Source organism: Oryctolagus cuniculus, chromosome 7, assembly GCF_964237555.1.
Source record: "Oryctolagus cuniculus chromosome 7, mOryCun1.1, whole genome shotgun sequence".
In the NCBI taxonomy this organism is placed as follows: Eukaryota; Metazoa; Chordata; class Mammalia; order Lagomorpha; family Leporidae; genus Oryctolagus; species Oryctolagus cuniculus.
This window is the reverse complement of record NC_091438.1, coordinates 27,789,702-28,032,860: the sequence shown is the minus strand read 5'-3', so window position 1 is coordinate 28,032,860 and position 243,159 is coordinate 27,789,702. Positions and strand designations below refer to the sequence as shown.

General features: G+C 37.9%; 2 protein-coding genes across 7 annotated transcripts; both read left to right on the top strand.

Annotated features, from left to right (window-relative positions):
• Positions 1–35,346: 35,346 nt before the first annotated feature.
• LOC100346118 (ubiquitin-conjugating enzyme E2 N-like) lies at positions 35,347–35,988 on the top strand. The gene has a single exon (XM_070076870.1). The coding sequence runs from the start codon at positions 35,379–35,381 to the stop codon at positions 35,835–35,837; it is 459 nt and encodes a 152-aa protein (XP_069932971.1). The 5' UTR covers positions 35,347–35,378; the 3' UTR covers positions 35,838–35,988.
• Positions 35,989–45,957: 9,969 nt separating this feature from the next.
• KIFAP3 (kinesin associated protein 3) lies at positions 45,958–239,843 on the top strand. Of its 6 annotated transcripts, none has more exons than XM_008264095.4 (21): positions 45,958–46,098; positions 46,970–47,089; positions 87,133–87,264; positions 91,914–92,068; positions 94,657–94,712; positions 95,229–95,370; positions 98,242–98,341; positions 100,313–100,437; positions 101,816–101,914; positions 110,416–110,594; positions 118,873–119,035; positions 152,383–152,483; positions 159,044–159,152; positions 162,367–162,479; positions 162,884–163,049; positions 163,692–163,817; positions 171,355–171,453; positions 172,565–172,650; positions 196,846–197,035; positions 203,689–203,788; positions 239,401–239,843. In XM_008264095.4, exons 2-21 carry the CDS (start codon positions 47,010–47,012, stop codon positions 239,507–239,509), a joined length of 2,430 nt encoding a protein of 809 aa, XP_008262317.1. In that variant the 5' UTR covers positions 45,958–46,098; positions 46,970–47,009; the 3' UTR covers positions 239,510–239,843. The 6 variants fall into 6 exon arrangements, 5 of the variants coding, with proteins under 5 accessions (XP_008262317.1, XP_008262316.3, XP_002715254.3 ...); XR_011390314.1 differs by lacking the exons at positions 45,958–46,098; positions 46,970–47,089 and adding exons at positions 67,485–67,780; positions 228,692–228,773 and having other exon boundaries at positions 239,401–239,596; XM_008264094.4 differs by lacking the exons at positions 45,958–46,098; positions 46,970–47,089 and adding exons at positions 67,485–67,780; positions 235,370–235,438.
• The last annotated feature ends 3,316 nt before the right edge of the window (positions 239,844–243,159 follow it).

Sequence of the window (243,159 nt, the reverse complement as noted above, 5' to 3'; positions counted from 1 at the left end):
GCTTATCATTAAATTCATTTTACATGGACTTTTTGAAGTATCTATGTAAAAATCTACCCAAGGTAGATTAAAGTTTTAATGTGAAAAGTGAAATTTTAAAACTCTGAAATATTTTAGGAAAAGATCTTTATGATAGCAGGGTTAAAAAGAATATTTAAATGCAAAAAGCAAAATTATAAATATAAAGTTATGTGACAAAATAGTATTAGAATAATGAATTTCTGTTCATCAAAAGAAATCATAGGGGCTAGCACTGTGGTGCAGTGGGTTAAGCTGCTGTCTGCAGCACCAGCATCCCATATAGGTGTCATTTCAAGTCCCAGCTGCTCCATTTCCAATCCGGCTCTTGGCTAATGTGCCTGGGAAAGCAGTGGAGGATGGCCCAGGTGCTTGGGCCTCTGTGCCCATATGGGAGACCTAAAAGAGGCACCTGGCTCTGGCTTTGGCCTGCCCTAGCCCTGGCCATTGCAGCCATTATTGGAGTCAATCAGCCAATGGAAGATTCTCTGTCTTTCCTTCTCTTTCTGTAATTCTGATTTATAAATAATCTTTTTTTTTTTTTTGACAGGCAGAGTGGACAGTGAGAGAGAGAGACAGAGAGAAAGGTCTTCCTTTGCCGTTGGTTCACCCTCCAATGGCCGCCGCGGCCGGCGCGCTGCGGCCGGCGCACCGCACTGATCCGATGGCAGGAGCCAGGAGCCAGGTGCTTTTCCTGGTCTCCTAAAAGAAATAAAAAAGTAAAAAAGCCAATGAAGAAATACATAGGAGATATGTTTAGCATCAGTAATCAACCAAAAACTAGTATTCTAATCATATGAATAGTTCCTGTAAATAAATAAGAATAATACAAACAATGCTATAGAAACATAGAGAATATGCCCAAACACTTAGTTCACAAAACAGTAAATATAAACACTGATTTAGCTTTTGAAAAGACATCAACTCATTAAGTATCTGGGATATACAGTTTTAATCACAGCAAGATGCACCATGAGACTGTCAAAAATGTAGACCCAAAACATCAGGGGTTGGCAAGGAAATGGAACAACAGAAATCATCATAAACTGTGTGTTTTAGTGAAAACTGACACAATTTGGCATTTTCTTCTAGAGTTCATGATGTCCTAGACCAAACAATTCCTTTCCTAGACATATATCCTAAAATAGCTTTAACTGCACCAGAAGATATGTACAGGAGCAGTTGCAAAAGCTTTGTTTACAATACCAAACAAACCAGCAAGATTTCCATAGCAACCCAGATGTCTAACAACACTAAAATTGGCAAATGACATGTTTTCAGACTTAAAAAAAAAAAAATACAATAAGGAAAATTAATTCACTGCTGTTCAGGAATGACCTACCAGTACCCACTGCCACCCTTGCAGGCATCCACATAGGTCACATGAGATTGAACCCAAAACAATGAATGGCTTTTGAGCCTGTCTCTCATGCTCTAGGAGATCATGGGACATTTCTTGTCACATCCCAGTTAATGACATGGCTTGAGACTCTCTGCTGGATTCAGCTACAGCCGTAAAAGCATTATGCGGCTGGCACCGTGGCTCACTAGGCTAATCCTTCGCCTTGCAGCACCGGCACACCGGGTTCTAGTCCCAGCTGGGGCACCGGATTCTGTTCCGGTTGCACCTCTTCCAGGCCAGCTCTGCTATGGGCTGGGAGTGCAGTGGAGGATGGCCCAAGTCCTTGGGCCCTGCACCCCATGGGAGACCAGGAAAAGCACCTGGCTCCTGCCTTCGGATCAGCACGATGCGCCGGCCGCAGCGCGCTGGCCACGGTGGCCATTGGAGGGTGAACCGATGGCAAAGGAAGACCTTTTGCTCTCTCTCTCTCACTGTCCACTCTGCCTGTCAAAAAAAAAAAAAAAGCATTATGCCAGTCTAGAATTGCTCCTTAGGGTATCTTACAACCCACATTGTGCTCATCCAGCCTCTTTTGTCATGATATCATTATTGTGGACATGCAGGGCAGGGTCCTAAGTCACCTGGCCTCTCTGGATTCTCTTTGTTTCATGCTCTACATAATAAACTACAAATGTCTCATTGCGTCCTAACTGACTGTATTGAGCCTCAGCCTGCCCTTGGCTTGCCTTGAGTATTCAACAACTATTGTTACCTCATAAACATGAATGAAGAGAGGAGAGGTGAGGAGGGGAGGAGAGGGGAGGGGAGGGGAGATCTTCCGTCTGCTGGTTCATTCCTCAAGTGCCTGCAACAGCAGGAGCTGACCGGTCTGCAGTCATGAGCCCAGAACTCAATCCAAATCTACCAAGTGGGTTGCAGGGACCCAGGTAATTGAGTCATCACCTGCTGCTTCCTAGAATATACATTAGCGGGAAATTGGAATCAGGAGTGAAGCCTGGATGCAAACCCAGAAAATATGGGATATGGATGTCCCAAGTTGGTCCAATATGCAATGTGGGCTTCCCAAGTGGCATCTTAACTTCCCCTCCCTGCCCTCCCCTCCCCCTCTACTCTCTCTCAATCCCAAATAAATGAAAAAATAAAACTTCTGTGTATTTTTATCTTTAACAAGTTTTTTTCAAAGATTTATTTGAAAGAGTTGAGAGAGAGAGAGAGAGAGAGAAAGGGAGAGATCTTCCATCTGCTGGTCCACTACCCAAATGGCCACAACAGCTGAGGCTGAGCCAGACCGAAGCCAGGAGCCAGGAGCTTCTTATGGGTCTCCCAAGTGGGTGCAGGGGCCCAAGGACTCGAGCCATTTCCCATTCCATTCCCAGGCACGTTAGCAGGGAGCTGGATTGGAAGTGAAGCAGCCAGGACTCAAACCGGCACCCATACGGCATCCTAGCATTTCAGGCATCAGCTTAACCTGTTATACCACAACACTGGTCCCATAAATAAAACTTATAAATAAATAAATAAAATAGGTCAATTTCTTTTCTGAGAGATCAGCATTCAGGAGTTGTCTTGTGCAAACTAACTATTAAATCTGGAAATAATACATGATAATATAAATGTTAGTGTTCTGCAAGCTGCAAATAACAGTTTTGTAACACCAGTGATCAGAATGTTTTTACTCCCCTGTGTAAAACTTTTCAACAGCTCCCATTGCACATCCAAACACGTGACATGAAAGTTTTCTCTTCCTCTCCTTCCTGCCCATCCTCACAATCTGTAGTGCAGGTTAATCAGCCTCACATAGAAAGTTGTTGAGGGGGCCAGCGCTGTGGCACCGTAGGTTAATCCTCCACCTGTGGCGCCAGCATCCTATATGGGCAAGAGTTCTAGTCCTGGCTGCTCCACTTCCCTTCCAGCTCTCTGCTGTGGCCTGAGAAAGCAGTAAAAGATGGCCCAAATGCTAGGGCTCTTGCACTGTTTTAGGAGACCCAGAAGAAACTCCTGGCTCCTGGCTCCTGGCTTCGAACCAGTGGATGGAAGACCTTCCTCTGTTTCTCTCTCTGTCTGTAACTCTACCTCTCAGATAAATAAATTTAAAAAAATCTTTAAAAAAGAAAAAGTTGTTGAGGTCAGGTGCTTCTACTTCGCTAATTCATTTGTTAAGAATTAGGCTCAGAGAAAATCATGGCAAGGGTCATTTGACATTGGGGAATGAGGCAAAGAAGATGTTTGGGCAAGCCTCTATTTATCTACAACTTACATTATTATCCAAGCAGTTTTTTCCTCCCTAGAGAACATTTAAAAGAAAAAGAAAAAGGGAATTGTGTGCCTGATTCTCCACCCAGCAAATGACTGAATTGCTTTCATACATGGTATTGTGCTAGACTCAATGAAAAACTCAAATATGATCATCAAGTATATCATTTCCGAACCAATGATATTAACTTGCTGATACTGTGATTATACTAATAGCTAAGTGCTTTAAATGATAATGCCTGTTTAGTCCTTCTAAGAGTCCTAACAGTTCAGTGGTATTCCCACTTAACAGATGCAGAAAAGGAAGCTAAGAATGGTTATGTGATTAGCCAGATGTCGCACAGCCAAGTCATTAAAGAGCCAGAAGTTTCATGTAGCCCTGTTTGACCCCTAGAGCCCAAACTCCTAAATCCTTTGCTACAGTGGAATGAGTATGAATCTTGGAGTCATAAAGGATGAAGTCAAGTGCCCATTCTGTCATTTACTTCAAGGTAAAGAAAACTGAGGTGATTGCCTCTGTTTTTATAGCTTTTTATTTATCTGTTTGTTTTATTTGAAAGAGAAAGAGAGCTCTTCCATCCACTGGTTCACAAAAGGCAGAAATGGGCCAGGCTGAAACCAGGAGCCAGGAACTCAATCCAGGTTCCCCACTTGGAGGACAGGGAGCCAAGTAATTGAGCCTCACCTGCAGCCTCCCAGGGTACAAATTAGCAGGAAGCTGGAATCCGAAGTGGGGCTGGGTCTGGAACCCAGGCATCCAATAGAAGATGTAGGCATCCCAAGTTGCATCCTAACTGATAGACCAAATGCCCTCCCTATGTGATTGCTTCTTACATGCTGATGTTAGCATTTAAAAAAAAACATCCACAAGTAAGATTATAAATAGGTTTTATCCTTGAGTTTACAGAAAATGTGTTATTTCAACCCATAAAATACAATTTTCAATTCAACTTAACTTGAGCAAGTAAGAATGTGTTTATCATGTGTCTGAAACAGTTCTCAGCAGTGTAAAGTTTATATAGGCTATTCTCAAGAAATGTATGATGTCCCTGGGTACTCAGAAATATTTCTTTGTCATTTTCATTACATGCAAGACAGCCCCCCGTCTCTTACGCAGATTTTGAAAATTCTCAGAGGCACTTTTATAAATAAAAATTATACTACTATAAAAATGATTGGGGGAATGAATGATCTTTTGGGGCTTAGAGAAATGTTCTAATACTTGATTGTGATGACAGTTGCACAACCCTATACATTTACTAAAAATCATTGAACTGCATGCTTTAAACAGATTAATTTTATGGCATGTACAAAAATATGGTCATTAAAACTGTAGTTGCCCCAATATCATCTAATTATGCAATAAGAATTAGCCAAAATCAGTATCTCTTGTAATATAGGAATAGTAGCATTTATCAAACATATTTAGGTATAATACTGAGAGCTGGTGTGATTTTGTGCAATGAACTTTTGGCTTGATCTTTGAATAGCAAGAAAAAACTGTTACAGTAGTGATAAGACACCCTCCTTGATCAAACCTTACAAGGCTCCTCTTGGAACCTAAATTGATTTTCCCTCTCTATGCCTGTGGATTCCAATTTTTTTGTTTTGTTTTGTTTTTGTTGGCAGGCAGAGTTAGACAGTGAGAGAGAGAGACAGAGAGAAAGGTCTTCCTTCCATTAGTTCACCCCCCAAATGGCCACTATGGCCGGCGGACTGCAGCCAGTGCGCTGTGCCGATCCAAAGCCAGGAGCCAGGTGCTTCTCCTGGTCTCCCATGGGGTGCAGGGCCCAAGCACTTGAGCCATCCTCCACTGCACTCCCTGGCCACAGCAGAGAGCTGGACTGGAAGAGGAACAACCAGGACAGAATCCGGCGCCCCAACCGGGACTAGAACCTGAGGTGCTGGCGCTGCAGGCGGAGAATTAGCCTAGAGAGCCACGGCGCTGGCCCGTGGATTCCAGTTTTATCAAGAATCCTGACACCAGCTTATGGCCTAGCACATTATGCCACCTGCAACACCAGAATCCAATTTGAGAGTGCTGGTTCTAGTCCCAGATGCTCTGTTTCTTTCTAACTCTCTGCTAATGAGCCTGGGAAAGCACAGGAAAAAAGAATCCTGCTAAATCATTTAGAGAGAATTCCCACCCTCAAAAGCTGATCACCCTCAATAACTGACCAAATTCCCCATCCTCTACACTGTGTCTGTGTTTGCCCTGGCCTGTTTCCAGTAAGAACCTTGTCAAATCAGTTTAGCCAGAACTCCTTCTCCTCCCTGATGCTTCATTTTCCAACCACTGTCCCCCAACCTGCTGCTACTCTCCCGTGCTGCATTCGGAACCGAGCCCAGTTCTATGCTGAAGTCTCTTTCCCTCTAGTCTAGTAGTCCTGAATGACCTCTGCTTTTGCCCTTTTCACTACTGAAAGCTCTGGTTTACTTCAGGATCATCAAGGATGAATTTCCATTTGGCGGCAACCTGCTCAACATTTTTATTCATGACTGTAAGAAGACATGGATCAAATATTTCTAGAGCTGGTGACTAAAAGCTAAAATAAAAGGAATATTTGATAGCTGAATCAGGGTTACCCAACCCCCTATCTGGATGTGTAGATTTAGAAGGCTAAATTAACAGGTAAAAATCAGCAAAATCAAAGATAAAACTATCAAGGTATATTCCTGTATATATATATTAGTAGAAATTAATGGTAAGAATACATTAATATGTACTCTTAATAAACTTAATATGTATTTGTGCAAAAATGGGCATTTTGACAGACTTCAAAGCTTAGCGTGAAAGAACAGAGTGAAAATGACACTGTCTTGAACAGGAGAGTCGTACAGACCACCAGGCCTCACACCACCATCCCCTGCCCACCCCACCGGGGAGTGTTAGCACATTTCCTTATCCAGGTTTGCTTGAGAGACAGGGACCCGGTCATGATTATGGCTGGTGATGACTTGAAAGCAATTAAGAAAACTCACTACACTATCTGAGATTGGAAAGTATGCGAAAAAAGGAAGTTTAGATGACTATTGTCATCCACTATAGTGCTTCACAGGGTACAGAAAGACTATCCATCAGGTATGTATCGTCATTAAAAAAAATGGAGTTTGAGGCAAATGACCCTTTGCAGCTGAAGAAATATTTAAACCCACAATTTTCAGCTCCACTTATTCAGTGTAACAGAAAGTTCAAACAGACTTGTGGCTCCTTCCTGTCCTTCTGAAAGTAGAAAAATTCAATGGGACTACTTCACGCCCCTTAGTGACTTTAATTCCCCAATCATTCCAAATTTAAAAAATACATTCACGAGTCTTGCAGGAAAAGCCATTGCCTGTGGTGTTGGCATCCCACATGGGTGCCCATTTGAGTCCCGGCTGCTGCACTTCCTATCCAGCTCCCTGCTAATGTGTCTGGGAAAGAAGTGGAGGATGGCCCAAGTGCTTGGGCCCCTGCACCCATGTAGGAAAACTGGAAGAAGCTCCGGTCTCCTGGCTCTGGCATGGTCTAGTCACAGCCATTGCAGCCATTTGGGGAGTGACTCAGTGAATGGAAGCTCTCTCTATCTCTCCTTCTCTTTCTCTCTGCAACTCTACCTTCCAAATAAAATAAATAAATCTTAAACAAAATAAATTCACTTATCTGATTAGAAAAATATACACCTGCCTAAAACATGTTAGGGCTGTACATATGGACTGTACTCATTTCTTTCATTGGTGTTAATTGAAGAAATTATTGAATGTTCAAATTCATACAAAAAATTCATTTAAAATATAGTGATGCTTGATTTCACAGAATTTGATGTTTCATGTGATTTTGGAAAGGTAAAAGCTACATAGGACACTGCCTATACAAATCAATCTCCCCATTTTCCCTAACTAAAAGACAATGTTAGATAATTATTGATAAAATAAATGAAAATATACTTCTTTTTCATAGCCTAAAGAATAAAGAAATATGAGGAAGTCTCTTATTGATATTCTCAAATATCAGTTTTCTCCTCAATGTATCAAGTCTTAAGTCCTAATAAGGCACATAGGAGCAAGAGTGAGTGCAAATGGGGATTGGGATGTAATGCAAATCTACTTTCTCAGAGCTCACAGGTCTCTGTAGATTGAGGGTACTGTACAATGACGTGGACAGGTAGATGTACTCTGGCCTTCTAGCCCTTGAGTCAGCCAGAGGGACAGACTACTTTTTATAAATGAGAACGGTACACAGAATTTCACCTGACAACAACATTCTGTGCCCCCTCCCCTCACTGCATTCAGCTTACCCCTGGCTTTGTTCTCAGCCCTCTGTTATCTTGTGTGAGCCCTCTCCATCTCCCTTCCCCTCTCCTCCCCTCCTTCCCTTCCTCTCCCTCCCCTTCTCTCTCAATTTTTTCTTTTGAATAAGTAAATCTTTAAAAAAAAATTAGGCCCAGGTTGCTCAACGACAAACATCCAATTCACCAGAGATGAGAGTTAATACAAGGGAACAGCTTCATTCAAGATGCCACCAATCGTCTTCTTGGGGCCCAAAAGAGCTCTTCTCATTTGCAAGTTAGCAGAAGGACTTTTTTTTTTATTTGATGGGTAGAGTTATAGACAGTGAGAGAGAGAGAGAGAGAGAGAGAGAGAGATCTTCCTTCAGTTGGTTCACTCCCCAAATGGCCTCTATGGCCGGCGCTGTGCTGATCCAAAGCCAGGAGCCAGGTTCTTCTTCCTGGTCTCCTATGCGGGCGCAGGAGCCCAAACACTTGGGCCATCCTCCACTGCCCTCCCGGGCCACAGCAGAGAGCTGGATTGGAAGAGGAGCAACTGGGACTAGAACCTGGCGCCCATATGGGATGCCGGTGCCGCAGGCGGAGGATTAACCAAGTGAGCCATGGCACCAGCCCAGCAGAAGGACTTTTAAAGGAAAAGGGGGGAGAGATTGTAAGACAGGTTTCTAGGGTCTGGACTGACTCTCAAAGGAGGAGGCTTCCTGGATATGAACCTTGGGGGAAGTCTCTTTGATAGGATACTTGGCTGGTTTTGGCTAGTGGTCTTGAATTCCTTCCTTATCTGCATTCTGCTGTTCCAGCCAGCCCCTTGCCATCAGCTCCTGAAATTCTTAGGTCCCTATCTATTGAACAAGCTTTCTGCTCAGCCACAAGATGAGCGGTTAGTTTTTGTTAATTAGAATGTTGAAAAGGAAAAGGAAGATGTTTCCAGGTTATACTGGGGGAACCTAGATGGCGTTCCTGGTTCCTGACTGTGGCAGGTTCCAGCCCTGGCTGATGTGGGCATCTAGGGAGTGAACCAGCAAATGGAAGATCTCACTGTCTCCCTGTTGCTCTGCCTTTCAAATAAATAAAATTAAATAAACAAACAAACAAATATTTTTAAAAGCACTTAAAGTGAAATTGAAATATTATTTGAAATTCACCTCCCCAATGTTTTCTTTTTTTTCTTCCTTCCTTCTTTTTTCCTTTCATCATCTATCTATCTATATCTGTCATCTATCTCCTCCATTTCTCTCAGCTACAGCTTGAAACATTGACTCAAGATATAGTCTAGATAAATCAGCAATGAGGACAGTTGCTCCTCAAAATATTAACCTCATGTGACCAGCATCAAACATTCTGCAATGCTATTTGTTTCAAGCAAATGTTGGGAAAATGTAGCTTTATTCACTTCTACACTCATTTTTTTTAACTTACAGGTTATTTCAAAATTTTGAAATATTTTAGACATTTACTGATTTATAAAACAAACATCCATGCCAACAACCAATGTTACCAAGTGTCAACATTACACTTTGGATCTTTTTTCCTTCTTTTTTAAGAAGTAAATAGTTACACAAATGTCATGGAGAACTTTCCTCCCTGTCCCCATTGCTCCACTGCTTTTCTCTGAAAATGCACAGCAATTTGAAGTACGCCTCCTTCCTATCTCATTTTTTTATTTTAATATATATGCACTTTTCCATAAATACAATTGGAATTTCTAGCTAATGTTTTTTTAAGATTTATTTATTTATTTGAAAGTCAGAATTACACAGAAACAGAAGGAGAGGCAGAGAGAGACAGAGAGAGTTATTCTATCTGCTGGTTCATTTCCCAACTGGCTGCAATGGCTGGAGCTGCGGTGATCCAAAGCCAGGAGCCAGGAGCTTCTTTGGGTTTCCCACGTGGGTGCAGGGGCCCAAGGACCTGGGCCATCTCCCACTGTTCTCCCAGGCCATAGCAGAGTAACTAATGTTTTTGAACATTTAAATTAGTATTCTGAAGTCACTTTACTCAGTCAATAGTATTCTCTTGACATTTTATCCATGTTGTTACATGATAGGGAGAGAGTAAGAACACACATACACGTGCGCACACACACACACACACACACACACACCCATACACACAGACTTCATTCATTTTAACAATGTAGCATTCCATTGTATAGTGGATAACTTTTTATCTTTCCCTTTGGATAGAGATTTAGGTTGTTTCTAAGCTTTATTGTTGCTAACATCCTTTTTAAAAAAAGATTTTAATTATTTATCTGAGAGGTAGAACTACAGAGAGAGGGAGAGACAGAAAGGTCTTCCATCCACTTTTTTACTCTCTAGATGGCCCCAATGGCTGGAACAGGGCCGATCCGAAGCCAGGAGCCAGGAGCTTCTTCTGGGTCTCTCAGGCAAATGCAGGGGCCCAAGTACTTGGGCCATATTCCTGTGCTTTCCCAGGCCATAGCAGAGAGCTGGATCAGGAAGAGGAGCAGTAGGGACAGGAACCAGCGCCCATCCTTCTAAAAGTCTCCTACTCACATGTGTGGGAGTTGCTCTAGAATATACATCCAGAAACGGAAATGATGGGCTGTACATTGTTCATTTCTTTAACTTTTCTACACACTACCAATCTGCTTTCTTACATAGATGCATAACTAACCAACCAGTAGTGTGAGAGGTTCAATTCCTCTATTTTCTTACTAAAACTGTGAACTTTATAAAAGAACTTTATGGGTATTTCATTGTTAATAATAAGTAAACATTTATATAGTATCTAAATTGTTCCAGTTACTATTCTATGCACTTTGTATATAACAATTCCACTCATAACACATTTTTGAGGGGTTACCTTGTTTAATCCTCATTTTATTGATAAGGAAGCAAGAGTGGATATAAAACATGCCACCCAACTAATAGTTTGCATAGCTGAGTGTTGGAACTAAAGCAACTTCAAAGTCCATTCTCTTATCTCTGCACTGTATCACTCAGTCAACAGGACATTAAAGCCCATCCTACAGTCTTTATGGTTTAGATATTTATCTGCTATGGTATCAGCTCCACCATTAACTAAGTTCCCTTTTTGTTTCCAGTGACCTAATTTTCACAGCTTTTTTTGTTTCTAAGAAAAAGAATGTATTGGAGGAGCAGCACTGTGACATGGCAGGAATCCATATGGACACCGGTTTGAGTCCTGGCTGCTCCACTTCCTATCCAGCTCTTTTCTTATGGCCTGGGAAGATGTGCTTGGGCCCCTACACCTGCTTGGGAGACCTGGAAGAAGCTCCTGGCTCCTGGCTTCAGATGGGCCCATCTCCAGCCATTGAGGCCATTTGGGGGAATGAACCAGCAGATGGAAGATCTCTCTCTCTCTCTCTCTCTCTCTCTCTCTAACACTGTCTTTCAAACAAATAAATGTATCTTTTTAAAAAGAGGAAAAAAGAATGTATTTAAAAACTTTAAGCATATTTTTCTAGCAATTTACTTAGTTTATAATGCAAGTGGTGGTAGAAGAGGTGAATTATGCTCCTGGTTCAACTCAGCCCCCAATTTTGAAAGAAAAAGAAACTCACACTTCATATTTAATTTCTTCTGTTGCTCTTACCTTTTATTTTATGCAAGACCCTACATGGTCATCATTATGAGACACAGTTTGGCATCAACATCTGGGGAAAGAATTACCACACCCGAAATGCATCTCACCTAAGAAAGCTTTTCAGGAAAGCAGATTGAACAAGAAAAGACAGGTGGTCCAGGATGTAGACAGCTGTTGGATGGGCACTCAGACTGTTAGACCATGAAATGTGCCAGGTGGAAATATTTGGGTGGATTTTGTGAAGGATCAGAGATATATCCGGTTCTTTAAAGAGCAGTCAGCTTTTGGGGAAATCTTTCAAAATGTAAGGACAGTATCCTTTGTTTCCAAGCTCATTGTGCCTATTTAAGTAACTTAAATTTAAACCAGTTCAAAATAAAATTTAAAATTCAATTCCACAGTCACTTTATCCACATTTCAAGCACTCAATAGTCTCATTTGGCTAGTGGCTACCACATTGTAGAGCACAGATACAGAATATTTGCTTCACCACAATAAGTTCTCTTGGACAGCACGGATCTAGGGATACAGCTCCTGAATCACATTTTGAGGAAGAATCTGAGGCTTGGCAACTAATTCCAGGCTCACAGAAAAACTAATGTGCCTAAGAGTCCATCAAGAAAATCCAGTTCTTGTTCTTGCTTTTTAGAGATTATGGGATCAGGAAGGACGTTGTACCAACAAATGCCCAAGTTGCTGTACCTTATTATTTTCTCAAAGGCATTTAATTCAATTCCACATCACCTACAGAGCCTAACATGGTGTTGCTCATGTACTAGATACAATCATGTTCTATTCACATCTATGACCACTCAGGTGCTTAGCAACAACTCCATGCTAGACCTCTTAGAAATTTCTTGGAAGCCATTTGTCCATTCTCAATGAAATTATATTTTAACTCTGCTATGGTGAGTCCAAATTGGTAGACCCACCCTTGATTTTCAATGCTTACTATTCTGTCATTATTTAATTTGTTCAAGAGAGCTAACTGTAAAATGAGGGAAATGACCTAAAAATAATCTGTAATTTTATCAGCAAGATAGCAAGAAAATCTTATTTTAGACAAAGGAAAAATTGCATTTTTTTTTTCAAATTATTTCTGTGCCGCTCTTCCATGAGAAACGAGAAGCAAAATACCTTTAATTGTGAAGCTTTCCCAGGCCCTGGGAAACCAGACATAAAATGGTTGAGATGGTCAAAGATTGTCACTGGGGAATAGGGATTAGAACCTGGTCAAAGAAGCAAATAAAAAAAATTTAAAAAGCTCTTAAAAGAACCTGACAAGGGAAGCTTAAATCTTATTTTAAAGGATTGGGTTGTAGTAAGCCTTGAAAAATGCAATCCCCTGGAGGACTATATCTCACTAAGAAAGCTCCACGTAAGTTTATCATGTATCCAACACCTAGACATTGGGCCTTGGAGACCACTAGGATAATATTTCCTCTGGATTAGCACTGAAGCTTGGAAGTGACATTTGTACGAGGCACACTTGAAACTCTAGGGCTTTTCCGATTATAAAATGATAATTCTGAGGGGAAAGTGCTTGCCGCAGAGGGAAGTTGTCCTGATTTATGTGTCTTGGACAATCTTCCTTTTTCACACAGAATAACTTATTAGGCCAAGTATGTTTTGTATTTCCTTTTGTTTTTAACTATAGTTGTCTTTCTATTGATATGCAGGGTAGGGCATTTTGTTTTGGTGTGTTTTAATTTTTTTACATTCCACAATGTCCAAATAAATTATTATGTAAGTTTTTGTTACTGGTGACACCAGCAATTAAATTGTCCATATAGTATGAAAACCTTGCTGGAAATGCCAGGCATGGGCCAGGATAACCTCTAAAGCTTTACTGACCAGCCATTCTCTGCAGACTCTGATGAAAGCTAGACAATAATGAGGTGAGGCTACAAAACTGTCCCTCTTCCACTCTTGGTATATCTTTCAAGATTTCTGGGATCACTGTGAAATCTCCTATCATTCCAGTTACAAAGGGTACTCCAGATGAATTAAATATGTAGTGACAGCCAAAGTCATAAAAACTACGTGGCTCCCTTGGGCCACTTTTGCAAGCTGATTTTAATAATATTTTGGCAAGCATGTGTATTTTGCACAGTTATGAACATTGGCTGGTTTGTGAAACATAAATATAGTGCATCTCTGTATTTGCATGCATATATTCAGGATATCTGGAGAATAAGCATTTGAAGCCATCTGAAGCCTACTAACTTTGTTGACTTCATAACTGCGGGCTGGATTCCTAATTGACTCGTCTCTTTTACAAATATGTGAAACCTGCCAGTAGCAGGACTGGATAACAGATTGTAGCACAATCGCTGCAAATCAATCAGCTCTAGTAGACAAACAACTCCTAGATTTACTGACTAGGGCAGTAAAATGAGCATTATACAGAGAATTCATCTCTCTCAAAACCAAAATGAATCTTGAAACCAAATGTCATAAGGCAAGAATCACTTCTACGTATTCTGTAGATTAGAAACCAGATGTGAAAAAATCCCTGACTCCGTTTTGCTCATCCTGTCTGTCTTCCCCTTGCTGTTTCTTTTTACCATCACCCATTACCTGTCCCATAACCCTCTCTTACACTTCGTTTACCTGTGTCCTGATAGCTTTTATTGAAATCTGAAAGTGATAGTTGCTTCTTGATTTATATGAAAATTGAACACACACTCAGACCACTTTTACTAAATTTTACAAAAGTTTCAAACATCCATATTTTAAGAAACAGTAAAAGTTGGCAATTCTTAGAATTAAGCAGCCCTGAAGCCACATTTAAAGCCGGCATTCACCAAAGTGACACCAGAATAGTATTCTAATATGGTGATTGGAATAAAAATTCCAGATATGAGGAGCCACATGAGACAGTTTTAAATAATAGAAGGGAGAAGAACAGATGAGTAGGTATGTAGATCAGTTATGACTTAATGGGATTTAGTGCATATCGTGTAGTAAAGAGGTTGTGGGAACAAACCCTAAAGTTTGGAAGACTAACGGGGGGGGGGGGGGAGATCATGCACTGTGGGTTCTTGGAGTAGACCTGTTGTATAATGAACATTGTTGCCTACACAGACTATTTTACACTTATGCATTCATTCATTGAAAATGTGTTTCTCCATCACTTCCTATGGTCCAGATACTATACCAGGCAGTAGGAGTTCAAATTGAGAACAAAACTTGTCTCAAGCCCTTATCCTCAAGAAGCTCACAGTCTAGTGAGGGTCATAGACATTAGCCTGATTAGTCATACATGTGTAAATATGTGTCTATGATGAGTGCTAAGAAACAGAGCCACACAATGCTAGGAAAGCTATCCAAGTGCATGGGAGCTAGTCAGAGAAAACTGCCCTGAGAACCTGACCCTTCAGGCTGAGATCTGAGGAATAAGCAGAAACTAGCCAGAAGGGGAGGGGAAGAAGCCTTTTCCTAATTAAAGTAAATTTGACAGGGTTTCTATTTTTTTAAAAGGTAATTAATTGACTATTAAGTCTATTAAGTCTAGGATGAAAAGATATTAGAAGAAGCAGTTTAAATGAACAGTGCCTTTTATTATTATTATTTCTTGTGCCTGTTCTCCAACAAATCAAAGGGCTTGACTGAAGTCCCTGTCCTGGCTCTTTTTCCAGCATGCCCCCACCAACCTATTAGAATATAGCTTTGCTCCTGGACTTAATTAAGCTAAAAAAAAAAAAAAAAAGGCGAGAGGAGAGTTCAAACAAGAGAGAGCCACTTGTGCAAAAACCTAATGGCTTAGACAAGAAGCAATCCACACAGAACTTTATGAAACATTTCAAAGCATTCTGTCTTAATTCTAAAAACATAGAAAGCCTTTTGGGGCATCTTAAGCAAAAAGGAAGAAGGGTAGAGATGGGACTGACATCACCATGTTTACATTTTGAAATGATTATTCTATCTACAATGTGCAAAACAGATGGAGGCAGTAGAACGATGAAAAATTTGTGTAAGCAACCTTTGCATCACAAATATGACTAAAATTTCAAGTCTCTGTCACATTATATCTAAGATGATATAATAACTGCTTCTCAATTTATTCATTCAAGCATTCATTCAAACTTTGTGCATTAATTTTGTTCTGCTATATCAGAGACCAAATAAACAAAGACCTCTGCCCTCCTAATGTTTTTATAATAAACAAAATAGAAACATAAACAACATGGTTTGTTAGATGCAAGTGTCATAGAAAAAGAAAAAATACTGGGGCCGACGCTGTGGCATAGTGGGTAAAGCCGCCACCTGCAGTGCCAGAATCCCATATGGGCGCCGGTTCTAGTCCCGGCTTCTCCACTTCTGATCCAGCTCTCTGTTATGGCCTGGGAAAGCATTAGAAGATGGCCCAAGTCCTTGGGCCCCTGAACCCGCGTGGGAAACTTGGAGGAGGCTCCTGGCTCCTGGCTCCTGGCTTCGGATTGGCACAGCTCTGGCTGTTGCAGTCAATTGGGGAGTGAACTAGTAGATAGAAGACCTCTCTTCTCTTTCTCTCTCTGCCTCTCCTTCTATCTTTGTGTAACTCCAACTTTCAAATAAATAAATAAATCTTTAAAAAAGAAAAGAAAAAGTACTGCAGGATAACAGAGAATTGGAGTGCTAAGAGAAGAAGAGGACATGTGATTTTTAACAGGGAAATCAGAACCTCTCCCTTTAAGAATGTTTCAGGCAAACTCTTCAAAGCAGTTGGGTGTCCAGGTTGCAGATGTCTGGATGAAGAGCCTTCTGGCCAAAAGAGCCAGGCAAAGTCTCTAGGGTGGTAGCACACCTGGCATGACCTGGGACAGCTGGGAGGCCAGTGTGTCTGCGGCAGAGTAAACACGAGGGAGGAAGATGGAGATAAGACCAGGGAAATAACAGGGCTCACAGCGTGCCCGGCCTTGAGGGCTGATGGACATGATAGGCCTACCAGTGAGGCCAGGAGTCCCAGTAAGGCTTTGAGTACAGGAGTAATGGAGTCTGACTTCTTTTTTTATAGAATCTCCCTGCTGCTGTGCTGAGAACAGACTATAGCAAGGCAAACATGAAAGCAGGCAGATCAGTCAAGGTTTCCACGGCTGTGCACACGAGAAATGAGGGTGCTAACACTCACCATCACTGACCTTCCAGATGGCAAAAGAGGCAACCATAGGCAGCAGAGGAGAGCTTCAAGGTTCTGAGAAAGTATTATTTCAATACGAAAATGCTGTGAAACGACCAAACTATCTAGAAGGCACCAAGATGACCTCCCAGGCACCATTGCCCAGGGAAATGGTGAAGAACAGGCTACACCAAAAGAAGAGTGAAACCAAAAGGAAGCAGAGAGTGAGAATTCTAAAGGAGACAAAATCCTGAATTTTGTTTGAATAAAGACACAAGAATCACGGATTTGTTTTCACTCATAATTCTATCTTAGCTCAACAGTTAAACTTCAGACGTACTTATACATTTTTGTAAAAATATATTCCATTCAAGCATTGTTGCCAGAGAAACAAATGATTAACCTGACAGCAAACCAGATTTGTAGATTTTATAAGTAGTCTATCTATTGCTTTTCACAGAACATATTAACAAATTCTAATGTCTGCTAGATGAAAGATTCCTTTGTACAAATAAATGATCTTTTCAAAAAGAGTTTTAAATAAGTAACATAATGGCAAATATATTTTTACATATATCTTAAACTAGCTAGGAGAGTAAAATTGATCCTTCTACAAACTTTTTCAAAGTATTATTTTATCATGGTAAGTTTTATGATGCAGAAGACGATCTACTTTATGCAACTGTAAAAAAATGAGGGAGTATTTTCCTCTTTTGATTTTTCTAGGATTTATTTCACCAGCTGTTAAGAAAATGTGAAGGGCTGGCGCTGTGGCTCATTTGGCTAATCCTCCGCCTGCGGCACCAGCACCCCAGGTTCTAGTCCCGGTTGGGGTGCCAGGTTCTAGTTCCGGTACTCTTTTTCCACTCCAGCTCTCTGCTGTGGCCCAGAAGGGCAGTGGAGGATGGCCCAAGTGCTTGGATCCCTGCACCCGCATGGAAGACCGAGAGGAAGCACCCGGTTCCTGGCTTCGGGTCAGCGCAGCACCGGCCATAGCAGCCATTAGGGGAGTGAACCAATGGAAGGAAGACCTTTCTCTCTGTCTCTCTCTCACTGTCTGTAATGCTCTCTCTGGCTCTCTCTCTCACTGTCTAACTCTGCCTGGCAAAAAAGAAAAAAGAAAAAGAAAAAGAAAACGTGAAGTGTTTAAGGCTAAGGTTTGGAATTCCATTAGTCAGCATGGAGGGAAAAAAATTAGCAGAACCTTGAAGCTTGAAACTTGCTATGAAAATTAAAGGGTAGAATATGATGATTTATAAACAGACTTTGGGACATATGGTATTTTGAATCTAGGGGATCCAGGAAAATACGGACTTCATCATCAAAGGAGAAAAAAATTCCCAGCATGCAGTGAAAAGAAATCTCGACAGTGGCAGGCACACAGCTTTTCTAGGAATTACCAGTGCAGTCTGGAGGACAAGTATAGAGATCTCCAGGAGGAACCACATGGGTTACCTGATACACTGAACACAGTGGAAAGATATTAACAGAGTGCAGGGATAGATGAATAGAAAGTAAAGAAACAAGAAAGGAGGTATTTCTTCATTCTAGGGAAAACCAAAAGTTATAAAAGAATCAAATATATAACAGCTATAATAACTTCAAGTCATAATTATGAATGTCATCCATATACTCATAATATTACAAATATTTAATAGGAACTTAACCAAATATATGATGTTAGTAATTGACATGGCATCTCAAAAACTGAGAGAAATGAAGAGAGAAAACAAGACAGGAGTACAAGGAGCCTAAATCTTCATTTACTGGTGCAAGGAAGTCAATGCCTAAAAGTGAAAAATGTCCAGAAATTGTGTCAGATTATTATTCAGAAAAAAAGCTGATAAATTGCTTACTGCAGTTTATCATTGGAACACATCTGCTCTCTGGTCGAAGATGATGGAAGCAATGTAAGGCCCATAGGGAGCAAGGATGTAGTTCACCAGTGTAACAACTATACATAGGATGCGGCGCGTGAGACGGCAGGTCGTGGATGACCTTCTATTGCTTTTCCGTGAAGCTTCACGGAAATAGGCAGATTGGAAACAAAGCAGGACAAGGGAAGATATTCTACCCCCAAGGGAAGCCAAGTATTTCATGGTTCCGAGATACCCTTGGTCTAACTGGTGACCTACTTCTACTCTGCACAGTCCTTGACTGGAAACCTGAATCAGCAGTTTCCATCCTCCTGATACTCACAATGGTGTTTCTAATCTCAGCTTACACTCCAGCTCAACTACCTGTGTTCTGATTCTTTGTGGTCTTCTCCCTGCCTGACTGACACTCATCTTTAATGTTCCTAACTTTGGCCTGGAAATCGGATCAGATCCTCTGAATTGCTGACTCTCTGTGACTTCCCTGATGTTAACCTGTTTCTCAGGCCAGCTTGTAACCTAACTTGACCTGTGGTTGCCGCATTTGTTTGGGGGATTTGTTTGAGAATCCAGGACGCTATTTCTGATGAATGATGTTATATGGTATAAACCTCTCTCCTACAGTGGTGTTCCTCTACCAATATTGATAAGCTACTACTTTAAAAGTGGTGGTAGTCAAATCATGTTTATCAACTATAGGACTGAATGAATTATGTGAGTTGCTGACCATAAACAAACTAAACTTTGCACCTAGGATAAGAAAACCACGGTTGGTGACTCTTAAATACAGAGACCCTCTTCAGCTCTCAACACCTCCATTCCAAAGTCAGTGGAGAGATTTCACAGAAGGAGTCTAAAGAAAAGTTTGGAAAACACAGGAACTGCAGGTCTCAGAGGAATTTCCTGAGTTTACCTTAAGGGTAGAAAGCATAGCTGTTTTGGGGGGCCAGAATTGTGGTGCAAGGGGTTATGCTGCTGCCTTCAGTGCCAGCATCTCATTTGGGCACAGGTTTGAATCCCAGCTGCTCCACTTCCGATCCAGCTCTCTGCTAATGTGCCTGGGAAATCAGCAGAAGATGGCCCAAGTACATGGATCCCTGCATGCACGTGGGAGATCCAGATGAAACTGCAGGCTCCTGGCTTCTGCTCAGCCCAGCCCAGTCCAGCCCTGGCTGTTGCAGCCATCTGGGGAGTAAACCAGCAAATGAAAGATGGAGCTCGCTCTCTCTCTCTCTCTCTCTCTCTCTCCCTGCTTATCAGATAAATAAGTATTTAAAAAAAAAAAAGAACAGAAAAAAAGAGCATAACTCTCAGAACTCCCAAGGTGTTTATAAATCTAACTTCAAGTTGGAATTTTGAAAACAAAGAATATTAGGTCTCTACATAGTTCACAGTCCCTTTAAATATCAGCACCATTGCAAACTGGATGAAGTAATTCTTGCCTGATTAAATTCCCATTGATTAACATTGAAACGTTCATACAGTATTTGACTTCAGGGATTCCATGTTGGATATCTGCCCCATTTTGTTTAATAACTATTGAGCAAATTAAGAAAACAAAAGAAGAGAAGCAATTCAATAGTATACTGGCTTAAAGGGGAGAAGACTTGCATAATTCTCTCTTCCCTCTTAAAGAGCTCTTCTCACCCCTTCTTGGGAAAACAACAGCAAAGGAGCCAAAAAGACACTATGTGTGATAATGTTTGAGATATATAGCAGTGAGTTAAGGACTCTCTGCCTTCAGGAAAACCGCAAACATTGTCAAAGTACAAGTGTGATTGGTGTTATTAACATACGAGAAAGGCACAAACCATGGAGGGAAAAGAAGATATTTTACAATCTAGAAACTCAGGGAAACTGTCACTTAGCAAATGAAGGTTGAGCTAAAATTTAAATGTTAAGTAAGGGTTAGCTAAATAGAAACTTGATCTTGGGCCGGCGCTGTGGCTCACTAGACTAATCCTCCACCTGCGGCACCGGCACACTGGGTTCTAGTCCCAGTCGGGGCGCCGGATTCTGTCCCGGTTGCTTCTCTTCCAGTCCAGCTCTCTGCTGTGGCCCGGGAGTACAGTGGAGAATTGCCCAGGTCCTTGGGCCCTGCACCCACATGGGAGACCAGGAGGAAGCACCTGGCTCCTGGCTTCGGATCGCTGCAGCGCACCAGCCACAAAGCGCCGGCTATAGCAGCCAGTTGGGGGGTGAACCAATGGGAAAAGGAAGACGTTTCTCTCTGTCTTTCACTCTCTCTCACTGTCTAACTCTGCCTGTAAAAAAAAAAAAAGAAAAAGAAAAAAAAAAGAAAAAGAAACTTGATCTGATGCAATAAGGCAACCTAATGAACTAAAATCTGAAGAGGGACAAAGCTCCCTGCATGAGAGACAACACACAACTGTTTTGCATCTGACAGAGCAGCTGGAGTTTAAGGCAGTTACCCACAACCATGAGTAAGAAGAAAATAATGTCAAGGGCTACATGTGAGATAGCATGGCCATGCAGAATCCCAACAGCCTCAGACACAGCACAGTGCAAAGAATTCATCAGCTCTTTTTATGTTGTTCTGAACTAAGAGCTCATGAAAAAGACTGAGGGTAGAGCAGGAGAATTGGGTGAGACTTCTGCTAAGGTGCAGGTGTATGGGGGCGTGGCTAAGCACGAGGGCAGAGCAGGAGAACTGAGAGAAAATTTACAAGCTATAGACTCAACTCAGCACTGAGATAACAGTTGTCTGACACTGGGAGGCTGCTTAAGTGTGAAGGCAGAGATAAAAACAAATGGAATCTCTTACCTTTCTGGCACTCCACATACATTTAAAGCCCTGCACCAAACACTGGGCAACAGCAGTCAGCTGTCAGTGGGTGAGAATGGAGGGGGCGAGGGAGCACTAAGCCAGGACTGTCGTACTAGAGCAGAGTACTCAGGGGTATGTCTGGCACTCCAGGAACTCACAATAAATACAATACAAGGACCTCAATAGACATTTTTCAAAAGAGGAAATCCAAATGGTCAACAGGCACATGAAAAAATGTTCAAGATCACTAGCAATCAGGGAAATGCAAATCAAAACCACAATGAGGTTTCACCTCACCCCGGTCAGAATGGCTCACATTCAGAAATCTACCAACAATACATGCTGCAGAGGATGTGGGGAAAAAGGGACACTAACCCACTGTTGGTGGGAATGCAAACTGGTTAAGCCACTATGGAAGTCAGTCTGGAGATTCCTCAGAAACCTGAATATAACCCTACCATACAACCCAGCCATCCCACTCCTTGGAATTTACCCAAACAAAATTAAATTGGCAAATAAAAAAAGCTGTCTTTACCTTAATGTTTATTGCAGCTCAATGCACAATAGCTAAGACCTGGAACCAACCCAAATGCCCATCAACAGTAGACTGGATAAAGAAATTATGGGGCATGTACTCTATGGAATACTATACAGCAGTCAAAAACAATGAAATCCGGTCATTTGCAACAAGATGGAGGAATCTGGAAAACATTATGCTGAGTGAACTAAGCCAGTCCCAAAGGACAAATATCATATGTTCTCCCTGACTGGCGACAACTAACTGAGCACCAAAGGGGAAACCTGTTAAAGTGAAATGGACACTATGAGAAACAGTGACTTGGTCAGCCCTTGTCCTGACTGTTGATGTACAACTTAATACTTTATCCCTTTTAGTATTTTTTTTGTTCTAGTACTATTGGTTGAACTCTGTAATTAACACACAATTATTCTGAGGTGTTTAAATTTTAACTGAAAAGTGATCCCTGTTAAATATGAGTGGGAATAAGAGAGGGAGAAGATGTACAATTTGGGACATGCTCAATCGGACTTGCCCCAAATGGTGGAGTTAGAAACATGCCAGGGGATCAAGGTGGCATGTACCAATGCCATCTCTCTAGTCCAAGTGATCAATTTCAGTTCACAATTGATCACACTGATAGGTCTAAGAGTCAAAGGGATCACACAAACAAGACTAGTGTCTGCTAATACTAACTGATAGAATAAAAAAGGGAGAGAACGATCCATCATGGGAAGCGGGATACACAGCAGACTCAGAATTGCAGATGTCCTAAACAGCACTCTGGCCTCAGAATCAGCCCTTAAGGCGTTCGAATATGGCTGAAGAGCCCATGAGAGTATTTTAGGCACTCTGGGAAAAAAAAAAAAAGACAACCTAAATGAAAGATCTCTGTGAGTGAGATCCCAGTGGAAAGAACGGGGCCATCAAAGAAGGAGGTACCTTTCTCTGAAGGGAGGAGAGAACTTCCACTTTGACTATGACCCTGTCGGAATAAGATTGAAGTCGGTGAACTCAAAAGGCTTCCATAGCCTTGGCAACTCATGACTAGAGCCTAGGGAGATTACTGACACCATAAACAAGAGTGTCAAATTGTTAAGTCAACAACAGGAGTCACTGTGTTCTTACTCCTCATGTGGGATCTGTCCTTAGTGTGTTGTCCAATGTGAAGTAATGCTATAACTAGTACTGAAACAGTATTTTACACTTTGTGTTTCTGTGTGAGTACAAACTGATGAAATCTTTACTTAATATATACTAAATCAATCTTCTGTATATAAAGATAATTGAAAATGAATCTTGATGTGAATGGAATGGGAGAGGGAATGGGAGATGGGAGGGGTGCGAGTGGGAGGGAAATTATAGGGGGGGTAAAGCCACTACAATCCATAAACTGTACTTTGGAAATTTGTATTTACTAAATAAAAGTTTTAAAAAATACAATACAGCAACCTTCATTCCTAGAAAAAGCTGAAGCCAGCCTATGGTGCCCTAAACATAAAAGGAGACTTCAAAAAGTTCATAAAAAATAATGCTGTGAAGAAAACTATACATGATTTTTTTGTTGCACCAAGATAAATGTATCTTCTCACTCCATTTTCCATGAGTTTGTAAAATATCATCATCATAACAATTAAAACAATCACAAACCCTGACACAGCTCAATTACAGACTGGTTTAATCTGGTTTTGTAACCAGTGACCTCACAGAAGAAGGATGCCCTTTTCAGAGTAGACATTGCTTACCTCATTATCTTCTGCACTGTTGTTCAGTTTCCTGCGCTGAGTCAACGATTGTTAAGATTTGGAAAAAAAAAAAAAAAAGAAAAATATGACCGATTGTGAAATGATAAAAATGAAATAAACTCAGAGACAGCCCAGCTGTTGGAATTATCAGATACTGACAAAAATAATTATGATGAAGATGTTTTTAGCATATAGCAAAAAGAGCAACCTCTATAAACAAATGAGAAAGTTGAGCAGAGATGAATATTACAGTCAACTGAATAATCAAAAAATGAAAAGAAAATGTGATGCTGAAGATAAAGAATACTTTCAATATCAGCAAACTAAACACCACAAAGAATCATTGAATAAACCACAAGAATGGACTGGTGAATTCTGGCAAATATTTAGGGCGATATAATACAAATATTTCAAAAATAGAGGAGTAGGGGGCATTTGACAATTAAATTTGTGAGGTTATTATTATCCTGTTACTAAAACCAGACAAAGAAAAGAAAATGGAATACTGTAGGCCAATATACCTTATGAACATGGATGCAAAAGTCCTTAACAAAAAATTGAGTACAGCAATGCATCAAAAGCATAATACATCAGAACTAAATGTATTTGGCTCCAGAATGCAAAGCTTATTTAACATTTGGAAATTACTCAGAACAATCACCACATTACCCAATTAAAGAGGAAAAATCATAATATCATTTCAACAGCTACAGAAAAAGTATTTCATGTATTTGTGATAAAACCTTTCAGTAACCAAATACTAGAAAGAAACTTCTGCAAGCTTGTGAAAAGCACCCAAAGGACTTGCGTTGTGGTGCAACAGGTTAAGTCTCTGCCTGCAAAGCTGTTATCCCATATCTGAGCACCAGCACGAGTTCCACATTTTCTTCTTGGGATCCAGATTTCTGCTTATGTGCCTGGAAGGCGGTAGAAGGTGACCGACATCCCTGGGTTCCTGCCACCCACATGGCAGGGCAAGATGGTTTCCGGTTCCTGGCTTCATCTGGACCAGACCTGGCTGTTTTGGCCATTTGAGGAATAAACCAACATATGGAAGTTTATTTGCTCACTCACTCTTCCTCTCCCTCTCTCTTCTCCTGTATGTGTGCTCTCTCTCTCTCTCTCTCTCTTCCCTTCAGATAAATAAATAAATTTTAAAGAAAGAGGACCCCCAATTTTCCTGTTAATATTATACTTAATTGTAAATTATTTCTCCTTAAGATAGAATAGAATAAAGATTTCCACTCAAATGTCTTCCATTGAAATTTATGCTGGAGAACCTAGCTTGTAAAATAAGACAAAGGAATAAAATCAGAGAAATTGTGAAGAAGTAGTTTTTATTTGCAGATGATATGATTATCTATATCAAAAATTTTGAAATTTTTTTAAAAATTACTAGACTTACAACAACAGGAGTCACTGTGCACTTACTCCTCATGTAGGATCTCTGTCCTTAATGTGCTGTGCATTGAGATTTAATGCTATAACGAGTACTCAAACAATATATTTCACTTTGTGTTTCTATGGGGGTGCAAACTGTTGAAATCTTTACTTAATGCATACTAAACTGATTCTCTGTAAAAAAAAAAAAAAAAAAAGAAAGAAATTATCAACTCCCAACTTGACTCTCACTGGGATTAAACATGACAATAGGTCTGATCTGATTTCATCATCATTTAAAAAAAATCATCTATTATTTTTCACTTTATGTTTCTGTGTGGGAGCAAACTGTTGAAATCCTTACTTAATGTATACTAAGCTGATCTTCTGTATATTAAGATAATCGAAAATGAATCTTGATGTGAATGGAAGGGGAGAGGGAGTGGGAAAGGGGAGGGTTGTGGGTGGGAGGGACGGTATGGGGGGGAAGCCATTGTAATCCATAAATCGTACTTTGGAAATTTATATTCATTAAATAAAAGTTAAAAAAAATTACTAGACTTAGTGATTTTAACAATATTCTATAATACAGTCAATAAAAATCAGTTGCACTTCTATATAATAGCAATTAGAAAAAATATATTAAACTGTATCATTTACAATAACATCAAGAAACATAAAATTCTTCAATATAATTTTAGAGAAAGGTAAGTAAAATCTCTCCATTCAAAAGTATAAAGTATTGTAAGATATTAAAGCAGATCTAAATGGATCAAACAATATTAACTATGCATTCAACAAAGTTGTCAATCCATTCCCTTCACCCCAACATTCTGGTCTAGACTCAAGACAGCCTCAATCAAGATTCCAACAGGTTTTTTATATATTGACAAGGTGTTCTTCATGTGTATATGAAAATCTAAGGACCTAAAAGAGTCAAATCAATCTTGAGAACAAAGAACAATAGTGGAGAACTTTTATTATCCAATTTCAAAACATATTTTAAGGTACGGTAATCAACACAGCATATTACTGGTAAAAGAATAGAATATGAGACAGAATAGAATCTTCTAAAATAAACCCAATCATTAATAAAATAAAATTATTGATTATTAATAAAATAAAGCAATTATTTTCACAAGTATCACAAATGCACCAAAATAACTCAATTAAGAATAAAAAAAATATATCAGGGCCAGCACTGTGGCATAGCAGGTTAAGCCACTGTCTGCAGCATTGGCATCCCATATGGTGTTAGTTTGAGTTCCAGTTGCTCCACTTCCAATCCAGCTTCCTGATACTGCACCGGGGAAACAGCAGAGCACAGTCCAAGTCCTTGGGCCCCTGACCTATGTGGGATATCCAAAAGCAGCTCCTGACTTCAAATTGGCCTTGTAGCCATCTGGGGAGTGAATCAGCAGTTGGAAGACCTCTCTGTCTCTTCTCTCTCTTGTGCTCTCTCTGTAACTCTGCCTTTCAAACAAACAAATAAATCTTTAATAAAAAAGAATAAAAAGTATCTTCAATGGTGTTGGAATAACTAGATATAAACAAAAAAATATGAACTTTGGTCTTCTATCTCATACCATACACAAAAGCTGATAAAAGATAGATCACAGAACTATGTAAAAGCTAAAACCGTAACATTTCCAGAAGAAAATACCAGGAAAATATATTTATGATCTTTGTAGGCAAACATTGCTTGAAGCAGAGAAAGAAAGTATGGGCCAGCACCGTGGCTCACTAGGCTAATCCTCCACCTGCGGCGCCGGGACTCTGGGTTCTAGTCCCGATTGGGGTGCCAGATTCTGTCCCAGTTGCCCTTCTCCCAGTCCAGCTCTGTGTCATGGCCCGGGAGGGCAGTGGAGGATGGCCCAAGTGTTTGGACCCCTGCACCCAGGAGGAATCTATTATGAACACAGCAATACTGTCACTGATTCTTTAACCCAGAAAAATGAAAACATTAACTCCACAAAAACTCTGTTCTAGCACTAATACCCATAAAACAGATTTAGTATATTCAACAGAATACTACTCAGTAAGGGGGAAGTTCTGCTCCATCAATAACACAGATAAAGAAAAAGGAAGAAACAGAAAGTATACATGTTTTTTTGTTATTTTTTCTTTTTTTTTTTTTTATAGATTATTTTTTGACAAGCAGAGTGGACAGTGAGAGAGAGAGACAGAGAGAAAGGTCTTCCTTTGCCGTTGGTTCACCCAACAATGGCTGCTGTGGCGGGCACACCACGCTGATCTGAAGACAGAACCTGGCACCCCAGCTGGGACTAGAACCTGGTGTGCCGGTGCCACAGGCAGAGGATTAGCCTACTGAGCCACAGCGCCAGCCAAAACTATATATGTTTTGATTCTACTTACATGAAATTGTCAAAATAAAGTTATAGTGGTAGAAATTTGATAAGTGCTTGATTCTAGAGAGGGAATTGAGTGGGAAGGAGCACAAAGGAACTTTCTTACATGATTAGAATATTCTATGTTGATGCAAACGTGGTTGATACAACTATAAGCGTTTGTAAACATCAATTGAATGCTATGCTTAAACGCTGTGCATGCCTTTGTACTATACCCCCAAAACTGAAAAATCATTTCCAAACTCAATAAATTTGGAAATGAAATAATTTATTTCACCAACATTATGAATGAAGAAATAAGCCATTTTGAAAATCAGTATATGTTTAGGATTAAATAACAACAAACTCACTTGAGAGACAAAGCTAAAGCAATATGCTGCACAATCCCTCCTTTGTAATTCTGAATTATCAAAAAACTCTAAAGACAAATTTTTAAAATTTGACACAAACCTTACCTGACCTGATATGGAACTAATTATATTTATTATCTTAGTGTATTAGAACACACAGGCTCCACTGGGTATTTTTATAATATACAGTAAATATTTCATATTGCCACTGTAAGAGTGACACTCAATTCTGAAGTACATTTGACAGCAAGGGTATTGGATGATGGGTCATAGAGCATGTGATTAATAACTTCAATTAAATATACTATGAAAAAATTAAAAAATAATGAGCAGGGCCGGAGCTGTGGCATAGCAGGTAAAGCTGCCGCCTACAGTGCCAGCATCCCATAGGCCACTGGTTCAAGACCCAGCTGTTCTACTTCCGACCCAGCTCTCTGCTATGACCTGGGAAAGCAGTAGAAGATGGCTCAAGTCCTTAGGCCCCTGCACCCACTTGGGAGACCCGAAAGAAGCTCCTGGTTCCTGGCTTCAGATTGGCACAGCTCTGGCCGTTGTGGCCATTTGGGGAGTGAACCAGTGGATGGAAGAAAGACCTCTCTCTCTCTCTCTCTCTCTCTCTCTTTCTCTCTCTCTCTCCTTCTCTCTGTGTGTAACTCTTTCAAATAAATAAATAATTTTTAAAAATGAGCTAAATGTGCCACACATAATAGAGGAAAATTACAGATTAAAAAGAGAAATTAATATAATCAAAGCCAAAGAAACAACAGAAATAACCTATAGAACAATAGCTGAAATTTAAAAGATTAATTAAAGAGTCAAACTTCTGCAAATACGGACAAAGGAAAAAAAGATAAATTTCACAGTGTGCCAGGAGTTAAAAATGGACAAAACTGTAGGGGCAATGAAGCACCTAAAATTCATATTTTGTGTCAATAATTTTGAGAACTTAGATAAACAGACATACTGGAAAAATAAAAACAAAATTAAAGATGCCTGCATCCCACAGGGGATCACCAATTTGAGTCCAAGCAACTCGGCTTCCTATCCAGCTCCTTGTTAATGGGCCTGGCAAGCAGTGGATAAATATTCAATTATTTGAATCCCTGACATCCACATGGAAAAACTGGATGGAATTCCTTACTCCCAGCTTTATCCTGGTCTAGTGTGGCTGTTGTAGCCATTTGGGGAGTAAACAAGCAGGTAGAAGGTGTGTGTGTATGTGTATGTGTGTGTGTGTGTGTGTGTGAGAGAGAGAGAGAGAGAGAGAGAGAGAGAGTTTAACAATTTGACTTATGTGATTATGGAGCCTGGCAAGTTAAAGACCAGTAGGATGGAAACCAAGGAATATCAAGGTTACAGGTCAAATCTGAATACTGTTTTCTGGCACAATTGTTTCTTGGTTGCTGGGGTGAGACCAGTCTTTTGTTCAATTCATTCTTAATGATTAGGTGAAGCTCACCCACATTATGGAAGCTAAAGCTTTTTACTCAAAGTCCATCAATTTAAATATTAGTCATATACCAAACACTCTGATAGAAATCTCTGAAATAATGTTTGAGCAACTATCTGGGCAATCTGGCCCAACAAAAATCATGCATAAAATTAGGCATCAGAGTTTTCTCTGCAGGATTATGAGAGGAGAAACAGATGATTCCAGCTAATGATTTAAAATAGATAAGATGAAAAGGATAAACTGAAGTACAGCTGTGACAAAACCAGTGCATTCATCCAGTTATGACATGATGGGATAGGGTTGAGTTGGCAGCGCTGTGGCTTAGCTAGTAAAAGCCCTATCCTGCAGCACTGGCTTACATATGGGCACCAGTTCGAGTTCCAGCTGCTCCACTTCCAATCCAGCTCCCTGCTAATGTGCCTGGAAAAGCACAGGAGGATGGCATAAGTCCTTGGGCCTCTGCACCCACATAGAAGACCTGGAGGAAGTTCCTAGCTCCTGGCTTTGGCTTGGCCCGTCCCCAATCATTGTGGCCATTTGGGGAGTGAACCAGTGGATGGAAGACCTCTCCCTCTCTCCCTCTCTCCCTCTCTCCCTCTCTCCCTCTCTCCCTCTCTCCCTCTCTCCCTCTCTCCCTCTCTCCCTCTCTCCCTCTCTCCCTCTCTTCCTCTCTCCCTCCCTCTCTCTCTCTGTAACTCTGCCTTTCAAATAAATAAAATAAATTTTAGAAAATAGACATGATGGGGTCTTGAGCCATGTTATTAATAGTGCAGTAGTGAGAAGTCATCAGATTCCTGATACAGGTTGAAGGTGAAGTTCATAGTATGCTTATAACAGAGTAGATGCAAGAAGTAAAAGAAAAGAATCAAGAATAAGTTCAAGGTTTGGGAACCAAAGTACTTGGGAGGATTGAGTTTCTTTTAGCAACAGAAAGGCATATCAGAAGCACAGATTGTGGCCAGCGCCGCGGCTCACTAGGCTAATCCTCTGCCTGTGGTGCCGGCACACCGGGTTCTAGTCCCGGTCGGGGTGCCAGATTCTGTCCCTCCCGGTTGCCCCTCTTCCAGGCCAGCTCTCTGCTATGGCCAGGGAGTGCAGTAGAGGATGGCCCAAGTGCTTGGGCCCTGCACCCCATGGGAGACCAGGAGAAGCACCTGGCTCCTGGCTCCAGATCAGCACGGTGCACCCGCCGCGGCGGCCATTGGAGGGTGAACCAACGGCAAAAGGAAGACCTTTCTCTCTGTCTCTCTCTCTCACTGTCCACTCGCCTGTCCAAATATATATATATATATATATATATGAAGCACAGATTGTGAGAAAACCTCAGGAGTTTGACATAGTGTTGCACAAGTAGAGATACACAAGCAGAGCACAATATTGAGATATTGTTTATAATTTTGGGATTCAGTGTTCGATGTAAAGTTCACAGTCATTAGCACACTAATGGAATTGAAAGCCTCCACACTAGAGCAATCTAAGCAGAACTGACTTTGATAGAAAAAAATTCCCACCATGCTTTTTTTTAGATTTGATAAGTGACTTTCAATAAAATTTTATTGGAAATTCCTTTCAATAATATATATAGGGCTTTATATTTGTAGTTGTTAGAGTATTTGTGGATTATTGCTATGAGACAAGTTTAGCATAAATTCTACTATACTTTGTTTTAATGACTATAAGCACAATTCTCATAGTGTATGAATGACAGTTTTATAATAGTATCCTCATATATTTACTTCTATATATTTGTCAACAATTATGGAAAAATTATGACAAAATCCTGTCAAAGGATAAATGTCTGTATGAAAAACTTGATTTTCACCAGTGAACTGCCTTTCATGAATGATTATTGGTGCTTTTTTCTTGCACATTAATCTACTCTGTGTTGAGAAATAATAGTTAGGATTGATCATAAGAGTTGTGAGCTTTCATAGTATTTTATATAGGCATACATCAAAATAAAATCTAAGAAATAAATTATATTTGTGATATATTGGCACTGATTGACTTTTGTGATTTTGTGATAAGACCATGCATCTAAGAGCCCATTACATGTAGTCTAACTCTTCAGCACCATGGTCAGCATCTATTTTGTCTATAATTTTCTGCAAAGGCTAGTCATTAATAACACAAGTATCACTGATTTTAGAAGCTATGGTCTTTAGGTCAACCAATCATTCAGAAGTTGAGGAGAGGAGCCAGTAATGTGGTTCAGTAGATTAAGCTGGCACTTGCAAAGTAGGTATCCCATATCAGAATGCCAGTTCCAGCCCAGCTCCCTGCTAATGCATCTGACAGTGCACTGGAAGATGGCCAAAGTACTCGGGCCCTTGACACCCATGTAGGAGATCCAGATGGAGTTCCAGGCTCCTAGCTTTGGGCCTGGTCAAGATGAGAGACCACAAATAGCTAAAGCAATCTTAAAGAAAAACAAATCCAGAGGCATCGCAATAATAGATTTCAAGCTATAGCACAAGGCAGTTATAGTCAAAACAGCCTGGCACCAATGGAACAGAATTTAAATCCCAGAAATTAATCCACACAGCATCAACTAATTAATAAATGACAAATGAACTAAAATCAATCCCTGGAGAAAGGACAGTCTCTTCAAGAAGCAGTTCTGGGAAAATGAGATCTACACAAGCAAAAACATGAAACAAGACCCCTACCTTACACCTTATACTAAAATCAACTCACAACAGATCAACAGATGGCTAGATACCATCAAATTACTAGAGGAAAACATTGGAGAAACTCTACATGACACTGGCATAGGCAAAGACTTCTTTTTTAAAAATAATTATTTATTTGTTAGAGAGGCAGAGGCAGGAGAGAGAGATAGGGACAGAAACAGAGACAAACAGACAGAAAGAGAAAGCTCTTCCATCTGCTGGTTCACTCCCCAATTGGCTGTAACGGCCAGAACTGAGCTGATCCGAAGCCAGGAGCCAGGAGCGGACTCAAACCTGCTCCACATGGGATGCCAGCATTGCAGGTGGTGGCTTTACCACTACACCACAGTGCCGGACCCTGGGAAAAGACTTGGAAAATACCCCAGAAGCACAAGCAACCAAAGCCAAAATAGACAAATGGAATTACATAAAGCTAAGAAGCTTCTGTGCTGCAAAGGAAATACTCATCAGTATGAAGCAGCAACTGACAGATGGGAGAAAATGTTTTCAAACTATGCAACTGATAAAAGGTTAACATTCAGGCTCTATAAGGAGTTCAAGAAGCTCAACAACAACAAAACAAACAATCTAGCTAAAAAATGGGCAAAAGAAAAGAACAGGCATTTTTCAAAAATGCTCAGGATCACTAACTATGAGGGAAATGCCAATATAAAGCACAATGAGGTTTCACCTCACTCCAGGTAGAAATGGCTATAATTCAAAAATCAAAAAATATTAATGCTGGTGAGGATGTGTGGGAAAAGGCATTCTAATACACTGTTGGTGGGAATGTAAACTAGTGGAAAACAATATGAAGATTCCTCAAAAATCTGAAAATAGATTTACTGTATGACCTAGCCATCCCACTACTGGGAATTTACTCAAATGAAATAAAATTGGCATGTGAAAGTGTTATCTGTAAATCGATGTTTATTGAAGCTCAATCCACAATACCAAAGACATGGGATCAACCCAGATGTACATCAACTGATGACTGGATAAACAAAATGTGGTATATAGATACTATGGAATACTGGTCAGCCATAAAAAAGGATGAAATCCTATCTTTTTCAACTAAGTGGATACATCTGGAAACCATTATGCTTAGTGAAATAAGCCAGTCTCAAAAGGAAAAATATCATGTTTTCTCTGACATGTAGTAGATAATATAGAATATGAAAAAACATATAGGAATGAAACAGACATCTTGAGATTTGATTGTCATTTTTAGCCCTTGTTTATACTACTGTAGAACTGTGGACTTTCTATTTTTTTCCCTTGTTGAATATTATGGTTAGTGGTACATTGCGTTTGTGATTGTGGAGTGGACTGAAATTTTGTTTTCACAATAATTTTTTACAAAGAAATGAAGGGAGGGAAATATAGTTGTCTTCTTGGAATTGTCTATGAAATGCATGAGGTCTGATCTCTTTATATCAATTAAAATTTTTAAAATATGAGAAAAGAAATCATAAGGTGAGGAGACCCAGAAGGTAATGTGTCAAGCTGGAAAAGTCTTTGGATGGTGACTGCTAACTATAGAAAGCCAAGCACTATTCTCATAACTGAGTTTGCAGAGCTGGGGCAGAAATCTGTATAATTAACATCATAAAGAGTAAGCATTGAATGGATAAAGAAATCAATGTGTTGTGGCTGATGTTGTGGCATAACAGGTTAAGCTACTGCTTGCAAAGCCAGCACCACATATCAGAATGCTGATTTGAGTCTCAGCCACTCCACTTCCAGTCCAGCTCCTGGGAAGGCAGTAGAAGCTGATGAGCATTTGGGCTACTGCCACCCTTGTGGGAGACCCTGACAGAGATAGCTTTGCTCATGTCGGAAGTTTTTGAAATCTCAAAGTGAATAAGTCTGTTAACTTTCAAAATTTCTTAATGGTAGCAGCAAAGCATAGTAGCAGATAACGGCATATTTAGCACGACTTAACCAGAACCAGAAGGCCCTGTGACCATCAAAATAAATCTTCCACACTCAGATGTCTTGGTGTCTAAAATTACACAATTAATTCCTTTTGAATGTCCTTCATAACATCTTCAAGTTAATGACTATTCCAGACATATTTTAACCATGAGAGAAGAATTTTAACCATTGGAAAGTCTGAGCAAAATGAAACATGTACTAAGCACTAAGAAACGGTATTGTAGTAAAAGAATACAATAGACAGCCTTCACTTTGTTCCTGTTGCTAGCCTTGAAAATACACTTGTCATGTGAAATGTATTAAGCATCAACATTCAGTAAAGTTAATGAAAATTTACTGAGTACAATGTGTCAGGAATAAAAAATCAGCAAATGTGAATCCTTTCCACAGCTACTCAATGGGGTAAGATAGATGACAAAAGAACAATTTCAACATAATGTGACATGTGCTTTGATAAAGATAAAAACTGATCTCTAGGTATCCCTATCAGGAGTCTGGGGCATGTTTCATGGGGGAGGCAATGATAAAGCAGGTTCTTAAAGTAGAGAAAAGTGGGAAGGATACTCTAGACAGAGAAAACAGCACAAATGCACAGTGGAAATGCAACATCCTTCATATGGAGAAAAAAATGCACCAAATAGCATGCAAAGGATGCTAAAATACGAAGAAATTCAGATTACTGCTTACTTGCCAATAATAGTTGCTTTGTTAGATGATCCTGACATTTGTGCCAGCAAAGTTTTTAGTAAACAATTCTGAACCAAATTGAGCACTACAGAGTTAGTTTAATAAATAAACTATTAAGCTAGTTAATGGGGAAAAATTTTGGAGAGGTCAATGACAAAATTATTATTATTTTTAAATTTTTTGTTTTGATTTATTTGAAAATTATATATATATATATATATGAGAGAGAGAGAGAGAGAGAGAGAGATCTGCTATGTACTGCTTCATTTCTCAAATTCCCACAAAAGGCAAGACAGGGCCACACTGAAGCCAGGAGTCAGGAACTCAATTGATGTCTCCAGTGCATGGGTGGCAGGGACCTGAGTACTTGAGTCATCACCTGTTGCCCCTCAGGGTACACATTAGCAGAAAGCTGGAATCAGAAATAGAACTAGGTACTTTCCTATGGGATGTGCCTGTCCCATGTGCTATCTTAATCACTAAGCCAAATATCTGCCAAAAAAATTTTAAATTTCAAGAGTCAATTTTAGGATGTCAGTATCTGCAAAAAGAAATGTGTATGCTTATAAGTCAAGTTTTCATTAAAAATTGGTCACTTTCCTATTAACTGCATATTTGAGAATGATTTTGTAAGTTATGAGTCACTCTAAGTGTACTCCACAAATAGTTGCATGTTTATTAAACAACTTTATTGGTTAAATGCAAGCCTGAGTTTAATGAATAAAGGGGTTCCAAAAATAGGAAAGAGAAAAAACAAAAAGGGATCAAGTGCTTTGATCTCAGTGAAAAGAGAAAAAAATGTTTGTGAAAAAGTGAATTCAACTTAATTTTGTACATATTTACTGAGTACCTACAATATTTAAGACACTGTTTTCAGAGCTAGAAAAACATTTAGAATAAAATATTGGTGGGCTTCAGAAATATAGAATCAGGTGAGGGAGGCAGTCATATAAATAACATGAGCTAAAACAAGTTATAAAATCAAAGACAGGGAGACGAGACTAGAGGCCAAACTCGGGATCTGACAAGATGGCCAGGCTGCCCCGCAGGATCATCAAGGAAACCCAGCGTTTGCTGGCAGAACCAGTTCCTGGCATTAAAGCAGAACCAGATGAGAGCAACGCCCGCTATTTTCATGTGGTCATTGCTGGCCCCCAGGATTCCCCCTTTGAGGGATGGACTTTTAAACTTGAACTATTCCTTCCAGAAGAATACCCAATGGCAGCCCCTAAAGTACGTTTCATGACCAAAATTTATCATCCTAATGTAGACAAGTTGGGAAGAATATGTTTAGATATTTTGAAAGATAAGTGGTCCCCAGCACTGCAGATCCGCACAGTTCTGCTATCGATCCAGGCTTTGTTAAGTGCTCCCAATCCAGATGATCCATTAGCAAATGATGTAGCGGAGCAGTGGAAGACCAATGAAGCCCAAGCCATAGAAACAGCTAGAGCATGGACTAGGCTATATGCCATGAATAATATTTAAATCGATCTGATCATCAAGTATGCATCACTTCTCCTGTTCTGCCAAGACTTCTTCCTTTTTGTTTGCATTTAATGGACACAGTCTTAGAAATATTACAGAATAAAAGCCCAGACATCTTCAGTCCTTTGGTGATTAAATGCACATTAGCAAATCTATGTCTTGTCCTGATTCGCTGTTGTAAAGCATGAACAGAGGCTAGAAGTATCATCTGGATTGTTGTGGAAACGTTTAAAAGCAGTGGCCCCTCTGCTTTTATTCATTTCCCCTATCATGGTTTAAGTATAAAGCACTGTGAATGAAGGTAGTTGTCAGGGTTAGCTGCAGGGGTGTGGGTGTTTTTCTTTATTTTATTTTATTTTATTTTATTTTTTAGGGGGGAGGTATGTTTTATTTCAATTTTATGGGCTCCCCCCCTTTTATGGTGATCTAATTGCATTGGTTAAAAGCAGCTAACCAATTCTTTAGAATATGCTCTCTAGCCAAGTCTAACAATTTAGACTCTGTAGATGCACAAGCTTGATTGTTTGAACCAAAATGGGAACGTTAAACAAACATCACAGCCCTCACTAATAACATTGTGACTTTGCTGTCAAGTGTAGATTCCCCCCTTCAAAACAGCTTGTGACCATTTTGTATGGCTTGTCTGGAAACTTCTGTAAATCTTATGTTTTAGTAAAATATTTTTTGTTATTCTAAAAAAAAAATCAAAGACAAAGAGCAATTACTTTCATTTGAGAAGTTGGAAGATCAAGAAAGTTTTCGGAACACTAACATTAAAGCTGAGTCTAAAATGAGTTCATTGAGGCCAGCGCTGTGGCGTAGCGGGTAAAGCCACCACCGCCTGCAGTGCCGGCATCCCATGTGGGCATCGGTTCATGTCCTGGCTGCTCCACTTCTGATCCAGCTCTCTGCTGTGGCCCAGGAAAGCAGTAGAAGATGGTCCAAATCCTTGGGCCCCTACACCCTCATAGGAGACCCGGAAGAAGCTCCTGGCCTCTGGCTCTTTATCGGTGCAACTCCAGCCATTGTGGCCAAATGGAGAGTGAACCAACAGATAGAAGACCTCTCTCTCTCTCTCTCTCTCTCTCTCTCTCTCTCTGCTTCTCCTTATCTCTCTGGATAACTTTGACTTTCAAATAAATAAGAAAATATTTTAAAAAAATAAAATGAGTTCATCAAATAGGCAATATAGGGAGAAGAATTTTCAAGGAGGCTTAAAATGTATTTTTACTTGGGGAAGTAAAAGTAAGTAACGTAGAGTGACTAGAGATATACCACACAAGGTATACCAGGTCAGGCAGTCTGACCTGCTGAGTTTGGTCTTTGTTCTATAGGTAGTGAGAGTCTATCAAGAGTTCTTAAACAAGTGTAATAATCATCCTGCGTTATGGGAAGAAATGTCCATCAACAACACAGGATTCATTAGAAGGGAGAGAGATTGGGGACCATGGAGGACACAGAGTCATTGTTGAGGTTTGTTCCAGTTCACTGATAGAAATCATTTCTTTGCACCTGCCATTCCCTCAGAAGTTTCTTTGCCACGCCATCCCCTCACTACCAGGAGCTCAGGATTCCCAGCATTTTCCCATTCAGAGAAAATTTATTTCACTAAACTATAAAGCCAATGAGGTCAGTCTTGTTCACCATCAAATTCCGGGTGCCTATCATATAAAAAGCTCTCAATAAATTTTTGTTGAATGAATTAATAAAATCAGAAGCAAATACGGAGAATAAATCATCGTGATTGGATGATGTTACATGTGAGGGATGTGAAAAAAGAAGGAATCAACAGTCATTTCAAGTGTTCTAACTTGGTTAACAACATAAAACACAATGCTATTAACCATGAATAGCAATCCACGTAGAAGAGAATGTTTAGAGAAGAACATAATGTGTTTGTCCTGGGTCATGATGAGAAATTAACCAGGAACAGAGGAGAAGGAAAACAAAAAGAAATTTGGGAGTAAAGAAAGAGGTGGTGATAGCTGGTGACAGCGTTCAGGAAATACTGTTTTGTTTTGTTTTGTTTTTACAGGCAGAGTGGACAGTGAGAGAGAGAGACAGAGAGAAAGGTCTTCCTTTGCCGTTGGTTCACCCTCCAGTGGCCGCCGCGGCCAGCGCACCGCACCTATCCGAAGGCAGGAGACAGGAGCCAGGTGCTTATCCTGGTCTCCCATGGGGTGCAGGGCCCAAGCACCCGGGCCATCCTCCACTGCACTCCCAGGCCACAGCAGAGAGCTGGTCTGGAAGAGGGGCAACTGGGACAGAATCCGGCGCCCCAACTGGGACTAGAAACCGGTGTGCAGGCGCCACTAGGTGGAGGATTAACCTATTGAGCCGCGGCGTGGGCGAGGAAATACTGTTTTAAAAGATCAATGGAAGCAGCTCTCTGCTATGGCCTGGGAAAGCAGAAAATGGCCCCGCTGTTAGGGCCTGGACACCCACGTAGGACGACATAGGTGCTCCTGGCTTCTGATGGGCCAAGCTCCAGCCATTACAGCCATTTGGGTAGAAACTAGAGAATGGAAGACCTCTCTCTCTCTCTCTCCCTCTCTCTCTCTTTCACTCCCTCTCTCTCTCTTTCACTCTCTTTCTCTCTCTTTCTCTCTCTGCATGTCTCTAACTCTGCATTACAAATAATAAATAAATAAATCTTAAAAAAAATCCATGGAAACTGGAAGGACTGTATCACTAGCTTGAAATTCTAAGGAGTAACTTTGGGAGGCTATTTGAACTGCCGACCCAATATTCATTGGTAAGGAGCTTGTTTCTTCTGGAAGATTTAAGAGCCGTAGACTAACAGACACAGAATGGACAAGATAGAATTTATTTAAAAGGAATTGCTTAAACACGCAGTGAAATAAAAGTGAGCTCTAATCATGATGAATATTTGTAATGTGTCTTTCTGTATAACATTGGGATTTACACACCATGTGAAGCTATAGGTTGATAGTGTGATGAGTTAAGTTTTTCTTTGTAAAGGTTTAAAAGATTTCTTTCTTGAGAGAAAGGGAATTTGATCTTGTAGCTTTGCTGCTTCATCTTTATTGCAGTGGAAATGGAAAGAACTAGCTTCAAAAAGCATTAAGCCTTTCTAGCGGCCACTCTTCAACTGCTGATGCCCAAAAACTTATCTCCAGAGTCTCAGGTGATATAAATTTAACTTATTGTCCCATGATATAAATTTCATAAGTACACACAATAAAGTTACTTATTTAAAATTCAGTGTAAGACTTACTCTTGAGTGTTTAATATGGTTCAGCTCTTTGTTAGAGATTGAGAAAAAAAGTCTGGGCAGCATTATCCTCATTTTCAAATATCAAAATATTTTTAATTTTTTTCAGATGTCAAACTATTGTAATAGTTATTTAGAATGTTTGTATTCCCCCCCCACCACCATTCCATATGTTGAAGTCTTAAACACACTGTGGGTATATTTAAGGATAGGACCTCTAGGGTTAGCATGGTTATAAGGATGGGGCCCTATTCTGTTGGGTTAGTGTCCTTGTAAGAAACACCAGAGAGCGCTCATTTGTTCTCTCTCGCTCTCGCTCTCTCTCTCTCCCCACACACACACCTAGAAAAGACATAAGAGAACACAGTGATAAATCAGTCTTCTACAAGCCGGGCAGAGAGCTCTTACCACCAACCACCCTGCTAGGCCTTGAACTGGGGTTTTTAGCCTCAAAAACAATGACAAAATAAATTTCTGCTGTTAAAACCACTCAAATGGTCGTATTTTATCATGGCAGCCTGAGCAGCCTACTGCAGTTTGTAAGTAACACATATACTAAATTCTGTGACTCTAAATTCCAAGCTTCTCTTACAGTGCCAGGTATTTTAAAATCTAGTACTCCAACTAGATAAGACAAATATATGTGAAATGGAGAGGAAAAGACAACAAGTGACTAAATGTTTGATTAAATATAATCAAATACAGCAAGTGGGTTTTATTGCAGAAGACTTTGTAAAGGATTGAAGGATTGGTAAGATGTGGATGGATGGGAAGGAGACGGTTGGGTCAACAAGGTGGAGAGAAAATATCAGAAAGGACAGGAATGATTTGACACAATGTATTTTATTTCATGGAGGAATTGAGATCTGAAGCATGATTAGTGAGTAAGAATGACTGTAGGTTTGAGCTAATAACACAGCCAGCAGGAGCAGTACCTTCTCTGTTAGACTCATCTCCCCCTGAGGGAACAGGATGGAACATCTTTACAAAAAAGACCAGAGGTAAGATGAGGCCTAAACACTCCTAATCCAAAAAGACTCTTTTGAAGTTAGAGTTTTACAAGAGGATACCTCATCATAAAGCAACCTCTAGGGACATCAACAGCAGCCCAGTGCCAGAACGGTGGTAAAGAATAGGAAACAAAAGGGGCTAAGGAAAGAAGCCAAATGTCCAGGATAGCAAAGGGTGTGACAGTGTGCTGAGCCATACCGGGGGGTTGTTTTTGTCAGGCATGGTAAGGCCAACAGATCAGGAAATGATTCCATTGAATATACTGCATCACTGACAATTCCCAAGAGGAGGGGGGATGCCACCCCACACAGGGCTGCATGGGATGGTACCCAGGTCAGGTTAAAAGCAGAAGGAGTGGGGCCAGCACTGTGGTGCAGTGGGTTAAAGCCCCAGCCTGCAGTGCCGGCATCCCATATGGGCCACGAGTTCATGTCCCAGCCGCTCCACTTGCAATCCAGCTCTCCCGCTATGGCCTGGGAAAGCAGTAGATGGCCCAGGTTCTTGGGCCCCTGCACCCGCATGGGCGACCCAAAAGAAGCTCCTGGCTCCTGGCTTTGGATCAGCTCAGCTCTGGCCATTGTGGTCATTTGGGGAGTGAACCAGCGTATGGAAGACCTCTCTCCCCCTCACCTCCGACTCTACCTCTCTCTCTCTCTTTCAAATAAATGAAATAAATCTTTAACAAAATTCAAAAGGAGAAAACGGAAAGTTATGGATGAGATTCTTTTTTTTTTTTTTTTTGATAGGCAGAATTAGACAGTGAGAGAGAGAGACAGAGAAAAAAGTCTTCCTTCCGTTGGTTCACCCCCCAAATGGCTGCTGCGGCTGGCGCGCTGCACTGATCCAAAGCCAAGAACCAGGTGCTTCCTCCTGGTCTCCCATGTGGGTGCAGGGCTCAAGCACTTGGGCCATCCTCCACTGCACTCCTGGGCCACAGCAGAGAGCTGGATTGGAAGAGGAGCAACCAGGACAGAACCTGGCGCCCCAACTGGGACTAGAACCCGGGGTGCCGGCGCTGCAGACAGAGGATTAGCCAAGTGAGCTGCAGTGCCGGCCGGAGGAGATTCTGTATTGGAGTCCTCATGAGAAGGAATGGATGATGCAGGCTGTGCACACCAAGATTAGTATTTGATTCTATCAGTGGGCTCTGGCCTACAGGAGTGGTTCCTACCTTGTCTGACATCAGGCCCTCAAGTGATTTAAGACAGGGGGAGTACTGTCTTGGCGTATGAAAGTTTGGTAAAGGAGATCATTGAGATATAGGCTCATATTGATTGGCTTGTGTTTCAAAGGTATGTACCCTTGCAAATTGCTTTCTATGTCAAAGAATTAGTTAACCCTGGGTGGGTCTCCACGGCTTCCCATGTCACAGTATTCTGAAACATAGGGGGAAAAAACTTCATGAATTGACAAAACACTATCGAAACTGTGTGGGAGCAAAGCTGAAAGAATAGGCAAGCAGTCATCAGGCAATGTCAATCTGAAACCTGGGTCTTGAGACATTTGACTTGGCTGCATGGATTCAGATATACAGACAGATGTGAAAGCTAGATTTCTCCTTTTGTCTTAAAGGGCAACAGCATTACCAGGCTGAGTTTGGGGACAGTTCTGAGACTATTGGTAATGCACTCTCAGAAAGGTTAAAAAATCTCTTAGATCTAGGTATAGTACAGTGAGTATGATAGTTTACCAAATCATACCCTCATGGATTGAAACAATTAGTGTAGCTACAAAGCTACAGTGATTATAGTCAGGTATCGGCTTACTTAACTTTCAGTTTCTAACCCAGTAACTTTTAATTCTGAACATATATTTAAAACAGACATGGTTTTAAATCACATTTCATTAATGGGTTCTGCTTTAAATGAGTTTCTTTGTATAAGTAATGCTACTTTGTGCTTCATTTGTTCAAAAGCTACTCAAAATTCCTTGAACCTCAAATCTATGGCTATGTCTTAATGCCCCTCTCATTTAAGGCAATGCAAGTAAAGTGGCAGAAATATTTCATCTTTTCTGTTTGCTCCTCCAAAGGGCCCTAATTGTGCTTCTTTAATGCAAAGTGACAATTTTTGATATAGGTTTGTTTAATTTTAAAAAAAATTACTTAGAAGAATCAAACATGTGGGTTAATGAGAAACATATGTGCGGCTCCAAATATCCTGGAAATAAATGCAAAGTAACGTCCCAATCAACATGGGGTCAGGTTTCCTGGCCCTGTTGTGCACATGCAAAATCAGAGAGCGTGAGAGGCTGAGCATAGGGGTGTGAGCGTTCATGACTGTGTGTGCATGTCTGTGAGTGCTGGGAAAGGCCTGCTTCTGCGGCAACTCCCAGCAGCCTAGAGAAGCAGTCTTTTACATGGAGCAAGACACACTCCAGGATATTAACACTCTAACATTTCCAACAGCCTCTGTTCACACCAGCTCCAGAGTAAACACCATGAAAGAAGGAGCCCCAAGCTGCTAAAAAGCACACAAAGCAACAAGGAGAAACAGTTCCAGATCTCATAAAAAGGGAAATGTTTCAGGAACAACTGCACATTTGTTCAGAAAGTGCCCACAGAGCAGGAGGGTAAATAAAACTCAGTACCTGTTAGATTTATAGGCAAATAACCATTATCTAATATGTGTAGATGAGTGAAGGATAATTTTATGCAAACCACAATCAGTAAATTCAAATAGTATGAACTAGGCCTGCACAGTAAGAACAGGAAGTTCAAGGGGAGAAAAAAAATAAGGAAATGGCATTTTCTGTGTGGTGTATCACCACCTGGGAAATCCATTACAGAGCTAAAAACTGGAGTACCATTATATACAGGAACTGGCCTGGAGTAGAACCCCAGAGGTCTTGTGTGATGACTTTATACCTTCAGCAAAACCCTGCTCCCCAAGAGCCAATTACTAATTGGTCTTCTGTAGAGATTATGGAAAATTAGTAAATGAGAGTTTTTACATCACAGAGTTGCAAATATAAATTCCTTGGAGTCTTCATGGTATACTCAATTTCTGAATAAGTCAGTTTCATTCAAGTATTATCAGGAACCATGCACTCTATATAGGGGGCCTCGGGACTTTATGGAGTTGGGTATCAGAGCTGAATAGTTAACTTCTGCTTTTATAAGATTTTTTTTATAGCAGAGCATTTGGCAAATTTCAAAATCTTTCAAGTCTGCAGATTTCAAGTTTAAAAGTGAAATCAAGGTTTTCCAGGTACATATTTTATTTTCTTTTTATCAAATGTGGTTTCCTGGATGGTGGTGGAAGATGAAAAAGAAAGCATTTAAAGGATTATATAAAATGTCAAAAATAGATTTATTAAACAAAAGGTGTCAATTTACTTTTAATACGCCCTATTTTGTTGAGGCAGGTATTAAAGAATATAACAACTGTAGATTTCATCTGAAAAGCATATGAGCTCAAAAACAGCAGAAAATGTTATTTGTGCAAGTTTTAGTGATACTCCATTTGTTTGCCTAATTCTTTTCATTAAAAGCTCCAGTGACTCCACATTATGGGTTAAAAGCAAATTCATATTAAATGAATTTGCAGAGGTTTTGAAAAGTCAGAATAGAGTTTAACTGTGGCCTCTGGATAGAGAGGGAGAGTTGAAGGCAGGAAAGGGAAGAGGTTAGGGCCAGTGTTGTGGCACAGTGGGTTAAACTGCTGCTTACAACACAAGCATCCTATGTAGCAGTGCAGATTTGAGTCCTGGCTCTTCTACTTCCAGTCCAGCTTCCTGCTATTGTGTCTGGAAAAGCAGCAGACGATGGCTCAAGTACTGTGGCCCCTGGTCACCCTTGGAGACCTTGATGGAGCTGCAGGCTCCAGGCTTTGGCCTAGCCTACCCTGACTGTAGTAGATATTTGGGAAGGAGGGAGGTAGATGGATGATATCTCTCTATATAGATAGATAGGTAGATAGATAGATAGACAGATAGATATAGATATAGATGTAGATACATAGGTAGATAGATCTGCCTTTCAAATAGATAAAGCTTTTTTTAAAAAGAAGGGGAAAGAAGGGGAAAAAGGATGACAAGCAGGAAAGAAAGAGTAAGCATCCATTAATTTATCTGTAACAAACACAAATCAAGGTGCTTTCAAAGTTATCATCTCCTGCTGGCTGTGTGATCCTAAGAAAACAACTTTTAACTCCCAGATCTCGAGCTTCTTATCGACAAAAAGATTAACTGTTGTGGCATTCTGGGAAGACGGCAGTGATGACATAGTTTTTCATTTTCTGCCAGATCACCACATTTAATAAAAAAAAAGTAACTAAATAGAAAAATCAAAAACCCAAGAAAACTGGACAGCAATCTAGATCACAAATCTTAAATCACAAGCACATCGCGACTAATCTCCAACATCCCCAAGACTTGCGTGTCACTGGCATCTGTGTGTGGAAAGCAGGGGAAATGAGAAGGAGTTGGATGTTCCTTATAATAAGAGAACTAAGCCCCCGGTGGATAATCCTTGAGAAGTGCAAGGGGCCTGGGTAAGACAAGTGGCTGGAAGTGAGCAGGGTCTGCTTCACTCCTGCCGCATGCAAGTGCAAAGCACCCACGTGACGTTCTATAACATTGTCCAGGAACCCCAAATCCTGACCCAACAATGTTTCCTTTCTGCAGAGGCTCCACACTGAGGAGTTCTAGGAGTATAATGTAGCAAGAAAGAGAGAGCAGAAAAAGGCGAGAAGATAGAGAGCCAAGAACTCTCAGAAAGCAAGATGCTATTTTTTAAGAAAAGTTTTATTTATTTATTCATTTATTGAAAGGTGGAGTGACAGAGACAGAGGGAGACAGATCTTCCATTCTCTAGTTCACTCTCCAAATTCCTGCAACAGCCCTGGCTAGGACAGATTGCAACCAGGAGCCAGGGGCTCCATGAGATCTCTTAGGTGAGTGATAGGAGCCCATGAACTTGGGCTGTCAGCTACTGCCTCCCAGAGCACATTAGCAGGAAGCTGGAACAGAAGTGGGATTCAGGTAGCCCAAGCAACAGCTTAACCTGCTCACCCGCTCTCTCTCTCTCTCCCTCTCTAACTCTTTAAAATAAATAAATGTTTTTTAAAAAAGAATTATACTTTTAAAATGACTTTAAAATGCAACCTACACTAGAACGTGTGTGAATAAATACAAAAATAAACATTGAAAATAGAAAGCCAAAAGAAAAATTAAGTTATTAAGAAATGAAGAAGGAGATAAAAAGAATCCAAGAGCAAATAACAAACATCAAAGAGAGGTAAAGTTACAAAATTGGAAGCAACTCTTTTCAATATTCAGTCATTTCTACAACATTTGTACATGGAAAGCAAAGAGAGAAGCGGAGAGGAAGTGAGCAAGGAAGGAAGGAAAGAAAGGAGAAAGTTGTAGGCGAGCAAGGGGAAAGAAGGAAAGCAAAGCAAAGCAAAATAAAAGTTAAAAGTCTTGAAGTCAAATTTTAAAATGACAGGTATTCATTTCAGATCCATACTTAAACACTGGAATTGTGTCACCAGTTGGAATGTAACATATTCAATCCTGAAAGCATGGACTTTTACTACTGCCAAGTGGCAGTTGCTAGGAACTAATCCGGAATGAACTAGAAGCCCTGATTCTGTTCTTAGTGACCCAGAGGTTATGTCACAAAAGCTGACGTTATGGCGATGCCTTTCTTTAAAGAGCAGAGGAGAGAGCACACCTTGGTGATCCATTCGCTTTGGACTCATCCAGGGGCGGTGTGAAGCAGTTGTTGCCATGTGCTTCCCAGCTCTCAACAGCTAATTCTGCTAACACCTGGATGCTAATATAGCCAGTGCCTGAGTTTATCTCACCCTGTCGGATGGTCTTGAGGCTTCTGCTTACTTCTGAATTGTGCCTGGAGCACATAATATAAAGTGAACCAATGTGTATTGAATGAAAGACCATATTTATATCTCTAACTCAAGTGAAATTCCTGTCATTGTGAGAGATTATGGAATTAAAACAATAAATCAAAGACATAATATGACCTCTTCTTTACAAGAATAAAATTAATAGGTAAGAACACTTTAAAAAAAAACAGGATTAAGGGATTTAAAAAACAAAAGAGATTTGGGATGTAGATGTGTGGGAAACACGGCTAAGACACAACTTGTTCCCTCTGCCTATTCATAGAATTTTAACTCCTTTAGGATAAGGTCTCTATATTGTTCTTCCAGTCTCAGTTCTTGAGAGAATGTTTTGTACTGAATAGATATTAAGTGCTTTGTACTAAATAGATTTATTAATAATTATTAAGATTTATTGATGATTATTGAGATGTATTATAGCTTTACAACAGAGTGTATTACATTTAATTTCATTCACTTGTTCACTTTGTATCTCTAGTAGATTTATATATAATTCTTCACGTCAGGAACTATGTCTAATCACTTTTACATATCCAAGTCTTGAGCAAGGCCTATTCATAACAGTTGACTAAATTAATTAATACATCTGGACTGGCTAGACACACTCAGGTCTTCATTCTCTCTTAGCAAGCCATGCACATTTCTCCAAAGGAACACACACAGAAAAGTAGTTATGCTGTCTTGCCTCCACTTAAACATATATGAATAAATCCACATATACGAATCTACTCACACACATCTATTTATATAGGATAATACATTCTTTTGACTGTACGTATTTAAGAATCATTGCATTGATACATCAGAATACTACTTTCTCAAAGTGTTATTCAATATGTAAGAGAATCTAAGGAAGGAGAAAAGCACAAGAATTCATTATCCAATATCCTAGTAGGCCACTTCCCACCCTATCATAAATCTTGGATGATGTCACAGTTGTTTCTTATGTCATAGCAGTTGAAAACAGAAGAGGATGTATTTTAAAGAGTCCTTTTAACTGAAATCTCCTTTGCATTAAGATGTGCGACACTGAGCTCAAATTAATTTGAAAGTGGGAAAATGACTGCATTAATAACTAGTGGATGTGGACTATTTGGACCACAGTGGCCATTTGATGACATACCAAAGGCAGTCACAAGGTAAGAATTTCCTGTGGTCTGTTAATGCAAATAAGGGTTGAAATTTAGAAAAGCCACATTTGAAGAATTACTAATAATGCTATTATTTTTGAAAGGCTTTTGACTTTTGTAAATTATTCAAAACTTCACTTTTTTAAAATTTAGCTTTCTGACTCTGTGGTTGTGCCTTCAATAAACACTTTCACAACAATTTTCTACTCTTTGATGAGAAAGCACACTTGATGCTGTCATGGACACATTTAGCACACATGTAAACTTTTGCTTTCTATTGCTATGTGGATAAAGGACAAATTAATACCACTAAAAGCAGTTAATCTCGGGCCGGTGCTGTGGCTCACTAGGCTAATCCTCCACCTTGCGGCGCCGGCACACCAGGTTCTAGTCCCGGTCGGGGCGCCGGATTCTGTCCCAGTTGCCCCTCTTCCAGGCCAGCTCTCTGCTGTGGCCAGGGAGTGCAGTGGAGGATGGTCCAAGTCCTTGGGCCCTGCACCCCATGGGAGACCAGGATAAGCACCTGGCTCCTGCCATCGGATCAGCGTGGTGCGCCGGCTGCGGTGGCCATTGGAGGGTGAACCAACGGTAAAGGAAGACCTTTCTCTCTGTCTCTCACTGTCCACTCTGCCTGTCAAAAAAAAAAAAAAAAAAAAGCAATTAATCTCAACATATGACATTCTTATTAAACTCTTTCATGGCTCTCTATACCTGCAAGAAACATCCAAACATCCTGCTCTCTTATATCAAGCTCTCCATGATCTTGGCCTTGCTGGTTTTTATAAATGTCTTTTTCACAAATCTACTCAAAACTAATTCTTTATCTGAAAGTACTTTCAGTTACAGACATGCTCCATGTGCTGCATGTTTTATGCTTTTGTGACTTTGAATAGACCCTTGCCTCTCCCTAGAATATCCCTACTGTGCTCTCTGCCAAACAAATTGTCTCCATTCATTGTGAGTCTCACTCTTAGCCTCCATCCTTTATGTGAGTGGACTACTTTCCTTGGTGACAACAGTATGACATATATCAATACATTCAGCAATTGCTTGTTTATGTACCTGGCAACTAGTTTATGTGCTCCTTAAAGGTGGTAACCATATTTGGCATGACAGCTGTTGCTATTTATTGAGTGATTACTATGAGCCAAATTCTATGATTTTAAATGTAATTGGAAATCTCTAATATTATACCTTTTCAATCACTCTTACTAGAGTAGACATGTAAATACATATAAAGTGCAGTATATGCAGTGGAAGAATATAGAAGGCACTTTTCTATGCCTAGAGCTTAGAAAAAATCTTCTAGAAGGAAGTGAGTTTTGCTTGGAGGATCAAAGTGTGGTATTTAACATAAAGTTTCCCAGTGCAATTCAGCCCAGCTCCAAAGTCCTCCAGAAACCATCCTTAGCACATTGGTGTATCTCTGGGATTATTTGTATGTAAATTGTTCTGTCATAAGTGGTTGTAGCATCTTATACTTTTTCTCCCCCTTTCCAATGTAAGACTGTGAGGCAACAACCACTTTTCTCAATACTCATTTATTTAGTTAGTTGGGAAGAGAGAAAAAGAGAAGTACTTCCCTCCATTGGTTCACTCCCCCAGATGCTCTCAACAGCTAGAGCTGGATCAAGGTTTCCCACATGGGTGTCAGTCATCCAGTTACTTGAGCCACCATTGCTGCTTCCCCAAGTCTGCCTTAGCAATGTAGCTGGAGTTAGGAGTTGAAGCTAGATATCAAAACCAGGAACTCCATTATGGAATGTGGCTGCAGTGCCAGCATCCCATATGGACACTGGTTTGAGTCCTGGCTATTCCACTTCTGATCCAGCTCCCTACTATTGCACCTAGGAAAGCAGCAGAGGATGGCCCAAGTCCTTTGGACCCCTGCACCCATGTGGAAGACCCAGATGAAGTTCCTGGCTCCTGGCATTGGCCTGGCCCAGCGCAGCCATTGCACCATCTGGGGAGTGAACCAGCAGATGGAATATGGAAGATCTCTCCCTCTCTCTCTCTCACGCTCTCTCTCTCAACTCTTCCTTTCAAATAAATAAAAATAAATCTAAAAACAAGATTGATTTTATTTATTTGAAAGACAAAGTGACAAGTGGAGAGGAAAACAGAGAAAATGATCTTCCACCTTCTGGTTTATTCCACATATGGCTTGCAAGTGCCAGGGCTGTGCCGGGCCAGGCAAGCCAGGAACTTGGCATTCCATTCAGATCTTCCACACTAATGTCAAGGGCTCAAGTACTTGCCATCTTCTGTGGCCTTCCCAGACACATTATCAGGGAGCTGGATCAGAAGTGGAGTAGCCAGAATTGAACCTAGTTTTCGATATGGGATACCCACTGTAACACAACATCAGCCCCCAGATGCTAGTGTCTTAACCATTGTCTCAATGCTAGCCTAAAGGCCTGCTCCCTCAATACACTTTTTTAAAGATTTTATTTACTTATTTGAAAGAGAGAGAAGATCTTCCATCTGCTGGTTCACTTCCCCAAATGGCCAAACAGCCAGAACTGGGATGATCTGAAGCCAGGAGCCAGAAGCTTTTTCCCAGTCTCCCACACAGGTGCTATCCCTGCTATCCCAGCCCATAGTGGAGAGCTGGATTGGAAGAGGAGTAGCGGGGACTAGAACCGGCACCCATACAGGATGCCAGCATCATAGGCGGAGGCTTAGCCTACTACACCACAGCGCCGGCACCCTCAATGCCTTTTGAAGAACAACACTGTGGCTGGTTCAATATTCAAGAATGACAAATAAAAAGATGAGATTGAAATAATAATAACCTAGGGCTCTTTGGTCCTGTAATCCACTTCTGATTCCAGAATTTGTGTTCTTAAACCACAGCATCACCCAAGACTGTTTCAAGTGCAGAATGGGATTGAATTCTCATTTTAAAAATTCGTAATCTATTCGGGAGACGGGAACAAAAGCAAAATAATAAGTGGGCAAAATTAACACATATAGAATTATCCAAGCATGATGATGACTTATTTTATTGATATAAACAGAATGGATTTCATGCATTTCATAGGTACAGTTCTAAGGAGACAACCACATTTCCATCCCTTCCCCCCATCCCTCTCGTCTCTTCCTTTCATCAGGTTTTACCAAGACGTAATTTTTATCCACTCTAAATTCACAGACTTAATTCACCAGTAACCATAATATTCAACAAGTAAAAGTTAAGAAGACCACAGTTCCACAGGAGTATAAACAAGGGCCCAAACTGACAATCATATAAGAAAATGTCCATTTAATTCCTATGCAATTTTTTTATATTCTATATTAGCTGTCATGCATCAGTGAAAACATATGCTAGTTGTCTTTTTGAGATTGGCTTATTTCACTAAGCATAATGTTTTCCAGTTAAATCCATTTTGTTGTAAAAGACAGGACTTCATTATTTTTATGGCTGAGTAGTATTCCATGGTCTATATATACCATATTTTCTTTATCAAGTCATCAGATGATCGACATCTGGATTGATTCCATATCTTAGCTATTGTGAATTGAGCTGCAATAAACATGAGGGTACAGATAATGCTTTCTTTCATATGCAGATTTCATGTCATTTGGGTAAATTCCCAGGAGTGGGATGGTTGGGTCATATGGTAGATCTATTTTCAGATCTCTGAGGAATCTCATACTGTCTTCCATAATGGTTGTACTAGTTTACATTCTCACCAACAGTGGAATCAGGTACTGAAGTGCTGTTTTGTTCCTTTTAGAGAGTCATATTGTCTTCCTTGTTCTCATTTCTTATATTTATGTGCTCATTTTTAGGCACACAATGCTTGTTGTTTTTCCCCTCTGATGGCTTTTATCTTTGAACTAGGCCTCTGTGGCTTAGTGGCATGTCTGCTTCTTCAGTGGACATAAAGAAGCATGTGTGGGGTGGGGTCAGGAAGCTCTGGTTGGGGCTCCAGGGTGGAGCAAGAGTGCAGGATGACACCCAGTCTGGAAGTGGTAGATCCTGTTGTCAGCAGCCGGGAGCGTATGATCATATCAGCTGGCATATCACTCCCTCACCTACTCTCTGGCAAGGTGATCAATGCCTAGGATTAGCCTACAGTAGCTACAAACCTCATCCACACAGGTGCATGAACTACACAAAAGATCTGAGTGGTCCTCCACGTGATCATGGAACCCTCTGCAATGACCCACCCCAAGCACTAAGGGAACTCTTGAACCTCTGAAGCCAGGCACAGTGGTGCCCAGAGACCCAGCTCCACCTTACACCTTATTGTGCAGTCACAGAATCTCGCAGGTTTCCCCCAATAACAGGGTGCAAGGGATCTCAGCCATGTGAGCCTACCCCCCACACAGAGAGAGCTTTCCCAGAGCCAGCCGCTTGTTGGTGCTCTGCCTTGGCAGCTTGAGTGTGGGCCCCTATGTTAGAGTGGGAGGAGAATGCCTCACAGTCCTAAGTGGGTGCCCAGCCCCCTGCCAACTTTCCAGGCCAGACTAAGTCAGTGGGAATCACTGATTTATCCCTCTGATAAAAGCTCCTAGTCACACACGCACATATGAGCTACCACAGCCTGTACTTGCATTGTTAGGTGTCGCTCCCCCTCTTCGTGGAGGAACGACACAGGACCCTGCGCTGTTCTTTCGTCTGCTCGGCCCTCCCCGGGTTTGCTGCTGGTTCTTCCCAGGTTGGCTACTGTCCCTTCCACCTCCGTGGAAGGGCGGTTCCCCCTGGCCACTTTCCCCACTTCCGCGGGGGAGCGGCACACCGCTGGCCGGCTCTCTCGGGGGCTGCACAGGTGTTCCCTCCAATGTTCCTCTTAGATGTTCCTGGTGCATGTTGTCTCTCTCCTCCTTTATAGTCCTCTTCCGCCAATCCCAACTCGGCTGCCCACACGCCGAGTACGCTGCTCTCCTCCAATCAGGAGCAGGATCAGCTCCTGGAGGTCATCACTCAAGTTGGCAAGAGGCAGCTGCGTAGAAGCTGTTTTCTCCTCTCCCAGCGCCATATTGTGGGAGAGCAGATGCATAGAATAAGTCTTAATTCCAGTAACTTAGTCTAGTCCGAGTTGCTCCCCACAGTTAGGATGGCACTTTCTCCATCCTAGTTGGGGGTGCCTTTGTAGGGGCATGGGGAGAGAGAAATGTGTTCTCTCTTCATGGGGTTAGGTGGGTATCCTGTTCCCTGCTAACACTCCAGGCCAGATTCAAAGCTGGTATGGTCCACAAGGCTCTCCCTCGGGCAATATCACTAGTGACATGGGCTGCTGCAGTTTTTTCTCATCGAGCTCTCAGAAGGTGGCATTTCCTAGATGATGGCTTCTGAAATCTCTGAATCTTCAGCATCTGTTCATTTCAATATATTATTACCCTTAAGAATAAATTTATTTTAATTATCCTGCTTAGAATTTACATCCTTGATTAACTCATTAAAGCCCCTAAATATTGACTTTTTCCTATTCTCTTTATTTCTTCTTCTAAAAGCCTTATCAAAGGTTCTTGGTTCATTATGCTATCCTTCCTATCTCTTAAGCTTGTTTTTTTTTTTTTAAATGTTCTCTTTTCATCACTTTCTACTGCACATGCAATTTTCCTTTATTATTCGCAAATTTGCTTTTTGTTTGTTTTTTAAAGATTTATTTTTTATCTATTTGATAGGCAGAGTCACAGAGAGGAGGAGCAAGACGAGGCAGAGAGAGAGAGAGAGAGAGAGAGAGAGAAAGAGAGATGTCTTCCTTCGGCTGATTTACTCCCAAAATGCCTGCAGTGGTTGGGACTGGGCCATGCTAAAACCAAGAGCCTGCAGCGTCTTCTAGGTCTCCCAACTGGGTGCAGGCACAAGGACATGGGCCACTCTCCACTGGTTTCCTAGGCACATTAGCAGGGGGCTGGATCAGAAGTGGCACAGCCGAGTCTTGGACCTGCACCCATATAGGATGCAGACATCGTGGGTCGAGGCTTAATCTGCTACACCACAACGCCAGCCCCTTGCTATGTTTATCTATGTGGTTTACTGGTTTCTGTCTTGTTACTTTTAAAACAATCACATTGCAGAATAATTTATACACAATAAGATGAATGCAATAAATGTATCCACCAGAGTAGCCATTACCCGAGTTTCCTCCAGAGAGCTGCAGTCTATCCACCCCCTTCCCTGGCACAAGCTAACTACTTGTTTGCTTTATGTCATAATAGATCAACATGTTTGTTTCTATTCAAGAGTTTCTTATAAATGAAGTCAAACCATATGCTTCTTTCATCATAAATTTCAGTAGAGTCACTCATTTTGTTGCATATGTCTGGTTTTTTTTTATAATGTTGAGTACTAGACATTGTGTGAATATCCACCATTTGTATCAACTGACATGTTAATAGACATTTGGTTTGTTTAAAGTTTTCTGTCATTATAAATAAAACTGCCACAAATATCTTGAACAAATGTTTTCCTTATTTTGGGTTAATATATAGGATAAGAATTACAACTTGTGTGGTAAATGCATATTTAATTGTTGAAAAACTGTCCAAGCATTTTCTAAAATGGTTGTACTATTGTGCATTCCCACAAGCACTATTAAGAACACCAGTTGCTCCATATTCTCTTCAATACTTAGTATTGTGTGCAAATTTAATATTAATCATCGTGTTGGGTATTGTGGAAGGCATAATAATCTCCCCTCCAAAATAAAGATGTTCACATTCTATCCCTGGAATCTGTAAGTATATTGCCTTACATGGCAAAAAGTACTTACAGATGCAACTGAAGATAAGTATCTACCTTAACAAGGGAAAATTGTCATGAATTATTCATGTGGGTCTTTATAAGTCCCTAAAAATGGAAAACCTAGGAGTGGGTATTTATCAGTAAGGGCACATGCATCCCACATCAGAGTGCTGGGTTCAATTCCTGGCTCCATCTCCTAACTCCAGCTTCCCACAGTGAAGATCCTGGAAGACCGAAGTGATGGTTCAAGTGATTGGTTTTCTGCCACCCACATAGGAGACATGGATTGAATTCCCAGCTCGTAGTTTCCTTCCTTGCTTCTAGGCATACAGTGATGTGATGAGAGAGGGAAGACCAGCAAGATGGCAGTAGCACAAGGACTCAGTAGTACTTCAGTCAAGATCCTAACTTTAAAGATGGAGGAAAGAGGTCACATGGATGACCCCTACAAGTTGAAGAGGGCAAGGAAATGGATTCTCTTCTAGAGCCTCTAGAAAGGACTCTCGTCCAAGTAAGACCCATTGTAGACTTCTGATCCACAGTATCATAATAAAATTGTATTTTAAGCAACAAAATTTGGAATTTGTTTATAGCAGCAGTAGAAAACCAATACCTATGTACAGTGTATCTCATTGTCATATTATAAGCTTCCATTTCCTTGAAAACTAATAAAATTGAGTCATCATAAACTCATTACCTATCCATGTATCTCCTTGTTTTATAAAAAGAAAAAATTAACTTACTTGAAAGGCAGACAGACAGAAACAGGGAGAGAGAGATTAAGATATTCCATATGTCAATTCACTCCTTAAATGGCTGAAACTGCCAGGGCTGGGCCAGGCGGAAGCCAGGAGCCAGGAACTTCATCTGGGTTTCCTATGTGGGTGCAGGGAGTCAAATACTTGGGCCATTATCTACTGCCATCTCAGGTGCTTTAGCAAGGAGATGGACCATAAATGGAGCTTCCAGGATTCAAACTGGCGCCCATCTTGGATGCGTTGCTGGTGTCACAGACAGCAGCTTAACCTGCTGCACCACAACACTGGCCCCCACATAACTCCCTTCATGGTGTGTCTGTACAAATCTTTTGCTAAATTTTGAATAGGCTGTTTTATTGTCACTAACTTGTAACATGTCTTTTAAATTGTAAATACAATTCCTTTGTCAGGTATATTTATAGCAAATTCTTTCTCACAGTCCAGTATTTACCCTTTCATTTTCTTAGTGTGCCTTTCAACAGGAAGTTTTAAGATTTGGTGACATCAATTCATTTTTTTAATTTTATGGTTGCTTCCTTGTGTATTATATCTAAAAAAATTGTTAACACTTAGTTCTCACTTTTTCTTATGCTTTCTTCTAGAAGTATTACAATTTTAGTATTTAGAATTATACTTATATCAATGACTTCATTAGTTAATTTCTGTATATAGTATAAAGCAAGGATTGAGGCTCATTCTTTTTTGCATGCATCTCCAGCTGTCCTAGCACCTTTTGTTAAAAGACTGTATTTTTCCTATTGAGTTAATTTGGTGCCTTTATAAAAAATTGAGGACTGACTTTGTGGCACAGCAGCTTAATCCTCTGTTTGCAATGCCAACTCCCTGATAATGCACCCAAGAAGGCAGCACAGAAATAGCCCAAGTAGTTGAGCCATCTACCTTCCACATGGGAGACCAGTTTCTGGCTCCTGGCTTTTGCCTGGGCCATCCCGGCTGTTGCAGCCACTTAGGGAGTGAACTGGAAGATCTCTCACTTCTCTCTCAATCTCTCCCTCATTGTCTTTCAAATAAATAAATATTTTAAAAATTTTAATTGAAACAACTTTCAGTTCAATACTATGATGGAAGAGAGAGATTTCTCTTTGTTACTCCCAGCAATATTTGATAAATTCCTGAACATTATTTAAAAAAATTAAAAAAATTTAATTTAAAATTAAAAAAAAAAACTCCAAAAGGTGAATAGAAAAAGGCAGACCAGTCAGGGGTTTCAAGACTCAAGGAAAAATATAATATTATGTTCCCTGTGTATTTTTCCCATCATATATCCCATGCTGGGTGCTAGAGAAGCCAATAAATGAGAAAAGTCAACAGGAACAGACAAAAGTGCCCCAAGAAAGCCTCTGTTTTCAATCAAAGGAATAGGAAAGGCGCAAGCAGACAAAAGGGAACAACATACTGAAACAATATCTTCCCCTCTCCACTCAAACACAGTGGAGGAAAAAAACCAACAGCAAAAGCCATGTAGAGCGCCTAAATTTCCACCATCTCCCAGCTAGGTCCTTTTCCCCAACAGATCTTTTACAACCATCAGGTGCAATAAGGCCTTCTACAACCATAGTGTCAGTGGAGGCCACATGGGGAGTAATAATGAGGCACACCTGCCCCTGGAGGATGTCAAAGAAGGCTGAGTGGGGAATTCAGAACATTACCCCCACATGGTAGTAGCAAGGTGGTACCCTCCATTCCCAGAGTGTGATGTGTGTCAGAGAAAGCATGATAAAGCAGATTTAAATAAGATGCAGCATCTCATAACATAATATACAAAACTCAAAAATCATGTATCATAACAAGAACCAGGAAACTCTCAACAGATGCTAAAACTAAAATGACACAGATGTTGGAATTATCTTACACTGTTTAAAAGCAGACATTATAAAAATCCTTCACTAAGAAATTATGAACAGGCGGGAACAAATGAAAACATGGAATCTCAGCAAAGGAACAGCAGATGTAAAAAAGAATCAAATGGATATTTTAGACCTGAAGAATACAATGTGAAAAAACAAAAGTTTCAGTGAATGGGCTCAACAACAGATAGCACAAAGTGAAAGAATCAGTGAAGTCAAGGATTTTTTATTTAATTTTAAGTTTATTTTTTAAGGAATACAAATTTCATAAGTACAACTTTAGCAATATAGTTATTCTTTCCATCATATCAGCCCGCCCACCCACACTCTCACTCTCCTTTTCCCTATCCCATTCTCCATTAAGATTCATTTTCAATTAACTTTGTATACAGAAGATCAACTCTATACTAGGTAGAGATTTCAAAAATTTTCACACACACACACACACACCCCTTTGAGAACTGGTTTTACAGTTAACTCTCAATACAGCTCATTGAGGACAGAGATCCTGCATGGGAAGTTAGTGCACCATGACTCTTGCTGTTAATTTAACAACTAACACTCTTACGTATGACATCAGTGACCACCCAAAGCTCTTGACATGAGCTACCTAGGCTATGGAAGCCTTTTGAGTCCACAAACTATATCAGTATTTGCATGAGGCCACAAGCAAAGTGGAAGTTCTCTGCTCCCTTCAGAGAAAAGTACATCCTTTTTGATGGCCACTCCTTTCCACTGGGGTCTCATACACAGAGATGCTTCCTGTAGAACATTTTTTGCCATAGTGTCTTGACTTTCCATGCCTGAAATACTCTCACAAGCTTTTCAGCCAGACCAGGAAGGCTTAAGGGCTGATTCTGTGGTCAGGGTTACTTAAAGTGATTGTCATTTTTTTTAAACTTTTATTTAATATTTATAAATTTCCAAAGTACAACTTATGGATTACAATGGCTTTTCCCCCCATAACTTCCCTCCCACCCACAACCCTCCTATCTCCCGCTCCCTCTCCCATTCCATTCACTTCAAGATTTATCTTCAATTATCTTTATATACAGAAGATCAATTTAGTATATTAATATACTAAAAATTTCAACAGTTTGCACCCACACAGAAACATAAAGTGTAAAATACTGTTTCAGTACTAGTTATAGCATTAATTCACATTGGACAACACACTAAGGACAGAGATCCTACATGAGGAGTAAGTGCACAGTGACTCCTGTTGTTGACTTAACAATTTGACACTCTTGTTTATGGCATCAGTAATAAGTCTAGGCTCTTGTCATGAGTTGCCAAGGCTATGGAAGCCTTTTGAGTTCACCGACTTCAACCTTATTCAGACAAGCTCATAGTGAAAGTGGAAGTTCTCTCCTCCCTTCAGAGAAAGGTACCTCCTTCTTTGATGGCCCATTCTTTCTACTGGGATCTCACTCACAGAGATCTTTTATTTAGGTTTTTTTTTTTTTTTTTTTTTTGCCAGAGTGTCTTGGCTTTCCATGAAAGCAATTGTCATTCTATGAGTCTGCTATGTGGACTGCTTCCCATGTTGGAATATTCTCTCCTTTTTATTCTATATGTTATTGTTACTAGGCACGTGATGCTGTTTTTATGATCTCTTCAACACTGAACCCTATCCATATGTTCACTTTAACATTAATATGATCTCTTTAACAATTAAGATGGCATTTTTACCTCCAGTTTTAAAGAGATTTGGACTCCTATGACAAGTTTTTTAACTGTACCTTTAGAAGTAAGTCGATAGGAATGTGTGCAGAACAATTAGAGCTTTACAGTTACAAATTCCATTGTGGCCTGAGAAGTCAAAGATTTAAGCACAGAGTGATTCAATATGAACACAGAGAGGGCCGGCACTGTGGCTCACTAGGCTAATCCTCTGCCTGCGGCGCCAGTACCCCGGGGTTCTAGTCCCGGTTGGGGTGCCGGATTCTGTCCCGGCTGCTCCTCAAAAAAAAAAAAAAAAAAAAAAAAAAAAAAAAAAAATATGAACACAGAGAGAAAATGTACTATTAGAAAGAGCAGACCTAAAGGATCTATGGGATTCTTTTATTTTATTTTTTTTTAACAGGCAGTGAGAGAGAGAGAGAGAGAGAGAGAAAGGCCTTCCTTTTTCCATTGGTTCATCCCCCAAATGGCCGCTGCGGCCGGTGCATCACGCTGATCCGAAGGCAGGAGCCAGGTGCTTCTCCTGGTCTCCCATGCGGGTGCAGGGCCCAAGCACTTGGCCCATCCTCCACTGCACTCCCTGGCCACAGCAGAGAGCTGAACTGGAAGAGGAGCAATGGGGACAGAACCAGCACCCCAATCAGGACTAGAACCCAGTGTGCTGGTGCCGCAGGTGGAGGATTAGCCAAGTGAGCCGCAGCGCCAGCTGATCTATGGGATTCTATGAAGATTCTAAAATTCCTGTCACCAGGAAAGGAGAAAGAGAATGTAAATAAAAAATATTAAAGGATATAATGACAAAATACATAAACATACAGATTGAAGAAGCTGAGTAAGAGTCCTGCATTGTGGCATGGTGAGTTACGCTACTGCCTGTGACATCAGCATCGCACATCAGAGCACTGGTTTGAGTCTGGCTGCTTCTGCTTCTGCTGCTAATGCGTCTGGGAAAGCAGTGAAAGATGATCCACGTGCTTGGGTTGTTGCTACCCATGTGGGAGAACAGGATGGCATCCCAAGCTCCTAGCTTCAGCCTGGTCCAGCCCCAGCCATTGCATTCATTTGGGTAGAACCAACAGATGAAAATTCATTCTCATTTCTCTCCCGCTCCCTCCCTCCCTCTCCCTCCCGCTCCTGCTCCCGCTCCCGCTCCTTCCCTCTCCTTCCCTCTCCCTCCCTCTCCCTCCTTCTCCCTCCCTCTCCCTCCCTCTCCCTCCTTCTCCCTCTCTCTCTTCCTCCTCTTCTGTTACTCTGCCTTCAAATAAATACTCTTTTTTTTTGACAGGCAGAGTGGACAGTGAGAGAGAGACAGAGAGAAAGGCCTTCCTTAGCCCTTGGTTCACCCTCCAATGGCTGCTGCGGCCAGCGCACCACGCTGATCCAATGGCAGGAGCCAGGTACTTATCCTGGTCTCCCATGGGGTGCAGGGCCCAAGCACTTGGGCCATCCTCCACTGCACTCCCTGGCCACAGCAGAGAGCTGGCCTGGAAGAGGGGCAACTGGGACAGAATCCGGCGCCCCGACTGGGACTAGAACCCTGTGTGCCGGTGCCGCAAGGTGGAGGATTAGCCTAGTGAGCCGCAGCGCAGCGCATATAAATACTTTTTTTAAAAAAAGAACTTGAACAAACTCCAGTGCAAGCTCAAAGAAATTCATCCAACAGGTATCATAGTCAAAATTCAAATAAATAAATAAATGTTTCCCAGGCTTTTGGCTAAGAGCAATGCAAAAAAGTAAATCAAAGAAAAAATGCTTAAAAATGCTGAGATCAGAGCAAAAACAAAACAGAAAATAGAAAATAATCAATAAAACAGAGGGCCGGCGCCGCATCTCACTAGGCTAATCCTCCGCCTGAGGCGCCAGCATCCCGGGTTCTAGTCCTGGTTGGTACTCCGGTTCTGTCCCAGTTGCTCCTCTTCCAGCGCAGCTCTCTGCTGTGGCCTAGGAGTGCAGTGGAGGATGGCCCAAGTGTTTGGGCCCTGCACCCCATGGGAGACCAGGAGAAGCACCTGGCTCCTTGCTTTGGATCGGTGCAGGGTGCCGGCCGTAGCGGCCATTTGGGGGGTGAACCAACAGAAAAAGGAAGACCTTTCTCTCTCTCTCACTGTCTGTGCCTGTCAAAACAAACAAACAAACAAAAAAAAAAAAAACCAGTTTTTGGAAGAGTACTCAAATAAATAAAACACTGAAAGAGGGACAGGTGTTTGGCTTGGTGGAAGATGCTAATTAAGGTAGTTAAGACACCTGATATCGGAAATGACCCCCTAAAATATATACAAAAATGTGGCCTCTTAAAGTTCCCCAGAAGTCCCATCTGGGGCACCACATATGTTATTGAAATTTGGGGTGTCATATGATATCACCATATGCTTATTAATAAATCCCCAATATTAATAAGCCCGAGAGGGTTCTTGCCTAATATTTATAGAAGAATTCTAAATACTGGCATAAATAAGGCAGCATGGTACATTTTAGGCTTTTATTTAGTGCTAAAGATGCATAGGAGAGTGAGAGCTTTATTTAAGAGAGAGGGGTAAATCTGGGTTCATACCGAGCACCAGGAACCAGCCACGTGGAGGATCATCTAAGCCAGGAAGCCTAGGGCAGGTGGTCCAAAGCCACTTGCCCTGGAGGCACAGGGCTACAGCAAGCCCCCTTCTGGCAAGAGGCCAGGGTAGGAAGAGAAGGCAGGACACAGCGTGTCCCAGGCTTTTAACCCATTTCCAAAGAGGAGTGGTTAATTAATCTGATTGGCCAGTGAGCACTCAGGTGTGGCCAGGTAGTGGTGTGAGGGCACACAGGGGCGTGGTGAAGGTACCAGGTAGGGTGTGAGGGCATACAGGGGTGTGGCGAAGGCATGGTCTTCCAGCTCACAAACCTAATCAGTTTTAGCCTGTATGCCTGCCTACTTCATTCCCCACACCCCATTTTGGAGTGCTTGGATTTGAGTCCCAGCTCTACTTTCAGTGCCAGTTTCCTGCTAGTGTGGACCATGGGAGGCAGCAGGTGATGGCCCAGGTGGTTGGGTTCTAGATGCCCATGTGGGATATCTAGATTGAATTTCTGGCTCCCATCTTTGGCCTGACTCAGCTATTATGAGAATTCTCTCTCTCTCTCACACACACACATACACATACACACACACACACACTTTGCCACTTAAATGAATTTTAAAAATGAAAGCGAACACATTACAACCGATGCCACAGAAATCAAAAGTATAATGAGACTACTATGAAAAATTGTTCCAAGAAATAAGATAACCTAGAATAAATTATTAAATTCCCAGAAACCTACATCTTATCAAGACTGAATAATGAAAAACAGAAAGTCAAATCTATAGTAAGAAGATTGAATCTTGAAATAGTAATAAAAAATCCCAATAGATAAAAGCTGGGATCAGATGACTTCTCTGGCAAATTCCATTCAACATTTTTAAAAGATTTAATGACAATCCCCTTGATTTCTTTCAAAAAATTGTTGAGGAGGAACTATGACCAACCTTATTTAATGAGGCCAACTTTGCCCTGAAACCAAAAGCATATAAAGAGACTACAACAACAAAAAAGGAAAATTATAAATCAATAACCCAATTATAAATGCAAAAATCCTCCACAATACACACAAATTGAATTCAATAGCACATCAAAAGGTTTAAATACCATGACCAAGTGGTATTTATCACTGAAAAGCATGAATGATTCAACATACAGAGAGCAATTAATGTGATCTACCACATCAGCAGAATAAAGACAAAAATCATATGATCCTCACAATAGATGTAGAAAGAAGGCTTGGCTAAGTACAACACCCTTTTGGAAAAGAAACTCTCCACAAAGAACAGAGGAAATTTTCTGAACATAAAGTCCACAGCAAGCAGTACAGAATGGTGAAAACTGAAAGCTTTTCCTGTGTGACAGAAGCCAAGGATGCACACTTCTACCACTTCTGTCGATGTGGTACTAGAGTACTGATAAGAGAAAGAAATAAAAGTCATCCAAATCAGGAAGAAAGAAGTTGCATTTTCTCTGTAGAAGACAGGATCTTATATATAGAAAACTGAGACAGAAAAAGAAGTGAGAACAAATTCAGTAAAGTTGAAAGATACAAAGTAAGTAAACAAAAACCAGTAGTGTTTCCATAATGTGAACATCACACTACCTGCAAAGGAACACAAGGGGATTCTGGAGGAAGCTGGAGTGTTGTTTGGGTTTTGAAGATAATTACATGATTTTTGTGTTTGTTAAAACTGACAGAAACATACATCAAGAAGATTACACATTATTGTGTGTAAATTACATTGCAATTTTTTAAAAAGCATCATGCTGTGCATAATCATTCATAGTGTGCTTTTTTCACTCAATAAAATGCTTCTAATATTCATACTTTATGTGTAGTTCTAAATCATTTACTTTCTCTGATGCATAATTTTATATTGTGTGAATATTTAAATGTGTTTATCTGTTCTACTGTACTCTGGAATTGTTTTTCAGTTTTTCTTTTTCTATCACGAGAAATGATATTCCAATAACTCTTCAACAAGCCTCATTGTGCATATGTGTTGAACTTTTCTGAAGTATAGAACCAGGAATAGAAATGCTGAGACTTAGGGTATATGCCCATTCACTTTGACAAAATCACCCATGCTTCACTCATTAATAATTATCCCAAGGTACATATATATCAAATGTTTTCAAAATAATTTCCAGAGCTTCATATTTTACTTTTGTTTTTTGAGTATTCCAATTTTACTAATATTTGTATGGAAACGAAAACCCAGAGGAGTTTGAGAGTGCCAAAGTTTACACAGCTGAATTGAGTCCTGGAACTGAAATTTGGTTCTGCTATGGGATTGAGGGTCAATTTCCAGCCCTAGAAAATAAGGTGATTGAATGATCTCCAAGGTAGTACTTCTCAAACTTCAGGTTGGTGACAGGTCTCCTGGAGATCTTGTTAGACTGCACTCCTGAAGTGGTTGGTCAGCTATTCTACATTTCTTTTTTTATTTTAAGAATACAAAATTCATGCATTTAATACATACAGATTTGGGAACATGGTGATTCTTCCCCCCCTTCCTCCTACCCACACTCCCACCCTTCTTCCTCCTCCCTCTCCCTTTTCTATTCTTTTTCACATAAATCTACTTTCAGTTAATATTATACTTATAAGATTAACTCTACACTAAGTAGAGTTCATTGAATAGTATGAGGAAGAAAGAAAAAAAGAACAACAACAACAAAAAAGAAAACCTTCCTCATCAGTCAAGACAAGGGCTATTCAAATTCATTGCATCTTAAGGTGTCAACTTTGCTCCTACAGATTATATTTTAGGTACTCTATTACCACAGGTCAGAGAGACCATATGGTATTTGTCTTTTTGTGAATGGCTTATTTCACTAAGTACAATGGTTTCCATTTGCATCCATTTTGTTATAAACGAGGGGATTTCATTTTTTACCACTGTGTAGAATTCCATATTGTGTGTATATATATATGTATATATATATCATAATTTCTTTATTCAGTCTGATGGACATCTGGGTTGATTCCATATCTTAGCTATTCTAAATTGAGCTGAGATGAACATGGGAGTACAGATCGTTCTTTCATATGCAGATTTCATTCTTTGGATAAATTCCCAGGAGTGGGATGGCTGGGTCATAGGGCAAGTCTATATTCAGATTTCTGAGATTTCTCTATACTATCTTCCATAGTCAGTTTACATTCCCACCAACAGTGGGTTAGGGTGCCCTTTACACCACATCCTAGCCAGCTTTTTTGTCTGTTAATTTCTGTATGAGAGCCATTCTAGCAGGGGTGAGGTGAGGTTCATATTTTCACCAGCACCTGGTATTGTCAGATTTATTTTTCTATTCTGATACGTGTAAACTAGTAGCTTTTTATGGTCTTAATTTTCATATAACTAGTTATTACTGAGGGTTGAGCCTATTTTCATGTTTTGTTTTTCTCTTGCATTCCTAGTGTTTTTATTTTTGCTCATTTTCCCATTGGGTTGTATGGGTTTTTTCTTTTTCCTTTTTCTTATAAAAGCTCTTATGATCCTTATATTAACACTTTGTTCACTTTTGTGTTATGTAAAAAGATTAAATCATTTCTGACTTGTCTTTTCATTTTGTTTATTTTCTTTAATTGGTAAGAAACGCTACTGTTTTAATTAGGGAATTTATTAATATTTTAGTTTTTGCATTTTCTGTATTGTCTTTTAAAAATTCATCCTTGATTTAAGAGCATAATAATAATAATCTGTATTTGTATCTAAATATCATAAAATGTTTTCACAATTAAATGTCAATTTAGAATTAAGTCACTGTGCACTTACTCCCCATGTAGGAATCTTTACTTAGTATACACTAAATTGATCTGTATATAAAGATAATTGAAAATGAATCTTGATGTGAATGGGATGGGAGAGGGAGAGGGAGATGGGATGGTTGTGGGTTGGAGGGAGGTTATGGAGGGAAAAAGCCATTGTAATCCATAAACTGTACTTTGGAAATTTATATTTACTAAATAAAATTTTAAAAAAAGAATTAAGCTTTGTAAATAGCATGAGGTAGGAATCCAATTTAATTTTTTATATGTGCATAACCAGTTGTCCCATAAGCATTTATTGAAAATTCATTTTCTACTATGAACTGAAAAATCACTTCTTTCATATTTCAAGCTTACATATGTACATGAGTCTGGTTCTCTTTTTTTGTCTCAGTTGGTGTTCTATTCTTATTCCAATACTATACCTTGCAATTATCTTTGTTATGATACATCTTGATTTCTAATTGAATATTTCCCACTCTTCATGATCTTCATCTTTACTTGATAACGGATGTTAGATCTAACAGTTTGATTATATCCAGGTTAATCTTTGACACAAAAATTGCATAAGTAATCTTTCATGCTCCCTATTACATATACAATCAGATAGCACGACTGCTAGTTATGCAAAGTTTGCTTGTTTGGTTAAATGCTGACAGCCAGATCTCGCTGTAACATAACATTTTTTTTCCTTTTACAATTATCAAGTCATCTGTTGTGTAAAACTTTGCCATATTTTAAATTACTTTAAATAATCAAGGCTTAGTTGAATCCATTATTTATTTTACATTTGCAAAATAGATTCTTTTTCTCCATTACTAGCAAGCATTTTCTGTTTTTTTTTAAGTTTTTCCTTGTGAAAGAAATGAATTTTAGCTTATTTTCAAGGGAATTGGGATAAATACTTATTTCTTTCCTTTCCCAATTTACAGGATTTGGTGAAAGTTTTAATGTAGCAGTTGCCACTAATGAAAGTGGATTACTTTTCTTCTGTTTTATATGATTGAGATCAATATGGACTCCATTTTTTAATCAATCACAGTAATTCTTCCTTTTATGATCAAAAAATCTCAAAGATTTTTTTTTTATACAATCTCCTTGGTCTTGGAGTATTTCCTTACTTTCAAGCATAAGAGGTTCCAGGCTCATGTTATAATTTTCCTACTACAGATTGTTTCTCTAGTCAGTTATCAATTCAATTTAATCTTTTTATTGTCTAGTTTTCAGCTCTCTCCTCCTTTCTGCCAAAGGTTTCCTTTGGTTTTGTTGTTGTTGGCTGTTATTTTGTCAAGATCAGGTACCCTTTTTTTCAACAGCAAATATGTATCCAATTCTATCTGCAGGCTAGATGCTGCTCTGAGGGTACAGAAGTGAAAAAAAATTCTCTGATCTCAAGGAACTTACATTGCAAGAATGCATTTTATAATAACAATATATTTTAATGTATATCTTACCGTCAAATAAGGATTCTCATATACTATTGTTAAAGATGTCATAAATGATAGGTTATATCAATCTGCAAATTGATTATGTGGGAAAACACAGAATATATAAAGTCCACTTACCAACGAATTGTTATACTATATATAGGTAGGATGTGATTAGCAGAGTAATAGATAAAGTTTTAATGATCTCTGATTATTTACAAATTTACTGTATATAAGTGAAATGGACATCTTTCTATTTGATTATTGTTTATAGCCCTTGCCTATATTCCTGTTGAATTATGGTCTTTTTACTTGTTGAACTCTTTATTTAGTGGAACATTAAGCCTTTGACTATAATATAAATTAAAAATATGTTGTTTCAAAAGTCAGAGAAGAAGAAAGAAGGTAAGAAGGAAAGAAAGGAAGGAAGGAAGAAGGGAGAGAAGGAGAGTGAAAAGAAGGAAATGTCATTTTATTTTAGAATTTTACCTGTGAACTACATTGAATGTGTTCTCTTTGTATTAACAGTGCATTAACATTATGAGAACTGTGTTGTAGTAATTATCATGCATTGGCTGTAATGTTGAAGATCCCAATGTATTAATAAATTCCTTAAAAATAAATTAAAAGTAAAAATCCTAAGAAATCCACAGAAATCAGAATAAATTCAAGAACAACAACAAAAGAAGAGTAGTAGAAAGAAGTGAGAAGGGAGAAGAGCTGAATTTCAGGTAAATCTTGAAGGAAGATAAGATATAATTTCGTAACAGTATTGAGAGGATGATAGAGAGGAAGGAATCCAAATTAGCTCAAAAATTTCTCCCCTTGTAGAATAACTGAGTACCATTCTAGAAAGAGTCTAGCCGGTGTGGATGGGTGGGAAAGCAGGGGTCTTTTGTAGGATAGGAGCTGTACCTGCCAATGTGATATTCTACACAAGGTGTTACATGGTATTTTACACACAAAGGATAGGGACTAACTGGGCAGAACCAGCGTGTACACGTCTCAAGGGCACTGCAAACACAGAGCTAGTGACGGGATTACAGGGGAGGGCAGGCAACGGAGACGCTTTCTGCACAGTCATCCATCCATGGGAACTGCTCAAGCAGAGCTCACTGGCTTGTCGCTGTCTTTCCTTCGCTCTGCCTTGGCCAACCACGACGGCCTGCCTCGCCAGAAACAATTCTAAAGGGTAATTTAGTGGAGGCGTCCCAACTTCAGGAGCTGCTTTTGTGCAGGGGGAGATGGAGTGCGTTCCAGTGGCAGGGACAGGTCTGCCACTTTTCAAGTTGAGGGTAACCATATTGTCTCCACAGCTGCCAGCTCAGCAAGGTCAATGCCACAATGCCCCAAGACAGAACTCTCACTTTACAGATATTCACCAACGCTTGCCCTGCTCTACCGCCTTTGCTGGTGCAGAGGTTAACGGATTCTCCTCTCCTTTCCACGAAATTCCACTTCGGCCGACTGGCACGGTCCTTTCCCTTCCTATCCTCCAGGGGGCGGTGATCCGGGAGCCATCCCTTAATCACAGACGCTCAGTCAACACCAAAACCTTCCCTGTGTTCCCGAGTGCGTCAGATTAGTCGCGGGGGCCAGCTCCTCGGACTGAGCCTGCGCAAGCTTGTGCGGCGGAGCGGGCGCATGCGCCTTGAGCAGGGCCTGGCAGAGGCGGCTCTGGGCGGGTCTGGGCAGCCGCTGGGTTTTGGGAACCCGGGAGCTGTGGGAGGAGCCGGCGGCCTCACCGTGGTAACCACAGCGCCGCGGCTGCCCCGCCTTGCAGGCCTCAGGACTGTCAGCGCTTTGGGGTGTGAGGGTACTTTGGCCACCGTCCCCGGAAATAGCCCCGTCGGCCTCTCAGATTCCCCTACCCCTCCCCACGCCGCCGTCGCCGCCGCCATGCAAGGGGAGGACGCCAGATACCTCAAAAGGTGACGACTCCCCAAGGCTCCGTCCCTGAGGATGGTGCTTCTTGTCGGTTTGGCTGGGAGATGTCCCTGGGCACAGGCGTACAGACGAGGAAGCGGGAGGCCGGGAGAGGCAGGGGGACGGTGCATGGGGTGCAGGAGAGAGCCTTGCAGGGTGCTAGCCTCGAACCTCTACTTGCCCGGCGGGGCCTGGACACGTTGAGAGAGGGTCGGGGGCTTACGGAGGGGTGGGCAAGGTGAGGTGCATCCTCCTCCCCCACCCCCACGCGCTGTTCCCCCTAGTAGATTACAGCCCAGGGGAGCCCCAGGGGGAAGTCTCGGGGTGCCTCCGCTCCCTGCCCCCCGGGGGAAGTCTCGGGGGGCCTCTGCGCCCTGCCCCCCCCGGGGGAAGTCTCGGGGGGCCTCCGCGCCCTGCCCATCCCGGGAAGTCTCGGGGGGCCTCCGCGCCCTGCTCTCGGTTTGGGGTTCACCGCTGCGGGGTTTGCAGTGATGACGGGAAAGCAGTGGTGGCTTTTACTTCCCTGAGGGCCGCCTTAGATGTTGCTCTCCGGCCTGCTGGTGTCTTCCTTGTCCATCATACCCAATGGACTGTCATTGATGCAATAGAATCTTTGAGGGAGGTTCATGATAGCTAGAGTTTTAAGGAGCTTGATGAGTTGCAGGCCTTCTTTTTTTCTAGTTTATTTGTAGTATAAATTACTCTAAAGAAAATGGTAGTCTGTTGGGATAATTGACTCCTGCCAAAGATGAGACCATCCCTGCTAAAGCAAAGATAACTCTCACTGGACTAAGAATTAGCAGGATCCAATAGGAAGAATCTTAATTTGGACTCACCATTTTTAGTAATGCCCTTGTAACAGATTCAGTAAATACCCTGGAAAAGTCACGTGTATTCTTTTCAACACAGTTTTCTCATCTGAAAATGGGACAGTTCACTTTCTGAGAGATACAAGGAAAAAATATGAAAATAGTTTTAAAAAATAAAACGTGCCTGTAAGTTGGTGGTATTATTTAAACTCAAAGTATACTTTTAGTGACTGTATTCCTCCTAGCTCTGTAGGGCTCTGCTCATCACAGAAAGCAATGTAAGCATTAGTAAGGTCTTAAAAAGGATTCGGAGAATTGTAGAATAAATCAACTGTGTTGTCTGCAACATTGAGGCATCTATTGCCTATGTTTCTTATGTTATATAAATATATTTGAAACTGGCAGATAAATAGCCAATAACAGTTTTTAAATGAATATGTAATTTTCATCAGTAGCAATTTTTTATCAGTAACAATTTTAGGTGAATATGTAATCATGACAAATAATCAGTATTCATTTTTTCTGATGAAGGAAAATAAATTGCATTTCAACTTTAAATTCCAGATTGTTCTATAGCAAAGAGCAGCTTATATATCTTTAGCTATTTTCATGTGATACGGTTATGTTAAGAGATACTTTTTTGTAGGATTATTGTACTAGTATGGACACATAGGTGTATTGTGTCTTATAATTCTCAACATGTTAGTTTTAAAGCCATTTATCTAGAGTTTAAAAAATTAAACTAGTCCACTGTAATATTTGAAGTAAAATCAGATCAGTATCTGGAAAGTTGAAAAGTTACATTTCTCAGTTTCATCAAATTTTGGTTACATAAAAAACACTTGGGCCATCTTGTACTTCCTTCCCAATTAATAAGATTAATAAGATTTATTTATTTGAGAATTAGTTACAGAGAGGGAGAGACAGAAAGGCCTTCCATCTGCTGCTTCACTCCCCAAGTGGTTTATGTTGGTCTGCTTTCAGATTAGAAATGTACAGCTGACACATAGTCAAGGCCTGATGCAAAGAGTTTATGATGTCTAGCAGGATTTGTTATTATTTCTTTAGCTGTATTTTATTTTTGATAAGATAACAATATGGTTTCAATCTAATTGATTCATTTCAGTTTAATTTTGTTGGCTTAGCTGCTCGTTAGGAATTTCTAACCTCTTCGTGCATATATAGGTAATATTTGTACTCATATGCTTACATGTGTAGCATAAATATTATGAATCAGAAATCTTGGTTTTTTTGTTCTGATACCAGTTAGGTTTTTTATTTGATAACACTGAATAAATACTTACTAAATATCTAGTATATGCCTGGCATTGTTCTGGTGACTGGCTAAATAGACAGTTTCTATCCTCACTAAGATATATAAGCAATTAAATATGCAGTTACAAATAGTGGCTTTTTTGTTGTTGTTTTTGGGGTATTTTTCTTGGCTTCCTCTTAAAACTCTAATGGCTTTCCACTACTCTTACAGTAAGAGCACCAACATTTTCACTTTCATCTCTCTCATCTTCCCCTACCCGCTTTTCCTCCCCACCAGTAATTCCATATTTGAACCTCACAGAAATAACATCTTTGGAATCCCTGTATACTTCAGTGTTTGCCTAGAAATTGCCCATTAGCCAGCTAACTTTTTGTCTGTTCTGTTTTTGTTTGAATGTCACTTATTCCAGAAAACATCCCTGATCCTCCCTTTCCCACCCAACAATCCATGTCAGATGTGCTATGGTTTGAACATTACTTTTGTTGTTCCCAAAAGGCCCATGTGTTAAGGCTTGGTCCTCAAAGTCTTATGTTAATGGATTAAGGGTAGAAACCTAATCCAATTATGGTGTCCGAAGGTCAGCCCTTTGGGAAGTGATTGGATTAGGGTGCTTGGTGGGGGACCCCATGAGAGCACATCATGCTGACTTTACAAGGAGAGACCACAAATACATGGACAAACAAACATGCTTCCTGTCTGTTTGCTGGTTTGCCCTGCACATACTCTTCCATTGCCATCGTCTGAACACTTGATGGCCAAACCAATGGGGCTCACTTCATTGTGAACTGTGAACCTCCAAAACTGTAAACTAAAATAAAACTTCCGGCCAGCGCCATGGCTCACTAGGCTAATCCTCCGCCTGTGGTGCCAGCACCCCGAGTTCTAGTCCTGGTTGGGTCGCTGGGTACTAGTCCCGGTTGCCCCTCTTCCAGGCCAGCTCTCTGCTGTGGCCCGGGAGTGCAGTGGAGGATGGCCCAAGTACTTGGGTCCCTGCACACCCGCATGGGAGACCAGGAGGAAGTACCCGGCTCCTGGCTGCTGATCGGCACAGCACCGGCTGTGGCAGCCATTAGGAGAGTCTACCAATTGAAGGAAGACCTTTCTTCTGTCTCTCTCTCACTATCTATAACTCTCTCTCTGTCTCTCTCTCTCTCACTGTCTAACTCTGCCTGGCAAAAAAAAATAAAATAAAACTTCCTTCATAAGTAGTTTGTCTTAGTTATTTGTTAAAGTGATGAAAAGCTGGCTAATGGAGATAACACCTGTTTAGGTTCTAATAATACCTAATAGTTTCCCCTCAGTCTAACAGCTTCATTGTTTGTATTTCCTTCTTGTCTCTAAATAGACTTCGGAGGGGTAAGGTACTATGTAACTCTTCTTCTCATTGTATCCCCATAATGGCCTGAAATGTAGGTTATTAAATGAAATAAGAATGAGACTAGAAAGAAATATGGCCCAACGGCAAAGGAAGACCTTTCTCTCTCTCTCTCTCACTGTCCACTCTGCCTGCCAAAAAAAAAAAAAAAAAAAAAAAAAGAAATATGGCCCAAAACACATTGGACTTATGAGTTTTAATAAAGAATTGTGACTGTATTACAGGTGCACTGTGGAGGGGCTGGCTCTGTGGCACAGCTGGTTATTGTCCTGGCCTGAAGCACCTGCATCTCATATGAATGCCGGTTCCAGACCTGGCTACTCCACTTCTAATCCAGCTCTCTGCTATGGCCTGGGAAGGAAGTACAAGATGGCCCAAGTGCATGGGCCCCTGCACCCAAGCTGGAGACTCGGAAGAAGCTCCTGGTTCCTGGCTTTGGATCAGCGCAGCTCTGGCTGTTGTGGCCAGTTGGGTAGTGAACCATCAGATGGAAGACCTCTCTCTCTGCATTTCCTCTCTCTGTGTAACTCTGACTTTCAAATAAAAAAAATAAATCTTAAAAAAAATTCACTGGGGATACTATGAAGGATTTTTTTTTAAGATTTTATTTATTTATTTGAGAATTAGTTACAGACAGAGAGGGAGAAACAGAAAGGTCTTCCATCTGCTGCTTTACTCCTCAAGTGGCTGCAATGGCCAGAGCTGGGCCAATCCAAAGCTAGAATCTAGGAGCTTTCTTTGGGTCTCCCACAAGGATGCAGGGACCCAAGCACTTGGGCCATCTTCTGTTGCCTTCCCAGGCAAATGCAGAGAGCTGAATCAGAAGAGCAGCAGCTGGGACACTAACCAGTGCCTATATGGGATACCAGTGCCACAGGAGGAAGCCTAGACTACTATGCTACAGCACCAGCCCCACACTGAAGGATTTTTACAGTGAATGACATTCGTTCATTTGGTAGTTATTTGCTATCCTACCATCTAAAAGTCATTCAGCCAAATTATAAACATATTTGGTGAATGAGGTATAATCTTCGTGCCTTTGTAACATTTATACTGTAGTGGGTAATAAAGACTTGAAATTACATATCAGAAATAATATACTGATACTCTATTTATAACTGCTCTATGAAGTAAGTATGTGGCTTTTGTGCCAAGCTTTTCAAACAGTGTAATTATGGTTTCTCTGTTTGGTAGCATGTATCAATACTTCATTCTTTTTTATAGCTGAATAATAATTTGTTGTATGGTTATAGCACTTTTGTTATCCATTGTTCATCTGTTGATATACTTTAGGTTTTTTCCACTTATTTATTGGGAAAAGCTGCCTCGTGTATTACTCTACAAGTTTTTGCTTAAATACCTATTTTCAATCTTTTGTTATATCTAACAGTAGAATTGTTGGTTCCTATGGTGATTCTACATTTAACTTATTGAGGAACCATGGAAATGTTTTCTACTGTGACAGCACCATACATTTCCACTGTCATTGTATGAGGGTTCTAGTTTCTCCACATCCACACCAACTTGATATGTTTGGGGTTGGTTGGTTTGTAATATGATCATGGCCATGCTAGTGAGTGCAAAGTAATATCTTATTTTAGTTTGATTTTCATTTCCCTCCTTACAAACAACTTTGAGCTGCTTTATATTTGCTTCTTCGTTATTTACCTTTCTTCATTAGGGAAAAGAGTTCTTCATATATTCTGGATACTAGACCCTTATCAGATAGTCATTTACAGATACTTTGTCCCATTTTGTGGGGGTGTTTATCACTTTCTTGATAGTTTCTTTTCATATGCAGAAGTTTTTAGTTTGGTATAGTTAATTTATTATTTTCATTGTTCTTGCTTTTGGCATCATTATTTAAGAAAATGTTGCCAAATCCAAGGTCATTAAGATTTTCCCATATTGTTTTCTTCTTAGAATTGTATAGTTTAAGCTCTTAAATTTTTGTCTTTGATCCATTTTATGTTAATTATTGTATTTGCTAGTGGCCCAAAGTCCTTCTTTTATATGTGGATATCCACTAGCCCTAGCACTATTCTTTCCCTCCATGAACAGCTTGGGCATCCTTGGTTGAAACTTGGTTGAAACTTAATTGACTGGATGTAGGGGTACTCTCAATTCTGTTTCATTGATTTGTCAATTCTTTTGATAGTACCTGTGCTGATTACTGAAATTTTGTAGTAAAGTTTGAGATCGGGGAGTGAGTCTTCCAACTTTGTTGTTCTTTTACAATATTATTTTAATTGCCTAGGGTTTCCTGTATTTCCATATGAAGATAGGTTGGCTTTTCCATTTGCTAGGAAAATAAGCCATTAGGATTTTGACAGGGATTGTATTGAGTCTATAGATGATTTGGGGGATATTGCCATCTTTGCTGCATACCTTAAGCATGGATGTCTTTCCATGTATTTAACTCTTATTAATTTTTTCCAGCAATATTTTGCAGTGTTTGTTATCAAGTGTTGCACCTCCTTGGTTAAATTTATTCCTAATTATCTTGTGTTGCTATTGTAAATGGAATTAATTTTTTATTTTCACATTTTCTTTGCTTGTATATAGAAATACAGTTGAATAGTTTGTGTGCTGAGCTTTTCTTCTGCAACATTTTTAAATTTATTTTGTGTGTTTTTGAAAAAGATTTATCCATTTATTTGAAAAGCAGGATGGCAGAGAATCTTCCATCTGCTGCTTCACTCCCCAAATGACCACAACAGCTAGGACTGGGCCAGGCTGAAGCTAGGAGCCAGGAACTCCAACTGGCTCTCTGACGTGGGTACTAGGGACCCAACTAATTGGGCCATCACCTGTTGCCTCCCCAGGAACATGCACATTAGTAGGGAGCTGAACCAGAAGCAGACCAGCAGAGACTTGAATAGGCTCTCTGATATGAATGTTGGCATCACAAGTGGCAACTTAAACCACTGTGCCACTCTTATTTTGTATATTTTCTAGGATCTTCTACAAATAAAATCATGTCATCTGTATATGGAGATGAACTTACTTCTTTTTAATCTGGACATCTTTTGTTTTTTTTTTTCTCACATCATTGCTTTGGCTTGAACTTCCAGTGCTATGTTAAATAGAAGTGGTAAAAATGGACGTCCATGCCTTATTCCTAATTTGGGCATGGAAACTTTTATTCTTTCACCTTTGAGTAAAATATTAGCTGTATATTTGTTTTAAATTTGCTCTTTATCATGTTGAGGAAGTTTTCTTCTATTTCTAATATATTGAGTATTTTTATCATGAAATGGTGTTGGGTTATATGAAATGCCTTTTCTGCATCTCAATAATAGCTGGGTCAAACAAAAGACATGCCATAATTTTCTTGGGTATTGTAATTAACATCTGAAGTTTATAATAGCCTTCTTTGGTTTAATACTAACATAGCTTCCATAGTGTACAAAAACTCTGCCCCTCTGTATCCTCATCCCTCCCTCTTCATATAGTTAGCATCGCAGATAGGAGAAAAAGAAGAGTTACAAACGTAAAATGAAGTAATACTGGCTTTCATATTTGCCTATGTAGTTCCCCTTACCAGTGATTTTTATTTTTTCATTTAGCTTTATGTCACTGCTTAGTCTCACATCAAGATAAAGCACTGCCTTCAATATTTCTTATAAGGCATTTTTTTTTAACAATTGACCCAACTATTTTTGTTTGCTCAAGGGGAAGCAGCTTGTGTGGTTGACTCTCACTTATTTTGGTGATTGCATAGGTGCACTCTCTTGTTAGTGTTCCCAATTAGGCTAAACAATGGGAAGCCCCTTGAAGTAGACTCTAAAAGAAACCCCAGTTGAGTTCAAAATACACAAATAAACTTCCCTGAAACAAACTCCACTTAGCTTCCACTGGAATCAGTTACCTACAGTGGGAATATGGGCTGTTATCTTTAAGACTGCCAGTGCACTGGAGAATGGAGTGGTACCTAGAGTAACTGCAAACACCACAGTGATCTCCTGTCCTGTTTCTCTAACCTTTCTCCTGATGAAACATTCACCTGGTTAGCAAACCTTTGATTATCTTTCAGAGTTCCAAGGAGGTTGATTAGACAATTTTGGCCAAACTTTTTAAGTGTTTCTCGTAAGTGACAGCCTCTAGAGGTCCCTACTCTCCTACTTTCACTGATATTACTTAGCTATCTTTTTTTTTTTAAATAAAAGATTTATTTATTTGAAAGGAAGAATTATAGAGGCAGAGGCAGAGAAAGAGAGGTCTTTCCATCCACTGGTTCACTCCCCCATTGGCCAAAATGGCCAGAACTCTGCCGATCCAATGCCTGGAGCCAAGAGTTTCTTCTAGGTCTCCTGCTCGGTTGCAGGGGCCCAAGGACTTGGGCCATCTTCTACTGCTTTCCCAGGCCATAGCAAAGAACTGGATCGGAAATGGAGCAGCCAAGACTCAAACTGGTACCTATATGGGATGCCAGCCCTGCAGGAGGAGGATTTACCCACTATGCCACAGTGCCAGCGCGGGTTATCTCTTGATATTTTGCTGCTGTCCCCAGTCTTACTCATCTCTCCTTCTAGGATTTCATATATTACAATAACTCATTGTGCATTTCTCAATTATATTCTCTCTTGTATTTTCCAACCTTTTGTCTCTGTTTTATTCTGACTTATTTTTCTTACAAATTCTCTCTTTAACTGTGTCTAATCTGTTAAATCCTTCATTAGGTTCTTAATTTTGGTTATTGTGTTTTAACTCAATTATTTCTGAAAGTTTTTTAAAATTAAGCATAATGACTTTACTTTTGAGTATCATATATAAATATGAATGTGTATGTAATCATTGGAGGTCTAGGATGATGTTTTATTTATTCAGAGAGGATTTGTTTGTTTATAACAAGAGTAGGGGTTACTGAAAATCTACAGTCATCTTAATTAATTTGCAGGTAATTAGATATATTAAACTGGGTTTTTGGTCTTATCAGAGACCAGCCTACATCTCTTTGAAATTACTCATAGGATGTAGTTCTCTTGTTTCCAACTTAAAAGTTGGAGCTTTACCAGAGCCACTGCTTTTTAGAGCATCCGGGACTCCAAATTTTTTATCTGTAGCCACATGTAACTATTGAAAGACTCTCAGCCACTCAGCCAGCTTCTCAGTTGGTAACACTTATCGGGAAAAGCAACCTCAAATTCAGGCCTTTCCTCTCTTCATTTTCCTTTCAGTCTGGATCTTGTCACTTTTAACTTTTTCTGCCTTGTTCTTCTATGCCTTGAAATAGATACGTGCATACATGTCATTTCTAATCCTAAGATTTATTTTAGTTATAGAAATACAAACAATTTATTTTGGTATAACCAATATGAAATGTTTCAGGAATTATAAGTATTGGGTTAATATAAAAGGTTATTTTCCTTAATTAAAATGTATAGCCTTCCAGGGTAGGCTTTGCAGCAAAGATGTCCACATCACATATCAGAGATTGAGTTGGGATTGAGTTCTCTCCACTTCTGAAACAGCTTCCAGCTAATGTGCCTAGAGGAAGCAGGTGATGACTCAAGTGCTTGGGTTTCTGCCACTCACATGAGAGTTCCAGATGTAGTTTCAGATTCCAGGCTTTGGCCTGGCCCAGCCCTGGCTGCTGTGGACATTTGAGGAATGATTCGGTGAATGAAAACTCTTTCTCCGTTTTGCCTCTCAAATAAATATATCTTTAAAAAGTAAGACACATATACCTTTCTTTAAAAGATTCATTTATTTATTATTTCAAAGGCAGAGTTACAGAGAGGTAGAGGAAGGGAGGGTAGGAGTGGGAGAAAAAGAGAGAGAGAGGTCTTCCATCCACTGGTTCACTCTCCACATGGCAGCAACTGCTGAAACTGGGCGAATTTGAAGCCAGGAGCCAGGAGCTTTTCCGAGTCTCCTTTATGGGTGCAGGGGCACAAGGACCTGGGCCATCTTGTACTGCTTTTCCAGGCCATAACAGAGAGCTGGATCAGAAGTGGAGCAGCTGGGACTCAAACTGGCTCCCATATGGGATGCCAGCATTGCAGGAGGTGGCTTTATTTGCTGTACCACAATACCGGCCTCAATACATATACCTTTAAAGCAGATATTGTAATTTTTGTGTAGACTTCTAACAGATGTTGATATAATGCATATGAGAATTCTAACAAAGAATTTGCATATGGTGTAATTTAATGAATTTGATCCAGTACATTAATGGAATAAAGAACAACATATGGTGGTTCCATGGATATAGAAAAGCATTTTTGTAATTAATTGATTTTTGTGTGTGAGAGAGAGCAAGTAAGCACTGCCGTTTGCTGGCTGAAACCCCAAATGCTTACAGTGACTCCAGGCCAGGGCCAAAGATAGGAGCCAATAACTGATTCCAAATCTCCCCCCATGGGTGGGCAGGGACACAACCACTTGAAGTGTCACCTGCTGCCTCCCAGGGCGCACATTAGCAAGGAGCTGAAATGAAGAACAGAGCCTAGACTTCAACCTGGGCACTCTGATATGGGATGCAGGTGTCCCAGTTGGCATCTTAACCTCTAGGCCAACCACCCACCCCAAGAGAACATTTATGACATTCAATGCACATTCAGGATCAAAGAAAAAAACTCAATCCAGAATTAAAATGGAATTACAGTATTAATGTACTTAATGATGAAATTTTATGAGCATTTCCTTTAACATTAAGAATGAGCTAAGGATGCCTAATATAACTGTTTCTACATTTTATTGGGGATCCTAACAAAATAATAAGAAAAAGATGGGGGCTGCCATAGTGGTGTAGAGGGTTAAGCCAATGCCTGCAATGTTGGTATCCCATTTGGGCACTGTTTTGTGTTCTGGCTGCTCCACTGGTTATCTGGCTCCCTGCTAATGTGCCTGGGAAAGCAGCAGAAGGTGGCTCGAGTGCTTAGGCCCCTACTCACATGTGGTAGACATGGAAGAAGCTCCTGACACTGTCTGTGGATCAGCTCAGCTCTGGCCATAGCAGCCATCTGAACCAGCAGATGGAAGATCTTGCTCTCTCTTTCTCTTTCTTCCTCCCTCCCTCCTTCCTATCCATCCTTCCCCCCAGTTGTGACTTTCAAATAAGTAAGTAAATCTTAAAACAATAAAAAAGAATGGTAGAAGACAGGATGGAGAATTGTAAATGGGGTCTTTTGATGCCTTTTTTTGTCCCTTCCTGGTAACTGAATGCCAATCTAATTGTCAAGTGTTTTTTTTCCTTTGAAATTGTACTTAAAGCTGACTGCCACCAGTCTCCTTTGGGTTTTCCTCTCTTGGAAGCCCCCCTCCACACTGCTCTGGCTGGAGGTCCTTGATTCTAATTAATACTTTTAAATCTTAAAAAAAAAGAATGGTAGAAATATAGCAATAGAAGAAATAAAACTTACCTGTTGACAAGTTATAGAAATATATATATACAACTCTATAATAATAATCAAAATGTTGGCATTAATATCAACGTTATTAAGGTACAGTGGCTGGACACAATATCTCAATGTAAAATTGAATTTTGATATGGTGATTTAAAAATTTAGTTAGAAAGGGGCTGGCGTCGTGGTTTAGTAGGTTAATCCTCCTCCTGCGGCACTGGCATTTCAGATGGTCGCCAGTTCTAGTCCTGGTTGCTCCTCTTCCAGTCCAGCTCTCTGCTGTGGCCTGGAAAAGCAGTAGAAGATGGCCCCTGTACCCTCATGGGAGACCAGGAAGAAGCACCTGGCTCCTGGCTTCGGATTGTTGTAGCTTTGGCCGTTACAGCCATTTGGGGAGTGAACCAACAGAAGGAAGACTTTTCTCTTTGTCTCTCACTGTCTGTAACTCTCCTGTCAAATAAATAAATAAAATCTTTAAAAAAAATTAGGAAAAAGATGTTTACAAAAGCAATTAGCAATATTAGGTACTTAAAAATAAATCTAACAAATGGATATGCCTTTCTAGAAAAAAAAAATCATATAATTTCACTTGAAAGAAAATTAGCTGGCGCCGTGGCTCAGTAGGCTAATTCTCTGCCTGCGGCACCGGCACACCAGGTTCTAGTCCCAGTTGGGGCGCTGGATTCTGTCCCGGTTGCCACTCTTCCAGGCCAGCTCTCTGCCATGGCCCAGTCCTTGGGCCCTGCACCCTCATGGGAGACCAGGAGAAACACCTGGCTCCTGGCTTCGGATCAGCGTGGTGCGACGGCCATTGGAGGGTGAACACCCAATGGCAAAGGAAGACCTTTCTCTCTCTCTCTCTCACTCACTGTCCACTCTGCCTGTCAAAAAATAAATAAATAAATAAAATTAAAACTTAAGTTTACCATTCTCATGGATAGGTGCCTTAAATAGTCTATTGTGATATACCATTAATAGCTCAAATGAGATTTTACTGAATTTCAGTGACAATTTTAAAAGGTCCTACAATACATGGGAGAATTGAACACCTATGCAAGGGATGTTTTCCTTATGTATTGATATGAGAATAGATCAATAGACAATTGAATAAAATAAAGCCTAGAAGTAGAGACATATGTAGATATGTTTTTAGTATATGAAAGAGGAATCATTGCAAATGAATGTTAAAGAAGACTATTTAATGAATTAGTTGTTGTATGCAAGCTGTAGGTCATAGTGTGTCAGTGGGTTGTGAACATAATACATTTCACATGGTAAGAATGGGTATTTTGTGAAGTGTTTCATTTGTGTGATCTGTATGTGTGTGAAGTATATGTACTGGTTCCTAAAGCACAATGTACTTAATTATGACTTGTGCCAAAATAAACAAATAATTTTAAAAGGCACTGTAGAGGGTACCAATAGGATTGGTTATTTCTGTGGAGAAAAGTTAAAATTGTATTTCTGCCTCACAAAACACAGAAATAATTTACAAGTAAATTAAAAACCAAAAGTGGAAATCAAACCTAAACATTTAGCAACATGGAGAAAATTGACAACCTTGATCTGAGAACTCATTTAGTAAAATAGAAGTGGAGGGGCGGTGCTGTGGCGTAGAGGGTTGAGCCTCTGCCTGCAGTGCCAGCATCCCATACGGGCTCCAGTTGGTATCCCGGCTGCGCCACTTCTGATCCAGCTCTCTGCTGTGGCCTGGAAAAGCAGTGGAGGGTGGCGCAAGCCCCTGACTCCTGGCTTCGGATTGGCACAGCTCCAGCCATTGCGGCCAGTTGGGGAGTGAATCAGCAGATGGAGGACTTCTTTCTCTGTAACTCTCATCTTTAAAAAAAAATAGAATAGAGGTGAAGTAGAAATTGAAACCTAATTGGATTATTTTCACCTGTGAATGGAATAATCAGAGCAACTATTAAAAAATAGGAATTTTAAAGACAATAAGCAAAAGCAGTTTTATGGGAGGATCTTTCAAGTGAAGGTATGTATGTGTGTGTGTGAGACAGTTGCACGTGTTTGCAATGAATAAATACAGCGAACATCTTTGAGTAGACAACGGAGGATCAGTTTTGGTTAGGGTCATCATTTTTGCTGCTCTGTCCTTAACAGTCCTGGTTTTCAGATGTTGCCTCCTGATTTAGCATTTGACCCATTTAAAAAAAAAAAAAAACTAGGTCTCAATAGTAATTCCATTAAAGTAAAGTTGGATAAATTTGGTAGATTTTCAGTTTTCTCTTCTAGCTTCTACCATGGTCAGGTCTAGTAGTAGGTCAGACATAACATTGAATATACTTGCTCTTTAAAGTCTATTGTACCATATTGAGGCCGGCGCCGTGGCTCACTAGGCTAATCCTCCGCCTAGCGGCGCCGGCACACCGGGTTCTAGTCCCGGTCGGGGCGCCGGATTCTGTCCCGGTTGTCCCTCTTCCAAGCCAGCCCTCTGCTGTGGCCCGGGAGTGCAGTGGAGGATGGCCCAGGTGCTTGGGCCCTGCACCCCATGGGAGACCAGGAAAAGCACCTGGCTCCTGGCTCCTGCCATCGGATCAGCGCGGTGCGCCGGCCGCAGCGCGCTGGCCGCGGCGGCCATTGGAGGGTGAACCAACGGCAAAGGAAGACCTTTCTCTCTCTGTCTCTCTCTCTCACTGTCCACTCTGCCTGTCAAAAATAAAAAAAAAAAAAAATAAAGTCTATTGTACCATATTGATAAGCCACAAATTGCAAGATGCATGTGTATACTAGGCTGCCAGTTACAATTATAAACAGTTACATATTGAATATTTGTGAAATTATGCAGGAAATTGATGCTGAGCTATCCTGCCACGGAGTATATACAAGGGGTCTTTAGAAAGTTCATGGAAAATTCCTATGGGAAACTGCATAGGTTTCACTTTTAACATTTTAATTTCATTTTCCCATAGACTTTTTGAAGTACCCTCATAGAGATAGTCTCAATATTTGTTATAGTATTTTTGTCACTTGTTGAATGCTATAAGCTATAACTTAATTTACTTTGCAACAAATCCTTTTGATGGCGATAATTTTTCATGTGTAGTGAAAAGGACTTCATTTTTGTTCCTTTATAAAATAGATGATGAGTGTGTGACACCATCTTTGTCAGCTTTTATTTTCCATGATAGAGATCATAGTAATATTAATAACCACATGAGGTCTAGAACCATAAGGATATTCTCCAGCAGTGAGCAATTAAGAACACTTTGCCTAAAAGTGACAATTTAGCAATGCAAATATAGGTGTGTTTTACATTACTTTACCAAGTATGGCTTCTTTTTTGTGTTGTTTTTTTTTTTTAAGATGTATTTATTTATTTGAAAGTTAGAGTTAACACAGAGAGAGGCGAGGCAGAGAGAGAGAGAGAGAGAGAGTGAGTGAGTTTTCCATCGCTGGCTCATTCCCCAATTGGCCTCAAGGGCTGGAGCTGTGCCTATCCAAAGCCAGGAGCCCGGAGCTTCTTCCTGGTCTCCCATGTGGATGCAGGGGCCCAAGGACTTGGGCCATCTTCTACTGCTTTCCCAGGCCACAGCAGAGAGCTAGATCGGAAGCGGAACAGCCGGGTCTCGAACCAGCACCCAAATGGGATGCCGGCGCTTCAGGCCAGGGCTTTAACCCGCTGCGCCACAACACCAGCCCCGAAGTATGACTTCTTATTGACATAAAAAATCTGCTTATAAGTCAGATTTTGGTTCCAGTTTTCTTGTGCATGTAAGAAAATAGAGGCCAGGAGTTTGGCCCAGCAGTTAAAATGCCAACTAATTTGCTCACAACCCATTTCAGAGTGCCTTGGTTTGATTTCTGGCTCCAGGTGCCAACTGCAGCTTCCTACCAGGGTGACCTTGGGAGACAATAGGTGAAGGTTCAAGTAGCTAGGTCCCTGCCACCCTTGTGGGAGACCTTGTTTGACTTCCTGACTGCTGGTTTCTACCCTGGGGTCCATTGTGGACATTTGGGAATGAACCAGGGTGGTCAATTTCTTGTCTCTGTCTCTATCTCTGTCCTTTTCTGGTTCTCTCTGCCTCTCAAATAAATAATAATTTGTTAGCAAAGAATCAAGGAATTCAACAAATAGAATTCCTGGAATGTGAATTTATGAAATTCTAAAAGCAAAATATTCTCTTAAAGTCAACAGATACTAAGTTTTCAAAGTATATTGCTGACTAGCATGTATAATATAGTTTGTTGTATGTGTATCAGTGGTGGTGTGAAAGGGCACTAGAGAGAGAGTTACCCCTTTTACAATCTCTGTCAATCCCCAGTCCACATTGTTGTATGAAATTTTTTTTATCAATCCTATGTACAGGACTATTTAAATTTAGTTTCATTCCTACCAAGTTGCTACCCTTAAACATTTTCTATAGAGAAATTCTAAAGCTGTCATTCTTTTAAAATATTATTTTATATAGAGATAGAACTAATTGGATTGCTTAAATAGTATTAAATGATTTCTTGTAAATTTTTGAGTCTCATTTCCAATTTCTGTGTTTTATTTTTCCTATAATAACCCTAAGTTGTTTTGTGATGAATAAATTTTAATTAACTTCTGTAAAACACAAATACATGAAAAAGTAAACAAAAATTAAAAAGAAATGATGAGGGTCTTTTTTTTTTTTACTTTTATTTAATATATATAAATTTCCAAAGTACAACTTATGGATTACAATGGCTCCCCCCCCCATAACTTCCCTCCCACCTGCAACCCTCCCCTCTCCCTCCCCCCTTCCATTCACATCAAGATTCATTTTCAATTCTCTTTATATACAGAAGATCAGTTTAGCATATATTAAGTAAAGATTTCAACAGTTTGCACCCCCATAGAAACACAAAATGAAAAATACTGTTTGAGTATTAATTATAGCATTAAATCACAATGTACAGCACATTAAGGACAAAGATCCTACATGAGGAGTAAGTGCACAGTGGCTCCTGTTGTTGACTTAACAAATTGACACTCTTGTTTATGGCATCAGTAATCACCCTAGGCTCTTGTCATGAGTTGCCAAGGCTATGGAAGACTTTTGAGTTCACCAGCTCTGATCATATTTAGACAAGGTCGTAGTCAAAGTGGAAGTTCTCTCTTCACTTCAGAGAAAGGTACCTCCTTCTTTGAAGACCTGTTCTTTTCACTGGGATCTCACTCACGGAGATCTTTTCTTTTCTTTTCCTCCCCTCCGCTCCCCTCCCCTCCCCTCCGCTCCCCTCCCCTCCGTTCCCCTCCCCTCCCCTCCCCTCCCCTCCCCTCCCCTCCCCTTCCCTTCCCTTCCCTTCCCTTCCCTTCCCTTCCCTTCCCTTCCCTTCCCTAATAGTCTCATGGGCTTTTCAGCCGGATCCACATGCCTTAAGGGCTGTTTAGGACATCTGCCATTCTATGGGTCTGCTGTGTATCTCACTTCCCATGTTGGATCATTCTCTCCCTTTTTTATTCTATCAGCTAGTATTTGCAGACACTAGTCTTGTTTGTGTGCTCCCTTTGGCTCTTAGTCCTATCATTATGATCAATTGTGAACAGAAATTGATCACTGAGACTAGTGAGATGGCATTGGTACATGCCACCTTGATGGGATTGAATTGGAATCCCCTGGTATGTTTCTAATTCTACTGTTTGAGGTAAGCCAGCTTGAGCATGTCCCGAATTGCACATCTCTTCCCTCTCTTATTCCCACTCTTATATTTAACAGCGATCACTTTTCAGTTAAGTTTCAACACTTGAGAATAACTGTGTATTGATTACAGTATTCAACCAAAAGTATTAAGTAGAACAAACAAACAAACAAGAAAACTAAGAAGGATAACGTATTAAGTTGTTCATCAACAGTCAGGGCAAGGGCTAATCAAGTCACCATTTTTGGAATTATTTAATATGGGAGAAAGAGAAGATGTTCTGACGCAAAGGGCAGGAATTGGGCTTTTCTCCAAGTTGGTAATATGTGGTGTTTTCCAGCTACTCTGGTCTGCAATTCTGTTTTATCCTTACACCTCTTTCCTGAATACAGTTACCTCCCAGATAGGAATTTCAGCTTATCAATTCCTGTTTTTCAGGAAGCAAATAACCAGTTTGCTTTATAATTAAGATAGTTCTATCATGCTACGTTATATCTGTTTTTTCAGTTCTCCTTAGTTCTTTTGATTTCTGTGATTTCTTTAGTTTTTGACAGCTTGAAATTAGATCCTTTTTCCTTGCCTTTTGGAATCTGGACCATCTTGTTCAGTGTTTGTCTATCTGATTTCTGAATTGTTTGGTTGTTGTTGACCTTCCTGGTTTCTGACTGCTTTCGTCCTTTATAAGTTTTGTCTTTTGTGCATATTACTGTTTACTTGCTGTCCTGCTCCAACTTTATGCTTTGTTATATTTAATTTCCTACTCTACCTCCAAATTTAACTATTTTTTGAGGGAACAGGATTTAATACATTGTTTTGGGTAATATTTTTATTTATTTAGTTTATTTACAATTTTAAAATGTGTATAATGTGAACAAAATTCATGTATTTTGTATATAAAGATTTAGGAGCATAGTGATACTTCCCAACTACCCACCCTCCTATCAGTGCTCCCACCCTCCCTCCTCCTTCCTTTCTTCAAGTTTTACAATGATGTTCTTTCAGTTTGTTTTATAATCATAAGATTAGCCCTCCACTAAATAAAGAATTCAATAAATAGTAAAAAAAAAAAAAAAAAACAGAAAAACAAAACACTGTTTCTCAACAGTAGAAACAAGGGCTGTAAAAATAAGCAACAATCAATTCTCAAAATGTCAATTTACCTCATTTACATTTTTTGTATTCTATTAGTTACCACAGATCAGGGAAAACATATGGTGTTTGTCTTTTTGTAACTAGCTTATTTTACTAGTATAATGTTGACTCCAAATCCATCCTCTTATCATAGAGAATTCTGGTAAATAGATCATTTAAAAATTATATTGGAAATATGCATCATATCAAAGTATTATTCCTACTGAGGAAAAATCTTGGTGTTTCTTATTATAGAATTAAAATAAATTTAAAGTGTTGTCATACTTCTATTCCTTCTTACCAGGCTAGGAGACCCCTCCCCCTCAGCTAGATTGCTAACTATGAATAAGAATGGGAAATGTTGCTAGTTTTGTTGTTTACTCTCCTGTAGTACAACTCACCTTATCACCTTCTAAAATAGCCAAATGACAGGTAATGATTAATGCATCATTTTGTGAAAGAGTCTTAGGCAAAGAATATATACTAGAGTACTTCAGGAAATTCATGGAAAATGGAATTAAGAGACAAATTTATTATGGTATAAAAATTCTGAAGTCCAGGCCGGCACCGTGGCTCACTTGGCTAATCTTCCACCTGCGGCACAGGCACACCAGGTTCTAGTCCCAGTTGAGGTGCTGGATTCTGTCCCAGTTGCTCCTCTTCCAGTCCAGCTCTCTGCTGTGGCCCAGGAGTGCAGTGGAGGATGGCCCAGGTGCTTGGGCCCTGCACCCGCATAGGAGACCAGGAGGAAGCACCTGGCTCCTGGCTTCAGATCAGCACAGCGCCCCGGCTGCAGTGCGCTGGCCATAGCGGCCATTTGGGGGGTGAACCAATGGAAAAGGAAGACCTTTCTCTCTGTCTCTCTCTCTAACTCTTCCTGTCAAAAAAGTAAAAAAAATTCTGAAGTCCATACACATGTATAATATGCATATTCTTGCATATTATGAAAAAACTATAGATTTCAAAATTTTTTGCACTAAAACATGAATTGCTTGAACAACTTTTTATGGAAACTATTATTGAAATTAATTTGAGATACATAACTATAAAAGTATATAACATTTAAGTACATTTAGTTTTATAATTTGAGTGTCATCAAGGAATGATTTTAACTTACTAATGCTACAGTTCATATAATTACATTATATGATAGCTAATATATTTTGTATTTTAATTTATGTAAGTCACATCATTCTTATTTATGTTTTAATTTCTTATGTATGAGTTTTTGGGTAAATTTTTTTTCCCAGGAAAAGCTGTGAAAGTTCTTTCTGCAGAACTAACAATTATTTGTACTGAACAAAGCTGGGAAAAAGGGTTACTATCCCAAGTCAAGATTAAATTGGGGGGCAGCACTGTGGCTCAGCTAGTTAAGCTACCACCTTGCAACACTGGCATCCTCTGTGGGTGCTGGTTTGAAACCTGGTTGCTCTACTTCAGATCCAGCTCCCTGCTAATGCGCCTGGGAAAGCAGCAGAAGATGGTCTAAGTACTTGTGCCCTGCACCCATGTGGGAGACCAGCATGAAGCTCCTGCTCCTGGCTTTGGTCTGGCCCAGCCCAGGCCATAGTGACCATTTGGGGAGTGAACAGCAGACAGGGATCTATCTGTCTCTCCTTCCCTCTCTGTCTAGCTCTGCCTTTCAAATAAATATTTTTTTAAAAAAATAGTAAATCTGATTCAAACGCATATGCTGATTGAGCTTATGTGTTTTAGAACTAGAAAATAGATTAAAAATTATGGACATTTTGTGACTCATTGCTTGTGCTCGTTTTTATTTTGTTTTGTATTACAGGAAAGTTAAAGGAGGTAATATTGATGTACATCCATCAGAAAAAGCACTCATTGTTCAGTATGAAGTGGAAGCTACCATTCTTGGAGAAATGGGGGATCCCATGTTGGGAGAGCGAAAGGAATGCCAAAAAATGTAAGTCTAAGTAGTTACCTTAAACATTTTTTACAAAGCTGATATTATTTTAATTTGCATAGGTGATAACTGATTGTGACATTGCTTTAGATATAGTTCATCTTTGTGAAGGAGAGAATATATTAAATTATAAATATGGTGATGATATTCTAGAAGATATAAAGCATTGTGAGAACCTACTGAAAAATATCTATTCTTATTTATCCCACTTAGCAAATGCATGAAATAGAACATACATTAACTTGTGAAATCAACTAAAAATTCTATTTATGCTAAATTATAGATATTTGCATCAATTATGTTACAGGAGAATGTAAATTATCTTGTGAAATCAGTTGTAAAAGGTATGTTTATGTGGAACTTTTTCAATTTATTTGGGAAATTTATATTTCTGGGGAGCTGTGTTCTTTCTTACCAGAAAGTGCAGGAAGTGGTATGATTTTCAGAAATTCCCAAATGTGCACAAAACTTGAATTCATCCAAGAGTCTTAGATATCCAGTAGTTTACACACCTTACTTCCTGCTTTTAAAGTAGTTTTAGGAGTCCCTTGGGAACTAGTCTTTCTGATAAGCTGCAGTTCAAGTTATTATCTGGCCTTTCTTCCATAGTTTGCAGAAGTAGAGAGTCTGAGATCACCTAATGTTCTCCCTCAACTCCCTTTCCTTCATAAAAAAATTTTTGATTTAAGGATTAGTTAGAAGGAATATCTATTCTGTGTGTTCACGGTATTAAAAATATTCAGGCTGCTAGGAGTACATATAGTTCTGTACAGCATACTAGAAAACACTGCTTTTTAAGTACATAGGGATGATTCTCAGCTGGGACAGATTTTTCCTACAGTGAACATTTGGTAATGTCTAAACACAGTTCTGATCAGCAAAACTAGAGAGGTGTCATTGGCAGCCAATGTATAGAAGGCAGGTGTTGCTAATTATCTACAATACACAAAAAACAGCCACCTGCACCAACATTATTAGGCCTAAATTTAAATAGAGTTGTAATAGAGAAATCATACATCGTAGCCTTCAAAAAGGAACTGCCTGAATATCTTACAGAGATTTCTTAATTTGTTTTCTTTGGGGGTTAGAAGGAGACTAAATTATGAATAAAGCTAACTGAATCCTTGATGATACACTACATTATAGAAATGCACATGCATATAACACATACTTAATGTGGATTCTAACTTACATGCTCACACTTTTTTATATTCTCACATAATGTCTATCTTTGATTTGTGCTTGTGATTGCTGCTTGAGTTTTGTACATTTTGAGAAGTTCCATATAACATCCAATGAAAAGCTGGCAGATGATGGTGTTTGCCTTTAGAACTATACTCATTTATATTTTGGAGAGGAATTTCATTTTTAGTTCTTAAGGATGCATTCAGTAGCCTTATTCAACTAGAATTCAATGAGAATATTGTTATTATTTGAAGATCTGTACACTGTCTAGACAAGGGATGCATTCATAGGAGTTAACCACCTGGAAAGAGTTACTACCGACTGTGGCTAGAATAAGTGGATTTAAGGCTTAGTAAGGGAAAAAAATCTGAGTAACCCAACCTTGTGATACTCTACCCTGGCTGCACAAGATTTGTAGAGGAATCATATTGTGGACCAAAAGGAAAATATGATTTGCTGACACAGAGGTTTTATCAGTGGGAAGGTGGAAGAAAATCTCACGTATGTTGAGTTAGGTATGAAGTGAAACTCTCATAAAGTGGAGTAGTCAGTGTAGTATGACCTAGATCTGAGAGATTTATATTTCATTCTCCAGTTTTCAGGCAAAGTAGCATTCAAGCCCATTCTCAACAGACTTCCTGTTTCCTCATGATTTCAGTATGAGAAACTGTTGGTTGTAGTCAAAAATAGTATGAGTGCTTTTTAAAATGAGTTTCTGGTATTCTTAATAGTCACAGGGTGTTTAAGGAAGATTATATATATATGGATTATAAGAATAATCAAACATACAGCTAAAATTTTCTGAAGAATTCTTCTACATATTTTTCCTGGCCTTTTATAATAAGTCAGATATTTTGGTGAGAGATTGCACACTAAAAGAAGAAAATCTACTACCTTGAATAGAAAGATTTATCAGATTGCCAATTTAAGTGTTGGTAGAAAACAGATCCTTAAAGAGATTGAAAATCCCATTATGTTAAAGCAACAAGATACCACTGTACTATTAGAATGGCTAAAATCTGACAATACCAAATGCTGCCAAGTGTATGGAGCAACAGGAACTCTAATAGCTGGTATGAATGCAAAATGGTATACATTTTAGAAGACAGTTTGGCAGTTTCTTTTTTTTTTCCCAAGATTTATTCATTTACTTGAGAGAGAGGGAGAGATACAGATAAGTCTTTCTTCCATCTGCTAATTCACTCCCCGAATGGCTACTGTGGCCAGAGCTGGGCCAATCTGAAGCCAGGAACCAGGAGCTTCCTCTGGGTCTCCCACGCAGGTGCAGGGGCCCAAGAACTTGGGCCTTCCTCTATTGCTTTCCTAGGCCATCAGCAGAGAGCTGGATTGCACATGGAGCAGCAGGACTCGAAACAGCACCCATATGGGATGCTAGCGCAGCAGGCAGATGCTCAGCCTACTACTATGCCACAGCACTGAGCCCGGCAGTTTCTTAATAAAGCTAAAGATGGGCTTATCACACAATCTCAGCGGTTGTGCTTTCAGTTATCTACCCAAAGCAAGTTGAAAACTTACACAAAACATGCTGTTGAATATTATCACAGCTTTATTCATAATTGCCAATAATAGGAAGCAAACAACAGTAGGTGAATGTATAAACTGGTGTATGCATACAATCATTATTCAGTGATTAAAAAAAATGAGCTGTCAAGAAACAACTGTCAAGCAATGAGAAGGCATGGAGGAACCTACATGCATATTTTTAAGTGAAAGAATCCAGTCTGGAAAAGCTATATACTACATGTTTCCAACCATATGGTAATTCTGGAAGAGGCAAAACTATAAATATAGTAAAGAGATTAAAGATGACCAAGGATTTAGAGGAAGGAGGAGGTCTGTTACAGGGCATAAAGGACAGTGAGATTCCATGTAATACTATAGTGGTAGATATATGACTATGCTTAATCAAGAGTACTATAGAATGCACAGAGTGCAGCAGAGTGTAAATTGTGAGCTTTAGTTAGAACTAATTATCAATATTTATCCATCAGTTATAACAAAGTCCCTACACCAATGTAGAATGGTAATAATAAAAAATAGAAACCGTGTATGTGTTGGAGGGGAGGGTTCTAAATGAGAACTCTGTATTTTTTATACAAACCTAAAACTGCCCTAACGTAGCTTAATAAAACATTTCAAAATATGTTTAGAAATTCTCTAATTCGCCTGTTCTTAATCATGAAAGTCAAAATTTATAGAAACTCAAAATTTACCATTTCCTTGTTATAGCTAAACATGGGGAAGTCTTTTTCAGAGTTTTCTCTGAATGAATCCTTTCTATCTCTGCTTGTGATTTGTAGCTAAAACTATACAAAAATATAGAAGATTAAATAAAAATATAGGGCAGGATATCGCTAATGTTCTTACTACAAACATTAGAATCCAATCTAGCAAATCTAAGGAAAAAATAATTTATTAAAGGCTGCTAGGTTGCTTATAGAATGCCAGGAGAACAAGATTTGGGGTTGACTAAATAGTTGGGAATAATATCTATATTACTGGACTGGTTTTAGGAGAGACCATCTACATCTGAATAATGGTTTCACAGATGCTGAGTACAGGACAAATTCTCTGCGATTTCCATCCCTACTCCCTCGAAGCTTTGATGTCATCTCCACAAAAATTGGCCATCCTCACCAAGAAACAATTATATGCAGTGGTAGTTTTCTTGTGTTTCTCCTTTTGGATATAGGGCTTGCATGGAAACATCTGTAATTTTTTTGTCACCAGTTTGACTCTTCACTCTGAACCTAATTTTATTTCTTCATGACTCTCCCTGGTGCTATGGTTCCATGTAAATGGACAATTGTTTTCAGGCTTCGAAGACTCTTTTCTTGTGGAGTTCCCAGTAATTCCCCTTGCTTAAATTTAAAAAGAAGGAGGGGATTGTTTATTATTATTTTTAATGCTCTAGCTTAAGTATAAAATACATTCATTTGTGCCTCAGCATTCCTCATATAGGCTTTAAAATAAATTTCACTTTTTTTTTCTGTTCTACTTTCTGTATAATTACCACCAGAGCAACTGAATCTGAAAGTGTCAATATTTTGTCTTGTCTTTACTGAAGAAAAGAATTGTAGATATAGTCAAGAAAATTCGTGGCACTATGAATTTTCATATCCAAAAATGACAGAAGACTATATATTTTATCAGAAATATTTCCTTAAAACAAGACCTTTATATATGCTGTACTACCTGGAGAGTCAGAAAAAAATTTTATGTTCCTTGTCTTATTTTTTTTTTGTCCAGCTCTAAGAAAATCATTGCTTTTTATTTTCTAAGCCTAACTATATCTAATAGTTTATTATATTTTAGTAAGTCTATGGCCAGCTACAGGTAGACTCTATAATAATTTATAATCTCTAAATAATTTTAAAGTAGTATTATTGAAGCTATCACCTACTTTTATAATACTGAGTTGGAAAACTCTGATATACTTGCAGCATACGTCTAAAGAGTCTCAATGCCAACACAGATATAACTTCCCTGGCACGGAAAGTAGTTGAAGAATGTAAGCTCATTCATCCTTCAAAACTCAATGAGGTAGAACAGCTGTTGTACTATCTACAGAACCGCCGAGACTCATTGTCAGGAAAAGGTAAGAAGAAGAATTCTTACTTTAATGCAAAACCAGAGTAGTTGACTAGAGTTTGTACTTTTGACACTTTTGAAAGTTAGGTAGGATATTTCTTTTACCAATGTTGTGAGTAAGTGAGCAAATGAAATAATAAGCAAAAATATTTGTTTCCAATATGCCAGCCTTTACATTAGATGCTTCCACATAAAATGCTCTAATTTTGTTTTACTTTATATCTGTACATTTAACTGAAATATTAATAAAAAACAAATGTCTGTTTTACTGATTCTAGAATAATTGAAGTAGACAGTGAAGAAAGTGAGAAAAGTGAAGAAGTGAGAAAATTTGGAATCGACAAACCTGTTTCCTTGATCCATCTAAACTTTTGTGTTCAAAATTTTTAAATTACATTTGATTTATAGTTCCAATGGATTAAGTATTTAAAAGTTAAAAATATAAAGATAGAATTTATATGAATATTTCTTAGGAAAATAGCACATTTTCATTCTTCAGTATGTCTATTGCCATTCACCTATCCTGAATTCCTTTAAAGATCCAATCTATTAAGATGATAGAGCTGAGATAATTATTTAGAGAAGACATTGTCAAATAATCTAAATGAAAAAACAAAACCACTTTAATGAAAAGTTGTTCCACATTATCAAATGCCCAGTTATTCCATTTTATAATATTTGCTAAACGTACATATCTTTCAACATTGATGAATTCTGAAATACCGTGCTCTTCAAATATCACGCCATTGCTCAGATTTTGATTGTGGTAAGTAGAGGGGAAATGAAAGGAGATTTTGTTTGGATTTTCTTTTAAAGATTTATTTATTTGAAAGTCAGAGTTACAGAGAGAGACAGACAGATCTTTCATTCACTGGTTCACTCTTCAAATGGCTGCAACATCCACAGCTGGGCCAACCTGCAACCAGGAGCCATCAGTCTTATCTGGGTCTCACACATGGGTAACAAGGGACCAAATGCTCGAGTCATCTTCCCCTGCTCTTTCCAGGCCATCAGCAGGAAGATGAATGGAAAATGGAACAGCCAGGACATAAACTGGCGTCCATATGGGATACAGGTGTCACAGGTGGCATCCTTATCTGCTATGGCACAAGGCCAGCAACTTGGACTTTTGTCAAATTAATCAAGCCCTCTCTTCTTTTACAGAAAATAAATAATTTGTGCATGATATGTATGTAAATTTAGTCCCTAATATAATACTTAATACTTATTGTATGTATTAGTCTCCAATATAATACTTAATACATATCATCATTTTATTAGTCCCCAATATAATGCTTAATACATATCATATTATCATTGTATATGTGTTGAATAAGTTGAATGGCTGTAAATTTATTTAAAAGCAAAATTAGTCATTTTGAACTTGATTCCTTCTACTCACTTAGCTTACACTTCATTTATACTTGTTAATTGTTGATAGTAAGTGCTACCTAGGTCAGGAAATGTAAAGGAATATTTTTTATAAGCAAATATTTTGTGATATTTTGAAATGAAAATGAATGATGAATGATAGTGTCTTCAAATAAATTTAAAGTGAGTAAAGTAAACACAATAGTCCTTAAACTTTGTATATACTTATGTCGCATAATGTACTCAATTGTGACATTTCCTAGTGCCATTTTAATGTAATTATGAAGGCATTTATAGAGAAATATGAATTTCTTTAAACTAGTGAAAACCCTTTCATTCAATTTTCAGAGCAAACAAAAGTTATGTTAGAAAATGAAATTATGCTATTAACCAATTAATTCAATATAATTTAATGACAGCATGTTCGATGCCTTTGGATGTGACTATATTTATTTAGAAATAAATGAGGATTAAATTAGCACATATAGATTTTTGGGTCAGCATTATAGCATAGTAAGTAAAACCTCCGTATGCAATGCCAACACCATTATGGGCACCAATTTATGTCCTGGCTGCTCCACTTCTGATCCAGCTCCCTGCCAATGGTCTGGGAAAGCGGTGGAAGATGGCCTAAGCATTTGAACCTCTCATCCATGTAGGAGGCCCAGATGAAACTCCTGGCTCCTGGCTTTGGCCTGGCACAGCTCTGGCCATTGCAGCTATCTGGGAAGTGACCAAGCAAATGGAAATCTCTGTCTTAATGTAATTCTGACTTTCAAAATAAATAAAATAAACCTTTAAAAATTAGGTTATAAATTTATCAATCAATTATTTTTCAATTTTCACTTTAGTTTTTATTTTACTCAGGTCATATCATTTTCTTTTCTTTATTAATTTTCCTTTCCCAACTTGAACTTGAATTAAGAAGAAAAAAAAGGGATACTTAAAATTGACTCTTTTGCCTTCTGTTGGCAAGTCTTATTGTGTACTCCAAAAGTTAACCAAGGAGGAAGTTAAAATTTCTAACATAAATTGAATATTAGTTATTGATTTTATTCTCATTAGAAAAGATGGGTTATAGATGAGCATTTTTCATACATGAAAACAGATTTCATAAAATATTTTTAATATTCCAAGCTTAGCTAGAGTAAAACTGAGGTGGGTAATAATTACCCCAAAACCTTGAAAACCTAATTCTCTTGATTAAAAAATATCTTCTTACAGAAAAAAAAGAAAAATCAAGCAAGCCTAAAGATCCACCTCCTTTTGAAGGAATGGAGGTAAGACTGTATGTATTCTGATCTAATAGAGTACTGATTATGAAATTGCCTTTTACAAAAAATAATGCATTCAATCACATTAGTCAGAAGTGGAATTTTAACTTGTTGAAGTTAGAAGACCTGAAAAAGGTAGAAGTCAGTATTTTACTGATAAGCACAAAAGTTAGTGGTTGTACTTTGAAGCATAATTGAATGTTACAATATATTTTGAAATATTGTTAAATATATTGTAATAGATTCAAGTTACTTTGAATTATATGTGAGATACTTTATATTGATAAACAAATTTTAGAGTTTACATATGCTCTATCGTATTATATGGTTTATACTTTTGAATTAGAGTCTTTATACCCTAAAAGCTAATATTCTCCTTTATAAAAAGATAACTGCTGTAGGTTCTTTGCAAATTTGTCTGTTTTTATAAAGCGCAGTATGCTGATCACAAACTATCATTTCTCTGATCTTGGATCTGTGGAGCATTATTGTTGAGTATGTCCTGCCTCTTCTTTGTTTCAGATTGATGAAGTTGCTAACATTAATGACATGGATGAGTATATTGAATTACTATATGAAGATATTCCTGACAAGGTTCGAGGTTCTGCTTTGATCCTACAACTTGCTCGAAATCCAGATAACTTGGAAGAGCTACTACTGAATGGTGATTTATAACTTTAAGTGTTAAATGTAGAAAAAATATAAAACATTTTAAAATTTATTATAACAGAGGAACAATTTAAAGTTTATATCAAACTTTAGATTGCATGAGTTTTCTAGCTCCTTATTACATTTAAATATTTAAATATTCTCTGGAGAATTCACAAATCTTTCCATTAAATGAGGAAAATCTAGCATTAATGATTCTCTGTCTCTTCATTCTTTTACTCTGAAAAACATTTCTATTCTTTGTATTACAATACAGTACCAGACTTTTGACTTTTTAAAAAAGATTTATTTATTTGATAGGCAGAGTTACAGAGATAGAGAGAGAAACAGAGGGAGGGAGGGAAGAAAACGAGAGACAAACACACATGTGCTCACACACACACACACAAAAACACAAACACGTTAGCTCACTCCCCAAATGGCCAAGACAGACAGGCTGGGCCAAGCTTAAACCAGTAGCCTAGAGCTCCATCTGGGTTTCCTACATGAGTGGCAGGATCCCAAATCATCAGGCCATCTTCTACTTGCTTCCCAGGCACATTAGCTGGGAGCTGGATCAGAAATGGAGCAGCCAGAACCGGAACCTGGCAGTCATGATCACAGGCAGTCATCACAGGCAGCAGCTTAACCTAATGTACTACAATGCCAGCCCATGACATTTTTGTAGCATGTTTATAATATATATACACACGTATATATAAATATTTTTATTAAGTCAGAATTTCCATTTCTTAGCACAGCAAAGCTGTCAAATGTTGTATTTCATTTAGTTTGAATTTGACATCAGGTGTCAAATTAGCAAGTAGTGTTTGGTAGTAAAGAAAAAGGAGGCGGACATTCTTGCAACCTTTTTCTCAGTAATGCCACTAATGGAATTATTTTAAATGCAATGTTTGCTGACCTACTTTCACTAAAAGTAAGTTATGAAAGAAGTAATTTTTATCTAGTATGCATCTTTCTGTCTGTTGTTTGTCAGATTTCTCTTTTTAAAAAGTACTGTTTTGAGAGAGAGAGAGAAAGACGACGTAGAGATCTCCCATCTTGCTGGTTCACTCCCCAAATTCCCACAATTACTGGACTAGGCCAAAACTGGGAGCCTGGAACTCACCCATGTTTCCCACATGAATGGCTGAAACCCATCCCTGTTGTATCTCAGGTTCTGCATTAGCGGGAAACTGGAACCAGGAGCTGAACTTGGAGACTCAATAAACTCCAACTAAGACAAAAACCAAAGATAACAGATTTTTGTCAAACTAGCAAAAGCAAAAGGTAAAGAGAACGTGGAAGCAGAAACAATTAACAACTTAACCTGTACCCTGGAGCCTCAGTAAGATCAATAGTAGGCTGAACATCAAAAACCACGAGGTCATGAAGGTAGTGGGACAACATATTCAAAGTGCTAAATACAGCTGCAAAAAATTCTTGTCAATGAAGAATTCTGTATCCAGCAAAACTATTCTATGACAATTAATGGAATTTTGATTCCTTTGACATTCAACATGTATATTAATTTGGATTGTTTCAAATTATTTTTATATAACTTTATGTTTTCTTTTGACTTTGTATTGATAACTTACGTGTGATTTTTGCAGCTATATTTTTATGGAAACATTTCTCTGCTATAAAAAAAATGAGTAAAACTTGGTAGTTAGGTCACTGAAACTAAACCTGTGCCTAAGAACATGACACTATAGAACATTATTTCTATATAAAACAGTATTTTGAAAAATAATATTTCTTTTGGTTGTAGTAGTCAAGTATTTGGGGAATTATTGGATTGAGCAGAGCTTAACAGAGATACTTCATTAAATAGCACTTCCTGGGGCTTTTCCATGTTAATATGCATTGCCTACCTATTTATTCCAGAATAATTTTTGTTCAAATCATGAACTATTCCAGTGTGCGCCATTGTGAGTGTAAGCACATTGTGAAATGATGTTCTAAGATATTTTCAGCTTGCTAAAAAATTATTTACTAAGTGAATTAATAACTAATAAGTTTATTCTTGTTCTAAAATCTAAAAGACAAGAAAGTTCAAATAAATGGACCATTTTCATTACCATAATAAATACTGATAGTTCATTACAGCAAGTATAGTAAATCCACAGTAATTATTAAAGCAGTTGAATTATTTCTATACTTCATATTTTATTATATATTATATGTTATATGTTTCACTTTTAAGGACTAGCAAGCCATTTAACACTACTAATTTGAAACCAGTCTCATTACTTCATATTTATTTACAATAGGGTAACTTTCATTAAGTAACTCATTTAATTTACTTTCCTCTACATAAAAATCCAGCAGAGATGCCTGTTAATATACTCAGGAGCTAATTTTGTGAAAGATTTTTGTTTTATTTATGTATGTTGTCCTGTGATGCTGAAATACTAGTCTTATTTTTCTGATGCAGATTTCCTTGGTTGCTTTGCTTTAATGGACCAGTGTTAGTCTACTAAGCTGCTCATTATTTTTGCTAGACTCACCCTGGTTTATTTCCTTATTATTAAATGTGTTAAATAAGATGTTTAAAAAAAAGCACCACAGTACTAAGCTTACAGCTAGAAATGCAAACCAGTGATAACTGCATTTATTATTTTTTGCCACCCATGATATACATATTGTGTTACTTTGTCTAAATTATTTTTTACAGTATAGACTTGAAGCCACATTATAAGTTTTTAAGTAAAATTATATTTTAGTTTTTTTAAAAAAAGCTTTCCGTATTGGAAAGAAGCATCCTACTTTTTTGTCCCAGTTCCACCTTAGCATTGTTATTTATTAATAAGTAATTTAAAACCAGACACCCTTAACACCAGCGACAATGCTAATGATCATTTTTGTATGTCTTCTTTTTCTTCAGAAACTGCCCTTGGTGCATTAGCAAGAGTCCTGAGAGAAGACTGGAAGCAAAGTGTTGAATTAGCCACAAACATAATTTACATATTTTTTTGCTTTTCTAGGTAAGTGTAAAAATATTAAATAATAAGACTAATCTGTCTTGCTGTCTGTGTGCTATTGATTCAGTTTGTAGATCACTGGTTCTGTCACTCCGCATGTTTGTGTTCTGCCTCTGAATTCTTATTTTCCATCCTCTGTTTTGTTCTGTTATGCTCTTGTTCATTCTGCATTTACCCAGGCATGTACATACCCACAAACACACATAGTTTTAGAGTGTGGGCTGTGGAAGCAGGCTGTCTGAATTTGAGTCTAAGCTCTGCTGTGTCATCTTGGTTACTTTTCTGTCCTTCACTTTCTTTGTGGCTAAAATTTTACCCCTTTGGAAAGTTTTTAAGTTTAAATGAATTAAGAATTAAGGTAACATTGATTAGGGCCAGGTGTTTGGCACAATAATTAAGGTATTGCATAGGACGCCTGCATCCCATGTCTGAGTGCCTGGGTTTGAGTCTCACTCCACTTCCTATCCAGCTTCCTGCTCAGGGAGGCAGCAGGTGATGGAAGTCCCTGCAACCCCCATGGAAGACCAAGTTTGAGTTCATGTCTCCTGGCTTCCACCTTATCTAGCCCTGTCTTTTTCATCTGAGAAGTGAATCATCAGATGGAAGATCTCTTTGTAGCTGTCTCTGTCTCTGTCTTTCTACCTTTCAAAAAAATAAAAATAAACTAAAAATAATATACTTGAAGCTTGACTCAGAGTTAAGTGCTCAGTAAATGTCCTTGTTTCTTATATACATATAGTGCAAACACATCATTTGTATATTTATTTTTTATACAATATGATTAAGAAAGAAGATGTTAAGACATTGTGAAAAGGTTCTAGCCAATTTGTAGAAAGTTGCTTGCCTCTATTCTAAAATATACTGGCATTAGCAACTAAATATTTATTAAAGAAATACTTTGATAAGTAATCATCTAGGAGATATATAAATCCTGATGGCTAATACTTTATAGTATATTCTTTTTAATTTATTTTCTGGTGTCTATTTTATACAATATATGCCTAGTACTGTTACAGTATTTTGTTAGTAGTCTGAAAATTTATTTTGAGAATATCTGAGTAGTTAATATTGGTAATTAATTTTTAAAAAAGTATTTAATTCCTGAAAAATAATTCAGAAATGGTAATCTTAAATTTCACATCTTCCGGCCGGCGCCGTGGCTCACTAGGATAATCCTCCACCTTGCGGCACCGGCACACCAGGTTCTAGTCCCAGTCGGGGCTCCGGATTCTGTCCCGATTGCCCCTCTTCCAGGTCAGCTTTCTGCTATAGCCCGGGAATGCAGTGGAGGATGGTCCAAGTACTTGGGTCCTGCACCCCATGGGAGACCAGGAAAGTAACTGGCTCCTGCCATTGGATCAGCGCGATGCGCTGGCCATAGCGCGCCAGCCACGGCAGCCATTGGAGGGTGAACCAACAGCAAAAGGAAGACCTTTCTCTCTGTCTCTCTCACTGTCCACTCTGCCTGACAAAAAATAATTTTTTTTCACATCTTCCTAGTATGCTATCAATATATTCATTTATTGGCCGGCGCCGCGGCTCACTAGGCTAATCCTCCACCTAGCGGCGCCGGCACACCGGGTTCTAGTCTGGTTGGGGTGCCGGATTCTTTCCCTGTTGCCCCTCTTCCAGGCCAGCTCTCTGCTGTGGCCCGGGAAGGCAGTGGAGGATGGCCCAAGTGCTTGGGCCCTGCACCCCATGGGAGACCAGGAGAAGCACCTGGCTCCTGCCTTTGGATCAGCGCGGTGTGCCAGCTGCAGCGCACCAGCCGTGGCGGCCATTGGAAGGTGAACCAACGGCAAAGGAAGACCTTTCTCTCTGTCTCTCTCTCTCTCACAATCCATTCTGCCTGTCAAAAAAAAATTCATTTATTGAAATATGTATATCAAATTTATTTTCTTCATGGCTTATCCCAGTGTTTATTGAAAACAAATTTCCCACAAGATGTATTCTTTTAAAATCTCTTCTTTAAAGTTTTTCTCAGTTTCATGGGCTTATCACTCACTATAAAATCGGAGCTCTATGTATGAATATTATTGATCATGAATTAAAAAGACACGAACTTTGGCAAGAAGAACTTTCTAAGAAGAAGAAAGCTGATATCCTTTTAGAGTGGCATTTTGTTCTTTACATTCTTTTCTTTAAAAATTGCTGATCACATTACTTGGAAACAATGCAAAAGTGTGTTGACGGTTAAGATAACATTAAAACCATCAGAGTGAATATAGTTTGACATTATACTTTTACCTTTTGTCTCTTCACCGTAGTGACTAATGATGTAGAAAAGGTTATAGTGGTACTGGATAACTGAATCAGTGAACCTCTTAGTGCCTACACCGTAATGTGCACTAAGATCCTTTGTTAACCGAAGCATGGCTCACCATTGTTGCTTGTATACTTCCATTTAAGTACTAAAGTAACTTTAATTAGAATAGGTACAAATTTGATGATGAACTTAAAGTTCTATTTTCCTAGGTAAGTCTAAAAATAGTTTTTTTAATAAATTCAAATTTGAGAGGTCTATAGAATGATAGAACTCATAAAAAGTTTTAAAAATTATCAGTTTTAATCTATCTCACAATTTGGCAATCTTTTCTGTACCTTCTCTAAAGAATGTTTATATACCCATTGAGGTTAAATCATTTGGCATTCTATTTGTTATAACCTTATTTTGCTTATTTCCCAAAGCTTCTATCCCTTGGTTCTACTTTTGCACACTGAAGCAATGTAGAATAAAGATACTGAAGCAATGTTGAGTAAGGATATTTCTGCACCATCACAAGTCCTCCCTATATGAAGATATTTATCATATTACTTCTGCAACTTAATTCTTCTAGATCACAGGCCCTGGTTTATTTATATCTGTATTAACATGATACGTTGTACAGATCAGCACACCGTGCTGTTATCTTTCCTTTGAACCCAAATTTTATTAATGTCTTTTAAAATGTGAAAACATTATCCTATTCTGCAGAGTTTTATAAATTTATTAACTCCCATTTGTGGAAAAAGTGGATCTTATTCCTTGAGCTGTTTCTTTCTTAGCATCTCTAGTCAGAAGAGAGTGCTAAAAATTAGATTTAATCTGTGTCTTTTAAATATTCTGGGCATCTGTCCGTGGTGGAATCAGAGAATCACTCTCTTATAGCAAATAATCACTTTGGTTCATTGGACCCACTTGGTAATCTGTTGAAAATTAAATGCTTGGCAACCTACATAAAATATTTGTGTGTACAGTTTCTGGAAATTCAGGTATATGGTGGCATTCAAACATTTGCTCATGCAAGTATTCCAAGCTAATCCTAAGATTCCTAAAAAATCCTATTGTAACACAATAGAGATGAACATTCTAAACTATTCATTAGAGGATATAATTATATAAAATTGCATATAAAATATATTATATTAGTGCTATTATTTCAGTATATTTTCTTTGCTTCAGTTAGTATGTTTGATCCTTAACTTCAAGCTGTTTACTTGATGAAGACCCTGAAAACCAAACCTTGAGAAAGGAGTATGAAAAAACCTTTAAAAAATACCAAGGGCTTGTGGTAAAACAAGAACAGCTATTACGAGGTATGGTTTCCTAACTAGTGAGAAAAGCAACAAAGTGCTTACTCACAATACGTTAGTTTTATTCCATTTTTTTTGTCATAAAGCTAATACCAGAATAACTGAAAATTCTCTAAATCTTAATATGCTGCAAATTCTTCTGTCTTGAATATACATAACATTTATTTTATTCCACAGCATTTTCCAACAACTCATAATGTAATTTCAATCCAGTATGTGACTCTTTTAATAATAATTTTTGTGTCTCACATCCTAACTTGTTTTATAAATTTCCAAAACAAAAATTTTGGGGTAGTTATACAAAGAGGTCCAAGATACTCTTCACCTCATTTTCTCATAAACTCTCATATTACTATCTTTTACACAATTAATGAATTGCACCCGGCTTCCCTTAATTTTTTTTTAACTTTTATTTAATGAATATAAATTTCCAAAGTACAGAATATGGATTACAATGGCTTCCCCCCCATAACGTCCCTCCAGCCCACAACCCTCCCCTTATCCACTCCCTCTCCCCTTCCATTCATCTCCTGTGCTCCTCTTAGCCTCTAGTAATCAGCATTCTGTGATCAGATGGAGTTTTTTGTGTTGCTATTTTTTTTAGCTCCCACATACAAGGGAGAATGTGCACTATTGTTTCTTTCTGTGTCTGGCTTATTTCCCTCAACATGATTTGTGCTTGACTATTGAGATTTACTTTTCGTCATTGATCATTTGATTAACTTAATATCTGAAAATATTTGCTAACTTCCAAATGTTTTCATTTCTTAAGAGTTAGTAGTATTTTTAACAACCCTAAATTTTTTTAATATTTGAAGTTGATAATTCAGCCTAGCCTGTTGTAAAAAATCCAGATTTTCAAAAGTTAGTTTTAAAATAGTCTAGGAAATAATAGATATTATCCATATCAACTTATGAATTATATGTTATCTAAAATGCATCAGATCTCCAGAAATTAGTTCTTTTCATGTCAGAATTTCAAAGCTCTAAGTTTATTTTTTTAAAGATTTATGTATTCGTTTATTTTAAAGGCAGAGTTACAGAGAGGTAGAGGCAGAGAGGGAGAGACAGAGAGAGAGAGAGGTCTTCAATTCGCTGGTTCACTCCCCCAAATGGTTGCAAAGGCTGGAGCTGGGCTAATCCAAAGCCAGGAGCCTGGAACTTCTTCCAGGTCTCCCATGTAGGTGCAGAGGTCCAAGGACTTGGGCCATCCTCTACAGCTTTCCCAGGCCATAGCAGAGAGCTGGATTGAAAGTGGAGCAGCTGGGACTCGAACCAGCGCCCATGTGGGATGCCTGTGCAGTAGGCAGCAGCTTTACCCACTATTCTACAGCATCAGCTCCTAAGTTGATTTTTAATGTGTAAAATTTTAAGCTTAGCCTCTTATAAATCTTTTATTATCCAAATATTGAATGTCTTTTTTGATGGGTAATAAACTATAAAAGTTCATATTTACAGTTCCATAAATTTCAACATATTAATAGCCATGAGTCAATGACCAAATTGAACTGAAGGATATATCTGTCGTTCACAGTTTCCATGGGCATTTTTGTAACCTTTTTCATTTCCTTCCCCCTCTCCTTCATGCTAAGTTATCAGTGATCTGTTCTCTATTGCATTCGATTGGTTTTTCTTTTTTAGAGTATTATATAGATGGGATGATATAGCATGCATTCTTTTTTTTGTATGTCTTCTTTCAACACAACAGATTTATATTTGCTGTTTCAGTTAACAGTAGGTCAGTCTTTTTTATTGCATGGTTTTTTTTATTCTCTTATGGATGGTCATTTTGAATATTTTGAGGTTTTTTTGGTGATTAAAATGCTGCTGTGAACATTTGTCTACAAGTCTTAATTGGACATTGTCTACAAGGCTTAATTGGCTTTCTTTCCATTTGGTTAATTACCTGGTCATGGAATTACTGGATCACAAAAAAGATATATGGTTATTTTTGTAGGAAGCTGCCCAGTGGTTTTCTACATTGGTTTACATTCCTACTCAGAGAATGAGAGTTTTAGCTGTTTAACATCTTTGCCAGTGTTTGATAGGGTTAATCTTGTTCATTTTAGCTAATCTAAAATGTATGCATTGGTGTTTTATTGTGGTTTGGATTTGAATTTCCCTAGTGATCAAGTATGGTGGACATCTCTTCATGTGCTTGTCTTCCATCTCTTTGTATTGGTTGAAGTGTTTCTTTTGTGTCTTCTACCTATTTTTAATTAGCATATTGTATATTTATGTATATATATAAAATATATATACATTATATATTTTTTGATACAAGATTTTATCAGATGTGATATTTGATAAAAGTTTTCCCAGTCTGTGATTTGTCTTTTCATCGCCTAACAATATCTTTTGAAGAGTATTTAATTATTGTGAAATACATCTAATTTAGTGTTTTATGGATCATGACTTTCCTATTACATGTAAAAAGTCTTTTCCTAACAGAAGGTTATGATTTTTCTTTTATGTTTTCTTCTAGAAGTTTCATAGCCTGACTGTTTGCAGTTAGGTCTATTATACATTTTGGGTTAATTTTGCATATGTTGTGAGGGATCAAATTTTTTTTTGCAAGTCTGTCCCAATTATTCAAATACTATTTGCTGAAAAGACTGTTCTTTACCTATTGAATTAGTTTCTATCTTTGTCAAAAACCTTTATCCATATATGTTTATGCCGATTTTTGGACTTTCTAATCCTTTTAATTTCTCATACCAATATTGCATTGTTTTCAGACTACAAATATTTCATATCTTTTGTCAGATTTATCCCTAACCATTTCTTATCTTGTTGGAATTCTAGTGCTCTTTTAAAACAGTTTTGAATTTCTGATTGCAGTTTAACAATCTGTATGCTGCTGCTAATTCAATCTGCTATTGTCTCATTGATGCTCTGTATATTTGTAGTTTTATTTCATTGATGTCTACTCTGATCTTTATTATTTCTTTTGTTCAGTTGGAGTTCAATTTGCTCTTATTTTTTTTTTTTAAGTGGAAGCTGAGATCATTCAAGACCTTTGTTTTCTCATAAGATGTTTAATTCTATAAATTTTCTTTTAAGCACTGCTTTGACAGCATTCCATGTATGTAGATTCTGATAAATTCTGTTTTAATTTTCATTTTAACTCAGTTAAAAATACTTTCCAAATATTCTTTATATTTTTCTTTGACCCACAGGTTATTTAGAAGGGAATTACTCTGTTTCCAAATAATTGGATATTTTCCAGATGATTTCTGTTTTCCAATCATGCTTGGTATTAACATTTATTTATTTCCATTGTCATCAGAGCATATCTTTGTATGGCTTTAATCTTTCTGAAACTATTGAGACTGGTTTTATGACTTAGAATATGGTCTTAGTAAAGGTTGCATGCACACATGACTATTTTAGCCATTGTTCAGTAGTATGTTCTATAAATGGCATTGAGATGAAGTAGGCTAATAGTAATATGCAAATCTTTATATCTTGTTGATTTTTTTTCTATTAATTTTTGAGAGTATTATTAAAACCTAACAAGATTTAGGAATTTATCTGCTATTTCTCCTGAAAATCTGTTGCTCCATGTATGTTGAAGCTCTCTGTTCTTGGGGTCTTAAAGATGTTGGATTGCAGTGTGCTCTTAGTGAATTGTGGTTACCATGGAAAGATCTTCATTATGCCTGGTAATCTTTCATCTGAAATATACTTTGTCTTGTATTGAGTCAGCCACTTCTGCTTTCTTACAACTAGTACATATTTATCCATATTCTTTATTTACATGTTTATATTAAAGCTGTTTCTATAAACAGTATAAAGTTGTATAAAGTTGAGTCTTGCTTTTGTGTGTGTGTTCCTTTTTTTTTTTTTTTTTTAAAGATTTGTTTATTAGAAAGGCAGAGAGAGAGAGAGACGTCCAACTGCTGGTTTACTTCCCAGATGGCCACAGCAACCAGGTCTGCACCAGGCCAAATCCAGGAGCCATAAACTATCCAAGTCTCCTGTGTGGGTAGCAGGGGCCCAAGTCTTAGGAGCCCTTGCTCTCCCAGGTGCATTAGGAGGGAGATAGATCAGAAATAAAACCATCTGTAACTGAAACCAGCAGTCTCTGATATGGGAGATATGGGATGCTGGTGTTGAAACCAGAGAATTAACCCTCTGTGCTACAACTCTGGCCCAGTGTGCATGTCTTTTTCACCTTGATTTTTCCTTGTCTGCCTTGTAGATTGAGGATTTTTAAAATTCCATTTTATCTTCATTGTTGACTTAGTTATAACTCTTTGTTGATTGCTTTAATTCATGTTATACATGTTTGATTGTAATTGTCTACCTTCAAGTGTACATCTTATGACATCTATCCTAAGTCTGTTTTCAAATGATATCTTCCAATTCTTTTTTAAATTATTTATTTGAGAGGCAGAGAAAGAAACAGAACGCTCATTTGCTTTTTTGCTTCCCAAATATACACAACAGCCCTTGGCTGGGCCTGAAACTGGGAGCCTGGAGTTCTATCCAGGTCCCTACTTGGGTAACAGAAACCTAATCAGTTGAGGTATCACCTTTGCCTCCCAGGGTGTATATTAGTGGTTAGCCGGGGTCTGGTGAACCTAGTCACTCTGATAGGGGACTCAGGAAACTGAACCATTAGGCCAAAATCCATTTCATCCTAATTCTTTAGTGTTAGAACGATTTTCCCTCCCTGTCTTTATGGTAGTAGTAATATTATATATTTATTATATTATGTCATATATTATTATACATGTATTAAACATATTTATAAACCATATAATACATTTTTAATAAATATTTTTATCTTAAAGATATTTAAATGATCAGAAATCTTATATATTACTTACCATTTCCACTGATCCTACTCCTTTGTGTATATTCATGTTACTCTCTGGTGTGATTTTCTTTCTGCCTGAGTGAATTCCTTTAATATTTCTTAAAGGACAGATTTGTCAGTGATTTGCCCTTCTTATGTGTTTCTTCTTCCTAGGTTTCTTTGCATGTTTTATAATATTTGATTAACTTCCCAACAGTGTGAAGTTTTATTGTTTGATACTAGATATTTTTATCCCTATGAATGAGCTTTATTTTGGGATACAGCTGAAGTACCTGGAAATAGTTTGATCTGTTGGGATCTTAAACCTATATAGTTTATAGTATTTTACTCTGTACATGAGGAGCACTTTTTTTAAAGATTTATTTTATGTGATTGAAAGGCAGAGAGAGGGAGAAACAGAGAGAGATCTTCCATCTGCTAGTTCAATCCTCAGATGGTCTCAACAGCCAAGCCAAAGCCAGGAGCCAGGAGCCAGGAGCTTCTTCCGAGTCTCTCACATGGGTGCAGAGGCCCATGTACTTGGCTTATCCTCCTCTGCTTGCCAAGGTATATTAGGAGGGAACTGAATCAGAAGTGGAGTAGCTGGGTCTCACCACCCAATATGAGATGCCAGTGTCTCAGGCTGCAACTTAACCCGCTACGCCACAACACCAGCCCCTGTGAGCAGCATTTACTGTAAAGCTGATTATTTCTCACTACTGAGCCAAGACCTTTCTGATGACTGTAACTATTGCTTCTTAAATTGTGAAACTTCCAGTATGATGGGTAGAAATAGTCATTGTTTCCAGCCTTGTGAGGAATCAAGTTTGATTTTTTTTCCAGTCCTCTCATTTTATTCTATTCTCAGTCTCAGATTCCTGACATCCATCTGCCAATTAGTACTATGCTCAGTATTCAAGAGAGCCCTCTCTAGAACCCCAAAGTTCTCTTTGATCAGTTCTCTCCTCTCGAGTGCTTTTTCTGTGAACTCAAACTTCCTTGACTTCCCTGGACTCTTGGCTCCATCTCCTTAACTCCGGGATTCTGTCAGGTTCTGCCTGCATTCTTCTCCTTGTTTTGTGACCTGGAAACTCTATAGGCAATAATATTCTGAGCAATCATAGGGCCAGCTCATTTGTTTCTTAGCTCTCAGGGATCACTGTCTTTCATTGTCTGAAGTCCAATGTTTGAATACCTTTTTTTTTGAACTTTAGTCTGCTTTTGGTTGTTGTTCCTGGTGAAGGTTTGAAATGTAGTTTGTGTTGCTGTGTTGTATTAATTTTCTAGGGCTACTATAACAAATGACTGCAAAGCGAGTACAATGGAAATTTATTCTCTCAGTTTTGGAGACTGGAAGGTCAAATTCAAGGTTTCATCAGGACCATTTTCTCTCTGATGGCTGGGAAAGGGAATGCATCCTTGTCATTTCCTAACTTTTTGGTGGCTTCCAGCAATTGTTGGTGCTTCTTAGCTTATGGCTGCATCACTCCAGTGTCTGCCTCTGCCTCTGCCTCTGCCTCCACGTGGTCTTCTTTCCACTGTATCTGTCTCTGTTATGTCCTGTCCTCTTATTAGGACACCAGTCATTGGATTCAGGATCCACCCTAATCCTTTATCACCTCTTCATAACTAATTACATCTACAATGACCCTACTTCCAAATAAGGACATATTCTAAGGTTTTGAGCAGAAATAAGTTTTGGAAGAACAGTATTTAACCTACTGTGTCTAAACATGACTGTAAGCACAAGTCCGCTATATATGCCTTTTCAGCCCAACTTTAGAACCTGTTAACAGTATCTTGCATAGAAAGTAGCATAATGCAGTAATATAAATTGTCAACTTTGGGATGGGCTTAAATTTTTTTTTTTTTTTTTTTTTTTTTTTTGGACAGGCAGAGTAGACAGTGAGAGAGAGAGACAGAGAGAAAGGTCTTCCTTTGCTGTTGGCTCACCCTCCAATGGCCGCCGTTGCCAGCGCGCTGCGGCCGGCGCACCATGCTGATACGATGGCAGGAGCCAGGTACTTCTCCTGGTCTCCCATAGGGTGCAGGGCCCAAGCACTTGGGCCATCCTCCACTGCCTTCCCGGGCCACAGCAGAGAGCTGGCCTGGAAGAGGGGCAACCAGGACAGAATCCAGCGCCCTGACCAGGACTAGAACCTGGTGTGCCAGCACCGCAAGGCGGAGGATTAGCCTAGTGAGCCGCAGCGCCGCCAGGGCTTGAATTTTAATTTAAGTTTACCACTGTCTAGCTGTGTGGATAGAACAAGTTACTCAGTTGATCTGAATCTGAGGTTCCCTCATGTATACAATTTTTGTGATACTGCTTTCCTAAAAAAATTTTTTTAGTACTGAAATGGGTTATCATTCACAAATCAACTAGTATATTACTTGGAATATAGTAGGTACTTAATAAATGTGACTTACCTTTCTACCTCAAATATTTGTTAAATTAAAAAACTTAATATACTTCTATTTATGCATGTAAAAATGTATGCATTTCCTAGTTCTTTTCATTAAAGTATAAAGATGGTTTACAATAATTTAATAAATGAAATACAAAAATAATGAGTTGAACATCAAGGCCATAAGAGGGCAAAAAGCTATGTTGACCATAATAGGTTACATAAGTCTTCTTAAATTTTTTATTTATCATCATTTTATCTTAAAAGTAGAGAGACAGCAATAGAGGAATAGAGAGAAATCTTCCATCCACTGATTCATACCCCAAAACCCCATAATATTTGTGGCAGAGTTGGGCCAACCCAAAGCCAGGAGCCCAGAACTTAGCCTGGGTCTACCACATGGGTGGCAGGCATCCAAGTACTTAAGTACCTACTGCCTTCCCAGGTGTACATTAACAGGAAGATGGGATTAGAAGTGAATTCAGGACTTGAACTGACACATTGTAATACCAGAGAAGGGCAATCCCAAACCATACCTTAATATCTTAACCACTGCACTAAATGCCCACCCCAGGCTACATAATTCTGACAGAAACCTTTCAATGTAACTCTGAATCATCATTTCAATAGAGACAAAATGGAAAACATTATCTTAATGTTCACTGTCAAAAGAGAGCAGTCATTTGAGTATCCTTTAAGAACCTAAGTATTTTCATTACAGAGATCTCAAAGAAATTTTAATTAGAACTAGTAGACATAACCTCAACTCTGGTGTAACAGTTGTATTGCTAAATTTCATATGGCCTTTTCTTATAGTGACTAATAGAAAATTGTTTGAATGTGAAAAACTATTTTAGTGTCCTCAAATTTAGTTTAGGTATACTATATATTTTGCATTATAGCTCTTCTAACATAGCAGGTCTTAGTTGTTAAAGTTTTATAAAATCTTTCCTGTTTTCTATATGTATAAAAAATATTTACCCTATCTGTTATTATTTTCTGACTTATCTACCTTTAGTTGTCCTTTGAAAACTGTTCATTTATAAATTTCAAGAGGGTAGGATTGTCTTATTTTGATTATGGTGTCCTCAGCATCATACTATTTTATAAATATTATTTGTACTTTTGTTTTATATAATATATATACCTTATTTGATAATACACTTAAGTTTTCTAATGAGATAATTACTAACCAGTTACAATTCTAAAATTGTATTTTTCATCCCTGAGATGATTTTTTAAATTTTCAACTCAGTATATCAATAATTTAACTCTCATCTACTTTGCTTTTCCAGTTGCTCTTTATTTGCTTCTCAATCTTGCTGAGGATACTCGTACAGAACTGAAGATGAGGAACAAGAACATAGTTCACATGTTGGTGAAGGCTCTTGATCGGGACAATTTTGAGCTGCTTATTCTAGTCGTGTCATTCTTGAAGAAACTCAGCATTTTTATGGAGAACAAAAATGATATGGTAACTTGCCTACCTCCTTCTTGAAACAATCTGTTAGCCATTTTAATTTAGAATTGTTTTGATAAAAAGTAAACACTTTATCCCCCTACTGAGATCATTCTGAATGAATATTTTGCAATTATAGTGACTGACTACAATGATTTTTAGGAAATATATTCTATGTTAGCATTCCAGATAATTAAGTTTCTCAATAAAAATCCTTTCCAGTTTATTGTATAGAATAGATCTCACCACATTGAGCATAACATATATAAAGTGGCTTAAACTTAAAAATATACTTCAGGGTCAAGTGACCTTTTAATTTTTCCTTAAATTGTTTTGCTGCCTGCATTTCTTATATCAGTCTGCGGAATTATAGTTTAGTGCTCAATTCGGCAGCACATCTACTAAAATTGGAGTTACAGTTTAGCCCAGTCTGTTTGTCACCTACTAGTCAAGTTGGTAGCCATCACTTGTTCATCCTGCTTCCATAAATATCTCTTGAAGTTATCTGTCTTTCTGTTACCCAAATAATTGAATTAGTTCATATCATCTTTGCTCACTTCTTACTTGAATTACTATATTAAACTCCTGACTGTCTGTATCTTTATTATGTTGATTCAGTGGTCTTTGGGAAATACTGGTTGAACATATATTATTTCCTTCTCTGTAGATGGAATATACAAGATAGATAGGTATATATATACATACTTACATAGAATAAAAATTCTTACCTGCTTTTTTCCATGTCATAAAGTCTTTGTTGATTATAATGTTATTTAAATCTCTCACACATTAACTATACCTTGTTTTCAGATATTTCACTTTAGCTATTAGAAATAATATTTCAGTGCATATATGTGTACATACATCTTTGTCTATATTTCTCATTATTTTCTTGGAGTAAATTCCTGGAGAAGGAATTATTGGGTCACTGAGTTTAATTCCACTGAAGACCATTTTTAGAACCATGGGCCATTATTTGAGTATTATTGGTATAAGTGAATTCTTTAGATAATCTAAATGTATATTATTCTGTCTACTCTTTTTTTTCCTTCAAAATCAAATGAACTACAAAGTACCTTAAGTTATATTTAATGACATTCCATACTTATTGAAAACCTGAGATTGATTTACCAGATTTAATAAGTACCTTGAATTCTTATTCTTTAATAAATTCAATTTTATTTTATCCCCATATATTTAGTATCTGTTACTTTTGTCATTAGTATACAATTATTATTATTCATTATATGCTCAAAATTAATCAAAATATATATCTGTTCTGTTTTGTTTTCACTTACTTTACATTTAAGAAGAATTTGATGACATGCTGATATATATTCTGCTGAGTGGTTAGGTGTTAAGTGTGTTCTTCATTTATGTGTTTAGATTTTTACCTTTAGTATATTCTCATAATTCAAACTGACTTGCCATAGGCATCTATCTACTATGTATGTATTGGATTTGTATTTAAATAATGTACTCCATATGTGTTTATGCTATGAAAAAGATCTCAAGATTGCTATTGAAAATTTTATTCAGGTAAGTTCATAGAGTTAGAAGATACAAATTTTCAAACCTCACTTTTTAATTAAGGAGGAAAATCTGGAGTTCAGAAATGTTATTCATCCAAAGTCCTAAGAACTTTCTATTGGTCATACTTTTACTATAGATGGTATGCATTTCATCTCTTATTGTGGAAGAAATACATTTATCTGAAGGCATCTTATAAAATAAGGATTTTTAGAACATGACTTGCATCTAACATCTATGGTTAGGTTCAGTGAATTTAGCTTCCTGATTTTTCAAACAACATAGCAGAGGATCAGAGACATTACACAATTTGCTGAAGGAAACAGATCTCTAAGTGATTAGCTTCATATACTTTTTCTCTACACTAGGACAAAAATCTTGTAAGACTTTTTTTAAGACATATTTAGCCAGAAAACCCAAAGCAATTTTTAAATATTGACTTCCAGCATTGAAAAAAGTATATTTAAAAAAAGTATATTTAAAGGCTGAAATTAACTTGCTCATAGACTATTGGTAATCTGTCACTTTGTATTGAATGCTTACTAAAAAAATTATAAATCCCATGTTGCAGAAATAGAATTGAGAAAATATTTATTTTATGTTGAGACAATAACTAAATTTAGCTCCTAGGATTGGGTTTTTATCAACCAGACATCACTAGAAGACTGGATTAAATAAATACAAGTCTAGTGTTTAACATCTGATTGACTAATGGCACATATTTCACATTCCATTCTATGCCATGAAATACAATTAATAACAAACTCTCCCGGTTATTTTGTTATTAAGTTTTTCAGTAACAACTAGTGTATATATAATTCTGTTGACTTTTCAAAAGAAAAATATTAATATAATTAGTAACAGCTGAGGCCTGTGAAAATTTTGTTTTAAAAAAGGGAGAGGAAGATAGCTGATCTATTTGTGAGTTTATATTATTTATTTAAATAAAACGTTCTTCTTACTATTAACATGAACTAATATTGACCTTTTCAAACAAACATTTTAAGGGAAATTTTGTGTATCTAAAAACTTTTCAATTAATTGTTTAAATTGAATCATAATTTATATAATATTAACAGTGTAATTATATTAAAATAACAATGTTACAAACAGGAAGTAAATCCTATTAGAATATAAATTTCAGAGGAACAACAGAGAAGGATATATGTTGCTTGGGTTGCATATTCTTACTACTAACTTTTGAGAGTTCTTTTCATATTTTAGATATGAGTCTTTATCAGTTAGATGTCTTGTGGGTATTTTCTCCTTTTCTGTGGCCTGTCTTTTCATTCTGTTTTGAAGAACAAAAGGTTTTAACTTTTATGAAATCTGGCATAAAACAAGTTTTTAGTAGGTTGTGTTTGTGAACTCAAGTTATCCAAGAATTTTGTTCTATGTTATCTTTAAAAAGTGTTATGGCAGTGTTCTAGTGGCCGTTTTAGTCTGTGGTCTGTTAGTTATGAATTATTTTTGTATGAGAGACAAATTGTATACCAAGATTCATATTTTTCAACATGGATGTTGAATTGTTCTGGCACCTTTTGTTGAAGACTTTATTTTCTCAATTAAATTCCCTTTGTACTCATTGATATTTTTCGTACCTTTGTTAAAAATCAATTGGCCGGCCGGCGCCGTGGCTCACTAGGCTAATCCTCCGCCTAGCGGCGCCGGCACACCGGGTTCTAGTCCCGGTCGGGGCGCCGGATTCTGTCCCGGTTGCCCCTCTTCCAGGCCAGCTCTCTGCTGTGGCCAGGGAGTGCAGTGGAGGATGGCCCAGGTGCTTGGGCCCTGCACCCCATGGGAGACCAGGAAAAGCACCTGGCTCCTGGCTCCTGCCATCGGATCAGCGTGGTGCGCCGGCCGCAGCGCGCCGGCCGCGGCGGCCATTGGAGGGTGAACCAACGGCAAAAGGAAGACCTTTCTCTCTGTCTCTCTCTCTCACTGTCCACTCTGCCTGTCAAAAAAAAAAAAAAAAAAAAAAATCAATTGGCCATGTAATTTTTTTTTTTTTTTATTTTTTGACAGGCAGAGTGGACAGTGAGAGAGAGAGACAGAAAGAAAGGTCTTCCTTTTGCCATTGGTTCACCCTCCAATGGCCGCCATGGCTGGCGCCCCGTGCTGATCTGATGGCAGGAGCCAGGTGCTTATCCTGGTCTCCCATGGGGTGCAGGGCCCAAGTACTTGGACCATCCTCCACTGCACTCCCGGGCTATAGCAGAGAGCTGGCCTGGAAGAGGGGCAACCGGGACAGAATCCGGCACCCCGACCAGGACTAGAACCCGGTGCGCTGGCGCCGCTAGGTGGAGGATTAGCCTAGTGAGCCGTGGCGCTGGCCCGTAATATTTTTTTTTAATTTAAAAAAATTTTTTTTTTTATTTTTTGACAGGCAGAGTGGACAGTGAGATAGAGAGACAGAGAGAAAGGTCTTCCTTTGCCGTTGGTTCACCCTCCAGTGGCCGCCGCGGCCAGCGCACTGCGGCCGGTGCACCATGCTGATCCGATGGCAGGAGCCAGGTACTTATTCTGGTCTCCCATGGGGTGCAGGACCCAAGTACTTGGACCATCCTCCACTGCCTTCCCGGGCCACAGCAGAGAGCTGGCCTGGAAGAGGGGCAACCGGGACAGAATCCGGCGCCCCGACTGGGACTAGAACCCGGTGTGCTGGCACCGCAAGGCAGAGGATTAGCCTAGTGAGCCATGGCGCCGGCCGTAATATGGTTTTATTTCTATGTTGTGTCTTCTGTTTCATTAATATACGTGTCTGAACTTTCACTGATACATCTTTCTCTAGATTACAGGAGTCTTATACTAAGTCCTAAAATCAGGCAGCATGGGGCCTCCAACATTGTTATTCCAAATTATTGACTTTTCTATATATCTTCACTTTCCATGTACATTGTATCATCAATTAGTCTATTTCATTTCTTTTTTTAAATATTTATTTTAGTTATTGAAGAGCAGAGAGCCAGAGAAGGGTGCAGGGTAGAGAAAGAGAGAGAGAGAAAGATCCTGTCTTCAATGCACTGTTTACTCCCCAGGTAGCCACCACAGCTGAGGCTGGGCCAAACCAAAGCCAGGAGCCTGAAAGTCCACCTGGGTCTCCCACATGGGTAGCAGGAACTCAAGTACTTAGCTATCCTTTGCTACCTTACCAGGCACAGTAACATGAAGTTGGGTCAGAAGTGGAGTAGCCTTGACTCAAAATGGGATTCTTTTGTCACAGACAGCAGCTTAACCCACTGCATCACATTACTACCCCCTGCTGATTGACTTTGACTGTTGAATCTAGCTTGCATTGAAAAATAGATAACCACCTTGTACTTGGATTTGATTAATTATTACTGGGAATTTTTATGTCTGTATATGAGGCATTATTGGTCTATTTTAGACCAATATTTTCTTCTAGAATCTTAATCCAACTTCATTATTAGAGTATCTGTGTACTCAGAATGACTTCCATCTTCAAGTTTTTCTGGAAGAATCTGTGTAGAATTACTGTTTATTTGAACTTAAATGTGTAATAGAATTCACTAGTAAAAAACTAATCTGGGCCTAAGATTTTCTTTCTGTGAATTGCTTTGATAGAGGACCATTTGATTATTCCTTTTTTAAAAAATACTTTTTTTAAAAGAGTTATTGATTTGAAAAGCAGATTTGAGAGAGAGAAAAGAAAAGACAGAGAGAGCTTCCATCCACTGACCCACTCCCTCAAAAGACCACAAAAGGCAGGGGTGGGCCAGACTGTAATTGGGAGCCTGAAGCTTCTTCAGGGTGTCCCATGTAGGTTCAGGGGTCCAAGCACTTGTGCCATCCTCAACTGCTTTCCCAGGTGCATTAGCAGGGAGCTGGATTGAAAGTGGGGCAGCCAGGACTCAAACCAGCACCCATATGGGATGCCATAGCTTTTACCTGCTGAGCCACAGTGCCAGCCCCGATTATTTTTTATTATTTTTATTATTTGTTATTTTTATTATTTTTATGAGCTCTGTAGTTTGTTTCAGAGAATTTGTTTATTTTGTTGAATGTATGGGCGTAAAATTGTTGCTACTTATTTCCTTGTTAGAAGACCTGAAGTGATATTCCCTGTTTTCAGTTCTGAATATTGGTCATTTTTTCTTCTTTTTTTTTTTATGGCATGGTTTTGATGTTTTCAAAGAACTGATTTTTAGTTTCACGTTTGATTTTTGGAACTCTTTAAAGATTGCATTGTACTCTGAGGAAGAGCTCTAACATATGGCTGCAGTGTGATTCTAGAATGTAGATATATGTCTGAAGGAAAAAAAGAAGGTGTTGGTTTGTCAATTAACTCTTTTTTTAAGATTTATTTTTATTTATTTGAAAGACAGAGTTACAGAGAGAGGTAGAGACAGAGAGAAAGAAAGAGATTTACTCTCCAAATGGCCACAATGGCTGGAGCTGGGCAGATCCAAAGTCAGGAGCCAGGAGCTTCTTCCAGGTCTCCCACGCGGGTGCAGGGGCCCAAGGACTTGGGCCATCTTCTACTGCTTTCCCTGGCCATAGCAGAGAGCTGGAGAGCAGCCAGGACAAGAACTGATGCCCAAATGGGATGCTGGCGCTTCAGGCCAAAGCTTTAACCCACTGCACCACAGCACCGGCCCCAATTTAACTATTTTTTAAAAACTTTATTTTCATTCGTTGAATAAAGTGAAAAAAGTATATCGTGCTTTATTATGATTTTCATGTCAGTGAAAGATTGTAATAAAGACATGAAAAGGATGTTATAAGCATGTTTTAGATCTCCAATAAAATTGAGTGAGAATATCCGTAAGTTTAGGTAATGATCCAAAGAATATGAATTTATATATAATTTCTCTCTTGTTTTGCTTTATTACTAAAACATACTAGATGTTTCTATAACCAAATTTTTCTGATTGCTACCTGAAAAATTCTGAATACAGGGTTTCCATTACCAAATGAGTTCTGTCTTTTGTGATTTCTCACTCTAAAACAAGTTCTCTTAATGCAGTTTTATAATATTCTGAAGCATGGACTCAGCAAATATTTTCTCCAAAGTGCCCAATAGTCAGTATGTTAGACTGTCCAGGTAATTTGCCCTCTGTCACAGTGACTCGCCTTTGCTGTTGTGGCATGAAAGCAGCCATTGGTAGTCTGCAAACAAGTGGACATGGTAGTGTTTCAATAAAATCTTTTTTATGGGAACTGAAATTTGAATTTTTATGTATCATGAATTATTATTTTTCACTTGATGGTTTTCCAGACATTTAAAAATGTAAAAGCCAAAAACCATTCTTAGTTCATGGATTATATGAAAACAGATGGCAGGCCAGATTAGGCCCACTAGCTGTGGTTTGCTGACTTATGTCCCAGAGTTTCAACTACTGTAGCTAGCCCAGATTCTCCTCTAAGTTTTTTTTTGTTTTTGTTTTTGTTTTGACAGGCAGAGTTAGACAGTGAGAGAGAGAGACAGAGAGAAAGGTCTTCCTTTGCCGTTGGTTCACCCCCAAAGTGGCCGCCATGGCTGGTGCTCTGTGGCCAGTGCACTGCACTGATCCGAAGCCAGGAGCCAGGTGCTTCCTCCTGGTCTCCCACGCGGGTGCGGGGCCCACACACTTGGGCCATCCTCCACTGCCTTCCCGGGCCACAGCAGAGAGCTGGCCTGGAAGAGGAGCAACCGGGACAGAATCCAGCACCCCAACCAGGACTAGAACCCGGGGTGCTGGTGCCGCAGGCGGAGGATTAGCCTAGTGAGCCGCAGAACCGGCATCCTCTAAGTTTTATAAGTTGCCCAAATATCCACTGAATATCACCTCAAGTTAAACGTCAGAGCTAAATAATCAGTTGTTTTCATTGTCCTAGGCCTGTTTTTCCATTTATTGGTCTTGGTTAATATTCATCTTATTGACTGCTGAAAAGGGGCCTGATACTGTTCTTAAACAAGCCTCTTTACACAGTTGGCATTTGGCTGGTCTCTGAGAACATCAATTTCAGGAGTGTTCCTCATGTAGGAACTAGTCTGACCATTATCACCAATTGGACTTCATATCATTAAGGGCACTCTACTACCTATAGAATAATGTTTAATTTATTAGCAGAGCATTAAAAGCCTTTAGGATAGCTGAAGTTCTGCAGTTAAATTTCTGCCAATCCTCAGCATATATTTTATACTATGAATCATAGCCAGGCACTTGCAATTGCCCAAATAAGCCTGTTATTCCTAAATGCCTATCCATTGGCCTTTTCCACAACCTTGGTGTCAATGCCTTTTTTAATGAGAAAACTAATGTTTACTAATTTTTAAAGACTTGATTCCTAATTTAAAGTCTTCTTTTTTTCTAGGTAGGTTAATTGCTCTCTGATCACTTCTTTCCACATTGAATCCAGAACCCTTTCTACATTCAACTTCCTTCCCATTGTGTTTTCATTATTTATTCTTTGTCCACCCACTTTATAGACTGAGGGATCCTTGAAGGCCAGGGTGAGATCTTATCCTATCTAGCAGATTCCAGTACTTATTGGGTAGTATTCAGTAATACAGTGTTTTCAAGGGTCTAATATAATTGTTCTTCCTGTTGATGCCATTAAATGAGGAAAGATGGAGATGATGTGGGGGTATATATTTTCTGCTCAAAAGTTTGATGCAAGGAAAGATTATAGACTGAAATAGTATAAGATTAGCACAATTAATTTTAAAATCAATACATGTTAAAGACAGAAAAACATTTGTAATCTTTTTGTCTTACTATGCAACAAAACCTCACTATATTTGTATTATTGTACCTAGGTGGAAATGGATATTGTTGAAAAACTCGTAAAAATGATACCTTGTGAGCATGAAGATCTGCTGAATATAACTCTCCGGCTTTTACTAAACCTCTCCTTTGACACAGGACTGAGGAATAAGATGGTACAAGTTGGACTGCTTCCTAAGCTCACTGCACTCTTAGGTATGTGTTTTAAAATTTATGACAGTGTTGGTTGGAATTTCCAGCATCACTGGAAAATTGAGCTTTGTGTTGAAAAGCTTGCTGAACATAAAACATTCTGTATATGTTCTTTGATTGGGAACTGAATTCTAAAAATAAGCAGAATAAAAGAAAAAATGACTTCTGTCAGGACTTTCATGGTGTTGTGGAATAAAATGGAACAGGAAGTTTAAGCTTTTGACTTTATTTCCACATGTTGCACCAAAATTAAACTATGTAAGTACTACCAGAGCAAAAAGAAAGAAAACATACTTTCTATCCAGTATTTAATTTTAAAAAGCAGTATCATTTAAATTCTTATATTCTACCATACTTTTAAAGTACTGCCTACAAGTACATAAATTTGTGGAAACTTTTTGTCAATGAATAAAAAATGGTAGTTTCATATAGCATGAGCTAGGAAATATTTATTAGAGGATTCAGTTTCTAGTAAGTTAGTTTGTTTTAGCTACTACAAAGTATATCTGTATCAAGGATGAGTTCAAGAGTTAAAACTTCTGGGGGCAGAATTTTGGCGTAGCAGTTTAAGCTTCCTTCTGCAACATTAGCATGTGATACAGGAACCATTTCAAGTCCTGGCTGTGCCACTTCCAATCCAGCTCCCTGCTAATGCACCTAGGAAAGAAGTAGAAGATGGCTCAAGTGCTTGAGGCTCTGCATCCATGTGAGAGACCCACTTGCAGTTCCAAACTCCTGGCTTCAGCCTGGCCCAGGTCCTGCATTGCAGCAATTTGGGCAGTAAACCAGCAGATTTACATAATTTTTTATTTAAAAAAAAAGAAAAGTGTTAACACTTCTGTGTCCTGAAAGTAATGTTAATTTTCTCAGCGGAGCATTAAAAACTCATGACAGTCTAACCACTCTTTTTTTTTTTTTTTTTTAAGATGTATTTATTTATTTGAAAGTCAGAGTTACAGAGAGGGAGAGACAGAGACAGAGAGAGATCTTCGATTTACTACTGGTTCTCTCCCCAAATGGCTATAATGGCCTAAGCCAGGCAGAGATCAGAGGCCAGGAACTTCATCCGGATCTCCCATGCATTAGTAGGGGCCGAAGCATGTGACACATCTTCAGCTGCTTTGCCCAGGCCATCAGCAGGGAACTGGATCAGAGATAGAGTAGCTGGGACCTGAACTGGTGCCCATATGGGATGCTGACATTGCAGGTGGTGACTCTACCCTCTACACCACAATGCCAGAGCCCCTTTTGTCTGTCTTTACAGGTTCCTGCCAATCTCCAACATGCTTTACATTATAAGAGTGCTTTGAAAAATTTTTGGAAATTGATTTAAAAGATAAGTTTGGGTGTAAAAAAGTTTTTTAATCCATAGCCTTTTCATAAATGCATTTTTCCATGAACTTTCTGAAGAACTCTTGTTGAGCTATAATGAAGCTAAGAACGTAAACAAGTTGCTGGATCCCTAAGGGCCTGTTCACTTGTGTTTCTCCTCTGCCTACAATACCATTGCCTTTATTAACCAGAAAGCACATTTTTACTCATCTTTTGATACTATATATCTATATCTATATAGATATATAGTCTCAGTAGTATAGTATCATTCTTTTTTGCAACTTTCTCCACTTATTCAGCTATTGTACAAAAATCTTACTGTACATTTTAGAAAATACTCTACTGGGGAACACTTTGAAAATTCATTTTGAAGAACCAAAGCAATGCAGAAATTTAGGGAGGAGAAAAGCAAACTTTAAAAGTAAAATTGATTGGCCTTGAATTTAATTCATGTGACCATTTATCTTTTTTAAAAAAAGATTTGTTTTTATTTATTTGAAAGCCAGAGTGACAGAAAGGGAGACAGAGAGAGAAAAAGAGATCTTCCATTCACTAGTTCACTCTCCAAGTGGCTCCCATGGTCCGGGATGAATCACGCTGAAACCAGGAGCCAAGAATTCCATCCAAGTCTCCCATGTGGGTGGCAGAGGCCCAAGCACATGGGCCATCTTCTACTGCTTTCCCAGTTGCATTAGCACAAGAAACTGGATCAGAAGTGGAGCAGTAGGGACTTCAACCAGTGCTCTGATATGGTGTCCCAGTGTTGTAGGCAGCAGCTTAACCTGTTTCACCACAACACTGGCCCCAACCATTTATCTTAAATCTGACATAATTATGTATCAAATATAAGGTCAGAATCTCAGTGTACGGATATGATTAAGTTATGGTTATTTTCCTGAAGAATTCATGGTCTATTTCATTTGTTTAGTATCAGTTATCTACTTATGGAAATATTAGCCTTACAATATATGATGAAACAGATTATTTAAGAGATTTTTTAGAGACCAGTATCATGGCATAATGGGTTAAGCTGCCACTTGAGACACTGGCACCCCATATGGACACCGGTTCTTGTCCCAGCTGCTCAATTTCTAATCCACTGCCCTGCTAATATGCCCGTGGAAGCAGCGAAAGATGATCCAACTGCTTGTGCCCCTGCCACCCACATAGGAGACCCAGATGAATCTCCTGGTTTTGTCCTGGCTAGATAGAAGATTCTCTGTCTCTCCTTCTGTAACTCTACCTTTTAAATAAATTTTTAAAAATCTTTTAAAAGAAGAGATTTTTGAGAAATTATTCACATGATACTCACTTTACAATCTATTAACAAGTAGCAAATTTGGAAATAAAAGATATAAAAACCCAGTGTGGAAATAATATTTCTTTAATGTCTTCTAAATTCAAGAAATCTTCCTAGAATTGTCACACTGCTTACTTCTAAACATGCAATACTGATTTCTTGTCTCTAAAATGGGGATAATAATTATATACAACTTACAGGGTTTTTTTTTTGTCTTTTAAGGCTTGTTTTTTGTGAGTCATAGAGACAGGTGGAAAGAACTCCTGTTTGCTGGTTCACTCTCCAAATGCCTCCAATGGCCAGGGGAGTTGAAGCTGGGAACTGTAAACAATCCAAGTTTCCTTTGTACGTGGCAAAAACCTAACTATTTGAGCTGTCACTGCTGCCTCCTAGGCATTAGCAGAAAGCTGGAATTAGAAACTAGATCTGGGAACTGAATCCAGAGAGTTCAACATGGGATGCAGACAGATATCCTAAGTGATGTCTTCACTGTTAGGTAAAACACCTAGCCCAATTTGGAATTCTTTGGGAGATTAAATGACATATTGCATGCAGAGTGCTTAAAACAGTACCTGAACACATAATATTTTATTAATTAGTGTTAGTTATCAGCATCATTAACATAATTGTTTGATATAAAATAGATATTATGTTAAGTGTTACCAATGCATCTTTCTCTGAGTTACAAGTACCCTTCTCATATACATTAATTTTTTTTTTTACAAACTACATAACTTTATTTTTACTTCCTTATCTGTGCGGTTCAATTAAGATTAGCTCAGTAAAATGTAGACAACCTATTATGGCAAACCACAATGATAAACAATAAAGAGAAATATTTTTCAACCTGCAGATATATTGGAATTCAAAAGGAGAATGTTGCTGTGTTGGCACTTTATAGATAAGGTGCCATTTGCAATGATTGTTGAAAACTGGTATTTTAACAAAGTAGTATATACAAAAAAAAATAGAGGCTGTAGAAAGTTATTTCCAATATGTCTATCAACATTAAAGAATAGATGGAGCTGGGCTAGATGAGGAGCAAGAAATTGCCATTTCAACTTGAGCATATAATAAAACTAAGAAAAATTAGGGTTGGTCTTGGAGAAAAAAATGGGTTTGTGCTCTTAAGTAGTAATATGAGCATAAAGCATTGCTAAAAAGATATGTAATATAACCAATGGTAGGAATCATTGTGGGTTCTTTCACTGGGTGAATTATGATAAGAACTGTGCTTTAGGGAAACTAACATTATTCTCTTGACTAGGTAAGAACTAGACTCTAACGATGAGAGTAATGTCTTATTATAGTAGGCAAGACAAGAAGTTAAAAAAACCTCAATTAGAGCAGATATAATATGTCAAATATTTGACAGAAAGGGCAAAAGAGATATAGGTAGGATGAATATGACATAGTTACTATTTAGATATGGTAAATGATAGAAAAAGATGTCATAGAATCAATGACAGATCACTAGCATCAGGAACAGAAATAGAGAAGTATGAAGGAAGTAGTTCATGGATGTCAATGTGGATTTAGTTCAGAAAACATCTAGACAGCCTAAGAAGCTTAGTGGGTAGATAGAACCTTTGGTCTAGAGCTCAGGGGAGGTGAAGGTTAAAAGATTGTTAACAATTCCAATAAGTGGGTAAAGGTTGAAAGATGAACCCTCTAAAGGAGACATAACCATGAGAGAAATACACTTATCTTTACAAATACATAAAATACAGCCAACTTGGGCTCACTGAGAAATGATAATAGTATTGGGCTCTTCTGGCTGTGGAGAAATAAGTAAGCTCTGAGTAAGAAGAGCAGCTGATAGGTTTTTACCTCCCTTTTTTATAGAAAACTTATATTTAATAAATATGTTTTGAAAGTAATTTTTGGATTACAGCGGTTCTTCCCCCCATAACCACCACCCCCCGCAAACCATCCCATCTCCTACTCCCTCTCCCATCCCATTCTTCATTAAGATTCATTTTTAATTCTATTTATATACAGAAGATCAACTCTATAACTGTATACTAAGTAAAGTTCAACATTTTGCATCCACACAGACACACAAAGTATAAAGTACTGTTTGAAGACTAGTCCTTTTTTTAAAAAAAAGATTTTATTTATTTATTTGAGAGAGTTACAGAGAGGTCTTTCATTTGCTGATTCCCTTCCTAGGCCAATACAAGACGATCTGAAGCCTATCTGAAGCCAGCAGCTTCTTTGGGTCTCCCATCCCACATGGGTGCAGGGGTCCAAGCACTTGGGCCATCTTCTGCTTTCCCAGGCCATAGAAGAGATCTGGATTTGAAGAGGAGCATCCAGGACTTGAACCAGTGCCTGTACAGGATGCCAACATAGCAGGCAGAGGCTTAGGCCACTGCGCCACAGTGCCGACCCCTTTCTATCTCCTTTTAAGTCATTCTTTCTTGGTGCTATTTCGTTATTTTCTTTGAAATATGGATTCCTAGGGCATCAAGTTTTGCTATGCTAGAAGAGTAAAAAGTTAATATTATTCTAACTTTACATAACTAAAGATAAATGATATTAAGTTTCCATATCTTTTTTTAGTTGATCTGTAAAAATTGAATGAAACAAAAATGATTCTTAGATATTTATGGTTAGCCCTGTCTTAATAACTTCTTGGCTTACCTCTCTAAGTACCTTTCTAAGTAAAATAAATAAATGACCAAATAACATTCCACATAAAAGTATTCACAAAAATTTTCTTGGAGAATAAATTGGAAAAAAATCTAAGAAAAGGTAATGTGAGTTCATAATTATTAATAGCAAGGAGGAAATTGGTTACAGCTCAGCTTCTTTGTCATGTAAGGAACCAATATTCATTTATAAATACATGACAGCTTTTGATCTATCTGAGGACTAACAAGTAAGCTCTAAGGTCATTCTTTTGTAAGTAAGGATTCAATATGTCATCATGCTGTCTTTTTAACCCTCTGTATTGTTGCTCAAAAGTCATTGAATTTCAACTTAGGCAATCCCTTTTCTTTCAAATGTTTCCATCTTATGCTTAGTAACGTTCTTTAGTTCCTCCTTTTCATTATATTTACAAGTCATGGAAACAATCATACACAGTAGGCAAAAGAGAATATCTACTGATATTTTAGATCAAGGAAAGGGGAAAATGTACATTTTGAAGAGAAATCAAAATGTACTAACAACTGTGCCTCCAACTTCTATGAAATACTTCAAAATTTCTGCAAGAGTTCATAGTATCTGTAAGTTTACATTTGGGGCCGGCGCTGTGGCGCAGCAGGTTAAAGCCCTAGACTGAAGTGCCAGCATCCCATATGGGCGCTGGTCCTAGTCCCATCTGCTCCTCTTCTGATCCAGCTCTCTGCTATGGCCTGGGATAGCAGTAGAGGATGGCCCAAGTCCTTGGGCCCCTGCACCCGCATGGGAAGACCCGGAAGAAGCTCCTGACTCCTGGATTCGGATGGGCACAGCTCCGGCCGCTGTGGTCATCTGGGGAGTGAACCATTGGATGAAAGACCTCTCTCTGTGTCTCTACCTCTCTCTGTAACTCTTTCAAATAAATAAAATCTTTAAAAAAAAAAGTTCATATCTGTTTGCTTATTTCATGTTCTTTTAATTTAATGATTTTTAATGCACTATTATTTATCTGGTTTTTTTTATTTGAATTATTGGTTAAATAAGTTTCTGCAAGCCCTCTTAAGGTGAGTCTATGGAAAAAAAAAATTCCACATTCCAAGTACTGATTCAATATGAACTTTTGGAACAGCTATTTTGTAAATTATAGGCTTCTCTATTTTATCATGGAACCAGAATGGTCCTTTAACTCATCACTTTCCAGGATTAAAAAAAATCTCAATCTGTTATACGCATTAGTCAAGAGCACAAGGCTATGATTTTTAAAATGCAAACCTAAGATCTCAATGACTTAAACAACAATAGGGGTTTATTTTATCCTTATTTTATGTGTTCATTCTAGTGACTAAGGAGTGCTGGTCCATGTTAGCATCAGTCGGGTACCTGTGGTACTAGGTAAAGGAAAACAGGGAAGGCTTTCACTCTGAAGTGACAAATACCGTTTTTGCTTGTATCCAGCTTATAAAAACAAGTCACGTGGTCATGCCTAACCTCAAGGTGGTGGGCAGATCCCTGAAAGAAGTAAAAGTAGAACATTAGGGAACATTTTTTAATTTTTCTGAATTTTAGCTAGATTTCTAAAATTACCAAAGTCTCTTAAAAGGGTACAACTTAAAACATCACAGCAAATCCTACCATGCATAGTCCATCCAGCAAGGTTAGTAGAGTACATTGGTTAAAATTAGAATTGTGAAGTCATACTGCATGACTGAATGTTATTTTAGGTATCAGCTATGTGGTATTGTACGGTTACTTAACATATACATCAGTTGTGTCATTTCTAGTGTGTGGATAATAATGGAACACATTAATAGGAAACAGTTAAATGAGATATGGTAGCAAATTATAAATGTATGAAATTATTGTAAAAATACATAGGATACCAAAAAACCCAGATACCTAGGAATGAATCTTTTTGATAAGTTAAATACCCATTAAGGGTATTTATTATTTCTTATGAAGGTGTCTTAGTTGATTCAGGTTGCTTTAACAGAATGTAGATACACAGGGCCTTTTAATACAAAAGTTAATTTCTCACAGTTGCGGAGGCTGGGAAGTTCATGTCCAGGCAGCAGCAGATTTTGTATCTGGTGAGGACCTGCCTGCTTCCTAGTTCATAGACAGCTGTCTTCTTAACTGTATTCTCTCATGGCAAAAGCAGCAAGGAAACTCCCTGAGGTATCTTTTATAAGGACACTAAACCCTCATGATGTAATAACCCCTCAAAGACACCAACACCAAATGTCATCACATTGAGGATCAAGTTTCAGCATGTGAATTTTTAAGGGACATAGCATTCAGTCTATAGCAGAAGGTTGTCGGTGTCATCTTTGTATTGTAAAATTTTCTTAAATGTAATATTCGTGATATAATTTAACATTTTATTAAGAAATAGTATAGTATAGTGGTTAAAAGTAAGGGCTTTGGAGCCAGAATGCCTGAGTTCACTTGCTGTTTGTGTTTGTGTATGTAGCTGTTACTGTTTTTTTTTTTTTTAAAGATTTATTTATTTGAAAGTCAGAGTTACACAGAGAGAGAAGAGAGGGAGAGAGAGGTCTTCAATCTGCTGGTTCACTCCCCAGTTGGCTGCAATGGCAGAGCTTTGCCAATCCGAAGCCAGGAGCCGGGAGCTTCCTCTGGGTCTTCCCTCATGGGTTCAGGGGCCCAAGGACCTGGACCATCTTCCACTGCTATCCCAGGCCATAATAGAGAATTGATTCAGAAGTGGAGCAGCTGGGACTTGAACTGGCATCCAAAGGGATGACAGCACTGTGGGCGGCGGTTTTACATGCTATGCCACAGTGCCAGCCCCGCTGTTACTGTTTTTATTATCATTTATTCAAATTTGCAATTCTGGGATAATCCACTACACCAGGCTGTAAAATTATTGTGCTAGAAGATTTCCTCTTGCTAAACTGTCCCAGAACACAATGTATTTTTAATTTTTAGATATAATTTTTCTGTCTTCCTCATCTTTGTCTACTGTCACTTCTCATTGCTTCTATACTAGCAGCATTTCTATAGCAGCAGTTTTCCTCTACTCTGATGATATATTTCTAATCTCCTGTGGTCATGGAAACTGACAACTGAACTTATTTGAATTGTATGTTTTTTAAAAAATTAATTCCAAATGAATGCCCTCAAGGACCCTGTTCCTAGTAATGTTCTCGAGCTTTATTGTTTGGCCTGTAACATTTCTTTTGATTGAAGAAACCAGATAGGTTGCTTGATGGTGGTGCTTTGCTATGTTCAAAGAAATTGCATTTAGTGTGTAACTGAGTTGCCAGTATTAATAGACTGGTCATTTTTATATATGTTAATTTACATGTTACATGTATAGAAAACTATATCAACTCCTAACAGTAAATTAAATTTCTCAATTCAGTAATTCAGTGATACATTTAATATCTCTTATCTCTGGCCACTATGCTGACAAAAAAAAAAGATGTAGGAAGGAGACATTAAAGAGGACATAGATTTTGAAGGGATTAGAAAGATTCATCTGTGGCAATGATTTTGAAACATTTACCCCCAATCCATAAGTAAGTTATATTTTATATTGTAACCCAACACCATATGTGATGTATATATTTCCATGTATATCCATATGTGTGTGTCAATATACATTATATATTATTTGTGATATATATTAGGTATTTTAGCATATGTAATGAAGCAAAATGTTCATGAAACAGTACCTTTCTATGTGTGACCCATATTTTTTACTTTCTTCCATTTTTAATGCTAGTTATTACTGATTTTATACCACTTGATTGATTTGATGTCCAGCTAAAAAACATTAAACTACTAGAGAGAATGATTGGACTTCTTTCCCTTTAGAAATGTCACTGTGTATGCTGAATATTTTTAAATGTTATTTTATTTTTAATTCATTTTTAATAATGTTGCATAGTAGATAATCCAAATTAGGTTATTTTCGGAAGTAAACTCAATGTTTAATTTGTGCTTAGTTTGAGAGATGAATGTCTGAATTAAAGAATTATCCACTGTGTAGATAGAAGTTACATATTTTTTAAAAGATGCAGAAACTCAGGAGCACTTTTATAGGGCAATACTTGTGGTAGAACTTTTCAGAAGAGGTTTTTATTGTTTCTAGAAATGCTATCAGATTTTAAGTAGGTTTTCTTTATTATTATTTGGGGACTCCATAATTGAAAAATCTTTTTATAGCTAATCATGATTATTTTAACTAGAGTACAATGAATTGTGAATCTTTTGGACTCTAATAAATCTGTGATATGAACAGCTAATCCCCTTCTCTGTTTCCTGAAACATTTAACTAGTACATTGCGACCCCTGCTGTTGTGAGACTGATGTTAGTTGCGAATAATTCTTCAAAATTTAAGTAAAGAACAAACTGAAAATACATAATTGAAGACTGCTTTGTGATTTAAATAATTACTAAGGGCAGAGGAGAAGCTTGTTACAGCTCAGCTCTTTTGCCATGTGACACTGTGAAGGAACTGTTATTAAATGGTACCAAAATCATTTTAGTATTGTTTTATCATATAAAGCATTTAAGGATTTTGAATTTAGCTTTTTTGTTTGACACTAGCGACACATAAAGGAATTAGTAAGTAATATTAGACATCATTATTTAAAATTTTCTGTCTCCTTTTATCCTGAAATTAGTTGTTTGAATGATTTGGTGCTTTCCTAAATATAGAGGAAAAGAGGCATAATGTTGCAAAAGTTTCAAAAATTATAACTGGCTCAATGGAAAACCTTATATCTAAATACTCCTTTGTTTCCTTTTTGTAAATATTACCAAGTTAATATTACCAAATTATTTATTTCGAATTTTGTTTTTTGACATGTTTTCCTGAAATTATACAGGATGCTAAATTTAACTTTGGCTTAGTTCAATATCAGTTATAAATCTTTTTAGTTCCGTCATCCCTATATTTGACACACAGTTTCTTATGTCTGGGATCCATCACAGCCAGAGGTTTCAGTAAATGTGATCATATGCAAATTGCATTGGACCTAAGAAACTTGGCTTTACTTATCGAATTGTTAAATACTGTCAGTTCTGATTTTATATGGTGTTGAGTTAACTTTTTTAAAGTGTTTAAAGATTTTTTTGGCTCGTCTTAGAATCAGATTGTCAAAAAAAAGTATACCTTTGTCAAAAGTCCTTAAGCCATTTGACCCTGATGTGTCTCAAGAGTGCTTCCTTATGTCAGAATATCCTGGTTTGGGGGATGGCAAGGAAATTCCTTGTCATAGTGTATTCTTCAGTACCCTGGAGAATGAACTGATAGTGTTTCAAAAGAAACTTGAAAACCCAGAATTTCTTAGCTTTTTGTCTGATGCATCAGACAGATATTTTGTTACATCTCTCAGTTTCCATTTTGGGTGTTTCATAAACTGAGGATTATTTGATATTCTGGGAGATGCTGCTAGTTCAGAAGCAAGCATAAATATGCAATTTAATGTGTTCTTTGGAAGGGTCTGGCTCATCATGTTATCAGTTCCTGTATAATTTTTAAATGACACATATTGGTAGAGGCAGTGTTTTACAGAAAACAGAATTCATTTAAAAAAATTAAAAGAACTGACAGATTTCATTAGTTAACTCTTTTGGACAGTTTTGCATTTCTTTACAGTTTTTTTTTCTGTTGATATTGGTGTAGATTTTAAATTGAGTAATGTTTTCATTTCAACATTTTTTGTTTTTTAAAATTTTTAATTAAAATAAAAAATTTAATAAAAAATAAATGTATTTCTGGCTACAGTGTGACATTTCAGTACACACATACAGTGTGCACTGATCACATCAGAGTAATCAGCATTTCCCCTTCTTTGACATTACTTTATGACTGGAGCCTTGGAGCTCCTTTTACTTGCTAATAAATGTATGACAGGTTTTTGTGACTATAATCACCCCACTGTGCTGTCTAATAATAGGAACTCACTCAATCTAACTTTGATTTGGCAACTGTTATCCAGACTCCTTTTATGCTCCTGCTATTCCTTCCAGACTCTGGTAATCACTCTTCTGTGTTCAAACTGAGTTTTTTCACTTTCCACATGTAAGAAAGAACCTAACAGTGTTTGTCTTTCTGTGTCTGGCTTATTTTATATAACATGATGTCCTCCAGTTACATTTTGCTTCAAAGGACAGGAGTTCACTCTCTTTTTAGGGCTGAATAATATTCCATTGTGTTTATATGCCATGTTTTTTTATACATTCATCTGATAATGGACACTTTGGTTGGTTCCATATATTGGCTATTTTGAACAGTGGCATAATAATTTGGGAGTGCAGGTATCTCTTTCATATAATGATTTCAAGTCTCTTGGACTTCTAGATTATATGATGATTCTATTTCCAGTCTTTTATGGAATCTCTATAGTATTTTTCATAGTGACTGTACCACTCCCACCATCAGTGTATAAGTCAACTTTTAAAATGTTAATTTTCAAAGGAAATCAAACCCAAAGGAATTAACCTTTCAAAGTGTATAAGTGCCACCCTTAATATATAAATTTTTACACTTTTTTTTAAAATAATTATTTATTTATTTATTTATTTGAAAGTCAGAGATACACAGAGAGAGAGGAGAGGCAGAGAGAGAGAGGTCTTCCATCCGATGGTTCACTCCCCAATTGGCCACAACGGCAGTCAACTACGCCAATCCAAAGCCAGGAGCCAGGAGCCTCTTCTGGGTCTCCCACACGGGTGCAGGGACCCAAGTCCTTGGGCCATCTTCCACTACTATCCCAGGCCACAGCAGAGAAATGGATCAGAAGTGGAGCAGCCGGATCTCGAACCAGCACCCATATGGGATGCCGGCGCTTCAGGCCAGGGCATTAAACCCCCTGTGCCACAGCGCCGGCCCCAGATTTTTACACTTTCAAAAATAAAAATAAAAATAATTTTTTTAAAGTAGGCTGGCATTGTGGCACAGTGGGGAAAGCTGCTGCTTGCAATGCCAACATCCCATATGAAAGTACAGGTTCAAGTCCTGGCTGTTCCACTTCGATACAGCTTCCTGATAGTGTGTGCCTGGGAAAGCAGCAGAAGGTGGCTAAGTACTTGAGTCATTGCCACCTACTTGGGAGACCCAGATGGAATTCCTGGCCCCTGACTTCAGCCTGACCGAGCCTGGTCTGTTACAACCATTTGGGGAGTGAACCAGTAGACAGAAAATCTCCATTATCTGTGTCTTCTTCTATGTCAAATAAATAAGTAAATAAAATAGAACAGGCACAACCCACCTAATGATTAGACTGACTAGGTGGCTTCCTATGAATTATGGCTTCCTATGAATTATGTAATTCTTCCCAGTCCATTAGGCGATTGAGAGTAGGAATTCAATTGTTATAGCACCAATTTTTAAACTTTTTGTAGCACCAATTTTTAAACTTTTTGGTCTCAAGACCCCTTAATAGTTTTAAAAATTATTAAAGGGGCTAGCCTTGTGGCACTACTGGTGAAGTCGCTGGATGTGAGGCTGACATCCCATATGAACACCAGTACAAATTGTAGCTGTTCTACTTCTGATCGAACTGTCTGCTAATGCACCTGGGAAAGCAGCAGAAGATGACCAAAGTATTTGGGCCCCTGCCATCCATGTGGTAGACCCAGATGGAGTTCCAGGCTTCCAGCCTTGACCTAACCTCACCCTGGCCATTGTAGCTATTTGAGAAAACAGTCAGTGGATAGAAGACCACTTCTGGTCTCTACCTTTCTCTCTGTCATTCTGCCTTTCAAATAAATCAATCTTTAAAAACATTTTTTTTTTTTTTTTTTGGACAGGCAGAGTGGACAGTGAGAGAGACAGAGAGAAAGGTCTTCCATTGCCGTTGGTTCACCCCCCAATGGCCACTGTGGTTGGCGCGCTGCAGCCGCTGAAGGCAGGAGCCAGGTGCTTCTCCTGGTCTCCCATGGGGTGCAGGGCCCAAGCACTTGGGCCATCCTCCACTGCACTCCCTGGCCACAGCAGAGAGCTGGCCTGGAAGAGGGACAACCGGGACAGAATCCGGCACCCTGACCGGGACTAGAACCCGGTGTGCTGGCACTGCAAGGCAGAGGATGAGCCTATTGAGCCACAGCGCTGGCCTAAAAACATTATTATTGAGGACTTCAAAGAACTTTTTATTTACAGGCATATTTCTGGATATTTATTCATAATCAAAACTAAGAAAATGTTTAAATATTTACTCATTTGTATCTTAATTTTTAAAGGTTCGTTTATTTTTATCTATTTGTAAGACAGAGACAGAAAAAGGTCTTTAATTTATTTGCTGGTTCTACTCCCCAAGTGCTCACAATAGCCAGGACTGGGATGGGCCAAAGCCAGGAGCCCAGAACTCAATCCAGGTTTCTCATGTGGATGGCAGGGATCCAAGTAATTGAACCATAACCTCTTGCCTCCCATGTTGTGCATTAGCAGGAAACTGGAATCGAGGACTCAAAGCCAGTCATAATCAAATATTTGTAAATAACTAAACCTGGCACATGTTAATAGAAATGTTTTTATGAAAATAACTATTTTGCAAAAACAAAAAAAGGAGTGATGTTATTTTACATTTTGTGAATCCTTTTAAAGTCAATTAAGCTTAATAGACAATAGCTGGCTCTTATATTAGCAATCTGTTGGGATGTCGTTTATCATGTACCTCTTAGAAAACTAAGTTGCATACATATGAGGCAAAAAGTTTTTAAAAAGGAAAATATTGGGGGCCCTAGCTGTGCATAGTAGGTTAAGCCTCCGCCTGCTATACTGGCATCCCATATGGGCGCTGGTTCATGTCCTGGCTGCTCCTCTTCTAATCAGCTCTCTTCTATGGCCTGGGAAGGCAGTAGAAAATGGCCCAAGTGCTTATGCCCCTGTACCCATGTGAGAGACCAGAAAAAAGGTCCTTGCTTCGGATGGGCCCAGCTCCAACCGTTGCAGCTATTTGGGGAGTGGATCAGTGGATGGAAGATCTTTCTCTCTGTCTCTCCCTCTCTCTGTCTGTAACTCTGCCTCTCAAATAAACAAACAAAATCTTTTTTAAAAAAGGAAAATATTGTAATAGAATAGTTATAAAAATATGTGACTTTGTGGATCCTCTTCAGGGTTCCTTGAACTATGCTTTGAAAACTTATGTGTTATAACATTCCTTACAGGTTTTAATTCCTATTGAATGCTAATACTGCTGGAAATAATAATATACAAGGAATCTCCAGTTAACAGCTCTAAGCAAACTAGAAAACATGTTTTGTTTAAATAGACTGTATTTTCTTAATTTTGTATTTGATGTCTAGATAGGATGCAAATCCATCCATTGCCTGAGGATAACCCTCTTTCTCTTATTTTTAGACGTTAATAGAATCCCCTTTCTCAGTTTCTTTGCTGTTTTCTTTGACAAGTAGAGTTAGACAGTGAGAGAGAGAGAGAAAGGTCTTCCTTCCATTGGTTCACTCCCCAAATGGCCGTACAGCTGGCACTGTGCTGATCCGAAGCCAGGAGCCAGGTGCTTCTTCTTGGTCTCCCATGCGGGTGCAGGGGCCAAAGCACTTAGGTCATCCTCCACTGCCTTCCCGGGCCACAGCAGAGAGCTGACTGAAGAGGAGGAGCTGAGACTAGAACCCAGCACCCACATGGGATGCCGGCGCCGCAGGCGGAGGATTAACCAAGTGAGCCACGGTGCCAGCCCCCTCTTTGGTGTTTTCTGAAAGAGTCAGGGAGGTATTGCATGGTGTGGGAGGATGAAGATGGAAGGCCCAGGTACAGAGGGATAGCAGCATACAGCACATTCTGGGTAATACATATATTGTCATGTTGTCCAGCAGTTACACTACATTTTTTTAGTGTGGTCATTCTCATCTGTTAGGTGAGAAGTTCTCATCAAAAGTCTAATATCTCTGCCCTCGTGCCCTCTCATACCTCACTTGCTTGCTTCCTATTTTACTGAGAAAGTTGAAATAGTCAGAAGAAATTTTGCCTAAGCTCCTGTTGTCAGTTGCCCTCCTGTGCATTTGCATCTGTGCTTTGCCTTCTCTCCCGTTATGAAGTCCATACTTTTACCATTGGCCATTCTCCCTCCTGTCTAATGCAAGAAACCTCAAGTTTCTTGCTGTAGCAGTTCTGCTTTCCATCTTGTAGCTTAATTATTCCATCTCTACTGGGTCATTCCCATCATCATACAAATACGCTACTGTGTCTAACATCTTAAGAAACATTCTTATTAACTCTAACTTCTGTTACCTTCCAGCTGTCATGCCATTTCTTCCCTTCCCATTTCATCTTAGAAGAGTTTTCTTCTTTACTGTCTGCAGTTTCCCTCCTCCTTCTTAAATACACTGATTCCCCTTCCCCCCTCCAATTCTCTCTCTCCGTCTCCCTTCTACTTTGTCTCCTCTCTCCTCTCTCCCTCTCTCCCTCCCCCATGTTCTGCAAACTTTTCAGTCTTTCCAGACTCTTCATTCTCACCCATGCCTCTCATACCCACACCCCTTCACACTGCTGTGGTCAAATTCCAGTGACCAAGTCCTGGTGTTCATATTACTCCGCCTATAAGCAGCATTTACTGTGGTTCTATCTTCCTTTAACTTTTTCATTTGTTTTGTGGGGTACAGTACTCATGCGTTTCCATGTGTGTATGTTCCCAGTCTTTCTCAATCTCTTTTTCTGTTTCCCTTTCACCTCTTCAATCTCTAAGCAGCAGAATGCACCCTAGAACTTTGTCCTAAGACCTTTTCACTATCTGTCCTTAATCCCTGTATTATTGCATCTGTTCCTTTCAGATGCTCTGTCTATGCTGATGACTCTCAAATTTAAAGATGCATAATCACAGCCTCGTCTGTGATTCCCTAACTCCAAACAATACCAGTTTAATGTCTTATTAGTGTCTGAGATTTAACATGTTCAAAATTAAACTCCCGATCTTCTCCCAGCCCGTAACTAAATCTATTGTCTTCACAGTCTTTCCCATCTCAGGAAATGGCACACTCCATAACTGAGAGAGTTGTGCCTGACTCCTGTCTTTTCTTCATACTTTATGTACAGTCTGCCAGGTCATCCAGTCAGCAGTGTCCTCTGAATGTGACTGCTGTCACTCTGGTGCTAGCCACCATCATCTCTTTCCTGATTTAATTCAGTAGCATGCTACTGATCTTTGTGCTTCCAGTCTCGTAACACAGCACACAGATTTTAACTCTGCTCAGAACTCTTCAGTCCCTTCACATCTCACTTAGAGAAAGTGCCAGCATTGCTAAATGGCCTACAAGGACTTCTGTTCTGTCATGTCTCCTCACCTATGAACTACATCCCCCAGCACCCTGTCACTCGCTTGTTCTTTCCAAGGACACACCGGCTTCCTTGCTGCTGTTTGACCTCAGCAGGTAACACGCCAGTCTCAGGACTTTCAGGATTTTGTGCTTCCTGTTTCTTCTGCTGAGAATGTTCTTCCCCAGTTGTTTACCTGGCCTGTTCCCTCACCACTTCAGGCTTTGCTCCTTGTTGGCTCTATTAAAATAAATTTTAAACCCTGACTTTTGAAATTCTCACTTTTTCATGTTAATCACCACATAATACAACCACTTTATTTATTTTCTGTGTGCTGCCTGTGTACTAGTGCCACCATCCTATAGGCTTCAAATACTAAAAACTCTATGAAAATATGGAGTTGTATCAGTTTTATTCACTTCTAAATACCTGATGCCTAGAACAAGGCCTAGAAAGGCCTAAGACATTGTAGGTCCTCCGTATTTGGTGGTTAGTAAAATGAATGAGTGTATGAAAGAAATACATGAAAGGAGTGAATATCAGAAGAGCTTAACTTGAGCCTTCTCCTCACTCTTTATTAGCTGAGTGACTTTTGGTAAATCAGTTGGTCTTTGATCTTTAGTGAACCTTTAATCTTATTTGGGAAATAAGGGAATAAAGTAGGACCTGTCTCACAGAATTGATATGGAAATCAGGTGACAGAATAAACATGTATTTGCCATAACTGTAAAGCCCTGTTCAGCTGTTAGTCATGACACAAGAAGAAAAGGAAGAGAAAGACTTCAGAGGGCTAACGGTTCCTGGGACACAGAAAACAGTTTTCACAATTTTCAGTATTTCCAAGCCTGGTTATAAAGGGTTTGTTTGAAATATCGAGCACCCTAATTTTACTTCTTACATCTTTCTTTAGTGAATTGTGTTATTCGGACAGTGGTCTTTAAAAAAAAATAAAAGATTTGTTTTATTTATTTAAAAGGCAGAGTAAGGGAAAGAGATCTTCTATTCACTTTTGACTCTCCAAATGGCTGCAGCAACCAGGATTGGGTCAGGCTGAAGCCAGAACCAGGAACTTCCGTCTAGATTTCCCCCATGGATGGCAGTGGCACAAGTACTTGAACTATCTTCCACTGTGTTCCCAGATGCATTTGCCAGGAGATAGGAAGTAGAGCAGCCAGGACTCAAGCTGGCACTCTGATGCCAGCGTCACAGGTGGCAGCTGTCACCAGCTGTGCAACAAAGCTGGCCCCAGCAGCAGTCTTCTAATAAAGTGACAAAGCATGGTCCACAGAACAATTTGTGGTCTATTTGTGCTATTTGTTGCTAGCCTGTAATGATTAAGTCCAGAAATTGAAAGTAAGCAATTAGACGGGTACAGCAGTTTGACCAAATAAGATTTTGTCTCCTGAATGTAAGTTAAAAAGTGGCTTCTATTTTCTTTAACTTTTGTTTAATCTCATTTATATTATATTTTACTAAAGTATTGGTACTTGACACATGGGAAGGGAAAAATAAAACCCTGGCCCTGCACAACAGGTAGTGTGAGAAACATGTTCAAATAGATGAAGTGACAGGTTTAATCTTAGATTAGCAAACTATTCATTAGAAGTATTTGAAAGTCCAAAAGGTGTTGAACCCAGTGTCACAGATTACCCAGACTTGAATACTCCTTTACCTCATTTATAAACAGAAATGAGAATATTTTCTGAAGAACTGAGGAATTAGTAGTTACTAAGTTTTTGAATATTTATAATATAGTAGCTATAAATCAAGATTTATAATAAATATTCATCAAGCACTTAATTTTTAATAAAAACTTTCACATATAATTCGTGAACCTATATGTAATTTAACTAAAAAAAATTAAATAGCTCAAATATCTTTCTTAAAACATAGCCTTTCTTAAATTTAATCACCAGAGCCACTCTGATTGGTGATACATGCATGATACTGAATATTACTGGCTTCAAGGTTTGAGTTGTAATTTAAATCTGATCCACATTCCAGTTGTAAATCAGTGCTTATTTGCATGGCTAATGTGTGCAGAAACTAACTTTATTGGTGATAGCAGGAAAATGGGATTCCTAACTTCAATAGCACATGTCATATCTATTTCATAAGTTCACACACATCATTTCAAAAAGGCTCAGATTTTTAGTCAGAGTAATATTAGGCCATATTGTCTTCATTGAAAGACAAATTAGAGTTTATAAGGTGTTCCAAATTGATGTAAATGTTTCTATACTCTGTGCATTCCCCGAATTGGCTTTGAGAGTTAAGAATGGCACTTGATTCATTTTTGTCTAGATCATATTTAGGTAATCTGGGTTTCAGGGCATTTTAAAAACTGTAGAAAGATTTCATCAGCATGTAGGGAATCAGACCAGGTCAAGAGTTAAGTGATAAATGCTTGATTTCTTCCGGTTTAGACAAGTCTGATTTCCCTTATTGTTGGAGATTGCCTGAACAGATACTGTTGGACTCTTAACTTTGATCACATAGAAATTAAAGGTTATTTCCTTTGACCATTCTGTCAGATGTCCTTAAAAGAAAATCGACAAAGTTAAGTTCTGAACGCCTTTGAATTTCTCCCACAGTGTTAAATTCATTTTTTATTATATGTTAATTGGCATAATTTTAATGTATCAGCAGCATCATAAAATGAAGAAATAAAACTTGTCTTAATTTTGAGAAGAGAACAGTATTCTAAATGGCCTTTTCTGACTTGTTTATTAAAAACTAGAAACAATAATATATTAACCAAGTACAGAGGTGTTTTGCATTTTTTGAACCTAGGTTGCCTTAATGATTATTTGTTTTTAATGAAACAAAGTAGATTTTTAAAAAACTAAGTGGGTTTGGCCTGTTTATTACCAAACTGTTATGGAATTTCACACATCTGTTTTAGAAGGCAGTTCCTCATAGACTACTGCACTGTTTCTCAATTTTAATAGGCCTCATTTATCCTATAAATAAACTTACATTTTCTTACCTGATCAAGTGAGCAAACAATAGAGGTCATATGTGGCAAACACTTTAACAAAAAGCACATGTCTTGCCGTCAGGGTGAGGCAGAGTCATATCAAGATTGCTTGAAGTTATTAATGGCAGTAAAATTTATGCTTCCTCCTGTTTTCCCAATTAAATCAAAAAGCCTTTTTTCTTAAGATTCTTCTATCACCAGCTGGTTCCAATACTATGTGTGTGAATATTGCCTGGGGTGTCTCCATTCCTAGATGGTAAAATTTGGCTAAAGCATATTAAGTCAATGATGTGGACCTATGGCTAGAAAGCAGTCATTGTTAAGGATTTTATTTTGTCCCTTATCATCTGTACCCCAACTATGCATATTTTATAAGGTTTATTACAAATATATTGTAGTATATTTTGAGTGTAATAAAAGAATTCTACAGATGAGGTGATAAAATAACTAAGGACATGCTGAAAAATAAGCTGCATAGCTAAAGCACGGTTGTACTCATTTAAAAAGAATGAAAATTGATTCATTGCCGGGTATTACTCATCTAGTGAATAGCATTTAATGTAGAGACATTAATAGCAGATTTATAATTTCAGTTTCTCGTAATAGAATTAATTGGATACAAAAATTACTTATCTGTGCATCATCATAACACAAAGCTGCTGTTATATTTGATGTTTTCACACTGACCATTGTAACCTATAAAATCTTCCTGCTTCCCCCTTAACCCTTAGTTAGAAACTATTGATTTTTCTCTGTTCATTTCAAGTCTTTATTAGATTTGACTGAAGACAAATCTATTATAAAAAAAAAGATCATCTAGTATAGTTGTAATCTTAAAGATTGGATCAGTCGAAATTCTTTTAAACTACCTAATTGTACTGGGTCTGTATTTGCAGTATATGCTCTAATAAGTTAAGGATAAAAGCATATGGAAACATTGGAAACATTTATCAAAGATATTTGAATATAACTTAATATGTGTTTAGTATATTTTGATATAGTCAACATATATTGTGAGTTATTGTTGAAATTGTCTTTTAAATGGTGGGTTTTGCCCATTTCATTTTAATTATACTGTATTGATAGGGTTTTAAGGGTTCTCACGCCCTAGTAAACTTAAAGACACCTGTGATTTTTGAAGCATATTGTAGTCATATATATTTTCTAGGGTAATATATCACCTTAATGGTGGTCTATTCTAATATAGGTGTGCTTATATTCCCACTTCTCTTATCTTTGCATGAAGGCTTTCTGACTTCAAAGCAAGTGCTCTACTTTGAACAAAGACATGGGGTGCATAAGGGAATGAGAATCTGGCTAATAATGTGACTCATAACTTGTGTTCTCACTCTGTTTTCACAAACTGTTGGGCTGGGTCTACTGCTGAAGCGGAAATTTGGCTTTGAGTTCTGGTGTTCAAAACTCATATTTCTGCTTGGCTGAACTGTGAATGGAAAATCCCAAGTGTCTTACAAAATTAGTAGCTTAATGGTGTTTTTACTAATCATTTCAGAGATGAAAAAAAACTGAAGACATTTTAAAATTCAAAACCTATCACCATGTTTTGCCTTTTAATTGGCAGAAAATCGATTGTGAGAGCAACGCAGAGAACTGATTTTTTTTCTCCTTCAGCTGCTCCCGCTGAACTACAGCTGTAAATTTCTTTAAAAAGAAAAAAAAGGGCAATGTTTCTTATAAACTCTAGAATGTGCTTTCTAAGTACAATAATTCCCACAAAATCAGTTATTAGAGTTAATGACCAGTTTGTTAAGGCATTAACTGCCCTCAGCTGGGAATGACCAATTTTGGGGGAATGGCTATACAAATGCTAAGATAATTCAGTAACACTTTCAAATAATGATCTAGCTAATTAACGGTGAATTCCTGTGGAAATCCTATCGAAGTACTTATGACCTCTGTATTTAATAGTCAGTGAGTTCATCGTGATTCATGTTTATTACCATAAATACCAAAGGAATCATAATGACAAGGCCATTTTTCTCCACCCTGCCCTTATTACTTGAACAGATTTGACTAATCCACCTCCATTCATTAAGAACATAGTGCTCAAAATATTCCATCTTTTCACTGTTCTGCTCAAAATTCACAGAGCCTTTGGTGCTGTGCCAGAATCCCGACTGTTGGCAGCCTGTTTTTACTTGGGATGCCATTAAGGAATAATTGATGTGTGTAGAAGTCTTAAAGGAGCCCTTTTGAAACGCCTGCCGTTTGTGGGATGTAAAGGAATCATAGCTGCTTAGCTAGAGTTTATGGCTTCTGGTCATGAATTCTTAAGGGAAAATCATCCCCTCCAAAGCTCATTTCATACAAGGATTCATGAGATTTTTTTTCTTAAGGTGTATTTTTTAAGAACTCGATATCCTTTCTTCCAGTGAATGAAGAAAACCTAATGGTTTTCTTATAGTAAAGGATAAGCTCTTAATTTTACTTGGACCATTTGTTCTCTCTAATGGTTGTTTATTACTATATGATCTGCAAATTAGCCTGTAGGCAATAATCAAATGTTGGCTACCAAAGAGCTTTTACTCTCTGTGTAGCTGTGTTTGAAAAGAGAAATTCAGGTTATTGCCTGACATATTCTGCCCCCCACCAAATGTGTTTGCTTTTTTTCCTAAAATACTTTGTCAGTTTTTTGTATCTCTCAGATATCTGCTAATTATCTTAAAGTTATGGGCTGTATTAGTCATTCCTAATTCAATAAATAACATACTTATGATTTATAAGCTATAGTCTTCATTCATATATTGCAGTTCTTTAGAGGAAAAAGGAAATGTATGATTTGTAACAGTAGTGTTTGAACTAGAATCATTAAAGCAGTAATGGGTAACAAGGCCATTTATAAAATACATTCTTAGCCGGCGCCGTGGCTCAATAGGCTAATCCTCCACCTTGCGGCGCCGGCACACCGGGTTCTAGTCCCGGTTGGGGCGCCGGATTCTGTCCCGGTTGCCCCTCTTCCAGGCCAGCTCTCTGCTATGGCCAGGGAGTGCAGTGGAGGATGGCCCAGGTGCTTGGGCCCTGCACCCCATGGGAGACCAGGAAAAAGCACCTGGCTCCTGGCTCCTGCCAGGATCAGCGCGGTGCGCCGGCTGCAGCGGCGGCCATTGGAGGGTGAACCAGCGGCAAAAGGAAGACCTTTCTCTCTCTGTCTCTCTCACTGTCCACTCTGCCTGTCAAAAAAAAAAAAAAAAAAAAAAAAAAAGATAAAAAAAATAAAATACATTCTTTCAGAATAAAAGGGAAAATGCTAGCTTATATCTTTTTTCACTTCCTAATTAAATACAAAAAGGGGAAATTAGTTTTATAGGTATATATGCAAGTCAGTTATTTGAATTCTGTGTGTCAGATAAAATACAGAATACAAATCAGCAATTTTGGTTAGGTAGACCTCTGAATACGATAGTCCCTTAGATCTGTCATCACCTACTTCCACACACTTTCCTCAAGGAAAAAAATATGTTTCTGGAGCAGTGCTAGTTGTATTTCAGTTTCTTTTGTTCACTTCTACTCAGTTCAAACATTGGGGAAACACCTCGGCTCATATAGGTTGTATTTCTCTGGGACGTGTGGTTTAAAAGTAAATGAAGTAAGGTAACTAATTATGAGATTTGCCTGTAGTGTTCTCAGACTTCACTCTGTGTCTCATCTACTTGGTAACCTATTACCTCCATTTCCATTCCCTACTCTTGGAATGAAAGTAATCTGTTACAAGCAAGGAAGCTGAGGGGCCCGGGCTGTGGCGCAGCGGGTTAACACCCTGGCTTGAAGCGACGGCATCCCATATGGGCGCCGATTCAAGACCCCGGCTGCCCCACTTCTGATCCAGCTCTCTGCTATGGCCTGGGAAAGCAGTAAAAGATGGCCCAAGTTCTTGGGCCCCTGCACCCGTGTGGGAGACCCAGAAGAAGTTCCTGGCTCCTGGCCGCAGATCGGCGCAGCTCCGGCCTTTGCAGCCAGTTGAGGAGTGAACCATCAGATGGATAGACCTCTCTCTGCCTCTCCTCTCTCTGCCTCTCCTCTCTCTGTAACTCTGACTTTCAAATAAATCTTAAAAAAAAAAAAAAATAAGGAAGCCGAAAAGAAGAGATTCACAATGTGTGTGTGTGGAGGTGGGTGAGAGCTTAAGAAATAAGAAAAGAGTTAAGAAAAGGGATCCGTTTCTTTTCTCAAGATTTTTTTTGTTTTCATTGAGAAACTTATAACTGCATTAGAATGAGAGAATGATGACAGGTACTTATTAGATACTGGTCACTAAGTGGAGCCTGGGGCATAAAATGACTCCTCTAAGCTCTTATTTTGGGGATAGTGCAGCTTTATAGCAAAATGATTAGGATGAGACAAGTAACTCAGTCACAGGTTCAGATTATACCACTGAGCCCTGTCTCTATCTCATCTCAAAGAAATCATGTTAGCTTCTCTGCTTCAGTTGACAGGCAGAGTGGACAGTGAGAGAGAGAGACAGAGAGAAAGGTCTTCCTTCCTTTGCCGTTGGTTCACCCTCCAATGGCTCCCACGGCCGGCGCACCGCGCTGATCCGATGGCAGGAGCCAGGTGCTTCTCCTGGTCTCCCATGGGGTGCAGGGCCCAAGCACTTGGGCCATCTTCCACTGCACTCACAGCAGAGAGCTGGCCTGGAAGAGGGGCAACCGGGACAGAATCTGGCGCCCCGACCGGGACTAGAACCTGGTGTGCTGGCGCCGCAAGGTGGAGGATTAGCCTAGTGAGCCACGGCGCCGGCTCTGCTTCAGTTAACTACAGTTCTAAACTTGAGGATAGCAAAATACAAAGCAGCATGTATATTATGAACAGGGGATAATACTGTTCTATTGGTAAAGAAAAATATTCATGTTAATAATAACATGATATTTATTGAACTGGTTTTAATATGTTTCAGAATCAGTGATAATTACCAGGATTCTCTCACTTAATTTTCCCATAGCAACCTTTTGAGATAGGTACAATTATCATCCTATTTTTACAAAAGAAACTAAAGCACAGATTTAACTAACATTCACAAGGCCATGGAGCTAATAATGAGTGGCAGAGCCTATAGTTAACCTGAGCACTCTGCTTCCACAGCCTAATAATCACAATGTTACACTGCTGCTGTCTACTTCCGTACTTTTTTTTTTTTACAGGCAGAGTGGACAAGTGAGAGAGAGAGAGAGAGAGAGAGAGGTCTTCCTTTTGATGTTGGTTCACCCTCCAATGGCCGCCGCAGCCGGCACGCTGCAGCCAGCGCACCGCGCTGATCCGAAGGCAGGAGCCAGGTGCTTTTCCTGGTTTCCCATGGGGTGCAGGGCCCAAGCACTGGGCCATCCTCCACTGCACTCCCTGGCCACAGCAGAGAGCTGGTCTGGAAGGGGGGCAACCGGGACAAAATCCGATGCCCCGAACCGGGACTAGAACCCAGTGTGCCGGTGCCGCTAGGTGGAGGATTAGCCTATTGAGCCACGGCGCAGGCCTATTCCCTTACTTTTACTTTTAAGCTTCTAGCACTTCATTTTTCTCATAAAATCATTAAGTGATTGCAGTTACTGTCCAATTTAGGGAGTAAGTTTCAGAACATAGGTTGTTAGATGTCTACTACCCAGAACTGCTTAGGAGGTAATGCAGTTTGGCACTGTCCTGAAGTTCCTTGATCCATTGAAACAGAAATATCTCAGTGCATTTCTGCATTTCATGTCCTTCTCTTCCACAAGAATTCCATATCCTACAGAGTCAACTTTAGGGGAGGTCTCTCCTTCCTGTACTTTGACTTACAGAATGATGGCAATAACTTATACTTATTTGGAATGAATTCTTTCAGACTTTGTGCTGCCTCCTGGTAGGCTTAGTAGAAAGTACATGCAGGAGCTTTATACTCAGAGCTAAGTCTGAGCACCAGATTCATAGCTGCGTTTCTTGTTGAAAAGGTCATGTGAGTGAATGTCATTGCCTCATCTTTTAATCAAAGACAACATCTGCCTTTTTAATTGTTAGGGCTAAATGAGAAAATGTATGCTGAACATGACGCACACATGGGAATAATACCGTTTTTTAGTCGCTTTCCCTTTATCTTAAAGAACTGTGGTATTAGGTTGATTGTCTATAACCTGTGCCCCTAGAACTTACTTCCTTCAGGTCCTTTCGTTTTCAGCAAACTTGGATATTCTGATCATTTTAGGTAAAGATTATGGGAAACTGGAGACATATTTAGAGGGTTTTTATTAGAGGAGCCACAAATTGAGAAACAATTGGGAAGGTGTGGGAGAACTAAATGGGCTTTCACTTTTGACCCTGGTGTGAAGAGAAAAGGACAAAGAGGAAACACATGAAGAGAATTAGGACTGGCTCCAGAATGAATCATCCTACTTTTTGAAACTACATGTTTAATTTTTCTGTGTAAAAGGAGTATAATTATTATATCTGCAACTTATTCTTCTACTTCTTAGAATTTTTTCCTGATTAATGATTCTTTCCCATACTTTCTGTTGTAGCATATACCTTTTATCCTGAGTTGGCCTTTTAGAAGCTACATAAATCATTAATTATAGAGGACTTTTCTTGTTATCCTTTTAGTGGAGTGCATATCTCAAAATGCAGTGTTTACTTTTCTTTTTAAGATTTATTTTTTTATTTGAAAGTCAGAGTCAAACAGAGAGACAAGGAGAGGCAGAGAGAGGTCTTCCATCCACTGGTTCACTCCCCAGTTGGCCGCAACTGCTGGAGCTGTGCTGATCCGAAGCCAGGAACCAGGAGCTTCTTCCTGGTCTCCCATGTGGGTACAGGGGCCCAAGGACTTGGGCCATCTTCTACTGCTTTCCCAGGCCATAGAAGGGAGTTGGATCGAAAGTGGAGCAGCTGGGACTCAAACCAGCGCCCATATGGGATGCTGGCAAGCAGGAGGCAGCTTTACCACAGCGCCGGCCCCAAATGCGGTGTTTCTTTCTGTTACCTTACAGGAATATCGCACTATCTCAGGACACTGTTTTCTAGACTTCTGACACCAGCAGCAGACTCTCCTGGACCAAAGAGTAGTCTCCTTTTTCATTCCTAGCCCCACATTATTTTAATGTTTGATGGTTTACTTTACTGTGGAGAGACTCTTCTGTTTTGATTATTGATGTCTTTTTTTTTTTTTTTTTTTTTTTTGGACAGGCAGAGTTAGACAGTGAGAGAGAGAGAGAGAGACAGAGAGAAAGGTCTTCCTTCCATTGGTTCACCCCCCAAGTGGCCGCTACGGCCGGCGCACTGTGCCAGTTCGAAGCCAGGAGCCAGGTGCTTCTCCTGGTCTCCCATGCGGGTGCAGGCCCCAAGGACCTGGGCCATCCTCCACTGCCCTCCCTGGCCACAGCAGAGAGCTGGACTGGAAGAGAAGCAACCGGGACAGAATCTGGTGCCCCGACAGGGACTAGAACCCAGTGTGCCGGCGCCACAGGCGGAGGATTAGCCAAGTGAACTGGGGCGCCGGCCAGATGTCTATTTCTTTTACCATGTAGTAAGTTGCATCATGACTTGGAATCCATTGCAATCGAGAAAATGTCTTCAAGTACTTAAGGAGGATCAAACCATACCCACAGCTGAATGAAAGAATGTAATGGCAAGAAAAGGGAAACCTACCTTCAGAATGTATTTGTTTTCAGGCATCATTTGAAAAGATTTCAAAATATCTTAGTCCCAGGGTGATGATAGAGGGATAGGGAGAAGCTCAATACTATAAAGTACTGCCTGACTAAAATCTAAAGGATGCCTATTACTTGGGAATACAGTTGGAATTTAGCATTTTCACTTGCATATCATGAAAACCTATATGAGTATGCTTTGAAGTAGAAAAATAAGTGTGCCTTCAACAAGTGCAGAAATGTGATTTATTAAAATCTAACATTAAAATTTATGAATCTCTTACATTTAGATTGCTTTGATCTCAAGAATAAAATGCTGAGTTTAAGACCACCTAGTTTGTTTCTACTTTTCTCTTACTGGAAGTAATTTCACAATTTTTGCATTTTATTTCTTTCCAGGCAAAATATTCACACCTAAATAATCGGTATAAATATTATATTTTCTGCAGCCACTCCTTGTATTTCTGACCTCCTAGTATTCATCTTAAAATTTTAAGTATTACTTTCTCCAGTGTTATTTTATCTTTGCATTTAAGTCAGTAGTCATCACCCTTATAGCTTCTCTCTCTCATTCAGTTTCTCTCTTCCCCATAAATTGTGTATTAAAGTTCTTCAAACAGTAGAAGTGACCAGAACTTTACCTTATGTGATTTGATTTGACTCTATTCTGCAAATTTCCTATAAACTTTAATGGTATAAAGAAAAAAGGTAGAAAATAGATAAGTAAATATTTCACTTAAAAGATGTATTCCCTTTATATGGTACATTATAAGTAGTGGAATTAGTGAATTCATAGATCTTAGTTTAAGTGAAAATGTTTACATGTGTTTCATCTGATAAACATAAAATATTTAATTGTTTTTGTTTGACCCCAAGGAATTTTGTTGTGAGCAAAAGGAAACGGGATTTGGCAAAACCACTCTAAAAGATGCATAATTTTAGGGTCTGGATGAAAAAGAATTCTACTTATTTGAAAAAATGTGTATATTTATTTGAAAGGTAGAGTTAGAGAGAGAAGGAGAAAGAGAGAGATCTTCCCTCCACTGGTCAACCCACCAAATGGCTGCAATGGCCAGGCCAATGCCAGGACCAGGGGCTTCTTCTAGGTGTCCCACATAGGTAGAGGGGTCCAGGGACTTGGGCATTCTTCCACTACTTTCCCAGGTGCGTCAGCAGAGAGCTGAGTCAGAAATGGAGCAGCCAGGATTTGAACCAATGGCTAAACCTGCTGTGCCACAGCGCCAACCCCAAGAATTCTATTTTTGAAGCATGTTTTATTCTAATATATATCAGTGTATATAAGTCTTTTATACCATAAGATAATAAATTACTTAGAAAAGCACCTTTTGATGTTAAAATGCTTATTCAAAAACCTGGTGGAGACCCGTGTTTAAATCCCTGCTCAACCACTTACAAGGTTGTTTGGCAAGTTATTTTTTTCTAAGCTTTAGGTTCCTCATTTGAAAAATAAAAATCTTAACACCTCTTTGACAGATTGGTTTGAAGAATAGGTGCCATGTAGTCTGTTTAGAATGGCTCTTGATATATGATAAATACTTAATAAATTATCATTCTTGGCCAATCAACAGTTATTTATTAAGTAACTACTTTGTTATGGCTGCCATTCTTGTGATTGGAGATAATGTGGTTAAATAAAGTCCTTGCTTTCCTTGAATTTATATATTAGATTAAAATATATATGATGATAAGGAACTACAAAGTTGGGAGGTAAAGGTTCACCTTTTTTTTTCCCAAAGAAACCTTTTATTTAATTAGTACAAATTTCATAAAATGCAACTATAGGAATATAGTGATTCTTCCCACCATACCCACCCTCCCACCCCACGTCCTCCTCTCTCTCCCATTCCCAGTCCCATTCTCCATTAAGGAAAAAAAAAATTGTTCCTCTACAGCCAAAACAAGTGGTGTTCAAGTCATTGTTTCTCAAAGTGTCAATTTCACTTCTACGAATTTCCTTTTAGGTGCTCTAACGCTTGTCGCAGATCAGGGAGAACATATGGTATTTGTCCCTTTGGGACTGGCTTATTTCACTAAGTATGATGTTTTCCAGATTCATCAATTTTGATGCAAATGACCAGATTTTAGTGTTTTTTTTTGTTTGTTTGTTTTTTTACTGCTGTGTAGTATTCTATAGAGTATTCCCATAGTTTCTTTATCCAGTCTTTGGTGACACGCATTTAGGTTGATTCCATGTCTTAGCTATTATGATTGAGCTGCAATAAACGGAGGGTACAGATAATGCTTTTATTTGCTGATTTCATTTCCCATGGGTAAATTCCCAGGAGTGGGATGGCTGGGACATATGGTAGATCTATATTTAAGTTTCTGAGGTATCTCCAAACTGTCTTCCATAGTGGCTTTACGAGTTTACATTCCCACCAACAGTGGATTAGGGTACCTTTTTCCCCACATCCTTGCCAGCATTTGTTGTTTGTTGATTTCTATTTGAAAACCATTCTAACTGGGGTGGGGTGAAACCTGATTGTGGTTTTGATTAGAATTTCTCTGATGGTTAGTGATCCTGAGCATTTTTTCATATGTCTGTTGACTATTTGGATTTCCTCTTTTGAAAAATGTGTTTAAGTCCTTTGCTCATTTTGTAAGTGGATTGTTTGTTTTGTTGTTGTGGAGTTTCTTGATCTCTTTACATATTCTAGGTATTAATCCTATATCAGTTGTATTGTTTGCAAATAATTTCTCCCATTCTGTCAGTGCCTCTTCACTTTCCTGAGTGTGTGTTTTGCTGTACAGAAGCTTCTAAATTTGATGTAATCTCATTTGTTAATTTTGGCTTTGATTGCCTGTGCCTCTGGGGTCCTTAATGGTCACCTTTTTTTGTTTGTTTTTGTTACTTACTTTTAAAAGATTCCTGGGGTGGATATTTTGCACAGTTTTTAAGATGCCACTTGGGATACCCACATCCCTTATTGGAGTAGCTGGGTTCACACCCTGCTTCTGCTTCCATTTTTAGTTCCTTGAGAGGCAGCAGGTGATGGCCTAAGTATTTGGGTTTCTGCCTCCCACAGGTAAATTCCAGGATATTGGCCTCTATCTGGCCTAGCCTCAGCTGTTGGAGGCATTTGGAAAGAGAAGCAGTAAACTGAAGATATCTCTGTCTGTCTGTCTCTCTTCTGCCTCTCAATTAAAATTGAAAATAAAAAAAATAATAATTTTTAAAGACCCTTGACATGCCTTAAAACATTCCTGAAAGCTGAAACTCCTTTAGAACTAACAATTTTTATCTTTCATCATGATAAAATGTTTATTTTATCAGTTTTCATATTTAAAAATTAAAATCACAGCAGATATTGATTGAGCAACTTCCAAGTCTATGCTAAACCTTGTAAGAATACCAAAGTTTAGTTCCTCTAAAGAATTTTTAGCTACCGTGGGAAGATATGACTGATACAGGAAAAAATTCAGTGAAACAATATTTTTAAAGAACACTAAGCAAAAGGCAGGCATTGTGGCGTAGATGGTTAAGCCACTGCTTGTGACTCTGGCATTCCATATCAGAGCACTGACTCAAGTCTGGGCTACTCTGCTTCAGATACAGCTGTCTGTTAATGCACCTGGGAAAGCAGCAAAAGATGGCTCCAAGTACTTGGATCTCTGCTACCCGCATGGGAGACCATGACGGAGTTCTGGCTTTTTTTGTTTGTTTGTTTTTAAAGTCAGAGTTACACAGAGAGAGGAGAGACAGAGAGAAAGAGAGGTCTTCCATCTGCTGGTTCACTACCCAGGTAGCCGCAATGGCCAGAGCTGCACTGATCCGAAGCCAAGAGCCAGGAGCTTCTTCCAGTCTCCCACACTGATGCAGGGGCCCAAGGACTTGGGCCATCTTCTACTGCTTTCCCAGGCCATAGCAGAGAGCTGGATCAGAAGTGGAGCAGCTGGGTCTCGAATTGGCAGCCATTTGGGATGCCTTCGCTTCAGGCCAGGGCGTTAACCCACTGTGCGACAGCACCGGCCCCTTGGAGTTTCTGGCATTTGACTTCAGACTTGTCTAGTCCCAGCCGTTGGGGTCAATTGGGGAATTTGGAGAATGAAGCAGCATACAGAAGGTGGATATCTCTCTCTCCCTCCCTCTCTCTCTCTACCTTTCAAATAAATAAGTACATAATTTTTTATAAAACTTATAAGCATTTTAATAATTTTGTACTATGGTACACACAAGGATGAAAGTACTGAATATGTTAGAATATATTGTAAAGTCTTTTTAGTGCATCATTTTATTACATTGTTTATCACTAAATTCACTTTGCTTGATTTTTTAGCCCCAAATATTTTCAAGGTTTTCTCGTAGTCCAGAATTTTCAAAAGGCATATTACTTTTTTCAGGTAAAACTTTTAAGAAAAGTTTTCTAGCTCTAGTTTTGTCACTGACTTTGACATCATAAATAGATCATAACAATATTGTTTATCTGAGAGCAAGTAGAAAAATTAAATTACATAAAGTCCCATTTTATTTTCCAAATCTACAATGTCATTTACTTTTTAAATTTTTAGTTCCAAAGTGTATAAGACTAGAATAATCTTACCTCAGAAACTCTGTAATGAGATGGATATTTGGTGCAGTGGTAAGACACCACTTGGGGAAGCCCACATGGCTTATCAGAGTACCTGGATTCCAGGTATGGCTCCACTTCCAATTTCAGCTTCCTGCTAATGTGCACCCTAGGAGGCAGCAGATGGCTGAAATACTTGGGGCCCTTCCATCCATATAGAAGAACAAATTGAGTTCTGGGCTCCTGGATTCAGCCTGGTTGTTCCAAACATTTGAGAATTGAATCAGTAAACAGAAGATCTCTCTCTCTCTCTGCATGTGTGTGTGTGTGTGTGTGTGTGTGAATGCTTTTCAAATAAATGCAAGTAAATACGTTTTAAGGTTTTAAAAAAAGTAGTTCTAAAATATTCCCATACTTTTTTTTAAAAGATTTATTTATTTATTTGAAAGTCAGAATTACAGAGAGAGAGTGTGGGGAGCAACTCGGACTAGACTAAGTTACTCGAATTAAGACTTATTCTATGCATCTGCTCTCCCACAATATGGTGCTGGGAGAGGAGTAAACAGCTTCTGCACAGCTGCCTCTCACCAACTTGACAAGCTGCAGGACCTGCTCCTGATTGGAGGAGAGCAGCATACTCGGCGTGTGGGTAGCAGAGTTGGGATTGGTGGAAGAGGACTATAAAGGAGGAGAGAGACAACATGCACCAGGAACACCTGAGGAACATCTGAGCAGCCCCCGAGAGAACTGGCCGGCGGTGTGCCGCTCCCCGCGCAAGTGGGGAAAGTGGCAGGGGGAACCGCCCTTCCACGGAGGTGGAAGGGTCTGTAGCCAACCCAGGAAGAACCAGCAGCAAACCCGGGAAGGGCCGAGCAGACAAAAGAACAGCGCAGGGTCCTGTGTCGTTCCTCCACGAAGAGGGGGAGCGACAAGAGAGAAGGAGAGGCAGAGAGAGAGGGATCTTCAATCCGTTAGTTCACTCACCAATTGGCTGCAATGGCTGGAGCTGTGCAGATCCGAAGCTAGGAGCTAGGAGCTTCTTCCAGGTCTTCCCATGTGGGTGCAGGGGTCCAAGGACTTGGGCCACCTTCCACTGTTTTCCCGGGCCATCGCAGAGAGCTGAATAGACACAGTGGAGCATCCAGGACTCAAACTGGCACCCATATGGGATGTCAGCACTGCAGGCAGCAGCTTTACCTGCTGTGCCACAGTGCCAGCCCCTCCCATACTTTGTTTATAACCTTTAGTATTTTATTGTCAAGTAATTTTTTTTATTATAAATACTTTTTTACTTTTTGTATCCTTGTATTTCTCTAGTTTCTGATACATAGGAATCAAATGCACTTTTTTTTTTTTTTTTGCTGTCTCTATACTTCATCACTGACAGTCACATATTTTAATTAAAAAGTGAGAGCAGGGGGACCAATGAACCAATCCACTTTATATTTGACTACAGACAGTGACTAATTCATTGAATTGTGATTAATTTTTTTGAGAAATATATCATGTACAATAGAAATTATCTTGAGAATCAGTGGTGTTTCACAGATAAAAATAATATGCTGTAGACTTTGGATTTGAAATAGGGGACTCAAAATATTTTGCAAGTTAAGGTTACATAAAGATTTGCTTCAGTAGTTCAAAATTTTTAATGCATTAATTTGAATATGTTATATCATGTGTACATATCACCTTCTCCATGATTTTTATTCTTAGGCAATGAAAACTACAAACAAATAGCAATGTGTGTTCTTTACCACATAAGCATGGATGACCGCTTTAAATCAATGTTTGCATACACTGACTGTATACCACAGGTAAGAGGGTTAGGTGTTCTGAGCAAAGCATTTAAGAAATATGCACATTTTACTGTTTTCTCTTGACTTTTCAGGTGTTTTCCTTAGGAAAATTGAAATACGTTTCTGCTATCCCAAACCAGAGATAGCTATTTAACATTTTGGTATACTTCCTTCTACATACTGAAAACCTAAAAACATATTGGGATAATATTGCATATATAATTTTATATATTGCTTTATTTACTTAGTAGATCATAAAAACACTCATTGTTGAACATTCTTTAAAATTTATTTCTATTGGTTATATAATATTCTGTTGCTTTGGTGTAACATAACTTAAAATTGGTTAAAAATAGTATGTTTGCATATTTTCCAGTTTATCACATTAAAACATATGTAAACAAATTAAGCAAATGAAAATAATGTAATTATGTGGCATAAACATTGATTATAATAGCTTACCTATATATTAATTTTTCTATAGTTTGAATTCCAAAAATGTATAATAACTAGCTCAAAAGGCAAGAATACGTTTTTTTGTCTTGAACACAATTAGCTAAATAACCTTTTAAGAAGGCATAAGTTGGCCAGCACCGCGGCTCACTAGGCTAATCCTCCGCCTGCGGCACCGGCACCCCGGGTTCTAGTCCCAGTTGGGGCGCCAGATTCCGTCCCAGTTGCTTCTCTTCCAGTCCAGCTCTCTGCTGTGGCCAGGGAGGGCAGTGGAGGATGGCCCAGGTCCTTGGGGCCTGCACCCGCATGGGAGACCAGGAGGAAGCACCTAGCTCCTGGCTTCAGATCAGCACACAGCGCCGGCCACAATGTGCCAGCCGTAGCGGCCACTTGGGGGAAGATCTTTCTCTCTGTCTCTCTCTCTCTCTAACTCTGCCTGTCCAAAAAAAAAAAAGGCATAAGTTTATATTACCAACTAGCATTTCAGTTTTAACATCACTGGATATTGTCATTTCTCTAAAAATATAATATTTCATTGTTTTTATTTGCATTTTCATAAATATTGATGAGGCTGAACATTTTATGTTTATTACTCATTTTTAAAAATTCAATTGTTCTATTAGCATGTTAAAGTTTTTATTATTGATAAATAAGATCAATGTGTATAATAACTATACCTTAACCTTCTGTCAAGTTACAAATATATCCCAAGTTTATTACTTGCCTTTTGATTTTGTTTATGTTTGTTTTAACTTGTTTGCATTTCTGATAGGAAAACATTTCACCAAAATTCTTTTATCTTCATAGCACTCTTCTCTAACTAACTAACTAACTATATATATATATATATATATAAAATATATGTTTGTTCTTTTACCCTTAGGGAATATATATTCATAGAAACACTATTATGCCATTAAACAATATTCAGCCAATTTGAATATTTAATCATTGAAACATTGGTTGGGCTGCTTTTTAGTGCTACATTACTTTTTATAAAATAGTTATCTAAATATAGAAAAAGTAAAAATTGCAACATGTATAGCAAAATATACAATAAAAATAACACTTTTAAAAGCACTTTTGAAGAATATGCTGTCATACTTAACTAATTTGTCTTAAGACTCCTCGTAGACAATTCCTTGTTAGCTAAGATGAACTACTGAATGTGCGTTACTTGAAAAATAATACATAGTAAAAGTACACATAACTTCTCTTGTATAGACTCTTAATTGTCCATCCTTCTCTTCATTCCAAATTAGTGAGAAAGCACTAAATTGAATTTGCTATTCCAGGATTTTAACATTGTTATTTACAAACAATTGAAAAATCGATACAATCTAAAGGATAATTTCATATTATGAGATAAACTCTTTATGCTTGTTTATAGGAAATAGACATCCCTAAAACTATGCTGCACATCTTAACTGACAAAGCAGGGCTTCTTATAGAGATAATGCATGTCAGGCTGTAGCCAATGCAAAGTGTAATCAAACTCTTTGTCAAACAAGTTTTCAATAAAAGAGTAGCCATGTCAAAGGGAGATTACAGGTGATTTACTACAGTCTCACGCCATATGTTCTAAGGTTTCTGCCTTGCAGTTTCAAAGAGTGTTCCTTTGCTGATCCCATTTAGTGTCAGAACTTCATTGACTACAGGATATGAATTGGAAAGCAGCCAAAAAAGAATAATATTCTTGCTGAGATTGACTGTTTTTATCCAGATTCAGGTTTTATAGAGAATAACATCAAATAAAAGAAAAATTAAATGCAAACCAAAAAGGGGCAAAAAAAAAAAAGCTTGTTATGTTGAATTTGGAACTTGTAGTTATTTAAAATAACTGAAGCAAGATTAAAGGAGCTTGTTTGGATTACTTTTTGGACATTGTTATTATTGCTAATTAAAACTTTACAGAAACCTCTCCCAAACCTTTGCAGAATACTTATGCATGTTTCCTTGCCAGTTTTCTAAAATCTTCTGTAGGGTTTTCAAAACATTGATGATCTACATTTCATGAACAAAATTTTCCGAAAGTCATTGAGGGAATTGTTTTTAGCTTTATCTTTTCTCTTTTCCTTTTTCAAATTGTAGCTCTTATGGTAATAATGAAGTTATGTTACCAAATTATATTGTAAATATCCTACAGCTTTTCAGTAGGAGGATGTGTTTTGAGAAAACCAGAAATGATATAGCATATGTATGTTCCTAAGTGCCATCCAACCTATATCTTGTACATTTTTAATGGTATCCAATTTTGACATAGTTAGGGAAAAGTTGACATAGCTTTATTGCCACTCAGTAACAGGCTCACTACAAAATGATAGAATCATGGAAAGCAAATTAGTAAGTAAATGAAATTTTCAAATTACCTTTGCAGATTAAAAAATATTGTCCTTTCAGAGATCCTGTCTACTCAAAATAAGGTTTATAATACTTGGAAAGCTTTAACCTCATTTGTGAAAGTAACTGATTAATCTGCTTATTAAAGAAAGCCATATCCAAAGTTGGAACATCTTAGAATTAGTGTAATATCCTATTCTCTTTGAGAGTATGCACATTGATTTTTGTTTAGTAAAGGACTTAAGAATTTTTCAGAGAAGCCTAAAATGACTTTGAAAGTAGGAAATCAGTGGCTTAATAGTAATTAACATTTTGTAGTGACAAAAAATGTTTAGTATGGTCATATTCTTTATGATATTAGGTAACATATAGAGGAGCTTTATAAACTGTAAATCACTATACAAAAGTAAGGTTCTCTTAGTGAAATATTGAGTCTTACTCATCATTTGGAACCATTCATAGTTCAGTTTAAATGCTGCTTTCCCTTTATGTGTTTTATAAAATAAGCCTATAATTAGAGTTTGCTTTTTAGAAAAAACTTAACATGCAAAATAAGTGATTATTTATACCACATGCCTCATAATCTCTCCCAATATTATATTGCTTTCCTTTCTTTGTATGTTGTTGCCTGTAATTATCCAATGTACTCTAATTTTCTTTCCCTATTATGTTACTATTCTGCAAAATTTGGGGGGCGGCCCATGTCATTTTTTATACATTATTCTAATGGTCTCAGTGGGTGGATTGTTTCAGGTATGCATAGTTGGGGATAACCAGGAGTTAATGGTTGTATTCTAATAATAGTTTAAAATGCACATTAACAGTTCATTGTTATTTAAACCTGTAAGATGCATGTTTTGTTTAAATAGGTGCAAATGCCATCCAGATGCATATAAAAATATTTAATGGTAAGAGAATGGCCAATCAACGGACATGGTTAGGTAGTGACGTCATGGTGTTATTTAATATTTTAACCCGAGAACAGTGTGCGAGAGTCTTCATAGTGATCCACATGTTTTCCACTGTAGTTGTCCTATTTGGCCTGTCTTTGATCTGCATGCTTCTTTTTAGCTGAATGCTGGTAAACGTCCTTTCTGACAGCCCCCTTTGCTCTTGCCTGCCATTATCTGCTGAAGTTCAGAAACCAGAGCATCACTTCAAACAGGAGAGTTAGGGAGTAGCCAGTCAGAAGAGATTCCTGAGGCATGCACAGTTCTGGCATAATCATTCAAAGATGTTTGGGTAGGGGAGTGGGGGTGGCGGAGGTGTATGTGAACACAGAGAGCTGTGGGGGTTGGCCTCTGGTCACTGGTAAATAAGTGAAGTCAGGTGCCAGAGAGTCTAGACACAGTGATTTCAGTCATGAGTCTCTGGTATCTGATACCCAATATGGGACTTGTCTGATTGAACACTATTGCCTCTTCATTGCACAGGCTGAAGCCTTTTTAGTGCCTTCCTGTTAAATTAGTAAAAGATGACAATGGATATAGTTAAAATAGAACAAATCTAGTTTTAGTATTTCCTAGTTGTCAGCAATTACACTTACTTTTGAAGTGCCATGGGTAGCAATCAAATTAAAGATATAATGTTACATGTAGAGTTTGAACTAAACTATTTTTTAAATTTGAATTCTTTAATTAAAACTGAAGTGTTTCTCTTTCTTATGAAAAATTAATTCTATATCAGTGCATTCCACTTGAATTTATTTATTTATTCCTAATTTCCTTTGACTTTGGGGTGGTGTTGGGTTTTTAAAACATCATTATTTTTTGAAAAACCCTATGCCTGATTATTTCTGCACAATACTTAACTTGGAAATTACTTTTTATAAAATACTCACCTTCTAAATAAACCACCTGTAACCCCATTTTTAAAGGGCAATTTAATACTACGAGTTAATTTAAAGTAATTATTTGTTATCAATAAATGTTTTGCTTTCTTTTAAAGCATTACTTGAATGTAGCATTTTATCAGTAAAAATATAGAAGAAATCTATAGTAGGTTTTGAATTACAGTATAAAAACATACCTAGAAGAATGCTATCTACACTTTGAGTTATTTGTAATTTAATTTTTATTGGAGATTTTATTTATAATGGCAGATAGGTGGTGAAATTTAACTATATATATCCAGTAAATTAAAATTATTTTATTCTGCCATAGAATCTTTTTATTTTGTAGCACTATTCAGTGTTTATGATCCTTTACCAAGAGATTCCAGTAGTGGCAAAATTTGTGGTTGAAGAACTGCCCTCTGGGAAGGGGTCTGATCACCATTCACCTGCTACAGTTTTGTAGTTTTCAGCATACAGATCAGTACATTTTATTGGAGTGGTACTGTGTTTTTAATTTTGATTTCCAGTTGTTCATTGTTAACTCATAGAAATACGAGTTTTATGTGTTGACTGTGTATCCTTTTTGAAACTCAAAAGTCATCTGGAACTAACAGAGAGTAATAAAAACAAGATTTAACAGAATGGGCTCTAAAATATATCTGGAGGGGGTCACTATGTTGGCTTCATGAAGGCATGTTATTCTAAAAAGAAAATTTTAGGCTATAAATAACAGGAATAACTTCAACATGTTGCTGGCAACTTAAGAAAAAATCTTTATTTAATATATGCTAAGTTAATTGGTGATAGATCAGAAAGAGAAAACTAGCTTTTCCAGACTATGGCATAAAACTTCTTCATTTCCCATTTATTATAACAACTGTCCTCAACATGACAAATCTAGATTACTGCTAAATGACAGAGGTGGCCTATCTTTTCCTTCTTACCTTTCTGAATACTGCTTTCAGAGCCTCCTTCCCTTTTTCTTATCATTAGAGTTCTTTGCTCTAATCACACCATGTCCAAATTATTGAATCTAGCCTGTAGCTATCAACCATATATGACAATCTCCAAATTTATACCTCTAGTCCAGGCATCTTCTAAACTCAGTCCTGCAGCCATAATTTCCTACTGACTATCTACATTCGACTTACCACCTATGCAGTTTAAGTCGACATATCTAAGTACAAAATAACTGTCTTTCCCTTAAGATTTTCTCTATTTTTCCTCGTAGTTATTAACATCACCATCCATGCAGTTGCTCAGTGCAGAATCCTGGGAGTCTTCTTATTCCTTCTCTCCTTTACCCACAATGTCTAATCAATTTTTAAGTGTCATTTTGATTCCCTTTCCTAAGTTCGTCTCTAATAAATCCTATATCAATATCCCCATTGCCCTAGATGGTCCTTGCGTGCCATGATTTCACCTGGACTTTTCTTCTTACCTTCTATATGGTTTCCTGCAGTTTTTTGTCCTGTTTTTAGTGTATTTGCTACCAAATCTCAGACACAGACCTTATCCTATTATTTCCTACTTATCCTTAGGGTAAAGCCCAATATCTTTAATATGTATTTCACAGCCTAGACTGATCTGGCTTTTACTTAATTTCTCAGTACTGTTTCCCTTACTCCAGTCACCTTCACTTTCTTTTAATTTTCTTTTTCAGAAGAATCATACTATTTCCTGCATTGTGTGACCTTTGCATCAATTCTTTTCTTTCTAATATTTCTCTTACGGCTGTCAGTTGAAACTTTATGTTTCATACAGAGCACTAGTACCTCATTAACTGTTCATTCAGTTATTGAACAATGAAAGCCTGCCAGTTTTATGTGTTGTAATATAAACCATATTACATTGTTTCCAATGTACAGTCTGACACATTGTAAGATACTGTTTCTGGTTTTCGTTTTTATTTTTATTTTTTGAGTAAAATATGCCCTGTGCTTCTTGTTAGCTAATGAAGATGCTCTTTGAATGTTCAGATGAACGAATTGACTTGGAGCTCATTTCTTTCTGCATTAATCTTGCTGCTAATAAGAGGAATGTACAACTTATCTGCGAAGGTTAGTACCTTTGATTTTCATAGATCATCTCTTCAGGATATGATAACTGACATACAGAAACTAATAAAACTGTTATAGAAGACATATGGAGATTCCTCAGATCTGAAACTAGTACTACCATATGACTCACCCATCCCACTTCTGGGAATTTACCCAAACAACATGAAATCAGCATATGAAAGACTTATTTGTAAGCCCATGTTTATGCAGCTCACTTCCCAATAGCTAAGGTGTGGAATCAACCCAAATGTCCATCAACTGATGACTGGATAAGGAAAATGTGGTATTTATACACTATAGAATACTACTCAGCCACAAAAAAGGAATGAAATTCTGTCTTTTGCAACAAAATAAATGCAAAATAAGCCAGTTGCAAAAGACAAATATATATTTTCTCTGATATGTGCTAGTTAAAATAGAATACAAAAAAATTTATAAGGATAAAACAAACATCTTATGATTTGATTATTATTTTAGCCCTTATCTATACTCCTGTGTAGTAGTGTATCTTTCTACTTTTTACTTGGGGAATATTATGGTTAGTATTACATTAAATCTGTGATTATAAAGTAAATTCAAAATATGTTTTTGTAAAAATTAAAAAAGAAAGAAGGAGGGGGATTGAGGGAAGGAGAGAAGGAGGTATGGGAAGAATGGTTGTCTTCTTAGAATTGTACCTATGAAATACAAGAATCTGTTCTCTTTATGTTAATAATTTTTAATCATAAAAATAATGAATTACAGTGAGTTTATAAATCCTTTTTTAAATAGCTACAGATAGAATAGTCTTGCATCATGAATGAAGACAGTTACCCTTCAGAAACATTTTTATAAACCACTTATAAGCTGAATTTTGTTTAAGATTTATTTATTTATTTGAAAGGCATAGTTAGAGGGAGAAACAAAGAGAGATCAATCTTCCATCCACTGATTCACTCCCCAAATGGCCACAATGACCAGGACTGGGCTAGGTTGAAGGCAGGAGCCAGAAGCTTCATCTGGGGTCCAAGCACTTGGGCTATCCTCTACTGCTTCCCAGGCAGTTGACAGGGAGTTGGATCAGGAAGTGTAGCAGCTGGAACTTGAACTGGCACCCATATAGGTTGCAAGGGCTGCAAGCAGTGGGTTAGCCTGCTATACCACAGCACCTGTCCAGAAAGTTTATTTGTAAAAAATCCTAGATAGAATGAATAGTCTATTACAGAATAGTCTATTGCAGAACAGTCTTATTACCATCTAAGGTGATACATGCTCTCTCGAACTTACCCCTAATGGTAGAGCTAGAAACGTGCCAGGAGATTCCAATTCAATCCCATCAAGGTGGCATGTACCAAAGTGATCAGTTTCAGTTCATAACTGATCATAATGAAAGGATTGTCAAAGGAATCACATAAACAAGACTAATGTCTGCTAATACTAACTGACAGAATTAAAAAGGAGAGAACGATCCAACATGGGAAGCAGGATACACAGCAGACTCATAGAATGGAAGATGTCCTAAACAGCACTCTGGCCTCAGAATTAGCCCTCAAGGCATTCGGATCTGGCTGAAGAGCCCATGAGAGTATTTTAGGCAGGGAAAGCCAAGACACTCTGGCAAAAAAAAATTAAAAAATTAAAAAAAAAAAAAACACACCTAAATGAAAGATCTCTGCAAGTGAGATCCCAGTGGAAAGAACAGGCCATCAAAGAAGGAGGTACCTTTCTCTGAAGGGATGAGAGAACTTCCACTTTGACTATGACCTCGTTTAAATAAGATCGGAGTCAGCAAACTCAAAATGCTTCCATAGCCTTGGCAACTCATGACAAGAGCCTAGGGTGATTACTGACCATAAACAAGTGTGTCAGTTTGCTAAGTCAACAACAGAAGTCACTGTGCGCTTACTCCTTATGTAGGATCTCTGTCCTTAATGTGTTGTACAATGTGAATTAACACTATAACTAGTACTCAAACAGTACTTTACACTTTGTGTTTCTGTGTGGGTGCAAACTGTTGAAATAATATATACTAAATTGATCTTCTGTATATAAAGATAATTGAAAATGAATCTTGATGCAAATGGAATGGGAGAGGGAGCGGGAGATGGGAGGGTTATGGGTGGGAGGGAAGTTATGGGGGGGGAGCCATTGTAATCCATAAAGTGTACTTTGGAAATTTATATTTATTAAATAAAAGTAAAAAAAATCTTTCAAGAAAATAAAGGGAAAAAAAGATAATTGAAAATGAATCTTGATGAAGCATGGGATGGGAGAGGGAGTGGGAGATGGGATGGTTGCGAGTGGGAGGTTATGGGGGGAAAAGCCGCTATAATCAAAAGTTGTACTTTGGAAATTTATATTTATTAAATAAAAGTTGAAAAAAAATCTAAGGTGATAACATACAGGTATTCTAGGTTATTGTTACTATAATATCTTTGTAAAATGGCTTGCTGTAGAATATGGTGTTTCAGAGTTTGTTCAGTAGTTTTTTTTCTTATAAAAGTACAAATAAGGAAAGAGGGAAAAGCTTAAAAATTTTATTCCTACTATCTGGGAATAACCATAGGTAAAAGTATGGTATAAAGCTTTTGTATATGTACAAATAAAAATGTGATTCTACATCATGTGAGATATCTTGAACATCACTTCATGTGGTTAAATACATTTCTGAAGCATAATTATTAATAGCTATGAAATAGTCCATTAAAGGAGTTTGCCAATTTTGGATATTTAGTTTGTTGCTACATATCGTGTTTTACAAACAATGTTACAGTGATTATAATTTCTCTGAATCTTTACACACTTCCATTTTTATATCCATAGGATAAATTCCTAGAAGTACAGTTTTTCTGGGTCAGTAGTATGTATTTTAAATTTGTGGTAGGTATTTAAGACACAAAAAATATGATTGTATTTACACAAAGTTCTAGAACACACAAAACTAATCTATATTTAAGAAAAAAAGATATGAAGAAGAGGAAGTGAAAAGAAGTGATTTTACCTGGGGAATAGGAGTGATTGAGAAGGGACTCAAGGGGACTTTCTGAAGTGAAAGGAAGTATTCTGTACGTTGATATGTGGAGTTGCCTAAGTGAATGTAGTTATCTAAATTAATCAGATTGTACACTTGAGATTTATGCATTTTATTGGCTATAAAATGGTTTGTTTTAAGAAGTAAACAAATATTAAACTTAAGTTAACCTTCATTGGGGGAATTTTCTGTTTTCTGTTTCAGGAAATGGGCTGAAGATGCTCATGAAGAGGGCTCTGAAGTTCAAAGATCCATTACTGATGAAGATGATTAGAAACATTTCCCAGCATGATGGACCAACTAAAAATTTGTTCATTGTAAGTATAGTTTGTTGGCTTTCTGTCTATTCAAATAGATTGGAAATTTAAGCTTTAAATTGCTACATTTGAGAAAATAACATTTACTGGTCTCTCATAAAATGTTAATTTATAACCCTATTTGGTTCTTCTGTTATGAACTTCCTCCCAAGTGTAGGTCTTAGATATCTCAACCTATGTTTAAATGTTGCTATTTTTGTTTTGTGACCCCTACCCCTAATCCAGTACACCCTACAGTCTTCTTGCCTTAAGCCAGTTCATCACAGTCTCTGTTAGCAATTTGAGTCAAGATTATTAAAATAAGATAATCACATTTGATATTTATTTTTTCCTAGGGTTTAAATTATCAAATTATTTCTAACACATAATGCTTTAAATTTATATTGAAATTCTGTTTTATTCAGGATTATGTTGGGGACCTTGCAGCCCAGATCTCTAATGATGAAGAGGAGGAGTTTGTGATTGAATGTTTGGGAACTCTTGCAAATTTGACCATTCCAGACTTAGATTGGGAATTGGTTCTTAAGGAGTACAAATTGGTTCCATATCTGAAGGATAAACTAAAACCCGGTTTGTGCTGAGTATTTTACTTTTGCATAATCACTACATCGTTTTGTTCTGTTGTGGATAAGGCTGCTAGAGCAGTGTTATGTACCTATAACACCAGGCAAAGCATTTTCTTCCCACACCTGTGTTCTCCCAGACAGTGGTTACTGGGTCTCTTTTTATGTGTATGTTCTCTTCTCTTCTTGCTAACATGTTTTCTTAACATTAGTTTCCCTTCCCTATCCTACCTTTCTTGCTTTTTTAACTTTTAACTCTTATACACACACACACAATCAAAACTATTTGAAGCATTTAAATGAGTCTTAATTTCTGTGTCTACATTGTCATTCAGTTGCATTTTCAAGGAATTATTTCTGTTTTCCGTGACTGCTACTCACCGTCATAAAATTTAGGAGGGAGGTTATGGGAGAAAAAGCCACAACAATGCAAAAGTTGTACTTTGTAAATTTATATTTATTAAATTAAAAAATAAATAAAATAAAAAAATGGAAATTTGGAAAAGAACAGTTAAGAAGTGTCTCAAGAATTCACAGGAACTAATTTAATAGCTTTTTGTCTCATTTCTGCACAATTAAACATTGGTAACTTAAGTAGATTTGGGACTTGACATTTCAGTGACAATTTTCCACGTGTTGACTTTACTAGGTGCTGCAGAGGATGACCTTGTTTTAGAAGTGGTGATAATGATTGGAACCGTATCTATGGATGACTCCTGTGCTGCCTTACTAGCTAAATCTGGGATAATCCCTGCACTGATTGAATTACTAAATGGTAACTTGATTTATTTTCATGTTGATGTGTAAAGAGGTTGTTTAAATTTTTAACTATAAAATGCAGAATCTGCAATCATGAAATGTTATTTATTTTGTTTCATCAATTGTAGAAATCTATATAGTTAACAAAAAGGAATTAAATATTTCATTATTAGGTTTTAGATGGAATAATATCAAAGAACTTCAGGTTGCAAAGTTTAAAAAGTTAAAAAAGTAATTTGTCACCAGTTTTACAGATTCTGCCCTCCTTTCACTAGCCTTAAACAGTTGAGAGTCTATCATTTCTTCTTTCTGTTAAACATTTTGTTGATTTGAGTTGAATCTCCTATCTTATGCAAAGCATGCTTTTTATATATTGTTTCTTAGTAGGACAGTTCACTTGGAAGCATATTCCAAACATCATTATTTCTTTCGAGTTCCAGAAGGTGTTCTCCTTTGAATTTTCTGGGATGATGAAAATGTCAGTGTCTGTACTAACCAATACATACAGTTGTTGCTTCTTTAAAGATTTATTTATTTATTTATTTATTTATTTGAAAGGTAGAGTTACAGAGACAGAAGGGAAGAGAGAGAGAGAGATCTTCCATATGTTGATTCACTCCCCAAATGGCCACAAAAAAAAAAAAAAAAAAAAAAAACCAGTTGGGGCTCTGCCAATCTGAAGCCAGGAGCCAGGACTTCTTCTGGGTCACCCACCTGGGTGCCCTGGGCCCAAGAACTTGGGCAATCCTCCACTGCTTTCCCAGGTGCATTAGCAGAGAGCTGGATAGGAAATGGAGCAGCTGGGACTCGAACCTCCACCCATATTGGATGCTGGCAGGGCAGGCAGTGGCTTCACCCACGGTACCAGCCCCCACATACAGCTGTTGAGTACCTGAAGTGTGACTGAGTTTTTAACTTAATTTAATTAGCTGCGGTGGTTTCTGTCTACAATATTTGACAGTGCAGGCCTAGAATCTTCCCCTCATATTTGTATTTCTCTTCAATGGCCAGGGCTCATTATTCTTCATATTACATACAAAATCTATCTGGGTCTAATATTATTGTATGAGATACAAGTTCTCTAGGATCTTTTTTTTTTTTTTTCTTTTTTTACAGGCAGAGTTAGACAGTGAGAGAGAGAGACAGAGAAAGGTCTTCCTTCCATTGATTCACCCCCCAAATGGCTGCTACGGCCGGCACACTGCGCCGATCCGAAGCCAGGAGCCAGGTGCTTCCTCCTGGTCTCCCATGCAGGTGCAGGGCACAAGCACTTGGGCCATCCTCCACTGCCTTCCCGAGGCCATGGCAGAGAGCTAGACTGGAAGAGGAGCAACCGGGACAGAATCTGGCGCCCCAACTGGGACTAGAACCCAGGGTACCGGCGCTGTAGGTGGAGGATTAGCCAAGTGAACTGTGGCGCCGGCCTCTCTAGGAGCTTACTCATTAAAAGTATCTAATAAAGTTCTGGAGTTCTGTTTTCCCATTAGGGTGAATATAGGTCATGCTAATATATTATATAATTCTCTTTATTAAAAAAAACCTAGAAAATAGGATTTTGACTGTTTTTACCATAAAGTTTAAATGATAAGCTGGATATATTTACCTACCATGATTGGATATCACACAATGTAAACATGTATTGAAACATTCTTATAGTACCCCATAAACATGTACATTCTTATGTGTCTGTCAAAAAAATTTTTACTAAAAGTAACTAATGGAATCTGGTGTTTGGTGCAGTGTAAGTCCCCACTTTGGATGCCCACATCCCATAATGGTAGTGCCTAGTTCAAATCCAGGCTACTACACGTACCATGCTGCTTATTAACATGCATCCTGGGAGGCAACAGATGATGGTATAGTTATTTAGGCCCCAGCCACCCTTGTTGGAAGACCTACTTTGAATTCTAGGCTCCTGGCTTTGGCCTGGCCCATTCCTGTCTATTGTGGGTATTTGGAGAATGAACCAAAGGATGGAAGATTTTGTCTCTGCCTGTCTCTCTCTCTCTCTGCCTTGCAAATAAAATGAAAAATAAATAAAATGTTTATATGCTAATGTGATATATGAAAGAACATACTCATCTCAGTCCTTTCTGTATCTTGTATAATATGTATATGCATTTTGTATTAATTTTAATAGCTTTTTAAGTATAACACACAGAAAAATACACAAGTTAAAAATGCATGCCTCAGTATGTTTTCAAAGTGAGCACACCTGTGCTGTTATCAGCCACATGAAGAAATGAAACATCACCAGCATCCTAAAAGTACCCCTCCCTCTTCTCCCAGTCGTTACTACCTCTGTTTTATCAGCAACATATTTGTTTGACTTGATTTCAAACTTTAAGTGAAATATGATTCATGTTGTCCTACATTATATTTTGAGATTCATCTGTTTGATATATAGAAATTTTTACTTTCATTGCTGCATTTGTACAAATTTACCACTATTTATCCTTTATCTATTGATAAATAGTAGAGTTGAGTTTTCAGGGGAGGAGAAAGTGTGTTTTAAATAATGCTCCAATGAACATTCATAAATCTTTCATTTGGTGAACATATGTACTCATTTATATGAGATATATACCTAGGAGTAGAATTGCTGGGACATAATATTGGCCTATGTTTATTTTTTGTAAATGGTGTAAATCTATTTTCCAGTGTAGTTGTGCCGAGTTTCATTCCTACCTATAATGTAAAAAAATGTTGCAGTGATTCTACATCACCACCAGCTTTGGGGGGGTCATTAGTCCCTTTAATTGCAGCCTTCCTGTAGTGGTGTCTCACTGTAGTTTGATTTTGTATTTCCCTGATGACTAATGAAGTCAAGCACGTGTTTGTATTTAGTGACCATTTATTTATGGCCATTAAAATCAAGTGCCTACTTAAGACGTTTGCACATTTTTCTCCTTAGAGTCCTTTTATAATTTGATGTGTTGAACTTTAATCATCTAGAAATAAGGCACCCATATAAGTATTCCTTCTCAGAATTGTGGTGTATATGTGTTTAATTGGTACACCCATGTCACAGCCAGGCATTTTTAGATTAACAGTAATTAGAAGAGTCTGTGTAGTTGACAGATTAGGAATGAAAAGTTGCACAAAGTTGGAGCAAAATGACCTGTGTCCAGGAATTACTATCACAGTGATTTAATCAACAGAGCTGACAGTGAGCTGCCAGAGCCAGTTCACAATGCTTTTATTATTTTTTGATGTTGTCCAACATGAAATTCTCACACCCACAAGCTATATAATACTCTTTAAGAAATATATAAATTTTCAGGCCGGCGCCGCGGCTCACTAGGCTAATCCTCCGCCTTGCGGCACCGGCACACCGGGTTCTAGTCCCAGTCGGGACGCCGGGTTCTGTTCCGGTTGCCCCTCTTCCAGGCCAGCTCTCTGCTATGGCCAGGGAGTGCAGTGGAGGATGGCCCAAGTGCTTGGGCCCTGCACCCCATGGGAGGCCGGGAGAAGCACCTGGCTCCTGCCATCGGATCAGCATGGTGCGCCGGCCACAGCGCGCCGGCCACGGCAGCCATTGGAGGGTGAACCAACGGCAAAGGAAGACCTTTCTCTCTGTCTCTCTCTCACTGTCCACTCTGCCTGTCAAAAAAAAGAAGAAATATATAAATTTTCAAGACCAAAAAATTTGTGTTGAATGAGGAAGCACTATACCAAGAGAGTAACAGGGATAATGGGAAGATTTTTAATTAGACAATGATCTTGGGATTGAAGATTTAATTCTAGGGCATTACGAATTCCTCAAATCTCCTAGGACATATATGGCACAATATTCTTCACTAAAAAAAATTATCTTCGAAAATTTTTTAAATGTAGTTATCTGTTTCGTTCATGTTAAAAAAAAAAAAAAAAGAAGAAGAAGAAGAAGAGTAGGGGGTCAAGTTTCAGTCTTCTGCATGTGGATATCCAGTTTTCCCACCACCATTTAAGTCTTTTCTGCATCATGTGCTTCTGGTTACTTTGTCAAGAGGCAGTTGGCCGTAGATGTGTGGATTCAGTTCTTGAGTTGCTGGTCTTCCATTATACTATGTTGTCTGTTTTTATTCTGGTAGCATGTTGATTTGGTTACTATAGCTCTGTAGTAAGTTTTGAAATCTGATGTAGTGATGCCAACAGTTTTGTCTTTTTAGCTCAAAAATCCTTAGGCTATTCAGGGACTTTGTGTTTCCGTATGAAATTTAGGATTTTTTTTAATACTTCTTTGATGAGTATTTTGATAGGAACTACGTTGAATCTGTACATTTTTTCTGTTGTATGGACAAAAAATGTCAGTTCAAAATGGATAAAACTCAAGTATAAGACCTGAAACCATAAAACTACTAGAAGAAAACATAGGGAAAATACTTTAATATGTTGATATAGGAAATAATTTTTTGGATAAGAAACCAAAGGCACAGGCAACAAAGGCAAAGCTAAACAAATGAGATTATATGAAAGTAAGAAGCTACTGCACAGCAAAGGAACAGCAAAGTGAACAGACAACCAACAGAATGGGAGTAAATATTTGCAAAGTATTCATTTGACAAAGGATTATATCAAGAATATTAAGGAACTATAGGACCAGTGTTGTGGCGTAGCAGTTTAGTTGCCACTTGTGACACTGGCATCCCATATCTGAGTGCTGGTTTGAGACCTGGCTGCTTTACTTTTTTTTTTTTTTTTTTTTTTTTTTTGACAGGTAGAGATATAGATAGTGAGAGAGGCAGAGAGAAAGGTTCTGGCTGCTTTACTTCTGAAACAGGTCCTTGCTATGTGCCTGGAAAAGCAGAGGATGATGGCCCAAGTACTTGAGCCCCTGCCACCCAAGTGGGAGACCCAGATGAATTTACTGGTCCCTGGCTTTGACCTGGCCCAGGCCCAGCTGTTTGCAGCCATCTGCAGAATGAACCAGTGAATGGAAAAATACCATATCTGATCACTGATTTGAAGCCTACCTGCTCCACTTCTATTCTAGCTCCCTAATAACAGCTGGGGAAAAGCAGCAGAAAGTGGCCTAAGTGCTTCAGCTCCTGACCTACGTGAAAGACCCAGAAAAACCTCCTGCCTCCTGACTTTGGGCTGGCCCACTCCCAGCCATTGTGGCCATCTGGGGAGTGAGCCAGCAGATGAAAGATTCTCTCTCTCTCTCTCCCTCTCTCCCTCTCCCTCTCTCTCTGTGTGTGTGTGTGTGTGTGTGTGTGTATCTGTAACTCTGACTTTCAAACAAATAAATAATTCTTAAAAAGAATGTATAAGGAACTCAAAAAACTTAAACACGGATATATAATTAAGAAATGGAGAAGAAATACAGGTGACCAACAAACATATGTAAAAGTGGTCAATATCATAGCCATCAGGGAAATGAAAATAAAAACCACAATGAGGTATCATCTCCAGTTAAAATGGCTATCGCTAGAAAGACAAAAAATAACAAAATTGACAAACATGAAAAAAGGAAATTCTATACATTGTTAATGGGAATGCAAATTAGTATATCCATTATGGAGAACAGTTGAGAGGTTCCTCAAGAAACATCTACCAGATGAACCAACCATTCCAATTCTGGGTATATGTGTGTGTGTGTGTGTGTGTGTGTGTGTGTGTATGAAATCCCTCACATGGTTAATGCATCACTATTTTCAGCAGCCAAGATATGGAAACAGCCTAGGTATCCACTGATGGATGAAAGGAAAAGTAAAATATGGTGTATAATACACATTAGAATATTATTCACCCATTAAAAAGGAAATCCTGATATTTGCAACAGGATGGATGGAAGATAATGATTATGTTAAGTGAAATGATAGACAAATACTACAAGTTCTTTCATATGCAGAAGTTTAAGAAAAGTTAATCTGAACTTAGAGTAGTGATCAAAAGAGAACAGGAAGGTTGGAGGGAGGAAGATGAGGTAAAGGCTACTAAAATATGCTTAAATAGAAATAATAGGTTTTAGTATTTCATAGCATGGGGGGCAGTTATAATTCACAACAATGTACTGTATATTGTATTAAAAAATTGGACAAGAGGAGCTAGCAGACTCCAGGCATGGAGGAAGGATACAAATGTGGGGATGTTGCCTGCGTATATTGAAAAATTGCCCTGCATTCCAAGAAGATGTATAAGTATTACATGTTAATAATTTCAAAAGTAAATTAAATTAAAAAGTAAAAAGTATAATTTGAGTCCATGTATTTTTGGAGAATACTACTTTGGTGAGTTAGTGAAGGAGATCATTTGCGGTAGACTGGATGTTAAGAAGCCCAGAGTTTTCTCCACAGAACTAGATGAATACTGTGTTGACCTGGAAATCTGTTTCTTATATGTCAGTGAACTGTTGCCAAGAATTGATAGCAAAATACACTATTCGTGATCAAATTTTATTACCAGTGCATAAAATTGGATTCTATAAGTAATTATCCTTTGGTGCTATGTATTAATCAATGAATATCAACTAGTCAGTTATGTTATTCTTAGCTTTTGTAATTACAAAACACTTTTCACAATCAGACTGAAACTAAAATGCTTATTATTTTATGCCTTTTGTAAAGCTTAATTTTTGTGAACTTTATTCAATAAATTTTTTATTTTTGCAGGCAGAATTAGAGACAGAGAGAAAGGTCTTCCTTCTGTTGGTTCATCCCCCAAATGGCCGCTACGGCCGGCACGCTGCGCTGATCCGAAGCCAGGAGCCAGGTGCTTCTCCTGGTCTCCCATGCCCGTGCAGGGCACAAGTACTTGGGCCATCCTCCACTGCCTTCCCGGGCCATGGCAGAGAACTAGACTGGAAGAGGAGCAACCGGGACAGAATCTGGCACCCTGACCGGGACTAGAACCCGGAGTGCCGGCACCGCAGGCGGAGGATTAGCCAAGGGAGCCGCAGTGCCAGCCTTATTCAATAAAATTAAATGCCTTTATATAAATAGTCCAATTTCTACCAAAAGCTTAGAATTTAAAAGATGTGATTCCTTTCTCATGTGAAATCAACATTTGTGAGACAAAATAGGACCAGATTTATTTTATGTTTGAATTTTTCAAAAAAAATTCTTATGTAAACAAAAAATCCATTGGTGCTAAGTGTTACTGTTTTACATTTGAACAGAAGCTAATTTAATCAGTTTCTTTGTATCTATTGATAAAGATAATAGAGAAAACCTGTTTCTGTTCCCTTTCACCAGTCTTGTCTCAGTTCTTCCTGGGTTCTCACTGATGTTTTGATAGAACCTATTTCAAATAGTTACCCAAAAACTCATAAGTGATATTCCTATTCATAAATGATATTCCTTCATATTTTTCTTTGTATTTCAAAGTAACATAACTGACAAATCTACAGCAGAATTTATGAAACTTCTTGACTGATCGTGGCTATGTAATTTAAAATGAACACCTTAGATATAGATAGTATGTTACTGAATCTTATAACTAATTTAAACTAAATGTACTTGTTTCCCTATTTCAGTTTTTCTTCCTTCTCCAGGACTCCCCTCAATGTTTTTCAATTGGTATGTAAACGTAATATTTTTTCATTCGAAATTGTGTTTCCTTTCATTTAGCTCAACAAGAAGATGATGAATTTGTGTGTCAGATAATTTATGTGTTCTACCAGATGGTTTTCCACCAAGCCACCAGAGATGTTATAATCAAGGAAACACGTATCCTTTCAATGTTTACATTAGATAATGACATTTCACATATTCCTAGAGTTGCATCTTTGTGTTTTTTGTCTTGCAAATGTGAAAATAATGTTAAAAACACACCAAACTTTGGAATAAACATAGAAGGCAACTATTTTCCATTAACGCTGTTGACCCCAAATCTGTAATGGGAAGAATCTATTAACTTGTCAGGTTGTGGTTCAAGGAAATTTAACAAGCTTACCAGAACTTCCTTGTCATGAACGTAATTTAAGTATCAGAGCTTCCTAGGACTATTCTTAATGCAGCTACCAACTATATGCTAAGTATTTTATATCTCCAAAATCTCTTTCTTGCAGCTCACACATCCCGTTGATCTGTATTTCATGTTACTTGCTGTCTAGCACAATAATTTCACCTCACTTTTATAACATTTTTATAACATCTCAAAACTAATCATTATTTTACTTGTTGCTTTTAAAAAATAACATTGCTTATATAAAATTTACAATATATTGACCAATTCACTGTTTATTACCTTTTTTGAATCCACTCCTCTATTCATCTGAATTAATTTCCTTTCATAATGAAGGAAGGCAAAAATAGATCAAGAAAGCTTTTGTAACTATACAACTCTAGAGCTCCTTCTTCAATTATTTGCACATTTTCAAGAATATGGCCTTTTTTATTTATTTATAGAAGATGACACATTTCATGTTTCTCATATATACAGATTTAGGAGCATAGTGAACCCTCCTACCCAACTCTCCCTCTTGCCAGTCTTCTCACCCTCCTTCCTTCCTTTCTTCTTTCTTTTAATTTTTATAATGACATACTTTCAGTTTATTTTTATAATCATAAGATTAACCCCCCACCAAGTAAAGAATTCAATAGAAGACAAAAACAGTTTACTTATTTGTATCTAGATTTTTCTTTTTTGTGTCTCCTATTCCTATTTCTTGAAACCATTGAAATAAGTTTCTTCTCATCTTGCATCAGTGACTTCATTTTAAAATGTAAAGTCAAATTTCAATTTAGAAGTTAAAATTAGAGAGATGTGGGGATTTCTAATGTAATTGAACAACCAAAATCTAAAATGCAATGTGTGTCTTTAACTATTTTTATTCAGAGGCTCCAGCATATCTCATAGACCTGATGCATGATAAAAATAATGAAATCCGAAAGGTCTGTGATAATACATTAGATATTATAGCGGTAAGTAATTATCTTTTCTTCATAAAGTATAAGATTTCAGTTGGGGAGATAAAGAAATTATAAACTTACTTTAAGCTGTCATTGAGTATAAATATAACTTTATATTTTTGGAAGGTTCAGGAAATCCAATAATATTAAACTTACCTTAAAAACACTCAATCCTTTGGCTTTCAACTGTAAATTCCTTAAAGAGGTTTTATACATATTCCGAGTTTAAGTCTGATCTACACTTGTTTTTCTGAGAAATTATTGTATAGGAACAGCAATTTTGGTGACATTTTTGTCAAAACTCATACAATCAACTTTGCATTTTGGTCATTAAAATAAATGTGTGTCATCTATTTTTAGATATTTGATAATTTTTGCAACTTACATAGACTTGTTGCGTAAGAGTAATGTGTCATATGTCAATCATGACTTCAGAGGTTTTTGAAAAATACATGAGTAGAGGAATATAGACAGAGGAGATACTCTAAGTCTGAAATTAGAAACTTTATAGCCCTGCCGACATCTCTCCAGAAGTTATGCTGCCCACCATCTTCTTCTGCTTGGATGTAGGCCTTACTCCAGGGATATTCCTGATACTAGATTATTTTGAGTATTGTTTTCACCTATGGTGTATACTTTGCTCCCTTCATTGAACTGGATTTGGGTTCACCTTTTAAAAAGTAGCTTCACTGTAGCCTATTCAGTAGTTTTAAATTCTAACTTGGATCCGGTGCTTGGCCTAGTGGTTAGCATGTCTTTTGGGACACCTGCAACCCATATGAGAGTGCCTAGTTAGAGTCCCAGCTCTACTCCTGTGTATGGAGTCCTAACGTGCACCCTGAGAGGCACAGGTGGCAGCTCTAGTTGCTGTGCCCCTGATACCCAGTGAGAAACCTGGATTGAGTTTGTGGCTCCTGGCTCCAATGTGGCCCAGCCCCTGGCTGCTGTGGGCATTTGGAGAATGAACCAAAAATTGGCAAATCTTTCTGCCATACTCTGTATGCCTTTCAAATAAATAATATAATTATTTTTTGAAATAACAGACTTTTAAATAGGTCAGAATAACATTTTTAATAAATTAACAGGTTCATTGGAATTCATTAAGCTGGCATTTTTTCCAGTGTTTTTCTTATGAACCTGGACAATAACCATCAGGAACTTCTTGTCAATTTCCCATTTTCTATTTCAGAAATTAATTTTGCTATCATCTGCTTTTTAGATTTGACTAAGTACCTTATTCCTAGTTTGGAACTAAATGGTAACATTGATATTTTAGCTTTGATCTCAAAAAATAAAGAAAATGCCTGTATTAAATACTTGCTTCCCAAAATATTTTATACATGTAGACTTCTAGTCACAGAGCTTAGGAATATAGACTATTTCATACTCCTAGAGATCAATATCATGGTTCATGTACTATTTTCTAATAGATTACTGTGTTGTATATGAGGAATAAAATACAAACTAAGAAACTTCTTAAAGTTCTATTGCTGTTATCTTACTTTAAACAATGAAGTTAGGAGTTGTCCATCTGTTATAAATTACCTTTAGTGTACTTTTTATCTACATTCTTTTGAGGACAGGCATATGGGAGATGATATATTTAGATTTACTGAGTTGGTGTCTTTGGTTTAGAATGTAAGTTAATGATGGTTCCAAATTGCCAGCTCAGCTGTAATATTAAGAAACTTAGGAGGCAAGCATGTGGCATGGCAGGTGGAGCTGCTGCCTGTGGTGCTGGCATCCCATATTGGCATCATCTCGGTCCTGGCTGCTCAAGTTCTCATCCAGCTGCCTACTGGTGTGCCTAAGAAGGTGACAGAGGATGGCCTGAGTACTTAGCCCCTGTCCCCAAGTGGGAGACCCAGAGGATGCCCCTGGCTCCTGGCTTTGGCCTGACCCAGCCCTGGCTGATGTGACCATTTGGGGATTGAACTAGCAGATGAAAGATATATTCTCGCTCTGTAACTCTACTTTTCAAATAAATAAAATTTTCAAAAAGAAAAAGTTTATATATAATATGAATATATTGGTTATAAAATTTAAAAAAATTTTATTCTGTTATTTCTAAACTCTGAGTTCAAGTCTCTTCCTTTAAAAATATTTTTAAAAACATTCTTTTCAGTATTTTCTAAGGATTTTTTTATTCGAAAGGGATAGTCAAACAAGACTAGTGATAGAATAAACTAACTGATAGAATAAAAAAGGGAGAGAACGATCCAACATGGGAAGCAGGATACACAGCAGACTCATAGAATGGAAGATGTCCTAAACAGCACTCTGGCCTCAAAATCAGCCCTTAAGGCATTCAGATCTGGCTGAAGAGCCCACGAGAGTATTTTAGGCATGGAAAGCCAAGACACTCTGGCAAAAAAAAAAAAAAAACTAAATGAAAGATCTCTGTGAGTGAGATCCCGGTAGAAAGAATGGGGCCATCAAAGAAGGAGGTACCTTTTTCTGAAGGGAGGAGAGATCTTCCACTTTGACTATGACCTTGTCTGAATAAGATTGAAGTCGGTGAACTCAAAATGCTTCCATAGCCTTGGCAACTCATGACTAGAGCCTAGGGAATTACTGACACCATAAATAGGAGTGTCAGTGTGGGATCTCTGTCTTTAATGTGTTGTCCAGTGTGAAGTAATGCTATAACTAGTACTGAAACAGTATTTTACACTTTATGTTCTGTGTGGGTGCAAACTGATGAAATCTTTACTTAATATATACTAAATCGATCTTCTGTATATAAAGATAATTGAAAATGAATCTTGATGTGAATGGAATGGGAGAAGGAGTGGGAGATGGGAGGGGTGTGAGTGGGAGGGAAATTATGGGGGGGTAAAGCCATTATAATCCATCAACTGTACTTTGGAAATTTATATTTACTAAATAAAAGTTTAAAAAATACAATAAAAAAGGCATAGTCACAGAGAGGCAGAGAGAGAGAGGTCCTCCATCTGCTGGCCCACTCCCTAGATGGCCACAATAGCCGGAACTGTGCAGATCTGAAGCCAGGAGCCAGGAGCCTCCTCCAGGTCTCCATGTGGGTACAGAGGCCCAAGGACTTGAGCCATCCTCTACTGCCCTCCCAGGCCACAGCAGAGAGCTAGATCCAAAGTGGAACAGCTGGAACTTGAATCAGGGCCCACATGGGATGCTGGCACTAGCAGGCAGCGGCTTCACCCACTACACCACAGTGCCGGCCTCCCATTTCTTTTCATTTTATATGAAAGGCAGAAAGAGAGATCTTCCATCCACTGGTTCCCTCCCCCAATACACGCCACAGCCAGAGCTGGACAAATCTCAAACCAGGATCCTGGATCTCCATCCATATACTATAGCCATCATCTGCTGCCTGCCAGTGTGCACATTAGCAGGAAGCTGGATCAGAAGCCGAGGATCTGGGACTCAAACAAGGCACTTTGAAGTGATATGCAGGCATTCTAGGCAGCAACTTAACCTGTGCACCAGACACCTGCCCCTTAAGTCTCTTTTTAAACTTGAGCCATCCCTATCCTGTGTCTTCTTTCTCTTCTGCATACTGTTCACACTCTCTCCTTTCTAGAACCAGATTTTTTTTAATGTGTTTTACTTCATTTCTTCACTTTTCCCATCTTCCTTCCAACCTTTGCTAATTCTGGCTTCTTCTGTTGCTGCGTTGAAGGGCTCACTAAAGTAATCCTGCCCTTCATTTCTTTACAATACAATGAGAATTTTCAGTCTTCCTTTTGCTTTGTTGATCCTGTCTTCCTTGGAGGTACTTAAAAATCCTTATGTACTGTCACAGCAGGCATTTGGTCCAGCATTTAAATCACCAGTTAAAAAGTCTGAGGTCACACATATCTGTGCTTGGGTTCCAGCTCCAGATTCCAGCTTCCTGATAATGTATACCCTGGGAGGCAGCAGAGACAACTCAAGTAGTTGGGTCATTGCCACCCATATAGAAGACCTAGATTGAGTTATCAACTCTCAGCCTCAGCTCAACCCAATCTTGACCATTGCAGGCATTTCATTACTGAACCAGCAGATAGAATCTCTCTCCCACTCCTCCTTCCTCTCTGCCTCTAAAATTAATTAATTTTTTAAAATGTTTAAATGTAAAGTCACAAAGAAAATTGTGTTAGATTTTATCGCAAAGTACTTTGTTAACATGAGGACTTCTAAGGAGAAGAATTAGTATAACAAAACTGGTAGTTTAACATCTGGCTAACCGGCACCCCAGGTTGTAGTCCCAGCTCTCTGCTGTGGCCCGGGAAGGCAGTGGAGGATGGCCCAAGTGCTTGCGCCCTGCACCCACATGGGAGACCAGGAGGAAGCACCTGGCTCCTGGCTTCGGATCGGCGCAGCGTGCCGGCTGTAGCGGCCATTTGGGGGGTGAACCATTGGAAAAAGGAAGACCTTTCTCTCTGTCTCTCTCTCTCTCACTAACTCTGCATGTCCAAAAAAAAATAATAATAATAACAGCTGGCTATGTATACGTGGGCTCCTAAGAAGCTAACTGATCGCCTGAGTTAGTATTAGAAACAAAAATCTGAACAAGTAAGTTGACAGATTTGGTTCATCTAAACTCTCTTTGATTCTCTACAGTGGATTTATAAAGTATGTATTGGATATGATACCAAATAATTTATGGATTGTTTCACACTTCTAGAAGCATTAGTCTAAAAAACTTATTTAGAAAATCCAAAATGAGAATATTTAAAGATGTCCACATGTGGATGATTCATGTCATTTGCAACTTCTGTAGTGCCCAACTGCATGATGGTCATGGCTGAGTTTCTTAGAACAGAATCTTGTACAGCTGATATAAAGACACCAGGCAGTGGAAACATCCCACATGCTGCTGGAAGAATGTTTCTTTACCTTTCCACTGTTATGTTTCTTTAAGGATCAAGGCTATGATTCCATTTTAGCTAGACAGTAGGCATCTATATTGATTTTCTCTAGACAGTAGGGAAGTGTTGTATATCCACAAATATTTTTCTCTTCTTTGTTGAGTAGGGATTCTGGTCTTAGAGTCAATCCTTTATCTTGATAAAGTGGCAACTTGATCTAATAGAGTATTACATCCCAAATACAACTAATTCTAATTCTGCCTACCTGCTGAATATTATCAGGCAACTCAGTCAACTAGTTGAAGATTCTGTTTACAATAACACTTTTGAGGTAAGAGTTATTTTAAGGTTTAAAGAAAATATAATTAAATCATCTATCATGTGATGATCATTCAGTGTGTTTTTGTTTAATCTAGACCACAATTCAAACATAGTTGAGTTTATACATAGATTATATATCTTGACCAACATTATCTTCCTTGGGAAAATTAAGTATCTATATAATTTTCTTGTTATTTTAAATATTTAAATGACATTGGAAGACTTCCCACTTAGTGTCTGGAATTTAACTGTTGGAAGATATTTGGAGAATGTATTTTGGCCAGATATGTTACTACTTATAGTTTAGATTTGAAGTTGTCCTGCAAAATGGCTGAATTTGCCACTTTCTACTTCATACCCATTAACTGAACAAGACAATTAACTGAAAGGCCTTGATTAGGATCTTTAAATAGGAAATAGGAACCTGTCTCTTATAATTTGGAAAGCCTTATCTGTTAGATTATCTATAGATTCTGAGTCTATGGTGATTTACTTGGATTTGGACTCAATTTATAAATTGTCAAACCAAAATTATACTCTTAGCTTGCTGAGCATTCTTGGGAGACATTGGAAGTGTGAACCATTTAATACATCAGTACATAGAGAACAGTTTCTCAGTTCCACTTGGAAAATAACTGCCAGGCTTGGGATTTTTGAGCCGAGACTCTATTACAGATCACAACTGAGGGTGCTAATTGTTTGTCCTGAACCTTTTTCAAAGAGTAAAACAAGAGGAAATTGACTTAATTTGAAGCAAAAGAAACTTTGATCAGACACAGCAAAAATGGTTAAAAACTAGAAAAAGACCATCAAGCGAGAATGTGAAGTCTGTCTAGCTAGCATTAGTAACGACTAAATAAACTTTTAAAACAGTTTGTAAGAAACCTGCATAGGGACAGTGTAAATGATCTCTTAAGACTCTTTTTACCTCTAGATTTCGATTTCCTCTTATTGTCAAAATCACTATATAATAAAATCTAAAATATATAGAGAGAATGGAAATGTTTGTAACTCAAAGTGACTTTTCTTTAAGGAAATAAACTTGTTTGCCACGCAAGACAAACAATATAGAATAAATACCAAGAAAAACTGCATGCCTATAACTGTTAGGGAAATATGGCTTCTTCATGAAGGTCTTATCCCAGAATTAGGCAAGTGTAACACTAGTGATGATTCGTTTAATGCAGTTAGGCCCCAGCCTGCAATTGAAGTTGAATTGAAACAGATGTGTAGTGGTAGTATTCTGGGTACTAAATAGGATTACTAAACATGTATTATGTGATGCAGTCTCTGTGTCCTTAACAACTAGTTGCATTGTGACTAGGTAACCTGTAGCTTGGTGAGTCAGGAGATGATATGTGGGCATGGAGATGAGCAGAGAGGCAAGTAGAGAGAAGCCCAGCTACTTAATCGTCCAAGGGGATAGTAAGGAAGTTGACCATTGCCTTTTCTCTTCCAAGCCTTGGGAATCATGAAAGGAAGAACAGATCCTATGCATCTAATTTAGAGAGCTTCTGAAAACCCAATTCGGTTTTTATTCTTTAGTACTTCCTCAGCTTTGTGTGAAATGTATGAGAAACTCAAAAATTCCTTATTGATAAACATATCCCTCCCCTGACATATCTGGGTTGCCAAACATTTAAAACGTCTTTGAAAAGCATATTCTCTGTTTAGAACACTGAGACAGACATTGGGAGTACAAAACTTAACACAAAGACCCTAGAATAGGTTTACAATCTAGACTCTAGAGAACACCAAGACTCTCACTGAAACATATGGATTGGCCTCTGAGGAGGCCATACTACCAAATGGCCCTATCAGTAAGATATTCTGTATTAATGGCACAATATATCTGCAAGTGTTTACGGGAAAAGAGATGGATTCCATAGTAAAAGACTGATATCTGTTGTTTTTGTTTGTTTGATTTAATATGTTAATAAAAATTTAGAAATATAAATTCATAATATAAATAAATTTTAAATATAAATTTAAATATAAATTTATAAAATTTTATTAATATGTTAAGCAATAAAATTTATTAAGATATTAATTGTTAAGATGCTATAATAAAATTTTATGTATTAATATGTTGATTAATTATGTTTGTTAACATTACTATGTTAATAAAAATTTATGATGAAAATTTAATAGCAAAATATGTTATTAAAATCAGTTTAATATTTTCAAAAATGCTATTTTTGCTTTTTTTAATTTTAATTAGTTTTTAATAGATTCAATGTGATTTGTAGATATAATTCTTTTTTTTGTTTTTTTGCCAGGCAGAATTAGACAGAGAGAGAGACAGAGAGAGTTACAGACAGTGAGAGAGAGATAGACAGAGAGAAAGGTCTTCCTTCCATTGGTTCACTCCCCTAATAGCCTCCATGGCTGGCGCTGCGCCCATCCAAAGCCAGGAGCTGGGTACTTCTTCCTGGTCTCCCATGCGGTTGCAGGGACCCAAACACTTGGACCATCCTCCACTGCCTTCCTGGGCTACAACAGAGAGCTGGACTGGAAGAGGAGCAACCAGGACTAGTACCCGGTGCCCCAACTGAGACTAGAACCCGGGGTGCCAGTGCTGCAGGTGGAGGATTAGCCAAGTGAGCCACGGCACCGGCCTAGATATAATTCTAAGAACATAATGATATTCTCTTCCTTCCACCCTCTTTCTGTCTTTTTTTTTAGCTTTTGAGATAGCATATTTTGAATTTACAATACAGTAAAAAGTCTTAATGCTTACTGAATAAGAAGTTTAAAAAGGAAACCAACAGAATTGGAGAAAATATTTGCAAACTATGCAACTATTAAGAGATTAAGATTCAGAATTTATAAAGAGCTCAAGAAACTCAACAATAACAAAAGAAACAATACAGCTAAGAAATGAGCAAAGGACTTGAACAGGCATTTTAATGGCCGAAAGACACATGAGAAAATGCTTACTGGTCATCAGGAAAATGCAAATAAAACCACACTGAGGTATCATTTCACCCCAGGTAGAATGGCTATTATATAGAAATCAGAAAATAATAAATGCTGGCCAGATGTGGGAGAAAAGGTACCCTAATCAACTGTGGTGGGAATGTGCACTAGTATAACCCGTATGGAAATCAGTATGGAGATTCCTCAAATCTGAAAATAGATCTGCTGAGTGACCCAGCCATCCCACTCCTGTGAATTTACCCAAACAAAATGAAATCAGAATATGAAAGTTATCTGTACCCCCGTGTTTATTGCAGCTCAATTCACAATAGCTAAAATATGGAATCAATCCAAATGTCCATCAACTGATGACAGAATAAAAAAAATATTATACACACACACACACACACACACACACTGGAATATTATTCAGCCATAAAAAAGAATGAATCTTGTCTTTTGCAACAAAATGGATGCAACTGGAAACCATTGTACTAAGTGACATAAAAAAGACAAATATTATGTTTTCCCTGATCTGTGGTAGCAGAGTACAAAAAAAAGGTAACATATATGAGTGAAATTGACATTTTAAGATTTGATTGGCCGGTGCCTCGGCTCAGTAGGCTAATCCTCTGCCTACGGCACCGGCACACTGGGTTCTAGTCCTAGTCGGGGCGCCAGATTCTGTCCCGGTTGCTCCTCTTCTAGTCCAGCTCTCTGCTGTGGCCCGGGAGTGCAGTGGAGGATGGCCCAAAGTCCTTGGGCCCTGCACCCTCATGGGAGACCAGGAGAAGCACCTGGCTCCTGGCTTCGGATCAGCATGGTGTGCCGGCTGCAGCAACCATTGGGGGGTGAACCAATGGAAATGGAAGACCTTTCTCTCTCTCTCTCTCACTGTCCACTCTGCCTGTCAAAAAAAAAAAATTTTTGATTATTGTTTACAGCCCTTGTCGCTACTGTTGAGGAACAGTGTTTCTTTTTTTCTTCTTGCTATTTGTTGAATACTTAGTGGAGGGTTAAACTTATAAGTATAAAATAAAAAGTATGCCATTATAAAAAGTAAAGAATAAAAAAGGTAAGGGGGGTGGAACCATGGGCAGGAGGGAGTGGAGGGGAGGAAGTATCACTTTGCTCCTAAATCTATATATATGAAATATGTGAAACTTTTTTACCGTAAAAAGGAAATGACCTTTTTAAGATTTATTTATTTGAAAGAGTTACACAGAGAGGAGAGGAGAGAGAGAGAGAAAGAGGTCTTCCATCCGATGGTTCATTCCCCAATTGGCCACAATGGCTGGAGCTGTGCCAATCCGAAGCCAGGACCCAGGAGCTTCTTCCGCGTCTCCCACTTGGGTGCAGGGGCCCAAGGACTTGGGCCATCTTCTACTGCTTTCCCAGGCCATAGCAGAGAGCTGGATCAGAATTGGAGCAGCCGAGACTAGAACCGGTGCCCATATGGATGCCGGCGCTTCAGGACAAGGTATTAACCTGCTGTGCCACAGCACCGGCCCCAGGATCTGATCTTAATGCTCATTTCAGTGCTTTCTAAACTGTCCACTGAAAGGCCTCAGTCTAGATTATTGGTTCAAATGGATTTTAAATTTTGAGCCACTTACAGAATATGAAACATTAGCCAGGCACATCTCAAATCCGGAGGTTATCTGGAGCAACTCTTGAATACAACAATGAGTTATTCTCAGCTTAGAAACTTAAAATCTATTTCTAGAGAGAACAGGATGAAAGTCACAGACCCCTCAAAAAAAAAAAAAAAAAAGCCAAGAATCAAATAAGTCTGCCTCATGAATCTTATTTAAAGAAACAGACCATTACTCTATTCCAGTTTTAGAAGTGGCAGCTTAACAGCTTTGACCTCCTAGTATTGGCCCTATATTAAAAGCCAGGAAAAGTAAGATCAGAGTTAAAGTTCACACCACTAGCATTTGGTAGAGCCATGGAACTGGGATCTAGTCTTATATATCTTAGCTATCCCAAATATTTTAGCATATTAAGTCACTTACCACCACAAAATGCTGCAAGTTAGTTTTCACTCTATGACCAGTGAAGAACCGTGCTTGAGTGTATATGCCATTGGGATATAAGAGCTAAGTACTCAAAAGGTGTTTGAAAATGGTACTTGAGGGGCCGGCACTAGGCTGCAGCAGGTTAGCTGCTGCCTGCAGTAGCAGCATTTCATATAGGTGTCAGTTCCTGTACTGGCTGCTCCACTTCCAATCTAGCTTTCTACTAATGGATCTGGGAAGGCCGCAGAGAATAACCCAAGTGCTTGGAACCCTGCACCCACGTGAGAGACCTGCATGAAGCTTTTCACTAGCCCTGGCCATTGCAGCCATTTGGGGAGTGTTCCAACAGATGAAAGATCTCTGCCTCTCTCTCCCTCCGTAACTCTGCCTTTCAAATCAATAAACCCTTAAAAAAAAAGAAGCAGCAGCAGTTTAACAAGTAAATAGCAAAAAGACCCTCGTTTAGTGGACTGTTATACAATGGTTATAACCAATAATTGATTGGAAAAATGACATTTCACCCATATACAGTAAATTTTAAAGTAACCGCATATCAGTAAAACTATAGTACTGTAACATTCTTAAACATTTGTTTAACAAATACGAAACAATTTTTAAAAACCATACTTGTAACAATACTGATACAGACCTTTCTTTTTTCTTTTTATTTTTTGTTTGTCTTTTAAATTTTACCTCGCATATATAAGGGAAAACATGCAGTACTTGTCTTTCTGATTTCATTCAACACGATGTCCTCCATTTGCATCCATTTTGCTACAAATGGTAGAATTCCATTCACTTTATAGCTGAATAATATTCCATTGTGTATATTATCCATTCATCTCATGACGGACACCTTGGCTGATTCCAAACTTTGCCCATATGAACAGTGCTGCTATAAACATGGTGGTGCAAGTATCTCCTTGATACACTATGTTCAAGTCTTTTGGCTGTTTACCCAGTGGTGGGATTGCTAGGTCATATGGCAAGTCGATTTCTAGTTTGTTAAGAAATCTCCACACAGATTTACTCTTTGCTCTTATTTACATTCTCACCAACAGTGAATAAGTGTTCCCCCTTGTCTATATCCTCACCAAGATTTGTTACTCTGTGTTTTGTATTCTAGCCTTTCTGACAGGAGTGAAGTGACACCTTGTTGTGATTTTGACTTGCATTTCCCTGATGGCTAGTGATATTGACCATTTTTTCATATATTTTTGAGCCATTTGTATTTTCTTTTGAGAGCTGTCTATCGAAATCCTTTGCCTATTTCACAGCTGGATCGGCTGTTTGTTTTTGAGCTTTTCAAGTAGTTGATATATCAGTATATTTATAAATATCCTTTTTCAGATAAGTGATTTTCAAATATTTTTCCTATTCTGTTGGATGTCTCCTAACTCTGTTGATTGTTTCCTTTGCTGTGCTAAAGCCTCTGAGTTTGACATAGTCCCATTTGTTTAGTTTTGCTTTTTTTCCTGTGCTTTGGGGGTCTTGTCCAAGAAGTTGTCCCCTACACCAGTGTCTTAGAGTATTTCCCCTCTCTTTTCTTCCAGCAATTTCATAGTCTCAGGTCTTAAATTAGGTCTCTGATCCATTCTGAGTTGGTTTTTGTATATGGTGAGAGGTATGGATCTAATTTCATTCTTCTGTGAATATACATCCAGTTTTGCCAGCATCATTTTGTTGAAGAGATTATCCTTACTCCACTGTATAGTCTGAAACTTTTGTCAAAAATCAGTCGGCTGTATGTATGTGGATTAATTTATGAACTCTCTGTTCTGTTCCATTGAGCTATATGTCGGTTTTTATGCCAGTACCATGCTGTTTTAATTTTAATTATCATAGCTTATAGTATGCTTTGAAGTCAGGTATTAATGATGCCTCCAGCTTGATTTTTCTTGTTCGGATTGCTTTGGTCTTGGTCTTTTGTGATTCCATATGAATTTTAGTATTGCTTTTTTTAAGATTTATTTATTTATTTGAAAGTCAGTTACGTACAGAGAGAGAAGGAGAGACAGAGAGAGAGAGAGGAGAGAGAGAGGTCTTCCATCCACTGGTTCACTCCCCAATTGGCCGCAATGGCCAGAGCTATGCTGATTCAGAGCCAGAAGCCAGGAGTTTCTTCCAGGTCTCCCACATGGGTGCAGAGGCCCAAGAACTTCGGCCATCTTCTACTGCTTTCCCAAACCATACCAGAAAGCTGGATCAGAAGTGGAGAAGCAGGGTCTCGAATGGGCGCCCAAATGGGATGCCAGCACTGCAGGCCCCAGTATTGCTTTTTCTAATTCTGTGGAAAAAAAAAAAAAAAACTCATGGATATTTTGTTAGGGATTTCTCTAGGTAGTATAGACATTTTAATGATATTGATTCTGTCCGGCTAATCCTCCGCCTGTGGCGCCAGTACCCCAGGTTCTAGTCCCGGTTGGGGTGCCATATTCTGTCCTAGCTGCTCCTCTTCCAGTCCAGCTCTCTGCTGTGGCCAGGGAAGGCAGTGGAGGATGGCCCAAGTGCTTGGGCCCCTGCACCCGCATGGGAGACCAGGAGGAAGCGCGTGGCTCCTGGCTTCAGATTGGCTTAGCGCGCCAGCCATAGCGACCATTTGGGGGGTGAACCAACGGAAGGAAGACCTTTCTCTCTCTCTCTCTCTCTCTCTCTCTCTCTCTCTCACTCACTCTCTCTCACTCTCTCTCACTCTCTCTCACTGTCTAACTCTGCCAGTCCAAAAAAAAAATATGATATTGAATGATACTGATTCTACCAATCCGTGAGCAAGGAATACATTTCTGTTTTTTTTTTCCTTGGTGATTTCTTTCATCAGTGTTTGACAGTTTTCATTGTAGAGATCTTCCACTTCTTTGGTTAAATTTATTCCTAAATATTTTATTTTTGTTGCTGTTGTGAATGAAATTTCTTTCTTGATTTCTCTGTGAGTTCATTATTAGCATACAAAAAAGCTACTTTTTTTTACATCATGTCATTTGCAAGCATGAATAATTTGACTTCTTTTCCAATTTTGATGCCGTTTCTTTCTTTTTCCTCCCTAATTGTGCTTGCTAAAACTTCCAGTACTGTATTGAATAAGAGTAGTGAAAGTGGACGTCCTTATCTTGTTCCATATCTGAGGGGAATTGAAACAGGCCAATGTTTAATTGGTGCAGTCATAGGTTTGTATCACCAAGATTTTGAATGGGAGCCCTTCTTTTTTAGTAACTTTAATTATAATCATGAGGAGAGTGTATGTTTTAATAACTTTGAATTAATGCCTAGCTCTAGTACTTTAAACTTGGAAAATAAGATGTTGTCTTCAGCCAAGGTCAGATAAAATCATAGTCAATAAGACCAGTTAATTAAAATTAGATCAACAAGTATAAATTAAAAGTAGTGTCTGTCATCAAATGTCATAATCCTCACTATCAGCAATGGTTGTATGAAACAGAAAATCTGGATTTATTAATAATGCCCCCAGTCATAGAGAACACTGTAAAAACTATCTTACCATATCTTGAAAAGAAAGTAATAGAGAATGTTTTATAGGGTTAAGATTAGGGTTAGGATTAGAATTCGGGCTTTCAAAAGCAGGAGTTGGTAAAATGAGTAGATAGTAGTCACTTTTTATTGGTCTGTTGTTTGGGTGTTGACACAGAACATGGCTTTTCAAGTGAATTGTTGACAGAAAATTCTTTTACAGTCTTCGCAAATTTTAATTTCTTAATATAAGTTTGATTTTTTTTAATTCCATGCAGTCAAATGGAGTTCAGTGAGAGAAGCTTGGTTGCCATCTTTTGTTATTTATTTTTATGTTGCAGAGACAAAGAGGCAGGAATTTAGGTTATTTTTCCAGATTCTCAGAACTTAAATACACACTTATGAATTTATATATACATGAATGTAAATATGTTCACTTTTTCCTATACGTGTGTTGCTTTTTTTTTTTTAATTGTTAGCAGTTGAACTTAGGAGATCTCAAGTGTAGTATGAATGAGAAAATTCATGATTTCTTACTTAAGTGAGTTTCTTTTAGTTTTATCTTTTTAATTTGTGGTCTGACTTGGCATGATATGTGGAATGATATTGCACAGGTTAGCCTCCCCATTGCTTTAAGAAGAGGTTGTTTGAGGAGATAATTGTACTTAGAGGTCTGGTTAGAAAATGCCATAATCAAGACTAAAGGTCAGCACTCAGGACAGTTCTGTTGAGAAATAGTATGTGCATAAATATCAATTACTTGACTATGTTTGTGTTTAAACATGTGTGTGTCTGTGTATATGTGTCACTGACAGAAATATTTTCTGAGATATAAAAAGCATCTTTTTAGCCACTACCACCTTAATCTTAATGAGCAACTAAATTACTCTAGACCTGCTTTAATTTAGTATGAAAATTGTATTAAATAAACCATATTACAGCCTCAATTAGGGGGCTGCCACATTAAAGCAGCAAGGAAAATCTGTTTTATATCAGTTATGTCAGAACACAAAGCAGATCTATGTAGCTCTATGTTATCCTATAGTGTGTTAATCAGATACAAGGTGTGACGGAAACCAGTGACAAAGAGTTTTCCTGATAGTGAACAGGCTCTGATAATAGGCTGGTTAAGGCTTCATAATGTTTCACTGGTTAAGTAGTAAAATGATGTAGAACTTCAAAAGGGATGGCACATTCCATGTAATATCAAACCATAGTCTTTCATGATGCTTTTTTGCTATTGTAAATTTATTGAATTTATAGAATTTATTGGAACTGCTAAGTGCAATAAGATCCTAATGTTGGGAGCTAAGAGAAGAAAATAAAAGAAGAAATATATTTTCCTTTAAAGATGGTGTAAACTCAAGTCTCAAAGCCAGAACATGAGGGTGCAACTGCTTATAAAAATAAGTCTTTCAAAAATGAAGAAAAAAACAACTATATCCCTAGAGTATTTCCAGAAAAGCTTGTTAGGGTCCAGTGATATATCTTGGTTGTGATTGAGCTGTGAATTCTCATAGTTATTTTCTGGTATGGGGGCAGGGTATAAGAGAAGAACAGAGATTAGAAGAGAGGGGTGTTAGAGAGAGTTTGTTTTAACAGATATATATTGAATTTATTTAAAATGTTGACACTGATATTCACCTGGAGTTACTATTTAATTTTTTAAAAGAAATTTGTCTACTACCTGTGTTTTTCAGTTACTTGAGATGGTTATATCAACAATTTTATGAAGTAATGAAGTGAATCATAAGGTTAAGTCTTAGATTGTTTTATTTTAACAATGAAATTTGAGACAGATGAAACAGTAAAATACCACTTGAAAGTTATATTCTTCAGTTAATAACCAAGTGAGAACTGGAAACTAAACTCCTGACTTCTAAGCTACATCCTTAATATTATACCTCACTGAATTATCAGTATCTACAAATTCAGACTCTGAGATGCAAAGAAACTATGACTTTGCCATGACTTAAACCATATTCGTTGAGTTGTCCCAGAATATAAATAGAATGTAGCTGAGGCTAGAGATTCTGGAATGATGGCTTGTTGCAATATAATCAAGTTTCTACTGGCTTTCATTGAAATGGGAGAGGGAAAATGTTTTAGAAGGGAAAATTTTTTAGAAGGAAAAATGTTTGTGCTTATGGGGATAAAGAAGATGGGATATAAGGCCTAATCTGATTTCTCTTGGAAAACACATCTTTATTTTTGGGATTCCCTCCTCACATTTTTACTGTTAAAATGGATAAAACAGTAATAGTAGATGGCAGTTGATTTACTTCCAATATTAGTATCCAAAATGTACTTCTGAACTTTTCCTGAAATCTGAAAGTTTTGGAGCCTCTATCCAAGCCATAAGCTAAAGCATTTGATTTTCAAGAAAATCTTGGAAACCTTTTCAGAACTTTGAGATCAGTGGCCTTCATCATAGAGGAAAACACTGCTACTATTTGACTCTGACTAATGTCTACTACTAAAGAAAAGGAAATTAAAATATTTAAACAAATATTGTATTCCTCCAGGAATATTTCAGCTAAGATATTTTATTTGGTAAACATTTGAAAACCCAAAGCTACACCACCACATACTAGAGCAAATTTTTATTGCACAAATATTGTGTTTTTTCTATTTTTTACATAAGCAGTTTTTTAAATGTGTTCATTGCTTGCATGTGAGGACTCTTGGGCCTCAGATTCTTTGCCAAGGTTCTTCACCACTACACAACTGCAATCAAACACTTACATAGGGGTTTTTCTGTCTGTCAATTTTACAGGGACCTTACAGAGGCCTTATAGGTTGATTAGGAGGTGTTCAGCACAAAAGGCCTCCACCAGGTTGGTGTAGATAGACTCATCACAGTTGGATGCCAGCACACCATGGTGACTTGGCTCTTGTCTAAGACATTGGCAGCTTCACAAAGTCCATATGGTCATGATGGATGAAGGGCACCTCTTGTAAAGCAGTGTTAACTTTCATTGCACCTCCAGCAGCAAGGCTGTCCTCAGCCATGGGTGTATGTTATGAAAAAAGCTGAATTCTGAACAAACCTGAGTCCCTGCCTCCACGCAGTTTGGAGATGGCAGAGAAAGAGCTAAGAATAAAAGAGTACTTCAAAAAGTTCATGGAAAAATGAAATTAAAAGATAGGTTTATTTTTCTGCAAAAACATTTTTGAAATTGTGCATTTTTTTAAAGATTTATTTTATTTATTTGAAAGGTAGAGTTATAGAGAGAGGTGAAGCCAGAGAGAGAGGTCTTCTATCTGCTAGTTCACTCCCCAAATGACCGCAATGGCTACAGCTGTGCTGATCAAAAGCCAGGAGCCAGGAACTTCTTCCAGGTCCCCCACACAGGTGCAGAGGTCCAAGGACTTGGGCCATCCTCCACTGCTTTCCCAGGCCATAGCAGATAGCTGGATCGGAAGTGGAGCAGCTGGGACTCAAACTGAAGCCCATATGGGATGCTGGCGCTGCAGGCCAGGGCTTTAACCCGCTGCAACACAGCATCGACCCCATATGCATAGTTTTTCATAACACACATTTCCACGAACTTTATTTAAAGATTTATTTATTTATTTATTTTAAAGTAAAATTATAGAGAGAGGGGGAGAGACAAAGAGAGAGGTCTTCATCTGCTGGTTCACTCCCCAAGTGGTTGCAACAGGCAGGGCTGAGCCAGGCTGAAACCAGGAGCCAGGAGCTTCATCTGAGTCTCCCATGTGATAGGTACCCAAACCATTAGCTTCCCAGGCCGTTAACAGGGAACTGGATGGGAAGTGTAGCAGCCAAGACACAAAACAGTGCCCATTTGGGATGCCTGTGTCAGAGGTGGCAGCCCCCTTCCATGAACTTGTTGTAAACCTCTCATACCTTAATGTTTCATATTCAATCTCTAAATTTTAATGATTCATATTCTAAAATATTTTACACTTGTCATTAATATTGGAATTAAGAAAGTCATTAGGGGTTGGTGTTGTGACACAGCAGGTTAAGCCGCTGTCTGCATTACCGGCATCCCATATGGACACCAGCTCAAGTCCCAGCTGTTCCACTTCTGATCCAGCTCCCTGCTAATGTGCCTGGGAAAGTAGCAGACGATGGCCCAAGTTCTTGGGCCCCAGCACCCACGTGGCAGACCTGGAAGAAGCTTCTAGCTCTTGGCTTTAGCCTGACCCAGCTCCAGCCCCAGCCATTACAGCCATTTGGGGAGTGAACCAGCAAATGGAAGATTCTGTGTGTGTGTGTGTGTGTGTGTGTGTGTGTGTGTGTCTTTCTCTCTCTCTCTCTCCCTTTCTTTTTCTTCTCCTTCTTCTTCTTCTCCCCTCCCCCTCCTCCTCCTCCCCCTCCTTCTCCTCCTTTCTTCTTCCTTCTCCTCCTCCTTCTTCTTCCTTCTGTATTTCTGCTTTCTAACAAATAAATCTTTAAAAAAAATAACTTTTAAGGCCTTGATAGTGTTATGTTAAAGTTTTTGCCATTTTCAATCTATAACAAAGAGCCATATGTACCATTATCTCTCAGGGCCACTTTTAATGAAAACTTCTGGATTCATTATAATAGAATTAAGTAATCACTGTTATATCATTCTGTCTCATGTTTACTGAGGGAAAAGATCCTTTACTTATTTTTCAAGGAGCCGAGAAAGCAACCATAGTGTTTCCATTGTGACCCTGTAAACAATAATGCATATGTTAATGTAATCATTTAAGGCATAGAAATTAAAGTTATTTTATAATAGAAAAATCACAAGAAAATTATTCTTAAAATATAATCTATATAGTTTGCTACTATGTTTGGGGGGCTTATAATGCTAAGAGGTGGGCTGGTTCTATAGGATAATTCAGTCATAAACTGATAATAGACAGAAGGTGAACATTTTAACAGAAGGTGTAAGATAGCCTTATTATATTTGATTCTGTACTTTTACTTACTGGGTTAGAAAATCAGTTTTACCAAGAGGTTATCAAAAGTTAGCCATGGATGCTCATGAATATTTTTGGTGTGTGTTTGGACTTTTATTAAATAGATAGTGTTTTTCTTTCCTAAAGGAAAACAACCTTAGGCTTCTATGTCTAAGTTCATTAGTAAGAATATCGCTGAGGCTGGCATTATGGCATAGCAGGTTATGCCACTGCTTGGAATGCCAGCATCCTGTATCAGAGTACTGGTTTGAGTTTCCACTGCTCTGCTTCCGATCCACTTCCCTAATGCTCCTGGGAAAGCAGCAGATGACAGCCCAAGTACATGGGTCTCTGCCACTCATGTGGGAGACCTAGATGGAGTTCCTGGATCCTGGTTTTGCCTGGCCTAGTCCTACAATTTGCAGATTGAATCAGCAGATGGAAAATCTTTCTGTCTCTCACTGTGTTCCATCTCTCACTTGCTCGCTCACTTTCTTTCTCTCTCTCTCTCTCTCTCTCTCTCGCTTCCTCCTCTCACTCACTATCACTATGCCTTTCAAATATATTTTTTAAAAATTAAGAAAAAATGGTTATTGCTATGAGCACATAGGGTGATAAGGCTGAAGTTAGAAACATGTTTGTGATGTAACATCTTTGTTATGTATATCTGTATTTATTGATGAATTTTTGTTGCTGCTAAATTAATGTAATAAAATCTCACAAGAGAGTGTAAAATGGTAACTTTGAGTAAGCAGGAATGTTTTCTGTTGAGCATTACTTACTAGGCTTAAATATACTTTATGGTTATTAACTTTAAGCCTTTTTTAATGTTACCTACTATGTAACATTTCACAAGTATTATTAGGAAGTAATTTTTACTGTTACTGAAATAGCAAACTTCATATTTCATATGGCTTTGGCATTTGAATGAATTTTAATTCTTATTCTCATACTAGATATCTATGTGCTTCTGTTACCTTCCATGAATACTTCTTCAGATAATTCAGATTTATAAATTTTCTACTAAAATTATAAGTTACTTTTAAAGTTTATTTGTATTTATTTGAAAGGCAGAGTGACAGATGTAAAGAGAGACCTTCCATCTGCTGGTTCACTGCCGAAATGCCCACAACAGCCAGGACTGGGCCAGGCTGAAGCCAGGAGCCTAGAACATCATTTAGTTCTCCACATAACTGACAGGGACTGAGGTACTTGAGCCACTAACCTGTGTCTCCCAGAGTGCGCATGAGCAGGAAACTGGATCAGAGGCAGTGGCAGGACTCAATCCTAGGCACTCTGGTATGGGATGCAGATCTCCCAAACCATGGCTTAACCCACTGTGCCACAGTGCCCCTCCCCCAACCTCCCCCCAAAGATAGTTTTATGCCTTTTGAGCCAAGTGAAACAAGCAGCTATTCTTAAAAGAAATAATAACACTCAAATTAGTACTAGTATTTAATGTGGCCTTATTGTGATTTCTAATATTACAAGGCATATTCTTGGAGTCTTAGTCACCTGTAACTAACTTCTCTTTAAGAAGAAAAGCCAGTTTTTCTTGCCTAAATTCTTGCCTAAAATACAGTTTTGCTTTTTGCTTGTGTATTAAATAGTGAAAAAATGGTTATAAGTAAGTTCATTCGTTATACTGTAAGGATACTTTTGTAAATATGTGGCTATTTCAAATGTGACAATAATATCTTCTTACAGATCTTTTTAACTGAGCATCTACCAAGAGTCACATACAGAACCAAAAACTGTACTTTTGAAGACATGAATTTTAAAAAGGTTCAGTTAAATCAAGCATTTAGGCTAAATTGCTTTGAAACTGATCACAGTGCTATTACATAATTAGGCATCACAATATTTTATTTCATTTTTCAAACCCAGAGTGAACCACCAAAATCTGTCACCCACAAAACTGCTTGTAACAGCATGTAGGTGCTTATTATTTTCAACTCCCTCTTTCCTACTACACTCCTGAATGTGGCCAGGTCAGAGAAAACATGACTGAGAATACAGTGTTACACTTACCAGACCAGCAGCTAATGCCTCCCTATCACTGCTTGGTCAACAATTCAACTCATTCACAAAATCTTAGAGCTGAAAGTTGACCTTAAAGGTCATTTGGTATAATCTCATTCAGTGAAGAGTCCATTTTTAGTGACCCTGACAAATCTTCATTTATCCTCCATTTAACTATGTCTTCCACATTGCTGGCCCAAGGTATGAACTGCTGTAATAGCCAGAACCAGCTGTATGTCCTAGATCAAGTTACTCTAGTGTTCTGGGCCTCATTTTCTTATTTGTAAAATGGCAGTAATTATAGTACCTGTTTCAGAAAGCTGTTACTTGAATTAATAAACAGTAACAGCTAACATTTATTAAGTGTTCTCAATATAAATTTTCTAAGTGCTTTATGTTTACTCTCTAGTTTTATCATAGCAATCTATGTGTGATTGCTGTGATTAGATGATTGGTTTAATTACTATCAGATCTAATCAGTGACCACAAAAATAAAAACAAGATCTGGCATTTGGTTTTGTTTATATCTTAATAGTCACTTTACATAGTTAACATTGTAGATGCAGCTGGGGATAAAGATTTTCCCTGGGGAGTGAGATGGGGGGAGGGGCTAGCACTGTGGTGTTGGGGGTGAAAGCCCTGGTGTGCACTGCCAGCATCCCATATGAGCACCTGTTCGAGTCCCAGCTGCTCCACTTCTGATCCAGCTCTCTGCTGTGGCCTGGCAAAGCAGTAGAAGATAGCCCAAGTGCTTGGGCCCTTGCACCTGCGTGGGAGACCTGGAAGAGGCTCCTGGCTCCTGACTCCTGGCTTCGGATCAGTTCGGCTCTGGCTGTTGCGGCCATTTGGGGAGTGAACCAGCAGATGGAAGCCTTCTCTCTCTCTCTCTCTCTCTCTCTCTGCTTCTCTGTAACTCTGCCTTTCTAATAAATAAATATAAATAAATAAAATAAAAAGATCTTCCTTGGTTTAAGTATTGAAATTCTGTAAGTTGAATAAAAATGTTTTATTAAAGTAAAAATGCAATAATAACAGCTCTTACTCTAATTTAGTTTTAACTAATTAAGTTATAAATATATAGACAACTAATAGAAGAATAGAATTAAATAGAAGAATAGAACTAAAAGAAGAATAGAACTAAAAGAAAAACTAATAGAAGAATAGAACTAAAAGAAAGAAAATCTAATTAATTTCTTGGAAGAATTTCCATTAGCATGACCATGGCCAAAAAATATATATATTTTCTACTTTCACCAACCTCAGTTAAAAGAGACCATCTAACTGTTTTGAAAACTGTGCCAATACAGAACATGCAGTCTAACAGCTGACAGTATTTACAGATTTATTGATAAACTCTTTAAGTTATGCAACTTAAAATTGAACTTTGAAATTTTAATGAGAAAATTATAATAACCCCAGACATTTATTCTATGGTAATGACCTTTTACTTGAATCTTGGCTTAGACTAAAAGTTATTCAGCATTTGACTAAATTGTATATTGGATCCATCTCTCAGTTACTGTGATCATCTTGACAGTGCTGTTGCCTGGCATCCCTCTGACTCCCTTTTAAAGCGGTTACAACTTGGCCGGCGCTGCGGCTCAATAGGCTAATCCTCCGCCTTGCGGCGCCGGCACACCGGGTTCTAGTCCTGGTCAGGGTGCTGGATTCTGTCCCGGTTGCCCCTCTTCCAGGCCAGCTCTCTGCTGTGGCCAGGGAGTGCAGTGGAGGATGGCCCAAGTGCTTGGGCCCTGCACCGCATGGGAGATCAGGATAAGTACCTGGCTCCTGCCATCGGATCAGCGCGGTGCGCCGGCTGCAGCGCGCCAGCCGCAGCGGCCATTGGAGGGTGAACCAACGGCAAAGGAAGACCTTTCTCTCTCTCTCTCTCTCTCTCACTGTCCACTCTGCCTATCAAAAAATAAATAAATAAATAAAAATAAATAAAGCAGTTACAACCACACATTTCACAATATGACAGAGGAATTTAAAACCAAGAACCCTAGAATTAGGATGTCAAATATGTGACACTTTTTTCCCACCTTTGTATCTATTGCTAACTGTTAAGTGTTCATATTAGTCAGAAGTAGCCACAGCATATGGGATAGGTAAGGTCATAGGTACTACCATAGATTTAAGTAATCTATTTTTTTTTCAATGATACTTACCAAGAGCTTTTTCTGTGACAGGTGTTACAGATGCGTTTGTCAAGGAAAAAGTCAGTCCTGTTTCTAAAGATTGTGTGGTCACAACACAGACATTTAAAGAAATAGAGGTTCAAGATCCTTTATCTGAAAAGTTTATGACTAGAAGTGCTTCAGATTTTAGGGGTTTTGGCTTTTGTTTTGTTTTGTTTTGTTTTGCATTTTGGAATATTTTCATAGACCTTACCAGATCAGCAAACCTAATCCAAAATCCAAAATGGTCTAAAGTCAAGGCAGGGCCATCATCGTGTCACAGGGAATGGAGCTGCCACCTACAATGCCTGCATCCTGTATCAGTGCTGGTTCGAGTCCTGGCTGCTCCACTTCCAATTCAGCCCCCTGCTAATGTGCCTGAAAAAATAGCAAAAAATGATCTAGGTGTTTGGACCCCTGCCACCCACGTAGGCGATCCAGATGGAGTTCCTGGCTCCTGGTTGCAACTCTACGGAATGAACCAGTGGATCAAAGATATTCTGTGTGTGTGTGTGTGTCTGTCTGTCTGTCTGTCCCTCTCTCTCTGTAATTCTCCCTTTCAAATAAATAAATAAATAAATGTTTTTGAAATGCTCTGAAGTCCAAGATTTTTGAGTATCATGTTCATGCTCAAAATATCAGATTTCGGAACATTTTGGATTTTGGATTTTCAGGTTAGAGATGCTCATGCTGTATCACTAAATAAGAAAACATCATTATTGTGTAATTGAAAAACCAAATTAAATTAAATTATGCTATTTTCTGTGGTAAACCATTTCAGCAGTCAAAGGAAATACTTTATTGGTGATTCTGCCCCCTACTGTTTATCTATACTAAAGACATAGCAAAAGAGGTCATCTGAATGTGAACCACATGTTGTCATTAGTGCCATAAATAATTATAGCCACAGGAATCTTTGCAATCTGAAGTCTGATCGCTTACTGAAATTCTGGAAATACTTAATTAATATTTAAGTAAGACTTTGTGAAATTTAAATTTCTCTGATGTTTGCATTGCCATTGTTGATCTATAATCCAGATACATCCTTAATATATGTATTTAAGGGCTAGTGCCGTGGTTCACTTGGTTAATCCTCCGCCTGCAGTGCTGGCATCGCATATGGGCGCCGGGTTCTAGTCTCGGTTGCTCCTCTTCCAGTCCTGCTCTCTGCTGTGGCCCGGGAAGGCAGTGGAGGATGGCCCAAGTGCTTGGGCCCCTGCACCCACATGGGAGACCAGGAGGAGGCACCTGGCTTCTGGCTTTGGATCGGCGCAGCACTGGTCGTAACAGCCATTTGGGGAGTGAACCAACGGAAGGAAGACCTTTCTCTCTCTCTCTCTCTCTCTCTCTCTCTCACTGTCTATAACTCTACCTGTCAAACGAATTTTTAAAAAATATTTTTAATTGCTTTTTATTAGTTATGAGCAATTTTTTTAACACTCCCTTTAACCCAAATTAAAGCCCTCAAAATTTTCTTCAAGTGCTGCTGAGTTCCAGGGCAGAAAGTCTGGACAGTAACAGTTTTAACTGTTGACTATTTGTTTTCCATAGGAATATGATGAAGAATGGGCTAAGAAAATTCAGAGTGAAAAGTTTCGCTGGCATAACTCTCAGTGGCTGGAGATGGTGGAGAGTCGTCAGATGGATGAGAGTGAGCAGTATTTGTATGGTGACGATCGAATTGAGCCATACATCCATGAAGGAGATATTCTCGAACGACCTGACCTTTTCTACAGCTCAGGTAAGGTGATGACCAAAGCAATAATAAACAATGTGTCCATGTGCTATAAATAGGGTTTTGGTCTCAGCTTGCACACACTCCTGCTTTGTAAATGATTCCTTAGTATAAAAGTGGCCTGTTGCTAATGATTTCAGATGTAACATATATATTCAACAAGCTAACCTATTAACTTACTACTGTTTTCCAAGTTAACCTTTGATGCATCTCCATAAAAAAGCCCGTGGCCAGGAAAATTAATTACTGCTAGAAGTTCATTACTTTCTCAGATGTTTAATTTAAACTGACGTCTTCAGGATCCTGACTTGTGTTGAGAAATTCTTTCCATTTTTTTCTATTCTGCAGTTATTAAAATGTATAAACTATTATGTTTTATTTTCCAATGTATTTAATCATAACAGTTTAATTTTGTCATGATTTTGCTTTAGTTTCAAATTACTAAATTCTATTTTCTGACTGTTCAGAAGATGTAGACATTTTATAGCAATCTTGTTTGCCATCTAAATTCTGCTAATATATGTAAGATAAAATTCATATGAGTCTTTTATGTACTATATAACCTTGTTGATTCTGTCACACTGCCTTTTTCCAGGGATGAGTTTGGCACAGAAATTAGTAAATTTTTCATATTCTGGCTCTTTATGTTTTTCACTGTTACCAGTATTTATTAAATGTATTAAAGCCACTTAGTTAAAGAGAAGAAGGAAGGAATTTCTACCTAAGATCTCTCTAGCAGGCAGGAAATTTTTCAAAAAATATTAATTGTATCTGAATTAGTTACTTACTTTTTGCTTTTTCTATTTGTATTCCTACAATGTGTTAAATGTTCTCAATAGATGTTTTCTAAATATTTTATCACAATGATTTGTGTGTAATCAGTGATTAGATGTTTGCATAAACTATTACATCCTATCACTGTAAACACATTAGTAATTCCATTCGCATATTCATTCATGTGTTTTCATAACTGTATTGTGCACATTTCCCATGGATACTATATATTACTTTATATTTGATGGAGATCCTGTACTTGAATCAAGGAAGATTTATGCTTTACTTTGAAAATCAAATAGATTTCTTCCTGACTGAACTTCACAGTAGTTATGAAATGGTGCCTTATGTTTCAAACCAGATGGAGAATATCATTAATTTCAACCAACCAGAATTTCTTAGTTCAGTAATGGCAAGCAGCTGTTCCTTGCATATTCTGTATTCATGAAGTAAAATATGTAAAATATATGTGATCTAAATTTTTGTTAATAGAGATCATAATATTTTTAGAATCATGTTTCTTGCTTTGAAGATTGATAGCCACCCCTCAGTGTGAATCAGTTGCCAGTTTCTAAAACCAAATACTACTATTAACCACCTCAGCAATCAAATTTGTTCTGTTATTAAGATTAAAATTTCAGAACAGTGACAGGCATTTGGCATAGCTGCTTGAAATGCCTGCACCGTACTCCAGAGTACTAGGTTTGAGTCCCAGCTCCAGCTGCTGACTCAAACTCCCTTGCTAATGCAGACTCTGGGAGGCAGCAGTCATGACTCAAGTAGTTGGGTCCCTGCCACTCATATGGGAGAACTGGACTGAGTTCCAGACTCCAGACTTCCGCCTGACTTGGCTCCTTGTGGGCGTTTGGGGAAGGAACCTAGAGATGGGATGACTCTCTCCCTCCCTCCCTCCCTCCCTCCCTCCCTCTCTCCCTCTCTCCCTCTCTCTCTCTCTCTCTCTCTCTCTCTCTCTCTCTCTCTTTTGTAAGGCCACCACAAAACACACCAAACACCGGAGTAAGGGAAAAGGTTTATTGGTGGAGAAACCTGACAGACCGAGGGAAGGGGCGAAGAGGGAAAACAGGGAGGAGAAGGAAAGCATAAAACAGAGAGAGAGAGAGAGAGAGCGCACCACGTGTTCAGGAAAAGGCCCTGCTAAGCCTTTGCTGGGGGAGGGAGGGGCGGGCAGGGAAGTAGGAGCAGTGAATCTCATCAGGGTGGGAGTAGAGCTGGCACCTGTGGTTGAGCCATGTAGTCACCTGGCTTCCAGCAATGGCGGTGGGAGCTAGAGCCTAGGACGATGTCCAGGGTGTAGACCGCACCATAGACAAGACTGCACCATTTTACTGATACTCTCTCTACCTCTCAAAATAAATATGTACATAAATGAATTTTTAAATTTCAGAACAAATTTCTAAAAAGTTATGCCACATTTCCAAATTAACACATTTAAATTAACCTCTTAAATCATATTTTTCATAAAGATACTTTATATAATTCATACTTCCATGAGAAATCTAAATCATGTATATTTTATATACCAAAATTTAGAAGTAGCAATAGGTATTGGAAAATAAATTTAAGTATTTGAGAAGTAAGATATTATCATTAGATATCCTCATGATTTTTTTAACACCTGTAAACCTGGTGATATGTGGATACTACATACAATGAGTTTAAAGATATGGTTCTCATTGTAAACTTTTTCTCTTTTAGTTTATTAAATATTTTACCAACTTCATTTTCTATGAATAATCTAGGACCAAATGAATTTCTATAGCATTTTTCAGTATATCTCATGGAAGTCTAAAAGTAATGGCAGCCTCTTTTATCATGTGCAATTATATCTTCAGAAACAGATGAATTTATAACATTGCATATTTGGTGAATGCTTGAAACATTTTATTAAGCCACTGGGTCTCCATGAAAGCCACTAGGTCAGGTTACTTCTGATAAAACAGATTTTTTTAAAGATTTATTTATTTATTCAAGAGGCAGAGTTATAGACAGAGAGGGAAAGAGACAGAGAGAGAAGTCTTCCATCTGCTGGTTGGCTCCCCAAGTGGCCACAACAGCCGGAACTGAGCTAGACCGAAGCCAGGAACCAGCAGCTTCATCTGGGTCTCCCGTGTGGATACAGGAGCCCAGGCAACTGGTCCAACCTCTTCTGCTTTCCCAGGCCACTAGCGGGGAGGTGGATGGAAAGTGGAGCAGCCGGGACTTGAATCGGCGCACATATGGGATGCCAGCTCCACAGGCAGAAGCTTTAACTACTATATCACTGTGCTGGCCCCTAAAGCAGGCTTTGTAGCTTTTCCACCACAAAGATTCAACTAAATGATCCATGATTCTCAGTACTTACCTTTTATTTTAAAGTAAAATGGCATTTGCTGCTTCCTAATTGTTAATATTCCTATATATTTTCAAACTATTAAATATCAGTCAAAACGTATGTGTTTCTCTCTTGTTTTTAAGAAAATCTTATTGTTATCAACTGAAATAAGAAACAGTATTTTTTTCCTTAGAATCTGAAATTACTGAAAATTAATGTTCCTTTAATGCTTTTACCCATAAAGAAGCTACATGAAAACTTGTAAAGCTATATTGCTACTGCACATTTCTAAATAACACTATACTTTTTATTCTTCATCGATTGTGGTGAATCATATTCTTGGTATGTTAATTAAACTCCTGGTATATAACGCTTACAATGATTTGTTTCTGCCTCAGAAGCATTCTTAACAATACGATGTTCATTTACCTTGTATTTCTGTGATATGTTTTATCAGGTATAACCAAATGAGATTTATGTTAGTCATTTCTTTTTTTTCATTTTCTATATTATTGACATCCATTTTCTCCCACAAGCTACATTTTCACTTTTGGCTAGTTCATCAAAGAACCCAATATTGTATTTTCACTTGGGAAATAAAAATGAAGTTTTTTTTCAGTGCCAATGTGAGGGTGCTTCAGAAAGTTAATAGAAGTTAATATTACATAAAACTATACATGGATTTGAAAAATATTTGCATCAAAATAAGCTTATCTTTTAATTTATTTTCCCGTGAACTTTTTGAAGTACCCTCACATACCAGGAAGTAGTAAAATTTTGTGTTTTTTTCACTTTGATTTTATATTTTTTTACTTTGTTTATATTTATATCTGGCTCTTGGAAATCAGAAAGTTGATAAGTTACCTATGACAAAAACAAATTTGCTATGATTTCATCATTTTTTGTGTTTGTAACTCTTTATCGTCATTATTTGAATTATCTCAGAAAAATAGGTTAACTATGCCCTGACAACCTCATAAAATCTAATAACCAAAATGTATATAATACTGTATAGTGTATAGAGTGCTCTGTTTTCTTCCACTTCTCTTGCCATGAAATTCTTTGGTTCCTTGTTGCTATCTTTGAAAGAACAAGGATGGAGTTGGAGCTTAAGAAGGATTCTCCTAAATTCACCTTGAATTTGTAATCAAGAAGACAGGATTATTTTTTAATATTTATCTAAAAAGAAGTAATTTTAGATGAATAATTCTGAGAAATAAATGAATATATTTTAAGAAGTTGAGGTACTTGAGATGAGGGCTTAACTTACATACCTCATTCTAGTGAAGAAAGCTTGCCCATGTCAGAACTGCATAACTTTTGTCAAGCCATGCAGTTTACTGAGTCAGCTGCAGTGACAGATTATAAAAAATGAACTTTAAAGGTATAAACTTATTTTTAAATTCACATATTATTAGGTTTATTGTATTATTAAACTAGTGGGGTTCTGGGTTTTTTAAATTCCTAACTGAATTTTTAAACTCAGGAATTTTTAGCTTGATCTCTATTTGATGATGGTCTGGTCGTTTCCTGAATTCAGTTTCCCTGAATTCTGTTTATCCTTTTGGTACTCACTGTCCCCACTGAAGACAGTGGAGCACTGAATCAAAAATAAGAAGTTGATCATTTGTTCAGTTTTTGGTATATTCTTCCTAATCTGGCTCACTTCATTAGGTCACATTTTATAAACATAAACTTTTTAACATAATTGACCCATCTTTTCATTTGGTGGTATTTATATCTGAAATACTGTATTCTTACTGTTGAGATCTTTTCTTCAGCTGGTATGCTGAATATTTTGCATTCATTTTCAAAGTGTGGTGTAATTTTGGCATTTTACTTAGCTTTGTTCCTCTAAAATGGGCAGCTTTCCTAAGCCTTGATCATCAATTATTTGATTTTAATTCAACAGAAGAACTTACTGATTTTTGTAATGTTAGCCTTGTTAATTTTAGCTAGACTTTCATAGAATCTTAGATCCACATAAAATTGGTTTCTTTCATCTGCTTTTTTCTTAATCTATGGTGTATTGACATTTCCCATTATTTCATTGTTTTGTAAATTTTCAGTGTCTATCTGCTTTCGATTTATAGAATCTTTAACTTCTAGTGGACATAAAAACTGGACTAAATACTATTGACACTTTAGTGAAAACTCAAGTTCTCTCTTAAGTATTTTAAATTTAATAAAGAAGACAGATTCCAAGGGTCTCCATTAACAATTCAGCAGTTACTGTACATTGTGATTTAATGCTATAACTAGTACTCAAACAGTGTTTTTCACTCTGTATTTGTATGTGGGTGCAAACTGTTGAAATCTTTACTTAATATATGCTAAACTGATCTTCTATATATAAAGAGAATTGAAAATGAATCTTGATGTGAATGGAAGGGGGGAGGGAGAGAGAAAGGGGAGGGTTGCCGGTGGGAGGGAAGTTATGGGGGGGAGGGGGAAGCCATTGTAATCCATAAGCTGTACTTTGGAAATTTATATTCATTAAATAAAAGTTAAAATAATTGATATTTGTAATGAAGATCAAGTCACAAAGAAGTATTTAAGTTATGTGCAGAATACCCTTTTAAGAACACAGGAAGTTTATATTTATGGAGATTTCTAATATAAGTTTATGTGTATGTTTTAATGTTTGGCACCTAACTTATTTAGAAGTTCAGTTATTTTGGAATTGGCATTGTGGTGTAGCAGATTAAGCCGCCACTGCCAGCCACATTGTCATCACATGTGACGCTGCTTCATGTCCCAACTGCTCCACTTCCGATCTAGTTCCCTGCTAATGCTCCTGGGAAAGCAGCAAAAGATGGCCCAAGTGCTTAGGCTGGCGACCTACATGAGAAACCCAGATGAAGCTCCTGGCTCCTGGCTTCAGCATGGCCCAGCCCTGGCTGTAATGGCCATTTGGATGCAGTCAGCAGATAGAAGATGCTCTCTCTCGCTTGCTCTTGCTCTCTCTCTCTCTCTGTATTCTCTCTCCCTCCCTCCCTTCCTCTCTCTCTTTCTCCCTCCTTCTCTGTACCTTTCAAATAAATAAATAAACCTGTTTTTAAAAGTTCACTTATTTGAAATTTATCTAAGTCTCTAATCACAGCACACAAATGATGGTATCTAGGTATAAAATGTTCAATATATGTAAGTATTGCTCTCTGCCAACACTGTATTTAATGCCTGCTTCCTTTATTCATGTGTTTTCTTTGGCCTATATCATCTTTACTGTCCCTTCCTACTCTGCCTCACCTCCTTATTTTTGCCATCTTTCATCTCCACAAAATTGCAAACCCCTTGAAAGCAATCTGTAATCTCTACACTAAGGAAAAAAAATCTAGAACATAGTAGATATTCAATACGTGTTCAATTGTTGTGAACAAAATACTAAAGTAACACCTGGTCTTCTTACTCCCAGAGAGAAAAGCATATTGTGGTAACATATTTCTTTTCAGGTTAAATATAGAGGCTGTTTTCTCACTGTGTTGCAAGATAAGATTGGTTCCTTTATTCCCTGCAAATATATTTCACTAGTCACCATTTTCCTTCTTTCTAGATGGATTAATTGCCTCTGAAGGAGCCATAAGTCCAGATTTCTTCAGTGATTTTCATCTTCAAAACGGAGATGTGGTTGGGCAGCATTCATTTCCTGGCAGGTAAACAGTCTCTCAAGGCAAATCTAATGTATGTAGTTTCTTTTATATTTGAAAAGTTAGAATTCTCTTCATTCCCCATTTCTCTATATTTTTCATCAAGGAGGAAAAAAGACACTTTGCTCTATTTAATAACATGTTTGTTTGATTTTAAATTAACTTATAGAGTCATATTTTCTATGTAAAAATAAATGGAGATCACAGGTCTGAAAATAATACACTTCATCACTTTGGGAAATAGGGGCTGTCTGTTGAAGCAAGCAATACTTTCTGCCAAATTAATGAACACAGATTGTTTCCTGAATACATCCCAAAGCCAATAGAGTAACAAAATGAGAACATAAGACATGTATTTTAACAGTTATTCAGACATCACTGTTTTAAAAAGTTGCTACTTTGATGACTTTTCCTTTGTAGATGTCATTCAAGTGAAGTATTGAAGGAAAAAATCTGACAGGCCAGCATTGTAGTGCAGTTACAATACAGTTATCCAGAGCAGGTAGTCAGCCTCATTTACTAATGGTATCATAGATCTTAAAAATCTTGCCAGAAAGCGTAAACAGTAATTTCCTCCTTATATCATTCCTAGAGTTGTAGTATTGTAAGTTAGGCTGACTGTGAATTTGGTGAATTATTATTATTTTAAACCTATATATTTTTTAAGTTATTTATGTAATTTCCTCTTCTAAAATACTTTTCATCACACAGGTGATTTTCTATTTGGGAGATGTGTTCAAATATTTTTTAATTGAACAATATAATTGTGACCAGTATTGTTATAATTCTGAACACTGACAAGAAATTTTTAAACTAATAATAATTATAATAATTCTGCAACCATTATTGATCATCTATTTTATAAAATGTTTCATTACTCATTTATTTTAACCTGCAGAGCAACATTTTTAAACAAATATTATTGTTTCCATATTACAGAAGAAATCAAGAATCTAAAAATTCAAGGTTTCAGTAACTCACATAAGTTAAGAAAATATTTGATCTCAGATCTATGTCGCTAAAGCCTGTGTTCTTTCCACCCTAATTTGGAGGAAACAAGACATAATACAGTGACTTTTAAGCTCTTTTTACTATAGTCCACATTGAAAAGAAATATCTTTCATATTGCAGCCTACTGCACACATACATATTTGTTTATATACATATACCTACCTGTACACATAAAAAAATTTCTTAAATGAGTTCTAACTCTTAGCTGCCTATAATGCACAATGATTTTTTTTTCTGTGCTATTTCATTTTCAAAATGCAGTTTGCAACCCACTAACTTGATTTCATACTTAACTAAAGAACATTACCCAAAGTTTAAGGACATGATGGAAAATCATGCAGGTATTACATGAAATACATAGTACATTGTTCTGTAATAAACTTTAAGTAAATAATAGAACTTCGGAAATAGTTTCATTGGTATACTGGGTTGTCATAGTAAGAAATTCCTTGCCTTAGGAAATAAAAACCAAACATGGTTAAATACTATAAAACATATGACTTGATTACTTCTGATGCTTCTGGCTATATTTGCTATAATTATTTAAACAAAGGTTCTGTACATTGTCCCTGTATCTCCTGCAGATACTGCCAATATAAAGCAAGCAGACTGCTATTAATCATGTAATACGTACTTGAGGCTATTCTTTCCATTTTTATAGAATTTTAAGAAACTAAACATTTTCACTAAAATATACAAAATAATGATTTTACAAGCTTGATTCAGCAATTATTTTGAGAGAATCATTTCACCTTTGAACCTTTAGTTCCTTTTCAAGGATAAAATATTTAAATAATGTCTTTTCCTCATAAAAGACATATACAGTAATTTTGACCTAAAGGATTAGCTAATAAAACTTATTGTAGACTATTTTCCAAATCAAAAGAATGATATAATAATTATTTTGATTTGTGAATTGTTTGCCATTTAAGAACTTCCCTCAGAAGGTCTTTTGTGCCTTGGCTTTTATACTTGATCAGGCCTTAAACCAGATCACTGTATCCCTTTTTCTTTTTATTTCCAGAAGAAATAATTTACAATGAACTTCTTCAAATTTTTATGCCTAATAGATTAAATGAAAATAGAATCTCAATTGTGTCAGCAGACATACAGAGTATACAGTATAGCCAAAAAATTCATAGTTGTGCTTTTCTGCATTTTTTATTGACCAACTCTGGAATCATTTACTTTTTCCTTTTATTCAGTAATTTTTGGTTGGTTACGATTCTTCCTTTAATAGGACTTCTGTGCTCTTTGATGGTAGCAAACCATGGATCGTTAAGTCTGGCGTAGTTTTAATTCTGCAGAAACGTTTAGGTATTTTAGAATTATTACTCACTCACTTATGTTGGTATGATGATTTTTGCTGCATACTATCTGAGACGTGAAATTTTACACTTGTGGCTACTTTTCACCTTCTGATATCCAGTAAGTAAATCTAAACCTATTAGGTTAAATACATTGACTCAAAACATTTTTTTAGTTTTTATTTTAACTTATTAAAAATTGGGATTTTTTTTCAAGGAATACAAGTCCATTGAAGAGGAGTTGTTGAACTCATTAATCTCTACTGAGAAGATGACAATAAGCAGACTTAATGGACACTGAAAATTTCGGGTTAACTGTGAAAAAATAAAATCTTAAGTGAATTTTAAATATCAAAAAAGCTGATTCTCTAAATACCCTTAAAAAGAGGGACCATTATCTGTTTTGAGAGTATTTTTTTCTTTAAATAAGGGAATGGTCCAGATAACTTATAAATTCTTTCCCTACTTCTTTATCATGTACCTTTGATAAATAAGTACTGTCAAGTTATCTGGGAAAAAAATAAAAATAAATATATAAAAGGTGAATTTTTATCATTCCTAATGCTTTCAATGATTTGAGTGACATTAGTGTGTGGGTGAAACATGAAACAATATGACACTGCCAAGTGGCTTACTCCTCGGCCAGCTCTTAGGGTACTTTGGTCTTTGTTGTATTTTTAACATTTCAGCTTGCTTATATTCATGTAAAGTATATTATCCCAAACTCCTGCCAAGTAAGGAATAAATTTCTAATTTGCATGATATGAGGGGCTTTTTAATTGTTCAAAAAAATTTTTTTTATTTTTTTCTAAGATGGCAGTTTAGTACCAGGACAAATGTGTTAAAATCAGAGGAACAAAGCCAGATTTAGAGAAGTGTTTGAGCGGTCCAAAGTGGTATTTTTCTTAAAATTCAAGTCAGGGGTCTTTTTTAATCTGAATGCCTGCATTTTTCTAATATAGCAAGGCAGTTAAATTGGAAACAGTGAAAACTGTAAAACTCATCTCTCCTGTTATACAGGAGAGACTAGATGTTTGATAAAATAGATACTGGCAGCTGGACAGCGAATCCTGGATTTTAGACATGTGTCACTATTGGTTTGAACTTCTTGGCGCCAGGATTTCCCGACATTTAGAGCTAATGCAAAATGCATTAGGGCTCCAAGGCATTAGCTGTGGAGTTGCCAATCCCAGAGTGTCAAATGTAAATCTTCCCCTCCCCAGATCTGAACTGGTGTTAGAAAGTAAAGTGGAACTTATTATTGAAGCTAATTAAAAATAATAGGAGCAAGGCTAGCTTTTTTTTTTTTTCCTGTTATACACCATGTATCCACGCCATATTTTTGGACCTTTTTTTTATTATAACTCTTACTTTTCAAGACTAACAAGAACCTCATGTTAAGAGTATTTTTAAACTGCTTCCAGCTTTTACAAATCAGTTTTTGTTGCAGTAAAAATGGTCCATTTTTCTTTTATAGGAATCCAATTTTCATAAACTGGAAAAAAATTGCAGAGACTGCTTAGGTTTCCTTGGGGCTTTGAAAAATATTTTTCTGAGAGCTTGAAGCCTTTGTGGTTGGCACAATGATGTCATTGACTGACCATTTCAGTAAGGTCAAAGATGAACTAGATGTGTGCATTATCTGAGCCATTTGATTTCTAGACTTTCATTTTCTATGTGTATATTTCTATGAGTATATTATAGCCTGTCTTTTTTTCTTTCTTAGAATACTATCTTTTTTTCTTTCTTAGAATACATTAGTATATACACACACAAACACACAGACATATATATATATATATATATATATATATATATATATATATCTTCTGGTCTCTGTCATTTTTTTCAAAATTTAAATCATAGTTAAAATGTTATCTGCACTTTAAAAATCATATTAAGTAGAAGTAACAAAATTATTTCTTTAATATATAAGAAATATTTTACCCCATTTTTAATGTATGAATATGCGTAAGATATGAATTCTACATGTAAAAATTAGGCTTAATTCTTTAGCTGTAAGGCCACTTTAACTATATTCAGCTATTTAGTTTACTTGATTATTTTCACTTGAGAAAAGCAACCTCAAAATTTCATGTTCTCTGTCTAAAAAGCATTGTATAGTTTATATGTTACTACCAAAACTACATGATAGGAGTTAAAGAAAAATTAAACTGTTTTCCATGTTAAACCCTTAATTTGCCCAAGCAAAAGTTATTTTATATTGAGAGGAAAGTAAATATGCCTACAAAATCCCTTCTTTGATAACTCCTTTATCAACTTTCAATTGATCATCCAAACTCTATTATTTGTTTTAATAATTTAAGTTTTACTGGGCCTTCATTACTATGGCAGTAAGTACAGAAATTACATGGAAGGGTAAAAAAAAAGTGAAAAGAACTCCCAGAAATATTTGCTTTGATAGATATTTAGAGCAATTATTTTCCTCAGGTTTGTAAAAACCAAATTAATTGGTAAATACCTAGGAAATTATTTAAAGATAATCTTTAGCTAAAACACAGCTTTACTTATTATGGTATTAAATTTACAGCAAAGATAATGGTAGCTTTTTGTTATTTATGGATTTCTTTTTCTGTTACTTTTCAGTGAGAACATACTTCACAAAGCCTTCTTTTAAAATAACTGACTTTAGTAATTTTTCTAGATATAGTAGTTATAAAAGAAAGCAGCCAGATAGTATTTTTATGTATCAATTGCCAGGGACTTTTTATTGCTAATACCCACATATTGGAGCAAAGAGGTACTCTTATGAACTTGTGAGAATTTAAAGTGATAAAAATTTATGAAAGGAATTTGGGGATATGGAGCAAGAGCCTTAAATTGTTCACTTCCTTTAATTTCATAATTTCATTTCTAAGAATTTTATAAAGTAATAGATAAAAATTTATTATGTGTCAAAGAAAATAGATACATCAAGTATAGTAAGTTATATGTATCTGTGGATTAAATGTTGTTTTCACCACCTGCTTTTGTGCCACAATATTTTACCCGCATATTAGAATGTATTAAAGTAGTATTCTTTAAGTAACCCTGTATATAGGTCAAAATAGATATATTTAACAGTAAATATTCATTTACATAAAATTCTCCACTGGAATTGTTGGCCAAAGAGACCTTTTAGTTTTCTTCTTCCTTATTGAAAATTCTTTTCTTACAAAAATGTTATTCATATCTGATCTTTTGGTAGCATTAAGTTGGATACAGAACTGCCACATCTGTAATTCTGCTAACTGAAAGTAGGCAGTATGGTTAAGAATATTTGATTATTCCATTCATATTCATTTCCATGTGTTAAAACATTATGATAAAAGATCTCTTTATTTACTCTTACCATGTTAAACATGTTTTCATTTTGACAAGCCTATTAAATTATTATAATATTTAAAAATAAAAACTCATTGAATGCCTTGTGTATGTAAGGTACTGTTACAGATTTTGTTTTTTTTTTCTTGATATGTGCATTTATATGGATCCCTAATATTTGTTCTTAGCTAGATCTAGTTTGAGATATTTGCAAGTGTTCCTTCTCAGTTTAAATAGAATTTTATTAAATAGTGATTAAAACACATATAGTAGAACCTCTTTGTTACAACAGCAGATTTGGGTAAGAAGACAACATGTTGTTTACTTTAAAAAGTTTCTCTGTTTCAAGTAAGATATAATTTGATTTAAAAATATCAGATCTGTGCAGATTTTTATTATAAGTTATATTCCATTATCCAAGCGACAGAATTTTTTAAAACGAGGAGACTTTAAAAAATTCATGGACAACATGCCTTTTAATCCTATTTTTCACAAACTTTGAAGCCCCCTCAACAGTAAATATTTATTTCAAGCCCAGTAATAAATACAACATCTGACCAATAGGAATCATTTTAAGTTGTTCCCACCTTCATCAGTAATAATAAAACAAAAATGTATGGTAAAATTTCTTGAAATGAAAAAACCATCCATAGAAATAATACTGTATCTCAAGTAAAATTATACCTAAAATAATAAAGCAGTCATTTTGTTCTGAAACTTCTGAAATAATAAAATCAGGAGGACAAGTGTGTTAGTGGCTGTGTAACAACAGGATTCTGATGAGAAAATCATACCAAGGCCAGTAAAAACTTTTTGCACTGTTAACAGTCTTGCTAACACAGTCCTTTCATGGAATCTCATTTTTCTTTCTAAATACTCCCATCCTGATTCTGCAAATTACTTCTTATTTGAGAAGATAGAGTGTCTTAGGGTCCTTCTAAAAGTTTCAAATAATAAAACGACATTTTGTCAAAATTTAAGTACAGTACACAAAGACTCATAACCAGCATTTATCTAGCATTTGTACCTTCATGTATCTCATCTGATTGTCAACAAATGCATGAGGTAGATAAGACACAGAATAGTATTGCCCCTATTTTAATTAATGTGGAAGTTAAGATGCAGAAATTTTAACGGGACTAACCTAAAACCAGGTAGCTAATAAATAGTGAAGCCTTTAAGTATGGTTAAGAGCCGGTAGGCTTACTATTGCACTATTACCACCTCCAGATGACAAGTAATATATTAATCTGTCAATGAAAGTTTAGAATAAGTATTAAAATACAGAGTAAGATATGAAGGTCTTGTGCAATACAACATATTGTTTACCTCTTTTGCTTTAATAAATATGACATGTTTTTACTGCAAAATGGTGCTTTAAATTTGCTTGGAGGCAAGCTGCTGAGAGTTTATTAACACATTAAGTAATTAGTCCACTACCTTTAAATTCTCTTTAGCCCACTAAGTTCTCTACAGATTGAATCCAGTTGTATAAAAATGAGAATTAAATGGGTGGGGTAATCTCAGTCTAAAGGAGTAAATGCTTTGTGAGATCATTTGTTCACCTAATTAACCAATGTGTGTTTTTACAGACATGGTGTTATTGTTTTATGCTGTAAATGAATTCTCTTGGGTTTATTATATGTATTAGTCCATTTGTTTAGGCATTTTATAGAGACAACTTCTTTCTAGTATCAAAAAGTCGTGGAAATTCAGTTCCACTGCTTAGACACTAATGATTTGCATTTCCCAAAGAGAATTGAATTAGGTTTTATTAGTAAATTGGGCCTATAACCCATTAAGGTCAGATTTTATTAGATTATCACACATCAGCATTAGCAAATTGTAAACTTTACTGAAATGTAGAAATATGAGCCAAATATCAAAGCTTAGAATCTGGAAACTTGGGAAGATGTTTTATCCTGGAGAAATCATAGTCCTCACTTTGGAAGAATATTTTAAGTGATTTACTGTTCTCTGGAAATTTAGAAACAAGAGATGTTGATGACAGAATTGCCCACATCAAGTTAGTGTTTTTAAGTCTGGTAATCTGAGCACAGTTTTTGGAGGTTTGTACATTAGCTATCAAAGATGATACTAAAGAAAACAAAATTTATTGTCACTTTATTAGGACTTTAAAATAAGAGAAGAAATTCAGCTTGAGTCTGTAAATAGAAAAGCTAATCCAAATAAGACTGGGGCCTATATAAGTATTTACATATTAATTACAATGTAGCTTTGTACTAGAAAAAATGACATCAGAGTTAGTCCAGTTTTAAGTAGGAAGTTAATTATATCACCACCATTTAAGAGTGATTATCTAATGTTAAAGTTCATACATTTCTCACAGGTATTATATTTTTATTGTCTGTACAGACATTAAAAATAGTTGCAAATTAAATTGAAAGAAAATAAAAGGTCTTTGAGTGAAGAGGACTGCTCTTATGCCATATTTGATCTAGGAAATGTATTTATTTAAAAAGGAAAATGTGACTTTTTAAAGGATAAAATGCAAATTACCATTACAAAGTCTTGCTTTCATATGCATGTACATTTTTCAAAAACGTGAGAAAAGTAGACTATGTAATCTCTCATCTCCTTAAAGTTTAGGTTCAGTAATTATTGAGCTTACTCTAACTCAAGGATATTTCCTAATTGAAGGTAGTTTATTCTATCCTATCTGTGTTTTGGTTTAACAGTATGATTTAAGTATTTATGAACAATTGTTAAAATTTTCTTATATTAAAAGTATTAAGCTACAACTTTTTCTGTTTTCATTTGTTTTATTATCATTATTCATTATTATTATTTGAGAGGCAGATAGAGAGCGAGAGACAGACCTGCCAACAAGGGAACTCCCCTCTGTGGATTCACTCCCCAAATGCAACAGACAAGGCTAGGCTGGGCTGGACCAAACCTGAGAACCAGAAACTCAACCCAGGTTTCCCATGTGGGTGGCAGGGGACCCAGGTACCTAATCCATGAGCTGTTTCCTCCCATGGTTTGCATTAGCAAAAAACTAGAATGGGGAGTTGGAGCCAGAACTTTAACCTAGGCACTCTGATACGAGATGCAGGTGTCTTAACTACATCTTAACCACTAGGTCAAACACTACTCCCTAGATATTTTTTTCGGAAAGTGTTTAAAAAATTGAAACCTAGGGCATATAGGTTTTAAATATTATATTAATTCCTGTATTCTCTATATTGCCCACAGTCCTTCCAGATGTGCTATTACAAATAACTCAGCCTCGGATATAAGCCATATGGGCACTATAAACTGATTTGCACTTATTTTGAATAGGAATTGTACAGATTGTAGATGAATTATTAAAGTAAATTTATATTGCCAAATAAATCTAAGGGGGAAAAATATTAAGCTGTAGTAAATGAGAAAGGAATGTGCAAATGAAGACCTACCCACTTTAATAAGTTTAGTGCTTACCTTCTCATTTTCAACCAAAAGAAAAGAGTTTTTTGTTGTTGTGTTTTTAAAGAGGGGGAGGGGACATCCATAAAACTGCTTATAGAAGTATCTAAGACAAAAACAAGGAAATATAATGTTCTACACTCGGCCGATCCAAACCACTTGAGCTGCTAGGACAGCTCATAAAACTGAGAGTAGTTTTTAACTGGGCTCTGTTTTACATTGCCAAAGTGAATTTTCCTTGCAGGAAGTAGCCAGAGGGTTTATTTAGTTTCCAGTCCATGGCTTTGATCTTTCTGTACTGTCACATCTCGGGTTACATAGCCCTTTTTCACTGCAGTAAATCTGCAACAGTTAATGAGAATAAAATTTCCTCCTCCTTACTGATCACATGCTGTTAAATGCCAAACCACAGCCAACTACATATTTGCAGAATTTCTGCTAGGATGTATGAAAACAGTACAATCAGTTTAATCTTGTTGTCTTTGTAATTCATTTTATTGGGCTTTCTTCCTTTTCAAGTGACCTACTTTATCGTGTCAAGTGGTTGCAAGGCCAAACCTGGAAGAAAGATTTAGAATGTTAATAAACTAAGGGGAGGTGTGCCTGGGGTGAGACTGGAGAGAGCTTGTGGACATGCATGAATACTGCCATTAAGATTCAAATTGGATCTGTTTAATGCTTTTGAAAGACCAAGCCTTTATCCTTAAATAAAATAAACTAGTTTGTTTCCCTGGTTATGTTGTGTGTTTCGTTTCAACATAAATCTGTATTTCATGAGTTTATTTAATGAGTCAGACTACTATGATTTACTTTGGTAAAGAATGTTTATTTATTTTCATCTACTTGAAAGGCAGAGAGAGAGAGAATCTCCCATTAGCTGGTTCACTTCCTAAATGGCCACAACAGCCAAGTCTGGGCCAGGCCAAAGCCAGGAGCCCAGGGCTCCATCGGGGTCTCCCACATGGATGGCAGGGGCCCAAACACTTGAGCCATCATGTACTGCCTCCCAGAATGCAGTAGCAGGAAGCTAGATCAGAAGCAAGAGGTGCTGGGACAGAAACCGGCATTCCAGCATGGAATGTGGGCGTCCCAAGCTGCAGCCTAACCTGTGCAGCACAGTGCCCCCTGTCCTTCACATTTGATTACAGAGACTGTATCATACTATTTAAAGGAATTTGAAGAATTTTGAAAATCTTGATCTCCATCTTGTAAGTGCAATCTTTGAAGTTAAAAATAACTTTTTTTCTTTGGAAGTTAAAAACATAATTAACATCCACTGAACATATTATCAATGGGTCCTTACACATAGAAAAAATATTATAAATATCTATTGAATCAATGGAATCTCAAAAAAATGTAAAGAATTTGAATTTTATACCTTAATATATGCATGGTTCATAGTGAAGTATAATAAAATCCTATATATCATTACTTTTTGTTTACAGTGAAGTCTCTCAGTTAAGACATGGTTTGATTCAGTTAATATATGTTAATTTTATATTATTTACTTATTTTCTCTTTTTTTAAGATTTTATTTATTTGAAAGGCAGAGTTACAGAGAAGCAGAGTTGGGGGGAGAGAGAGAGAGACAGACAGACAGACAGACAGAGGTGTCTTCCATCCACTGGTTCACTTCCCAGATGGCTGCAATGGCTGGAGCTGTGCCAATCTGAAGCCAGGAGCCAGGAGCTTCTTCTCAGTCTCCCACGTGGGTGCAGAGGTCCAAGGACTTGGGCCATCTTTTACTACTTTCCCAGGCCATAGCAGAGAGCTGGATCAGAAGTGGAGCAGCTGGGACTTGAACCAGCTCCCATTTGGGATGCCGGTTCTGCAGGCAGTGGCTTTACTCCCTACGCCACAGCACCGGCCCCCACATTTTATCATATTTCTGCCTTATTTTTTGGTTGGCACAGTTACTAAGTTACCACTTGGGATACCTCATCTCATATCCCCCATATTAAAGTCCTTGGGTTTCAGTCCCAGCAGCATTTCTTTTTTTTTTTTTTTTTTTAAGATTTTATTTATTTATTTGAGAGGTAAAGTTACAGATAGTGAGAGGGAGAGACAGAGAGAAAGGTCTTCCGTCCACTGGTTCACTCCCCAGAGGGCTGCAATGGCTGGAACTGTGCCGATCCGAAGCCAGGAACCAGGAGCTTCTTCCGGGTCTCCCACACCGGTGCAGGGGCCCAAGGACTTGGGCCATCTTCTGCTGCTTTCCCAGGACACAGCAGAGAGCTGGATGGAAAGAGGAGCAGCCGGGACTAGAACCGGCGCCCACATGGGATGCCAGTGCCACAGGCCATGGCACCGGCCCCCCAGCAGCATTTCTGATCCAGCTTCCTGCTAATGCACACGCTGGGAGTCAGCAGGTTATGGATTAAGTACTTGGTCCCTGCCCCTATACGATAGACCTGAATTGAGTTCCAGGCTTCTGGCTTCAGCCCTATCCAGCCCTAGCCATTTCAGGGATCTGGGGAATAAACCAACCAACAGATGAAAATTTTCTCATGATCTCTCTGTCTCTGTTTCTATCTCTGTCTCTCTGTTCCCTCCTCCACCATTGGATAAAATTTAAAAATAAAATAAAATTTAAAAATAAAATGGCTGCCAACACACACACTGAAAAAAAAGAAATTCATTCTCAATAGGCCATTTTAGATGATGGTTATTGATGAATTTATTTTGTTAAATGTTTACGTGGATCATCTGTATATTTGCAGATATGAAATATTATAAAATATATAAAATAAATCAATTCCTAGTTTTTCACCATTGAAGTTACAGTTACTATGATAGCCATCTGAGTTCACAGAATAAATCATTTCTACTCTGATGAAAAATCAAAATGTGGAATAAGTCAACAATAAAACCTATATGCTTATTAATATAACTTCCATAAAAATAGTAACTAAAGGTATATTGAAGGGTTGGCACTGTGGGGTAGTAAGCTGAGCCTCCGCCTGCAGTGCTGGCATCCCATGTGGGTGCCGGTTCAAGTCCCAGCTGCTCCTCTCTTGATCCAGCTCTCTGCTTGTGGCCTGGGAAAGCAGTGGAGGATGGCCCAAGTGCTTGGGTCCCTGCACCCAGGTGGGAGACCTGGAAGAAGGTCCTGGCTCCTGGCCATTTGGGATGGAAGACCTCTCTCTCTGTCTCTCCCTCTGTGTAACTGATTCTCAAATAAATAAATAAAATCTTTTTTTAAAACAAAGTATATTGAGAATTCAAAAGAATACTTCTGGCCGGCGCCGCGGCTCAATAGGCTAATCCTCCACCTAGCGGCGCCAGCACACCAGGTTCTTTCCCAGTTGCCCCTCTTCCAGGCCAGCTCTCTGCTGTGGCCCGGGAAGGCAGTGGAGGATGGCCCAAGTGCTTGGGCTCTGCACCCCATGGGAGACCAGGATAAGCACCTGGCTCCTGCCTTTGGACCAGCGCGGTGCACCAGCTGCAGCACGCCAGCCGTGGCGGCCATTGGAGGGTGAACCAACGGCAAAAGGAAGACCTTTCTCTCTGTCTCTCTCTCTCTCACTGTCTGCTCTGCCTGTCAAAAATAAATAAATAAAAATAAAAAAGAATACTTCTGAATTGAAGATAGTCCTGTCAGATCTCCTGATAAAATAGAAGATCCACTTTTGGGAAAGTGCTAGTTGTCAGACCAGTAAGAAAGGAGGGCAAGAAAGAGGAGTGCCCTGAAGTTTCTAAAGGAGAGAAAGGTGCAGCACTCACTACTTAGGCCTTTTCAGAAAGTATTAAAGGTAATATAAAAATGTAGAGCTTTAAAATTCTAACCTATACTCCTAGAATTATTGTTTTCAAATAAGCTTAACTGGGGTTAAGGCACCCCTTGTGAAACCCACATCTGTACTGGAGTGCTTGATTCAAGTCCCAGCTCTACTCCTGATTCTAGCTTCCTGCTAATGTGTACCCTAGGAGACAACAGGTGATGGCTCCACTAGGGGGACCTCTGCCACTTACACCCATACTGAGTTCCTGGCTCCTAGTCTCTACCTGGCCTAGCCCTGACTGTTGTGTGTTTATGGGGAGTGAACCAGAGGATGAGCAATTTCTGTCTGTCTCTGTCTCTCCATCTTTCAAATAAATTTTTAAACAGATCACATAACTAAAGATTAGTTTTATTTTAAGAATTTTTACTTATTGGCCGGTGCCGTGGCTCACTAGGCTAATCCTCCGCCTTGCGGCGCCGGCACACCGGGTTCTAGTCCTGGTCGGGGCGCCGGATTCTGTCCCGGTTGCCCCTCTTCTAGGCCAGCTCTCTGCTGTGGCCAGGGAGTGCAGTGGAGGATGGCCCAGGTGCTTGGGCCCTGCACCCCATGGGAGACCAGGAGAAGCACCTGGCTCCTGCCATCGGATCAGCGCGGTGCGCCGGCCGCGGAGGCCATTGGAGGGTGAACCAACGGCAAAGGAAGACCTTTCTCTCTGTCTCTCTCTCTCACTGTCCACTCTGCCTGTCAAAATAATAAATTAAAAAAAAAAGAATTTTTACTTATTTATTTGAGAAGTAGAGCTACAGACAGAGAGAGGGAGAGACAGAGAGAAAGGTCTTCCATTCGCTGCTTCACTCCCCAAATGGCCACAATGGCCAGAGCCAGGCCAATCCAAAGCCAGGAGCTATCTTCTGGGCCTTTCACACAGGCGCAGGTGTCAATCACTTGGGCCATCTTCCACTGCTTTCCCAGACCATTAGCAGAGCTAGATCAAAAGAGGAACAGCTGAGACACAAACCAGTACTCATATGGGATGCTGGTGCCGCAGGCAGAGGCTTAGCCTACTACATCACAGCAGTAGCCCCAAGAGTAGATAATTTATTTACAAATATATGAGAGTATATGAGACATAAAAATAAATAGGACATAAAATAAATAAAGACCAAATATAAATAAGATATAATAAATATATAATATATATAGTAAATATAAATAAATATATAAAATATAAATAAAAATAAAATATAAATAAATAAAAATAAATATAAAATATAATATGAATAAGTATATAATATATAATAAATATAAATAAATAAATAAAGACCAAAAATAAAATAAGACCAAACATCAATTATACTGTTAAATGGAACTAGATACAATTCATCTTTCATACAGATTTTTGGAAGTAGATTCCAACACTATGCAGTATCTTTGAATATGAGAGGTATGGCTAAAAGGAAAATCCAGAAAAGTTTAAAATGAGACGATGATGAGTACAAAAGGTCTTTTTCGTGATGGAAATGTAAAATTGAACTGGTGTTGATGACACAGTTCTGATAGTTTACTAACAGTCATTGAATTGTACACTTAAAGTGAGTGAATTTAGTCATATTTAAGTTATACCTCATGAAAGCTGTTACAAAATAAATGGATAAAGGTGTCCAAGCAAATTAAAAAAAAAAACACATAAGCTTATCTACATCTACTTAAGCTGTAACATCATAATTTGCATGGAGAGGAAAAAAAGATGAAGCTTAAAACAATTTTAGACTGTATCTGGGCACCTGATCTGTGGTTTGATTTTTTTTTTAAGATTTATTTACTTATTTGAAAGGCAGAGTTACAGAGTAGGGGTAGGAGGTGGGAAGAAAGAGAATATTTTCCATCTGCTTGTCCATGCCCCAAATGGCTGCAGTGGCCAGAGCTGGGCCAGTCCAAAGCCAGAAGCATCTTACTGGTCCCCAACGTGGGTGCAGGAGCCCAGGTACTTGGGCCATATTCTGCTGCTTTCCCAGGTCCATTAGTAGGGACCTGGATGGGCAGTGGAGCAGCTGGGACTCTAACTGGCATCCATATGGCATGCCAGAACTGCAGGCAGAGGCTTTGCCTGCTACACCACAGCGCTGGTCCCATGATTTTTTTATGCAACTTAGATTTATGTAAGTATAGATTTAGTCTTACATAAATACAGATTTAGCCCAAAATTTTGGACTTGAACATCCTCACACAGTAAACAGTGCACACAGTAAACATTAATTTTTTTTTTTAATTTGGTGTTGTTCTTAAAACAAAAACAAAAAATCTTGTATCTTAAACAAGTAAAACTGCTTAAAAGACTTTGTTTTTGGAATGTGAACAGTCCAGTACATTTTTAAATGAAATTATTGGAAAGGAGTAGAAGCAATACAGGCTTGAATGCCATTTGGACTTAGTCTTTATTCAAATTACACCATTTGAAATATTATTCCCTAAGTGGTTTTGAATCTCTCTACAATCTGAGATATGTTGATCAACAATGATGGCACTTACTGAAATATGTTTATTGAGTGACACTCAGAATGTTAATTTCTGTTTACTACAGCCCTTAATTACTTCAATCTTCACAAAAGAAGACTGAGTTATTAAGAAAACTAGAGCTCGTAGCCACGAGCCTGAGTTGTCCTCCCAGTCCATAAATTGCTGTTCTGATTACCCATGTTTCTTTCTTCCCTTTTGAAGGATGGGCCCATTTATCCAAGTCCCATCAGTCTCTGGTCACTCTGGACTCCCAGCCCCCTTCCTGCCTTCTCAAGGATTTCTTTCATGTAGTCACTCCTTACCTTCTACTGGACATTCCTGGCAGCAAATATACATGACTGGGAATCTCGAGAGTTAAACTCTCTTTGGCTCCACCTTACATTCCAGCTACTGCCACTTTCCTTCACAAAGGACTGCCATTCACTTTCCCTCTTCTCCAGTTCTGTCAAAATCGCCATTCGTCTTTATTTTGCGAATCCAGTGGACCTTCTTGTCTTTAACTCTCAACTTTGTTCCACACAGTTGTTTAGGCCTAGCTGCTTCTTTCAGCTCTCAAAATACCAAATTTTGCTGATACTCCTCCTAAGCCCTTTTCCATTCTTTCCCAATGATCTTTATTGGCTCTTCTGTCACTTTGCCACCTTCAGATGCTAGTTAATTGAGGTCTTTAGCCCTGTTCTCTCTATATATCCTTTATGGGACCCTGGGTGGGGGGGTGGAATCCTCTTTTGTAACTCTGTCACCTGTAGGATATCTTGCAGGTCCCATGACTCAAAGTACCGTATGTAAGCTTATACTTTTTAGCTGAAACATCTCTGAGTACTAGACATGTCTTGCTGAATGTTTAAATTATCAAACTTAACTTTTTATTAACCACATTTAAATAGATTCCTCCCTAACCTTCCCACTTCAATAAACATCACTACCACCCACTTAGTAATTCAGACCATAAACTTTGAATCCTCCTTGATTCCTCCCTTTTCCTCATCATCATCCTCTCGCCAGTGTACAGACCACCTGCAAGTCTTGTTTTCATTTCTAGGCCATGTCTCATGGCCATGTCTCTCCATTTCCACATCCGCACTCCCATTCAGACCACCACCTGTCAGCTGAACCTGCCTGCATTCCTTTGCTTCTGCACTTGCCGGCCTTCTGTGCTCCATTTTTTTCTCCACAGCATCCTTCATAAGTCAGATCATGTAAGTCAGATAAGGTCTCTTACATGTCTTTAATGGCTTCTTGCAATCTTACAATAAAATACAGATTCCTTACCATGGTCGATAGCCTCATCTCCTCAAATGTTTTTATTTATTTACTTATTTATGTATTTATGTTCAATTATCTTCCTCCTTTGTCTCTAAAAGGGCAAGAACTCTACTTTCCTAGTCAAAGCTGTATCCACAGTACCTGGCATACACTACTAGCTTCTCAATTGATATTTGTTTAACAAATAATTTATGAAGGCAGAGCCAGTGTATTCAGACACAGTATGTCTTACTCCATTGCATGTGATGTATTTTATTTTTAATGCAAACTCTCTTTCATGATTTCTTAATTTATTTTCTACTATTTTTTAAAGATTTATTTATCTATTTGAGAGGCAAAGTTACAGACAGAGAGGGGGAGAGACAGAGAGAGGTCTTCCATCCGCTGGTCCACTCCCCAGATGGCCACAATGGCTGGAGCTGGGCTGACCCAAAGCCAGGAGCCAGGCACTTCTTTCGGGTCTCCCACATGGTTACAGGAGCCCAAGCACTTGGGCCATCTTCCACTGCCTTCCCAGGGAACAGGATGGGAAGTGGAGCAGCCAGCCACGACTCCAACTGGTGTGCACATAGGATGCCAGTGCCAAAGGTGGTAGGCTAACTCATTGCACCACAGCACCAGCTCCAGTCTTTACTACTTAAGTATCATCTTTTCAAATGAACGATGCGTAGCATTAAGTACATAATCAAGATCTATATGTATTATATATTCTGCATGTAGTATTATATAGTACTATAGTATTATATACTTATAAATTTCCCATGTGCCACATGGAAAATTTTTAATAACCTAGATAAGATGAAAAACTGCCTTTTGAATTATTATATATATGTATATGCTTATCTTCAAAATTAAGATTCAGTGAAGACTCAAAATACACTTGTATTATAATACTATCTATCTAAATAAGTATACTGAGAAACACTCTTCTGTACTGCACAGTCTGGTATGATAGAAAATTTTTTCTTTCTTTCCAAAAGAAATTCTTATAATGTCCCAATATTATAAATTACAAGTATATAAAACTTCATTAAAGGTACATCCAGTTTCATCTAGCTGAAAGAAAGCATCACAGGTTCACCATAACAAAGGAAGACAGATTATTATTACCATTAAAATTCTTATTGGTAATACCAATAGTCAGCTGGCTAGAATTGCAAAATAATGATTATCCTTCCATGATAATATGGTTGGAACATAAACTTTTTGTACAGAAAAATGAGCAGAATGTATGTTTAGAAGTCACATAATTTCAGGTGTAGTCAATCTCATTGCTGACTTGCTGTAAATCTTTCTTTTTTCATGTTTTGTTTTTCTGGAGGCATGGCTCCATCCTTAAACATCAGGGAGAATTTTCTGTTTTTAAAACTGTATTTTTACAGGATGGTGCTATAATCAGAATATTATTAATTTTTGCTGACAAGTAGTTAAGTTATATAGCAACAAATCCTACCCCATACTTAAAAATGAATGAAAGGTTTCCTTGATCTTGTTCCCTTCCTGTTACCAGGTTGTAACTTATGACCTGTTGGTAAGTGATAGATCCAAATATACCATATATGATTTGGGGGATTTTTGTTGTTACTGCTGCTCTTATTTCCAAAATATCCTTTTAAATTTTGCTTAAAGTCACTTATTTAATTTAAAATCAACTTTATAGAACATAAGGTAATCATATAATCATGATAAAGAGTTAACATTTAACTTATAATCAAGCTAAAGCATTTAACAATTTCTTTTACACTTGAAATTTCATTTATTCATAACCTTTTAGTTATCACTGGGTGAGATATAGAAAACAAGAAGAAATACTCCCTTGCTCTTTTTTTTTTTTTTTAAGATTTATTTACTTGAGAGGCAGAGTTACAGACAGAGAGAGGGAGAGACAGAGAGAGAGAGAAAAAGAGATCTTCCAGCCACTGGTTCACTCCCCAAATGGCCACACTGGCCCGAGTTGAGCTGAGCTGATCAGGGTTTCCCATGTGAGTGCAGGGGCCCAAGCACTTGGGTCATCTTCTACTGCTTTCCCAAGCAGTCAACAGGGAACTTTATAGGAAGTGGAGCAGTCAGGACTTGAACCAGTGCCCATATGGGATGATGGTGCCACAGGCAGATGCTTAACCTTCTACATCATAGTGCCAGCCCCTCTCTTTATCTTTGAGAATCTTATAAATCAGGGTTAACAAATAATTTTTTGAGATGATTTGAGGCATCCTACTTACTCTTTACCCCAACTTTCTTTTTTTTTTTAATATATTTAAGAATAATAGTATTATGAGGCTTAGAAAAGCAATTAATACTAAGAACATTGCCCAATGGTTTTTTACCTGTTTCTGCCCATTTTTGTGTTATTCCACATCTTGTATGTATATACCCATACTAGTGTGCTTGGATTTCAATTTTTTTTTTTTTTTGCACCAGAGCAATCTTATTCACATATAAATGCGTATACATGCACACACACACACACACACACACACACATATTCCCAATACATCTTAAACATTCCTGAATTGTCTTTAACTTTTAGAGGAAACAGAATTTTTCTATCTTTTTTTTTCCACATCCCTAGTAATGAACCCATCTACCTTTTTTGGAGGGCATGCCATCTGGAATGTTGTCATTCATAGTTTACTTCCGTCACAAAAACTATAGACCTTTAATATTTTCTTGCAGGAAAAAATATAATCAGATGAAGTAGGTGAATTTTCTTAGGAAAAAAGTAAATAAATACAAGTTATTTGCATTTTAAGCTAAACCATTTGATATTTGACAAGGAAACACTCTGAATTATCGATAGGCTCTTTAGTAAAACATTGTACTTTTTATTACTATCAAAAGAGAAGAGATTTCATAAAGCATTGTACTTTTCTGGTCTGATAATTCACTAGAGTTTAGTTTACTCTGTTATAACAATAAGCAGGCTGAAAGGATTAGTCCAGAGAACAGCCTGCTGTGGCTTTGTAATAGAGATATTGCCTTTTCAGAAATACATCAGTGGCCTACAAAATGTAACTTGAATAATTGTGAGGTTTGGGGAGAGCCATTCTATCAGAATTTGATGTAAATATTTATTTTTTTAACCATATTTCCCTTGAATCCCCCCTCTTTCTTTTTTTCTTCATTTAATCTTTGCAATAAGATACTTTCAGTTCACTCTACAGTCACAGGATTAATGCACCACTAACCATAATGTTCAACAAGTAAAAAGTAGAAAGACCAACTGTTCACAGGAATACAGACATTGTTTATTTTCTATGCCTCCCAACTCATGGGTGAAAGATTTACTGAGTAGAAACTGACTTTTCATGATAGATACATACAACACACTTACATATTCCCAGGGGAACTAGTGACAAAACATTCTAGTCTTCGAATTTTCCTTAACACTAACATAGTTATTAATAAATTCTTAAAACTTTTCATTGGAAGAGTTATAGATTGCAAAGAATTTGTTTAAATGCATCATGTTTTCTCATTTTTATAAATTATAAACTTCAATTTTTGGCCATTTGATAATAGAGATTATTAATAGATTAATAATAATAGAGTTAAAAAGATTAATATAATCTTATAACATATCTGTAGTGCCTCCATGAATGAGCTGGAACTCAGACCTACTTCAAAGGGACAAATGTGGCTTTCTGTGGTGGAATTTATTTCCAAATGCTACTTTGTTTTGTATTTGAGAATACTGATTTTTCTAAACTTCATATTTCTATTTTTAAAGTTAATTATGGATATATACATATAATCTATGTATATCTACATTGACCTTTAAATGAAAGTTACATATTTCTCTGGTTTCATTTCAGACTAGAGAAGCACAATCAACAAATGCTTTCTTGTGCCCTTGATTAAAGATCTTGGTGTTTTTAATACAATCTCACAGGAACATAATACAAGATTTTGTGAATATCTCTTGTAGATATCAAGTCAGCACTCCATGTCATGTTATATAAAATATTTGTGTATATATTTTGTTTTGTTTAGCTTTAGAAAAAATTATATCTAAAGTTGATACATCCCACTTTTTCAGAAACTGTTTCTATTCAGGTTTTTCCTCCCACAACCAAAATACCTTCATATTGGCCTATCAGAAATTAAAAAGCAAAGTAGTCTTAGAAAGAAGTCCAAATTTTTGTGGGCAATCTCAAGTGGCTAATTTAGAGCCCTTCAAAAGTGAAAGGATGACATAAGGCTTCTGTGAACACAGTAAAGCAAGTAAATTTTTAAACTACATCTTTCCAAAGTGATGCAGGAAACCCCATAAAGCTGTATTTACATGGATGTTCAAACTTCATGCTGAGATCTCTTTTGAGGTGATAAATAAATAAGAATTCCTAAAAGCTTTCTTAGAAAAGATTTTTGGGTTTCAAGGCCTTTACAAATATGGAGCTGATTAGCTTATTCCATTCTCTGTATACAGAATGGAGAAAAAAGGAACTATTGTAATTTCTTATAGTTGCATCTTGCCTTTTTTTACCTCAAAATCTGAGGTAAGGGGAGGTGCTCTTTGCTATCAGCAAGTAGGAATCGAAGTTACGTTAAATTGAGTCAATTTGTTCCTTGCCCTGCACTCTTGAAATAATGTGGATACACCTAGAAGCTGGTTTGGAATACTGCCCAAACCCAGATGATCCCAGAAATGTATGGTGCATTCCCATCTCCCTGAGGAATTCTCATAATTGCCCGGATTTGCTTGTAAGTCCCAGATTGTCAGATTGGCACAACCCCAAGACGCGAACATCACAGAATGAAAATTTCCTACCCCAAAAGTTTTCATGACCTGTGCACTTTTCTAAGAAAGCCAACACTAGCAGTAAACCTGAGTACAGGAATGTGTGCAATGTGGAAGTGGTCATTTGCATGAGATAACTAAAAACTTTACCTTTGGTTTACTTCTTTAAAAATAAGCTCACTGAATACAAAATAAGATGAAAAAGAATTTAAGAGATGCTCCTAGTGTTTCATGCCTAAAGAAGTTGTATCATTTACGTCAAGCATGACATAGGGTCTGAAAGGTTTTGATTGAAAAACCTTATTTGTATAAGCAGTCCAGTCTCACTATGGTAAAAGCAAGGTATGATTGGCTATGGCATAATTTTAGTGCAACAGCAATTAGAATGCCAATGTGCAGGCATAAATCTCTATGAATTATGTAAGAGTCTTGTAAAGACAAACAGAAAGCATGTGCAAGAAGCATGCCAAGTATGATAGAGTATCTCTTACATGCCTAGATTGCATGGCAGAAGCCAGAATTTCCTAAGCATTTTTAGGGAAGGCTACATGATATTCATGTCATAACAATAACAAAACTAAATATATACTTATAAGAGTGTATTCTTATAATATGAGTCTTGAAAATACAACCTCAGGGTGTAGACATGTTAAAAGGGATAGCCATTGTTTACAGAAAAAGAAATCATGACAAAGAAAGTTAGATGCAGACTGTAACAAATTCTATCAGTAGAGACAGAAATCTCATCCAGATATTCTACCTTTGAGGTCATTGCACCCCCACTAACTTTAATAAAATTCATGAGTTGTTGGTTGATAAGTTTGTTCTTGAGTTTTGCTGAATTTAATAAGTTTAATTGCCAATCCTTAAATTAAGGAGGGAAATGTCAAAAGAAGTATATTATTTCCTAATACTACTTGGAAAATAATTTTAATTTAAAATTGACAGGGTACAAGTTGTCAGAATCCTATACTTTACATTCCAGCCTACACTGAATTTGCTTGGTATCAACCCAAGTGTCTGCCCAGAGTGTTTAGTCCATTCTTGGAAGATAAAGCAGCAATATATTATTTCATCAACAGAAGACTTGTAATACAACAATCTATAATTAGCTAACCTAAGCAGAAAAATGAATTTATATTTTTAATATATCCATAATGTAATATTTAAATGTATTCTTCAGGACCACAAAAGCTTATGAGATAGATGCAGATTTACTTTAGTGCCTGTTTTAGTGCATTTAGCAATGCCAGTATGCTTTTATAGTATTCTGAGATCCTAAATGTTTTAGAGGACACTGAGTAACTGAAATACTTGTCTGACTTGCATTCATTACTGAAATTACTGAATTATTGGTTGAAAAGTTTCAAATAACACTTTCCAATATGTATATTTTCAATTCTAAAGTTGTCTAGAATCATATTTTCAAACTTTCATGCTTAGCTATTATGAAGCATGCATTTTTAAGGTATAAATATAATTTCTGGGGTGATTATTTGGCTCAGCAGTTAAGTCATTGCTTGGGACACTGGTATCCCATATTGGAGTGCCTGGTTCAAGTCCTGGCTCCTCCACTTCCAATCCAGTTTCCTTTTAATGCCTTCCTTCAGAAGCAGCAGACTGATGGCTCAAATACTTGGGTCTCTGCCACCCATGTGGGAGACCTGGCTTGAGTTTCTGGCTCCTGGTTGTTGCAGGCATTTGGCAAGTGGACCAGTGGATGGAAGATCCCTGTCATTTCTCTCTCTTGCTTTCTTCACTCACTGTCACGCTATCTCTCTACCCCCTTTCAAATGAAATGAAAATAAAATTAAGCATATATATTTTCTATTAAGCAGATTTATGCCCTGAATTTTAGAAAAATACACTTAGATAACAAAAAAAATTTATGTATTAACCATTTGATTTTTATGAACAAAACATAGTTTGTCTGTTATGTAACCCAAAAAAATGTTGAAACAACTAGTCAGAAATAAATTTGAAGCTTTAAGCATCCTTTGGTAAAATTTTCATCAAAAAAAATTTTTAAGGACATACATTTGTCTACCTCTTGTGTAAGGTAGTGAGAGAAAGTGGAAAGTTTCCAAACTACAACAGAATATTCCCCAAATATTTAAGGGCATTGGAGACGTGATCTTTTTAAAGGAATCTAACATTACAATCTTTCTTTAAGAGAGAATGGCATTATTTCAATGGAGGTAGTATGCATATCAGTTGATCATGCTGTCTCTGATTTTGCTCATTTGTCAGATTTCAGTCTGTTCCACAAAGACAGAGAGTTGATAGAGCCCATTTTGTATAGTAAGTACTCAGGACAGTGTTGGATTCCATTCCATTTCTTAAACTTGTTATTTCGGTAGTGTATTATAACTTCAAGATTCTGGTTGGTGCTTAAATTACAGTAACTAAAGGTCATTATTCATATTTTAACCAGTTAGTCCAGCTCAAGAATTTTTAGTACTAGCATTAACTTTTGAATTATGTTTGAGGTCTTAGACTTTACAGCATGTTTAGTTTCTTTTCATTTCTTATTAGTATTTTTCAGTACTTAATAGTCTCCTGCCCCCACCTCCAACAAGAACTCGCCTCTCTGTTCAACATCAGAAACATTTTCCTTTTTGGCATGTGCTTTCGAGTTCCCCAAGCAGTATAAGCAAATTGGAAAGTTCAGCTGTCATTCTTGGAAGGTCATAGATCACACTAGCAGCCTGAGTAATCCAAGAGGTTTTAAGTATCATAGCATTTAGTTTAAAGTGAAATTTGCTCTGACAGGGCTGGCAGACCAATAGGAAAAAGAAATATTTGTGCTTGGAGAAGTGCATATGTAGAGACCAAGAGTATAACTGATGGCTGGAAGTGATTTCAGTCTAAAAAAACAAATCATTAAGAGAGTGCATAGGGGTAAAATACACAGTTCATATTTTAAAGAGTCTCAAAATGAACCAGCAACTAAGGTTAGCATTACATAGTAATTAGTTGTGGTGTTCAGGCTTTAACTCACTCAGTACCAGACAGTATGGTTAAACGATCACTGAGAAAATATTGCTACTTAAGATATGCTCTGCCTTAAGCCTACAGCAGTAATTTTTGTACCTTAAAAAACCAAGGTATTATGACAGATTATATAAATGTTGAACCAGTAACAGACAAACAGTTATTTAAAAGAGGTGCTAATGACTCAGTTTATTGACCCAGGGGTTATTTAAGCCACTCAGTAAGTTCCCTGAACATTTGGTGGTGTGAAATGAAGCATTGCTTGATACTACAGAACTGCCAGTTTTAAAATGTTCTTATACTTAATTGAAGAAATGTAAGTTAAAGATGACGAGATGGTATGCCTTCATTAAGCATTGCCATAAAAAGCCTGATATCATTATAGGTTTGAGTAAGTATTCACTTCAGCTTGATAATCACATCTGACAAGTTCTATTAGACACCTCCTGGAGTACTATTTTGTTGTTAATAGCTACAAATAAGGAGAAATAAAAAATTTTAATTGCTTCAGTTATTTCTTTCAAATAATTTTATCTTCAAGATAGCTAGCTTTAAATCACGGGAATGCATATTTATAATTTTTTTCTTGGATGTACAGAGTAAAGAAATAAGAATAAAATGGCAAGAACTTCCAGCAATGTGGTACATAAGTTAACTTGGAAGAACCCCTTTCTATATAGGTATGTGGAGGTGGTGGGCAAAATGTAATGAAAATTTCTAACACATGAAGGACCTCATAAAGAAGATAGGGAACACCCCAAATGCCAAAGAAAAGAAAAAGAAAAAGAGCCACTAACAGGAGTATTGTAGTAGATATAGATGATATAGAACAGGAAAATGGAACTGAATTCCCTATGTAAAGCCTGTAACTTAAAGGCTCCCTTTTTTTTCCCTTAAAAGTTGAAAAGAGGACTAGGTGCCCCAAGACCCAAGGTGGTGGAGGATGGTCACCTGTGAGAGAAACCACACGCTTGTACCTTGCAAATGAATACGTTCAGAGTTCATACTGAGCAGCTAATTCAGGGGGATCCACACCAGGAAACTGCCATTGCAGTTCTCCCAGTGCAGTGAGGTGATCTCCCCAGAATTCTGAAGTGTGTTTTAATCAAGGTCAGAACCTCCCTGTAGAAATACTTCCACAGCTCAGTGCAAACTGAAATGAGGAGGTGGGGGGAGGTACTGAAATTGTATTCATAACTAAAAATTACAAAAGAAAGGGCCATCTTGTAGGAGACTCAGACACAAGAGGGAAAGTGTTAAGACACCCAAGAAATAGAATTAATGGAACAGTGTTGTTTGTTTGTTTGCTTGTTTTTCATTCATACTGTTTGTTGAACTCTCTCCTTAGTATAGGGTCAGTCTTAATGAGCGTAAAGTTAACTGAAAATAGATCTTTGTAAAAAAAAAAAAAAAAAAGAATGGGAATGGGAGTGGGAGGACGAAAAAGGGCAGGAGTATAAGCGGGAAGGAGGTAGAATGGGAAGAATCACGATGTTCCTAAATTTGTATACATGAAATCCATGAGGTTTGACTCTAAAGTGGAATAAATAAGTTAAATAAATTTTAATAGAAAACTTAATGCGACGATGACATAGTATGAGAAAAGTATCAGCTATAACATCTCATAAAAATATCATTAAGGCAGATTCTGAAGATGGGTTAAACAGATTAAGGTGGTTAAGAAGAGCAGTACAAATTGAATGAGATTAGAGTCAGTGGAATGTAATTTCTTCAACATTTGGAATAAATCAGAGGCTATTTTACATATGCCTCAGCGTTAGTACAAATTAGCTTTTATCTGAAGCATCTCAATACAGTACATTGAAAGGCTCTGTTTCCAAGCTGGTATTTTTCCCCTTATATTTGATAGGTATCCTTTAAAAATATTTTTAAATAACCTCCAGATAAGTACTTTAAATAATATGTGTGTTTTGCCCTTAATTTTTGGAAAAATACTTAGTTTTATTTTAATAAAAATATGATTTTAAGATGCTTCATCCATTTACATTACCACAATAAAAGAAATTTGTGCATTTTTGAGATTAAGAATAAAGAAAACTAAAATGGAAAATGACAGCTCAATTTGATATGTATTAGTGAAACACACTAAAAGAATGCTTAACTGTGTTCTTCGATTTCATTTTCTCAAAAATACAAAGGTTCAAGTCCAAAGCAATAAGTAATTCCTTTGAGCAATGTAAAATACATGTATACTTAAGATGTATAAATTCATAGAAACAAGATGCCATTGTTGATCAGTTCAATGAAACTTTTAGAAGCTATGCTATAATTATAGTACTTTAATATGCATGTTTAATATAGTTCTCAATGTCTAAGACAATCAGCATCTTTTAGGTCCCCACAATAACAAAATATTTTTGTATATAACTGATGGGCATTTCTATTTAGCTCTAATCAAATTATTTCACATATAGAAACAGAGAACATTGGTTATCTGAAAAAGCCTTGGAAACCACAAGTCTGTCAATGTAAGCCTTGGGTGGTACTCAGTGGTAAGACAAGGTCGCCATCTAGTGGCTGTTCTCTAAATGACAAGCATTCTGATTTCAATTTAATAATGCATCATTTTATAAGGGTTTGGTATTACTTTATAGGCACTTGATCTACATTTCTCTTCTTACTATAAGAATTTCATTAAAGCAGTGTTCTCTGCTTCCACATTAGTCCAGCTGTTCCTATCAAACATAGAGGCAAGCTTCTACAATCTTGATTTCATCTACATGGAGTACCACAGTCCCCTAGTTAATTGATGGACATATTTCATTATTAAAAGGATAAAAATTGTTTCAATCCTATTAACTGTTACCTTAAAAGCTTTCAATGAATTTTTAAATTCTTCCCCTTCATTCTGAGCTTAACCAGTCTAGAACAACTAAAGACCCATTTCAAAAGAGAAAAGATAATCTCTTTGTTGTGAAATGTAGCATATTCTGTTGTTATTTCTGCCATGTCCTTCTGTAGGCTCTCATTGCATAACATTTGGGCAGCTGTAATAGTCTCTTAAATGTTTTCCATGCTTTTGCCTCTCAACGCCCTTCCTGCCACAGTTCTCTCTCTAAACCACAGAATCAGCTCATTCTCTTAAAAACTGCTGACAGCGCTCCAGAGGCATATAGTTGTTAGCATGGCATAGGAAGAGTTTCAGTGCTTAACCTTTGCCTCTTCCAATGCCATCTCCTGCCGTTTGCTACATCACAGCCCTAAGACTTTATCCTTGAAAACCATTTGCTATTCTTAACCCCCTTCTCTGTGTTGCTCAGGTTGCTTCACTGTCAAGAATTCCCTCCTTGTTAGGAATCTTAGCTTTGACATTCAAACACTGTTTGAATGCCCACTCTCTGTCAGATTCAATGCCAGGTATATAACAATGAATAAGACAGTCCTTGACCCTCATGGTGCTTACATTACAAAGAGAAAGATAATAAAATAGAATTCAAGGAAGTAGCAGAAACATTAAAATCAAAGTATCTTCTATGAAGACTTTATCTGCCAAGATTGTTTTGTAGAAATTTGTGCACATAGTGGGGTACCACCCTCATATTATTATCAGAATATTCATTCCATATTCTCTGCCTCCAAAGCTTATATTCAGGGGCCATGTCTTTTTTTATAGAAAACTTTTATTTGATAAATATAAATTTCAAAAGTACAACTTTTGGTTTACAGCAGTTCTTCCCCCCCATAACCACCCTCCCACCCACAAACCATCCCATCTCCTACTCCCTCTCCCATCCCATTCTTCATTAACATTCATTTTTAATTATCTTTATATACAGAAGATCAACCTATACTAAGTAAAGATTTCAACAGTTTGCACCCACACAGACACACAAAGTATAAAGTACTGTTTGAAGACTAGTTTTACCGTTAATTCTCATAGTACAACACATTAAGGACAGAGGTCCTACATGGGAAGCAAGTGCACAGTGACTCCTGTTGTTGATTTAATAGTTGACACTCTTATTTATGACATCAGTGATCACCTGAGGCTCTTGTCATGAGCTGCCAAGGCTATGGAAGCCTCTTGCATTCACAAACCCTGACCTTATTTAGACAAGGCCATAGTCAAAGTGGAAGCTCTCTTCAGAGAAAAGTGCCTCCTTCTTTGATAGGGGCCGTGTCTTACTATCACTGCCTTACACCACAATGTCTTTTTGTTATATTGTCCCTAAAAACTATACTTACTTAAAACTTTTTAGTAGTGTAGGAATTCAGTAAATGTGTGTACTATATGGATGAGTGGATGGATAGGTAGATTGATGAATGTACAACAAATAACTTTTACATAAACTGAAATTTTTCATGAAAAGTGATACTTAAGCTGAAGTTACTTTGATGATCATTTGTAATCTTAGAAAAATAAATGTACTGATTTTTTCTTCTGTGTTCAGTATATTGGAGAAATTGATGAAAAGAAAGAAATGTTCCAGAAATCTATTAACAAATCATTTCATGCTGCTCTCTGATATCCTGGGAAATTTCCTCCCATGCGAGCTAGCTCATGTTAAGTCCTTTCACTTGATAATGCTAAGAATCCTAGCCTTCAGTATTTGTGAGTCACAAAGAAGGGGTAGTTAATAAGAATGACTATTCCCCATTTATAAATAAAGTAGTCATAAAGGATTTTTGTCTTAAGAAGAATTAAATCTCAAAAGATAGTACAAACTAAAGATGAAATTTAACATGATACTTGCAAGTAAAATTTGTGTACCTGTATATTCACACGTCAGCTAACTTTGTGATGATGACTTAACGTTTTATTTAAGATCAATATAGTTTTAGCCTACATTAATAGAGGGAAAACATAATATCTCATTATATTCTGCTGGCTTCTGACTACATTGTAAGTATCATGTTAATTTCAGATTCTTCATTTTAAGGTAAACACTAGAAAATCAAAGTAATTTTAGAGAGCAGATGGTAAATATTTTTGATCGTATCATAAGAATTGTGTGAGCAACAGTTATAAAACAGTCATATCAACAAGAAATTAGAAGAACTGATAAATGAATTCAGTAAAATCACAGTAAACAGAATCAACTGCAAACATCAGTAGTGGAGGTGACATTTTGGTGCTTCAGGTTCAGGTTAAGCCTCGCCATCCTCCCATTTCAGAGTTCTGGTTCAAGTCCCAGCTACTCTGCTTCCAATCCAGCTCCCTGATAATACACCTGGAAAAGCACTGGAAGAAGGCACAAGTACTTGGGTTCCTGCCACCGACATGGGAGACCAGGATGGAGTTCCTGGCTTCCTGGCTTCCCAGCCTTGGCTGTCTGGGAAGTGAGCAATAGATGGAAGATCTCTTCCTCTTTGTCCATTCCTCTGTCTCTCTGTAACGCTGACTTTCAAATAAATAAATAAGTAAACCTAAGGAAAAATCAGTAGTATTTATATATACCAGTAATGCACTTGTAGAGAAAGAAATTATAAAAACATTCCCATTCACAATGGCTTTAAAAACTAAAATACCTTGGAATAAATTTAACTGAGGAAGAGAAAAATTCTATAATGAAAAGCGTAAATCATTGATGAAATAAAGAAGACACAAAAATTGAAAGACCACTCATTTTTAGGGATTAGAAGAATTAATATTATTCAATATCTATATTACACAAATTAATTTTTGTATTGAATGCAATCTTCATCAGATGCCAGTTACATTCATCACAGAATTCATTCTTAAAATTCATAGGGAAGTACAAAAGGCCCCAAATAGAAAAAGCAGTCTTGAACAAAAAAATAAGTAAATAAAAACAAAGCTGGAAGCATTATAATGCCTGATTTCAAGACATACTGCAGGGCTATTGAAAACAACATGGCCCTGGCATTTAAGACACATAGACTAATGGAACAGATAGAAACTCCGGAAGTGAGTCATGCACCTGCAGCCAACTGATTCTCGACAGAGTTGTAAAGCCACTGGAGAAAGTGCTGTATTTTCAATACACAGGGCTGGGAAAACTCGAAATCCATATGCAGATGGTCTCCCATCCAAGTACTAACCAGGCCCAACCCTGCTCAACTTCTGTGTTCAGGGTGGTATGGCCATAGACCTTATGCAGATGGTTAAACTAAGAAATATGCCACATCCCACCTTCCTCAAAAATCAGCTCAAAATGGATCAAAGATCTAAATATAAGACCTGAAAAAAAAGCCCATGGGGAATGACACTTCAAGACATAGAAAGCTAACAGTAGACCTACCATATGACCCAGCTGGGTATATAGTCAAATGAAATGAAATGAGCCTATCAAAGAGATCTCTGCACTCCCATGTTCATTACAGCACTATTCACAACAGCCAAGATAAGGAATCAAAATACGTGTCCACTGATGGATGAATGAATAAAGAAAATGCAGTGTATATGCACAATGGAAGATGATTTAGTCATAAAAAAAGGAAGAAATCAAGGCTGGCATTGTGGCATAGCTGGTAAAAAGAAAGAAATCCTGACATTTGTGACATTTGCAGCAAAATGGATGGAACCGGAGATAATTTTATTAAGTGAAATGAACCAGACACAGACAAATACCGAATGTTCTCTCTTCTGTGTAGACATTTAATAAAGTGTCGATGTGAACTTACTAGGGATTGGTTGGATAATAGGTGCCAAGTCACAGGTAGATAGAAGTAGTAAGTTCTGATGTTCTGCAGCTCAGTGGTGTAAGTATAGTTCACAATAGCATACTGTGTAAAGAACTGGAAGAGAGTAACAGGTAGGCTGCAAGCTTAAAGGATAAGAAAATTGGGGTGCTAATTGTCTGATCTGCATACATGTGTTGAAATATGACACAGTGCCCCATAAAAATGTGCAAGTGTTACATGGCATTTAAAATAAAAAAAGAATTAGTCTTTTTGTATGTTTCTGTGAGGTAATTCCAAGACTAACTATCGAATATCAGATCAAGATAATAAAGAGCCTTCGACAGTTTGACCTATCTATAAATGGAATGAAATGCCTTGACAAAGCAGTGAGCACTCCTTTTCTGGAGATTCAGATGAGAGCCAGATAGACGTGTCAAGGATGTTATGAGCAGAAATGTATACATAATTATTTCTAAAAGTATTTCCAAGATTCTACAGGCCTATAAAAAATAATGTGTCTTCAATTTATTCTCCTCTTTTTGTAGCATCCACTAATAAATTCATTATTTGCTCTTCTTTCATATTGCTGACTTAGGAATTTAAGTAAAGAAAAATGTGTTGGCTTTATTTAATCTTAATAAAATAATGATGATACTTTTCACTTATGCAGCACTTTTCATCCAAGGATTTCAAAGTGCTTTACAAACACGCACTAATTAAGCCTCACAAGCAGCCAGAGGTAGGTGATTTTCTTCCCTTCCCACAGGAATGTCAGCTCTGGCACAGCAGTGGAATGAGAGCCTGAGGCCCGAGGTGCCTTTCCGGCTGCCATTGCCTTGGAATGCGCTGCATGTGATGCGCCACTTGCCATTTTCAGATTCCTCTTTTTGCCCCCTCTGAGTCATCTCGAGTGTAGAATTTTAGTGAATGCTCTTTAAAAATGTATCTGGAGTCTTGCAGATATAAAATTCATTCTGCTTGCTGAATGCTTAATTGGATTTTTAAACGGAGCCGTTTAAAAACAAATTGTGAGTGTGGTTTTATGTTTGTCATCGGATTCTGAGAGTAATTTTTCACTTTTAGAGAATTCCTCCTTTTCCTTCCTACATTTTCCAGAATCGTTATTCTCGGAGCATAAAGCTTAATAGTAAATTGGTTTGTTGGCCTTACCATTCCTAGTTATCTTTCGTAACAAACAATAATCCTTTTCTTTGGACTAGAATTATGTATTTTCAGAAAAAGATATCGTATTTTGGTAATTGAAAGATCCAAAATATGTTATCTATACATTAGGAATAAAAGTTAATGGACACTAAGCAACTGGTCCTGTAAAAGAAAAAAGAAATGTGGCATATGCTAATGTAGAAATACACACATAACTTTTTATGTAGGTTAGGAGTGTATGTGCATAGGAAGACACACACAAGGCCGCCCGATTGGATTAAATTCCATACGAATAGCCAACCTCACAATCTCCTTATCTGAAGCAAAGCGGCCACACAGAGCAAAAGCAGATACAGCATAGCGCAGCTTGGTTTTCTCTTGGTTCACAGAGTCCAGAGTCCGTACCAATGCCTGTGATCCCTTTTAAGGTCTTTCTGGATCAGGAAAGCACAATCACAATTTTTGCTGCTCTTTAATATTCCTGATTCCTCTCCCCTTCCACAAAAAAATATGAAATATGCAGTGAATCTGTCCGCTTCTATTTAAAGGAACGCTTAGGATCAGGCTCTCTGAATTTTGGACAATACTTAGCATTAGCAAGACTACTTCATAAAGTGTCCACATTTTCCAGAGGACTGTCTGTCTCTAGAGTTTGTTATCAGGGAAAGCACAATTTTCCCACTATTTTACAAAGAATCAAGGAAGAGCCACTAAAGAATCTAACTACTGTTTCAGCGTGAATTTAATTAAAAGGATATTAATTAGATATAGTAATCTTTCATAATACAAAAGGACCCGGGGCTTATGTCATCGTACCCTCCAAATTGGTCACTATGTTTTTTAAGTATTCTTTAAACAGCAAGTTCATCTGTAATACGTGATGGTTAATTCCACAAAAGTTAATTTAAAGAGCTCAGTGTCCAATTTTCTCCCTTAAAATTTTCCCAAATGATGTATATGAAAGTCCAAAGAATTAAATGATATCCCACTGCACAGCGTAATACAGATGTCTCTGGGTGAGCTATTGACTATATGAGTACAACTTTACCACATAGTCTAAAACTGTCATGTTCAAGACCTCAGACCTGCAGCTTCAAGAGTTTTCTTAACTTTCATCAACTTAGAGTTGCAGAATCTTAACAATAGTGTGACTGATTTAATTTGAAAAGAGAGAGGGGGGAAGCAGATTATTTGTTAATTTACAATAAAGACCAACATTTGGCAGATTGGGTAATGTCTAAGCTTAGAATTGTTGGCAAACCATATGGGAAAACAGTGTTCAGAAAGAAGTTCCCATTAGTTATAGAAATGAGAGGGGGGGAGAGAGAGATGAAATTTGAGCATAAAATGACCTCAGACTCTGAGATCCTGCTAATTCTCTGTCACTCAGAACAGACTTGCCAACAAGGTCAGATATTCCTGACCTGTGACAGGGCAGCCACATCACCAACGAAGGTGTAGCTTGTGTTGCCCCTACCAACACTGCAGCCAAGAAGCTTCTTGTTCTGTGCCAGCATGGCTGACGATCCCGTCTGAGGATCACGTTTAGATGGAGTTACACTGACAATGCTGGAAGGGCCTCTGTGACACCTTCTATTCTAAAGATGCTTTTGCGTATTTCTTCACTGACCCACTTCATGCCTCTTGTTTCCAAATCCTTGAAAGAGATCTCCCTATAGCCTCTAGTTGGAGAAAAAAGGGCAAAATTCACTTGAGTTTAACCCAAGTTGAACTCCTGTTTGGACTCAGAGTAGGTGCTAAAAAATGTGAGCAGTGGCTGAAGGCAGTTAATGGGTAGAAAGACGCAGGAAGAACACATTGAGATCCACAAGCTGTATAATCAACCTGTATGTAAATCAGAGTTGTTGGGATGCTTGAGTATTTTTCAGCCTTAGTGCATCAGGAGAAAAGTTCACAACATCCAACTTTTCCTCTACTTATAAAGTGATATGAGTGTATATTATCAATGAATAGTTCATTGACGCCACTAATTACTGAAACATCTTTTTAACTACCTCTGGAATAATATTTCCCTTCATCACAAATTTAATCTCTCTTTCTACAGGGCTAAAGTAGGAAGAAATGCTTGTATTGCAGCACTTTAAAAAAAAAAGCAGACTTAAAAATTTCAGCCAACTGAAAAAGTATAGACACAGAGATTTTGCTATAGAAGGAGCTCAAAAATTGATTTGGTCATGATCATTCACTACAAATGCTGGCCTAAAACTCACTTTACAGAAATTCTAGTCCCCTGAGAAGTAGATCCACATGAACAATATGCCCTATATGTATTTTGATTCTTTACTCTTTTGTCCTAAATACACACACACACACACACACACACACACAAACTCCATAAAATATTAATAGTTACTTTTTTCTATATGTGTCAATTTCACCATGAGTGTGAGAGAAAGTTATTGCCCAAGTAATTTTTTAAAAATCTATTGAGATTTTCTTCTAGTAAAAAGTATATTTCCATCTACTTATCTAGCATAATTTCAAATAGTATCAATCCTTTGAATATATTTATTTTTTTCGGAGCTTACATTTCTGCTTTATAAGTGGTTTCCTTTGACCGGAAATCAAGCTCACTGGCATTCGCTGCATGAGCTATGCATGAGCATGTCACAGCTGTCATATTTGCCTGGCAAAATTAATTACTTGATTGTTTTTCTAAATGCTGGATAATTTCTTGATCCTTCAGAAGTGCTTTGGAGAATAAATTTCCTTCTAATTGAATTATTAACAGACCAAAGAATAATTTTTGTAATAATCATAAAGCATATCTATGCTTCAAGCTCTCCTTCCAACTGTAACTTATCATCAGGCTTCAATTATTTTCTTGGAACAAATTGAACAAAAATGTATAATTGACTTGCTGTTGCTCAATAGAAATATATAATGTTTAACATTTTTTATTAAGGAGCCAGAAGAAGGATTTGAAAATCAAATCTGGCTAATTGTCAAGTGTTTTAGAATTTGTTGTCTCCTTTCAGCCATGGGTTCCTGGTATGATTTGGCCCTGGGTAAGGGCTCACTACTAAAATTGAAATTGCATGTCTTTCCTAATACTGGATTACTCCTACATCTTCATATGAAAAAAGAGATCTTAATATAAATAGCAAAACTCACTTTACTACAGCTTTAATTTTTTCATTCTGTAGCACTGCATTACTGATCATTTCTAGCATGTAAAATCTTTTCATCTTCTGGCATAAGAGCCATAGATTTATATATATAGTCATATATTTATTGAGTAAAACTTTTTCTGACCTGATTCTTCTACTTAGTTTGGAACACTATATGCTGACTGAAGTTTCTGACATTTTTAACATACATTTTAAAGTCAATCTTTTGTTATATACATTTTAATTGTTATATTAAAGAAGAAAAGAAGGTAAACAATATCCCATAAGTCACTGTTGCTGCTGTGGAAGAGATTCTTGGAGGTGTAAAATTCCGGGCCTATTACTTGACCCGCATTGTGGATGTTTCATGCAAAACATAACTTAGCGTGCCTTTTTCTCTTTTCAGCCTTGGAATGGATGGCTTTGGCCAACCAGTTGGCATCCTTGGACGCCCTGCCACAGCTTACGGCTTCCGCCCTGATGAACCTTTCTACTATGGCTTTGGATCTCGATAAAGTCATCCCTGTCCATGTGTACTCAGAAGAAATCTGTGTGGGTTGGGTTCACTGTGAATGTTGGCCTAATAATGCATGTTGATACTATTTTGGGTGTGTGTTTCTTTTTATTTTTCCGCGTTGTTAGCTACAGAGTAATCCCAAGCCCTGCTGTCTGCTGTTAAGTACAGCTGATACTGACACTGTTCGCTCACCAAGCCACATCATTGTTGCTGCGTAACAGTTTCCCGTGAGACTCAATGGTGAATGTTGAAAAGCTACTAGACTGGAAGACACTACATTATGTACGTTGTGACTAATTTAATTTCTATTAAAAAGAAGCATAAAGTGTGAATGAGTGAAAGTCGTGTGTTTCTATTGTATGTGTTGCTGTAGGAGTTACATGACTGTAGAGGGTGCACAGGAATTTTTGTTTCCCTGCTCCCTTTTTCCTGCTTGTAATCTCTTGAGTGTTTCATATTCTAAGTCCTGCCTTTAAAAGTTACAAAAAGTACATCACCTTTTTCATCCCATGCTATGTGTCTGAAAAATTCCCTCCTAAGTTATTAACCATGAGTTCTCCATGGAGCATATACCATAGTGATGCTAAATGAGTATAATCTCTGTAGCTATTTGAATTCATGTCTAATTGTAATATAGAAAACCCAAGACAGCTAATACAAATGAAACAGGATCACGCTTTCAACTTTTATTCTTCATGAAATGTAGTATCTCAAAAGCTAGTTAAAAGTCACATTCAGAGAAACTCAGGAACCAGGCTATTTTGCTCACCCAGGTACCCATTTTCTATTTTTTTCCCTTATTTTTTGCTTTTTGGATTTTTTAAATTTTTTGTTTGTTTTGCTTCAAAGAGAGGGAGAGAGAGACAGAGAGAGACAGCTCCCATGCTGTGGTTTGTTACCCAAATACCCACAATGACTAGAGCTGGGTAAAAGCAGCAGAGGAACTGGGAACGCAACGCAAGTCTCCCACATGGTTGACAGGAACCTAATCACCTGAGCCATCACTGGGTCTGCGTTACACCAAGGGAGCACATGAGCAGGAAGCTGGCGCTGGGAGCCAGAACCTGGTATCAAAGCCAAGTACTCCAATGTGACCTATATGTGTCTTCACTGGCTCCTTAAACACTCGGCTAAATGCCCACACTCACATGAGATAGGTTTGGATAGTAAGAAATAGAAAAACATGATTAATAATGGATTTTGAAAATAACTCATAATGTAATATTAAAAATTTTGCTTGGAAAAACAAGCAAATAAAATAACTATAATCCAGAAATAGTTCTTTGATCACCTTCGATGGAAGAAAATTTGAGGCTTTGAAGGGAATACATAGACGAACTTTCTGTCCTTGATGTTTAAACCTGATTGAGCTGACTTAAAATGTATATTTTGAGCATGTAGCAGTAAAGTTGAACCTTTGGAATAACTCAGTCCACTTATCTGAGATACCAATCACAGAAGGAATTTAAATGTAATCAAGGGTTTGGGGCTTTATTTATTTGTGTATTTACTTATTTATTGAGAGGGGCAGAGCTCCCGTCCACTCACTCACTTCCCAAAATGCCTGCAACACTGTTGGCTCAGACAGACTGAAGCTGGGAACCGAGAACTCAATCCAGGTCTCCTCCGAGGGTGAGAGACCCAAGAACGTGAGCCTTCACCTGCTGCCTTCCAGGATGCAACCTTAGCAAGCAGCTGGATGGGGAGCAGAGCCAGGGTTCAAACCCAGGCGCTCTGATTGGGAAGTGGGCGTCCCAGCTGGCAGCTTAAGCAGTAGGCCAAATGCCCACCTGACAGTTGTTTCCTTAACTACCTGCTATGGCCAAGGAATTATAATGTGCTCCTTGGGGAGTACAAAGCTAAGATAGGGTTTGTGCTTTTGAACTCAAAACCTAGTTTATCTGTCTGAAAAAAAATATTTAGTTTCTATTTTAACCACATTAAAGTTGAACAGTGCATCAGAAGTTACTGTGTTAAACTCTCACTTTAAAAAAATATTTATTTATTTAGTTGAAAGGGTTACAGAGAAAGACAAAGAGGTCTTCCATCTGCTGGTTGACTCCCCAGATGGCCTGAACAGCCAGGGCTGGACCAGGCTGAAGCCAGGAGCTTCAGCCATGTCTCCCACATGGATGGCAGGGGCCCAAGCACTTGGGCCATCTTCTACTGCTTTTCCCAAGCTATTAGCAGGGAGCTGGATTGGAAGTGGAGCAGTTGGGACTCAAATCAACACCCAGATGGGATGCCAGCATCCAAGGCAGCTGCCTTACCCACTACACCAACTATCACTATTACAGTTGAAAAAACTGTGAGTCAGAGGTTAAATGACTTGCCTATGCTTCTTTATTTGTTAGTGGCATACCCTGTATCCTTCCTTCCAGTCCAGCAATCTCAGTACTAGGCATCTTGCTTTGTTATTTGTTATATGTACAAAGTATAAATGCATATAAATTGCATTAATAAATTCAGCAAACATGTCAAAGCTTTAACCTCCCTCATGTATTATAAACTGATTTCAGGGGCCAGTGCGGTCGTGCACTAGGTTAATCCTCCGCCTGCGGCGCCGACATCCCATGTGGGTGCTGGTTCTGGTCCCAGTTGCTCCTTTTCCAGTCCATCTGTCTGCTATGGCCTGGGAAAGCAGTAGAAGATGGTCCAAGTGCTTGGGGCCCTGCACCCGCATGGGAGACTGGGAGGAAGCACCTGGCTCCTGGATTCGGATTGGCGCAGCTCCGGCCATTGCGGCCACTTGGGGAGTGAACCAATGGAGGGAGGACCTTTCTCTCTGCCTTTCTCACTGTCTGTAACTCTGCCTGTCAAATAGATAAATAAAGTCTTAAAAAATAAAATAAAATAAACTGATTTCAGAAGAATATGCCCGGGGCCAGTGCTGTGGCACAGTAGGTTAATCTTCCACCTGCAGCACCGGCATCCTGTATGGGCACTGGTTCTAATCCTGGCTGCTCCTCTTCCGATCCATCTCTCTGCTTCAGCCTGGGAAAGCAGTGGAGATGGCGCAAGTTCTTGGGCCCCTGCACCTGCATGGGAGACCCAGAGGAGGCTCCTGGCTCCTGGTTTCAGATTGGTGCAGCTCTGGCCATTATGGCCAATTGGGGAGTGAACCATCGGATGGAAGACCTCTCTCTCTCTCTCTCTGCCTCTCCTCTCTCTCTGTAACTCTTAACTTTCAAATAAATAAATAAAATCTTAAAAAAAAGAATATGCCCCCCAAATGTGTGGTATTTCCAGGCTGAGGCTCACTGAGGTTTATGTGCACATATTCACACTCCCTACTTACTTTTTTCTTTTATTTTAGGACTCCACAGTTTTAAAGATTATAATCTAGATCCTTGCAAAAACTGGTTTACCACTGCATTATTTATGAAGGAAATTTTGCTAAAGATGTTAATAAGGCAAAATAACCAACATTCTTACATACATGGGAAAACAAAAAATTCTGGCCTTGGGCACTTTTCAAAACACCACTTACAAGTTAAGCCAAATATTTTGGCCTCTCCTGATTAAGTTCACTTTGATTTAATAACCAGATGTCCATGGTTCATGGCTGGAAATCACTGCTTCTCAACAGTTCTTTGCTATTTTTTTCCTATTAAGATTAAATTTAGGGGCTGGCACTGTGGCGTAGTG

Coding starts and splice junctions, on each gene's coding strand:
- LOC100346118 (XM_070076870.1), top strand. CDS start 35,379: ATGGCCAGGCTGCCCCGCAGGATCATCAAGGAAACCCAGCGTTTGCTG.
- KIFAP3 (XM_002715208.5), top strand. CDS start 67,494: ATGCGCCTTGAGCAGGGCCTGGCAGAGGCGGCTCTGGGCGGGTCTGGG. Junction 152,484..159,043: donor ACACTGACTGTATACCACAG/GTAAGAGGGTTA, acceptor GCTTCTTGTTAG/CTAATGAAGATGCTCTTTGA. Junction 171,454..172,564: donor TGTTATAATCAAGGAAACAC/GTATCCTTTCAA, acceptor ATTTTTATTCAG/AGGCTCCAGCATATCTCATA.